We start from the raw sequence: 242,637 nt of genomic DNA, 5'->3' as shown, positions 1-242,637 counted from the left end.
ATAGCAAGTAAAAGTTCATGGCCTTTGCTTTAAAATCCAGGTTTCAAATATGTGTGTTTAAATGCCAACAATATAGATGTGCTTTTTCTTTTCCCAGGAAAATAGCATTGTAACCTCATTTTGGATTGTTTAGGGAAATCCATTTGAAAACCTTGTAGAGGGATTGTAACTCACCGAACCATAGAAAGGAAATACAGTTGCACAAATAGCTGTTTGGCCTGAAATAAAGCAGTGTTTTTTTCTCATTCCAGTTTACCTGATTATGTAATCTAGGGAGATTCGCTACACATCAAGGACCTGAACTTCTGAAGTTGAACATCTCTTTTTGATGTTTTCTGAGTTACTCTGCTTGCCTCTGATCATTTAGAATTCTGGTTATAAGGCAGAGTCCAGAAAATTAGATTAAACTTTGGGAAACCGACAGCTGCTTGGGGTAGAGAGGTGAAGCAGGTACAAATTGTAGTGACCGCCCAAGTTTTATCTGCTGATTTTTCACACTAGTTAGGAATGTAAGGAGTGTAAATGAATAGTATCTATAGCAGACATTTGTTCTAAACCTCATGCTATTAAAATTTTAGGGCATAAAGTCATCATCCAGAAAGAACTGGTTTGTTTCCCTTTGATTTCTATGCTCGCTTAACCATGATTTGGCCCCAAGACTGCTGTGGCACTATGCAGTCGTGAATGGATTGTCTAGAAAATATACTTCTTGCCTTTGCTACTGCAAACTACCTGCTTTAAGGGAAGTCAACATGCAGCAATTTTGATTTTTCTACAAAGGAGATAATGGAACCAAAGAATATACATTTTAAGTATTAAACTTAACATAACACTATGTATTACGTTTAAAATATAATTTGAATACTGCAATTTCATTTATAGCCAACTCACAAATGATGTGAGTAGAGGAGGCGCTCTCAGTTCTTTATTGTCCACCCTCTGGCCTTTCAGGCTAGGTCAGAAGGCAGGTGTGGGAGGGAAGTGGTAACACACTTGTGAACGTGTGTGTTGCTGAGACTGTTGCCGTCCATTTAGTAACTAGGGTCCCAGGAGTCATGTTTCTACAAGGCCCTGCCGAGCATGGCAGCTTTTGTAGCATGGTGACAAGTATGTACTCGCCAAAAGCCAGAGTATGTCAGGTTGACCATTTTAGCTTTTTAGGTGGGAATTACTGTTTTAGGTTCTCCCTGTTACAGTCTGGGCAGTGTGTGGTGGTTTTTGTGCCTTTGTCTTCTCACAGTGCACAGGCTGTGGGGTCAGTGAGGGTAACGGGAAGACATAGTAAAGAGAAACAAAGTAACCGTCCTTGTTGGCAGGATAGAGTAAGCAGGTTGTTGCGACAAGTGGGGGGGGGAGGGAAGGGCTACATATCCTTGATGTGACTTTCAAGAAATCTGAAGGTTCAAGTGACACGTTTCTGTAAATGAACTCAGAAGACTACATAGAGTAACTTTTTTTGGGTGGCTAATGTCTGGAATTCTTGAGCATGACCATTCAATTAAAAGCCAACAATCCCCCAAATAAAAGCCGACTCGTGTCTTAATATATCCTTGTTAAGGGGCAGGACGGGTTTGTTATGTAAGTTGGTGTGGTTACATAAGGCAGCACAGACCCATGGATTTTCTTCCAGAGGGAGAGCTCCAGGTTGGACTTCCTGGAGCCTCCTCGTTACACCAACAGGAGCCTGAACATTGCATACAGGTTACAAAAACCCTCAAGGTGGCAGGTGTAATTTTTGCCTGAAATAAGGAGAACTCTGGCCTGTGATGGACTGGGGGTTTTCCAGATATTTTGAAACACTAGCCATACAGTAATAGGAAATTGTGTTTTTTGCAACTCGTGAATATATTTTCTGAGTGTGAGGTATACATTCTTGTTAGCAAGACAAATAATGTACTAACATGTAACTATTTACCAAGTTGGTATTTCCGAAAGCCAGGTTTAAGCAACATTCAAACAATATGAAACATCCTTTGGGATGACATGGTCATCTTTAATTAACTCATTTTAACTAACCATCTTACACAACAGGAGATAAGCAAACACTAGCAGGTGAACTTAGAGGTCAGCTGTTGGAGTCACTGCCTGTGTCCCCACCACAGAACTGTAGTGCTGGTGTAGCTCATGGGGGTGTCTATGAATATGCACCAAAAAGTTCAAATTTGGCTAATGTTGGGAGACACAAGCCATTCAGGTGACCTCTGAAGTTATTTAAATTGGCCTTAAGAGCTTTCGAGGACCCCAGAATCTTTTACTTTGGAAAACTTCTTTTAAAACATTTTAATTGGTATCCTAAGTTTAAAGTCTCTTATGAACAAAGTAAAGAAAAATATACATAAAAGCTAGGCTTTCCCCCCATGTACAAACAAATTCAAATTGTTTAATTGCTGTATTACTTTTTTAAAAAATTAACTGGTTGATTTAAAGTTTTTTAGAAATTTTATTTTATTTTTAAAGATTTTATTTATTTATCTTTAAAGGGGAAGGGAAGGAGAGAGGGAGAGAAACATCAATGTATGGTTGCCTCTCATGCATCCCCTGCTGGGAACTGGCCTGCAACCAAGGCATGTACCCTGACTGGGAATCGAACGGCAATCCTTTGGTTCACAGGCCCATGCTCAATCCGCTGAGCTACACAAGTCAGGGCTTATATTTCTTTTTAAAAGAAGCTTAAGGAAAGCAGCTATTGTATAGTCAGTTACGTTTAAATGACTGAATTTAATCATAGTTTTCCAGAAAAGATAAAAACTCTTACATATTTACTAGGAGATAGTGATAACTTTCCTAAACGCAAGGCCCTCTTGCAGAATAGAATATTTACACGATTTTTAAAAAGTTTGTTTAGCTCCTGTTAAAGGAAGATAAATAGAATTGTTTAGAACTCATAAACAATTTATTTTTACCCCAATTTAATAAATTTGGGGACATCTCCAAAGGGTTCTTGATTGAAAGTTGTAATCTGGAAACTGAGTAATAAGGAATGTTGCAAGAACAACTTCAGAGAGCCAAGGAAATAATTCTATTAAAAATTACAAAGGAGCCCTGGCTGGTGTAGTTCAGTGGATTGAGTGCAGGCCTGCGAACCACACAATCGTGGTTCGCTCCCCAGTCAGGGCACATGCCTGGGTTGCAGGCCAGTTTCCAGCAAGGGACTCACCAGAGGCAACCATACATTGGTATTTCTCTCCTTCCCTTCCCGTCTAAAGATAAATAAATAAAATCTTTAAAAAAAATTACAAACGAGTCCTGGCTGGTGTGGCTCAGTTAGTTGGAATGTCATCCTATAAATGGAAAGGTTGCGTGTTCAATTTCCTGTCAGGGCACACGCCAAAATTTGGGGTTCAGTCCCTAGTTGAGGCACATACGAGAGGCAGCCGATCAATGTTTCTCTCCCATATCAATGTTTCTCTTCCTCCCTTCCCCTCTCTAAAATCAACGAGCATGTCTTTGGGTGAAGATTAAAAAAAATTACATAGGAAAACAGACCGAAACTGAAACCGCTACAGCCTCTCTGTTGAGTCGTTTCACTGGGGCTCCCGGGCTGTGGAGACCCTCTCGCGGATCTGCGGGGGGGGGGGGGGGGGGGGGGGGGGGGGGGGGGGGGGGGGGGGGGGGGGGGGGGGGGGGGGGGGGNCCCCCCCGTGCATCCACTTCCTCCTGTGCTGTGCTGGCTGCTTCCCCTGCAGGCTCAGGCAGAGTGAGAACATGGGAACGTGCCCCGAGGAGAAGAGAGACTTGGTTTCCCAGCGTCTTCTTTATGCCCATTTCTACGGTGGGAATACAGTGCATGCAGAGTACACAAAACATGTACGGCTTGGTGAATCTGAACCTGCGTGAAAACAAGTCGGCTCAAGCAATTGAGCAGCAGCCCAGGAATCCTCCACGGAGGGACCTTGCTATTCGCTCCCAGCTGATCATAATCACCAGACCTGTGTGGTAAATACTTTCTGTGGCTTTTAAAAATGTTTTTACTACCTAGGTGTGCATTCTTAAACACCGAGTTACATTTTGCCTGCTATTGAACTTCACAAAAATGGAATAAGTTCATTTTGCCTCTGGCTTCCTTCAGCCTGATTGTGAGATTTGTTCATGATGTTGCCTTTGCTCTATTATCCTCACACTGTATAATATTCTAGTAAAGGACTATACTATAATGCATTTATACATTCTAAAGATTTCTATTTATTTACGTAGAGAAATAGGAAGGGGGAGAAACATCCATGTGTGAGAGATACATGTGTGAGCCAACCAAGGGTCGCTGGTTCAATTCCCAGTCTAGGGCACATGGCCTGGGTTGTGGGCCAAGTCCCCAGTAGGGGGCACACGTGAGAGGCAACTACACGTTGATGTTTCCCTCCCTTCCACTCTCTAAAAATAAATAAGTCAAATCTTTTAAAGAAATTTCTCTTTTGTAAAATGTCTCTTGAAATCTTTTGCCTATATTACTATTGTCTTTTTCTATTGATTTGTAGGAATACCTCATATGTTTTGGAAGAATGTTCTGTTCGTATATATGACACATACTTCTTCCATTGTGCAACTTGCCATTTTGCTTTCTTAATGGCGGCTTTTGAGGAACCGAATTCTCACTGTGATCCAGTTCAATGATTTCCTCCAGGGGTGGTGTTTTTCCTACCCTGGGATTGTAATAGTGAGAGTAATTTGTAACAACTTTTTTGTCTTGCTACATCGTTAACTTTTACTATATCTGGAATTTTGTTCACAGCATGGGTTAGGGGACCAGTTTCCTTTTCTTCACACAGTTCTAACATCACTTATTTTTCCACCACTGTTCTACATAGTGTTCACATGTGCATAGGTCTGTGGTCTCTGAGACCATATTTATTCTGTTTCATTGATCTGTATGTCTATCCTGTCTTAATTACTATAGCTTTATGAAAAGTCTTGATATTAAGTAAAGTCCTCCTAAGTTATCTTTCTTTTTTTTTTAAAGATTTTATTTATTTATTTATCTTTAGAGGGGAAGGAGAGAGGGAGAGAAACATCAATGTATGGTTGCCTTTCGTGCATCCCCTGCTGGGAGTTGGCCTGCAGGGAACCGGCCTGCAACCCAGGCATGTGCCCTGACTGGGAATCGAACCTCGATCCTCTGGTTCGCAGGCCCGCGCTCAATCCACTGAGCTACACCAGCCAGGGCCCCTAAGTTATCTTTCTTTAAGAGTGATTGCCTCTTCAAGGCCTTTCATATGTCCATGAATTTTTAGAATTAGCTTATCAGATTCCTAAAAAACTCCTAGTGGCATTTTCTTGTGACTTCATTGATCTTTAAAATCAATTTGGCAAAAAATTGACAACAGTATCAAATTCTCCATTCATTGAACATCAGTGATGCATTTAAGATTTTTTAAATTTCTGCCAAAAAGTTTGTAGTTGATTTCTACATAGAATTCCTGCACTTTGTTACTTTATTCTTGGGTATTTAATATTTTTGAGACTAGCAAAGTGTTAACTTTAAAGAAATTTGTTTTTATTTGTGGCACACAGAAATATTAGGGATTTTTGTATTTTAGCCTTCTATCCAGTAATCTTGTTAAACTTGCTTAATCTAGTAATTTACCTGCAGATTCTTCGAGTATTTACCTGTGTTGTCCTATAATCTCTAACAATGAACCTGAGACCTTCCCTTTTTCCCAATTTTTATATGTTTTTTTTTCTTTTTCTGCTGTATAGCTCTGTATAGCACTGGATTATATCTTTTTTTAAATCCTCACCTAAGGAATGTTTTTTAAAATTGATTTTAGAGATAGAGGAAGAGAGAGAGTGAGAGAAAAAGAAACACCAGCGTAAGGGAGAAGCACCTATCTGGCAGTAGGCAGCCTGACCAGGGACCCGGGTCACACCTACCACCTAGGTGTGTGCCCTGACCTGAAACCAAACCCTCAACCTTTTGCTGTACAGGATGGTGCCCCAACCAGCAGAGCCCCCCGGGCAGGACACACTGGGCTGCATCTTGAGTGTGATGTTGAGCTGGTGTGGTGAGGGAAGGCATGCCCTTAATCAGATGGATGAGTCATTCCATTCCTAGATTTTAAATAATTTTTATCATGAATCGATGTGGAATTTTATCCAGTGTTTTTTTCTGTATCTATTAAGAATTAACATGATTTCAGCTCCAATATGTTAGTCAATGTGGCCAAAACATTGATTGCCTTTCTAATACTAAACCAATATTTGGAAAAATATGTGGGTAAATTTCAAGTGAGCTGGGAGATGATAAATTGAATTAAAGTGTTTTCATGTCCTTACATTGTCTTCATTAATATTAGCCATTGCTAAATTAAGGATGCATATTTTAATTTCCAGGGGAAGCACTAAAAGAATAGAAACAGAGTATGTAACTTCAAAAATATATTAATATAAGGGAGAAATGGCATGATGAAAATAATAATAAATCCCAAAGAATGGAATAATGGAGAGAAGAACACAGGCAAATGGATTAAGTAGAAAACACAAAATAAATAGACTTAAACCCATATATGTCTATAATTACATTATTTCTAAATCAACTAAGTGGTTCATTTAAAAGGCAAAGATTGTCAGGAAAGAAACCTAGACATTGTATTGTATGCTGTTTATAAGTGGAACAGCAAAAAGGACGCCACCATTTTTTAAAAGATTTTATTTATTTACTTTTAGATAGAGGGGAAGGAAGGGAGAGAGGGAGAGAAACAGCACTGTGTGAGAGAAACACCCATCAGTTGCCTCTTGCACGCTCCCAGCTGGAGACCTGGCCCACAACCCACGCTTGTGCCCTGATCGGGAATCCAACCAGCTACCCTTTGGCTCAAAGACCAGTCAGTGCTCAATCCACTGAGCCACACCAGCGAGGGCTGGATGCCACAATTTTTTAAGTTAAAAAATAGAAAAAGATATGTGAGGAAATAACTGAACGAAAAAAAGTCAGTGTATATTAACATGAGACTAAATAGAGTTTAAGGCAAAAGGGATTGCTTAAATAGTTACTTAATAGTGATAAAGTTTTATCATTATTAATAATAATTACTTAATAGTGATAAATTCCCCAGTAAGATATAAAATATCTCAATTCACATATACTTATTAAGATGATTCCAAAATACACAAAGCAAAAAAGAGCAAACTGCTATGGAAAATAATCTGCAGTAAGAGTGGGAGAATTATTTTACATTTTCAGCCAAGGACACACTCACTGATTTTAGAAGAGAGGGGAGGGAGAGAGGAAGAGGAACACCAATGAGTTGCCTCTCCTGTGCGCTCTGACCTTTCGGTTTACAGGGTGCTGCTCCAACAACCGAGCCACATCGCCAGGGCGTGGGAGATGTCTTTTTATGTTAATAAACTTTATTTATTAGAGCGCCTTCAGTTTCACAGCAAAACTGAGCAGAATGCACAGAAAGTCCCCACGTGTCCTCTGTCCCGGCACGTGCATGCCTTCCCCCATTGCCTTTTTCTTCCGCGCGGGCACATCTGTTAGACCGACCAGCCTGCACTGGCAACAGGTCACAATCCCCGCCGTTGACAGCTCACACCAGGACTCACTCCTGATGCTGTGCTTTCTCTGGGTTTTGACCAACATATCATGACTTGTGTTCACCTTTGTAGCGTCACACGGGACAGTTTCACTGCCCTAAAAATCCTCCGTGCTCTGCCTGTTCACTTCTCCCTCTCCTTACCCTTAGCCAACCGTTGATCTTCTTACTGTTTGCATACTTTTGCCTTTTCCAGAATTTCCTACCCGTGAACATGGACTGTCTCTTCATTTATTTAGCTCTTTGATATTGTTCATCAGAGTTTTGTAGTTTTCCTCATGTAGATCTTGCGCATATTTTATTGGATTTATACCTATTTAATTTGGGGGGTGTTAATATAAATGGTAATGGATTTTTAATTTCTAATTTCACTTGTTTGTTGCTAGTATATAGGAAAGCACAGAGAGTGGGAGATTCTTTTTAAAGACTTTATTTATTTTTAGAGAGAGGGAAGGAGGGAGAAAGAGAAGAAGAGTAGCAATGTGTGGTTGCCTCTCTAGCGCCCCCTACAGGGAACCTGGCCTGCAGACCAGGCCTCCTGACTGGGAATGGAACTGGCCAGCCTTTGGTTCTCAGGCCAGCGCTCAATCCACTGAGCCACACCAGCCAGGGCCAGAGAGGGAGATTCTGAAAGACTTTCTTGAGCCAGTGATAGAACTAGCAGACAGAAACCAGCCAGAAGATAACTGCACATGATCGACGGCATTGCCCGAATGGACACGACAACGTGCAGGAATAGGAGAGTATGCGTTACTCTTAAAAATTGGCCATATATTGTACTAAGCAATAAAGCATGTTTCAACAAATATCAAAGCTGGAGTCATACCAAGTAAGTCTCTGGATTACTACATGACGGTGGGAGAATTTTGTGATAAAAAAGATAACCAGATGGACAGAGACTTGACTTGGTGGGGGCGGGGTGAACACCCAATACAGTGCGCAGATGATGCGCTGCAGGACTGAGCACCCGCAACCTGCTCAAAGGCCGGGGCTCAGTCCGCTGAGCCAGTGGATCGTCAGCCAGTGTCACCGCAAGAAAGTCAGTCAAAAGGAGGAAAAGGAGAAGTGGGAAATGCCCGTAGGGTTAGAAATGAAGAAATACATGCTTTTAAATAATCCAATGGCCAAAGAATAAAAAGTAAAAATATTTTGAGCTGAATTATTTTCAACCCATATGAGACAGTGGATTTAAAGGAAGATCATCAAGTGTGGCCAGCATCACAAAAAGAGAGATGTGCGTTTCACACTACCTATGAAAATATTCTAGCCAGAAAATCAGCCTGGTTCTGAACGAACCTTAATCTGTCAGTTTACAGGAAGCACGAGGGCCAGAGGAAGGTCTTAAACACCACGGGGATGCAATCAGTGAGATCTAGGGTATGAAACCTTTACGGGATAAGTGACTCAGTTTCCTCAACAGATGAATTACCAGGAACGTCGGAAGACAGGTGGCAGGGGAAGAGCGGGAATGTGGTGGGGATTTACAGATGAAGACATTTTAAAAAAATATTTTATTTATTTATCTTTCGAGGGGAAGGGAAGGAGAGAGGGAGAGACATATCAGTGTATGGTTGCCTCTCATGCGCCCCCTGCTGGGAACTGGCCTGCAACACAGGCATGTGCCCTGACTGGGAATTGAACCGTGACCATGTGGTTTGCAGGCCCGCGCTCAATCCACTGAGCTACATCAGCCAGGGCCAGATGAAGACATTTAACAGGCATGTGGATGAAATGCAACATGCGGACCTTGTTTGAATCCTGATTCTAAAAAATTAACTTAGAAGGGTTTGTGATATAGGGAAATTTGAACACTGCGTATTGATGACATCAGGAATTTGTTATTATTTAAGTGTGTTATATTATACTTTCTGTGATATAATGATATTGTTTATTTTTTAAAAGGTCATTTTCTGCCCTGGCTGGTGTGGCTCAGTGGATTGAGTGCCAGCCCACAAATCAAAGGGTCACCAGTTCAATTCCCACTCAGGGCACATGCCTGGGTTGCAGGCCAGGTCCCCAGCAGGGGTCGTGTGAGAGGCAACCATACATTGATGTTTCCCTTTCTTTCTCCCTCCCTTCCCTTCTCTAAAAAATAAATAAATGAAATCTTTAAAAGGTCAGTTTCTTTTAGCATTACATGAAAATGTGTATAGGTAAAAGGATATCCTGTCAGAGGGTTTGCTTCAACCACCCAGCACTGGTGTAAATGACATAATACTAGCGGTGGGTTGATAATTGTTGAAATGAGCTAATGAGTACATGATAGTTAATTATAAGGTTCTCTCCATATTGAAATTTTTTCATGAGAAAAAGATGTTTTTAAAAATCATTAGATTTAGCTAAGCAAGTATTTAGAGAGAGATTTATGGCCTTCGTTAAAATACATATATTTGAAAAGAAGTGCTGAAAAACGAAAGGTCACTTCGATCCACCAGATTAGTAAAAACGAAAGGATAAAAACATATAAGCTGTTGGTGACATTGCGAAGTAGGTGGAACCCTTGTAAACTGCTGGCACAGTATAAATTAGTTCAACTGCTTTTGGAAACTTCTTAGTATTACTTAGTATCTAGTACAATTGAAGTTACATACACACTGTCACCCAGCAATTGCACTCTTACAAACCTAGAAAAATACATGCAAATATGCCCAAGGGTACACATACAAGAATGTTCATAGCAGTAAAACTGGTAATGGCCCCAAACAACGCTCATGTCATCAATAAAGTGGGTAAATAATTTCCAGTACGGACACACAGAGGAGTTCTGTACATCAGTGAAAACAAGAGAACTACAGTTACACGCAGTGAATGAGTCTTGCTATAATGATGAGCAAAAGAAGGCAAGTATAAAGGAATACATAGGATACCAAATACATGAACCACCAAATCAAACAACCGATAACTTGGATTTTGTTAAAATAAAAAGCTCTTCAAAAGACACCGTTAAAAATAAAAAGTTTGGCCACAGGCTGGAAGATGCATGTATCTGCAATGGCTATATCTGACAAGGGACCTGTAGTCCGAACATATAAAGAGCACTTCCAACTCAGTAATGAGACAACGCGATTTTAAAGACGTAGGCAGGAGACTTGAACAGACAGCTCACCCAAGGAGGTGTATGAATGAATAATAAGTATATACGAAGGTGCTCGGCATCATTAGCCATTAAGGAGACGTAGATCAACACCACAGCAGGACACCGCTTCACACGGCTGGCCTTATTTATGTTGGGGAGGACGGGGGCTCCTTAAACTCTTACAGAGTGCTGGCGGGAATGTGCAATGGCGCAGCCACTTTGAAGTCCATTTGGGCAGTTTCCTGTAAAGTTAAACGTGCAGACACTCCCTTGCAAGTCCACTCCTAGGGCTTGACCCAAGGGGAATGGAAAGCATATGTGCACCCAACGAGCTCTGCACAAACCTGCACAGCCGCTTGACTCACGAATGCCCCGCACTGGGAGCACAGCGATGTTCATCGGCTGCTGGGTGGGAGAACACATGTGGAGTGGCCATCATGGGGTACTCACTCCGCAGCAAAGGGAAAACTGCTGATATGCGACAACGTAGGTGCATCTCAGGAACTCTATGCTGAGCAGAAGAAGCCAGATTCAAAAGGGTACATCCTATATCATTCCGTTTGTATAAAATTCTAGAAAAGGCAAAATTAGTCTATAGTGACAAAAAAGCACATCAGTGGTTACCCATGGGTAGGGGGTGGTTGAATGCAAAGAGGTGAAGGAAATGATCTGTGTCCGGTTAACACTCATAAAACTGTGCACTTAAGAAGGGTAAATTTTGTTGTATATATAGTATGCCTCCTTAAATTTTACTTAAAGGATTTAGGAAGTTGTGAAGCATCAGCCAAGACCAGCCGTTCATATGGAAAAGCCACTGTTCACGGCTGTAGATAGAGTAGGACAGAGTCTCGGGGACCTCCAGGGTAAGCAAACAGTGTCAGCCAGGTTGGTGGAGTCTCAGATACGGCCCCCACCTACCCAGAGAGCTCTGTGGCTCTGCCTGCCTTTCTGTCTGGGGAAAAGGTGTCTCCCAGTCCTTGCCTTGATGCTAGACACTTCAGATTCCCCCTATATGCCACTGGTGCCTTTCAACTGATACCTTGTGCAGGAGCTCAGCAGGAGGAGTCTGAGTAAGTGCATGTGTGGCTTCTTTAAGGGAACTGCTTGGGACTCCAGAAGTTTCTCCACTGCTGGTGTTTGTAGCCAGAAGTTCTGGGGACTTATCTTCCTGGCACTGGGACTCTGGGCTGGGGTGGCCTGGTGTGGGACTTGCTCCCAAGATATCCCTCCTTAATCTTTATCCACCACACATGGATGTGGGACCAGCCCATTCCACACCTGAGCCCCTCCTCCAGTGTGGATGGATGTAGTTTCTTCAATTCTGTAGTTGTCAGACTTCCATTCAATTCAATTTCTGATGGTTCTGGGTGATGGTTGTTCTACAATTTAGTTGTAATTTTGATGTGGTCATGCAAGGAGGCGAGCCGTGTTTACCTGTGCTGCCATCTTGACCAGAAGTTCTAAATCTGATTTAAAAACAAAACAAGAGATAATAGTATACCATAATAGTATCCATAGCAGTATTATTCACAAGAGCCAAAAATGGGAAGCAACCCAAGTATCCATTGATGGATGAGTGGATAAACAATATGTGTTATATACATTCAATGGAATATTACTCAGCCAGCCCTAAAGAGAAAGCAAATTGTGACATGCTACCCATACAGGTGAAACTTGAGGACATTATACTAAATGAAATAAGCCAGGCACACACACACACACACACACACACACACACAAAACTGTATGACGCTACTTACATTAAGTACCTAGGGTCATCAAATTCATAGAGACGGAAAGTAGAATGATGGTTACTGGGGGGCTGGGACACGGTGAGGATGGGGAGTTAATGTTTCATGGGTACAGAGTTTCAGTTTGGGAAGATGAAGATGCTATGGAGATGAACAGTGGTGATGATTTCACAGTGTAGACGTATTTAATGCCACTGTATATTTGAAAATGCTTAAAATGGTAAAACTTAGGTTATGCATATGTTACTGCAATTTTTTTGAAAAGGAACATAGAATGACACGACAAATGAGAGCTAGGGACCAGTTTGTGCTTTCACTGGTCTTCTCAGAGAGAACTGATCACAGGCCCAGGGCTGTCTCCAGGGCCCCGCATACCAGCAGGGCGGGGGGTCTGCCACCTGGCAGCGCAGGGCCGGCTGACTGATGGGAGAAGAGCCTGCCAGCTGCTGGCCGAGTTCACATGAAGGATGCATATGGCACACCAGAAAGGAAAGAACCATCTTCACTCCACTTCCGCTGACAGGAACGCAAATCACTTCATCAAGGCCCTGCAAGGAGATGACCGAGGCTCTCCAGCAGACAGATGAGGGAAAACCAGGGTGACCAAAGAAGAACCTACAAATGACGTTTGGAGTAGCAATTAACTTGTAAGTCATAGTAAGTAAAATAAGAGGTCTACACATTAAGGAAATAAAACCTCATAGACGGTTATGTTTGCAATGGAGAGTCAAATTGCTTTCTTCTCCCCAATCCTGTTTATTTCCTTGAGAGCAGCCTGCTTAAGAATTTTCCTTGTATCTTTCTAGACATTTTCCATGTATTTTTAGGCATAGGAGGATAACTTCTGTTTGCAAATATGTTCTCATATAGCTCTGCTGTCACGTTTTATTAGCCTCTTGGAAGCATCAGTACCGTTCTGCATCTTATTTTCATCATTTACTCCATTTGGGAGAGGACCTGTAACCCACCCCACCATTCTTTTAACATTATTTCTGTAAATGATGACCTGGTAACTAATGGTGACTGCAAATAAACAGCCTGTTTGCTTTAGAACTCTAGGAACTACTCTCTGTCTGGTGTGGCTCAGTGGATTGAGTGCTGGCCTGCGAACCAGAGGGTCGTTGGTTTGATTCCCAGTCAGGGCACATGCGTGTTGCAGGCCAGGTCCCCAGTAGGGGGCGCGTGAGAGGCAACCACGCATTGGTGATTCTCTCCCTTTCTCCCTTCTTTTCCCCTCTCTAAAAATAAATAAACACAATCTTTAAAAAGAAATTTTAAATAGAATTCTAGGAACTAACTTCAAAAGAAGCGGATTCTGTCCAACCGTCAGGTATTCCAGCTTTGTGAGATTTGCTGCTTCAACCAGTTGTCTGTGTAGATTGTGTTGGCTTGCATGCAGTCTGCTCAGTGGAGAACTTTGTTCCTTTTTTTCCTTCCTTCTCTCTCCTTACAGAAACCCCTGCCAGGGTCCAGTCGTTTAGATGGTCTTTGCGATGTGGGTCTGCCATCTTCTCAAGCCTCTGGCCCTCGTGTAAACCTACCTTCCTTCCACCAGCTCTTGTCTCTGATTTACTTATTTATTGGCTTTCAAGCAGCAGGCAGCTGGACCTGGGTTCAATATCAATTCCATGTCTATACAAGGTCTGTCCAGAAGGTATCCAGCCATGCAATATGAAAAACAGAGATACAAGAAACATTGTCCACAGGACCATGATGCCTCAGTCCCCTTCAAAGTAGGCACCCTGGGGCCTCACACAGTTCTCCCAATCGCCATCAAGCTGCCCCATTGTATTTTCCTGAATCTTACTGATGGTCTGAAATCTCTTTCTATTGTATTCCTTTCCAAAGGTGATTTCAGTTCTGGAAAAGCCAGAAGTTGCAGGGTGCCAAATCTGGGCTGTAGGGAGGCTGAGTCACATGGGCCTCCCTACACACAAAAATTCTGCATGAGATGTGCAGAGTTTCACGAAAAAAAACTGCAGGAGACGTGATGCATGAGCAGGCACATTGTCATGATGAAGCTGCCAATCACCAGTTGCCCATAGCTGTGGCCTTCTGAATCATCCCAATAGTTTCTGCAGGGGAATGTTCAGGCTTAAAATAAAATCTGTTGCTCTACTCAGTCGTTTGAATGTGACGCAACACCATACACATGCTCACTCAATGGCATCTACTGCCCCCACTGAGTAGTACAGTGAAGTCCTCATTGTTCGCACATGGGCATTGCAAGCCACTTTCTTTGGCTGCCAGGTTACACTAATGTTGCACAAACAGTTCTCGTTATGTTAACAATGGCTGGACTTTTTCTGGACAGACCTTGTATATCATATGGAGATTGCATTGTTCTTTTTATTTTATATTCTTTTTTTTCTTTTTAAAGGCTGCACAATTTTCCATCGTATGGACATGTTTCCATTATGCTAGCACCTAGGCTAACTGAAACCCTCTTCCGCTTTTCCTGTGGGCACTGGATCCTCCCCTGCTCAGCTGCTGGCTGGAGTGCACGTGCTCAACGCCTCGGGTATTTTCTCTGTACGGCGCTAAGCAGTGGGCGAGCTCAATAAGTGCTTGAAGGAGTGAAGTCACCTCTGTCTGTGAAATCTTTTGAATTCTCTGGCCCTGAATCCCCCGTCCTTCACGTTTGCTTTCACTCTGCTGCTTCTCACTTTTTCTTCTCGTTCATTGTTTCTTCCTCCCTATTCGGTTTCCTACTTCCTTCAAGGTGACTGTGGACTCCCCACAATCCTCCTTCACGGGCCCTGGCTTCCGGCCTCCCTTGGACCTGTTCACCCTGAGGGCCCTTCATCTTTTGCTGGATTAGAAACCAGACCCGGCCCACATTTAAAGCGAAGCAGAATACTTACAGTTAAACAGCTGACATTTAGATGCCTTTTAAACTCTTCACGTGGATACACTTCCGCATTTAAAGTATCAGGCAGTTGTGTTTCTTTCATCTTAGTAGATGAGAAATTGACTTTTAATTCGGAGAACTTCATAGAATCTGAGAGTATGCGAAGTGGAAGGGACCTTTCAGAGCAACTCATTTAGTGATGAGGGAGCCGGGCCCAGGAGTTTCGGCAGCTGGCCTGTGTCACACCACTGCATTGTCCTTTGGAGGCTGTGCATGGCTATGTACATGGAAATATGTCTCACTCTTCAGCCAGTCAGGGAACACGAACTGAGTTTAGTCCGCCAAACACTGGGCTGATGGTACAGCCGTGAAGGGACAGGAGAGACCAGATGAGCCGCATCCCCGCTTGCTGAAGCTCGGCGCGTCACTTGCCCGAGTCACTTGCCCTAGTCACTTGCCCTAGTCACGGAGTAGATCCCTAGGCTTTCAGTGGTAGGAAGAGACAGACCACACCGCCCTCTCCTGCTGCAGACCCTGCTCCAGGCGGCCTGGGCATGGCTGCATCCGTGTGCTCACTCAGTAGTAGTGTGTGCTTTTTATGAGGGTTCCTTTCCTTCTTTGTGCCTTGCCCCATGCCAGGGCCAGCTCCCAGCCACCTGTGGAATGGGGGGCTCTTAGTGGATGATGCCTTCGACCAGACACCTCTCGAAACCTGCATTGCTCTGTCTGTTCCCACTGGGCCCTTGAGCTATGACTGCACTTGGCTGTGTGTACCCTGGATGAGCTGGAAATGCTGTTCGCCCACAAACCGACACACACCTGCCCTGCAGAGGCCTGTCTTGAGCTCCATGTTTCCTGGAGCTGCCAGCCCATGATTTCTCTGGAAAAACTGGCCCATTCTTCTGGCCCCTCCAGACAGAGTTGGGGGGCCTCAGGGGAGTCCCACCCTCTCCCTGCACCTCCGTTTCCTCCATTGCAAAATCGGGATCCTAAGATCTTGAACGTGCCTTTTGACTCAGCTGACATCCCGCAGTTCCATCAGCCAGCCTGGGAGACTCTGAAATCTTGAACAAATTGCTGAGGAACGAGGGAGCCTATGAAATCCTAAGGCCTATTCCATGATAGGCCAGCCTTGCACCTTGGTCACTGAGGAAATCCCCAGAAACCATGAGGGACTCTTGCTGTGCTGGGAAGAGGAGGCGTGTGTGTGGACTGGCCTCCCTCCCCTGACTCCTCCACCCTGTTGTGCAGCTCTCACGCAAGCCCTCGATTCCAAAATGGGAGCCCAGAGCAGCGTTTAGAAATTCTAGCAGGGAAAATGAAACAATCAACAAAAGGTCTTTCACCAAAGAAATGCCGGAACAGTGCTATCTAACTTGATGCAATACAAGTGCCCTCACTAGTATTATGTGAATGAGAATGTGTAAGTCTACCCACATTTTAAAAGCATGGTAGGAAAACCACTATAAAGGAAATGCACACTAAATCCTCAAAAAGAAAAAAAATTAAACAAATAATCGCCCTTCCTTTTTGTCCCTTTCCTCTATTGATATTTTTTGGTACTTTAAACTTTTTATATGTTGAGTCTTTTATTTTATTTCATTTTTACTTTTGATTTCTAGGTAGGGGAAGGGAGGGAGAACGAGAGGGAGAGAAACATTTATGCAAGACATTGACTGGTTGTCTTCTGCACATGTGCAAACCGGAGCCCACAACCCAGCCATGTGCCCCGGCAGATCATTGGGCATCAAACTGGAGACCTTTTGGTTTTGTGGGATGACACCGACCAACTGGGCCATGCCAGTTGGGGCTGTAGTGAGTCTTCTTAAGTAAAGCTCACAGTTATAGAAAAGTCACCAGTGTGGGGGGGAAAGCTGCATTTATGCCTCCCAGGGTGTGTTTTAAAATACCAAACAGAAGGGCAGGAGGGAAAAAAATTACATGCCTTCTGGTGCCAAAAAGGAGGTTAAACGAAGAGGCTTTTTACAGTTGGATCGAGGGAAAATGTACTAGGGAGAGCACAGTCTGCTAATGAATGAACAGAAGCCTGCCATTAATGACTATGGCAAATGTTTTAAGTGATGAGTTCATTTTCAAAGCTCATTAAAAAATGTTTAATAAAAATAATCAAAGAAAGAAATATGAACACCAGGATGCTCTGGAGGCCTTGCAAAAACAACTGTGGCTTTAATTAATTAATTAAATACATGAATTATATATGCTCATTGTATTAGCATGCAGCCTGCTCTATTTCGGGCTCTGTTAGACGCAGTGAGGTTAACGCAGTAAACAAAACAGATAAAAACCCCTGCTCTCATGCGGCTTACATCTAGTGAGGGAGACAGGAGAAATACCACACACAATTAAAGACACACAGTGTGGCCGGTAGTGATGTGTTAAAGGACTAAAGAGAGTGGGAAACGCAGAAGTATGGGGGGTGGAAGGGGATAGAGTTTCAAGTGTTAAGGGAGACTGTTCTGAGCTGAATTTGTCCCCCAAATTCATGTACTAAAGTTGTGCCCCATCATACCTCAGAATGTGACCATAATTGGAGATAGGGTTTTTAAAGAAGCAATTAGGTTAAAAGGAGATAATTTGGGTGGGATCTAACTGGACTGGTGACTTTACAAGCAGAGGAGAGGAGGACACAGGCAGAGGGAAGGTTGTGTGAGGACGTAGGGAGAAGAAGTCGATCTGCAAGCGCAGGAGAGAGTCCTCAGAAGGAGCCAACTGTGCCAACACCTTGATCTTGGACTTCCAGCCTCCACAACTCTGAGACAATCTATTTCTGTTGCATAAGCCACTTAGTCTGCAGTACTTTGTTAGGACAACCCTAGCAAACTAATATAAAGACCTCATTGAGAAAGTGACTTTTGAGTAGAGATCAGAAGAAAGTGAGGGTATGAGCCAAGACAATGGCTTAAGGGGGGGAGGCGGGGTGAATAGCAGGTGCAAAGGCCCTGAGAGAGAGACACACCTCACATTGCTGGAACAGAGATGATGGTGTCTTGGGCAAAGGTGGCACAAAGGGTTGGTAAGATGTAGCTGAATCTTGGATATATTTTGAAGGCTCAGCCAGTAAGATTAGCTGACCAATCACATGTGAACTGTGCAAGAAATAGAAGAGTCAAGACAATGCCAATGTTTTTGTTCCAAGCGACTGGAGACATGGAGTTAACATTTTCCAGGGTGGGTGAGAATGTGAAAGTAGCAGCGTGTGGGGAGACAGTGGGAACTCTGCTTTGGGCGTGTTGGGAGCTTCTGCCAAAAGAAGTGTACGTGAGTTCGATGTCCATAGCAGCTTTTATTTGTAGTGTCTCAAACTGGAAACACCCCATGTCCATCAACACGAGAACGGATAAATAAATTGTCGTGTATGTACACAATGGAATACTACACAGTAGTGGAAAAATACATGTCGGTGCACGTGCCTGGGCTGCGAGCCAGGTGCCCAGTAGGGGATACGCAAGAGGCAACCACACATTAGTATTTCTTTCCCTCTTTCTCCTTCCCTTCCCCTCTCCCTAAAAATAAATAAATAAAATCTTTAGAAAACAAAAAGAAAGAACAACCTGCTGATACATGCAACACCATGGCTAAATCTTATGGACATAATGTTGAGTGAAAGAAGTCACGTACACAGGGTTACACAGCGTCTGACTCCATCTCCATGACCTGTTAAACCTAGGCAAAGTTAATCTGAGACGGTCAAGGCTGGAAGTATGCTAACCTTTGGGGACAGGCACTGGCGGGGAGGAAGCGAGAGGAACGTGCTGCTGTGCTTAGGACCTGCCCTGCCTGCCCTAGGTGGTGTTGTGCAGGGTGCACACATTTAAATTGTTGGGTTTGGGGAGGGGTGGAAAATAGAGGTCGTTGCTGCAATCCATCCATATCTACTGAATCGGGGTCAACATTTTTAGTAAGATCCCCAAGGTGATCCGAATACACATTCAAATTTGAGAACTAGCTTTGAAGAAAGACACTGGTATCTAGCAGGCAGTGGGGCTGGGGGTGTAAAGGAGAGGAAATGGGAAGCTCCCTGGGACCCAGGCTTCTGGCTACCTGGGTGAATGGGTGAATAGCAACGCCATTAAGCAGGGAACTGGGATGCCAGGATAGGTGACAGTGTCTGTGACTCGTGGTTGTACTGTCTAGGAGGCCTTGGGTTCACTACCTGTCTCAGTCTTAGGAGAGAGGCTACAGCTGGAGCTGCAGATTCAGTGTCATCGCTGTGTGAGTGCTAGTTGCCGCCAAGCCTGAGATGTTGGAGGGGAAGTGATTAAAAGAAAAAGTGCCAGGGCAGAAGTCTCTCCGGATGGGCCCTGAAAAGAGCATTCTAGAGACAGGAGGATGAGGAGATCGTGGCACGTCAGAAACTAGGACAACACGCAACCAGGTCAAATGCATCGGGGAGTTAAATTCGAAAAGCGAGTGTGACGGTTCCTTCTGGGCACGGGGACGGCATTCCGGGTGAGGAAGGAGGAATGAGAGAGCACTGACCACTCTTCCTGGCAGCTTGGCTGTGGAGGGAAGAGAGAGGGCCATCCCACAGCCATGGCTTGTGTAGAGTCTGCGGGCCAAGTGGAGGGAGGTGGCCGAAGGCGTGCGATGGAGATGGGGGAAAGAGGTAGAAAGGATGGCAGAATCTTCTGAGGAGGCGAGAGGGGAGGGGATTCAGAGGATGAACCAAAGGAAAAGCACTGACAAGGGGGTTGGCGTAACAAGTGTGGATGGTGGAGGTGAAGCGAAGGACGTTTGACTTGGTGGCCTCCACTTCTATGAAGTGGACGGCAGCGGCACCTGTTGAGAATGACAAAGGAGAGAGGATGGGGTGGAGCTTGAGGTTTCTGAGAGCAGAGAGCAGAGCAGCAGACAGGGCTGCCGAATGGCTCTAAGGACCCAGTTCCTGTAGACTGAAGGAAGGACTTTTACTCCAGCATCTCCTAAGAATCCAAAAGCAAAGCCTCTTCTTATTTTTCTGTTTTCTCTGAACACCTTAGCATATATACTCTTACTTCTTCAAATTCCATCCTGGAAAGTGCAATGATTAAAATGATACGCTGCCTTTATTTGTACACCTTGGACAGGAAATGAGGAATTCTCGAACTTGGTATTCACTTTTGCTATGAATTCCTAATATTATTTTGCACAAATATAGGGGAGAAATGAAAGCTCTCTTCAAATATTTGGAGATATATCACAGAGAGGAACAGTTTGAATTATTGATGTGTCTAGCCAGAGGGTTTGGATTATGTGGAGCAGAGAACAGGCCCTCCTGGGCAGGCTGTCTGGGTTGCGATTTGGCCTGGGAACATGAGAGTGAGCAGAGGAATCCAAGTCTCCCACTGGTTGGGAAATAGAAAGGCAATTCTTTCGTATTCTGAGATTCTCTGACTTTCCATTTGCTCTCCTCTTCCATCCTCAACATTCATGCCTTGTAATGACCTTTCCTGGCCCACACTTTAACTGCAGAGTGTGGCACTGGGCTGGACGGTTGGGACCCACAGGTGAGGGGGACAGCGAGCTCAAGTGCTGGTAGAGAACAGCTGGTCCCTTCTTTTCTACAGGAACCGAGGTTGCACGGACAAAACAGAAGAGACCTTCAAAGCCCAACCTCAATTTAGGATGCTAGCTCCAGCATTGGAGTAAAAGCACAGGCTCTAAACATTGGCATTTTGTTTCAAATCCTAGGTCCCATGACTTACTAGCCACTGACCTTGAACAAGTTGTTCATTCTCTCTGTGCCTCAGTTTCCTCATCTGTAAAGTGATGATGATGCTGATAGCAGCTACCTCATGGAGCTGTTTGTTAGGGTTAAATATGCTCAGAAGAATGTCTGGCACACTCAGTATATTTTAGCTATTTATATTATTTAGTGCAGGAGGCAGCTTTTATCTTGGGAAGCTTTGTTAATTATTAATAATGCTTCTTTTAAGAATACAAATCAGTCTAGTTGTGTGAACACATAATAACAGAATGGGGTTGGGGGGACCAGTTGGAAATCTTAGGGAAGAAAGCAAAAATATAAAAATGACTCCCTCTTCCCTTTATTTAACAGCTAAATAGAAGGGGCCCCAGTGAAAGACAGAATTTACTTGAGTAATAATCGCCCCATGGGGGGAAGGAAAGAGAAGGGGCTTGTAGGGAGTGCCTCCTGTGTGGTTGGCAGTGGCGGGTGGGGTGGTTCAACTTGCATTTCACGGCCATTTTCCTGGATGTTCGAGTGAGCAGCCCGTCGTCACCATAGGTGCACAGAGGACTCTGAGGTGCAAGAAAAAAAAAGGCACAATGAGCCGGAGGAGGGATCACAGCCCCAACATCTCCACCTGGTCGAGTGAGGGCAGCCTCTCCAACCTCGATGCTATGCAGAGCGTTTCTGTTTCTACAACTTCAGAGGAATAAGCTGGCCCTTCTGTTGCCTGCCTGGGGGCAGTGTTTTATGTGTTGAACTCAAGTAATTACCTCCGAGTCATTGGCGAATCTGGTCACCAGACGGTTCCTCCAGGCCGGGCTTGGATCTGCATTCTGACTCTGCCCCAGCTGTGTAACCTCAGGGAAGGCAGGTAAACACACTCGCTCCCTCTTGTGACAACAAGGACAAACAAGGCTTCTGTGAGAAATAAACGTTACAAACTGTCAATACTGTAAATAGTGGCTGTTATTATTATTGTCTGTTGACAGGACACACGTCTAGAAGGATTATCGTCTGAACCCCATGCCCGGCAGGAGGGAGCCCCTCTAGCTGCTGAGATGGCTGGTGTCCCTTTTCTCCTGGCTGGTCATCTGTCCTGGGAACCCGGTGAGAGCCACTGCAACCCCTCCTCACCTGCTTCTCTGTCCAGATCAGCTGTTTGGAGCAAATGCCTTCAGACAGCACAGTTCCATTCTCTCTCTTTCTCTGCCTGCCATCTTCCCGATATATAATACAGTCCAAAAGGACTACCTTATGAGTGAACCCTGGACATGGACAGATCTTGCCCCCTGTTGAGTTTTGGGAAATTCAGTGCCAGAGGTGCCACCATATTAATTAGGGGTGACTTGGGGGGAGCGAAGGCAGGACCTCTGTACCCATCACCCACTCTTCATTAATGATAACACATCCTCTTTGTGTCTCTGAGATTTTTTTGATCTTCAAAGGCTTCTAGGAGAATCTAGTTGTACAAGAGAAATCAGGATTCTGAAGCTGAAGGGGCCTTCGACACGACTTGTCCAACCTCTTCACTCTCTACATAGAGAAACCGAAGCTTGATACAGCACTTTTTTTCGCTGAGTTACTCTGCATTCACGGTCTCCCCTGGTTCTCTGGACAGTCCTTTAAGGGAGGTTTTATCAGTATCCTTGTTCACGGATCTGGATGTTGACTGATCTAGTACAGTGTGATGGATGAGAGTATGTACTCTGGAGCCAGGCTGCTAGGGTTCAAATTCTGGCTCCACTGTTGACTAGTGTGTGACCTTGAGCAAGTCACTTCACCCCCCTGTGCCCCATTCCTCCCATCTGTAAAATGTCAGTGATACATGGGGCAATGCAAGTGCTGAATAAGGGTCAGCTGGTTTCATTGCTATTCCTTAGGCCAGGACACAGTTCAGCTGTTGATTTCTTCAACACGAGTTCATTGCACCCCCCACTGTGTGTCAGGCACCATGCCGGTACTGAAGACACAGGGTGAGGGAGACCAACCCAATGTCGGCAGCACGTACCTGACTGGGGCCATAAAAAAAGTTTGTTCTTCATCTCAGGAGCGAAACGAATGGTGAGCATTGAAGTGATGATGATTAGATCTGTGCTTTGGAAAGACTAGTGTGACTGCAGCGTAGGGACAGATTGGTGGGTGGAGAAGGGCAAGCAGGCCCGAGGGGCAGGAGGCTGAGGAGCAGAGGCACATGGGTCTGGAGCTCAGAGCAGGTCTGTGCAGAGGTAAAACGTGTGCCCTGCATGCTCGGAGGCTGACAGCCGGGGTCTTGTGAGCTGGCCTGGGACAGAGTCTGTAACTGTGCTGTCCTGCAGAGCAGCCACAACTTCCACGTGGCTCTCAAACCACAAAATGTGCCTCCTCTCACAGTTGGTTGGGCGTCATTCCGCACAGCCAAAGGCTGCCAGTTTGATTCCCAGTCAGGGCACAACCCTGGTTGTGGGTTGGGTCCCCTGGTGGGACATGCCAGACGCAACCAATTGATGTTTCTTTATAAGGTTTAGCACCTGACAAGAATCTAGTTTCACCACAGTTTTAAAAAATGTACTTAAAAATGTGCCTCCTCTGAATTTCGATGTGCTGTAAGTATAAAATACGCACTGAATTTTGAGACCTTAGTATAAAAGAATGCGAGGTATCTCACTAGTCACCTTTTAGTGGTTGCACATTGAAATATTTTAAATATGTTGAATTAAATATTATTGAAATTAATACATTTTAAGTTTGTTTTTACTTTAAAAAATGTGTCCACTTGACGATTGAAATAATATGCGGGGTTGGCATTGGTGGCTCTCATTTTTCAGCTGGACAAAGCTGGCCTAGACTGGAAAGAGGAGAGGGTATGGACCCAGCCCTGGGAAAGGGCCACGTTCAAGGCAAAGCTTCAGCCAACCCCTTAATTACTGGCAAGCATGGAGGTGGAAAGGGTTATACAGGATAGGGACATGGGGGCAGAGGGAAGGCTCCAGTTAGAGGAAAGCGGGGATGCTGGAGAGGAGGAGGTGGGTGATTCAACCACCCCTCAAGTTTGTACTCTGTGGGAGGGGTGCCCAGCTCAGTGCTCGCCAGTTTCCCCGTAGTACAGCGGAGGTGCTGTCTGTGATCTGGTCTGTGGCTGGTTACATGTGTGCATCAAGCCCTCAGCTTAGGAGGGCCTAAATGTATTTCTGAAGGTTCCGCCAATTCTTAAATATTGTTTTCCACAACTCCCTCTGTAGCCCTATGTGGACAAAGAGCAGCGTTCCACCGCATGGGGAAGGAGTGTGTTGGGAGCGGCACCAGACCAAAGGGGCGGTGGTTCTGGAATCTCGGCGTCAGTTTTCCCGGCTTTTACCAGGGAAGGTGACCTTAAGACCCTGTCCCCTTCCTGCAGCTTGCGTTTGCCGCTGGGTGACCCAAAACAGCCAGGTGTATGCTCTTCACAGTTGAGCACGGATGCAGACCACGTTGCTCAGTGAGACTGTGTGAGATCCGGGGAATGGGGTGGGGTGGGGGGGGGCGGTCCCAGGTGAGGAGACCAGTTGCACTCCGGTCAGAGAGGACCAGAAGGCAATTGCTCACTATATCTCGGACACATTTTCTATCTGTGATAGGTAAATGTGCAAATGAGAGCCCCATAAGGGCTGAAAAGGGGAAATCAAGCTGTAAGCGAGCGATAGGGGGGACCCGGCTCTTCCCGGAGAAGCCCTAGCACCCGCGCACCCCTCGGAGAGTGTCCTTGGCGGGAAGGCAGAGGAGGCTCGGGGTTGGCCCGTCGCTGCCCCGCAGCGGGGGCCGCCGGGGGGCGCCCAAGGCCCGCCCCCCCCACCCCCCGCCAGCCGGGATCCTTGCGGGCCCGGCCTCCGCGCCCCGCGTTGCTGTCGCTTCCGCCGCTGCCTCCTCCTGGCGCGCTGGCCCTCGGAGTCGCCTCCGCGCGAGGCCCGCCGCAGCCTCCCCTCGCGCCGGGGCACGGCGGGGCCGCCCGCGGCAGGGTCCTCCGCGGCGCCCCTGTGGCTCCGGGTGCGGCGGCCGGCTTTGTTCCCGGGGACTCGACGGCGCGGAGCCCGTGCTTCGGGCAGCGGCGGCGGCGCCACTGCAGTGGTGGAAGCCCGGCCGGCTCGCCAGCCTGCAGCCGGGCGCTCGCGATGCACCGGCGCGGGCGCCGAGCGCGCCGAGCCTCGTCGGGCCGGCCGGGTCCCCCGGCTGCGGGCGGCCCCCGCGTCCTCCTGCGTTAACTGCTGGAGTCCGCCTCCTCCCCGGCCGGCCCGCCGCCCGCCGCCCGCCGCAGTACGAGCCGCCTCCCCGCCCCCGCCCCCCGCGGCGCCGCCGCCGCCGCAGGAGAGGGAGGAGGGAGGGACAGGGGAGGAGGCGGCGGGCCCGAGCCCAGAGCCCGTCCCGGGAGCCGGCGAGCGAGCTCCGGCCGCGGCGGGAGGCGCCATCCCGGGGCCGCGGGCAGCCGGGCGCGCCTAGCCCTCCGCGCGGCTCGCCGCCGCCTCCCCCGCGGACACGGCCGCATCCTTCCCGCGGCGGGGAAAGCAGCCCCCCCTCGCGGAGCGGAGCCTCCTCTCTCCTCCTCGGGGGGGTGTCGCCACCTGGATCGCCAAGCGTGCGGGGTCCGGAAGGCAGCGACCGGAGCACCGTGACCCGCCATGGCTCAAGCGGCCAAACAGCTTAAGAAAATCAAAGACATTGAGGCGCAGGCCCTCCAGGAGCAGAAGGAGAAGGAGGAATCCAACAGGAAGCGGAGGAACCGCTCGCGTGACCGAAAGAAGAAGGTAAGAAGGGGGCGGCGGCGACAGCCGGGCGGCAGCGGCGCCCTGGAGGGGGCTGCCCGCCAGACCCGGGAGCGCGGCGGGGGCGCGGGGCCGGGCGCCGGCGGAGTTGGGGCCGCCGGAGTGTGGAGAGCGCGGGGCGCGGGGACAGGAGAGGACGGGGCTTCGGCGCGGCGGGGAGGGGACGCGGCGGGCGGCCGGCCGGGCGGAGCGGAGGCCGGGAGGCTGGGGGCGCGCCGAAGCCCGCCCGCCCGCGGCCCGCGGGGACCTTTCAGCACCTCGGACAGACGCCCGCAGGCCCGCGCCGCTCCCGGAGGAACTTTTCCTGCCTCGCCGCGGCCCGCGGGTTGGGTGGGCTGCCCCGCTCCGGCTCGCTGCCTCTGTGGATTTCCAGGGGCGCTGGTTTGGGTGAAGGCGACTCCGGGCTCGGGAGGCTTCTCTGCTCAGCGCCTGCCTCGGTGGCCGGCTCACCGGCGCGGAGGGCATCGTTCCCCGGGCTCTGAACAAGGGGGACTCCTGTCCTTCCCTGTCCCTCTTCGCTCCCAGGAAGCGCCTTCCCTAACGCCCTGGGACGGCGACAGAAAGGCATGACCCCGGGCACTTGGCAGTGTCTTCTCTTTGGGTACTTAAGATGAGCGGCCTCTGGAAGGCGGGCGGGTGCGTGCAGCCCGGCCCGAGGCCTGGTCCGAGGACAGGTCTGCCTTCCCGCGGCGGAATGAGAGGAGCTCTGCCCCCGCAATGACCCGGACTTCTTAGCAGAACCGTGGTTGTGCCCAGCGCTTTCCCTTCGGGTCTGGGGTCTTCCTGCCACTGATTTAAAGCGCCTTTAGAAACACCTTTGGCGAGAAGCACCGTTTGGTTGGAAACGCCTTTGATTTTGAAGGGAAAAGGGCAGTTACCTGGGTAGAGGGCTCCAGCCAAGAGGTGTTTTAGAACTACCCCCACCCTCCCTGACGGAGGAGGCCTGGAGTACTCGGGTGCGCTTCTGGGAACTGGAGATGGTGCTGAACTCCAGCTTCAGGAAAGCCATTTTCACCTGCGGGGGTCAATGTGGAGGCGCGGCCTGCAAGCCTTCTGGCCAGGGAGTAGGGTCCCCCGGGCTCCAGGGCAGAGGCATTGGTCTTGGCTGAGAATGAAACGTTTTTTTTTTCTGAGATTGTGTCGCCCTGAGAAAGAAGTTGGGAGCCCGTGGTTGACAGCAGGGTGTGGGGAACAGGCTGCCTGCGGGTCCCACTCCACCCACCAGCTGGTCAACAGGACCCACATCCAGCCTCTTCCTAGAGAGGAGACCCAGGGGCAGAGAGTTCTCCAATGATGACCGAAGTCACCATGCACTCTAGGCATTCCCCTGCCCCTTCAAAAGACAGCCCCTCCTCCCTCGAGGGATTGCCATCTCGTGCGTAAATAGTAGTTTCACAAAAGTACCACCCCTTTAGCGGCACCAAAAAAAAAAAAAAAAAAGAGGCCTTCCCCTTACCGGCGGTGAATCAGAGTTTGGGTTGGTGCCACTGACAGAGAACCTCACCCAGTCCTGCTGTTGGGGTCTGAATGCCTGAGCCCACCCTGTGAGGCAGGCCGGTGGAAGGCCGGGTGTATCCGATGCGTTCACCCGCTTTCCTGGCATGAACTCGACGTCTTGCTAGGGTGCTCTCTATTTCCATCCCTGCTATTGCCTTGGGAGCCAAGCCGATCCTCTCTCTCAAACTGCTCACTCCGTGCTTTTACCCTACTTCTTCCTCTCAAGCTTCTTCTTTGATGTTCTTGATGCCATAAATATTTTTTGAGCAATAGTAAAAAAAAAAAAAACACACACACCCAACAACCAAACCCTCTTCTATCTTTTTTCTTTGATTTCTTTTCATTCTACGAAACACTCTTTAACATAACTCCAAATCTTGACTGTATGTAAAACACACACACGGAAGTGCAATTTCAATATTCTTCTTCCCTCCTTGGATCTTAACCTTTACATTATTTACATTGTTAGTCCAGTTTCTTTCCATTTTCAGTGCGAGATGATGATACATTCCCCTCCCCCTGAGTTGGTTATGTTGTTTTACTAACTGGTCACAGCATACTGCGTCAGTGAGCATTCAAAAATCTTCCATACAGATTTTCATTATTTTATGCAGTGTCCTGTGTGCTATGGTTGATCCAACAAGAATAAGAAAATCTTAATTCAAAGGGATAGCAATGTCATAAACTGTTAGAGCTGATTCTTTGGGTAAGGGGGTGTATGGCACAGGATGAGGTGTGGGGGTCCTCCATATGTATTTCATACTGACTGTGAGTTCTCTTGGCCATTGGCATGGCCTTGAGAGCCATCTCAGAATGAAGTTAAAATTTACAGCAAAATACAAAATCACAAGAAGATGGAAGGCCCTGGGGAGAAAGGTGCGGCAGCAGAGAAATATGGAGAGGGCTCCTGAGGGCAGGTGGAGAAGCTCATGCAGGGGCTGGTTGAGCAGGTGACAGCGGGGGAGGGGACTCAACTGAAGGTTCACGTAAGGTGAGGTCTCAGACCATTTTTCACAAGTGAAGTAATTTTTCAAGGCAAAGTATATTGCAATCAAGCAGCTGAGGACTTTACAGCTGGCCACAGACTATGGGGGTGCTGTGGAACCGTCCTTACATCAGCCTGAAGAAAGAACCTCAGACATGCAAATAAACATCTTATTCCAGTGAATTGGCAATTCCTATGACTATAGAGCCACACAATGAGCATTCTGGATTTACTGAAAGGAAAGGTGGTTTTCCTATGGGCAGCCAGCTTAATGGGGACTGACTGAGCAGAACTGCATCCCTCCCCGGTTGTAGGAACAATCACGGTTGTAACTTCAGCGGCGGTTGCAGTTTTACAGCTGAGGATGTTGTGTGGGAAGGCGCTTGCTAAGGGGTACTGTGCATCGGGGGATGGTGCTGATGTTGTGACGCACTGACTGACACCGACAGAAACCACCTTGACACAGGGAGCTGCGTGGAGACTCTGGGGCTCCGAAAATGCCTGCATTCATCTGGGGCCTCATTCAGTTTTCTGTTTGTGCAGCACACATCCTCGCCTGATGTTTGCTGGTGGAGTGCAGCTTTTTAAAAAAGACTAAACTCTAGTATTTATGACATTTACTAATAAGCCCCCTTGCTTCTGAAGGGTTGGATGGAAATGAACAAATTGCCAAGCATGAGTAAAGCAGGCATTTGCATTAAGAACGGGAGCTTTCTAGGGCTGAGAAAGCCTTGGGCATGAGAATGTGTGTGCTTTTTATGTTTACCCAGAAGCTTGAGGTTAGGAGAGGATGAGAGGGAGGTTGAGGAGAAAGTGAGGCTGAGGCTGGAATGGGAGGAAGAGGGGTAGAATTAAGGGAAGGAGGAGAGGATGAAGAGGTGAGGGAGACAGAGAGGGAAGGAAGGGGGCTGGCATCTCAGCCCTGCTTTGAGGGGTTACACTAATCCTGCTACCTGCAGTACCGGTGAAGTCCCCCGGTAGTATTCTGAGCTCATCTCTTTGTCTCTTGCTCTCTCCACTGACTTCACCTTCTGATGCTGGTGAAGGAAAAGATCTTGCCCTATTCATAGCTGTGTATGCCATACCTAGCTCAGTGCCTGATGGACAGTGGACATGCAATAAATGAATGTGTGTGGAATGAGTGTCAGATGAGTGGATCCATATGTTTGTCTCTGCTTGCCTGCATGTGGTCCTGGGCACAGGCATGTGTGCAGGTGAGCAATACTGTCTTTGACTGGCTATCTTTGTGAGGCATCTGAAGAGAGCCTGTTATTGCCTTGTTTTCTGATCATTTGCAATACAATAGAAGTTTGTAGGCAGGCAGCAGAACCACCTAATTTTTTGGTGCAGTGAATTTTACCACAGAGCAGGTAGTTAGTTCCTTGCAGGGTCTCTGCTGCACTAAATGTCGATCCAAGTGTTTTCAGCCACTTGGAACAACGGCAGTGTTTGCACAGGGCCCCAAGGAGCCAAGCAGAGGAGGGCGCAGAAACGAAAACGCAAGCCCAGGAGTGGAAAGTGAGCATCACCCTTTGCCAGGCGGGCAGCGCCCCCAGCCTTTCCAGTCTGTGCCGCACTCCTGGGAGGGCCTTCGGCCTCCCTCGCACAGCTGGGCCAGGCCCTGCTCCTGGACTGCAGAGATGTCTTTGGTGGAGCCAGTGATTGGAACTGCAGAGGAGATTTGGGGGTACCTCCGTGAGAGACCGCAGTGGTGGGGCCGGGCTTGTCACCAGGATGGTAGATGGGGGGTTATATGGGCCCACATCGCCCGTTTGTAAAGCGCCTCAAATTTACACTTCTGCTGTTGTCTCCAAAGGAGTTTATATATTTAATCTAAGAGATCACTGACAAGATCAAAAGCGAATGATGTTCATCGCACGTCTTTAAACCCAGGCCTTATTGCTAAATGACATGCAACATGAATTGATATTCATAGAGTAAGTCTCTCTTTGGCTTATGAATAGTATGATTCTGTTGCATTGTGTGTTCATTACTAAACGTGTTAATGTATTAGTTGCAAGCTTTTAAAATACACCACAACTTTGATAACCCTGCTTTGGCTTCTCTTCTTATTTCAGTACCTTGGGAGCCCCCCAAAGTCGAAGTGGCCCTGCCCCTCTCGAGATCTGGGAGGTGCTTGCAGTGGCTGGAGATGTCGGGTATTCCAAGCCTGCTCTACATCCGCCTTCTAGCCCAGCACCTCCCTGGCTGCTGCAGCGGCAGTGCTGCGGGGGCTGTTCCCAGGGTGATTCCATCACCCCCCAACCATCCGCTGGACCAGGAAAGGGGGTTTTCGAGGGCAGAGATGTTACACCCTCAGTTACGTCCAGAACTATATGGTTTGCACATTATTCGCTTCCCACAGCCCCTGTCTGAAGTAGGTGGGGCAGCCGCTGTAATTCAGAGCCTGAAGGAAGTGACCTCCTCGTAAAGGGGGCCTAAAGCCAGCCTCTAGGACCGCTCTCTTCTCTTTTCACCCCAGCAAACTGCTTGCTCCCTGGTTCTGCCTGTCTCCTCTCAGTGTAGCAATGCTTTTTTTTAAACCCCAGTCGAAAGCCTCAGTCCTCCCTCTTCCAATAAAAATGAGCAAGCGGTCGGGAGTAGGCACTGTGTGCTGGGCACTTCTCACACATGTTAACTCATCCCCAGGCTTTACCTCCATCCTGCCTTTGTAAGGCTGATCTGCTCTCCATTTATTCCTCCATCAGTGTCACAGCCCATCACTCTCTTCTTCAAGAAACTCTCCTGAATGCTCCACCTCACTCCCCACCATCTCCCTGCACTCTCCTCACGGGGACCTGTCATTTGTTCTGGGGTGTGTGTGTGTGTGTGTGTGTGTGTGCGTGACCCTCATTCTTGTTTCACCCCTTCTGGATTGTGAGCTCCCTGAAGCCAAAGCCTGAGTCTTTGTATAACCACCCAGTAAATAATACGGCTCGCATTGATTCAGAAGCTACATTTAACAGGTTCAGATTTTTTTCCCCAGACTTTCTATTTGATGTTGGAAGACTTGGTTCTTAGAATTAGAACCAAGTGGATCTGTTTCTTTTTCTGAATTATCCTGATCAAAGCAAAGTCTATCGTCATCCATGTTAGGGTTTTGTAAAAAGGCAAGTAAGGTTTGCTCGGCTCTATATCTCTATTTTTGGTTCTCAAAAAGCAGCTCAAAAGTCTGCCTCTTACAGGGCATTAGGCGAGGAGTCGATGCCTGGGTTCCAGTCCCAGCTCTTGCATTTCTCAGCTCCAGGTGGTGAGCAAGCCTCTGAACTCCTCTGAGCCTCAGTTTGTGCATCTGGAAAACAGGGATGAGAATCGAATGGGGGTATGCCCTGTAAAATTTAAACTCCCATGTGTTTCCGAGCTTATCGTTAATGACGTGTCTGTGAACTAACTTATCCTCTCTAATAGATGCAATGTCAGACAAAGCTCACACCCAACTTTCCACGGTAGCGGGAGCGCGGGGTGCCTGCCTGGGGGGTTGGGGGTGGGGGGTGCACGATATTACTTTGGTGCTGGCAAATGCGAGAAGGGTGCTTTCAACCATATCTTCATTTTATTTTCAGGAAAAGAATGAGTTTTCTATCTTGATAAGATTTATTATCATAGGCTCAGTTATCTATGTGGGCTACAACTTTGAACTATTTCCTACAACATGAGCTATTTCCTCCTTACTTTCTGTTCTGGAGATTTCTCTACCTACCACTGCATCAGCATCTCTTCCATATAATTGTTTAATAACGTGCTGCATTACATGTGCAGATACCAAGTGACAATGTTTCTGCCATTGTCATCTGTTCTTTCCTCCTCCCTGGGATTTTAAAAAATATTTTATTTATTTATTTTTAGAGAGAGGAGAAGGGGAGGAGAAAGAGAGGGAGAGAAACATCAATGTGTGGTTGCCTCTCGCACACACACCACCCCAGGTTGGGGACCTGGCCTGCAACCCAGGCATGTGCTCTGGCTGGGAATCGAACCAGTGACACTTTGGTTCGAAGTGGACTATGTTAAAGCCTTGCCTGGCAATTGCTGTATTATCCGAAGTAGGACATGGAAGTGGTCCCTACATGTTCCAAGAATGCCATCCCTGTGAGGGCTGTGGCCAGCAGGTCCGGGTGTGGGCCATCCAGGTTTGGAACACCCAATGACGGGCCATCAGACTCCTCCAGGGAGCATCGGCGCACCTTAGGAGTGCAAGCCTGACACACCTTCGATGAAGGAGAACTCATGCTGTGGGCACTCAGCTCGAAAGCTGGGATGTCATGGCCAGCCAGTGTTTTAATAGCTTTGTTTTCTTACCTGCTTCCCACGTGACTGGGTGCTTCCCCTCAGAGAGAATTTCTCCGAGTTTTTGCTAAGGTGCTAATACAGTTCCAGTTAATATTGCATTTTTACCCATTTCAGAGTATCATTGACAGTGATAGCTGCAGAGCAACCTCCTCTGCTTACCGAAGGTGGGGGTGTGTGTTTATGGAGAGCTTGCGCGCCCCGGAGCCATTACCTCACTGGATCCTCCAAACAACCATCCGGCGGGTCAAATGAGGACAGAGCTGGGCTTAAACCCAGAGCCAGCTGACTTCAAAGCTTATTCACGGACCTCTGCACTAGCCTGCCTTCTCGGGCATTTGTTGGCCCCCAGGAGATTCAAGGCTATTCCAGGCACTGAGAGGGGAGTCTGAACTGATGCTCTATTTCCCTGCCTTCTTGTGGAGGACTTGCAGACTGGGGGAAAAGCTCTCAGAGGCGGAAGTACTCCTAGGCGACGGTGCAGGCAGGTGATTTGGGCTCAGGACAGAAGTGCTGCAGTCTGGATTCCGGTGGGAACAGAGGTATCCAAAGACTCCTCTGTAGGTCTCAGGACCGACCCATGTGATGGTAAGGACCTTGTCCAGGCATCTGGGTCCTTATGAAAGGACCACAAGGGTCCAGATCAAAGAGCCACTGAAAACCGAGTTGTTGGGGTTACCTGCTCTGTCTCCAGCTCCCCTGCCTCACAAAGTGGCTATTTCCTCCTTACTTTCTGTTCTGGAGATTTCTCTACCTACCACTGCATCTCTTCTGTATAATTGTTTAATAATGTGCTGCATTACACGTGCAGATACCAAGTGACAATGTTTCTGCCATTGTCATCTGTTCTTTCCTCCTCCCTGGGATTTTTAAAAAGATTTTATTTATTTATTTTTAGAGAGAGGAGAAGGGATGGAGAAAGAGAGGGAGAGAAACATCAATGTGTGGTTGCCTCTCGCACACACACCACTGGGGACCTGGCCCGCAACCCAGGCATGTGCTCTGGCTGGGAATTGAACCAGCAACACTTTGGTTCGAAGGCCAGCACTCAGTCCCTCAAGCCACATCAGCCAGGGCATCTCGGGGATTTTTGCTTGGCACACAGAGGAACCCCTTGCCGGGAGCTGACCTTGGCTGGGGTGTGTTAGGGGCAGGTAGGAGGAGAAGATGAGCACAGCATAGTCCTTGACCGGAGTTCTTACATCCATTCCCAGGATCCCTGTGATTTCATTTTCTGCCCTCAAGAAGTCAAGTGGGCTAAGTAATGACCACCAAGAGGAGTGCAGTCAGGGAGAAAACAGGCACAGGAGATTAGAAGGCACAGAATATCATTGGAGTAGAATTGGGAGAGAAGGGGATGGAGTGAGAAGAAGCACTAAAGGAAAAGGGAAGGAGGTGCCTAATGATGGACTGGCCATGACTCCTAAACCCAACTCTGAGATGGAAGAGACAGCCCCAAATACACAAGGTGGGATGCACGGGAAAAGAGGAAGGGAGTGATAGTCCTGGTGGCCTCTCAGGTTTGCTAGTGTCACAACCACCTGCTGGGGGGTGGGACTTGTTAGAAGCAGACCTGCCCCATCTCCCACTGCAGAATCTGACACTCTGGTGGGCAGGCCAGCGCCCCCCCCCCTCCATGGAGCTTGCTTAGAGCTCACTGGAGAGCTTCTGTGTTAGCAGACTGACAAGAACAGGTTGATGGAATGTGGGAAGACTAAGGGAGAATCAAACCAGGAGATGCAGGAAGGAGGTGAGAAAGTGGAGGGTTGCATTCACTTATTATTTACTCTGTATCCAATTCCCCAAAGGAAGTGGGCAAGTTAAGAACTGACTTTAACACTGCAACCATACCTATGGGGGAAGGAAACTTGGAAGGGGGTGGGCTAGGGGTCTTCCGGGGTAGAGGCTGGGTCTTCATGGACAGCTAGGGGTCAGCCTGGTGAATGAGGGGCAGGATGGTCAGATGAGGCAAGAGCAGGTGTAGAGGAGAGCACAGATGTGGAGGAGGAGGTGGTCTAAAACGGTGGGCTTACGAGCAGGAGCAGGGGGAGCAGAGTGAGGGAGAGCATAAGGAGGCTGGAGAGGGAGGCGACCCTGTGGCCCACCTGGGTCTGAAGGGCAGAGGCAGCCCTGAGGGGCTCCAGGTGGAGGTCTGAAGGTTACTGTGCCTTCGGTGCAGAGATGGGCTGGGTGGGGTAGTGCTGTGATGAGCTGGGCACCTGTTATGCTGACGGATGGTAACCCAGCCGAGGGATAGGCTGGTGTGAGCTGGAGTGGCTGGTGGGGATGGACAGCATGTGACAAACCGGAGATGACTGGGCGCCTGAGAAGGTTGGTCTTCGTGGGTAACACAGTATGTGCCAGTAAGTAGTCAAGGATGATGCCGAAAGCTTCATTTTGACATATGTTAACATATTTGCGTGTGTGTGTGATTAAATGTCTATGAAACCTCATTTCTGACTTGGTGTTGAGTAGTTAGTTGGGCGTGCCTTTCACCTAGGAAAGAGGAGGGGGAGCAGGTTAGGAAGAAACTAATAAGTCCTTTTTGGAGAATATATTGTTAGGTAGCTTCCTGGGGCTTCCACTTGATAGAGGGAGTGAGCTGATAGATGCGCTCTTAAATATCGGGGAAACTGTCAGGCTCATGCTGGAACGGAGAGGCAGTCAGTTCGGGCCTGAGCTCTTCCAGACTGCAAGTCTTTTGAGGGATCGCTTCCAGTAGGCACCTGCCCAGACGGAACCTTACCCGTGGATGCTCACGCTGGCAGGGAAGGCAAGCCCTGGGGCGAGAGCCCTGCCTCCTGTAGGGAGGCAGGGGTAACCTGCTCTTAAACAGATGACTTTGGCACCATCACCCATAGGGTGAAATGCTAATGCAATCACTAAATACGATGCTTAAGAGAACTTGTTCTCAAGAATTTGCTTCTAATAAAGCAGGAATACACTTAGATGTAATGTAATTTAAAAATGTAATGTAATTAAAAGGAAAGACGGGGGCTGCCCTGCTGTCAAAGAGCACAGCCAGGCCCTTCTCTGCCGATGTGTCTTCCACGGGTGAAAGCTGCGATTTGGAGATGACTTCCCTGCACCCCAATAAGGAAGTCCAAGGTGATGTGGACCAGAGCCAGGCAGGTCCCAGAGTGACAGAATGTGTTGGCTCATGGCGGAGCTGGAGTGTGGTCCCGAAAGTCTGGGCAGCCTGGTCTTGGCATGCAAAGCGGCCCATTGTAAACCAACTTGAAAATGTGTGTGTGTTGGGCCTGATACTCCACTCTGAGCCAGCGTGATCTTCCAGAAATGCAAATCAGGTCTTGACAGTCTTGCCCTTAAATCCTTCAGTAGTTTCCTAATTGCCCTTAAAATATGGTCCCGGGCCATGCTCATCACTCTGGCTTCCTTGGCGCCCCTATCTAGCCCGCAGCTGCCTTCCCCAGCACCTCTCTCTCTCCCCTGCGAGCCGCACCCAGCTGTTCTCTGAACTCATTCTAGTACTCTGGATTTGTGTGCTTTCTCTGCCGGCAGATCATCCCGTCTGCTGACTCGCCTCAAACACTAACGCCGACTCCTCTGTCAGAATTCCATTTAAACATTGCCTCCCAATCCCTGGATGAGGTTAGGCCACCCTGTCCGGTGCTGTTCTGGTGTGCCTGTGGGCAAGGTGACCAGGAAATCACAGAAAATTAAAAGGACTTTAGAGTGTGTCGGGAGGGCATCTTGATGTCGAGGTGGCCGCAAGGAGATGTGGGCTTTGGAAGCAGATGGCATCAGGTGGTCCTGGGCTGGTATCCGGGCTCCGGTGTTACTAGCTGGGTGACCTTCGGCAAGGTGTGCAGTCAGCCTCCCCGAGCCTTTGTTTTGCCGTTTGTAAGGTGGGGAGAATAATACCTACCACGCACCCACGCAGGGTTGTCGGAGCGGATGAAGGATGGAATGAGTTAGTATGTGTAAAGCGCCCGAGGTGTAGGAAGCACTGGATAACCCCTGCTGCGGTGCCTCCGTCCCCACTCATACCCACCTCCTGCCCTGGAGCAGCCTGTGAAATCAAGGCATGGGCTGCGGGTGTGGTGGGGGGCGGGTGGCAGCAACGCACATCTGCACCCAGAGTGCTGAATGGATAAAAAAAGGGTTTTAGAAATATGAACAGCAGAGGTTTCCTCTTAAACCCTAAATAAGATTCAGAAGGTGAATGTCTGGGCCCACTTAGCTAAATTCTCACCTTGTGTGTAATTTAAACATAGCGAGCTCCTTTCCAGAGATGGCCGTCAAGGTTACATCCCAAGGTTGAGCATGCTTGTCTCACATTGCTGCCAGTTTCTTAAATGAATTAGGCAGGTCTGCAGAGAAACGCGAACCTGAGGCAAAACTCCAGTCAAGCAGCCCAAGTCCACAAAGCCTCGAAGTCGGGAACCTCTGTCTGGTTGTACGGACTTTGTGGAGACGAGAGTCTCCCTCGGTGTGGAGCTTTGGCGGATTCCCTTTAATGCCATTTGAATGAGCTGCTCCGTCTCTGTGGCTCTGAAACAAGAACGCTGCCCCACTGATTCTAGGTCACGCGTCCTGCCCCTGCCGTGGGACGCCTGGGGCAGGGCCGGGGTGCAACAACCCACGAGAAATTCCGTCTGAGAGGCAGCTCTGCTTCTGAAGAGTGCGCAGTGGAAGAGACCCGTGCCTGTCCGCTGTCCCTGGGTGACGCCTAGGGAGCTACCCCATTAGGGCCGCGCTCCTGAGCAGGTGGGCTTCACTGTTCACTTGCAGGTAGAGAAAGCCCTAGCCAAACGGTCCATCTTTGTTTTCACACTGTCTTCTTGCTTGTCACGGGTGTCCCGGCCTATTGACCTCATTCTTGAACAGATCTGCATGTGAAGGGCATCTGGACTCCAAGCCATGTGCTTAAATCTTAGCTCTTTAACCCATATGTCCATAATGCCGCACACACAACAGGACCTTGAAAAGAGGCAGATGGGAAAAGACATTCTTAGTGATTCTGTATCTTGGTGATTCTGTGGTAACTTCTTGTCTTGCCCTCCAATCCAGTCTTCATCTTGTGGCAAGAGTCATGTGGGTTTTTTTTTTAATGCATATCCACAGTCGCCCCTTCCGTTCATAAGACCTTTCTTTCAGCTGCTTCCCATTGGCTGTGAGGACCTGCCAACCACTGAGGTCCTCTGCTTCCTGCCCCCACCGCACTGCCAGGGTTTGCCATGCTCTGCTGGCCCTGCGCCTTCGCCCACTTCTTCCCTCTCTCCGAGGCGCAGTCTAATCCCTACTCACCCTTCATGGCCCTGCTCCGCTGTCCCCAAGAAGCTTCCTTGACTCTGGGTCAGAGCTGTTATAGAGGGGGTGCCTACCCTGAAGGGGGTTGGTGAGCTGTCCCTGAATTGGCCCAGGGAGGTTCCCAGGCCTTTTAAAGTTAATGGCATTTACGACAAAGTCCTAGGACAACACAGGGTTATCAACCCAGTAAGGAAACAAAACTAGTTCATCATCCTGTGTTTCTCAGGATGGTGAAGCCTGAGCGTGATCTGGACTGTAGGAGCCCCCCTCCCTCCCACTGTGCCCCTCGGATGTGTGAGCCTTAACTGCACGCGGTTGTGGAGGGAAAGAGCAGACCCTGGGCTGAGAGAGCTCGGGTTCAGTCCTAGTTTTTTTCACTGCGTGGTGTAGCTCTGGACACTGCTTTGAGCCTCAGTTTCCCTACTTCTAAAATAAAGGGGTTGGCTTAGAGGCCTTCTAAGCCTCTTCTGGGAGGACTCGCACCTCGGTGATTGTGTGAATTTACAAAGCCACGGACGTGGCCAAGTGACTCCCAGATGCCAGCCAGCTTCCCCTGGCTAAGCTGGGCCGGAGGGAGAGCCAGCTGAAGGCGGCCGTCCTGGGTTGTGGTCCAGGTCTGGTGGACACCAGACTGCCGGGCACAGGAGCGTTAGCAAAAGCATGAGACCACCCCGCATGGGGTTCGGTGCAGGTCCTTTGTAGTCACCCGTCCAATGCACTGTTTTCACAGCAGCGACACTGGGCAGATGAGGGAGAGGAAAATGTCCTGATAAGGTGCAGGGGCCATGTGGGCGGTTAGACAGTCACAAAGCTCAAGGTCAGCAGCTCTGGTCCTTTGGGAGGGTGTGTGTAGACGGCCTGTGAAACTGGGCACCCCTGTGACCCTATAACCTCCTGCTGGGACCAATAGGGTGCCTCCTTCTACGTGTGCAACGTCTGCCCCCTGTGAGCAGAGATGGCAGGAGGCAGGGCACCTTCTATTTTCAGTGCCAGGTGACTGGGCCTGTCACACCCAGAGTTGCTTTCAAGGTCATGAACAAGGTGAGCCTCCTTCTGTGGAGCTTGTTGGCCTTGACTCCAGTGGGGAGGGGGCCGGAGCAGCTCTTTCTCCTGCCTTGTCTTAGAAGGCAGACCCAGGCGACCCTGGCCCCCAGGGCAGGCAACTTGCTGCAGGATACACGGCATGCTCCGTCAGAGAGTCCCGGCTTTGTAGGGACTCCTTTTCAAGGTGAACTGCCCATTTGGGGCAAAGCCCACCTTTGTCACCTGCTGAGTTTCTGAGGAGTCAGCACTTTCAGGAGAGGCTAGTGCCCCAATTTAGTGCTTCTTGCATTTCGGCCTCTGCCCCGCTGGCCCTCCCCTCCCTGGAGTGCAGAGCTCGCTGGTTCAGTGGAAACTTCAGGCGCCGAAAACCTGTCATGTTTTCCTCAGTGGCTGCTCTGCTGGGGCCAAGTGGAGGAAGGACAGACTGTCCCAGTGAGGGGGACATCCAAGTCTGAGCTCTCAGTGAACTCGAACCCTGCCCAGTGGTCACATCTGGGAGATGAGCCCCCCTGGGTATTCCAGCTGCGAAGAGCCTTGGGGCCAGGGCGGTGGGTGACCCGTGGATAGCAGGGACAGTCACGCAGAGCTCGGACTGCCAAGCGTTTCTGCCCGCCACCCCTGGTCATTTCTCTGTCCTCCTAACAGCCCTGTGGAGAGGCAGGGGTCAGGTTCCCCAGTTCACATGGGTGCAAAGTCAGACTCAGCAAGACTAGGCGTGTTTCACCCCGTGGAGAAATGCGGGGGCTGGAGCTGAAACCTCGGACTGTTTGTCTGCCTGTCTCCAAAGGCCTGGTTTTTATAACAAGCAGGAGGTAGCAGGTGCAAGGTGTTGGGGATTAAAATTTGTGTTGTTTTCTGTTTTTCTCATCTATCAACTACCTACCCAGCTACCAGCTGGAAAACAGTGAGGCCCAGCCATGGGTGGCTGATGTTCTCTCCACTGAGGGAGAGAAGGGAAGGCAAGGGACACCTCTGACCCGCACAGGGGCTGGGAGAAGAGCCCACTTTACAGGGGGGCGCCTCGGGGTGCTCAGCAAGGTTAAGTAGCTTTCCCAAGGTCATACATTCTCTCAGAGCTGGGGCTGGGGTTTGTACCAGCTGCCTGATTTGGAAACCTTCACCTTACCGCTCCTGGGGCTATTATGAATTTTAAACAAAATGAAATAGACAAAGTGCTTAAATGGGGACCTATGAAGGGCAAGAGATGAAAAACATTTTAAAAGCACTTAACACACAGCCTAGACCTGGGTGAGAATTCTGCGTGTCAGTTCCTTTGACTCTGTGAGATAAAATACCTCTCTTACCTGGGCGGAGGAGGCACGCATTCCCTCCAAAAGAACCAGCACCACAGATGTGGATACAGAGACAGGGATGGACATACGGTCAGCCAGACAGATGGATATGAGAGTGGCACCAAAAGCCCCCATAATTATCCTCTGGAGGGTAGGCCCCTTGTAGTACAGGCTGCCCCCACTAGGTGAGCGTTCCAGGAACCCATCTGTATCAGTGCAGCAGCTGGTGTTGTTGTGAGAGGCTGCGTGCAGCTTCAGTGAATTTCTCTGAACATTCTTTCAATGCATTTGCCCATTTTATGGTGGGTGATTTACGAGCACACCTGCCCACACTGCACTGGGTGTTTAGCAGTTTTTGACCCAAAACGGCATGATCCCCGTGCCACACTCTCCCTATTCACCTGATCTCGCCCAGAGCTACTTCTCTTTTGCTTTCCTGGATGAAAAAAATTCCTCAAAGGGAAACATTTTCCTGATGTGGAAGAGGTGAAACAAAAGACAGCAGAAGCACTAAAAAGCATCAAAATCGACGAGTTCGAAAACTGTTCTGAGCGGTGGAAAAACGTCTCAATGGGTGCATTGCATCGAATGGAGAGTACAGGACTTTGAAGGTGACCGAAGTTTAAACATGTAAGAATAAATACACAATTTCTTGTAAATGAATTCTGGGTTTTTTGGGTCCCCCCACATACAGACACATAAAAGGCGGCGTATGTACAACCGGTGCCTTAGAATGGGAGCGTTAGGAACTGAGGTAGGCCCTTACTCCCTCGGGAAGTGGCTGGGTGAGCTTGGAAAAATCGCTTCACTTCTCTATGCCTCTGTTTTCTCACCTGGCTTATCCAGGACCTGGAATAGGCTCAAGGACACAGCATCTTGGAAGGGAACTTGGAGGTCTCACACCCCACCCCCTTCGTGGGGAAACTGTGTCCAGAGACAGAATATGACGTCTCCAAATCACGTAGCTGCTTTTAGTGGCCAAGACCAAGAAAATACTAGGAGCACGTCTCCAGGCTTGGCTCTTCTGGCCCCAGTGAGAAATTCCAGTCCTTACGAGCTACGAGTTTTGGAGCACAACATGGTGGGAGGGACTCGGAGAAGTGAAGAGGGATTTGGGCTCTAGTTCCACTTGGAAACGGCCCCCCCGCCGAGTGAAGGCAGCATAAGGAAGAGTGTGCAGGGCCCGGAAGTGGCCCTCTGCCTGTGGGTGGAGGGCCTGCGTGAGTGATTCAGGGCCCGCTGGACGTCTCTGTGAGGGAAGAGGCTCCCAAGGTGCTCTGTGCGGGCACAGAAGCCTGAACCACCCTTGACGTGCCTCCCCTCCCCCGAAGAAATGTGCCCAGGGCAGATTGGTCCAAGTGGCCCTCATCTCCCTGCCCCAGTCAGCGCCCTTTGGAGCCACATGCAGCTCCAGGTGTGTTCAGGGCCCCGCGGGCTGCCACAGTGGCCTGGGGTGGACGTTTAGTTTGTCCCCTGCATTTCTGGCCTTTGGGGCACGTTCGTCAAGTCCAGCTGCTCATTCTACAGGCAGGAACTGAGGGCTGGGTGGCAGGAGGGACCCTCTCCCTGCAAGGCTGTGACTGAGTGGGGCCTGAACCTCAGACTTCTGAGTGCTATTTGGATGCAAGGTCTGGTTGCCCCTTGAATCATGGAATATGTCTGTCTATGTATCTGTCTGTCTTGGTCACCTACTATTTTATTATTTGTGCTTCTTCCTGGGGGGAAGAGGGAATGAGAAAAGCCCCTTTATAAGGGTACTGCACCCTTTTCAGCTTTATCTTCTTCCCTCCTTTGCTTCCTTTTTTTCATTACCTCTAAATATGTGCTGGGCCATTTCTGACATGCTCCCATACCCACCCTCCATGATCCCCTTCCCAATACCTTAATCCTACTGGCAATGAGGGATATAAAATCCAAAACCCCTCTCTCCTTGGCTACCCAATAAGCTCCTGGTCATCTTGCAAATACAGAATAAACACCACCTCTTTCAGGAAGCCTTCCCTGATTTCATTAAGCAGAAATCATTGCCCCCTCCCTTTGTGTTCCATCAGCACTGCTAGTCTCACTATCACAACACTCACTGTTTCATTTGTTTAAGTCGGAGGTGGGCGAACTTTTTACTGCAAAAGGCCACATGGTGAACATTTTTCAGCCTCTGTTGCAAGCATTCATCTCTGCCATCGTGGCAGAAAAGCCCCATAGACAACACGCAAATGGATGAACATGGCTGAGTTCCAATCAAACTTTATTTATGGGTGCTGANCCAATAAGCTCCTGGTCATCTTGCAAATACAGAATAAACACCACCTCTTTCAGGAAGCCTTCCCTGATTTCATTAAGCAGAAATCATTGCCCCCTCCCTTTGTGTTCCATCAGCACTGCTAGTCTCACTATCACAGCACTCACTGTTTCATTTGTTTAAGTCGGAGGTGGGCGAACTTTTTACTGCAAAAGGCCACACGGTGAACATTTTTCAGCCTCTGTTGCAAGCATTCATCTCTGCCATCGTGGCAGAAAAGCCCCATAGACAACACGCAAATGGATGAGCATGGCTGAGTTCCAATCAAACTTTATTTATGGGTGCTGAAATTTGACTTTCATTTCATTTTCTACATCTTACAAAATGCTATGCTTTGCTTCCCCCAACCATTTCAAAAAGTAAAAACCATCCCTAGCTTGTGGGCCGTGCACACACAAGCTGCAGGCTGGATCTGGCCATCGAGGACAGTGTGGTGATGGACCCCCGGGTCAGATGCTTGCTCTCCTTGCTTTACCGTGCACAAAGTTAGACCTCAGTCATCTCTGCATCCCCAGAACCTGCTGGGTGAATGAATGAATCTGGCAATCTACATTAAACACACACCCACAGAATCATCGTGGCTAACTCCTTAAACAGTCCTTTGAGAGAGGGAGACAGGACAGGTGTGATCACTCCTATTTCACACAGAGGCAGACTGGGGCTGTAGGACTGGTGTCCTTGAGGAACCCTGGGCCTTCTGGTTCCCACTCCAGTGGGGCAGTTGCTGTGCCAGGTCCTGGGGGGCTGCTCTGGTTGCTGTGTCCTCCTCAGTTGCTGGAGAACCCCTAAGGCACTGGAGCAACAGGATGGCTCCGCTGGGGGTGCGGTAAAAGCCATCGAGGAGCACGCCTTTCAGTTGTGGAAACAGAGGCTGCCTGATGCCTGCCTTGGGTAAGAGGCCGATTTCAGGTTTGCTTTCCTTCCTGCATCCCTGGCGTTGTGCTGCCCCGTCTGTTCTGCTGAGGGGGATTGTTACACAGAGCTAAAATTAGATGTTTTGTTTGAATTATGTTAATTCAACTTAATTGTTGGAGAATGTCACCATTCTTCAGAAATCCCGGAGCTCTGGGGGCCTGAGTGAATAATAATACCCCCTTATACTTGTGCCTTGCACCCCATCCGGGCACTTCCATCTTTATTAACTCCTTTGATCTCTCACAACACACTCAGGGGTACAGTAGCCCAGACACCTGATCCACTTTTTCCTGGACGAGGAAGCCGAGGTCTGGGTGGTGTGATCCCATTCCCCAGGTCAGGGGTCTGCTTTCCAGGTGGCTTCCATTCCACTAGTGCTGTTGTTTAAAAACCATTGTCCTCTTCCCATTTGTCTGAGTTGCAGCGGAGGCTGGTGTCATGCACAGGATGCCCTCCCCTTAGAAGGGTTCTGAGCTTATTAAATGCTCTGCTGTGGCCATTTTGAGATTACCCATTATTTTCAAACAAAGGACTCCGAGTTGTCATTTTGCGCTGGGCCATGCAAATTGCACAGTCCATCCTGGCCATCGGGTTGTCCTCCTGGGCTGGTGCTTGTATTTTTCTGTCCATTTAACCCTGGGTGTGATTTGATCTTGGGGGTGGCAGCTGGGATGTCCAGAGGAGCTTCTTTCTGTGAACACCTCTCTCCAAACCTGTCTAAAGGTGAGATTCCCCCGTGGCTTCTGGTGAGAAGACCAGCAGGTCAGCCTCCAGCTCCTCTCCCCCAGCGGCTCAGGTGTGTGGCCAGGAGCAGGCAGTGTGGCCTCTCAGTGACCCCATGGCAGCCTAGAGTTCACAGGTCAGAGCAGTGCATGAGTGTTTGTACAGCGAGGACCTATTCTCCTGACCTCTGCTGTGCATGGTGATTCTTTTCCTGGGGTCCTTCGGTGACAGTGTGGAGTTCCATAACGTGTTTTTGTTTCCCTAAAAAATTGGATAGAGAAACGGTTTTCATTTGCTAATTTGCAAATACAAATCTTGCCACTAAATCGCATTTTGGTTTACATCGATCAAATGGCCTTTAATCGAAAAGAAGAACTCCATGAAACCCATCCCCAGCCCCTGATGGATTGTTCCTGTAAAGGTAAATGTGCAAAATTGCTCGGGAAAGTTAAAAGTGGTACAGACCTTGAGAGACTTCCATTACCCACAGGTCTGTCGTGTTGGTTGTTAATGAAATCCATCAATCCGATGAGGATCGGGTAAGGAGATTCCAGAGGTTTCCTTCCGAAGTCAGGTCTCTTGGTGTAAAAGAAAGCACGGCAGGTTTTGGTGTTGGGTAGACCTTGGCTGGGATCTGAGTTACACCATGTGCTGATTTAGCTCTCTGAGCCTGTTTTCTTACCTGTAAAATAGGCCATCTGTCCCTCCTCACTTCTGCTTGTGGCTGGAGGTTGAAAGGAAATGTTAAATGCGTGTCTGTCCCTGCCACCCCCTCTTCCTTGCACACATGATGTCAACCCCTTTCTGGGGTGGAGTTGGGGCGCTGAGTGACCTGCACTAGTGTAAGGATGAGGACAGGCAGCTGGGGGTGGGGGCACTGCAGGGTGCGGCACCATCCAGAGTGGCTGTTCACGCAGGGTGGCCACGCTGGTGGACCTGCAGGCATCTGGGAACCACCAATGGGACCAGAGTCTTCCCTGGGTGCTTACAGACACGCCAATACCAGGAGCTGGACAGGAGAGGCCACTTGCAGCCTGTGGGTAAAATAAAGGATGCGCTTCTGGATTTGGGCAGCAAGTGCCAGGTAAGGATGGTAGCTCTGGAGGACCCCCGAGGGCCTGGGGTGGGCCAGGTGGAGCGAGTGTGGGTGTGTGTGCCTGCAGTGCGGCACCTCGAGGGGCAGCCTGGGGTGCAACCAAGTATTGAAAGCCAAGCAGGTGCCCTTGGGCCTCCCTTCTCTTGTCCAGCAGCCTCTCCACCCTGGGGACCTGCAACATTAGATCATATAAAAACACAGCAAAAAGAGCAAAGAAAGATGTTGCTGTCCCTCTGAGAGAGAAAGGGCACCCATGGGAACCGGGGAAAGAGAGAGTCAGTCTTCCACACCGGAACCCCTAGACTTTCCTGCCTGTGGCCGAGCTACCCACCTGCTTAGGAAGAGAGGTCCCGTGGACAGCTACTCATTCAGCCAGCAGTTGATGAAGCCCTGGCACAACAGACCAACTGAACTAGACCTTGGAATTGTCTACCTACTATGTGTACAGATGGGTCTGACTGTGGAGCCTTGACACCGAACCTGGGTGGCCCGTTGGAGAGAGCTGGGATTTGGAGTTGGATGGATTTGGGGTGAGGTCGAGGCTCTACCTGGCCAAGTCATATGTAGCCTTTCTCTTCCCACTTGTCAGTTATCCAGTGTCAGTGTTGAGATCCCGCATCAAACTCCTCATGGTATGGAGACGGCTGTGGTTGCCCCCTCCAGGACTTCTGGACACCTGGAGCTGAGGATTCTGTCTCCATCCATGCCCACCCATGCTGTGCACCATTGCCCTCCCTCCTCCCTGCCCCAGATCCTTAAGCGGTGGCCCACTGCCGCCTGCCCCTGTGCTAGGACCTGAGTGCTGGAGACCAGCTTGGCTGAGCCTATGCACCAAGGGGCTGCAGAGCCCTTGTTTTTGGAGGAGCAGGACAGGAGGGCTTGTGGCTAAGAATGCAGGGAGAAGGAGAAGGAAGAAGGGGACCTGGTCATCCCCATCCCCCTTCCAGACCAGCTCTGGGCCCTTCCGTGTCTACCATCCTAAGCTCTGCAAATGGATGGGAGCGGAGTGTCTTGAGGGTCTGCCTCAGGGGTGAAAGGCACCTCCTGTTGGACCACGGCAGACTCCCACCACCTCTTCTGGGAATCTTGCAGGGGTGGCGGTTTTGGTCGTAAGTTAGACACTCCTATTAAATGCAAGTGCCTGGAGGCACAGCCCCAGGGAGGGCCAGTCACTGGGGAAATGGGAAGGTTAAGAGCAGGAAGTCCGGCAGTGGAGGGAAGCAGCTCAAAATGAGGCCAGAGCTCAGGAAGTGAAAATCTCAGTTGTAAATTTTTTTCTCTGTCAGTGCAGCAGAGTGGACAGCTGCGAGGGCGGCACTGCCAGGCCCCTTCTTGCGGCCCAGCCGGCTCCTTGTTAGCACACTGCGCTTGGAGATACAGAGAAAAGTAGAGGGAACTCTCCTGTGCCTCCTGCCCCTCTGCCCCTGTTCGCTGAGAGAGATGGGCGTTTACCCATCACCTTGGCAGGCCTGCTGGAGGGCCTGGTGGGCACGTGCCCCACCAGGTGTGCTGCAGAGATGAGCAGGTAGACTTTAGGAAACTTACTTTGCTAAGCAGTTCTCACCGTACCTGCGCCCCTACAACCTTTTAAGTGAGTAGAAATTTAATTTAGTAGAAACACATGATGATGGAGATGAAAAAAACAAGATCTGAAATAGAGGCATTTCCAAGATCCTGCTGGTTCTTGAACAGCGACAGGAGCCTTCTCTGAGGGGGGCGACAAGATACTCCATATCCGCAGTCACCGCAGTCGCCGCACAGGCAGTTCAGGCTGCAGTTTCCATGACGCGTCCACCCGAAGGCAGCCTCCCTTCCCTCCGCCTGCAGGGTGTCTGCAGGGGAAGGTGCTGGTGTTCAGCTTGGCTGAGTCTGTTCGGCTCCTGGAGTCACACGCCCAGCCAAAGCCCAGGTAGGGGCATTGCTGCTGCTGTGCTGGTGGCCCCAGTTCCCTAAGAAGACACAAGCGCTCCAGGAAGGGGGTGGCTGCAGATCCAGGGCCCCTGAGGTCCCCAGCTCCGAAGCTGGCTCTGCTCCAGGACTGCCCGATCTGGTGGTAGCGCCTCAAACCCCTAGAAATAACCGTGAACCTCAGTCTAACATTTGCCGGTTTACAAAGAGCTCTGGTCTGCACTCTCTTCTTTAACTTAATCCTTAAAGGGGCACTGTGACCCGCCTTGAGGCATAGGGTAGCTTGGATATAAATCCCAGTTTGGCCACTGGTACCCATGAGCCAATTAACCTCGTTAAGCCTCAGTTTCTTATCTATAAAATGGGGATGAGACTAAACTGATACCTATCTCCTGGGATGGTTGTGGGGGTGAAATGACATCATGGATGTAATTTGCCTGGCTCTTGGTACGTGTTCAGGATGTAACTCTTGGACATTGTTATTATCCTCTTCATTTGACAAACATGGAAAATGAGGCCCGGAGAGAGACGCGGCCCAGAGAGACAGTGGTATCGTCATGTTGTGATCGTTAATATGACTTTAAAAAGCATGCTTCTGAGAGGTGCTCAAAACACGGATAGAGATAACGATATTAAATGAAACTTGGAGGCAATGGGGAAAAATTTAGTCACCTGTTTCTTTACAGGCGAAATCAATCAAATCTTTTAAATAGAACAGGGATTTTTTTTTTTTTTCTAAAGAAGATGAACCATAATGGGAGGGAGAGAGCACTGGGGTAGGATGAGCCACTGCAGAAAACAACATTGCTTTCTCAGGTGGATGCCTTCGGGCGTCTGCCCTCTGCAGTGCGCTCGCTCTTTCTTCAGCGGAAAAGGTTGGAGAGTTTAACACGGCTTCCACAAACCCTGCCGCTGGTGGTTCTGCCGCAGACACCTCTGCCTTCGCCAGCAGAGGTCTGGGCCCTGCAGAGTCCCCAGGCCCTGGGATGCTTCACGGGGCTGGAGGCGCTCTGAGGCTGGGGGGTCTCAGCCAGCACTTCTCAGTGGGAAGCCAAGGTGGAAGGGAGGTCACCCCAGGGAAAGACCTGGGCAAACGCTTACCTCAGGCTTTATTGAGCCCTTCTGCTGATATATTACCTTTTTTAAACCTTAACCTCCTTTATAATGCAGTTTGGGGATTAAAAAGTGAGTGTCTTCATCCTGCTCGACACGCACCCCAGGTGTGCCGATCACACACCCACAGCTGGACATGCCCGCCTGTGGCTGTCAGGTCTGCGACTCTGGACCTGGGCTCTCCCTGTCACCTTCACCTGGAATGACCCTCCAGCAGTGTAACTTAGTAGGGAAAGGCCGGGGTTTTAGAATTAGAACTAGATTAGAACCCTGACTGCAAATGACTACCTGGGTGGCTTCTGGCCTGTTGCCGGACTTCTTTTGCACCCCAGTTGCTCTGAAATGGGGGCACTAGCAGCACCGGAGGTGGCAGTGGGATATCTTGCACACAGGGCTTGGCCCGGTGCCTGGCGCGCAGTGGGTGGGGGATGGACAGAGGGCAGTGTCTGGGCTCATGGAGGCCAGGCCTCTCAGCTGTGACCGTGACGCTCTTGGTGCTGTGTCCAAGCTCCGTTTGGGGGTGCTGAAGCCTCCAGGAGGTCAGCTTCTTCCCTCTGCAGCACCGGCGAGCTGTTTAAGCCGGAGTCATCTTGCAGCATCCTTTTGCAGGAAGTGTTTGGTATGACTAAGACTACGAATAGCTCGGGCAATGCGAGGCTCATCTGTTTCTGAAATATTAAAAACACTGAAGTGAGTTAGGCAGAGCAAAGTGATGACAGCAGCTTATAAATAATAAATCCATCAGGGGCTGCTGGGGCCCTGTCTCCTGGAGTGTGGGTGCCTCTCCCGGACTCTCCCCACCCTAACCACAGGGGCTGCTCCCTCCGGGCCAGGGGAGGGCCTTTCAGCTCTGCTTGCACTGGGCTTTCCAAGATCTGTGGCCCGTGGCCAGCACAGCCCCTGCCCGCTGCTCCACTGCAGCTACCGCTGCTCCAGGGAACCTCACAGACCTCAAACCCATGCTTTCTATCAGGACCCTTAGGTGCGCGGTGGATTAGCTTGTGGGGGCTGCTGTGGCAAAGTACCACAGACTGGGGGGCTTAACGACACAAATCTACCGTCTCACAGTTCTGGCGGCCAGAAGTCCAAGATCAAGGCCTCAGCGGGGTTGGCTCCTCCTGAGGGCTGGGAGAGAATCTGTTCCAGGCCTCTCTCCTGGCTTCTGGTGCTTCGCTGGGAGTCTTTGGCGTTCCTGGGCTGGTCCAAGCAGCACCCTGACCTCTGCCTTCACCTTCACATGGCGTTCTCCCTGTGTGTGTCTGTCTCGGTGTCCACATTTCCCTTGTGTGTAAAGGACACCTGTCATACTGGGTGAGAGCCCACCTGCATGACCTTATTTTAACTTGATTACCTCTGCAAATACCCTATTTCCAGATAAGGTCACATTCCAGGTACTGGGGTTAGGACTTTACTGTATCTTTTGGGGGGGACAAACACAATTCAACCCAGAAGTCACAAGCTGAGAACAATGTCACCCTGAAACCCTTCATTGTCCTCAAACAGGGGCTCTGGAATCTGACTCTCAGAGCTGGTGGGGCCTCCTTCGTTTACCAAGGACAGTGAAGCTGTGAAAGGGGGTCCTGGGGGCAGAATGCCAGCTGCCTGAGTCCGGGGGCCACTAGGCCTCCCATTGCCACTGCCGCCCCGCACCCCGCGCCCCCCCTGCTGGAACTGTTAGGTGCGAGTGCTCGCATTTGTATGATCGGAGGAAAGGAAGGGAAGGAACATTTTGTGTGCCAGGCATTTCCATATCTCATTTAATTTTTATGAGAACGTCTGTGCTGGATAGGACCACCCCCACCCCCCACCCTCGGAACGGTTGTTGAGCGAGCAGCCGGCGTCAGGCGCACTGACGTTGCTGCCGCCGCCGCCCTGCACCCCTGCCGCCCCGCACCCCGAGAACTCTCTGCAGCTCGCAGACCGGAACCGCCTCCCCACTGAACAACCGCTCCCCACGTCTCCTGTCCCCGTGGCCCTGGCAGCCACCCTTCTACGTTCTGTCTCTGAGACTTTGACTAGTCCGTGTGCCTCCTACACATGGAATCATACAGTATTTGTCTTTTAGCGACTGGCTTGTTTTAGCCTAATTTCCCTGTTCACCCGCGCTGCGGCACGTGTCAGAATTTCATTCTTCTCGAGACTGAGTACTGTCCCATCCTAGGCATGTACCACATCTCGCCAATACATGTACCTACTGATGGACAGGGGTTGCTTCCCCATTTAACTACCGTGGATACTACTTCTGGGAACATTGTGGGAAAAATATCTGTTCAAGTTTCTTTCAATTTTTCTAAATATGTGCAGAAGTAGAGTTACTGGGTCATATTGTAATTCTATGTGTAACTTTCTGAGAAATTTCCATGCTGTTTTCTACAGGGGTTGTGCCATTTTACATTGCCACGAGCAGTGCACAAGGGTTCCAGTTTCTCCACATCCTCGCCAACACGTGTCTTCTTGGTAGGAGCCACTTCACGGGTGTGAGGTGATCCCTCCCGTGGTTTGGGTTTGCGTTTCCCTAATGATTAGTGATGTGGAGCATCTTTTCATGTGCTTATTGGCCATATTTGTGTATTTTGTTTGGAGAAATGTTTATTCAAGTCTTCTGCCTGTTTTTGAATTGGTTTCTTTGTTGTTTTATTATTTACTTTTCATCCTCATTTTAAGGGTGAAACCAAGGCTCTGAACAGGTAGGTACATGGGCAAGGATTACACCGCACAGATGGTGGAAGAGCTGGAATCAGGACCCCAGCTGGTCCCCAGCAACGTTCCCTCGCTTTCTGCCTTGCACTGTGTGCTGCCTTAGAAGTGGCTGCTCGTATCTAATGACTGGCTGGAACGAGGGGAGGAGGAGCGAGTTAGATCAGTAGGATTTGTTGGAACATCTACTGTGGATCTGGCCTCTGCAAAGATTCTATGAAGATATTAGGAGGGTACGTCTGTCCTTCGGTGGCTTCCAATCCACTGAAGGAAAAGAAGATTCAAGCTCATGGTGAATCAGAGGGCAATGAAGAATTGTATTAAGGTTACATTGGTCTGAGTAGACAAACTGTGGTCTTGACTGGTGGTCCTGGGGAGTGGGTGATGTTGGCAGAGGGCCTCTCAGGTCAGGGCTTGGCCTGATGGGAAGGGCTTGCCTGGACTGGTCGTGGTCTGGGAGGAGATGGGAGGACTTGCTCTATTGGACACAGATGCTGCAGAGAGGGCCACTGCTCGGGGACAGTGACTAGCTAGAGCCTGAGTTTGAGGACAACAGGAGAAAAGGATGGGAAGGGACAGATGGGTCACATGGTCACATGATAGCCAGGTGGGCAGGGAAGGAGCTTGTCCTTGATTCTGGAAGGACTTCTACCCAGAGCTGCCATGTGCACCACTGGGACGCACAACCTCAGTGCCCCCTCACAGGTTCACGGTCAGGGCCTCTCATCTGTGGGATGAGCCTGGGCTGCTGCTAAAGCCGCAGGAACGCTTGGCTGGTGTGTGGGCCGGGCCCCCCCCAACTCCCAGCCTCTTGTGGCTCAGCTCTGGGCGGGCTCAGAATTTCTTTTATTGACTTTCTTTAGAACTCGTGTCTGCTCATCGTTCCTAAAAATGGGCCTCTCAGTGGTGCTGCTGCCCAAGGCCACGTGTTTCTCAGGCCTTGACAAGTACCTGGATTTTCTGTGCGGCTCCTTCCATGATCTGAGAGCTAGGGGTTAGCAAGAGACCCCTTGATAGAGTGGGGCCACCAATCCCCAAGCAACAGTGGTGAAGGTATAGGGAATTCTTACGTGGGGAGTGACACTCATGTCCCAGGTGCCTAGCACAGGGCATGAATGGTGACTGGGGCTTAGCACATGTGGTTTGAATGAATAAAGGTGAGTGAATGATGGAGAAGGTGGTTCTGCCTTGTTCTCAGAAGGGACTGGGGATATATTAGCATAAAAACATGTGCCTGTCAAAATCTCTGCTTTTTTTTTTTAACAGAAACTTTAGCCTAGCTGTTGTTCTTATTATCCTTCTCCTGGTCACTCCCGTGATCTCAGGGTCATTTGGTAAAGAATGGCAGGTTTGAGACTGTGAAGTGACTCCCCTTACCTGGCTGGGTCTTCTTTCCTAGATGACCTTCTCACTGGGCGCAACCAGGTGACCCTCTCAGACACCTGTGTTTGTGTTGCTTGCAGGTGGTCTATGGACCACCTGAATGCCAGTCGTAGCTCTGAGTCCTGCCCTCCTCAATCTACAGAATTGGATTCCCTAGGGATAGACCTCCAGACACTTAAAAATATTTTCTTCTTGACTAAGTCTTCTGTACACTAACATTTGAGAGCTACTGCATTAGGAGACCGGCATGATTGCTGAGTTATTGGACGTTTGAACTTGTAGCCATTCAGAAAATACCTGTAATTGCTAGCTACCGCTGAACATCAGCTTTTACTGGGTAGGGTATCGCCAGCTCAAATGTGAGCTGTCCGCAGCCCCCAGAGTGCCCGGGGGTTAGAGGGCACCCCCAGGCTGCCATGGGTGCAGCCGCTGCAAGTCGCCGGGCTGCCCTCCTGCTTGGGGCAGCAGTTCGCACCATGGGCCTCTGCTTCCCTGAGTCTGTGCGCAGGGAAACCGAGAAAACACAGCGTCTGGTCCTGCCACACAATGACTGAGTGAGCGTCTCTGATGGTGGGGCCCCAATGTCTGCCTTTTAAACAAGATCCCTAATGATTCTTCTGCTCAGTAAAGTTCAAAATCCATAGTTGTCACCTCCATGCCTAGGGCCTTAAAAGTGGCACGGGGGGTGCTGGGGGCTCCTGCTGGTCTGGAAAGAAGGAGGGACTGGGGCAGTAATCTCGTCCAACCACAGAGCTTCAGAAGTTAGGGAGAACTCATTCTGTCTCCCTGCTCTGGCTTGGTGATTCTCTCCTCTCTTTTCTCAGCACAAGGGAGACCATCACGGATTGAGCTTCTCCAGTGTGTCTGTCGTTCCTGTGCTAAGCACCTCACTCCTCTAGGCTCTTGTGGTATCTGCAGTGAATGGGAAAGGTTTTTAGGTGACTGTTTCCCCTGCCCCTTTCTGATCAGGACCTGCTTTACCTGGGTGCTGAAATCCTGGCCATTCTTCTTCTTTCTCCCCTCCCCAAGCCTCACCTTTCCCGCTCCTTTCTCTTTCATTAGATAGGCCTTAGGCAACATGACTGCCATCTGCAACTCTGACTGGCCACCATAAACTCTTGTTCCAGGGACTTTGCTCCTCTCCCTCCCCCCACCACCTCCCATTTTCTAAGCTCTTTAAAAAAGATTTTGAACAGAACGTTTTGGGCGCAGCATTTCCTCCTCCCAGGCTTCAGTGAGGTTTGTAAATAATGAATCAGACCAGGGTCAGTACCTGATGGCGAATGATTTAAAATTCCTACCAGATGATCTGTTGGAAGAGGTCTGCGGGCACATTTCTTAATTATTCACAAGATATATAAAGTTATAAAGCATTCACGAGATGGTAATAAATGTTGTGACTATTTCTGTTGAGATTTCATACACTGTCTGGAATCTGCACTCAGGCCTTGCACTTTCCGGAAGTCCCCCAGAGGATACACTTTGCCAGAACAACTGCACGTCATCTTGGGGCAGTGGATCTGAACTGGGACTGATTTTGGCCCCCACACGCCAGGGGACATTGGGAAAATTCTAGAAACATTTAGGTGGTTGCAACTGGGAGGAAGGATGCTACTGGCATCCAGTGGGGAGAGGCCAGCGATGCTGTTAAACACCCTTCAGAGTCCAGCCCAGCCGCGCAGCGAAGACTTGCCCAGGCCCAGATGTCAGTGGTGCCGGTGTGGGGAAGCCCTGCCCCAGCACCACTGCCACTGACCGAGTTGTCACCAAAACTTGCTTCAGAAAGACCGTTCATCCTCCCGTAAGTACTTGCAGAAGCTCAACTGGGTGCCTGACCTAGGCTAAGTACTGGGGATCCAGAAATGAAAAACACTGTCATTTCAACAAAGAAACATATAGTTTGGTGTATGTGTGTGTTGGGGAGGGGGTGAGTAATGAAAAAGACGACCAGGCAGCAAAGCAATGGAGGAGTGCCGAGCTGCTGGGAGCTCAGAGGAGGACAAACGTAGCCCAGGGCCAGGAAGGCTTCCCTGAGGGGCCACAGCAAGAGCCTGAGGGGTGGCTGCAGTGCCGGGTCGGGGCTGGGGGAAGGGGCAGGGGCAGGGCTGGGGGCGGGCACTCCAGGTGTGCAGAAGAGCACCTGTGAGGCCTGGAGGGAGGGCGTGGCCTGCTTGGGAGCTGGGAGTCATTCACCTTGGCTGGAATGGAGAGTACCAGGGGCCAGCGTGGAGGTGTGGGCTCCAGAATCCCCCTTTTCAGAAGCTTTGTTCCATAAGCCTGGTTTACAGCATTTAAAGAAATTTCTGTTGACGTCCCAACACCTGCTAGACACCGTGGAAAACAGGGGTGGGCATCCTCCACTGAGCTCTCCGGTGGCTCATTGATGAGAAAGTGCCTTTTCCCTCGGCATTGTTTCCCAGCTCCTCCCAGTTTCCATCCCTTCAACACTGGGACGAGCCCATCATAAGACAGGAGGGGGCAGCAGCACTGTCAGCGGTGGGGCAAGCCTGGCACCTCCGCTTTCCTCGGAGACCCTTGTCCTGAGAGGTCTCTTTCTAAGGCCTCTTAATGAACTTGTAGCTACATGGCCCTTGGCTGCCTCTCTAGGTCTGTTCTCCTCCATGCTCAGAGCTGATATAAAAATGATATTTGGATAAAAAACAGTATGGAGGTTCCTCAAAAATATTAAACAGAATTCACATGTGATGCAGCGATTCCACTTTTTGGGAGATAAGAGAATTGAAAAGCTGGAACTAGAACAGATATTTGTACACTCACGCCCACAGCAGCAATATTCACAACGGCTGAAATGTGGAAGCGACCCAAGTGACCACTGACAGATGAGTGGGTACAGAGAATGTGGTACATCCAAACAGTGGAGTATTATTCAGCCTTCAAAAGGAAGGACATTCCGGCATGCTACATGGATGAACCTTAGGACATCATGCTAAGGGAGATAAGCTAGTCATAAAGGGACAAACACTGTGTGACTCCACCGACCTGAGGTCTTCCTAGAGTGACTCAGTTCACGGAGGCAGAAAGAGGAATGGCAGTTTGTGGGGGGCTGGGCATGGGAGGGATGGGGGGCTGTTGTTTAATGGGCACCCAGTTCCAGCGTTTCGAGATGAGAAGAATGAATTCTGTGGGTGGTGGCGGCGACGGCACAACAATGTGAGCGTGCTTGGTGCCACTGAACTGTATCCTCAAATATAGTTAAGACGGTAAATGTTATGTGATGTGTTTTCAGTACTATAGAAAAAAGCACAACAAGTTACACACAGGAAAAGGTAAAGAAGGCATGATGTCTTAAGACAAAAGAGAATCCAGGTTATCACTGGGTGGCCCTGTGCATTTGTATTTGTATATTTTTGTAATTAAGGAAAGAGAGGGTTGGCTCTAGACCTGTCCACCTGAGGGGTGTCAGCAGGGTCCCCCTCAAATTCAGTGATGTGGGTGCCACTGTGGAGAAGAGCCGAGCTGAGGGCAGAGGGGTCAATGGTGGTGGGCATGACGCAGCTGTAAGCTGGGGACACTGGAGATCCCAGTGTGGCACTTCTGCATTTGCATTGTAGAAAGCTTTTCTGGGGTGTCTGTGGGCAGTGGCTTTGGAGGCAGGTGCAGGGATTGGGGGTGTGGAGAGAGTGGTGAGGAGGAGCCTGGAGGCAATTAGGAGGAGATGAAATGATCCTGCCGGGAATTGAGGAACGCCTGAGGGAAGTCTGGAGGTGGATGGAGAACAGGGAACTGGTTTGAGAACTATTTCCGAGGCCCTACCCGGGGAGGAGGGGAAGTGGGTGGGCGGCAGTGAGAAAGTGAATGAGTTCCCTCTCAGATGTGTCCAGCCCAGGTGTCCCCGGGTCATCTGGTCTGGCTGCCAGTGGGGTGTGTGGATCTGGCACCGGAGAGGCAGAGCTGGGCCAGAGGTGGAGTTCTGGGAGGCACCAAAGCACAGAGCGCAGCTGGAGCGGTCACTGAGGAAGTCATTCGTTTGTTCGTTTCCTGTGCTCGCCCGGCTCCCACTCGGAGTCAAACGCTGTGCTGGCAGGCAGGGCAGGGCTTCACGCACTGTCACTTCGTTGTGTGCTCAGGTGAGGTTTGCTGCCTAGGAACTTTCATGGCCTGGGCACTGCCCTGGGGGTGGAGACCAGAAGGCCCTGCCCTGCCCTGCCCAGGGCAGGCCCCCACGAAACTCTTGTTTCAAGGATACATCATCTTTAGGTGATTGTTTGGAGTCCCTCCTGAGACTTGCTCAGAGAAGGGAGGCCTGGGGCCCCTGCAGAGTTAACAGAGCCCCTGAAAATGTGGGGTTCATAGCAACTTAAATGAGTAGTGGCTCCTTCATAATGTGCGTTGTTGTTCCTATAAATGAGCAAAACCCTCCAGGGCTCTTGGCCAAGCCTTTAATGCTTTAATCTATGGGAATGAGATCTGCTAACCCCTCCTAAGCAGTGTTCAGTTGCTTTGCGAGTTTGTCTTTTTGCCAAGACTGGAGAGGAGAGTTTGCCCCAGCTAAAGCTAACGCAGACGCTCAAGCTCTGCATCCACGCTGGACGCGCTAGGCTCTTTGTGCCCCGGTTGATACCAGGCTCTTGGAGTCTTTGGGAGGCCAGAGGATCTCAGGAGCATGGCTCAGATCCCATCTGCAGCCGGTCTCCCACCTAGGGCTCCTGGGGCAGCCCCAGGGGGGTTGGCAGGAAGCGGGATTGGGTTGCAACTCCTTAGAAGATGAATGGATGGAGGGAGGCTACCAGTGACCCCTGCCTTCCCTCCTTACCATCTGGCTCATCAACACTCCAGCCACGGACACACCTTTCCTGGGGGGTTGAGTTGAGAGTGTTTATTAGGAAACAGTATAAAGACCCAGGTGTTTGGCCCACCTTGGAGTGGGGAGTGCTGTGGGGCCCCGGAAGAAGGCTGGGGGGGGGGGTTGTGTGACACAGCCACCAGCCCTGGAGGTCTCCGCACACTCCGCCCTCCCTGGGTGCAGCGACAGGCAACAGTTACGGTGATGAGATGGCCAGAGTGATCATTTTCACCCTTTCTGTGCTAATCTCTCTTCAGGGCTTAATTTTCCTTAAATTCTTCCATTTATTTTATTTATGATGCAATTACGGTAGCAGAAGCGGATGCGGCTTGCCGTTGTTTACCGCGCAGCCCCAGTGTGGTTACCAGACAGTGAATCCTCCGCTCTGGTGGGAGGCGATTTCACAAGGAGTGAGGAGAGGGCCGCGGAGGGTTCGGTGGACCCTTCAAGGGTGCTCGTGCGTGGTCACTAGCCGCTCGCCTCTGCAGCAGAGATTGTCCATGGCCATATGGCCACTGCTAAGTGTCCCCCGTGTTTAGGAAGCCTGAGTAGAAGCTTTTTCATATATAACCCAGGGGGAGAAATAATCTCGCATTTGGCTTTTGGAAGAAATGCTGCCCTTATGTGTAAAGAAAGCACTTAACATGAAGCTGGCTCGTTCCTGGATTCCTGGCACCTAACGTTACATAATAATAACGAATGTGAACTGACCTCGTGCGCTTTTTCAGTCCCTAGACTCACGGGAACAGCCTGACAGACAGACTACTTTCTATTTCAGGAGTAGGAGAGATAGGGCAACAGTTTAGGTCTTACGATTTGTATGATGTTCCTAAGGCAGTTGCTTCCTCAGATGTTCCCCATTTGCAGATGTTCCTCAGTTGCTTCATCTGCAAAATAGGGCTAATAACACCTCACTGAAAAGGGTACTTGGCTCAGGATATTTTTCAACTAGTTCAGCCAGGGCCCTAACCCACCAAAAACTAAGAGTCTGTGAACATTATCAAAAGCAAACAGTGTATTAACATGCACGGTGTATTCATTATGTATTAATATGCATAGAAAAATGAATGTATTAGTAGGCATTAATACAAAAGCAAACTATCAAGGAATCCAGATTGTATTTTGTCATTTTGGTCAGAAAATAAATATTTGCATACCAAAAACAGCTGACAGGACTGTCGCCAAGTTGGACACAGTTTAGAAATTACCTTCAGCAGGTGAGATTGTGATTGTTCTAAGAAAAGGTGTGCTAACAAAGCAAAACATGGGTGTCCTTTAAGGGTTAGCAGGGAGAGGCTGAGGAACTCCTTGTCCTCCGGTCCTCCCGATGCCAGTTCCTGAGCGTGTCCCCTGTGCGGCCATCTGTCTGGAGTGCGGGGGCGGCTCCTGCATCCATTTATGCAGCAGTGTTGGGCGTATACCTGGCTGTCTCAGATGCACTCAGTGAGGTCTGGTAGAGCAGAAGTACAGAGTCCTGGAGACAGAAAGATCAAGGCACCGAGTAGGAAGTAGCAGCTGAATGAGCTGGAGCGGAGGAGGGATGCCCAGCCGGGCTCTTTCCCCTGCGGCGAGCTCCAACATCGTGTCACTGAAGCGTGTTCCATGGTGTGCTACCAAAAACACAGCCCAGTTCTTCCCCCAAACAAGTTTGGCATTTCTTTCTTTTTTCTTTGAAAATGTCTTGCTTTTTTTTAAAAAAAAAATCCTTGCCAGAGGACATGTTTATTGATTTTGGAGAGAGAGGAAGGGAAAGAGGGAGTGAGAGAGAGAGAAACATGGATCTGTTGCCTCCCCTATGTGCCCTGACCGAGGATTGAACTCACAACCTAGGTGTGCGCCCTGACCGGGAGGAACTGAGCCCGCATCCTTCTGGTGTATGGGGTGATGCTTCCGTCAACTGAGCCACTTGGCCAGGGCAGTGTGGCCTTTCTTTACTGCTAGACCTCCTGGTGCCGTTGCCCCGCGTACCACAAATGTACAATAGTGGTGATATTTGGCCGTGTTCCCAAACACTTGCCCCCACGGATCCCTGTAAGAATGGAGCATATTGTCATACTAGTTTCCCCAGAACGTACTTTGGCAAATGCTACTCTCTAGGATTATGTAAGACTATAAAATTCTGCATCTTATAAAACATGATCAACAGCTACCACCCTGTTGGCGGAGAGCTTTATCCAGTGCGCATGACCATGCTGCTTGGGAGTTAATTCCAACTGAGGTATCTGCCAGTCTGTGTGTGTCTTCCATCAGTCTATTGCCCAGACCGTCCTTCTCTTCAGCCACATTCAACAGCCTTGCCTTGCCCTGGCTGGTGTGGATCAGTGGGTTGGAGTATCATCCCATAGGCCAAGAGTCACAGGTTTGATTCCTGGTCAGGGCATATACCAGGTTGTGGGTTCGATCCCCTGTTGAGGTATGTACAAGAAGGCAACTGATCGATGTTTCTCTCTCATGTTGATGTTTCCCCCCCGCCCCGCGTCTCTCTCTCTCTCTCTCAAAAAAAAAGCAATGAAAGAATGTCCTTAGGTGAGGAATAAAAAAAGGCCTTCCTCCTACTGCTTTTCCTGCCAAGCTATGGTTCAGGGGCATTGCCAGTGTTCTGATTACCAGGGTTCGAGACTGAGGCATTTCGATGGTAGTGAAGACAGCAGAGGGCTGTGGAAGCAGCAACTGCTCTCTCCACAAACTGCTTGAGACTATTTGACCCGCTTTGCGTAGTTTTTGTTTATTTGACCTTAGATGTTGCTGTGAGAAGAGGTGCCGCTTTACCCCTTACAGGGTCTCGTCAGGCCCCCACGGCAGCCCTGAGGACCACCTCCTAGGGCGTGGCCTTATTTCCTTGCAAACTCCTTCATTTACTTTACATGCCTGGTACTTGGGAGAGGTGCACGTGTTAAAAACAGCAATTCCCGTTGAATACCTATTCGGTTCCAGGCACTGTCCTGTGACCTTGCCCTCTCTGACTCTTCACAATGATCATATGAGGTGGGTACTTTCAGTACTCCCATCTTGCAGATGAGTAACCTGAGGTTCAGAGAGGTTAACTAACCTGCTCACGTCACACTGTAGAGTTTCCATCCGCAGCCCACGGCCTGGAACGAAACCCTCAGCATCCAGGTGTCCCATGAGTGTGCTCTTCAGGGCTCATATTTTATCCTGCTGCAGTTTTACAAAGGGGGTTAGATTTGGCCTTGAGTGTTCCTTGGACGGGGCTGATCTGGCTTGTTTATGGATTGGGGTGCTCTTACCCATGAACCCCGGCAATGGAGCTTGCCTAAGTCATGGTGAGACTGCACCGCTTGCTCCGAGGCAGCAAGCAGGAGCAGCAGGACTCTCTGGCGCATGGCATAAATCTTGAGCTATTCTTGGCTCACAAAGACGAGACTTTAATGATCTGGCTCCTCTGGGCTCTGGAGACTTAGCAGAATTTTAAAGTGTCCATCTAGAATTAGGCCCCCCTCCCCTGTCCCAGTTGTCTCCTCCTTCTTTGATGTCATAAATGTTTGAGCAGATTCTGTCTATATCTGCCTTGTCTTATTTGCTGATGGTGGGTGTCAGGAGAGAGACATACTTGTTCCAGGTCCTTCTCTCTGACCATGTTTCCCTCCTCATTTGCCCTTCTTTAGCGAGATTGAACCCTTGGTGGCAGAGGTTAGTCAGAGGATTGGCAACTCTCTTGAGAATCTGGACTGGAACACATAGATTCTTCTAGTGGATTGGGGCCAGAGTCACCTGTCAAGCTGCCCTTTGCTGTGACCACTGCTGAGCACCTGCTTGGACTTGTCATGCTCCATCCAGTTAGTCCCCTAGAGGTCAGGAGATGCACAGTTCATAGCTCCATGCTTGAGACACTGCACAGATAGTTTCATTCCTGGCAATATTAGCCAAAGAAGAAATCAATCAATCAATAAATGTTTATTGAGCACATAATCTATAAGTGTCAGAAAAGTAGCCACTAAAGCAATATGGATTTAAGAAACTCAACTCTTGTTAGTGGGCCAAGGCTGGCAACGTTCCCGTAGGTGCCATTAGGGTCATTGGCTTCCCCCCAGCCCGAGGGAGCTTGCTTTCCCATGGTGCACCCCTGCCTGCTCTGTATTCTAGGTTCTCCTGGTGTACCTGGAGCCTCCAGACACCCATGCGGGACCACCCAAGCCTGCCCTCTTCAGGTGAATATCCCCCAGGATTCAATGTCGTCGGTTCCCTGTGCAGTGTCCTTCTGCCGTCTAAGGCACCGTCTCTGAGCATGGCACTGTCAGTGATGAGAGTGGCCAGGCTGAGTCTGCTCGCAGTCCCCACCTGCATTTTGGTCTGGGTTCTCTCCGCTCTTCAATGCCTGTCACCTACCCTGCTCAGGAAACCCCCTTCCAGTCAACCATATCCCGCACGGTCATGAGAATGGCCTTACTGTGTTACGTTTACTCCATAAACTGTGTTGTATACAAGGTATTTTACATAAGCAGTTACTTATCCACACAACGGCCCTTTGAGGTAGGATTTATTGTTGCTGTTCTTTGTTTTTTCAGACAAGGAGGCTCAGATGAACTTGCTCTGTGTTTCATGGAGGATAAATAGAAGGACCAGAATTCAGACCTTGGTCTGCCTGACTTCGGAGCCCAGACTTGATCCCCAAGGCCCCGTATGTCCCTCACTGTCCCCATGCACTGTCTGAGTGGCTGACCTGGCAGTTAGTATCCATGACCTATGTCATTACTGGTTTTTCTGTAGGGTTATTCTCATTTCTCTAGCGGGACTCAAAACAACCTGAACTCCCCCAACCCCCGTGGCTCACATGCGGAAAGAAATGCCAAATGGATGTTTCCTGATAGACGATTTGAGTGTTACTCCTTTGGCCTAGACAGACTTGGAACAGAGCCCATCAATGTTTTAACACAAAGGAATGAGTTAAAAAGGGGATTGCTTGGGGAGTTTGTCAGTTGTCATTAAGGGAAAGGAAAACAGGGACAGACACTGAAATGATAGTTATGAAACCCCAAGGCATAGCAGTAGCACATTAAGTACAAGGCACACACAGTAGTCACTTTTCCTGCATCATCTGAAAACCCTGTGAACTATTATTATCTTTCCTATTTTGCAGGTGGGAAAATGAGACTCAGAGAGATGGAGTGGCTTGTCAAGGACACAGGGCTATTAAATGAACAGGGACTCAACCCAGGTTTTTGGGATTGCAATGCACATGGTTGCCACTTTGCATAAAGCCTCTCCTGTCTCATTTCTAAGCTACATTTAGGCAAATGATCTAAAATGAGTCCTGTGGGTGTGACCGTTAGAGGGGGTATAGTCGTGTGTAGGAGACCAGAGCAAAGGCTTCCAGCTTGTGTTTCTTTGAGAGCTTATTGACCTAGGATTTCTGGACCCTAGAGATGCTGCAAATAGCTCCCAGGAAGGCCCCTTGACACTGAAGGCGAGCAAGAAGTGTGTTTGAGGTGCATTTTTTGCCTGGGAGATGGACAGGGGTCATAGCTTCCCTTGGTTCCTCAGGAGTGTTCATTGACTCAAAAAAAGGGTAAGGGCTCCCCATTTGAAGGGACAGAAGACAGATTCCTAAAGGGCATCTCATCCATGGACTTGTGATGGAGGAGACTTTGTCCTGGGTTTCGACATGAGGATTTCACGTGCCTTCGGGAGGGGCTCAGCCAGAAGATCTCTGGAGCTCTAGATTCAGAACGCCATGGCTCCGAATCCACGGGGACTGCAGTCTGCAGGCCCGTCCCACAGCAGGTGATGAATTGGATGTGACAGAAGGTGGAAGGTACGGGCGCCAGGAGCTGGAGGATTGTTCACTTGGCAAGGGCAGGTCCTGAGTGAAGCGCTGCCCTCCGGGTTTAATGCATTCCGGCATTCTGCTGATGCCAGGAGGAAGGAGGAGGGGGATGCGTCCAGGCTGCAGAATGCACAGAGAGCAAAATCCCGATTTAGATAATCCACAGGGTTGTTGTGCTCCTTTTTATATAAACAGGGCCAATTATCCTGGGTAGGCAGAGACCTTTCTTCCCCCTGATTTCTTTGACTCGGAGTGATTTGATTTTCATCGCCGTTGAAAAACAAACACAGCAGGCAAGGTGCATCTGTTGGTGCTGCCATACCGAAAGTGGCTTCTGTAATGGCGCAGGACTGTGAGAAATGCCTAACACGTGACCCAGGGATCCGAAATGCTGACCGAAGGAGGACGGACGGCTCCTGGGCAGTGCGCTTTGTTGCGTGTGTCTTCCCCCAACCCCAGCATATTCTGAAAGGGGGACTCCTGTTAGGTCTGCAGCCCACTTTCTCCACCTCGAAATCCAAGCTGGAAAGCGAATGAGCCTAGAGATGCCCTGACTTCTCATTGGTCCACATCGTTGTGAGTTGGATCACTTAACATTTTTGTGTCCCGTCACTACGTGTCTCATGTATTCTGTTGTCTGTCTATGTATCTGTCTGTCTACCCACCCACCTACCTTTCACCCTCTGAGCATTTCTTGAGTGTCTGCGGTTCCCTGACACTGCAGTTGGGAATACAGAGCTCAAAGAAATAGTCTCTGAGCTGTAGATACTGGGACAGTACTTTTCCGTGTTAACATGCACACAGATGCCCAGTCATCTTGCTTGTTAAAATGCAGGGTCTGAGTTGTAGTTCTACGGTAGGGCCCAGAGTTCTGCATTTCTCAAATGTCCCCAGGTGGTGCCGACGCTCCTGGCCCAAAGGCCGCCCTTAGGAACGAGTGGCTCCGGGTTCCCAGCATCAGTGTGAGGGTCCAGCGGTTGGTGTGTGTCCAGGTGCTTTAGGAAAGCAGAGGCACTTGTCAAGTGGAAGATTTGTTCTTGCGACGTAGCCTTTCCAAGTCTCCAGACCATCGGGTAACGTAGATGGTTTCCGTGGGGAGTGTTATTGGGCCTCCGGGTTGGCTCAGTGGAACTGGGGGCCAAGCTGAGCTGCGTGGACAGCAGGAGATTCACGTTGTAATCCGTATTCAAAGTTAGGTCAGGCAGTTACAGAAACTAAGCGCCCCCCCTTTCCCTCCTTTTTTTTTTCCAAGATTTTATTTATATTTAGAGGGGAAGAGGAGGAGAGAAGTATCAATGTATGGTTGCCTCTTGTGAGTCCTCTGCTGGGAACTGGCCTGCAACCCAGGCATGTGCCCTGACTGGGAATCGAACCAAGATCGTGTGGTTCACAGGCCCGTGCTCAATCCACTGAGCTACGCCAGCCAGGGCCACCTCCTTTCTATTTCACATGAGTTTCTCTATGAAAGATGTTCTCTTTCTCCTGGTACTGCTCAGAATAGTGACCCTCTGTGGGTTTCTCCATTTAACTAATTTGCTAGATTGGAAGCCATAATAAATAGCCAAGTATTTAAGATTAATTAGTAAGTAAATACTATATTAGCCTGGTAAGGGGACAGCACTCCTGTCCTTTGTGAGAAAATGGTCATGATGTATACCATGTGTGGGTTGAACATGGTGGCCCTTCACCAGCTAGGACAGCGTGAGCCCGTGGGAAGATGACCCGTGGGAAGCTGACCTGGTGCTGTTCTCGGTTGCTGTTGTTACAAGGTGGTGAGGGTGGGTGTGAGCAAACTTGGTTTACAGGAGACGAGAAGCAGTTTATTCTAGTCTTATCTTTTTGCCATCTTTAAGATGTAACATTTAAAATAAATTTTGTTGTTAAAAGGAGCAGTACATCGATAGAGCCTAGAGCAAAATCAATAATAAAATTTCAAGTTGAAAAATTACCCAGAGAGAGAAAAACAAAGTGTTTAGACCCCAGAAGAAGGAAAAGTCTAAAATATATTCCATTGATCTTGTCAGAGTATTATTAAATTTGCTCTTTTTGCCTCTTATTTTGCCTTTGCAATGCAGAAATTCCAGAAGTTTATTTGAAGATTGCACTAAAGTCATGTTGTAAGCAAAGTTGCCAGGACATTTTTGTGAAGTGAAGTGTTTTCCAGCAAGCCCTTACTCTCTTTGGCATGTCAGTATCAGGAGAAGAGCCAGGAGAAAGAACTATTTTGTCCTCTTACAAACTGACAATAGTCGGGTTCCTGAAAAGTTGAGTGTCCAATGGGTTTTGCAAATTGCGTCTTACTGTCCAGTGCACGAGGAGAAACCCATAAAAACGAAGACGACTTGGCGAAGGGAGTCTTTCCCTTCTCTCTTGTTTTGCTGTTTATTTTATTTTTCTAAGTCTGGATATTTGTATATTTTTGTCCCCTTGAAGCAGGGACCACCGGTGCCTGAAGGAGAGGCAGGGTCGGCCTCAGTCACAGTCGGGGGGTGCCGGCCGAGTGATGGGAGAACACTTCAGAGTCAGGCTGGGCACAGGAAGCCTTGGAGGAGCCTTCTTCGCGGAGGACCTTCAGGAGCAGGCAAATCTGATGCGCTGCTGTGGCCAGGCACGCGGATGGGGCAGATGGTGGCTTTGGGGCCAGACCTCAGTGCGCCGCAGTCCCTCCACTCAGGGATAACTCTGAGGCTATTTCCCTCGGAAGCTGCTTCCCGGTGAGAGGAGGTCGTGCCAGGCAGATTGCAGGTGTTCAGTAACTGGTAGCCACAGTTAGTGAGGGGCGGGGTCTTTGGTGGACAGCCCCTTGACCAAACTGGAATGTCCTGCGGTTTCTCATGATCAATTAGCAGAGGCAAGTGGTGACCTCGGAATGTCTCAGTTGCCATCTGGTTTTCGTATCAAGCTGCACCCCCTCTCTACTGCCAACCCCAGGCACAGGGGCAGAAGCTTAGGCTGGGCCAGTCCCTCTTACAGACCCATGATTAGTTTCTGGGCTAGTGACTTAGAACGGCCCCTGACCTCTCTGAGCACTTCCGCCATTGATGCCTGCCTTCCCGAGAAGACCTTGTGCCCTCCTGCTCCCCCCTCAAGGCTCAGCACCCCCAACTGTGCTCTCCTTCCTTCCACCAAGTTTTCCCTTCCGGTTGATGGCCAGGGTTCAACCACCTACCTACCAGCTTACTGCATGATCTTGATACGCTACTTTTCATCTTAAAGCCTCCACTTTCTTAGCTACAAAATGGGGGGGTGATGCTGTCTGATCGATAAAGTCTGGAGGATCAAGGATCATATACAGAAAGCCCCTTGTCTTGGGTTCTTATGAGCGCTGTTGAGCTAAGGACCCGAAGCTACTGGTGGAAGGATGTAACAGCTGAGCCAGTTAACACATTTGCATTTATTTAGTAGAGGCTTTCAGTACTTGGATGCGAAGGAGCTGTCTCCAGAGGCAGAGTGGTGACTGGCAGGGAGGAAGAGGGTGACTATAAACACTATCGAGTCGCTGCTCTGTGCCAGGCACTGTGCGAGGCCCTTTGTGCTCATTCAGCCTCCTGAGGGCCCTTTCCCCTGCTCTGGTTCCCCTGGGTCTACAGCAGGATTTAGTTGGTGGCAGTGTGGGCTCTGGCTTTCCTGCTGACCCTGAGACATGCCGTTGCTTCCTTCCTCCTGTGCTCTCCATGCTCTCGGGGCTTCCTGAAGCTTTTGAGAGAAAAAGGAAGGGAGAAAGAGAGAGAGAGGGAGATTAGAGAGAAGCAGCTGAGTAAGCTGATGGCCGTGTATCGAGCAAGATGTAACCGATTTCTTTCTGTGAACCCCACAGCCGCACTATTGATCTCTAAAGCACTCAGATTGAATAGGAAGGCATCTGGCCGTCAGAAGCCAGGTGCGCATGCCGGAGCAGACTTTCAGTGAGAGGATGTGGGTAGCATTTCTGTGGAGAAGCCTTCTCTTCCAGAGACCACTGAAATCTCTTTAAAGGACTTCCCATCGGTGGCAATTCCCGCTTCCTGCCTGAAAAAAAGGGAGGGTAGCTTGGCCTAGGGCCTCACCAGCTGTGGGGTCTCAGGCCTATTGCAGAGCCTTTTCACTTATTTCTCTTTCATTTGATGCTATCTATTGAACTCTTACTATATTCTGGCTACTTTAGATATTCTAGTAAGTTGGATTCCTGATACCTATCTTAGTAATGTTCTTTTTTTTCTTGCTTGGAGAGGTCATCTTTTATTTCAAATTCTTATTATGAAAAATGTCAAATATGCACAGAAGAGTTTTCACTAACTCTCCACTCAACCATCACCCAGTGCCAACAATTACCGAGCATTGGGCAGAGCTGCCGGCCACGAGACTAAGCAGTTACAGCGCACTCTGACAAGAGCTAAAGGAAGTTGCTTGAGTTACGGACCCTCTCGAGCCTCAGTTTCTTCATCTGTCAAATGGAAAAATGTACTTACCTTATAGAGCGGCAGAGAAGCTGGAAGGATGTGTTTCACGTAATGTGATAGGACAATGATTTCAGGATTGTGTGGCCCTCACTAGTATGAGCAGTCGTGTGGCTGCTGGGAGAATTCAGGGGGAGAATGGAGAGCTGTTGGTGTGGGGCAATGATGGTGCCACAGTGGGAGAAGGGACCGTGGACGTCATCGTTCTGATGCTGGCTGCTTACGGCAAGTGCCTGGCCAATAGCAGGCGCTTGGTTGGTGTAGAGGATGGTGGTGGTGGTGGTAATGATGATGGTAGTGAAGATGATGGTGATAGATTTTCTCAAATTTCAGCACAGTTTGTGAAAAAGAGTTAAGGGGATATAAGAGAGGAAATGGGATTGACAAGCAATAATGAAAAGAACTGAAGAGATTATTTAGAAAAGGCATTATCCTGTTTGGTGGAAAGCATTAAATATGAAAACATTAAAATGCTGAAATGATGAAGAGCCCCTAGTGTGTGTTGAGTGCCTTCCATGTGCAAGGCATCGGGCTGAGTTCTGTGGGGCTGGCAGTTGTGGTCAGGAGCCTGCCTTTGCCTTCACGGAGATTATCCTCTGTTTAGGGAGATACGGTGGAAGCTCCCCATAACTTATGACAACAAATTATTTAAATACCAGCCCAAAGAAGAGCTGACACAAGGTGAAGCTGATTCATTAGCCCATTAATTGTACAGACATCAAGTGCTCATGAGTCCAGAGGAGAACAGATCACTTCCAGCGAGGACATCGGGGCAGCCTCCCCAACGAGGTGGGGTTCCCACTAGGTCTTTGAGGAAGAGTAGGAATATAAAGCGGGTCCTTCCAAATGTGGTTTGGTGGTCAGTGCAATGACGTCAAAGCTTGGTTCAAGGTTCATACAATTTAGTGACTTTTGACTCATTTATTAGGTTTAGTTCAAATCCCTGGTGCCCTGTCTGGCACTGCAGAAGCCCAGTAAATAAAGCTGCAAGTTTTAGGGGCTATAGGGCAGGCCCCACTCAGGGTGATGGCCATGCACCTACGAAGGCAGGGTCCATGCAGGTGAGGGGAATGGCTTTGCATGCCAGCCATGGGCACTCCACCGCTTCCTTTGGACTTGGGGTATCCAGTTGTAAAATGGGGATGAACGTGCTGGCCTCTCTGTGTGCAGGAATTCTTGCGAGGATTACATGAGATGGTGTTGGGGTACAGTACGTTCAGCTGCCCAAACGGGCTATTTTCAATATGGTTACATCTAATCTCACTTTTGAAAAAGGTCATTTTTTTCTTTATCCTGAGGAATCTATTTCCTCAACCCCAGTATCCTGAGAGGATTGCTGAGAGATTGTCCACACAAGACATAGCCTTATGGTATACAGGGGTACAGGTGAAAGGGTTCCCAAAGTGGGCAAGGGGCCAGGCTGGCTGTTGGAGAAGAGAAGACATCAGTCCTGTGTCTAGTCCTCCGGGGTGTGGCTCTACAGAGACAAATGATATTGAGCTAAGGGGTGAATGACTGTTAATGCTTCACGATTTATACTTGCTTTGTGAGGTGCTTGCATTTTAGCCAAGGCCTTCTAGCTCTACCTTATTATAATGAAATTACCTTGTAGTGTGACCTGGTAGGACAAACATTAGATATTTATAAGGAGGTGTGATGTGTGTTGGATGTTAGTTGCAGGATAATGTATGTATATAGTATAGTTTCACTTTTAAAGGAACATGATGAATCAATTGGGTAATCACTGTGAACACATGCATGCAAATAAATGCAGGCACCAAAAAATCCAGAAGGATATACATCACAGTAGTAACAGTGGTGAATTTGGGAGGAGCTGGGGTAGGAGGCAGGATGGCCAGAAAGGATTATGGTCTTCTCTGTAATGTTTTAGTTTTCTCCAAGGAGAATTTATTCATATGTCAGAGCAGAGGGTCTGGAGTCAGAGTGCTGGATTCTCTGAATCTACTCAGGGGTAAAGTGAAGATGAGTAATCTTCCCTGAGGTGTCATGTGCTTGGCACATAGAACTACATTGATCAAAGTCAGAGCCATTGTCCCCTCTGTAGCTGAGAGTGATTGGATGGATACTCACCTGTACATTTCCTCTTCCTGGTCCCACAGGAAAACTACATTTCCCAGCCTCCCATGCAGTTAATAATCACATGACTAGTTCTGGCCAATGACGTGTGCCAAATGGTTTTATACCATTTTCAGTATCACCTTGAGTTCACCTGTATCCTCCTCTTCACATTTAACTCCCCAGGTAAATGTTAGAGATAGGGGTGTCCCAACCCAGAGTGCCCACCTGGAAGACAGCCACCCAAAAAGTTACCCAGCTCACATCAGTAAGAAGTGAAGTTCTTGTGCCAAGCCACTGAGATTTTGAGTTGTTGTCAATGCTGGGTGTGTTAGTTATGTGTTCTTTCTTGGTTCTAAATTTGTGACTCTCTTCTAGTGTTTAAATCTCAGTTTGTTCACTATAAGGTGGGAAAGGCTTTTTTTTCCCCCTTGGCCTTTTTTTGCTTGCCTCCGAGGTTTGTATGTGAAAACCCAGTGAGAGATGGATTGTGAAACTGCTCTGTGGCTGCTAAAGGGATGTGCAGGGCTTAGCAACTGCCTTTTGGAGTCCTTCTGGCCTTGTGGTAAAGGCCTGGCTGAGTGGGGGAGGCCCCTAATAAGGAGGGCCTGGCCTCAGGCCATCTGACGGAGTGGGGTGGGTGCGGTGAGGACTCCGTGACTCGGGAGGAGGGCCTGCAGGCACACTCCAGCAGGAGAGAGGAGCCTGTGTCTGAGGCAGTTGCTATAGCTTCTTTGGTGACAATAGAATCCATGGATTGGGCAAGGATCAATTCCAAGGATCAATTCACTGCAGGCTGATAAGAGACTCAATGTGTTTTGGAGAATTGGCCATTGCCCAGGCCAAAGCGAAAACTTGCACTGTAAGCAGTAATTAAGAAGCGATTTGCCCTTGGTCCCTGCTTCTGGGACAAATGCCAGCCTCTGTGAGCCTTCAGGGCTGCCGGCCTCAGGAGCTGGCTCAGATGGGGACAGGTGACACATGCCTGCATGTGCTGCAGCTCATATAGCCCTTGGCAGAACTCTGTGCTAGCTCCAGTCCCGGTTCCTCTGGAGCTGCTGTTCTGTGGGTAAATAATGCTGGAAAGGGCACAGAGGTGGGTCTGCCCGGTCTGCCATGGTGCCAGTACGATGGGTCAGTGTGGTCCTCTAGAGGGAGCTCTGGACTCTGGTTAGGGCTTCGGTGGTATCCACAGCGAGCTGCATGAACTTGGCCATCCCACAGCCTTGCTCTGGGCTTCAGTCGGTCAAGGGGGTCTTCTTTGTTTAAACACAGGTGCTGATAGATGGCGCAGCAAAGACAGACAGCATCCTGCCCTCTTGAACCCTCCGGTCTGGCTCACCACTCTGTGCTCTGCTTGCTCAAGAATGCTCGAGTTCTGTGGACAATGAGCTCTGACTTTTGGAGCATTCCAGGTTGCAGAGAAGACAGAGGAAATGAATTTGGAGGTGAGGTAGGGGGAATAGATGGAAGGAAGCAGGACTTTTTGGTGACTCCAAAATACAGACATTCTGGAAATCTCTGTGTACAAGCTGCACTAACATACTTTTTTGCCTGTGGAAGCTTCAAAGTCATTTTGGTCTGTTTGAGAAAGTTGTGGGAGGGGAAGAAAAAAAAACAGATGGGGATGAGGAACAGAAAGAAAAGCCCATTTCCTTTTGCCTTTACTCATGGTCAGATTATTTCACAGGAAGTCATAGCTAATGTACCTCTATGTAAATGATCATGCAAATTAGCCAGTTTCCTAGAGTTAATCATTTCTCCCCACTCACAGAGTGAGTGGAAATTCAACAGGAAGGGGTGACTCACTGTTTCACAATCAAAACTCCCCTGAATCTCAAACCCCTTTCCTCAAAGGCCATGGGGCTTCTCTTAAGCTTTGTAGAGGGCAGATGCTGATGCTAACACAACTGTCCTGGAGGCAGGCGTCCCAGCCCCGAGCCCACAGAAGAAATGAAAGAAGAACTGAATAAAGAAATGGCTAGTCTTTTGATTCAGAAATTTACACTATTGGGTGACAAGACTTGCTCCCCCATTGTTTGGGGGGAGTGGAGTGTCTCTTTCAGAATAAAAATGAACTCAGCAAACTAGCTAAATAAAGACATTTTTTTCTTCCTCCTGATCTTTTAAAAAATATATTTTATTGATTATGCTATTACAGTTGTGCCATTTTTTCTTCCCTTTATTCCCCTCCACCCTGCAGCGCACCCCCCACCAGCATTCCCCCACCTTAGTTCATGTCCATGGGTCATACATGTAAGTTCTTTGGCTTCTCCATTTTCCATACTATTCTTAAATTCTCCCTGTCTATTTAATACCTATCAATTATGCTTCTTTATTTTTGTACCTCCCCCACCATTCTTCCTCTCCCCTCCTCCCTGAAAACCCTCCTTGTGATCTCCATTTCTCGGATTCTATTCCTATTTTAGTTGTTTGCTTAGTCTTTTTTCTTTTTAGTATTCAGTTGTTGATAATTGTGAATTTGTTGTCATTTTACTGTTCATATTTTTTTTCTTAGATAAGTCTCTTTAACATTTTATATAATAACAGCTTGGCAATAATGAACTCCTTTAACTTGACCTTATCTTGGAAGCACTTTATCTGCCCTCCCATTCTAAATGATAGCTTTACTGGATAGAGTAATCTTGGATGTAGGTCCTTGCCTTTCATGACTTGGAATACTTCTTTCAATTCCCTTTTTGCCTGTGAGGTTTCTTTTGAGAAATCAGCTGATAATCTTATCGGAACTCCTTTGTAGGGAACTGTCTCCTTTTTTCTTCCTGCTTTTAAGATTCTCTCCTTATCTTTAATCTTGGATAATGTAATTATGATGTGCCTTAGCATGTGCTTCCTTGGGTCCAACTTTTTTAGGACTCTGAGCTTCTTGGACTTCCTGGAAGTCTATTTCCTTTGCCAGATTAGGGAAGTTCTTTATTATTTTTTCAAATAAGTTTTCAACTTCTTGCTCCTCCTCTTCTCCTTCTGGCAGCCCTATGATTCAGATGTTGGAATGTTTCAAGTTGTCCTGGAGATTCCTAAGCCTCTTCTCATTTTTTTCGAATTCTTGTTTCTTCATTCTATTCTGCTTGAATGTTTATTTATTCCTTCTGCTCCAAATCATTGATATGAGTCCATCACTGTTGGTTCCCTGTATATTTTCTTTTATTTCACTTTGCATAACCTTCGCTCTTTCCTCTATTTTTGCAACCATACTCAACCATTTCTGTGAGCATCCTGATCACCAGTGTTTTGAATTATACATCTGATAGGTTGGCTATCTCCTCATTACTTAGTTCTATTTTTCGAGCTTTGATCTGTTCTTTTATTTGGGTGGGCCATTTTTTTTCTTTCTATCTCAGTGCACCTGTTATGTAGTAAGGGGCAGAGCCTTAGGTATTGGCCAGGGTGGGGCAACCCAGTCTCTGTGTTGTGGCATTGTACATGGGGGAGGCGTCTGAGAAGGAACAATGGTGCTTGCTTGGCTCTCAGGTAGCTTTCAGTCACTTCCCCGACTACCCACAAGCAAATTGGGCCCTTCTGGTGCTGATTCCCTGCTGGGTAGGTTTGTGTATATTCTAGGACCCTGTGGGTCTCTCCAACAAACTCTGCTATGAGGCAGGGAATTTCTCCCACTGCCATAACCCCCACAGGTTTTTACAGCCAGAGGTTTTAAGGCTTTATTTCCCTGCACTGGAACCCTGGGTTGTGCAGTCTGTCTCTCTCCCCAGTTGTTCCTCCCAGTTTATCCGCATGCCAATGTGCGACCGTCTGGTCCTCCAGCTGCTGCCCTCTCTGCCCTGGGTGCCCCTCTCTGCCCTTCCTGCTGGTCTGTATGAATGTTTCTCTTTAACTCCTTGGTTATCAGACTTCCATACAGTTCAATTTTCTGGCAGTTCTGGTTATTCTTTGTTTTTAAATTTGTTGTTCTCATTTTGGTTGTGCAAAGAGGCACAGTGTATCTACCTACATCCCCATCTTGGTGGGAAGTCCCTTCTTTTCTCCTGATGTTAAGCTGGTGCAAATTCAGTTCCTGGCCACGGAGGCGCAGGTGATCTGGAAGGCTTCTCCCGTATGGTGCTCCTCAGGCTCTTGCGTCTCACTTTTCCTCTCCCAGCACTGTGCTTGGCACCCCCTTCCCCCTTTCTTTGTTCCTTGGATGCAGAAATTACATTTCCTATCATCTAAAGGAGAACAGACCACTTAATAAGAACAATAGCTTGTATCTATACACCAACAGGCAGTCTACACAGCTCTTTCACAGTCATGTTTCCCCATTGGCTCTTTGCCATGTCTCTTTGGATGTGGGTCCGCACTTAAGGTTGGGGGCACCTCAGCTCGGCGAGATGAAGTGTAATGTTGGGGATCAGGAGGGATGGGTGGTGAGGCTGGAGCTCAGGGTCACGTGAGCTGGGAAATGGCCAAGCCAAGGCTTGACTCCAGACCTTCACTTGAAAGGCACAGTGCTGTGGAAGAGGTGACTCTGTCCTCCCCTCTTCCCCCTCTCACGCCCGTGTCCGCTGGAGTCTTGTCCCCCCAGTTGCTATCCCTGATGTCACGCTCTGGCTTCCAGGGCAGCCTGGTTAGTGATCAGCACGGTGCCTTGTGGTGTCTTCGCAGCTCCAAGCAAGGCTTCCTTCTTGCTAAGCAGCTGAGCTGGGCCCTGTGTACCGTCCAGCACCACTCCTGGGTTTGGACAAACCGCATGTGACCCCAGTGCTAGGAGCTTCAGGTTGTCTCTTCCAGACGTGATGCGCCCCGTAAGGTGTAGCTGGACTGGCCGGCAGAGTCCTGTGCCCCGTGGCGTGTGTTGCTGCTGCCCCATGGGACATGCCTCCCCGAAATTCGTCTGTTTCTCAGGACCCCGCCTGTGGTGTTTTGTTCTAGCAGCCTGAGCTAACTAAGACAAATAGAAATGTGGAAAAGTAGAGGCAGCTGTAAAATTAAGTCGTATCATTAATGAGTATGTTTTTATATACTATACTTTTAAAGCACAGTTTTAGATTTATAGAAAAGCTGCAAGGATAGAACAGTGAGTTCCCATATATATTGTACCCAGTTTCCCTTATTATTAACACCTTCCTGCCCTGGCTGGTATGGTCAGTGGACTGAGCACCAGACTGTGAACCAAAGGGTCACAGGTTCAATTCCCCTCTGGGGCACAGCCTGGGTTGCAGGCCAGGCCCCCAGCAGGGGGCGTGCAAGAGGCAACCGATAGATGCATCTCTCATACGTTGATGTTTCTCTCTCTCTGTGTCTCTCTAAAAATAAATAAATAAAATTCTTTCCCATCTCTCTAGAAATAAATAAATAACATCTTTAAAAGAAGAAACCCACTTTCCATTACTGTGCTACATTTGTTGCAGTGAATGACCCAGCGTTAATATAGTTTTATTAACTAAAAGTTCAGATTGTCCCAGTCTTTTCCTACCACCCGTTTTTATTCCAAGATGCCACACTCTGTTTCGTCGTCATGTGTCGTAGGTTTTTCCTGCTGTGACCATGTTTCAGACTCTCCTTGTTTCCGATGACCTAGCGCAGGGCTGTCAGACTCATTTTCACCAGGGGCCACATCAGCCTCGAGGTTGCCTTCAAAGGGATGAATGTAATTTCAACTCCTTCACAGTTAGGGAGTGGTTACATTTGTACAATCCTAAAATTATTTCAGCCCTTTGAAGGCACCTGTGAGGCTGATGTGGCCCCTGGTGAAGATGAGTTTGGCACCCTTGATCTAGACAGTTTTGAGGCGTGCTGCTGGCCCAAAGTTTCCTGGGGTATAATTTTGGCTGTTTTGGTTGTTATCAGTCATTGACAAAGGTAAGGCCCCCATCAGGGGGGCCCAATACTTATGTTGGGGTGATCCCACAGTGGGCGAGGATTTAGGGCTCAATACACCACTTTCCGGGGCAACATCTCAGGGAATTCTTATGCCACCTGTGTGAGCCTGGGAGGCCGAGCCTGTCATGTGCTGAGCACAGTGTGTGTCACCTCGGTCTCGTGGGAAGGGCCCTGCTTTCCCGTGGTCCCCTGACTCCCTGTGCAGCTCAGGGAGGGGTGCTGGGTGGTGCGTGGCAGCTCTGGGTCCAGACTGCCTGTGTGTGTATCCAGCTTTGCCTCTTACAGCCTGGGTAACCCTGGCTGAGTGACTTCATTTCCTTATCTCAGTCAAAGTGAGGATAACGGTGGTACCCATATTAGTTCATTCCTGCCAAGTGCTTACTTAGAACACGCCTGGCACAGAGTCAGCCCTGTTAGTATTATATACAAGCACCAATTACAACTGCAAATTCCTCTTTCTGCAGCTCCGTCCTTAGTTCCTCAGTGATACAGGTGAGGGGGCTGCTGCTGTATTTTGAAGACCTCTCTAAGACAAAGTGCAGCAGTGCGTGGCACGTAGCAAGTGCTTAAGAAGCGTTAGCTATTATTAGGACAGTGTGTTTCACCAGCACCCTGGGGTCCTGGCTGGCCCCCGGACACACCCAGGTGGTCAAGGTTGTAGAGCCTGTGGGCTCTGTGGTCAGGCGGACCAGGGCTTCAGCCCTGATTGCTCTAACTACCAGCCGTGTGGGCTCGGGCTGCTCACCAAATGTTTCTGTGCTTTCCTTCCTCCACCCTCAAAATGGGGAAGACAACACACATCCCCTCTCACAGGGTTGTCGCAAGAATTGCGTGAGGTGATGAATGCTGGTGTGTAAGTGCCCAATATGTGGTGGCGGTTAACGTCATTAACACATCTGTGGGCGCCGTCTTTGTGGGAGGCCTTGTTCACAGGCTCAGGGAGAGAGTGCCTACCGCCAGCAGGGGAGAGGAATGTGGAGGAGGAGGCGCCTGCGGTCCAGTCCCCGCTCCCTGGGTCGCAGGGTGCCCGAGCGCTCCCCGCAGCCTCCGTCTTTCAGCTGAACATGCCTATGCCTCCTGGTATTGCTCATCGGTCTGTCCTCTGAGCCACTGACATTTGTAAAGATCCACCATGAGCCACAGACCATGCCAAAAGCTTTCATGCATGCTAGTTCATCTGATTTTCACAGGTAGTGGTAGCCCATTCTACAGGTAAAGCAGCAAAATCTCAACGAGCCACCCCAGGTCCCAAGACTATTAACAACAGCATGGGAAGCCCACGGTCAGGGTCTTTGCTCTCAACTCTGGAACATAGGATCATGTGTTGGAGCAATAAAAAACACGCCATCATTATTTATGGACAGTAGACTTACGTCTCACGTGAGCGAGGGCTGTTTCCATCTTGCTCGCCTGCATCCCAGAGCCTGGTCTGGGAAGTAGCCTCCAGCGGTTGTTCAGTTACTACTTGCTGAATGAAGCACCACGGTGGAGATGTGGAGCTGTACAGGTCGGCCGCTTGCTCTGTCTTGTCCAAGCCTTAAAACGGCCCCATGAGAAAGGGGCTGGTGATGTGACCTCGTTTTCAGGGTCAAGGAGATGTAAGGAGAATGAGCATTTACCCAGGGCCTTCCGCACCCAGGACCTTCGGCAAGCAGGTGTTTTGCTGGGGTAATCTCATTTCACCAGTGCACGCATGTAGCCTTTGGGGGCGCGTCACACAGCTGCCGGCTGCAAAGCCAGAACAAAGGCCTCCATGTCCAGGCTTTCCTGCCTTCCCACCCGAGCCCAGGCTGAGTGGTTTCCTAGGGCTGCCCTGGAACACCGCCCCCAGGAAGCCCGAGGCTCCTCCAGAGCCGACAAAAGCTTCGCCAACCCCACTGGGGCCCTCTTGTCCAGCAAAGCCCCCCTGATGCTTCTGGGCCTCTTCAAAGCCCCCACCAGGGAGAAGGGAGCGAGCCCACTGTCTCCCAGGGGTGGGGAGATTGGGAAGGTGCTGGAAAGAGAGCACTAGGGTGCTGAGAAATGGAAGTTCGCCTAGACCCCCCCCCAGACCACCAGCGTCCTGGGGACAGCAGGACCCTGCCAGCAGTGCTGAGACAGCGTCCGGGAAAGGGCTGCCACAGGGTCCAGCCCACGGGGGTGCTCCCTGAGCTGCTGTCCTCGGGGTTCTTGTTCTTAACCACAAGGTACCTGGTGCTGCAGACGGGACGCAGAGCAAGACATTACTGGAGGGCGAAACCTTCCTTCGTTTCTTCGTGTTTCGAATGACTTCCTCTCCTCTCAGGAAGAGCAAGAACTGAGTGTTTTTTCTTCTTGAAAATTTTTTTTTGGTTAATAAACTGAACTGTCAGCAGGTTTGCCTTCTTGAGAAAGGTTTTGCAGAATGAAAGGAGGTCATTTTGACAAGTCCTGTGAGTTGAGCTGGCACAGGGGGACTTTCTGGGAAGTTGAGGTCTACCAAAACTGCTGAAGGACTTTTCTGAGGCCTCCTAGAGCCAGGTAACTCTTGAAGGAGTTCCAGGGGGAAGCATCCGCTCCCAACCGGAACAGCTGTGCTGGGCACAGGCCCAGAGAGAGCTCGGGGAGCAGCACATGGGACCCCAGTGCTCCCTTCCCAGCACCTTCCCACCCTTCCCACCCCCCCCACCCCCCCCGGGGAGACAGGGGGCTCGCTCCCCTCTCCCTGGTGGGGGATTTGAAGAGGCCCAGAGGCATCAGGGAAAACTTTGCTGGATGAGAGGGCCCCAGTGGGGTTGGCCAGGAGGCTTTTGTCGGCTCTGGAGGAGCCTCGGGCTCCCTGGGGGCGGTGTTCCAGGGCAGCCCTGCCCCCTGTCCCCTCCCTGCTGCACACACCTCCGAGTGGGAGGGACCTCAGCTGCCCTCTAGTCCAGGAGTCAGCAAAATTTTGTAAAAGACCAGGCAGTAAATATTTCAGATTTTGCAGACCATACTGTCTGCACAACTGTTATTCTTCATTGATTTTTTCCACCATTTAAAGACGCGAAAACCATTCTGAGTTTGTGAGCTGTACAAAACAGGCAGTGGCTGCCCCGCAGCGCAGCTAGTCTGTGTTCCTCCTCCAGTCTCAAGTGCCTGGGACAGGGGGCTATCCAGCCTGGGCCTGAATGTCCTCCCATCGGCGGGTCACCCACCACTCCTGAGACTGGACGTGGCAAGACTCACTGAGAGTGGCTCTGGGACACCTCTGGTCCCTGGGACACTGCCTTCCTTCTAGCTATACCGCTAGCGGCTGCTTCAACCCCATTCTGAACATTAACTTGCCTGGAATGAGTCCCGCCCCCATGACCTTCCTTGTCAGTGGGGGGAGGTGCTTCTGGAGAGTGTGTGCAATGCCAGGAGGTGAACGGTAGGCGGCAGCACCGAGCTGCACGTACTTAACTTTCTGCAGGATCCTTAGACCCAACAGGAGTGTAGCCTTTGCAGCCCGTGGTTGGATGAACAAGGATGCTGAGCTCCAGAGTAGGGCAGATGCTCTGGAATCCTTACTCAGGCTCCATCCGCCACATTGCACCCGCTAAGATGGGGCCATATTCTTGTACCTTGTGTTTCCTCCTTGATGTCTTCAGGATATCGCTGTGGTGACCACCAAAAGTTTGCCCCTGGACCCTGATAATCTTTTTCTGCAGGTCCAGGTCCACTCATGCGGCTCTGGCTGAAACGGTGGGGCAGAGGCTGGGCCAGGCTGGAGCCTGGAGAGAGGACTTTGCTGTGCTTCATGCCCTGGATTTGGGGGTGGGGTTTGGTGGGTCCAGGCAGGGTGCGTGTGTACGCACCTGGCATTTGCAAGAATTAAACCACAGACTGCCCAGGTCATTCCATCTGTGTGAGCCTGGCCAGCCGACTGCTGCCTGAGGCCCGAAGAGGCGTGGAACCTAGAATCCTGGAGTTGGCCCAGGTCTGATACATCACCTCCAGAGTGTCCTTCAAGTCTGCCTCCTGCTCAGCATCCTTGCCCCTCTGTGCTGCCACGGCGACCTTCCTCAGATGCAGCTTGAACATGGCACCCTGACATGTAAAAAAACCCCATGGCTGTCCAGGAGAGAGTGAAGAACCCTGACTTGTTACGCCAGGCCCAGCAGCCCTCCGTTCCTGCCTCTTCTCACTCTCCACTTTTTGGCTCTAGCCGAACTGTTGTTCCCTGCTTGGTCTCATCTGTCTCTTGCCTCAGGGCCTTTGTCCGTACTGGTCCTGTGCCCAGAGCACCATCTCTTTTTGGTCTCCAAGCTCCAACCCTCCTTCTCCTGGGTAACCTCTGCTCACTCTTTAGGACTCAGGCAAGATCTCCAGGAGACCCCTCCTGCACCTGCTGCTGCAGCCCCTTCCTGCTGTGCACCCACTGTCCCCAGACTCGGCTGTTACCACCTTGGCCCCCCGTGGTGCTGGTTGTCCCCAGGATGTGACAGCCTAGACTGCCAGCACTGTTTTCTAGAGGTCTCTGTAGCCACAGCACAAGCACAGCGCCTGGGACACAGACACGCTCAGTCCTTGTTTGGACATTGTGGGAATGGGAGAATGATGGGGTGTGGTATGAACTTGAGACACCACCTGGCCCTCCATTGGGCAAACGCTAACCTGTGTTTTGGAAACCGGGAACAGGAGATGACCCGATCCTGGGCAGTGACCGTTCCCATCCTGGACCATCTTTCTTGTTACTACTCCCTCCTCCACATCTAATCTAATCGAAATCCCCGGCGTTTTGGTTTAACCTTGTTCCAGCAACCTTGCAGATGGGGAACAGCTGCTTAGCATCTGATGGAGCTTGTAATATAAATTCCAGACAGATTCTCCCTCTGTTAATGGCAAAATAAAAAGCCCCAGAAGACAAACGCCACCCCCTCCCCTACATTCGGGGCCTATGGGTGGCACCTGCCCCAGACACCTGCTGAGATCACAGAGCCTTGGAAAGTGTAGCAACTTCTCTGAGTCACCCGGGGTGACTGGGGAAGACCTAGCAGGTGGGCTGAATCCATCGGAAGTGCTGTCTCTATGGGCAACCCCTCCCATCCTTTGAGAGGGTCGGATGCATCCTGGGATGGGCTCCGGACTCCCCCCAGCCCAGCCTGCTCATGAGTAGAGCCTCAGACTAGGTTTGCCTGCCCTCCCCCACCCTCCAGGTTTTGGCCTCAGAGTCCAGCCTGTGGTAGGGAATAGAGAATGGAGAGGGTATGCTGTTTGCCTGGCCACTTATGTCCCCTTCCCCAGCACTCCAGTCTGCTGTGGGGCCAGGTTTCTAGAGAGATTTGCCTAATAGACCCAGCCCCTAGTCCCCAGGGCACGCCCCAGGAGGAAGACCATGTGAGTGTGGGGGTCTGGATTGGTGGGGGTGCAACACATCACCTCCTGACGTGTGGCAGGCAAGCCCACACTCTGATGGGCGGGGGATAGGGTTGCCAGGTTTAGTAAATAAAAATACGTGCAAATATTGCACGGGGCATACTTATACCAAATGCTGTTCATTGTTTATCGGAAATTCCAATTTATTGGGCATCCCATGTTTTCTCTGCTAACCCTGGTGGAGAAGTCTCCCTTGACGCGGGTGGGCATTCCCGGTGTCAATCGATCAGGAAGAACTGGGTCCTCATTCAGGAAAAGGAGACTGGGAAGCTGGGCCTAGGCACCTGGGTCACTCCTCTTGGCTTCGCTTTCTTGGGGCTCCAGGCCTTCGGCCAGCCAGCCGGTAGAAGAGGCCTTTGTCTTGCTGAGGCCGATAGGGACGTGGGCTGGGAGCCTGAGTTGGGCGTTCATGTCTGGGTTTATATTTCCCTGGTTATCCTGTGCCTGTAGTCAGGTTCCATGACACGTTCTGGACTGTTGTCTGTGGTGCTGAGAGCATGGAGGGAATGTCCCGGTCAGCCGTGGATCAGCAGTGACACCGGAGGCAGCGGGAAGTGGCAGTGGGGAGGTGTGGCCTGTGGGCAGAGGCCCAGAGTCCTCCGGGGAGGCTTCTCTGTCCTGGCCTCTCTCCTCTCCGTGGGGAGTCATTCCCTCTCTTCAGTCTTGGAGGATCTGGGCTTGAGTTTTCAAATAATCTTTTAACATTTGTATTTTAAAATTCAGTTACAGTAAAATTTACTTCCCTCTTTCTTCAGTCCTGAGTCGGGACAAGTGCAGAGCCATGTACCGCCACAGTCGAGACGCAGAGCCTCTCCATCGCCCCCCAGGGTCCTCTCAGCTGCCTCTTTTCAGCCCAGCCCGCCCCACCACTCCCCTGGCAGCCATTGTTCCGTTCTCTGCCGCGACATTTTCACCTCTTCCAGGACGTCGTGTGAATGGCATTGTTCACTATGTGGCCTTCGCATCTGGCCGTTTCTACTCGGCACTGGAGGTCTCTCCATGTTGTTTAAGCATCAGCGGTTTGTTCCTGAGTGGTGTTCCGCTGCGTGGACGCGCCAGTGTGTTTATTCACTCAGCTGCCATGACATCTGGGTTGTTCCCAGTCGGGGTGATCATAGACAAAGCCACTATAAACACGTGTATAAGGTAGTTATGTGGATGTAGGTTTTACTTTTCTTGGATGCCTACCCAGGAGTGGGGTCGTGGGTCGTGTGTGAAACATGTGTCTCACACTAGAGAAGCCCTCTGAGCTTGATTGTTGCTAGGAAACCAGTGGGTGTCCACAGCCATCCCACCATGGAGAGAGAGGCCAGCGACGAGTCCAGAGCTCCAAAGACAGTCAGTGTCAAGGCCCGGGCCAGAACCTGGTCCCCTGCCTCCCAGGTCATGGCTCTTCTGCCTGCATCTTACTGTTCCCTTTGTCATCTCTCATGGCAACCTCGTGCCCAGGAGGGACCCTTTCTGTAACCCACTGGGCAACCCCTGAGCTTCTGTGTCCACGGATAAGGGGTGTGGCCAAAGGGGTGGATCATTGGGTGAAGAGAAGTAATCATTTGGTGAGTGGCCTTGCAGACGCAGTCGTGCTGACGAGCAGAATTGCCGTTCAAGGGTCACCAGAGGGCCAGCGCAGCCCTGGCCCTGGTGGTTTGGCGTGATGGGGCCTCCACAAAGTTATTCTTCTATGATTCATCAACAAAAGTATTCTTTGGGGATCCTCTCAAGCAGAACTGACACAGAACCAGTTTTCCGAGTTTTTCCTTGGGTGCTGGGTGCTGTTTGCTTTGTCTCGTTTCGTTCTGACTAGGTCACCCTCCTATCTGTCCTTTGGGATTTGAGCCCTGTCCCTGGAGGTTGTGGTCCCAGAGAGCCATGCCTGTGTTGGCCACAAGTTTAGAACCAAGACTGCAGGTTCCGAGAGCCCCCTGGAATCTAGGCTCCTCCACCACGGTTCCAGCTTTTGAACGTTTCAGTGCGGGATTAATTGTCATTCACGCTGTCATCGTTATGTAGGTCACTTTTTCTTTGGAGCAAGTTGATGGGATTTTATTATCTGTGGAAAGCAGTCATACCAGAATGGATAATACTTTTGATTGATGATTTAGCCTAAAAATAGTTTCCCATTTTAATAAGCCTCATCAGAAACGCATGACCCCGGAGAGGAACTGCATGCTTATCTTGTAGCCTACGTACTTTGTAGAAATTCGTGCATTTTGAAGAAAAGAGGAGAGGCTATGGCCATGGGGTCTTGGAGGCTGGGTCTAGAAGCCATGTATTGGCTGTCCCTGTCTGACTGACTGGCCCCTGCTCGGGGACCTGCAGTGTCCCTCATGTCGGGGACAGGCCTGCTCCTCAGCTGGATTCGTGCTGGCACAAAGTTAGCTTCAATAAGCAGGTATTCGGCTCTCGCGGTGTGCCAGGCAAAACGTGCTGCATACGATCACTTCCACTGTCTGGGGAGCACAGAGGCAAAGATGAGGGACTCTCACCTGTAGAAACGAAAAGCTTTGCCAAGTCAGGCTTCTTCATAAAAGACCAGTTAGGGGCTGGCAGTCTTCGGAACCATGAGGTAGGTCCTTTAGTGCACTTCAAATGGAGACTCAACAAGAAAAGCTGAATTTTAGAAGACTGTTTACTCTAAGGAAATGTAAATGCAGTCCTTAAGGCGGTGGGTGAGGCTAGGAGAAAGCAGATGGCCGTGGTGAGTGCAGGACTCTGGAGTCCAGGGCCTGCGTTCACACCCAGTTCCACGCACCCCTGTGCCGCCCGAGCACACAGCACTGAGCCTCTCTGAGCCTCAGCTTCTGCATCTGAGAAATGGGGGAAGCGACAGGCCCCACCGCACAAGGTTGCAGTGAGTATTAAGCAATGTACCCACAGCCCCTCAGAAACATCAGCGAAGATTGTGAAGGCACAAGAAGAAACCTCAGATTTTTCTTCTAGGAAATGCCACGATTGAGATTGTTGCTTGAAGCCTTGTGAGGCAGATTCTGAAAACCGACTCATAGATGGGGCAGGTGCTTCCCTAACGCCCCTGGTGTGCTAACAGAAGTCCCTGTCCGAGGCGGAGGAGAATGGGGAGCGGGCACCAACGAGACGGTGGCAGGCTGTGCAGTGAACAAGAGACCCTCTCCACCATAGCCTTTCTCTAATAGTTCTAAAGTCAGAGTATCATTTATTCTGTTACTTTAAACAGTGAGCTTGTCCCGGTTTGAGACCAGTGGGNCAGTGAGTATTAAGCGATGTACCCACAGCCCCTCAGAAACATCAGCGAAGATCGTGAAGGCACAAGAAGAAACCTCGGATTTTTCTTCTAGGAAATGTCACAATTGATTGAGATTGTTGCTTGAAGCCTTGTGAGGCAGATTCTGAAAACCGACTCATAGATGGGGCAGGTGCTTCCCTAACGCCCCTGGTGTGCTAACAGAAGTCCCTGTCCGAGGCGGAGGAGAATGGGGAGCGGGCACCAATGAGACGGTGGCAGGCTGTGCAGTGAACAAGAGACCCTCTCCACCATAGCCTTTCCCTAATGGTTCTAAAGTCAGAGTATCATTTATTCTGTTACTTTAAACAGTGAGCCTGTCCCGGTTTGAGACCAGTGGGACCAAGACGGCCCAGCGGCCTCCAGAGGGCGCTCTCGAGTGGACCTGTGGTGTCCGAATGGTTGAGGAGGGGGTGGGTCAGGCCACCCACCAGACGGGAAGGAGGGGCTCGTGGATAGCAAAGCGCGGGGGCTTCTACGGAAACCGGCCCTTGCCCGCCTGTTTTCAGGGTTCTCAAGGGGGAAGGACAGACAGCTTGCCAGCAGCTTCCCCCTCCCCTCTGCTTTTGCACTGTCTGCAGATGCCTGTTCTCAGTGTCTTCTCGAACCTATGGAACGTCTCTGGGGAAATGAAGAGCAGCCCCCGCTCAGACTGCGAGGCGTGCCGGAGAAACAAGGCCCGAGTTTGCCACTAGCGCCCTCTCCGCCGCCCCGCCGCTGTAGCCAGAGCAGGGATAATCCAATTCACAGAGGCGCCCGAGGGCATTTCAGTGCTGCAGCTGCGAGGAGGCCGGCGCTTTCGGCATAAAGCTCCCTCGCCACAGACGGATGAACAAAATGTGCTTGGAGCACAGAGGGGAAGGTTCCCTCCATCTGTAGTAACCACGATGATGTTGGTTATAAGGAAAGAAAGGCCCTATGGAGGAGGTGTCTTCGGGGGCGCACCATAGCTACTGTTTAAGGGAGGGGTTCAGGCAGGAAATAGAGGCCGGTGGTCACAGGTGGAACCTGCAGAGCCTACACCCTCCCCGCCCCACCCTGCACTGTCCAACACCTCAGATTGGCACTTTAAAAATGGGAATGCAGAGTAGAGAAGGTTGTCGCACAGAATGTTAGATCACGGGCGGGAAGGAGGCCGCAGCGCGTGTACAAATGAGGCAGCATGGCCCGGAGAGATGAAGTGATTTGTCAAAGTCACACACAGCCGAGGGAGTGCCAGGTTGGGGTGGGGGCCAGCCCGGGAAGGCGTGGTGGGTGTCTGGAAGGAAGAGGAGTGGCCTGTAGACTCCCTGCCCCCCCCTTTTCCTCTGGCACCCAGGCTTCACTATGAAGTTCAGCATTAAACACGGGGGACGGAGGATTGGTGACTCCAAGCGGTTGCTGAGGGCTTGGACTCGAAGTCCCTCGGGTGAGCTAGGGGAAAGTGCCCTGTTTCCTTTCTGTGGTCCTGGGACTGAACCGGAGTTGAAGGACCTCAGCCCCTTGTTAGCAATAGATGATTTGCAGAAAGTGGGGCGGTTACTCTCGCTGGCTCCAGCAGGGGGCGTGTGTGTGTGTGTGTGTGTGTGTGTGTGTGTGTGTGTGTGTACTTACGTTTGGGAGCAGAGGGAATCTCCTTTGCAAAATGGGGTCAGAAAGATGCTCCTTTAACGTTAGAAAATAGCTGCCATTAATTTGCAATCCTCTCTAACCTGAATTTTCTTCTAAAGATAATTTAATTTTATTTGTAAGTTGTGAAGAGAGTATGAGGAGAATTTGCATCTCATTATTTCTTTGATGTTTGAATTATCCCAGCTCTAGGGGGACTCACCCTGCATATACTCCCGCCCAGAAAGTTCCAGGACAGTCCTAGACCTCTGTCAGTGCTTCTTAGAGAAACCTGCTGTGTCTACACCAGCCGAGGGAAGGGCTGAATTATGAAAGTACAAGATGTGAGCCCCACACCTTTCTAGGATAAGCTTTGCAAAAGCATTTTGTAAAGATTGTTTATTTATTCCCCACTTCTGGCCGCTTTATCTGGAAACATCACCTTTGCACAGAACACCAGAAGTCGATGGGACAATGCAACCCTTATGTTATGAATCCTCTGAAAAGCAGCAAATGTTTACCGAGCACCAGCTATTTGTGAGGCATGGTTGTTGACCTTTTGGGGGCTTCTGGCTATTCCGGCAATTAATAGACCAAATTCTCAACATTATTAGAAAAGACAAAACAATAGATCAAGCACAGAATTATGCAACCTGTGCAAACAAAGTCTGAATATATTGACAGGAATAAAATGAATACAGACCAGGATTATTAGGCAAGGCTTTGCGGGATGGGCAATTAAAGGTGGGGAAGATTTAGGTGGATGGTGGGGAGGGGAGAGGAAGCTGGGAACAACAGGGGGCCTGAGATTTGGAGGCATGAGTAAGAGTGATATGTTTATTGCCACCGCAAGGCTTGAAAAAATTCCAGGCTACAAACTATTATACATGGTATAAATCCAATTTTGAAAAAATATGTTTTATTCATATGCAAAGAAAAGAAGCTGTAAGAAAATGCATCAAAATCTAATGATGTTTATTACACGATGGAGGAATTTGGGGTGATTTTTAATTTCCTCTTTTTACTTGGTATTTTCTAACTGTTTACAAAGAAATGAGTTAGTCTCACAACCAGAAGAAAAACACATCCCACTGTTCCTTATTAAGAAAGGGACTTCTGTCAAGTGGGTGTTGAAGGGTGCCCCCCCTACCCCAGAACGCAGTGGGAGTACAGTCAGTGACCACCCTCCCCCCACCCAGCCCCAGAACACAGTAGGCTTGAAGTCAGTGAGTGTTCCGATGAGTGTGATAAAAGTGCAGGTGGGACCCAGAGGCCAATTCTGGAGGGGACTGAGGCTGGAGGAGTCTCACAACTTATCAACAACTGCAATCAAACCTTAATAAAGTACTGATCATCTATATCCATAGAAATATTTTTTAAAAATATTTTATTTATTTATCTTTAGAGGGGAAGGGAAGGAGAGAGGGAGAGAAATATCAATGTATGGTTGCCTCTGCCGAGGACACACAATGTATCGTGTGTCCCCTGCCGGGAACTGGCCTGCAACCCAGGCATGTGCCCTGACTGGGAATCGAACCTCGATCGTGTGGTTTGCAGGCCCGTGCTCAATCCACTGAGCTATACCAGCCAGGGCTAGAAACATTTTTATGTACTAAATCCAAAGGACAAGGAACTTCATGAACCAAAATAATCTTTTTTAGCCAGAGCCCTGTATAACAGAAAACTAGAGTGGGCTGGAGTGTCACATTGAGTGACCCTGATGATAATTTGTGCAGTTTGCCTCACTTTCTTCTCCCACCCACGTGGGACCAGTGGAAAGCAAGAAGGCGGGGGAGGGGGGGCGCTATGGAGTCTTCCTCTTTGCGTGGACACACAGCTGGAGCCTCTGAAAGGAAGACAGACCCTGGAGGCTGGTGGACCAGTCTGCAGCCAGCCCTCTGCACTGGCTGGCTGTGTGCAGATGGAGCCGGAGGAGGAGGAGTCTCTTTGGCATGAAGTCCCATGCAGATGCCTCTGTAACTGAACTCCCTTGGCTGGCATTCAGGAGAATCCCACTCTATTCTGAACTCTGCTGTCTAGAAAACCAGACTTGGGAAGGTGGGGGTGAACTCCCCGCCTTTCCTAGATATTCAGCCGGCGTTCTCTGGGGAGGATTCACTTAGACATTCGTGACATATCCTTACGCCCCACTTCTTGGAGCACAGCCTCCCTCAGTGCTCTGCCTAATAACAGAGTGGTGGGGTTTCTGTTGAAATAGTGAATGCAAGTGGTAAGAATCTACAAAATCCAAAAATGACTGCAGAGGAATCATTTTTCATGGAGTTTGCCCTGACATCTTTTCTTTCCAGGCCTGGAGAGCGAAGAGATTTTTAAAAATTATTATTATAATTAATCATGGCAAAAGAACATAGTAGGCACTTTGTAAATCTGATGCATGAATAAGTTAATGAACCAAAGGGGTAATAATAATAATGTATTAATACTGTAGTAACATATATCTAAGTTTTAAAATATATTAAAAATGATACTATACACTGCTTAGGGATTCAGATAGAGGGTGTGAGTGATAGATACAAATTCATAGTGTCAGATGGGAAGCAGGTGACAGAGAAGGTGGATTTAACTGTTTCCAGTGTTTTATTTCCTGGGCTGAGTGTTGGATACATAGCTATGTGTTATATTTTTCTTTGTCACTTTTGTGTGCTTTAAATTTTGCATGATACATTTTAAAGACAAATAAAACTACATTTCAAAATATCTCTCATATAAAGATTGCTCAGCTGGAGAAAAAAGTGGAGGGCGGCAACGTTGAGTAAATAGGTCTGTTTCTCCCCTAAGTTGGGCGCCTTTTTCTCCTGTTGCTCACGGCCTCCCACTCCCGTTCTTATCTACACCAACCACCTCTCTCCCTAGATTGCCCCTTCCAGCGTTTCTAAGTAATTATATCTTCAGCTGCCGGCTAGGAGAAAAATAGTGCCGTGCACCAGTACAGAGAGGAGAGTGGAGTGACTTCATTTCTTACAGACACCACCATCTACATGAAAAGCTCATGTCCAGTACATGAGGGGAGACAGCCCTTGGCTGGGCACCAGTTCTGTGCCCCTGTTACACATACTACCTCACTTAATCCTCCTAGGGGTCTGAGGTGTAGGTATGAGCTTTCCTCCTTTGTGGATGGATGATGGTGACTTGGTAGTGCTCAGAGACTTGGCCTGGATAAGGCACCCAAGGCAAGGGCTGACACCCAAACCACCCTCCATGACCCATGTTCTCACACTGTGCTCCTGATTAAGGGGTGGAGATCCAGCCCTGGTCTCTGACTCTTCATCCTGTGCCCAGGTGCACACATTTGGGAGGTGCCTGGAAGGTCAAGGATACCAGCTGGGTGATTTCAGAGGGCAGTGAATGGCTCTGGTCTGTGGGGGTGGGGTGGGGGACAGGGGTGGGCTCATCACTGGGATGGTAACCTCTATGGTCCTAAGATCTCCAGAGTAGGGTCCATGGACCCCAACAGTGTGCAAGAAAACACAGGAAGAAGATATTTCATCCTTTTAAAGTTTCTGTTTTGTGGTGTGTTTTATAACACACATAATGTATTGGTACAGTAGCACAGGGGTATGATTTATAGATTTATAAACACCCATGTTGGAATGTATATGCTCAAAAATATTTTTAGTGATAGGAGTGTGTGATTTTTGAGTTTGGAGACTTTGCAAACTCTACTCAATTGAACTGAGCTATTTGCTTCCTTCCGGTCAGCCATCATGTTAGTAGTTGAGTGTCATATGCACCCGCGGTTTCTGGTCCGGATGCCTGTCCTTCCTGGTGCTGAGTCAGCATGGACATGTGACCCCAGAGAACCTCTTAGTGGAATCCTGAAGGCCTGGAGAAGAAAGTGGGAAGCAGGTAGCTATCTCGCTTTTCACGAAAACAGATTGCACAAAGCCAAATTCCTGAGAAAGATTTAGAATGGATTATTAAACAGATGGTTTATGACCAGCGAGGGGGAAACAGTGGTCTCTGGCAGCTCACAAGGGTTCATCAGGAATGAGTCACGCCCAGCTAATCTCATTTCCTTTGTAACACTCCACCGTAGTTTATGGGGAGAAGCATTGGCTCATTCATTCTTTCATGCCTGCATGCATCCATGGTCCGCTCGACAGGCAATTACTGAGCAGCCATTACATGGAAAACTCCCTGTTTGGATGACAGCTAGCGAGGAATACATTGCAATATTTGCCACCAAAGAGCTTTTCTTTTAATAAGGGAGATAAACATGTACACAGATAAGTCTAATAAAATAAAGCAACTTCCTAAGTGCCACATGTTGGTTGTATCAGAAACAACACAATTGCGAGGCATAGCAGATGTGTCCAGAGTCAGTGAAAGGAGAGTGCTGTCAGGATGGCGGCTGCGGGTACGTGGGAAGACCCTCCAGTTCAGCACGGGAAGGACCCTAAGAACTTCTCTGTATATTTATTTTTTCAAGTCCTGTGGCAGTTCTCTACTTTGCCAGTGCTTTGTGTTGACACAGTCTCTCACCATGTTTTTGCCAACAGCATGAAGAAAAGTGAAGACATTCGGGTTGGATGGTAGTCGTTCAGTGGCTTGAAATCAGTGGAACAGCCACACTCGGAGTGGGTTACTTAAGAGCTGACGTTCTTCGGTGATGTGCTTGGGGCCCCAGCCTCAGTCCATGCTGTGTACCAGCCCAGTGCGCGGTGTACCAGTGGGCATAGCCAGTGTGGTCATTCGGCACTGGGGACGGGAGAGCGCTGTGTGTTTTCAGATGAACGGAGATCAGCATTGGTCTCTGCCCTGTGTTTTGTGAGGATCTCCAGGTGTGAGACTTTGAGAAACGTGGACAATGGAAGTCTGTCTGGAGAAAACAATGACAATAGCTACGTTGACTGAGCACACGCTACTAGCAGCCTCTGTCGTTATTCCTACTGGACGGCGTGCACATTGAGGTCTCAGGAGGCTGCCCGGCCTTCGATGGAGCTGGAACTCAAGCCCAGGCCTGTCCACGCACCCAAGGCAGCACCTGGGTGAGGCGGCCTGAGCGAGGCAGGGCAGCCTCCGCCTGTGTGAGCATTAAAGCTGAGAGGAAGGTGGTGGCAGGCGGAACTGGGACCAAGAGGAGGGAGTCACAAGGTGGCGGCCTCTGTGTGTGAGTCAGGACCTGCTGAACCTCAGGCTCACGTCATTTCGGAAGGTCCAGGGGAAGCGGCACCGCTCCCAGTGGGAAGAGGGGTTCTGATGCCAGCTGACCTTGAAGGGCTGTTTCCACTTTGAGTTCTGTGACCCTGTAGGATGTAGCACAGGACCTGCAGTCACTGTGCATAGACAGTGGGTTGGCCGGCCACTAAGTGAGACGTTGACCTGGCTTTGGGCAGCCTCCTGGGGGGGCGGCAGATGGCTTCTCTGCGGAAACCTGGGCCCTTTCCAGAGAGGCCAGGTCCATAGCTGAGGGGTGGAATAACAAATCTGAGCCGCTAGTCCCTGAGATTTGCCTTTTTTAGTGGAAATTAAAGATAACCTTCCCCCTTTAAACCCTCTAACATGAAACTTTACATCCACTGAGTGTGCAGCTGAATTCTGAAGATTCAGCTTTTGTGAGTGTGACTGACTCCCCTCCCCAAACACTGGCTCAATTTAGGAAATGCCAGAGCATAAAAAAATCAGACAAACTGCACCACATCTGAGTGCATCAGCTGGAGATTTTAGGGGCCCAAATGCCCCCCGCCCCAGGTTGGAGAACGATCCTTAAACAGCATATTCAGCATTTTCAATGTTATTGCCACTAGGTCAGGGGTAAAGCAAGAATCAGGGCAGACCTGAAGCAAAATGAATCCTCTCTCCCTCCCTCCCTCCCACCTCCCTCCCTCCCATTCCCTCCCTCCCATTCCCTCTCTCCATCTCTCTCTTTTCCTCCTCCTCATCCCTAATACACACCCTATCCGGTAAAAGGTTGGTAAGAGAGCACCAGTGATAAATTAACCCTAAACAACACAACTGATCTACTTTCACAAAGTAGGAGGGGCAGTGTGGTGTGGGAGAGTCTAGGATTTGTCAGAAGAACAGATTCTGGCCTCACTCACTCATTAGTTGGAGGACCACAGGCTACTGAGTTTTCTGAGTTTGAGTTTCTCACCTTTTAAACAGAAGTAATCATTTTTAACGATGATGGCAACTCCAGGATTGTTTTGAGTATACATACCGGTGCCAGTCGACAGCTTTGCCAATGGCAAGCCGCTCTACAGATATGCATTATGACCATGGTCTTGTAAGACGGAGCCTCCCGCTGGCTTGGAGGTCCTTCCGGAGGCTCGGATCCGGTGTAAATGCAGTGTTTGTTTATGGGTCCTCGTAGGATCGGGGTGATTAGATAAACCAATCCCTGCTAAGCCAGCATGTGTGACTGCCAGCTCAGGTGGTCCCCTGAGTCCCCTTAACTTGCAATAAGCACAAGGAAGAGCTGAAAGGAACAGGGTCACAGTGGGGACTAAGACCACTCCACATTGAAGGACAGTTTTGAACGCTCGCCACCAGGCAAATGTAGTCCCTGGATGCAGCCACTTCTGAGCGGTCTGCGGAGTCTGGCTGTCCGGGTGCAGGAAAACAGACAAAAATCTCAGAAATGTTCATAACCATTGACACCAGCCAGTCTTGAAAAGTATCTGGGAAAAATCTTAAGGAAACAACCACATTCAAGAATACAAGATACTCATTGTAATGTTGCTTAAATTGGCAAAAAATATTTGGGGAAGAACCTTAGTGTTCATCAATAGGGGTGGATTAAATGAAGTATGCAGTCTTTAGAGTGATACACATGTGTGTTTTTCTCATGTGAAAAAATATTTTGGTATTGTTAATAAAAACATGTTTGAAAATACCACAGATCCTACTTTTGGAACTATATATATGTTCATATGTATTATGTGTGAATTCTTAAAAGTCTGCAGGGACAGTCACTAGAATAGTAATACCAGATAACATTTTTAAAAGTATATCTTTTAAAGATTTTATTTGTTTAGTTTTATATAGTGGGTGGAAGGAAGGGAAAAAGAGGGAGAGAAACATCAGTGTGTGGTTGCCTCTCACATGCCCCCAACTGGGAACTTGGCCTTCAACCCAGGCACGTGCCCTGACTGGGAATTGAACCAGAGACCCTTTGGTTCGCAGGCCGACACTCAATCCACTGAGCCACATCAGCCAAAGCCGGGTGACATTTCTTGAGCACTCCCTGTAGGGCAGGCTCTGCACACACGTTGTCTTGTTCTCGCCACAGCCCTGNTAAAGTATATCTTTTAAAGATTTTATTTGTTTAGTTTTATATAGTGGGTGGAAGGAAGGGAAAAAGAGGGAGAGAAACATCAGTGTGTGGTTGCCTCTCACATGCCCCCAACTGGGAACTTGGCCTTCAACCCAGGCACGTGCCCTGACTGGGAATTGGACCAGAGACCCTTTGGTTCGCAGGCCGACACTCAATCCACTGAGCCACGTCAGCCAAAGCCGGGTGACATTTCTTGAGCACTCCCTGTAGGGCAGGCTCTGCACACACGTTGTCTTGTTCTCGCCACAGCCCTGGGAGAAAGTGTTCTTACTCCACCTCATGGCGAAGGTCCCTGAGGAACTGAGGGAAGTTAGTAAGGTGCCCAAGTCATCCACCTGCTGAGTGACAGAACCCAGGTCTGTCTGACACAGACCATCTAGAAGCATGACCATTGTTTCCATTGATAATAATAAAGTGCTTTTAGACTGAGCACTTGTTACTATTTTCGCAACCATCCTGTGAAGCAGAGAGGTGTGTTATACCCATTTCATAGATGAGGAGAAATGAGGCTCAGAGAGGCTGTGTGGCACATCCTAGGTTTTGTAGCCTGAAGTCACAACAGCTGATTAATAGCCACTTTAAAAAAAAAAGACACTTTTAAAAGACTTTATTTATTTATTTTAGACAGAGGAAAAAGGAAGGCAAAGGAGAGGGAGAGAAACATCAATGTGTGGTGCCTCTCACACGCCCCCTACTGGGGACTTGGCCTACACCCAGGCATGTGCCCTGACTGGGAATCGAACTGGGGACCCTTTGGTTCATAGGCTGGCACTCAATCCACTGAGCTACACCAGCAAGGGCTAATAGCTACTTTTTGTAGTGAAAATTCATGGGAATGAGAAACACCAAATTCAGGTTAGTTGTTACCTGTAGGACAGAGTGGGACGGGGCCGAGGTGCATTGTGCAGGGGCTACAATGGGATTCAGTGTTGTGTTTATTTAAAAAATCTGACGCATGTGGCAAAATGCAATGGAGCTGAGGAGTGGACACCGGGGTGTTTGTGCAGGGGTGTCCTGTGGTTTTCTTCTTGTTTGGAGTATATCATAATAAAAATGTTAGAGGAAGAGAAATGCGCATGGAAAGAGAGGCTGCAGGGAAATAATATGCCAACTTTGGGGGTGCTGAGAGAAACCGAGATCATGTGCAATACCCTCCGTTTTTCACGTTTTTGTCAGTGAGGATGTCATTACTTTTAGAGTAAAAATATCTAAAAACCTCTTCTATTGACTGATCTGTTGTCTTCTAAACATTGAGCACCGAGATGAGAGCACTTGGAACAGTCAGCGACCAGCTGTCGAACTCCGTCCGGCCTGGTTGAGGAGCACAAGCTGGCTGAGTGAGGACTGAAGTGTCAGCCCTGAAGTACCGCGGCCTCCCGACCCTCCACCCCGATGGCCTGGTTTGACACTGGCTGTGCCTTTTCGCCGAGTAGGTGTCTTGCTCTCTCTGAGCCTCAGTTTGCTCATCCGCAAACATCCTAATGATAATGAATACCCATGAATACCCCAGGGGAATTACGAGGATTGTATGAGTGAACGCCGAGTGCCCAGGACAGTTGGCACACAGTGAGCGCTGTGGGGAAGCTTGGGCACAAAGAAAGAAACGGAACGAAGAGGAGAGGGGCCTGCAAAGGACTGGGGGTTGGGGGGTGCTGGATTTTCAAGGGATCCTCTTGGTCCTTGCATTTCACAAGTTGGGACAGCGTTTGTGGCTTCCTTTTAAAGCTTAAGAAGAAAGGGCAGAGAACTTGGGGAAGCTCTTGGCAGCAATCTGCTGACGGGGAGTGACAAAGGTCACTTCAACCCAGGTCCCGGTGCTGTGCCCGCCGGTAGCCTGGCGGCCGAGGGAAAGTGCCCCAGGGAGGAGTTCGAGGCCTCAAGCCCATTGTGAGTCCAGTGCTGCGAAACCAAGCTGCTGGCGTGGCTGGCCCAGTTCTCTGCAGCTTGTTTTTTTTCCCTTTTCGTGCGTCCGTGGGACAATAGTCTTATGTTGCTTAGAGGACCCGTCCAGGGGCTAAATTCCAAGCTGCCTTGGCTCCCAGGGACACCAGCTGTTGCAGCTCCAGGGCCCAGGGAACCAGCAGAGACCACCTTGCCCCCAGAAGCACCACACGAGGACCTTGCAGAATCAAGCCTGTCCGCTCTTGCCAAAGATTGGAAATTACAGTTTCTCTGTACAGGGCATTTTCTAAATCCTTGTTACGCTCCATGATTCCTTGCTGGCATTTTCTGCTCAGAGCCTGAGAGCTCTGACAAGAAAGACACTGTTCTTCCTCCTCTTCCCTGGGTGGTGAAAGGGCCTCTTGCTCTTATCGCCCAGCTGGTGGCAGCCGTGGAGCCGCGCCAGAGACCTGTGCGGAGCCCTTGCCGGGTATCAGCCCTGCCGCAGCTCCCAGCGCGCCCCGCCCCTGAGCGTGCTGCCACACGGCCAGTCTTTGCTGCCAGACAAGAACGAGTGTCCTGCAGCAGGGCTGTGTGACGCCGCCCGTGACTTGCTCCTTCTGCGTGTTGTAACTTCCTGGCCCCCCAAGGAAAACAGCATTGTTTTGAATTCTGTGCTTCCATAGGTGTCTGCTAAGGACTTGTGCTGTCATGATTGTGGTGGTTATTTTTATTCAAAATGTGGAACTGCTTTGCCCCGCCCACCCTCCCCTACAGCACACGGGGCGGGGGAGGGGCGGGGGGGGCGGGGGGAGGGGGCTGGCCTGCTCCGAGATGGCCCCAGCCTCCGCTTTGGGGCTTTCCAGCTGCTGTGGGAAACAGAGGGTCACGGGGCCTTGGGCGGTTTCCACTCAGGCTGCGCCCTGGCTGCAGGGCCCGTTGGGGTCTGCGGGAAAAGCTCTGAGGCCAGATGGCCGCCTCTCAGGGAGCCTGGAGCAGCCTCAGCCCGGGGCTGAGCCTGGTGGTGTCAGCACATCTCAAGAAACGTAAACATGGATGTATTCCATGTAAGCTGCGGCGGCTCTTATGTAGGTGAGGCCCGGAAGCTGCCCTTCTCCAGGCCTCACGTTTCGGTCCCCTCGGGTCATTCCTTCCCTCTGCCAGCCACCAGCTGCTATTACAGGGCACAGTGTTCTCACCGGGTGAAGCCACTCTGGGTGGATGCCACCTCATCCCATTGTGCGATGGCCGGATGCTACAAGAAGCCTCCCCAGGCCAGGCCTGTGGGAGGGACCTAGCCTGGGCTCTTGGGGCGGTCTGGATGCCCAGGCCAGGGGGCTGTGGAGCTGCCTCCGCTTGCATTTGCCGCTGTTTGTGGTGACTCACCTCTGGTTCCCAGGTAGGTTGTTATTTTTGGTCCCAGTGTTATTAAAGTTGTACCTAAATTCCCTGCAAATCAGCAGGTAAGGAACATAGGGCCCCAGTAAAGTATGTTGGAAAAATGCAGAGAGGACCAGAGCATGTGTCCTGAAGACCCAGGGCTGGTCACTCAGAGAGTCCATTGGCTCCTGGAAGAGTCCTCTGGCCACAGAATGCTGCCCTCCCCTGGGGGGCTTTGTCTCCCCCAGGAGCCTACTCCAGGCAGTCTGGCCTCTGGAGGACCCCTGAATGCCACACTCGGCAGCTGGTGGAAGGGGAGAGGCAGTGGTCACGTGCTCCCTCTGCCTCCCTGCAGCACAGCTCGCGGAGGGGCTGCCCCTGCCTTGCTCGTGCCTGAGGGTCCCTCGGCAGGGACTGCACTGGCCTGGGACGGCGCTGGCCCAGGCCTGGTGCGAAGGCCAGGTTGAGCGGGAGCAGATGAGGGCACCCCTGTAATCTGCACTCCCCAGGGGGGCACCTCCCCTCTGCAGGTGCCTCTGCTGCTGATAAGGCCTGCCCGAGGGCCGCAGATGTCCCAGGTCCCCGCAGAGCAGCGGTGCCATCCGCAGCCCCAGCTGCTCCTGCGGCAAAACGCAACCGACCCTCCGAGGGACCCTCCGAGGGACCCTGGCGAGGGACCAGCATGCCCTGCCCGATGGGCTTCTGCAAAGTGAGTCCTGGAGCGGCTGCTCCGAGGGGAGGGGAGGGGAGGGGAGGGGAGGGGAGATGTGAGGAGCCTGGAAGCTGCTGCCGTGGGCCTCCTGTGTGACAGTCTGTGTCACCTGGGGCGGCTGTGGCTTTGTATTACATCAGCACTCACTCGCTTCATCGCTGAAGGTAGCAGGTGGCCTCGGCTCGACCCGGTTAATCCAGCTCATGCCTTTCACAGTAAGAGATTTGCTGTCAAACTGAGTTCTGCCCGCCTGGGTCTCTGAATTATGTTCTCTCTGCCTTAGAGGTTGGGAAGAACTATCTTTGGACAGTAGTCTTTCAGTCTCTATTGCAATTCTAGAAGTTTCCTTGCACTCTACTACTGAGCAATGTATTTTTCAGGTGTGTTGTCACTGGCCCCGAGGGAGATGAAGGGCACCTGTGAGGGGGGTGGGTTGCTCCGCTGGGGGACCTGGGTCACCCCCGTTTGGAAGGTTGCTTGCTTGTTCTCTCAAAGACCCACCAAAGCTAGTCAGCTCGTTGTCACACCTCCTCTGTTCCTGAATCACTGAATTGGGGGTTCATGTTGCTAACCAGCCAGAGGAGGACAAGTCTAAGCGAGGGCAGAAAGCGGCAGAGCGGCTCTGGGAGATGGGGGTCGTGGGCATTTTCACCACGATAAAGAACGTCGCAGAGGGCTCCTCGTGCCGCCACCCCTTCCCCGGGACAATGGGGCGGATCACTGAGCAGCAGCCCGGCCGGCCGGGCTGTTTATAAAGTGCCCTGTGCCAGGGTGAGGCTCTTGGTTTTGGGGGTGGACTCAGAGGTGGACCCCAGGCCACATGCTCAGAGGGACCTGAGTGCAGTGGCCAGCGTGGGCATTGACCCTCTCCTCGCCTCAGGTCTGTGGGTGCAGGGAAGCCACGTTGAGTGGGGATTTCTTTTCAGTGGTTTGGCAGCTTTGCAATGTGCCTCCCTGATGGCTGGTTTTCTCCTCCCGGGAGGGGGAGGGTCTGTGGAGGAACCCAGGGACTCCTACATTCAGTCCCCCGGCGCCAGGAGCCGAGTTCAACTTGTCTGAGTCTTTCCCTTCCACAGGGCAACCCCAGGCCCCGGCTGCCTAGGGAGTCTTGGAGGCTGCTTGTCCTATGCCTCAGAACGCAGGGAAGTGACCCAGGGGCACTCGGGACCCGAGAACAGTCTCCAGACCCAAATACAAACCCAGCGTGTTGCAGGAATAAGGAATGGCTTATAAACAAAATGCTCATAAGTACCATGACTGCTTTTACCCACCAAATAGCTGGACAACCACTTTTTCCTGTGGCTATTTTTTTTAAATCTGGGAACTGGGTCTTCTGTGAGGATGAATCCCAAAGCATTAGAAAAGGAAACCAAAACCTTGAAGGTGGATTTTATAAGCAGGGTGATATAAACTCAACTGAGCCTTGACTTCAGGGGTCAGTAGTAATTAGTGTTGAATCCTGGGCTGCCACCTCTTGCCCCAACGTGCTCTGGCCAGTATCTCTGAAAAATCAGCTGACTTCTTTTGAGTTTAATCGAAGTGAAACATATTTAGAAAGGTGGGTTTGGCTGTTGTTGCTGGAAAAAAAAAGAGGAAGTAGGAAAGATAATAGAGTTGTTTGTAAAGGTAAAGTAATGGAAAATGTTTGCCCTCCAGGTCTGTTAACATTTAATAAACATTTAGTGCCTAACTGCTTGTGTCAGGTCCTGGTGTAAGCACTGGCAGTATATCAGTGTGGACAAAGACACAAACCCTTGCCCTGTGGAGCCCACATTCCAGCAGGACAAGGAGACTGACTCAAAACAAAATAAGTGATGCCCTGGCTGGGTGGCTCCGTTGGTTGGTGCGTCATCCTGTGCACCAGAACAGTCGCAGGTTCAATCCCTGGTCAGGCGGTCGGGGCGGGGCGGGTGTGGGAGGCAGCGATCCGTGTTCCTCTCGCTTTCTCTCCCCGCCACCTCCTCTCTTTCTAAAGTCAGTGCACGTGTCCTTGGGTGGGGACGAATAAATAAATACATACATACGTACATAAAAACTGGAAGACGAGAAGTGCTATGAAGTGGGGAGCAGGCCAGGGGGGTGAGAAATGTGGGGAGGGTGTAATTTAAACGAGGCACTCTGGAAAGCCTCCATGTGGTTTGCTTTGGCTGTTGAGTTTCCAATTTAGATGATATCTGGCTGCCAATCAGGATTAAAATTTGATGTCAGGAATCCTAAACGTTCAACTTTGTTGATTATCAGAAGCCGCAGACTTATCAACTACCTCACCCGGGTGGAGGTGGGCCGCCTCTAGGATGCGGTGGGATTTGCGACGCTTGTCTGCGCTGCCTGAATCAGACCCTACGATACCAGTCAGCGTCTTGTCTCTGGCTGGCCATGTCTGCTGATACCTTAGGCCGCTGTTCCTTGGGTGACCAGGATTTCCCACGTCAGTCTGGTGATAAACGAACATACTTGCCGGTTATGATTAGGGGGGGAAGCTTTTGTAAGATGGCTAAATGCGTGTGTTATGTGCACTGACGAACATGATGACCTTGGTTGGCAGCATCCTTCGGAATAAAGAATGTTGTTTTTTATGTCTCCTTAAAAATAGAAGACATTGAGCAAAGACTTGAAGGAGGGGAGGGAGAGAGCCATGCATAACTCTGGAGGAAATAGCACATGCAAAGGTCCTGAGGCTGGCATCCATTGTGGGAAGAGCCAGGAGGCCAGTGTGGCTGGAGCAGGGACCGAGGGCTGGGTGAGAGGGGGTGAGGTCAGAGGGAGAGATTGGGAAGGGGGCAGGGTGCAGAACATGGACGGCCTTGTATGGTATTGTGAAGACATTACTTCTACCCTGTGCGAGATAAGAAGCAACAGACAGTCTTGAGATTAGACGGATGATATGCTTCCACTTCTCCCTGTGCCTGTGACTTCCTAAGGCCTTTAAAACCACATGCCCAACAATGGACTACCAATTAGAATGGCCTAGTACAGTGTGGAAGGCGGAGTTACCCGTGTCCTCCAGTGGTTCTCAGCCTTCTTTCCCCTGGGATGCACAGGCTGGCCACTGACTTGTTACCCTCCATGTATTTCCTGGCCATACCCAGTTACGGATAATCCCATGCTCGCATGCACATTCCAACTTAATGAGAAAATAAACAATGCCACAGGTACTCTTAACTGAAAAAATTACCACGGGTAAAATTTAAAAGGCAGTGGATGCCACTGTAAATGATAATTCACACGCATACAGGTGTTTGTAATCGTGGCTGCTGATGGTCCTTTGTCGTTTTCTTTGGACCTCAGCATGGAGCACAGCTCAGGAACCTCGGTTCCGGAGTGCTAGCTGTGGAGAACCTTCTCGGGTACAAGCGTGAGAAAGCAGAGGTGCCACCAGGGGGAACCTTGCATTTGCTCTCAGTTTTAAAAGGTAGTAGTGATGATCTGTCTATAGATGGCCTGGCGCCCTGGGATCCCCTCTTTACAGAAAACCAAAGTGATTTTGTAGAAAGGCACATCTCCTCCCTGTCAGACCCCTGCTTTACATCGTCAGCAGCTTCACATGTTCTTAGGAGATGGTCAGACTCCTACTGCGGCCCTCCTGCCCTGGCCTGCCCGTCTTTCCCGCCCTGCTCCCCAGGCCTGCTCCCACGAGAACGGCTCCAGCCACCCCACAGCCTGCCAGTTCCTCCCACAGGCCGTGGTTGGAAAGTTGTGCACTGGGAAGCTCCATAGCTGGGTGCTCGTGCTTGTCTTGTTCACGGGGCACGTAGCTTGGCACATAGTAGGTGCTCATTAAATATCAGCTGCATTCAGGAATAAACAACAGATGGCTTGCAAAGCACCCCACGAGTGACTACCGCTCACACTAACTGGGTCACAAAGTTGGACATCCAGGCTCTGGTGGTTTATGAGTATGACCTTTTACGTACTGTGCTGTTGGGATTTTGTTTGTCTTCTGAACATTCCTGGCCCTCTATTGGAACCTCCCTCTTGAGGCCCTCCTCATTTCCTACCTCTATAAGTCATCCCCTGCAGGCTGGGGTGGCAGCCCGGCTGACTCATCTTTGAGTCACTTCTACATCCCTTTTGCATCAACCAAGGTCTTGAACAGGTGGCTGAAAAATATATTTGATAAATGAAATCATGTCAAAGCAATGAATGAAACTGAGCTCTTGCTTCCCCTTTACTTGCCCAAACCTTGAGCATTGACTGAGTGTTAGGAATGTATTGGGTTCTTTAGTTGGAGAATAAATCTCCAACAGGCCCTGGGCCGAGGCTGGCGGTCACAGCCTAATGCCTCAGCTGGCCGAGCACCCGGGCTTCTCTGACTCGCCCAGTCTGGACGGAAGCTGGTGTGAAGCTGCTCAGGCCAGGCTCAGAGTTTTGTCACTGTTTTCTGACAGGCAGTGGCAACCAATGACAGACCTAGTGAGAAACAGAATGACGTGCTGCCCTGCCTTCTGCTCACCCTTGACCAGCACTGCCCCCTGCGGCTTGCTCTCTGCGTAGAGGCTGCTTCCTCTCCTGAATTTACTGTCACCGCACCCGAAGGAAGGAAGGAAGGAAAACCCATTAACAGAGGAAGTGGACCCAGGGCTAATGGGCTCCACCAACCAGCTCCTGAGATCTATTAGCCTGGAGGGAAGGTGGCCTGGGAATGCAGGCAGGGTGGATTGCTTGGAGGGAAAACTTGCTTAGGGACAGATTAGAAAAAAAAACCCAAAAAGTAGACAACCCATGCCCCCAGTCCTTCTCTCCTGCCTGGGGGCTGGAATGGAAGTTCCCTCCTGAGAAGTCTGCAGGCACCAGCCCGTCACCAGGAGAAGGCAAGGGGAAGCCAGTGTGACCCTCCCTGGGCCAATACTGGTCAGAACACTGCTCTGTCCTTTCCAGGGGCGGGTTGGGAAGCAATCTTTTGTAAGAAGGAGCCCCTGGTGTCAGTTTGCTTCCCAAAGCTCGTGCCTGTACAAGCTGAAAGGAAGCTGGCGTGGGTCCAGCCCTTCTTGTTCTCTGGGACCCAGCCCGTGGGCAGGCTGCTGAGCTGCAGACAGTGGAGCAGGTTCCAGCTCCTCCGAAAGCCCGCTCTGGGCCCCACTCCCGCCCCACTCTGGCACCCTCACCTCCCAGGGGTACCTGGGTTTTTGATTTTCTCCAAAAGGAGGGAATGGCCAGGGCTCTCATTTTTAAGTCTCTCCGAGGGGGGGTAATATTTCTGCCCACACGGTGTGGTTTGAACAGGCTAGCAGACACTCCTAGTCCCCGGCACCTTCACCACCGATCTTCTGAGCACCCTGCAGTTCTAAGGGGTTTTGATCTCTAAAAGTCTTCTATTAAATGCATACACTTAAGCCTTTATAATAGGATCTTGAATGATACAAAGAACTAAATTTTTTCCAACTAAAGTATACAATATTACATTGGCTCTAGGTGTACAACGTAGTGATTCAACATCCACATACCAGACGAAGGGATCTGCACAGCAAGTCCAGTGACCATCTGTCACTGTACAGAGTTCTCACAACACTGGTGGCTTTATTCCCTGTGCCGCACACCACATCCCCACGACGTACTGACTTTATCACTGGAAATTTGTGCCTCTTCTTCTCCTTCACTTTCTTCGTCCATGTCGCCACCCACCTGCCCTCTGGCAGCTTGTTTCCTTTATCGCTCAGTCTGTTTCTATTTTGTCTTGTTTCTTAGATTCCACATAGAAAAGAAACCATACGGCATTTTTCTTTTGCTGTCTCATTTCACTTAGCATGACACCCCCCAGGTCCATCCATGTTGTTGCAAGTGGCAAGATTTTATTCTTTTTTATGACTGAGTGATAGTTCGTTGTACATGTATACCAGATCCTCTTTATCCATTTATCTCCTGATGGACACCTGTGTTGTTTCCATATCCTGGCTATTGTAATACTGCCCTGAACATAAAGGTGTGCATGTCTTTTCGAATTAGTGTTTCTGTTCCTTCAGGTAGACACCCCAACATGGAATCGCTGGGTTGTTTGGTGGTTGTGTTTGTAGCACGTTGAGGGACCCCCGGTGCTTTCTGCCAGGGCTGTGCACCCCTCAGCCCCACCAGCAGCACACAAGGGCCCCTTTTCTCCACATCCTTGCCAACGTTTGTTGTTTGACTTTTTGATAGTAGCCGTTCCGATGAGGTGATATCTCACTGTGGTTTTGATTTGTGTTTCCCTGGTGATTAGTGATGTTGAGCATCTTTTTACATGTCTGTTGGCCTCAGTATGTCTTCTTTGGAGAAATACCTGTTGAGGTGGTCTGCCGATTTTTAATTGGATTGCTTGTCTTTCGATGCTCATAGGTATGTATCTTCCTTGCCTCACACACCAGTTGTGCTGAAATTAATGTTGTATGTGCCCTTCTCCCCACTGGTCTGTACCCCAAGGCCCAAACTGTACGGTGCAGGCGGACTCGCCTGAGCACCACAAGGACCAACGGTCTGACCGCGTGGTCCAGCCTCTGGGCTCTGCAGCCGGACCACCTGGGGTTGAGTTCCGCTCCACCACTTTCTAGCTGGCGCGACAAACCCTGCCCGTACCCTCACTTCCTCCTGTGTGACCTGGAGACGGCGGTGGCTGTCCTGGAGTCGCTGCGAGGCACGCATGAAACCGGACCCTGGCGTGTTAGGGAACGTCAGTCATGACCATTTTTTTGAAGTCCGTGTTCATCTCTGGGTCAATAACTTTAAACATTCTAAGAAATTTTAAAAATCTCCTCCTACCTTTAACATAGCTTCAGTTCAGGTAAGTGCTGCATTAGCAGGAGGCCGGAATGGGGAGGAATTAATTCTGCTTGTCAGTTGAACAAAGGAGCGTGTCAGGGAAGTGTCGTAGAGGAAACAAACTCTGAACGGGCCTTGAAGAATCAGTGGAATTTCATGAAGCAGAGACCGGGAAGGTGCTGGCGGTGGGAAAAGCGTGATCAGAGGCTGGAGAGTGTCGAAGTGCCCGGTGTGTCTGGGTAAGGTGGCTGATCCAGGTGTTCAGAGACAGGTGGGCGACAGGTGGTGTGGGAGATGACGATGAAGAGGTAGGCAGGGGCTAGATTTAGAAAGTTTCCAAATGTCAGCCCAAGACTTCGGGCTTTGTCCCACAGGTGTGGGGAGGCCGCAAAGGGTTCTGGGTAGGAACGTGCCGCCATCAGAAAGCTCACTCTAGCAGGGCTGAGGAGGAGGAGGGTTATTGAGGGGGGGGAGGGGGCAGGGAGTAAAGACCAGTCAGGAAGATTATTGCTGTCCGGGGGAGAGCAGATGAGGCCCTAGTTAATCAGAATGGCAGGCAATCGACATTATCGAGTGGCTCCTAAGCACCAGCCCGTGATGCTGCGTGATTCACTACCTCACAGCAGCCCCCTGGGAATAACCGCCCCTGGCACAGATGAGGAGACTGAGTCTCACTGCTGTCGGGAAGGGTAGGGAAGTCTGGTTGTTGTCTGAGGGTACTGACAGGCTGTTGGTAATGGAGCCCCTCTGGTCTGGGATCTGGGCCCCAGGTTGCAGTCCCCAAAACTTGATTTCAGTGCACAACAGGAGGACGGAAGGTTTGGGAACTGACTTAACCATGAGTCTAGGAATCTGGTGCTGACTTCAGCCTGCCAACTTTATGACGAGAAATATGACTTCTCTGGTTGTCTGGGATTTTTTAAAAAATATTTTATTTGTTTATTTTTAGAGAGAGGGGAAGGGAGAGAGAAAGATCAATGTGTGGTTGCCTCTCACACGCCCCCTACTGGGGACCTGGCCTGCAACCCAGGCATGTGCCCTGACTGGGAACCAAACCAATGATCCTTTGGTTCACAGGCTGCTTGCTGCTCAATCTACTGAGCCGCACTAGCTAGGGCCGGTTTTCTGGGATTTGTGTGTGTGTGTGTTCTTGTTCACTTGTGTTCTCTGGTCACTGACTTCTGTCCCATTAGGAAAATCTAAATGGCAAGTCAGTGATAACTGGAAAACATGCAATCAGGGAAACAGGGGGGCGGAATTCTTGAAGAATATGTCATCAAGATGGTGGCAAGGCCCGCTGATGAACCATTCATGCCCCACCGCCGAGAGCATCGCATTTGTTACAAATTGCTGATTAAACAACACTGGAATAGAAACTGAACCTCGTTGCCCGAGTCAGTGCCAGTCTGGTTGGTAGCAGCTGCTGGGATGCTGGGATGAAAAACATTCTGGAGCCTCTTTTAGTCCTGTGGGCAAGAGTGTGGGATAAAGAAACAGCATCGGCAGCGCCAGTCGGAGCGTCGGTGTGTTCGTGGGAGCGTTACAATGGCCATTTCTGGGCCATTGTTTCTCTTTTCTTCTGTCTCTCTTCTTTGGTTGAACCTCAATCAGCTGAACCAAATTCTTTCCAATTGGGATTTATTTGAGAGACATGCAATCTTTCAGGGAGACCTCTGCAGTTAACTGGTGTTGTGCTTTAGGTGTTGATTTTGCTGGGCACCTCTTAGAAGGTAATATTATTTCACGTATTTCAAGCTCCTTATCTCTCCTAGCTACACTACCAGGTTCTGGGGAGTTAAATTCAGGTCAGAGAGCCGGGAAGTGGCAGTGTCTACACTCAGACACAGGCAGTGGCAGTGGAGATCTTTTCAGTGACAAATGCATGTGAGTTCCATTCAGTAGCACCTATTACAATGGAGCTTTCCAACCCGATTTTGATAGAATCAAAACAAACTGTGACTGCTGGCCTTCAGGCCCAAACTTCCCCTCCATCTTCTTCTCTCAGTGCCAATCCAAAAGCTGCCCATCCTTTGGGCCAGAGATGGTCTCACCATTCTCCCCAGTGCCCAGCTTCCTCCTTCTCTAGTCCCCCTAAAGCCGTGGTTCTGCCCTGGCTGGGAGGCTCAGTCCGTCAGAGCATCATCCTGTACACCAAAAGGTTTTGGGTTTGCTCCCAGGTCTGGGTGCATGCGGGAGGCATCCAATGGATGTTTCTCTCTCTTTCTCTCTCCCCCTTCCTCTCTAAAATCAATACAGGTATCCTTGGGTGAGGACTTAAAAAGAAAGAACAAAAGCCATGGTCCTCATCTAGTAGTTGGTCTTTCCCTACTTTGGGATGCCCCAGGCACTCGGTGCCTGCTGTGGAGTTAAAGAAGTAGACGGTCGGTCGTGGACCATCAGCTCTGACTCACACGCATGTGTGTATGTGTGTATAAAACACGAAAACGTGTCCAGGTCGTTGCATCGAATGCTTGAGTGGAGCCTGTTCCACCACTTCCCTTTTCCCTCTCTTCGTGGACTCCTCTCGGGAACTGCCTTTTGTTGCAAGTGCAGTCTCTCTCGGATTTGGTTAGAAGGCACTCGCAGAGGGAGTGATGCACCGACAAGTTGGCAGGTCTCCGTCTGAAAAATGCAAATACCGTCGCTCCCCGCACTGACAGCCCCAAAGAAGCTGGGTGTCAATGCTGAGTTGGTAAAAGGAGGTTGTTGTGAGTGAGTCAACGCGATATTTAAATAGATGCTCCAGGATTAGGGGAACCAAAGGAGCCCTCCCTGTCTACTCCATTCATTTGCAACATGGCTGGTAGGGACTTTGTCTCTACTCCAAGTGAGTGGTACACAGGGCAGCGTTAAGTTGTTGATTAGGGGTCTTTGCTTGCTTGCATCTAATTTTGTTTGTGTAACAATAAAGTTGTGACCTGCTTCGAGACATTGCTAGTAACTGAACTGGGGGGTCCATCCTCTGGGTCTCCCATGGGTCAGAGTGTCCTTCTTGAGGCAGCTTGTGCAAAGGCCCCAGGGGCAGGGTGCGGAGCTGCCTAGAGCCTTTCTTCTGTTATGCCTTTCCCACATAGAGGCCTTCGCCCAAAATGTTCCCAACTCCTTAATCCCCACTGTGACCTGCCCGCTGTCCGGCAACCTCAGAATCTCGCTCTGGGGCATTTTCCGAGCAGACAGATTGTTATGGAGCATCTGAGATGGGCGGCGTCCTGTGGGCTGTAGGTGTGAAGCAGGCTGGGGTGGCCACTCTTAGAGCAATTTCAGGCCGGAAGCGGGGTGGGGCACATGTGTAAACCCCTCTAACCCGATGAAGGAAGGAAGCTGCTACGAGGGATAAAGTGCTTGGGAAATTCTGAAGAGGCCAAGAGTGTTGCAAGCAGAGGAAATCAAGGGAGGTCCCATGGAGATGGTACCTCAAGGAGGGCAAGGGGCAGATCTGATGCAGGCAGTGGAGTGTAAGGGGAGATGGGGAGACAGGAGGGTGTCCCAGAGGGAAGGGAAGCATGAGGAAAGACCCCAACTGGTCAGTGGGCTTTCCAATCAGTTCAAGGCAGGAGGAGGAGTGAGGAACACAATCAGGTTGGAAGCGCAGATGGAAAGTGGGCTGTGAAGGATCTGGAAGGACCTGCCAGGCTGTCCAAAGGACCCTGAGAGCATGAGGAGCAAGGGAAAGGCTCTGAGCCAGGAAGAGCAGGGCCCTGGCCGTGGCTCAGGAAGGCAACTCTCGCACCAGTGTGTACAGCTGGTGGGAGGGAGCCTGAAGGTGGAGAAGGTTTGGAGGTGGCTGCGGAATGGTCCGGGGGAAGAGAAATGAAGATCCAATGTAAGGCATTAGCGTTCAAGTGGAAAGCAGCGTGGGTGTGGGAGATCGGACCGAGAAAGGGGAAATGTGAGGGCCCTCGTGAACACTCCCCGCGCCCTGCGCCGGGCCCTGGGCTAACCACCGTGCAGGTGCACGCTCATGCACTCCCCGTAATGGCCCAGTGAGTTCATTGAGTGTTGCAGGTAAGGAAACTGAGGCACAGAGAGATTTTTAATTGGCTCAAGGCTCCCTAGCTAGTGAGTGGTAGATGTGAGATAAGAGGCCAGGAGAGCTGTCCCCCGAGAGGGTACCTATTCTGCTTTCCTACAAGTGGTGGAAACAGAGGCTCAGGAAGAGAAGCAGGGGCTGGCGAGGGCTGGCATCACTCCTCCTGGTCACACGGTGGCTTTTCACACAGACTCCCGGAAGCCCACTCCCCAAATGCTTGGCACCAGGAGTGCAAGTGTTCGTCCCTGTGGCACTGTGCTGGCAGGCCACCTTTGGCCCTCCATATCGCCCACTGTGCCCACGCCCTCAGCAAAGGCTTATTGGACCCACTGTGCGTGAGGCTCTCCCTCGTGCTTTAAAAGCCTGAAGCAGAACACCCTCCATAAGCGTAAGTGCCTCCGAACCCGCACAGATGCATGACAGGATGTCTGCTCAATTTGCTAAAGCTTTACCATGGGGGCTGCTTTCGGTAGTTAGTTCTCAAGTGCCTAAGAACACTATTAAACATAAAATCTTTCATGGAAGGCAAAAAAAAAGCTTTAACTGAATAAGTGTGGATATACTGTACATGCTAAAAGTAACTCAAAATATGTCCAATTTTCTCCTTGTCTTTCATATTTGCTAGTGAATTTAATGACAAACATCAATTGCCTAAAAAATATCCCTGTAGCAGGTGGTAGCATCTCATTAATTGTATTACAGGGCTCACGGAAGAGATGAAAATGTAGCATGCAAAAATTCACATGTATGAAACAGGAAACATGGGAATGTTTCAATAGTTCCCACAAAGATGTGCTGCTTTAACAATGAATTCACTAAGTACAGCTGGCTATTGCCACAGAGTAGTCTGTTTTAATGCTATTAGGTCCTGGATGTCGAGGAGGCAGCGGTGGGGTGGAGAAGTGCAGTGCGGTGTTACGGGGCTCAGCTAGCTGGAGATGTCAGGGGGAAAGCCACCAGCCTCCCCTGAAACTGTGTTATGTGGGGGAAAATAGAGTCTTAGAGTCAGCTGACACACGCTGGCTTAAACTCCACCGGCAGGTTTTCCCGACTGCTCAGAGCTCTAACTTGCTCCCTGGTTCTGAGACTTTCTAAGGATAGAGCTCGTGCTTCCCACGTTGGCTCGCCCAGGGCACCCTGTGGGGTGGCATTGCACAGGGCTGGTGCTCCTGGGAACACACTGAGAAATGTAGTATCAGGCTACATTGAGAGGATGCTGTTCAGATTTTCCTTTCAGGAGAGACCTTAGCAATTGGAGCACTTAGAGAGGCAGGACTCTCCAAGGAAAAGGGTCTGGAACTGTGGCTGGGAGATGCCTTGGAGGAACAAGCAAAGGAGCCAGACTAAAGAGGCTGAAAGAGCCCTGGCTGCTGTGGCTCAGTGGATGAGTGCCAGCCTGTGAACCAAAGGGTCAGCAGATCGATTCCCAGTCAGGGCCCATGACTGGGTTGCAGGCCAAGTCCCCAATAGGGGGCACTTGAGAGGCAATCACACATTGATGTTTCTCTCTCTCTCTTTCTCCCTTCCTCCCCCTCTGTCTAAAAATAAATAAACAAATACAGTCTTTATAAAAAAGAGGCTGAAATTCCCTAACTGTCACCAGGGTGCCACTGGCAAGTACAGAGACTCACCCCCTGCAGTTTCCAAGGTCAACACCTGGGAAAGGGTCAGGGAGACCTCATAAGAAATCAGATTTCAATTTTATTTTATATGGGAAAGAACTTGCCAACAATTAGACTTCTCCAAAGAGGAAAGTATCTGATTAGAGGCCTGTCAAGAATTTCCAAGGAAGGACAGTTGCCTGGACTAAGAGTAGGACTTCCATGACCTTGGAAATGACAACCTTGAACCACAAGATTATAAGGCATGCAACTCCAAGAGGAGAGGGGGTTGGTTAGCACAAACCACATGGCCTGTCTTCACTCTGGTGCAGTTACTTTGCTAAGGGTTGACTTACCTAAATGTTTTCTAATTTCTTTCTCTCCCTGGGTCTGTGGGACCTGGACAGTTTTCAAGGTTGGTTTAACAGCTTTCTGGGAAAATGAGAAAATCATTTAATCAGGGAAAATGGATTTGGGACGAGCAAAAAAGCTTTTTCCAATGTGGATATTTTAGGAATGCCTATTCTATTTAGCATTTAAAAATCTTGGGACTTTCTGATCATCTGGTGTCTAATGATCGAGTCAATGAAATATTTGAAATTTTATCCTCTGAATAGGGTAGAATTCTTTCATCTAATTTGGGACCCAGGTTTGCACCTTGTTTACTTAGATTTGCAGAGGTGGTTAGAGCAGTCCTAACCCAAATGTGTAAGGTGAAGTAAAAATTAATGCATGCAAAGTACTGTATACTGATTCATGTGAAATGCTCAGAGTTTAATTCACCAAGAATCCGAGACCACCTGAAATGGCTCTCAACAGGAGGCACCTCTCCACCCGGACCCCTCCGACCCCGTGAGTGTTAGGAGATACTGGGGAAGGGGGGCGGTGCGGGGAGATGGCCTTAGAGGTATTTAGAGACAGGCCTGCAGGATGCAGGCTGACTCACTCAGTCTGATGCTCCCACTGGGAAATGAGATCTCATTTTGCGGAGGGGGAGACTGGGCCGAGGAATGGTTCATTGACTAGCTTGCTGTCACTCACTGGTCAGTGGCAAACAGATAAAGGGAGACTCGTGGAGGGGTGGCATTAGGAGGCCTGAAAGATAGCAGCTGTGCCCTCCCAGAGTGAAACGCCCGCCCAAGAAGTGCCAGGCACGTCCCCACGTGACACAGATGGGCCTCCTGTGCAGCACGCCAGCTTCTCATTGGCACTGTGTCTTGGCCTTGAGGTGCGCATGTTTGGTTTAGCAGCTCTCTGCGGAGATACCCCTTCTTCCTTCAGCTTCCCCCCAACAAGGGCGGACTTCTCCAAAACTGGGGTGGACTGGGGGCAACTTGGAAATAGAGGGAGAGGGGAGCTTGGGAATGTGGTGAGATCAGAGCTGCAGCACCCATGGCTCAGGGACCCTGGGAAGGGGGGTCCACTCCATGAGCCTTGGGGGGCAGCACCCAAGCAGAAGGCAAATGGCAAAACCATTGGGGGGCACGGCTCATGTGGTGCCTGCGTATAGGTGTTTCTCGAATTGCACGACAGACTGCCCCTGCAAGCAGAGGAGAGCTCCTGGGGGGGCCTGGCTGTGGGTGTGGGGACAGTCCGAAGCTTGCTGACCGACTGGGAAAGCTGCCAAGGGCAGGGGAGGCTGAGGGGGCCGAGGGGCAAGGCCACAGGTGATCCCACCTCCACCACCAACAAACCCCCCACTGGTTTTCTCCCTTCCCTCCAGCCTTCTAAATGGAGGCCCCAGTTAAGACAGAAATGGTGACATTTTACCCCAGGGGCAGAAGACTTCCCACAAATACAGAAGAACAGGGCATAGGCGCTTCTCTTGAGCATCTCCTATTAGGGATTTCACCAACTTCTTAGTGCGGTGCTATGAGAAGTCCAATGCCAAACCACTTTTGATGTGTGTGTGTTATATTCTCTCCCCACCCACAATCCCCCATCTCCCAACTGCCTGCACCCCCTTTAAGTAATCTGTCTGGTAAATTCTAGTGTGCTTACCTGCAGGAAAGACCATGCAACCAGCAGCCCTCGGTCTTCCTCGCCGTCCTCCCTCCTCACCCAGCCCCCAGCCCCTGGAGTGTGACACCCTTGACCCACTGTTTTTGTCCATGCCTGAAGTTGCCTTGACAGTGACAGCCCCCCAGACATGCACACATATACACACAGACATGCATGCACATGCACACACAGAGACATGCACACACATGTACACACAGTCCTTCAGAGTGGCCTGGGTAATGACTGGAGCCACCCAGGCCTCGGACTCCAGGAAATTCAGTACTTCATGGACCCAAGAAGCAAATGTCCACTCGGGTGGGAAGAATTTAGTAAAAGAGAGGAGTCTGCCCTCCCCTGAAGGGTGTGGGAGGGTGTCTCATCTCCGGGAGGAGAGGAGAATAAGCTGATGCTCTAACAATGAGTCACTCAGATTAACTCAACAAACTCCTACAGGCATCTGAGAAGTGTTGGTGCTGTTCATAAAGTCAATGAGAGTCCGAGAGGGAAGAGTTGAAGGTTACTGGTTCGAAATCGAGAGGTACCCATGGGCCTCCTGCCTGGTCTGCTTGGCCAGCCGCCCTCGGGCGAGGCCTGGGAAGGACTCCGGAGCCATGGGTCCACAGTCTGGGACATCCGCCACCCTGATTGGCCTCAGGACAGGGAAGGCACTTAGCAAATGCTAACTAATAATTAGAATAAGTGTCTGGACGAAGCCCTGCTGTGGAACACACTGTGAGCTCTTAGAAAAGAGACCTGCCCAGGCTTTCTCTCATCTCTCTGTTTGAGCCAGACCTGGTGTCTCTTTTATTTATTGCTTCCTCTGAGTTCCTGGGCTTTCCATCCTACTGTCTGGTTGTCCTTTAGAGCAGGACGCTTACAGGGGCGGGCTGGGCTCCAGATTGCTGAGTTCAAACGTGGACTCTACTGCTTATATGCTGTGGGAACTTGGGCGAGTTTCTTAACCTCTTTGCGTCTCTGTTTCCCACTCATGAATACGGACAAGCAGAGCATCGGCCCTTCCCCGATGTCATTCTCCATCCCCGTCCCCNTTCCTGGGCTTTCCATCCTACTGTCTGGTTGTCCTTTAGAGCAGGACGCTTACAGGGGCGGGCTGGGCTCCAGATTGCTGAGTTCAAACGTGGACTCTACTGCTTATATGCTGTGGGAACTTGGGCGAGTTTCTTAACCTCTTTGCGTCTCTGTTTCCCACTCATGAATACGGACAAGCAGAGCATCGGCCCGCTAATGCTGCTGTGCAGATTAAATGAGTTGATCCTGGTAAGATGCTTAAAACAGTGCCTCGCACATAAGGAGCACCCACAAAATGCTACCTATTATTATAGTCTTTCATTCTTTTTATGGTTCTTCTACAAAGGCCTCTAATTTCTTGTCGCATGGCACAGAACCTGTAGGTATAGAGGAGGGCTTTCCAGGCGGACCTTGGTATGGGAGGGGCTGAGGGAGGGCCCTGGAGTGGTCCAGGACTGTCCAGCTGACCTCTGACAACTGTGCGCAGACACCACAAGGTTCATCCCTCCTATGTTTAGGCTTCTGCCCGTGTCTCGTCCTCAGAGGGGTCTCCCGCACCGACCCTGCACCCGAGTCATTCTCCATCCCCGTCCCCATCACGTTTGCCTTTATGGCACGTGCTGTCTCCCTTATCTTACTGCCCCTCTGTCCACAGCCCCTCTGTGCACATCCCTGTCCCCATCAGAAGAGTAGGATTGTTGTCTGTCTGTCCCGTGCTGGACCCTAAGCAGTGTCTGCCCCCTAAGAGGCACACACAGTTCTTCAACAAATGAATGAATCGAGCGACCCTCATCCCGCCTTCCTCTCTGCGGGGGGTCTTCGTGAGGGATGGAAACTGCCTTCAGTCTCACGACAGGAGACATTTAAAACTTTCAAAGCTGTGCTGTCATTGGGAATGAGTTGTTGTTTTGCATCATATTCACACAACCCTAGAATAGGCACATTCATTTTGTTGCCTAACATGCATATATTTCATTGGCAAGGGTTTGTTTCGGGATCCACGCCTTCTGCCGTAAGCATGTGTTCTTTTGGATGGTCTTCTGTCAGCAAACACCTGGAGCACAGGTGGCTCCAAGTAAGCTCTGGTGGCGTTGGAGCTGGTCCCCACAACTCCCTAAAAACTGGCAGTTCTTAAGGTTTGGTTCAGACCTCATCAAAGGCTCTCCCTCTGGTCCCAACCCCTCCTTTGAATGGCCAGCACGTCTTGTTTGGTTCTCATCATACGCTGCCACTGGCATCTCTTGGGCTATTGTCTCACCGAGTCTTTCATGTGTTCGCTGTTCTTTTTTATGTTCGGTATAGCTACATCTTTCACCTTGCTAGTGTACAGTCTTCCCCAGGGTTGGAACCGTAGAATATATCTTTTTGTGTCTGCCCCTGGGTTCTCAGACTGCACAGGGCAATTCAACAAGTTCATCTTTGGATGGAGGAATAAACGTAAGAGGAGACGCAGCGCTATTTGTATCAGTAAGTCTTGTATTGGTACTTTATCTGTTACTCACCCTAAAATCACTTGAGGGACTGAAAGTGATGTGGATATTGGCAGTGACTTCCCATTGGAAACATTGATTACCATCTGTGTATCTTATTTCAGAAATCCTGGAAATGCCTGTCTCTGGAGGCTAAGAACCAGCGCAGTCATTATCAAAATGATAATGGTTTTTTAGTGATACTTGGTTCACTGCCCATTCCTCTCATCCAATCTCCAGTACCTACCCTTCCTTTATCGAGGAGTTCAAGGCCGGGGTGCTGAGAAAGGTGATGTTGAAAAGCAGTTTATGGAAGTGGACTACATGGGGGATGCTGGAGTAGAAATAAGGTCTTCACTTGGTAAAGTCATAACACTTTAGAGATGCGAAGAACATCAATGCATCCAAAACATTTGATTTCTTAAAAAAGATATGAAGCCAAGGTTTTTCACAGGGGCCATCCAGACCAGCTTCATCATTGTGCAGATTAGAAATGTCCAGATGAGTGACATCCCTGGGGGTCGGCCCAGTGTGTGGGGGGAGCTTCGGCAGATTAGCAGGACGGAGAGCAATGCAGAGGTGGCTGATGATTTACTGCCTTGCCTGTTTTATTTAAATAATTATCAAAGGGGTGATAGAAATACTGTATGAAAAGATATTTGGAAGAGAATCCAGCCAGAATTCACAAGACAATTAAATAGAAACATAATGGTCTCTATTCAATTATCAAGGATAATATTAATGTCATTAACATTAATATTATTAGTATTATCCTTATTTAAGGATAATATTATGTGTGGCACCTGCTCTTGTGGCCTTGGTAGTAAAGAGAAAACAGAACGAAGGCACGGGAGGTGGACGGCCAGGTGTTCTTCTGTGGGGCCGCTGAACACCCCGCTGGAAGGAGCTTAACAGGATCTTTTTTTTTCAGTTGAATTTATCGGGGTGACGTTGGTTGATGAAATTACATAGGTTTCAGGTCTACAGTTCCATAACCCATCCTCTGTATACTGTATTATGTGTTCACCTCCGCACGTTTAGGCTCCTTCCATCACCATTTATCTGCCCTCTTCTGTCTTGTTGGTGTCTGTGAGGATTTGGTGTGGGTTTTTTTTTTGGCTTAGTTCCTTCACCTTTCTCACCCAGCCCCCTACCCCACCGCCAGTCCCCTCTGACAGCCATCAGTCTGTTCTGTATCTTGAAAGAGTCGGACTTCCTGTTGTCAAATTTTGAGGAATGGCAAAATTCAGGAGGTGGTAGGTAGGCTGGGCAGCAATGTAATTGGTTAATTGCTTTGAACTGTTTGGGCTCCAGGAAGAGAAAGGAAACCTCCTCAGTCAGCAGTTGGCCAGCTGGGTCTGCCCCTGGCCATCAGGGCCCGAACGAAGGGGAGCAAGCTGGTTCCACAGCAGCCAGTCCCTAAGGACTCCGGGTCTCATTATCCCTCCGGGGGGCTGAGGACCCAGGGCAGCTGGGAAAGCTTAGCACCTGCTTCCTGGAGCTGCTTTCGCCTGGTGAGAAGAGGGTGTTACCGAAGTTACTGCTGTAATTCTAGGGAAATCAACTGGAGTAGACTGGGATTAAAATCACCTCTTGTTTCAAAACTCTCCATTTCCCCAACCCTCTGGGAAGAGGCGGTCTCAGCGCAACCACCTCTCAGTAAACCCTTTAGAAAGGCCCTCGGTTCATTTAACCATGGCCTCACATTTCTGTGTCGATGGTGCCTCGGGTCAGTGGCTGGGGTCTTCTCTGACAAGACAATGGCCAAGTTAATACAGAGATCTTAGTCGCACTCAGATCCAAGACTAGTTTTCCTGGGTAATGTTGAATGTCACTCTTGTCACCTCCTCTAGAAAATACTTTAGGCTCCTCTAACCGAGCAAAATCCACCCCCTTCACTCTGTTTCATACACCACCTGAAGCCTCATAGTACTCTTGGGCGACGTTGGGCAACTTACTTACTGTTTTTGTGCCTTAGCTTTGTCTTTTGTCAGATGGGGGTGATCATAGTAATTACCTGGTAGGGCTATCGTGACAATTAAATATGTAAAGATACTCAAGATGCTTAGAACAGTACCTGGCTTGTAAATTTTAGCTATTGTTTTCCATCCTTTCCCCTTCCTGCTCTTTCATTTGTATGTCATTGTCACTACCATGAGGTATTATGGGCTAGGGGACATGGGGGGGGTCACCCAGTATGATCTTCCCAGGCCCCAGGTCCTAGTGGATATTCCAAGGCTGCCACCCCTAAACTGGGACTACCTGGCTCCAAAAACTGGACAGACTTTGGGGAGCCCAGACCCCTCTGGAATTCTTCAGGCGGGTCAGGCTGGCCAGGGGTCACCCATCCTGGCTCTGTTGCTTCAAGTGACGGGAAGGCCCGAGCAGGTCTTCTGGGCGGCCCCGTGGGGCTGTCTGAACTGACGCCGGGCGTCCTTCTTCAGAAGCTCTAGAACCCTGAGCTTCGCTGCTGATGCTCAAGTCCATCTGGCCATCGGAAAGACAAAATGTTTTCCACGGTAGCCCGTCCCAGTGAGAAGCGAGTCGGAGTGCGCAGTTTCTGCCCATTGCCAGCAGACTGCAGAGGCGGGTTTCCACGCTGTGGGAAGCAGTGGCCCCCGGGTAGTAAATGGGACTGTTCTGGCAGCATGTCTCACACACATTTCCCAGAATGTGTGTCATCTCCACTCTGTTTTTGGGCTGTGCCGGCAGCCGCCAGGCAATATGTTCCGAAGCGTCACTTCTGAATGTAGCCAGTGCCTCACACAGTAGTGGGGAGACGAGCATGGGGAGACAAGTGTGGGGAGACAGGGTATGGGGAGACGAGGCGTGGCGACACTGTGTGGGCTGGCACCCTCGATGGTGGGGGATGCTGTTAGGATTCTATGTGCACACCTCGTGATGTCCTGACATCTTTTCGCCCTCCACAGAGAGAGGTGAGCTGTTGAAGACTGTCTGCCTCATTGCCTTGTCAGTTGGGCCTGGGTGGCAATTTAGTGCCAATGGAGACCGAGGGGGAAAGGCTGGAGCTGTGGACGGGGTGCGGGGTCCATTCCTGCAGTGCGCTGGGCCCAGGGCGCTGGGGTGCGCAGCGCCTGTAGCTCCCCCACCCAGGAAACGGCAGTGTTTCCAGAGCTGTTCCCACAGGGGCCCTGTGACAGCTTGTGGGGAAACAAAGAGTTTAGTCAGCCAGCCCCGAACATCTGATTTCCCCCAACCGATGTGATTCGTTTTAAAATCGGAATTGATTGGATTCCTTCAGATTCCAATTTGGCCGACATTTGTGGAGCCTCTGGTGTATGGTCAGCATCACGCTAACACTCACACATGTGGTTTTGACTCGGCCTGGCGGAAGCTCCTGTTTGGTTGGACTCAGGGAGCGGAATCCTGTTCTCCAACTCGAGAGACACATAGTGGGAGCTTCTTTGGTTCTGGGCGTGGGATTCCAGATGAGCGACTGGGAGAAGATGCCTCATCTCATACTCGGTTCCCTGCCCGGGTTGTCCCAGGAGGTTCCAGAGCTGCTCAGCAAAAGCGTTTGCTTCTTTTCAAGGCATCTAGTTCTTTAGGAATTCTGGTTTAATTTCTTATCCAAAAAGAGAAATGGATACTGAAGCTGAAATTTGTTATTGTACATAAAACATTCTGTTCTCTTCATCTGGTTATTTGACGAGAAACAGTGGCGTTTGGATGACTGTTGCTTCTCACTCTTGGCAAAATAATCCCGTCCCATGCTGACTTGCCACTCCCCACCCTTCTCTCCAGCACAAGGGCAGGACTCTGGGGCACTGGGCACAGAGACCATCGGGAGCTTAGGCTTTACTTGGCTCCTCCCCCCATCGGCAAAGACTTGGCCGTGAACTCTGCTATGTTGTGGGGGGGACAGTCAAGGGTGGGGGAGAGGGGAGGTCCAGAGCATAGAATTTGAAAATCAGAAGACAGGGAGATGAGAGATATATTTTAAAAGCACGTTGCTTTTTCACAGTGGGAATGGGGGTATAAAAAACCAAAATCTTAACACTGAAAAATTGACCCAGAGGGCAAAACCCTTTTCCAACTCAAGGTTAAGACAGGTCATGTCAGAGTGAGCCTGCAACTAACCAGATCCCTTTGGAAGGATAGTCAGTATCCGGTCCCAGGAACAAGGGGAACCCCTGTGTGTATGTGCCGAGAAAATTCTAGATTTAGCTCTGCTCTCTCCCACCTCCCCCGCAGTGATCTCAGGTTCACTGCCGGCCCTCTCTGGAATCCATGTAACACCTTTCTCATGGGTTTAAAAATAGACTCCAGGCTAGCCAACCCTCTTAAAAGGAACATAATAGAGATCAGTGCCAGCACAGTGGGACCTGACACCGGGCTCTGATCACCTCCCTAAATAGACCCGCTCTCGGGATCCCTTGCTCCCGTGAGGTGCAGCGCCCTGACTGGCCACTCGGAGCTCACCACGTGGAATCAGACAGAAAAACAACCAAGACTCTCCTTTTCCTCTCACTACTGAAAGCTTAAAAAAGGAGTTATATGGTCTGAAGGGAGTCAGGCTGGATTTCTTAGTCCACTGCATGTGACGATGGTAGTGTGTGTTCTACATGAAGTTCCTTCCTAAGTATCTGGGGAGGGGGCTGGCAGAGGAAGGGGCAATGGCATCTGTCAAAAGCATAACATTTTCCCAGCAGTGATGCTCTTGATGGTTTTCAAATGCCTGGAATGGCGGGTAGCTGGCTCCCAGGGGTGATAACCTAGCCTGCCTTTCTCGATAAAGGGTGGAGTTCCTGGTATCCACCCTTATCGGCTGTGCCCAGAGACTCTAGGGGCTGGGGCCACTCCCCTTGTGGGTGAGGGCAGGACAGATAGAAGAATGGTGGAGAGCAAAGCTGTACTCGTCCACAGACCTTGAGGCAGCATTCCTGCAAGAGGAGCTGTCAGCCTCAGGGCTTGGGAGGAGGGCTTCAGCTGTAACACGGCTGGAGAGTTGTTTTCTCACTGCAGAGAAAACGGAGATGGAAAATGGTGCATTATAAACCCGAGAGGTTAGTTGCTCTGTCAGAGCACTGGGGACTCTTGGGCTCCTGTTTTCAGACGTGGATGTTTGACGTTGCATAAGCAGTGACGAGGCCCTCATTTTCCAGGGCAGGAACAAGAACAGTACCACCCCGTACATCCGGGGGTGGGGAGGTATTAACCTTTGGTTGAAAAGAAAGAAGGGAGGCGAAGGAGGGAAAAAGAGTGACCACTGCCATTCATGGAGAACCTACTACGTACCCGAAGTGGTGGCAGGTGTTTTTACGTTATTCTCACAGTACCTGGAGAGATGGGCCTAGTTATTTTCATTCTACTGATGAGGAAATCAATGGTCAGAAAATGTATTTCCCTTATTACAAGTTATGCATCTCAACTACAGTGGGCTTACTAACATCGAGTAATTCAAGGCTGCCTGGAAGAACCAGCAGTGCTGTTATTAGGTCGAAGCCAAGCCCGAGTAGATCTGGAAGAGGGTTAAAGCAGGAGCAGCAGGAGGGGCACATCTGTCCTCCAGTGAACTGAAGGGGAGGGTGGTGGCACAGCGCTGATGCTCCTTCAGAGAGGAGCCAGCTGTGTCCATGCTGGCTGCCACCAGAAGCCGCCTGTTCCTGTCCCCCTAGCCTGTCCCAGGAGGCAGAGTCATCTGAGAATCCCACACACCTGGGATTCTTTGCTTCAGGCTTTTGACCAAAATAGAAGTGTTCTCCCAGTTTCTGGAAGAGCTAAAGATTCACAGGAGAATTCATGGCAGGGGACCCATCAACTGTCCTAGGCTCCCACTCTGCCCAAGGGTTTTACAGTTGTGCAGTGAATTTCCCTCGCTGGTTCTCTCTGCACCGTCCCCTCCAGGCACAGCATCAGGCCTGAGGACAGAGAACTCCAAGGACGCAGCCTCCAGTGCTTTCATTACCTCCTCTGCCGAGGGAACTGCGGAGACAGTTGGTACATGGTGAGCAAGATTGGAGAAAGCCTGCGGATGCCATGAACCTGTAGGATAGACAGGTGGTCCAGCATCCTCTCTGAGAACCCCTTGTTTCTCGATTAGCCCTTGCTCATTTAGCCCCATCCATCCCTTTCTGCTCCTTTGCTTCAGTTTTAGCAACTGTTGCTGGCAGATCTCCTGGGCACACCAAACACCTGCAATAAAAAGTGCAGCCTTGAGGTATGAAGACAAGGAGGAAACAGGCAAGGCATAGGATGATTATTCATTGCCTTAGGCAGGGATGGAGGTTTGGGGAGGGACAGTTAATTAATGGGGAAAAATAAGGGCTTATTTTTAGAATCCCTAGAACCCAGAGAGACCCCTACAAGCTAATGTGTTTATTCTATGCTTCTATACACCACATCAAATGGGGAGTTATCTTTTTCTGCTCTCCTGAAGGATCCCCAGCAAAGATCCAGCCCTTTCGGAATAATGAGTTCTGTCAAGTTGCATCCCTTAGAGCTGGAAATTTCTCTCTGTCTAATCGAAATCTTCCCTACATCCGTTTAACCCGTGACTTACAATTTCCTCGTGACGAATGGAAACGGTGGAGCTCAAACATCAGCCATCAAGCGTTTATTTGGCACCACTGTCCAGCTCTGTGTCAGTCACCTAGGGAGCTGGTGGGAAGAGTGAGGGTCAGGTGTCGGGCACACTGAATGTTTGAACCAAGCTGTCTTTGCCTCTGAGAAACTTATCATTGAGTGGTGGAGACCAGGCCTCCGCACCTGGGAAAGGGCGAAGTGCAGGTAGCTCCCTGCGGGGTCTCCAGGCTGCAACGTTGGAGGATGTTACATCGTAAGGGCTGTATCTTTCAGTTTCTTCTTCTTCACCTGTGTCTATCATCTCAGTTCCTTTAACCTCGGACCTTACTGAGGCCCGAGCAAAATGTCTGTAATCGTTCTCTTTCTTCTCCTCTTGGGCCTTGCCTCACTCTTTGCATGGCTGAGTTGCAAAGCTTTAATCCTCATGAAGTCATGGCTATTCTCAAAAATTCTTAAAAGTACAGTGTGGGGAATACAGGCAATACTATTGTAATAACTATGTGATACTAGACTTATCGGTGATATAAATGTCTAACCACTGTACACCTGGAACTAATATCAGATAATATTGGATGTCAACTGTAATTAAAACATTTTTTAAAAAGAAAAAAGATAAAGCAAGTGCAATTAAAACTGTCATCTTGACAGTTTGTAAAACGAAGACCATTAAAAAGACTTTACCAAGAAAAAAAAGATTTCTTGGCAGTCCTGAACACTCAGGTCCTCCGGTAATTGCTCAGCGTCACTCCTGGTTCTCTCCCAGTGCTGTGGACCATACTCAGCTTCTGGCCCACTGCGACTGTCTCCTCCTTTTCTCTGTGATCGTATGTAGCCCATGGCCTTGTATGGTATAGACAGCACTGGGCTTAGGAGTTACGAGACCTGCGTACTGATTTTTGACTTGGAATTTTTTGCTATTTAACTTTGAACATTTCATTTTACTTGCAAGATCTCAGTTTATCTCACATACATTTAAAACAGACATTCTCAGAACTCAATAAAAGGAAAACAAACAACCCAATTAAAAAATGGGCAAGATATTTGAACAGATACATTACCAAAAAAACCCCAAAAAACAAAAAAACCAAACAAACAAGAAATCTAAACACATGTGTGGATGGCAAGCAAGCCCCTGAAAAGATGTTTAATGTCATTAGTTCTTAGGGAAATGCAAATGAAAACCACACTGAAATGCTAGCACACATCTATTAGAATGTCTAAATGAAGACTGACCGTACCAAGTGTTGACAAGGATGTGGACTGACTAACAGGAGGGAGGGATTACTAAAGGGCAGGAGGAAACTTTTGGAGGTTCATTATCTTGACTGTAGTGATAATTTTATGGGGGGATAATAATATCAAAACTTACCAAATTATGTATTTAAATATGTGACTTATAGTGTGTCAATTATATGTCAATATAGCTGCTTAAAAATAGTTTTTCTTTCAGCTCATTGAGCAAATCAATTATATCAGTGTTTTGACAGTATGATGCATATTATTCATCTTTCATCTGAGTAGGGCATTTGCTCTCTCTCTAAATATTAATGTTGGAACAGTGCTTTAGAATCCCTTGAGAGATGCCACTGGGCTATGATCTGGGCTGTTCCAGTAACCGTAATTTATTCATTGAAGCTCTCAGTGCAGAGGATTGAGCAGATCTGAGAGGCAGTTTTAAGAGGCACGGGGCAAGAGACCCGTAGGGTGACCTGTCACATGTGCGTGAGAAGAGAAGGGACTGCGGTGACTTTCTGCACCCAGACACCCTGCCCTTTGATGCATCGGTGTGGGTGTTTTCCGGCCAACTTCCAGGGGCTGCCTGCCCTGAAATCCATCCTCCAATGGACTGAGGGTCTCAGGCCTGGAGAATGGCGATGCCGCTCTCCTTAAATGCCAGCGTTTCACCCACACAGGGAGGGTTAGAGGCACCATACACTTCAGATCACTCATTTCTGGCAACATCCTGACTTTTCCTCTTGATCTTTATTTATCCCACTCACTCAGGACTTTCTCCTCATTGTGGAGGAGATGGCATCTTACTTTGGAAATCACTCTCCGAGTTTTTTCTTCCCTTCAGGAACATTCTCTACATTATTTCTCCCCTGCTCTGAGCACATATGTATTTGTTAGGAATCTTAGATGTGCTATTCACCGAAGGGCTGTGAGCCAGTTGGACCCTGCATTTATCAATGACCTTGATCCCGACTCTTAACGTCTCTGGGCTCAGTTTCTCTGTCCATGCAACCGTCATAGTGCTGTCTGCCTCAGGGGTGGCCATGAGGGTTAAATGAGGTAATGCGATCTGTCCCTCACCTCAGGGGCTCAGTGTGTTGTCCCTCAGCAGCATGCAGCTCCGCTCTCCCGTGAGGCAGGGCTGGAGGGGTGGAAAGAAGGTGTTCGCATTGCATCTGGACCGCTACTCGAACAGAGCAGGAAGCCAGGCCCACACACAATACAGAACAGCCGTGATCCGAACAAGCAGACTTGGCAGGGGCCCAGGCACCCGGCATGACTGTGTGTCATGACTCGGTGTTGAGTCTGCTCTTGGCAGTGCCTGATGTCGCCCCCAAGACTTGGCCAGTCCTGACATCTGCCCCTGAAATAACCTCAGGAAAAGGTGAGGATGGTCCTGGGGCAGAAAACTGGGAGCTGACTCCAGCCCCGGGTGATATTTCATGAACACCAGCAGACTCGAGGGATGAGGAGATGGTAGTAACAGATCGCATCCTGCCTCTCAGCTTCATTTCGCGTCCTTGCTCTTCTCTTCGGCAGAGCCTGGAAGAGGCTGATTAGCTAGGATCTCCGGACGCGGAGAGCTCAAGAGCTGCAAGAGCTCAAAACATGCAAATCGGTTACGGGGCATAAATAGGCTTTGCTGAGCTCACCCTGGCAGCCTTCGCAGGCTCTGGGGCCCATTCATTAGGGCTGTGGTGGCGGAAGGCCGGGCGGGAGCGCCATGCAGCTTGGAGCTCCTCACCTCCATTGGACGTGTGTGCCTCCTCCTGCGGCGGCAGGGCGCCGGCTCCCCGCCCGGGGCCCGCACCTACAGCTCCGGCCGCACCCCACCCCACCGCGCCCTCCACGCACCCCCTCCTCGGGGCTTGGCAGCAGGTGCCTTCCCTCCGGAGATCGCTTCGCATTAACTTTCCCATCTGACATGATAATGGAGAGAAAATGAAGAGATCCCATTAGCGGCTGGCTGGAGGGCGGGCGGGCGCAGAGTCCGTGCCGGAGCCCGAGCCCAGCGCAGGGAGCCTGTATTTTTAGCCAGATGCCGCGTAACTTGCTGGCGCTCCCTGCGCCGCCGTGCAGATAACAGGGGCGGGGGAGCAGGGAGCCGGGCTCGGATTGCAGCGCGGGTGCCGGACGATGGCAGCGAGACAGGGCAGGTCCCGTCCAGACCCTGCGGTGAGTGACGACCGGCCGCGGCCGCTCGGCAGGGAAGCTCGGCGCGCCGGGGGGCTGCCGTGCGCGGTGCGGGCCCCGGGGCCCCTTGCTGCGGGCTCCGCGAGCGCCAACTTTCGAGAGGGTGCGGGGACGCGCTCTGGGCGGCCGCTGAGGCTTCAGGCAGAATCCAGAGGAAAATTCCTTTGGCCCGGAGGCTGCCGCGGCGGAGGCGGCCCGGGCGGGCCAGCGGCGCACGCGGGAGCGCGGAGTCTCCGCACAGTTTCCCAGAGGGGACCTGGGACGCGCGGGGCCCTAGCAGAGGCCACGTCCCTCTCACTCCAGGAGGAGAGTCCAACCGATTGGATTCTGCTGTGGAGACTCGCGGCTGCCCCTCACGGGGACCCAGCTTGACCAGAGGGGATGCCCCGGCCTTGGCCTTGGCCAGAGAAAGGTCTGCCTCACCCACCGCCTTCCACCGCCTTCCACCGCCTTCCTGACCCCTAAGCCTTAGCAGCTCAGTGGCGCGGAGGTCCAGAGGTAGCAGGCAATGAATGGGGCGACAAGAAGGCAGACCTGTTGTGTGCCCAGGAGCCTGGCGTTCTCCCTGTACCTTGTCATCCTCACAGCACCCCCAGCAAGCTGTGTATCATCCCATTTTAGTAACGGGGAAATTGAGGTTTGGGAACTTGTACAGGGCACAGCATCAAGTAGCAGAACAGGATTCACACCAGGTCTTCCCAACATCGTGGTCCACTCTGGCTTTCCCATGTCCCTGCATCTTCTCCCAGCCTCTAAGGCCCCGTCAGGAACAGCACAAGGCATGGCCAGGGGTTCCCAGGCCTCGCCGTTGTTTTAGGAAATGATGAGGGAACCCAGGACCCCTGCGTACACATTATTTCCTCAATGACACCTTTAATGTGTTCGTTTAATCTTTGCTGGTGATTGGGAGGCCGAGGATAATTTGTGAATCTTCAAAGAACAACTTCTGGGTGGGGGAGGAAAGAAACCTAATGAAACATACACACCCTGGCCCAGGGCTCAGTCCTGTTTCTCCGTAGTCAATGGGATAAAGGCGCACGACAGAGGTGTGCCAGCTGGCAGGAGCTGACTGTTCTTCCTGGGAGGCCCGCCGTGGGCTCAGGCGATTCCAGGCCCGAGTCTGGAGGAGTGCTCAGACGCGGACGGCAGCCCCCGCCGCCCGGCAGGCCGCTCCACGCCCTGCTGTACGGGAATGCTGCCTGCTGAACTTAGTCTCCTGAGTGTGCTGCAGTACCCGCCGCCAAAGGGCCTAGAACCTCTTCCTGCAAATTCTGACAAGGACTCTGTTAAAGGAGCTGCCTTTTACCCAGACAAGACCCTCTGAGAAAGAGGCACTGCCTTATCGCTGTTTACAGAGATCGATAATAGCTCAGTTCCCATTCATCTTTTGAGATGAGAATGTGGCACTGGAAGACCTTGAAAAAGTCAGTCACAATCTGTCCTGGGAAAACTCGGGCTGCCTCAAGCCCCAGAGAGCGTGTGAGGAGGCCCCGGGACTCTCTGAGCCAGCCTGAGAGTGAACTTCGCCCTGCAGTTTCCCAAAGGGGACCCGGGACGTGTTTCTGAAGCCTTCAGTGCTCCCGTGTGACAGGCACACTGACATTTAGCAGCGCGCTTCCGGCCTGCCCCTCCCAGGCCACTGGAGCCCCTCCGCCACTTCTGCATTGCTGTACCCATGTCACCCCACTCAGGAAGTGCAGGTTTAATAATAGTCTGGGCGTCTCAGGTAACCCAGGCTTCACCTCGCTTTTCCTGAGTGGCCCTTCCTCCTGGTACTCCAATAGGACAACTGGAGTGCCAGGAGGGAGTCCGTTCCCTTCCTTCCTCCTCCCCCTTGCTTCCTCCTGGAGTGAGGGCTGAAGTGGGCACAGCCCGTCTGCGCAGGGGGAAGGGTTCATTCAGCTGGAGCTGAACTGGAGAGGAATCTTCTGGGCACTAGAAAGCGCCTGGCCCGGGAGGCAGGACAGCACTGGGGTGGAGACAGACCCCGGAGGCAGGCCACCTAGACTCCAGTCCTGGCCAAGCCAGGTATTAGTTGTGTGACTTCGGACAAGTTTCTTCACTTCATTATGACTCATTTACCCCATCTGCACAAAGCAGACAATAAAAGGACCTGCCTCACAATACTCTTAGGGGGAACCAAATGAATTAACTTAAGGAACGTGCTCAAAACACAGTCAGAGCTTTATAAAATTTACAGGGTGGGGCAAAAGTAGGTTTACAGTTGTTCATATGGAAAAAATACAATAATAAATAATACCACAAGAATAAGCATATTTTGCATGCTCATAACTGTAAACCTACATTTTCCCCACCTGCACTTTGGTGTGAAAGGAAGTGCAGGGAAATCACATGGATTAACCAGCAGGGCATACAACCAAATGTACACGATACACCCCTCCTCTCCTCAATGCAGGTACAAGCCGTCTTCTCACAGGTAAGATGAAAGTGAAGGTCAGGGTGAGGAAGGGGCAGAGATACAAGTGGGTAGCCTTGGCAACCGGGATGCTCAAAGGGGTGACAGCTCCTCGGTGGTGACACAGGATTCAGGGCCATTGTGGACTGATTTTCTGGACACAGGGAGAGCCTCCTGCAGGCCCTCCAGTCTCCTTTCAGGGACAGGCCTCCCTGCGGCTGCCCTGCCTCAGAGGGGACAGTGGGGCTCCAAGAGGGCCAGGGACGCTGCTCCAGTTTATCACAGCCCAGAGATACTCTGGTTCGTGTTTTATCATTGCTGCTGTTGGTGTTTTCTTGGTTAGTATTTACTCAGCTAAATATTCTAAAAGGAACATACTGGATTCTCTGGACTGTCCTTCTGCCCTACGGAATCATCCAGACTGTTTCCAGAAGCATGGGGAAATTACGCCTAGGACAGGTCATTGAACTGGAGGCAGTCGAATTAGATAGATGGGTGGTATAGGGCTTGGAAGAGCAAGATGGTGAAAATGGGTTTCATATTTCAATGAAGGCCATTTGCTCTGGAGCTTACCCATTCCCGGCACCTCGGTGGGGCCCATCGAGTGCTTCAGGGTAAATCCATGGGTGCCGCCTGCCCGAGGGACCCCTTTATAATGGAGTCACTTTGTCAAATCACGAGGGCAGGGACCAACATTCGGGTTTATCTTTTCTCTCCCCTTGCCCTAGCAGGATTCTGAACTTGAAAGAGAGCCTCGGTCAATCTATTGTAGAATTAAACTGAGCGAGGCATGGTGGGAGTGACACCATTTCCCGCGGTTCCCCCGTCAGACGCCCAGAGGATCCTGCTGGTGTCCTGACCACTCTAGGCCTAGAGGAGACCAAAAGGAAAACGAAAAGGCCTTAGCCACAGAGCTCCACGTCTTACTCTCTAGGTGGCCTTCACTGTCTCGCTATTTTTACCGCTGGTTTTATCATCTGTGAAGGAAGGACTGGGACCAGACGGTTCCTTTTCAGGGCCTGTCTCAGCCCTAACACAGGGCTCAGGGGTCAGAGCTGGGGTCTGCCGGGGACCCTTTCTCTGCTCTGGATCAACAGTTTGATCGGCAAAGGCATGTGGTCCATCCTAAACTCTACAATCTGTCACGGTTGTTGAGACATCCTCAGGTTTGCCATTGCTGAGAATGCACCTCAGGGTCAAGGGCAGGGAAAAGGTGTAGGCTTTACTCCAGGGGTCCTGGGCCGATTCCCCGACTGGTAACTAACTGCAGAACTCGTGCAAGTTGTTAACCTCTCCAGGCCTCAGTTTGTCACCCCTAAGATGGGGGCGTCAGTTACACCTGCCTGACCAGCTGTAAATACACTTGCTGGGTGACTGGGAATGGTGGTGCAGTTTCCTGATAGCATCCACACACTGCAGAAACAGTCTGGCCCTCTTTAGCCTCGTCCGGGCCGGGCTTCCCTTGCCCTCTATCTACGCGCTTGCCTGTCAGAAACACGGTGTGCTCCTTCCCTTCCTGGGTCTCACAGTCTCATTAACCAATATTGCATCTATTTTTATACTCAGGCCTCAGGTTTTCATCCCAAATGCTATTATTGTGTTGCAGAAGATAGTTCGGGTAGGTGGGGTATGCCTCTCTAACTCCCTTATTCTGGAAGAATCATGTGGTATTTTTCCTAATAGTTGGATATAAGAAAAAATGTATACATGAGTATATATACACACACAATCGTGGACAGGATTTCTGGATCAGCAGGCACAGACAGATACTTCTCTGAGGGCGTAAACCTTCGTCTGATTTCTCTAGGAATCCAACAGATTGATCCTGTTTTTTGATATATTTCCTCCCTCGCAGATGCCTTGCTGAGGAACCTGGGGACATTAGGTGCCCTGTGTTTTGGACCAAGGGAGGTCGTGGCCTAGTAGATACTTCACACTTGGAGGGACTCAAAAGAGGTAGAAGGTTTGGTTCCCAAGAGCAAATGATTTGGCTGGGGAGACAAGACGTACACAAATCCAATCACTTGCGAAAGAAGTATCTAAAATACATTTAAAAAATCAAAAATCAAACCCCCATTTCTAGACTTCAGCATGGTAAACACTGAGCATCTGAGGACATCACAGAGGAGGGAGGCGCTGAGCGCGCCTGGAAGAGAAGAAAGGCTGGAGTTGGCGAAGGAGAGTGGCAGAGGGCGGAGGGCTTCGGGTGGGCGGGGGGGGCCGGGCATGACCGGGGTGTGGTCCTGGGGGCGGGCAGTGGTGGGAATGCCGTGGCGGAGGGGTGGTGGGGGTGCAGAAGGGGCTCCCTTGTTGTGTTGGGGGCAGTGAGATCCCAACGTGCCTATGTTGTGAACAGGCAGGTGCAGAACTTTCTGGAAGGGGTGGAGGAGGCCAAGAGAGGAAAAGGCTCTTCTAGAGCCCAGTGGAGGCCTGAGATGGTGGGCGGGGAGGGCCGGGCTGCCCTCATTGTGAAGGAGTGTTTGTAAGGCTAGGGGATCTTTTGTGCCCCAGATTAACTGTTTAATTGGCAAAAGCATGTGCCCCCAGTTTAGGAGGAAATTGGGTTTTCGTTTGTAGAATACTGAGATTGCTGGCTGTAGATTTTGAGTCTTCCATGTTTAGGGATGATCATTATTAACACCTGTACGAGTTATGGCTAGTGTCGTAAATTACCGCAAACTCAGTGGCTTGAGCAACAGAAATGTATTCCCTCATGGTCTGGGGGTTACAAGTCTAAATCAAGGTACTGGCAGGGCTGTGCTCCGTCTGGACGCGCTTGGAAGGAGTCTGTTCATTGCCTCTCCCAACTTCTGCTTGTTGCTGCCTTCCTGGGCTTGCAGCCCCATCGCTTCCGTCTCTGCCTCATCTTTGCATTGCCTTCTCCTCTGCACCTTCTTTTCTGTCTTCAATAAGGGTACCTGCCATTGGATTTAGGGCCAACCTGGGTCATCTAGGGTGGTCTCATCCCAAGACATGTAACTCAGTACATCTGCAAAACCTTTTTTCAGATAAGTGATGTTTCCAGGAATTAGGATACAGACATATCTTTGGGGGGGGCCACCATTCAGTGCCCCCATTATAGGATGTTCTCTGAGGACCATGCATGAAGGAGGAGACAGTGTCCCCAAGGGGAGAAGCGACCACAAGGCATGGGGGGTCTTCAGGCAGAATGGCATCACGCACGTCACCTGTGGCCTGTCTGGTGACAACTCTGACCCGTCAGACTCCCCCAGAGTGGGCACATGTGCCGAGCACAGTGCTTAGCCCTTGTGCTGATACCATATTCAATACTCATAATAACATATATTACTTCCTCTTAGCTTCACAGCGAGGGTATGCAAAAGGCCTTACCCTGCCTGGCTTACAGATCAGGAAACAGGAGCGGAGGCGCCTGATAACGTAGGGCTGTCAGTGACAGGCAGGGGCACTGCTCGGGGCCACCTGGTCCCCCTCCAGTCGTGTGCCATCCACTACACTTCTCTGCACTCCAAGGCTTTATTTTATTGTCCCAGCACGCACTCCCTCTGGCTGTCACTCATCCTTTTCTTTTTGAAAGACTTTATTTATTTTAGAGGGAGGTGAAGGGAGAGAGAGAAACATCGATGTACCAGATAAACATCAATTGCTTGCCTCTTGCACACCCCCAGCTGGGGACCTGGCCTGCAGCCCAGGCATGTGCCCTGCCCAGGAATCGAACTGGCAACCTTTTGGTTCATGGGTCGACGCTCGACCCACTGAGCCACGCCAGTCAGGGCTGCCACTCATCCTTAATACAGACAAATGTTTGATAGGTGATAGGCTGGTGTGGTGGGCTGAGCAACAACCGTGGAACCAGAGTGCTTTACCCTCGTTCCGGACGAGGGCACCTGTGAGTTAAAGTGCATGTTAAGCTGTCATCTGAGCAGGAAGGTTAAGTTCATTGACTTCAGAGACAGACAGCCTGCTTCGGACTCCTGGCCGGGCCTCTCGCCTGCGGTGTGACCTTGCACGAGCCATTCCAGCTCTCCGCGCCATGACTCCCTCATCTGTAAAACGGGGCCACAGTCGTACTTACCTTGGGTGTTGTTAATGAGGATCAAATGTGTGCCTGCGTGTGTGTAAACATACAGTGCTGACAACGGTTCTTTGTGCGCAGTAAGTGCTATGTGCCATTTACTTAGAAAACAAAACCATAAAACAGCAGCAGGGAGCGTGTTTGGATCCTGTGGCATCTGCACCGTGGCTCACGGGGGCCACGGGCTGGTGATATGGGCCCCTTATAGGGACACAGAGCCCCTGGAGACATCAAGGCAGCCAGACACCTGGCCATGCTGGGCATTCAGCCTTAGAATGGAGTCCTCTCTCAAAAGCTGGCACCTCCTGGGTCCCAGCCAGGAATGTTTGCTCATAGAAATACCAAAAGGCAGGGGGGCTGGGCTTGAAGGCAGCCTGGCATTACAGATGCCAGAGCGGTCGGGCCAGGGGCTCTGGGCCCATACCACACTTGGGCACTGTGATGGGCACCAGGGTGTCATAACCGTAGGGTGCGCGGCTGCCACAGTGACCTCAGCCCTGTTTGGTGGCTCTGGCCTCGAATGGGACCGTGAGGTGGTTACCACCCAGAACCCACTCACAGCCTGCCATTTCTCCCCACAGGCTGATGCTGCTACCAGCTTTCTCAGGGCAGCAAGATCAGGTAACTTGGACAAAGCTTTGGATCACCTGCGGAATGGGGTAGACATTAACACCTGTAACCAGGTAAGTGGGGTGGGGACCGCGTGTGGTCTCTGAAGAGTGGCTTGCCTGATGCCACTCCCTGAGAGTGTCGGTCCACTCCTATTAACCTTTTCCCAGTGGCCTCAAAAGTCCCCAAAGGCTTCCGCCTGCTGAAGGCCCTAACGCTTATGCTCACATCCCTGCCCCGGTCCAGGGCCCCGCAGAGAACGGCTGATGCCTGAACAGTGTGGGCTGGCCCAGGCTCCATCTCCTGCAGCTTCTTCCCTTAGAACTTGTCACTGGTCCCTGCTGTGGTCTTAGAATATGTGGTCTTTGAAAGGGGGCAGGAGGAAGGGCTTTGAAGTATGTTGTGTCAGCGGTGACATTAAACCTCCTTTGTCAGTCAGCAGCCTCTGAGGATGCCTCTGCAGGCAGAGCAGGAGACAGTGACGAGGACTGGCTCGCAGGGGCTGACAAAGGCGAGGCTGGCTCAGGTGCAGAACCACTCTGGAACGGCTTCTCTGGAGGTTTCTGTCACCGAGTCACAGGGGCTTGGTTTCTGGAGGGGTGGTAAGGAAACAGAATGTATGTCGGACTGACTGGAGGGCAGAGTCAGACCCCAGATTGGGAATTGACCCAACAGAGAGGAAATTGCCCCCTAGAAAAAGAAGAAGGGTGTGGCTTTGGCTTCTGGATAGGATAACTTCCATTTGTTTTCGCTGGCCCATTAAGTTGTCCAGGTGCATATGCTAATTCAGTTTCCAATGTAGAATACATTTACAGTGACTTTTTTCTTTACCATTTCAACCATTTAAAAATTGTTTTAAATTGTGGTGATACACATAACATAGAATCTAGCGTCTTAACCCTTTTTAAGTGTACAGTTCACTGGCATTAAGTACATTCATATTGTGGTGAAACCGTCAGCACCCTCCATTCACAGAACTCTTTTCATCCCACGAAACTGACACTCTTCACCCACTAAGCAATAACAGCCCAGTCCTGCTCCCCACCCCCTGGCAGCCACCCCGCTTTCCATCTATGAATCTGGCTACCACCCTAAGCACCCTGGGTAAGTAGGGGCATGCAGTGTCTGTCCTTTTGCAACCGGCTTACTTCACGTAGCACGGCACCCTCCCAGTTCATCCATGTGGCAGGGGCTGTGTGACTCTTACAGACCAGCAGGGTCAGGTTCTGGGAGTGCAGGTTCACTTTCCCACTGGCCGTGTGTCTGTCCTTCTCTCTGCCCCATGCTCAGAATGCAAAATACTACTTGCTGTCTCTCCCAGGGCCAGGACCCCATTTGGATTCAGTGGGTCTTCTGTGGAGTAAATTCACTGCTAAAAGATCAGAGGGGAGGGAGCAGGTGGTATGTGATGGGCACCCAAAGTAGGTATGTGATATGAGGCAGGTGCCTGTGGCAGTGAACTTCAGAGGGAAGGTGAAGCATGTGATCTGGACTCCAGGTTGCAGTCTGGACGCGGAGAGGCAAGCCCGCCTCCTCTCCTTTTCTCTGCCCAAATATACCCACGGGAACCTAGGACATTTCCCCCAAAGAGGCAGAGCTAAAGGTTGGCGTTTGGATAGCAGATTGAAACTGCCAACCCATTTCCTTCACAGGAAGAGGCGATCGGAGCTAAGTGTGAGCACAGAGTGAGAGTCCTGGAGGCTCAGGAGAGGGGGCCCAGGGACCCCCTGAACTGCACCCCAGAAACAGCTATAGGTCAAGTTGTTTCCCCTGACCCCACCCCACCCCCGGCCACTAGGTGAGGGAATGGTTCTCTCGCCCCACTGGGGATGCACTGCTGGCAGGAGAAGCCCACCCCAAGGCTCCCTCTGTTCGGACCCGGGCTGCAGAAATCCAGATGCGTGCTTCTCCGCAGTGCAGTTTCCGACTGGGGAGCGCCAAACCTCGGGAGGCCTCTCAAGGGTTAAGGTGCCAGCTCTCAAAGGAATGCATTTAGCAGAAATGGGGACAATTGAACGTTCATAAGCCTTGAGCCAGGGCTTATTTTCAGTGTGAAATTGGAAGATGTTGGTGACACCTGGGGACCAGCTCTGTCCTGATCAGCCTCCTGTCGGTTAGGCCCTGGGGGGTACCTGTCTTGTCCCTCAGCTGTCTCTTCTCAGAGCCCTTCCTCTGGCCTGGAGAGCAGCAGGCAGCCAGGCCTTATTTGCGCTTCATCGACACTAGTGCCAATCGATGGCTCCTCGGCTCGGTGCCAGTGGAAGGTTGAGCGTAGCCCCACTAGAGACTGAGGGGAGGCTCCGACCTCAGGCTGGGAACTGCAGTCCTGGCTGAGACCAGCTCTTTCTTTCAAAGAGAGAACTGCTGCTAGCAAGGCGGTGAATGTCCGAGGGGAGTAAAAGTAAGGATTCGCTGCGGGCGCAAGGCCCCCTGATGCTGGGTGAGTCCCGGCTCCCACAGCTTAGGCCCTGTTGGTCTTTGTCTTCTGTTCCATGCAGGAAGCTGGCTGCAGATGGGCTGCCTCTGGGGCTCCGGTGTTGCCCCAGCCTCATTCTGGTTTTATTGGGCATTATAGCTTTTGCTCTTGAGTGAAAAGTGTGGGTAATGGGGGAAGGACTAGAGTAGCTGAATGTGTGTCCTCATTAAACACATTAGTGCACCCACTGGGAAAATGCTGCTGTTTGATAATGTTCACAAGGCTAGCCTGTAATGGCCCCGGAGACTTCCTCTCTCTAAAAGCATTCATTCATTGTTTTGAGAAGATAAAAACAGGCTCTTGTTCTGGGGTCATGGCTTGAGGATGTGTTTTGGCTTGAATCTTTTGAGCTGGTGGACTGCGATAGCGGTAATACAGCCAGTGCTGATCCTTATATAAGTAACACACTTTCAAGTAGTATGTTTTGTGGAAAGAATATGTGCTGCTTGCCTTAATAGGAAGTAATTACTCTAAGTAGTGTGAAAAGAGGAGCTCTTGGCTTATATAAGAGACATCTGAATATCCAGGGCAGTTTCCTTATTGCACAGATTATATCTACTCAGTTTTATCCTCTTCATAGTCATTATTATGTTTAAAGAAAAGAACGGACTCACACACAGGGACACACATACGCACCTGCATGCAGCAATATCCTTCTATGCATGCCAGCGTCTCTCATTGATTCAGGCGTTGTTCATGCTTCAGACCCATTGTCTTTGCCCACGTCTGCCTGTGTGTTACCACATGTATGTGGAGTGCTGAGCTTTAGGGGTTTCATAGTAAAAAATCCTAGTCCTCAACTTCTCTGCAATGCAACCCACTGCTAATGAGAGCTGTTGATCGAAGAGCCACATAAATAGATATGTAAGCCAACCTATGCTGGGCATCGTGAAGGAGAGGCATAGAATTTTGTGATGATACATGAGAGATACCTGACCTAGAGTTGGAGGTCAGAGAAGGCTACCGTGTGGAAGAGATAGTTGAGCTAAGAGATGAGGAGGGGTGAATGAGGGGAAGGAAGGGAAGGGCATTCCAATGACCGGGAACAGCCTGTGCAAAGTCCCTGAAGCAGGGAAAGCACAGAGAGTTTAAGGAAGGCCAGGGTGGCTGCAGTGCTGGGAGCAAGAAGGACAAGATAAGGCTGGAGAGGTGAAGTTGGGCTTGAGCTGGACCTTATATTATAGGCAGGGGCAGTAGTCACAATAGTCTACAACTGGGACAGCGAGCCCGAGGCCCGAGCAGTGTGTGTGTGCCTGTTAGTGCACAGTGTGTGCACAAGGGTGTGTCTGCCCACTGCTCCATGTGTTAATCCTATAGTTGCTGACTGGAGGAAAGATCTGGGTGAAGGGACAGAGTGGCCAGAAGCAGCAGCAGTTAGCTGGGGTGGGGGGAGGTAGGTGGGGGGGAGGTACTTCAGAGCTCCAAGAGGAATGGAGATATTTCCAAATTTAACAACTTGTGCAGTGTGTCTTGGTAAGATATCCATGCTGTGTACAGAAGCGGTGTTTGCAATTCTGATCTTTATCCTGAGGGCAGAGGGAAGCGGACGCAGATTCAGGCACAGGCGTGACGTGGTCAGAGGTGTGCTTCAAAGGGTCACACTGGCCAGTGTGCAGAAGACACCTGGGAGGGCCCAGCAGTGGCTATGGGGGCCAGTGTTAAGACTGTTACAGTGGTCCAGGGAGAAACGTCAGTTCCCTGGGTAAATTTCTCCCTGGGTAAAGACTGTGGGTGTGGAGATGGAGCGAGGTGCACAGGCCTCGGTGTTGAATTGGATGGGGGAGGGGAGGGGAGGAGCCCTGTAGTAAGAATGACTTCAGGTCTAGCTTATTCCAGAGGTGGAAGCGCCATTCACTGCAACTAGGAGCGCGGGAGGGGGCTCCGAGTGTGGGTACAGGGCGAGGAGGAAAGAACAGGGTTGTGTGAGATCCTTTAAGGTCTTTGAGGAATCGAAGTGAAAAGATATATAAAGGAAATTGGATGTTTGAGCCAGGAACTTAGATAAGAGGTCCAACCCAAAGATAGATATTTGGAAGTCATTCAGCATTCGAGGAAGGCAGATGCTGGCATTGGCTCATGAAAACTGGGATGAGAGGCATGTTGCATATTATCCCACCAGTGCCTCTGCGAGATCACGCCACATGTATTTATTAAGCACCTACTTTGTGCCAGGTACTTTTCCAGGCACTGAGCAAGACAGACAAAATAGACAGGCTGTGGTCTTGTGCCAGCTACATGCAGTAAAGAAGGCAGACGTAACCGAGAAAATGAAGTACATAATGTCAGCTAATGAGAAGTACCATGGATGAGAACGGGATTTGAATGGGGTGGCTAAGGAAGGCCTCTCTAAGGACAAGACTTGTGAGAGGCCTGAGAGAAGACCACGTGGTTTCTGGGGAAGAGCACTCCTAGAAGAGTAGAGCAACATGCGAAAGGCCCCAGGGGCAGCAGTACGCTGGGTCTGTCTGGGGAGCAGCAAGGAGAACTGCGTGGCTGCAGGGGGTCCGTGAAAGGGGAACTGGTAGGGGGAGAAATTTCCAGGGCCAACTGTGAGGGGCTCCCAGGTCATGACGCAGACTCGGATTTTACTATAGAGGTGATGGAGAGCCATTGGAAGGTGTTACACAACAGATGCTCAATCGGATGTAGATTTTTAAAAAAAGATTTTATTTTATATTTTAGATATTGGAAGGGAGGGAGAAAGAGAGAGAGAAACATTGATTGGTTGCCTCTCATGTGCCCCCAACCAGAGATCTAGACCACAACCCAGGCATGTGCCCTGACTGGGAATCGAACCAGTGACCTTTTGGTTTGTGGGATGGCGCCCAGTCCACTGAACTGCACCAGTCAGAGCTCTGATGTAGATTTTAAATGGTCACCTGGGTGCTGTGTGGAGAGTAGAGCTGGGGCCCAGGGACAGAAGCAGGGAGAGGAGTCAGGTGGCTGAAGCCATGGACCAGGTAGGTCCCAGCGGTGGCTCTGAATAAGGGAGCCAGTGGAGCTGGTGGAGCGGAGGACTTGCCTCCCTGACTTTGCTGCGTTGTCACCCTGGCCACGGTGGTCTCAGCATACACGGCACAGGGACATGCAGGGACCAGGGGCTCTTTAGTCAGCCTGGGGCTGTGTCTTTCTTGCGACGGCAAGAACCACGTGGCAGTGGGATGATTTTTTCTAATCTCAGCTCAGAAGCCATTGTGAAGACATTCCTGACCCCCCAAGGCTGCATTCATCTCTGCCTTTGCAATTCACCGATCGGAGCTCATCATGTCCTGCTATGTAGCGTGATGATGTTGAATAATTATGTGCATTCCAGTGTCAGCTTCATATATTCCATTTCCAGAATGTCTGCTGGATTACTTAATCGAATGAAAATATTTTATAATGGAGGCCATAGCAATTAAAAAAACACTTTCTGCAGTGAACTAACTGACCTTACACATTTACCAGTTAGCCAAGTAAAAAGGGGACAGCAGAGAAGGCTCACAGCCTCTGCTCTCCTGAACTCCCACAACTGTTGGGTCAACCGGGATGCTCCACTGGGCACCACGAGCTGTCATGCTGGGGGCGAGACACCTCATCGCTTTAGTGTCTGTTCTCTTCCTGTAATGCTAGTAAATACTGGCTCACTTGCCTTCCTTGTGAGAAAGTTGCCTGAAATCCAGGAGAAGAGTTCACACCAAGAGAGAAGCCTCATTGTCTGCAGTGCTGACATAAGGCAGGGAGTCGGCAGATGCTCTTTGGGACTGTACCAGGCACCCACAGCCGGCCTGACTCTCCATAGCACTCTCTACGACCTGACTTCAGATGCACCCGTCTTTCTCTGATATTTCTCTGTTTTTTCCACTAAAATGTAGGCACCTCAGGGGAGGGGACTTGGTTTTATTCAATGCTCTTTTTCAGGATTCTGCCTGGCACACAATAGGTGCTCATCAGTTCCGTCGGTAGATGTTAAGCCTGCTGTAACCACTAATGATGAGAGCTCGCATAGTTGACGCTTAGGCCCTGGAGAAACTTGATCTAAGTACTATCACTTTTAAGAGCATGGTGAAACAGGCATTCGCACAGTGATGACTGTGGTTCGGATTCTGGCGCTGGTCCTGCCCTTCAAGTATTTGGTGATATTGGCTGCAGTATCCAGGAGCCCAACCACCTGAATAGTCATGAAACCACAAATGACTTCCAATGCTAAAGCACAGCCAGCAAAGGCGCGGGAGCCTGTGCTAGTCCCGCTGATGTTCCCTAAGTTTCCACCTTTCACACGTCCCCTGTCACTGCTGGGTCCTTGTTTGTCTTAAAAGTAAACGGGTTTTGGCATTATAAATAAATGGGGCATCTGTAACAACAGTTCCTGCTGCAGAGTAATCCTTTCTGCAGAAATCAAATGCCAAGTCTTCTGATCAGGATTTTGTGGGCTCTGGCAATTGTGATAGTTGCTACCTTTCCAAATTATAGACTCCTAGAACCTAGTGGTCATGGCATTCAGTGCCCTCACTGCTCCTCAGAAGGCTGAGTTCTACAGGTTTCTTCCGTGTATCTTCTGAGCTTTATGACTTTGGGTCTGGTGGGATGCACTTAAGAAGACCACCTAAACTTTCTCTGCTCATTTATTTGGTCCACAAACAGGTATTGAGCACTTACAAGGACCCAAGCACCTTTCTAGAGACTAAATTCATTTATCCCCTGCTCTCAAAGAACTCAGAGGTGGGTAAAGAAGTCCAGCTTGTATGTAGAAGGATAGAAACTCTGGGTTACAAGTGCCATCCAGAACAAGCACAGAGGATGTTTTCCTTTATTTAGTCTTTGATTCAACAAATATTTTCTAAGCTGCTTGAATGCGCCATGTGCTGGCTACTCAAAGCTGAATAACTCCCAGTGCCTACTCTCACACTGCTTCTGGTCTGGGGTGGTGGCTGAAATGCTGCTGACTCGGAGAAGAGCTTTGAAGGAGTAGTAGCAGTTTGCCCAATAGAGAACTGGGGAAAGGAAAACACAGCAGAAGGAAGAGACTGGGAAGGAAGGAGCGGTGAAGGTCACGACGGGCAGCCAGGAGTTCAGTGAGGTAGGGGTACACAGAGAACAGCAAGGAGGTCGGCTGCAGAGGTCATGTGTAGGTCAGTGTAGGTAGAGAACCTGTTACTTTTCTGCGTCATCTTCTTTTTCTTAGGAACCATGACAAGCATAGAAATGGCATTCCACCACATAGTTTCTTAATTTTACCTGTACCCCCAAACTCACACAGAAAACCTCCTTAATATGACAATACGTTAATATTAAGCCTTTCGGAAACTTGCTGCCTTGTTAGGGCTCTGGAATAGCAATGAAGGAGAAGAAGAGTATGTTACTGCAGCCCCCACGTGGGAAAGTCGTGGTCTGTGGTGGGCAGTTAAACAGGGAAGTGACTAGATGCCCCAGGTCTGGTGCCATGGATTCTTCTGAAGTTCTTACTTGAAAGATATTAGTGAAAAAGATGGAACTTTAAAATCTCTATCTCTGGGTTACTTTAAATAGGTAAACTACTTCTGCATTTCAGCAGAAACAAGCTGTTTGATGTCCATCCTGCTAATTAGAGTGACCAATCTACATTCTTAAAGTAAGCTGATTCCATGTCACAAGTCAGAGTGACCCACAGTGTTTAATAGTCACAGATCCTACAGTGTCTCTGCTTTCCAGAGCCCTTCCCCAGGCACAGCCACTTTTAGTGCTCATGTTGCCTGTGAAGTGGACACACAGGACAGGTGATGTCAGTGAGACTCAGAGAGGTGAAGAGGTGAAGAGTCTTCCTGAATCTTGGTCTCTCAGCTCACAGCCGGAGTCTCTACACTGCACCCTACAGGTGGACTTGAGACTTGCAGCAAAGCCCTTTCCTCCTCTGGGTGACCTTCCTTGTGCTGGTCTCATTTCCCCTCCCTTCTTGAAGAAGAAAGAGTTAACTGACCATTTGAGTTACATAAAGATGTCCATTTGTAGCGACAATGGGGACATCTCTGGGATCCCAGGGACAAGGAAAAGTGTGAAGGGCATCCTCAGAATGATCTGGAACCTGTTGCAAGGAAAGCGTACCCTCCACTCTCCCCTTTATGGTTGATTGCTGTGGCTGTACCACTGGTAGACCAGCTGTAAGAGTCCTACTCTTGGAGACTAAGAAAAAAGGTAGTGCTGTGTGGGCTGGGTGGTATGAGTGTGCATTGGTTCTGCAGAATCTGTGGAACACACGCTGTGTGCCAGTGCCCATGGCAGGATCTGAGACACAAAGGTGGGGAAAACACAGACCTGAGAAAGTCCTGTCTGTTGAAAGACACACACAAGAGCAGGGAGATGCCATTCCACGGGATGAAGGGCCTGGCCAGAGGTATTGCTGAGTGCCGTGGGAATGTGGTTGAAAGAGCAGTTTACTCTTGGGGGCTGGAGACAGGGTATGGTGTGCTGAAGAAAGACAGGAAAAGACACAGAGAAAATGACACTTGATGTCATTTTGAAAATTGCCTCTCTGGCTATTCGAGGAAATGCTAAACCCAGTTTCCACGCTTTCTGATCGGAATAGACCATGCAAGCAAATTTGCCTGGGATTATTTACATTTGATTGTGAATTCTTTGGTATAAACTTTTTTGGTCATTTTTGACAAGCATGTCCATGATTTTAATTGTTTCGTCATTTTAAATTTAGCAATACAATTAATACATGGCGGTTATTTAAAAATGCATACTATACAGAAATACTTGTATATAGTCTTCTGTAAGTCTTCCTCTATGCCCCAAATCTCTGAACAGGTTGGTATGAATCTTGTCTTACCTTTTTCTATACATTTCTACATGCACATCTTAACTGTTCTCTAAGAGCTGTTACATTGTTTGATTTTGGAATTTCGGAATGAAGAGGAAGTAAGAAGACAGCAGCTCCAACACTTCAAAGACACAAAGATTGAGGCCCTGCCCTGACCGGTGTGGCTCCCTGGGTGGGGCGTCCTGCAAAGTGAAAGGTCACTGGTTCTACTCCTGGTCAGGGCACATGCCTGGGTTACTGGTTCAGTCCCCAGTCTGGGTGCATTTGGTTGGGACACAAAGGCAACCAGTCCGTGTTTCTCTCCCTCTCTTTCTCCTTCCCTTCCCGTCTCTCTAACCAAAAAAAAGAAGAAGAAAAAGGAAAAGATTGAGGCCCAGGGGGGTGAAGTGACGGGTCAGGAGAACAGTTTAGAGGCCTCAGTTCCTTATCTACTGTTCTTTGCTCTGAACCCCACTGCCCTGCTTCCAAAGGCCTGGCTCTTCTCTTTGTAAAGAAATGCCGAGATCTCGGACATAGAAACTGTTTCTAGTCCATAGGAGATATTCTTAGCTGCTGAGCTGAATCTCAGAGTCCCATTCTCTCATTAACTTGAGCTCGCACTTCCTCCAGGTCCCCAGTGGGCCTCACCGCCTGCAGCGGCGATCTGCTCTGAGCCAGGGGATGTCGAGCGAGGAGGCTGCACAGGTTTTTATCGAGAGTAGAGAGGTGATCCGGGGTTGACTCATTGCCTCGCATAACTCTGAAATAGTTGTGGGTTTCTTTCTTTTCTTTTAAAGATAATGAAAAGGATTAGCGTGTTCTTCCTCCTCATGAATATCTAGTAAACTATGAGTTGTAAGAGCTACCTGGGTAGGAGCAGTAAATTTAGATTGCAATAGAACAGAGAGAGAGAGAGAGAGTGCTTAGAGCCGGTCTTGTTCTTTTCCACCTGCATCAGTCACCTCTTTCTTTTTCTCCGAGTTTGTCCTCTCCTCCCTGTTTCTGCTGCCAATCTACTTTCCCCATCCCTGGGTAAGAGACAGGTTGGCAAGGGAGATAAGTTGTGCTTTTCTGCCCGGGCTACGGCAGTTGCTTCAGGTCTGTCTGGCTCCTGATCTGTTCGATTCCAGGATCCTATATTTTTAGCAGACCTAGCCCACCACACAGCGTCTGGGGAGCCCTGTGAGATCTGGTTCAGAAGGAGGCTGCAGGTCGGGTGGCCCGGCAGAACCTGACACCTGCCCTCCGAAAGAGGCTTCCCCATCAACACTTTCCCACCTGTGCCTGGGGGCTGCTCCCCAGTCATTGGTCATCCTTTGGTGGCACTCCAGGGGGTTTTCCTGGAATAATCTCTGAAGTCTGGAAGGCTCGAACCTCCCCTTATCAGATACGAGGGCCGGGCCGCTCAGCCCTCACCCTGGCTCTGAGTGCTCAGGCGCCCATCCTCTGCTCCCGCAGCCGGAGCCCTGAGGTTCAGCTTCTGCTCCTCCAGCAGCCTCTTCCACCACCACTCACTCCAACCTCCACTTTCTTTCTCAAAAATTTAAAGAGTTTTGAACCTATAAAAACATTGCAAGGACAGTAAAAGAATTCTCCCATCTCCTCCACCCAGATACTCTAGTTCTCTATTACCATTTTACTGCATTTGCTCTATTTACCTATCTCCCTATCTATCTATCTATCTATCACATATACTATATATAACATGATTCCCACGACCCCTAAACATTTCTGTGTGCACCATCAGAAAGTAAGGACACTTTCCCTCATAACCACCCTAAAACCCTCCCAGTCAGGAAATCAACAGTGATGTAACACAGCCATCCACAGACATTCTGCCAACGGTTCTCACAATGGGAAAGTGTTCTCCCTCCCTTTCTCCCCCCTCCATCCTTTAACCCTTCTTTCCTGCTCCACCGTATTCCTTCTCCATCTCCAGCTGCATCATCCCTGTCTTCATCTGCATCTCCATCATCTCGAATCACCTCTGTCCCAGGAGTCTATCCAGAACAAACTTTGTATTTTGTTGTCTGTCTCATTAGTCTCCTTCAACACAAAACGCTTCCTCCGTCTTGGCCATCTCTCCTGTTTTTGACAGTCTCCCGTTCTGTGATCTGAACCTCAACCGTGTCTGCGATGTTTTCTTACGATCAGACTAAGTGCAGTTTTGGTCCGAGCGCCACAGAAACCACACTCCTGGCGGTGTTCACCCTGATCACCTGGTGAAGTTGGTGTCTACCAGGTTTTTCTACAGTCGAATCACCATTTTTTCCCTTTATAGTTTATCAGTATTTTGTTGGGGTGGGGGAATATGCTGATGTCATGCCAACACCCTGTTCCCTCATCAGACTTGTGGCTGCTGGCGTCGGCACAGGTTTATATGTTGTCCACTTGTATTAACTACCACGATGCGGTTCCAAAGCGGGATTCCCATTCCCATCTTTCCCCGCACATTTATTAGCTGGCATTCTACTGAAGGATAAGCTTTTCCTCCTCCCTCAAGAGTTATTTTGTTCGTATTTATTTATATCTGTACAGACTCATGGACTTTTACTTTATTTGATGGGTAGTAATCTCATGTTCTTATGATTCATTTTGGTGTTCAAAGCTAAATTAGGCCAAGATGGGCCCTTCCAATCATCTGGCTTCTTTGTTCTTTGACCTGTCCTCATCATTCTTTGAGTACTTTCTTAGCTTTTGTACCAAAAGGCACAATTTGTCTTAGGGTCATTTTGTGCTTTCCTGACCCAGCCCTGGATCTGCCACTTTTCCTAGGATGGTATTTAGACACCAAAATCTTGTCCCTCAACATGCCCATTGCTACTGGTTGCTGCAAGCCCCTACCAGTCTGCAAACATCTGTAACTATTTCTACATCTATCTATGCACATACATATTTTAAAAACCTGTGGAAGCATGCCAGTATTTCCAATTCTAGTCCAACACCTCAAGGTTATTTCTAGCCTTTTCTCTTTCCAGGTTTGTAAATCCCCACTCACAGTGAGAAGGCTGACTCCCACTGATTTGCGTCGTCCTCCACAGACTTGTTTATGTGCTTGGTGTAACAGTCTCCTGACCACGCCGGAGTAGCCCCCCTCCTTCTCGCACACCAGACACACTTTGACAAAGCCTCTGCAGGGCACTGCTGCGGGTTCACTGCCCTACTTCCTCGGATGCCTACATCTCCAAGCTGGAAAGGGAGGGGAGGAAACGGATTGGAAAAGAAGAGAAAGTGGGACAACGTCCATTCACTTCTGGTGCCATTTCTTTTGGGGCTGAAAAATGTAATACAAGCAATTAAGGGAAATAAACCAGAATTTATGTTGTTGTAGTAGTGTTTTTGAAGGCTTCTTAATTTGTCTCCTCGTCAAGTTGCCTGCTGTGACAGTGTCTCCCTCTTTCCTTTCCCATCATCTCTTGTTTGGACATCACCTCCTCTGCCTTCCTTGGTTTCCATGTCTGCATTTATTTTTCCTTCCCTCACTGTCTCTCTCTTTCCCATGAATTTCAGGATTTGGAATAGCAATGGCAATTATTTCAATCCTTCTCTCTCTCTCCCTCCCTAAGCTCTGCTTAATTCTTATATGCTGCTCTGTTTCAGGGCTGTAGACTTGCAAATGTATAATGTAAGTGATCTTGCTCCACAAATGCAAATCAATAATAGAGCAAAGCTAGAGGCCACAAATGTACAGGCTGGTTGTACCTCAGGGAATTAAACTTCCATAACCTAGAGTGTAATACTTACCTTCTCTCGACAGAGCAAAACTAAGAGAATCCCGACTGACTAGGAAATGGGAAATTATATATAAAAACCTGGGTTTGTGACCCCTTACATGTACGTCCGTGTCCTTTTGTCTTCTGATTGGTTCTTTACTGAGTGTTGGGCAAAGTGGAGTGTTGCATGGAGAAAAAGTTACCTGGAAGTCCTTCTCCCGTGCCTCTCTTTTTGTTTGCTCTTGGGTCCTGAGACTTCTTGGCTTTCTCTGCCACTGCCCTTGGCTTATTCTTCCCAGGACTCTAGTCCTTTCCTTCCGCATGCAAACTTTACAGCCAGCGCTCCACTGCCTGCGAGCCTGGCACAGAGGCAGCCAGCTAACCTGGTAAATGGAACCCATAACACGGTAGTAGGTATTTATGAATAAAAAGATCCTATTTTCTAGATGCTACATTAGCTCATTAGCTTAATCCTCTGGAAATGCAGTGTTTACGAAGGAAGGGGCGGAGGACTGAAATAGTGAGTGTCGGGGTGTGGGGTGGGAAGGGGCCGGTGAGCTCGAGGCCCTCAGGACCCAGCTCGGGGTTGCCAGGTCCATGGGGCCACGCCTGCAGGTCGAATGAGTAGCCGCGACAACAGGAACGGAAGGGTCGTGTGTCCGCCCACGAACGTGCGCACCAGCACCTATGTCCTTGCCATTTCCAAAGACACACAGGGCCTTAGGGTTGCATACCCCTTCTGTCTGAAACCATCCTCCACTCTGGACAGGATGAGAGTTAAATTCGCTGTGTGCGTCTACTGTATTCGCACACTTAGTAATCAATTAGTATAATTGGGGCGATCGGGGATGCTAAACAGAGGAGTAATTTCCCGAGAACAAATGTCTGGAATTGTGTATTTTTGCCAATAGAATTTCTCACAGTTGGTACAAGAAAATACTCCAAATTAAATCATTCAGGCTGAACATGACTTTTTTTCCCCCTTCTTTTTAAACATATTGAGACAAACGCAGCCTGGCTGCGATCTCCTCCTCTCAGACAGATTGTTTCTCAGAAAAATCCTCTAAATTGACATTTTACCTGAAAAAGAGCAAAAGCAGCTGACAGGCTCCAGGTGTAGGCTTGACAGTAATATTTTGGCCAAACAAAGAAAAGCGCCTCAAAGGGTTGTCTGCTGTGCTCGAGCCAGCGCGGTCACGTGGGGCCGGTGGGATTCAGGATCGGGAGAGTGTCGGATGTAAAGGCTTCCAAGGACCTTGCTCCCACCCTGACTTGGGAAAAGGCCGGAAGTTCTACCGAATTCTAATTTCTCCTCATCCTGTCAGAGGGCTAAGGTGGTAGAGCCCCCAAGTGAGCTGGATTCCAAGCAGAGGGCCGCGGCCTCCGATTTGGCGGAGCGCAACAGACGGAGGTGGCACCGCACAAGCCAAAATCAAAACAGATTCTTAGAGGCCAGCGTGGGCCTGTGTGTCTGTGCTGAGCTTCCACCAGGGGCTCCTGAGAAGCACTGGGGTCGGTCAGGGGACCTGAGAGAGCCTCACTTGGTGGCTGTGGAGGTGGGGAGAGAACAGACAGAGCGCTGTCTGCTCCCCCAGACTCTTCCCTCGTGAGAAGCGACAGTAAGCCTTCTCGCCTTCAGGCCACCGGCAAAATTTCATTCTGCGTGGGGAGGAAGAGAAGCAAGCTGCCTCTGCTCCCTGGGGAGGGAGGGGTAGGAAACTGCCCTGCCCCAGGGCTCCTCGGAGATCTGGTGCCGGTGCTGGAAAGGCAGAGGCAAAGCCATCTAGTCCTGGGCAAGGGCAGGATCCACCAAAATAAGGAGGACTCATTCCTCTGCTACTGCTGGAGGAAGGCAAGAACCTTCCACCCCAGACCGAGTTCAGAGACAAGGCGGGTTTAGCTGCCACCGAGAAGAGGGGAAGGAGCGCAAAAACAAACCATCAAAACCAACCCAAAATCCTACTTTTGACGTCCAGGCAACAGCCCGCCCAAGACTGAGGCTGGGCCAGGACAAAAAATTACTTCTGTGCTCCTCTGTGTGCTCAGCGCCCTGAAGACAGGGAGAGCACACTGCTGCTGGGAGAGGGGCCGGAGCTCGGAGAAAGACCCCGTCTGAGGCCCAGCCTTGCAGGGGCGGCCAAAAGCTGAGGGCAGGTTGAGAACTCAGAAAAACCCTCTGTCCCCCAGCTCCTACTCCAAGCCCAGGGTGACAGCAGCCTAGCTCCAGAGGCATCTGAAGGCTGTGGTTCATTGAAGGTGACAACAAAGCCCAGACCCAGGTCAACTCTTGATTGGATCGACTCAGCTCCCCCACCCCCAGCCATGCTCAACTTCACAAAAGAAGAGGCGTGTCCATCTCTATGCATAAAAGCTCTTTTCTTCATTCTCTACACACAACGTCTGGTATTCAATTAAAAATTACAGCACACACGTAAGAAAAAAAATTACCGTCAAGAGACAAAGCAATCAACAGAATGAAACTCAGAGATGACCTGGCTGTTGGAATTATTAGGTGGACTTCAAAATAACTGTGATTAATATGTTAAAGGATCTAGTGGGAATAGTGGACGGCATTCGTGAACAGATGGGGAATTTCAGGAGAGAAATGGAAATGACAAGAAAGAGTCAAGCAAATTGCTGGAAATAAAAGAAGAAGACACTTCTTTGGTGACAGGGAATTTCTTCAACGGGCTCATCAGTAGACTGGACACAGCCAAGGGAAGAATTAAAGAAGCTGAAGATAAGCCAATAGAAATGGTCAAAATTGAAAGAAAACAGAAAAAAGAGTGGGGAAAGAAAAGCAGAAGAGAGCAGCCAAGAGCGGTGGGATACTATCAGCTAGTCTAACATAAGTGGAATTGGAGACCCAGAAGGGGGTGTGTTCAGGAAGAACAGTCTGGCGAGCTGGTGTTTTTCTGAGAAAGGCGTGTGGTCATGAAATGGCCATAACTAGTTATTGCTTTACTCTCCTGCTTCCAATTTAGCTAAAGCGTTAACTTGCATATTCCTCTACCTCCTTCTTGCTTATGTTCTACACCCATTTCTTTGGGGGGAGAGATGTGTGATTCCCTGCCCCCACAGCCCCCTGCAGCAGTCTGTCTGCCATTTGGCTGTGAAGGTTACATGAAACAGCAGCCTGCCTTTTAGCAAACAGCTCACTTTAAAGCAAAACGCACAGATCTTAGCTTTGAAGGGGCTATCTATGACATAGTTCATCTCTGTTTATAGTTATAGCTAAGAACAAAGAGCTCACGGAACTTATAGCCCTTGACCCTTCTTATTTTATCGATAAAACCTGCTTTAAAACAGAAAGTATGAAATGCAGCATTTGTTCACGAAACACTCCTTTGGTCCTGTGAGTGGTCTCCCATACAGACCAGCTATGCATCTACTAGGTAACTGTGCCAGCTGCTCCGGGGACATGCGCACTGCATCAGTTTCCTGGCAGTCAGTGGTGTTGGCTGCTGCTGGGTGGGGACCAGCCATCCTCCCACTGAGGCCAGGTGCTGGAGAAAGCTTGCTGCAGTGGCTTTGGATGCTGTGTATCTCTTGAATTCAGAGGCTTCCTGGAAGAAAGAGGAAGGCGCTTGATTGGGAGAAGAGTTTCTAACATTTTGCCTCATGGGTTTAGAATTTAAACTCAGACACTGGCTACTCACGTTGCCATTAGTAATGACCTTATGGCACTGGCTATGCACCACAGGCTGCCTTGTAAAAGCCTTTGTGAACCTTCCCTGACCTTGACAGAGCAACTTCTTTCTCTTTTGTGCTACTTCTAGTCTGAAACGTGCCAGTTGGGGCATTTTCACGCGATTTTGCGTTTATTTTTAATGCGTCTGTTTCCTCTACTCAAGTGAGTTCTTTAAGGCTAAGAGTGTGTCTTCGATTCAGCTCCAGCCTGGCACAGAACAAGTTCTCAGTAAACGTTCGCTCAGATTAAGTAAACGCTCAGCATGAGGTCACTGCAGCTGTAGTTATATTGAGACAAATGGTTGTCATACGTGTTCCTGTGTGACTGTCTATGTTACGTTCCTGGGCCTTCCCCCGCACAGCTGTCATCGCTGTGCCAAAGTGGCCTTGCCCTGTGGCTGATGAGGGCCTTTGGTTCAGATCGCCACCGTAAGAGACTTGTCAGTATTACTAACTTAGGGTGACTATGTTGAAAACAAACGAATTAAGAACAGAATGAGAAAAATAAAAAATCATAAAAAAGGATGAGATCCTTGAACCAGGATTGGGATGGGAGGTGAGTGAGATTGTTAGACTCAGATCTGTTTGGATGGTCCCTTTTATGCTAAAGAATGTCACCTTCTGCCAAATGTGTGCCTTTGAGAGGGAGGCATGTGACACAGGGAGGGGAGGAGAAGGGCTCTCTGGGGACCAGAGCTGTGATCCTGAGAGCAACTCCAGCAGATGAGGCCAGACCCCGACGGATGACAGGTGTGACGGAGCATCAGCCCTGAGCTGCTCTGTGATAAACAAGGGGAAATGTGCTTTCACCGCTGGGGCGAAAAGAAGCACACTAGTTCCTAGCGGGGAAACGCCCCGTTTTGCTGGGAAATCCAGGTCGGTTCTATAGGTGGCTGTGAGCTTAGCTCACCACTTGACTACTCTGGCCCCTGATCTCCTCAGCACTCGGGGTCTCTCATGCTGCTCTCAACCCCGGCATTCCCTGCACAGACAGTGTGTCCTGAATCCCCTCTGGACTGAGGTTCTAACACTGGCTCCAAGCAGCAGGGCCAGCCACCCAGAGCAGTAGCAGTGAACTGGAGGTGTTCTCCTTCTAGACTTCCCATTTTCTCCATTTTGAGGCATTCAGGGCCCACAAATGCTCACGGAGGGTGATTGTACAGCGCACATGAGCACGAAAACCCCCGGCTAGCACCCGCCACACTCACCGCTGTCACAGCTGAGTCCCCTGCGATAAGCCCATCACAGCAGCTGCCGAGCTCCCACAGCCACCCCAATTCCCGAGTGATCACAGGGTGCTCGGCGCCAGGCCTCTCAGATAAGGTCGCTTGCAGCTCTCAGCATAGACCTGCAAAGGGAGGGGGGGCGGGAGTGGCTCCCAGAGCACAGTCACGTGACGAATTGCTTCTCAGTGAATTTTTGTTTTGCAAATTGATTTGAGGGAACTGGTCTCCTTCAGGCCAACACTCTTCCTCCTCCCGAGACTCCCGTTCTAACAGACTGCTGTCCCTCCTTCAATCGTTTTCTCCCTTTCTGTTATCAAAACTGGCTCTGACCTAGACTTTATCTGATAAGCTCATTCACACTGGGGTGTGAATGATTTACACTGCTTTGGACCCTACATTTAATGGAGTTCAAAATCTGCAAGAGGAGGAAATCCAATGGCATTTGCATGGGCATTTTTCAGGCATTTGCATGGGGAAACATTGGTGAAGAGACCCTGTCATCTGCCACCCCCCCATCCCTCTCCCCTCACCCCAACATATCTTGGCGAGGTTGGCTGTGTTGATATGCAAGCATCTGGCCAATTGAACGGCACTTTTGGAGTGGGGACAAGTGCTGATCTAAATAGGAAGAAGGTGAAGTTCCCTCCAGAGCCCACTCCTTTGTTTGGTATCGGGCACCTGTTATATTTACCCTGTGGGAAGATTCTAGGCAAAGAGAGTTGGATGCACCTCCCATTCTCCCACCGTGGGTGGGGTACCTGCCCTGCATCTCTGATTTAGTGATTACTTGTTACTTTCCTCTGCTGGTTTCGGCAAAGCAATGGGACTAATCTGTTTAGGGTCAGTGTATTTCCATTCCCGGCAGAATATTTGGGTTTAACAGAGGTCTCCTGGAAATGATGTCCTGACACAAAGGAAGAGTAGGAATTTCAGGAACCCATGCTGGGGCTGTGGAGATACTCGAGGGCAGGTGAGTCAGGGACCCTCAAATCCCACCATCAAGAGCCAAGCCCCTCCATCTTAGTGGTGAGGGCTTTCTTTCTTTCTTTCTTTCTTTCTTTCTCTCTCTCCCTTCCTTCCTTCCTTCCTTCCTTCCTTCCTTCCTTCCTTCCTTCCTTCCTTCCTTTCTTTCTTTCCCTATTTCTCTCTTTCTCTTTTCTTTCTTTTTATTTTTGACTTTTCATTGAATTTATTGGGGTGACATTGGTTAATAAAATTATACAGGTTTCAGATGTACAATTCTATAATGCATCATCTGTATTTTCTATTGTGTGTTCACCACCCCAAGCCAAGTCTCCTCCTCACCACCCCCCCGCCCCACACACCCTATTCTCCCTCCCCTTTCTGTCTGGCAATCGCCACACTGTGGTCTGTGTGGTCAGGGTGTTCCTCCTTAGCCAGAGCCTGGGGTGTCCTTGGGACACCCCCTGGGACGGAGGGAAAGGAGAAGGGGTGAGACGCTGATGGGAAAGGAGGAGGAGAGGAACAGGGCGCAAATGTCGGGGATGGAGACGGCTTAGTGCCTAAAACCATTTTCTGTGTGGAGCCAAGACCTCCTCATCTGCTGGAAATGAAATTTAGTTCATTGAAATTAGTTCCGTCATGTTGTCAGAGTAATTTGTGGCTCTAAGTAGCACTCTCTGAAGTCAGCCTTTGCCAGAAAGTTTGAAAGTGCCTCTGTGTGTGGGCCAGAAGGCCAGGAGGGAGAGAGTGATAAGGAAAACACGGCCGCTGCCTCTTCCAGGGCACAGCCGTAGCGGGGCCAGCCCGAGTGGGAACTGTAATTGGTGAGTGAGAGTTCCACTTTTGCGGACTGGTGATTGGGCACAGAAAATGTTTGTTCCATTTTTTCCTCTTCCTAAAATGTAACTGTCAGTTTTGGCCACATTTGAAATGGCAAGGTGGCACAGAACCGATTTTGGTACAAATTCTTCCAATGCGGAAATCTTAGCGGGGGGTTGGTGGTATTTCGTTTTCATATGCTCTTATTTCAAAGTGTATTACTTTACTAGATATACCTCTGGCTTTACAAATGTTCAGGGTGCACTGGTGTTGCCTCTTTACTTTCTCTGGTTGCTGCTATGAGAATGAACCGGGGTTTGAAGCTACGCAGTTTCAGTTTAGTGGATACTGAAAGCCCAGGCAAGATCTGAATTTCAAGGTCATCCATTGGCTTTGTGAGAGCTTCCCACACTCAATTCACATCCAGGGGGTGGTGGCCTTGTTATCACCCCCTTTCCCTGCTCTCCTGTTACCAGATGCTCCCACGGAAGAGCTGCCCAGTGAGGCTGGGCTGGCTCTGCTCTGTGCTTGTGCCAATGCTGCCCAGGGCCCCTCCAGCTCGGCCCTGCAAGAAAGGGACCCTACTGCAGCCAGTGGGAACAGCAGGATGCGCAGTCCCACTAACCACACCTTCTTGCCTCTCTGCTCCTTACAGAATGGGCTGAACGGCCTGCACTTGGCCTCTAAAGAGGGCCATGTGAAGATGGTGGTTGAACTTCTGCACAAAGAAATCATCTTAGAAACGACAACCAAGGTATGTCCCTTAGGGATGGGGAAGCTTTACGTTAAAATTCAAGTATATGGGTCCATCGCATGTTGTCCCAAACCCTGGCACAGAAAATAGCCCTTCCTCGGTGCACTGTGTGTTCATGCTTCTGAATTTCTGTTGTCTCTACAATCCTTTCCTAGTTCTGGCAGTTCCCGAAGTCACCTGAAAACCCAGGACCCTGTTTCTACCAAGCTTCAGTAGGCCTCTGCCTTATCCTTATCACAACACTACAGATCTAAAAATGAGCCCCTTTTTCTGGTGGCCTCATGCTTCCTNGGAAGGGAAAAGGGGAGGTGGTCCCGATAGGTTGTCCTGTGCATGCTCACTGCATGCTCTTGGCGACGGTTGGTGGGTGGGCGCGTGATCAGCATCTTAATTGGTAGGTAGTACTCGTGATTAAGAGATGCCTACAAGGGTGGGGGCTACCTGGCTGGGCTGCAGCATCCTGTTTGGGGTTGCCTCAGCCAAGCCCTCCTGGTGCGATTTTCTTAATGGATTGCATTCACCGTCTTTAGGCCCCAACACAGGACCCTGTTTCTACCAAGCTTCAGTAGGCCTCTGCCTTATCCTTATCACAACACTACAGATCTAAAAATGAGCCCCTTTTTCTGGTGGCCTCATGCTTCCTCGTGGTCCTTGACTCAAACACAGAGCTCCAGTTAGGTGCCTTGGGTCCAAATCCCGTGATACTTTGTACTCTGTGTCCTTCAGCAACAATCTAGCCAGTGAGGAGCCTCCACTTCCTCATCTGCAAAAGGGAGATTATAATAGTGGCAGGAATGGCATGAAAAGAAAATGAGACAGTGCAGTCTGTGGAATGCCCGGCACCCAGGAAGGAATCAGGGCACCCTGGTGGCTGTGTTGTTACTGAGGGCTGTGGAAGTGTCCGGGTCCCCCTCACTTGCCCTTCTCCTCCAGCAAGCCTTTCTCAGCCAGCCCCAGCCCTGCCTCCTCTGTGGGCTGATCACCGTGAACAGCCTTTCCCTTTGCCAGGAGGCGCTGGGCAGAGGCTGAGTTGCACCTCTCACAGCGGTCTATTTCTCCCCACCGCTATGGATTGCGAACACCAGTGGCCTGCGTCCAGAACCAGAGCCATGAAACAAACACACCTACAGGCTGCAAACTCTGTGTTATGATTCTTACATACGTGCATCTTATTTGTTCATTAAACAGGAGGCAGCCGTCATTGAAACGCAAAACTAAACCAAAAAAATTGCCTCTGTTTATTTACTCAACTGTTTCCTCTTCCTTCCTCTGTCACTTCCTGTGGTTTTCCTCTTGGGCTTGTCCCTCCAGCCTCTTATTTTCCACTTGCTATTTACTAAACTTGGCTTCATGTCAGCCTCAATTTCAGTTCCAGGCAGCAAACATTTTGCTGCCTCTCAAGCACAGAACTGGGGAGAACACTACGCAGAGAACAGATCTAATTTATGGTTATGAAGTGAACTACCAAAATATTATGAAGGTAGAATCATCTCTTGAGGTAAAATTCTGTAATTTTCATGTCATTTCCCAAAGGTGCAAAGATCTCACAGGTAAAGCAGACGGAGCTGCATTTTCTGAATGTCGGTGGGCATTTTCCTCCAAGGCTATGGCAAACACCAGCTGTTCCTACCCTGCCCCTTCCACGGGTGAAAGGATGCAATGACGCTGCCTCCTGACGCTCTCGCCTACCTGGCTGCAAACAGCGTGCCATCTGATGGGCGCTGCGTGGGCCAGGGTGGCGTGCCTCCCCCTGGCCTTCCCCCAAGAGCTGCACAAACATTCCACTGCAGCACTTTTACTCCTTCCGAATTTTCCCCTTCGATTGTTATTTTGCAAGCAAATGCTTGGTGCATCTTTGTGATTGATAGGAATGTTGTAAGCCAGCGTGGTTTCTGAATGCTGTCTGGGGGGAGGGGAGAAAAGGTGACTGAAACCGTGGGCCAAGGAGGAGTCATAACAGATTGGGGAGTTGGGGCAGGGCTCCAAAGTCTAACAAAGATTTTTAAAAAGAATAAAAAGCCCAAACCGATGTAGTTTTCCTAACTGCCCTTAGAAATTTTAAAAGCACAAAACAAATGCATTCTTTTTCCACTCAGCCATCTCCATCACTTAGAGGCCAGAGCTCAGTATCCAAACTGAGGGTGAGATGAAGCTTTAATCCCTCCACCCACGTTGACTGGCACCCCCTGCAGCCATCCTCCCTCCCACAAGCTCTAGGATCCCTGGGGATGGAGACACTGGGTCTGGGTGGGTCAAGGAGAGCAAAGAAGTTTTTCCTGCTTCTTCAAGGCTGTGTTCCTTCATGCTGAGGGAGGGGCAGCAAAACCAGAGGCCCACAACCCCTCTCCCTGTGACCCCTGACCTTCTTGAGGCTTACCACGTGTGTGTGTGTGTGTGTGTGTGTGTGTGGATGGGGAGGGGACTCTGCCTCCCGTGCTCCCCAGGGTCTTCCTCGGCTTTCATTCATCACCAGTGCTGCCCTCAGGCCTGACCCAGCAGATGGCCTGGCCAAGGTCCACAGGCAGGGCGGCTCCACAACTGACCAGCTTCCCTTCACGCAGTGTAGACGGGGAGAGCTGTGGCTTAGAGTGAATTCCGGCAGGAAGGGGCGGGTGAAAGAGACGTTCGATGCAGCTGCTTGAGGGCCAGGAGCCTGGGTCCCAGCTCTCTGTCTCTGAACCACCACGCCCCACCCGAGGTGTGACACACACGTGCTCGGTGTGTGAGGAACAAGTGAATGGACCCAAGCTCCTCCTTCCAGACGGAGATCCTTGGAGTTCTGGGTCCCGATCGCCACACAGGGGTCTGGTGCCAGCAGCCCTGCTCCACTTTGTTCAGCCAGCGAGTCGGACCCAAGTGCCAAGGCCTCTAACTGTAGGCTCTTTGGATTTCTATGAAAAAGATTAATTAGCATCTGAACACTCATTTCTGGCACTTAATCTTCATGGAGATTTGAGGAGAACCCTTTTGTTTATCAAGGGAGACTTGAGGAGATATCAAGAAGGCTCAGAAGGCCACAGGCCATGCTTCAGATGTGAACACCTGGGCCCCTTCCGGCCCCCAGGGCACCTTCGGTGGGGCCGCCTCACTCACCTGTGAGCACTTGGGGCAGTGGTGACTGGGTGGCCACAGAGCTTGGGCCCTATGCTGCTCAGTTCCACCTGGCGTCCACCAGGGACCCTTTTCTCCCAGGTGTCAGAGGGCCAAAGCACGTGCAGTGGGTTTGAAGTCCCTTTTAAAACTGTACACCATCTGAATTAGAAAGAAATGAGGCTGTTTGAGATATTGGCTCTTCCAGTAGCAGAGGGATGGATGGGTCCAGCCTTGATCCCATTTTCTCCCACCTGGCCTCCCACCACGCAGGGTGCTGAGCCCATGGCATCTTCTGGCCTTTCCCACAGAGTTCCAGGCCCCATGGGGCCTCCGCATGGTCCTGCAGAGTTACAGGTTGGGAGATGCTGGAAGTCCAGAGAAGGCTGGCTTACCTGGCCAACCTTTAGTGAGGGTCCTGAGCAATGCTGTCTGTTAGCAGGTGACAAGATCTTGTGCCTGCCTGTGGCAGATTAGTGTCTTTGATGTTAGCTTTTCACGGAGAACAGGAAGAAGTTCCCTCTTGAGCTTGCGGCACTGTCTCAAGATGTGTGATGGGTCATGTGTGCTGTCCACTCTCTTTGACCATGAAGAAAGCCACTGCGCACCCCAGACAGCATCTCTGCTCCTGTACCTTCAGCAGTTGCCCACGCAGGCCCGGTGGCAAACCTCTCCTTCTCCCCCGTGTGTTTCAGAAAGGGAACACGGCTCTGCACATCGCCGCCCTCGCCGGCCAGGACGAGGTGGTCCGGGAGCTGGTCAACTACGGCGCCAACGTCAACGCCCAGTCGCAGGTGATGCTCCATCTGGTGCCTGCACTGGAGGGCCCTGCCCTTCCTCCTCACCCGCGCATCTGTCACACCCGGGGCACGTTGGCTACTGGGCGGTACCCACACAGTGTAGCTGAGTCTGGAGTTATCGGTGATGTGTCTCCAAGCAATGAAGAAGCCATCTTTATTATTTTTTCACACTTCTGCACATTCTAAGCATGATGTGGTTGGTTGTGTGGGCCTCGTCCCTGTTCAGTAAACCAGCCAAATAATTTATTTGGTTTTGGCTCAACTAGGGAGAGAAGCTGTGTATGGTTGCTTGGACATGGGGAGTGAAAACAGAGTGGAAGTGGGTGGGTGAGGCTGATCGATGTCAGGGAGGGGCAGGAACAGACTTCCGTGGAGTGTCGCCCCCACCTGGTGGCATTTTGTACTAATCCCGCTGCACCATTTTAAAGGGCAATGTGTTTTTGTACCTGGAGGTGTGGGTGGGGTATTGGCCTGTGGGCTGGGTGAAAACAGGATGGGGAGAGAGCCTCACACCCTGGAGTTGAAAGGATTGTGCACTGGTTTTAGCATCGCTCACTACTGAGGTGAATTGCAATACCCTTTTCTCTTGGTTTACAGAAAGGTTTCACACCCCTGTACATGGCAGCACAAGAGAATCACTTAGAAGTGGTTAAGTTTTTACTGGAGAATGGAGCTAATCAGAATGTAGCCACAGAAGTAAGTACCTTGGGAAATGGCCTCCACGCCGGAGGTCTCCAGGGGCAGGACGTGGTTGTGAGGGCACATGTTCTTGGGACTTGGCCTGAGGCACATCCTGTGTTAGGATTCCTGTAAAGTGGCATTGAGGGCTCTTGGCCTTCAGGTCACTGCCCTCATCCTGGCTGCTGTTGGCTCTGCAAGGCAGTCACAGACAGAGTCATGGGTCTTGAGAAATGCACAGACACATAGCCGGGAAATAACATCAGAGTCTAACATGTCACTCGCATTGTAACCGACACTGACGGCTGGACTGGGGGCAAGGAGGGGGTGGTTTTGTGTGGTTGACAAGTCTACGTTGGATCTTAGTGACAAAGGCTCTTGCCATGAGCCCACTCTGTACCTCAGACAAGTCACTTGCCTCCTGAGTTTTATCATTGCTGAAGTGATAAAGTTGAACTTCAAGCTAAGGCTTCTCTTGAGCTTCAACATTATAAGACAATGATTACATGATTCTACCATTCTGCTTAGCCAGTTCATGGGGTCCCGGTATAGAACCGAGGGAATTCATAGCAGTAGCTCACAATCAAATTCTCAGGGTCTGACGTGGTTTCTAGCTTTTGGCAGGTGTACAATAATATTCACGAAATAAATAAATGAACACTTGTTTGCCATGTTTAAGGTGCTGTCCGGGCCCCAGCAGATGGGGTGAGAGGAGGGTAGGAAGAGAAACACGAGGAAGTAAAATGCTCCCCCTAGCACTCAGTCCGACTGGGAACACATTCTAAAGGACAAGTAAATAAGTGCTCAAGGAAACGTGCTGTAGGTTCTGTGAGGTGGCAGAGAAGGAGCGTGGGGACAAGAAAGACTGCGAGGAGGAGGGGCACTTAAGCGGAGCTTGAGGACAGCAGGGCCTTGAGGCGCAGAAAGCTGGAGGCCGAGGACCTGTCAGGAGTGAGAGCCCTGAGGTGTGAAGGCCAGTGTCCTGGCCTGAGGACAGCCAGGGGTCAGTTATGGTCAGGGCAAATTGATCTTTCCCCCTCCCCTCTGGCCAGGACGGCTTCACTCCTCTGGCCGTGGCCCTGCAGCAAGGCCACGAGAACGTGGTGGCCCACCTCATCAACTATGGGACGAAAGGGAAGGTGCGCCTCCCCGCCCTGCACATCGCGGCCCGCAACGATGACACCCGGACAGCTGCGGTGCTCCTGCAGAACGACCCCAACCCAGACGTGCTTTCCAAGGTGAGGGCAGCCCAACGGAGGACCAGGAGGAGTCTCTGGACCACAGAGGCCTACGGGTCACACAGGCACCATCAGTTCCCAGTAACTTCCCCGAGACCTGGCCCAGACTGGAGACGGGGCTGTCGTGCACATGCAGCGCCAGCCCCACCCTGCCTGCAGGTCCCCACTGGGATGTGTAAGGGCTCCACCTTGAATCCCTGGTGGACGCCGAGAAAAATGTGCCTGGCATGGAGCAGGGAAGCATTGTTGCTCCAGGCCAGCCAGCAGAGTGCCCAGGAGGGCAGGACCCGTCTCTGGCTAGAGCGAAACCTTGGAGTCCCAGTAGGTGGTGTTCCAGAATTTTATCCTGCCCTCCTCTCCTGGCCGCCCTCTGGTGGAGGGTCATCCCAGAGGCCTGGATAGCTAGCGCTCTGAGCTTGCAGTCTAATGTTCTGAGTCGCTGATGATCCACACTCTCTAAGTTTAGGTTGCTCATTTGTTGTCTTACAGTGGGAATGGACTTGCACTGGCTTATTCTCAGAGTACCCCCCCCCCCGCCCCACCGCCCCGCCCCGCCATGGTCACTGGGTTTGGTCTGGAAGGTGCTGACCTGGTTACATATGGCCTGAGGTTATGGAATATAGAAATGAATATACACCCACCAAGGAGCCAGACATCTGCCTCTGACTGAACAGCTGAGTCAGGGGCCCCCTGACTCACTCTTTTAGGGGGTGAATTAAGGTCCGGGGTCCCCTCCCCTGGCCAGTGTGGCTCAGTTGGTTGGGCGTCATCCCTCAAGGCAGAAGGTCACCTGTTTGTTTCCTGTTCAGGGCACATGCCTGTGTTGCAGGTTCGGTCTCCAACTGGGTTGCGTATGAGAGAAAACCAAGAGATGTTTCTTTCCCTCTCTTTCTCCCTTTCTTCCCCTCTCTCTCTAAAAAAATTATAGACCCCCCTTCCACTTTTCACTCAATAATTAAAATCTCTCATGAGTGAGCACTCAGATGAAGGGCCCTACAGAGTTGGGGGCAGGGCTCGACCGTGGTTGTCCACAGGAACCACAAAACAAAGACTATGGGTCACTCAGGGGCAGTGCCTAGCTTTTTTGGGTAGGTTTTGTATGGAGATAAGTTTTCTTCTTTTGTTGTTAGTTTTTAAAACTAAATTTATTGGGGTGACATTGGTTGATAAGATGATGTAGGTTTCGGGTGGACATTTCTATGACAGACGATCTTCATACCGCATTGTGAGCCCACCACCCAAAGTGAAGTCATCGTCTGTCACCATAGTTCTGACCTGCTTACCCTCCACTACCTCCCCACCCTCTTCCCTCTGGTCACCACCAGGCCGTCATCTGTGTCTATGAGATTGTGTCTGTTTGCTTTTCTTGTTTATTCATGTTGCTTCTGGTTTCATAGCCCAACTATGAGTGAAATCACATGGCCCTAAACTTTTTTCTGGCTGACTTATTTCGCGTAGCACAATATTCTTGATGTCCATCCACGTTGTCGCGAATGGCAGCGTTTCATCTTTCCTATGGCTGAGCAGTGTTCCACGGTACACATGCACCACATCTTTATCCGGTCGTCTGTCAAAGGACATTTTGGTTGTTTCCTTGTCTCGGCCGCTGTGAATAATGCCTCCACGAACATAGGAGTGCATGTAGCTGTGCAGACAAACGTCTCACGTAGCTTTCGAATAGACTCTCATGGTACTTTCAGCAGATGCTCTTGTCAGTCCAGATCTGCTGCATGGATAGGGTCCTCTGGACCCGCCAATGCTTTCAGAATCCCTGGGCTGATTCTGAGATGCAAATGACAGTACATGACGTGTGACAAGTTGCTCCCCTTCTGTCGCGCCCCAGACAGGATTTACCCCCCTCCACATCGCAGCTCACTACGAGAACCTCAACGTGGCCCAGCTGCTCCTCAACAGGGGAGCCAGCGTCAACTTCACGCCACAGGTAAGGCTCTCCGGGAGGCCCAGGCTCGGAGGTATGCAGAATCGGGGTGCTCCTGCCTCTCCGGTGGCAGCCTGATCCCCCTGACTGCAGAAGTGCCCGTGGGTGAGGCAGCCCTGGGCTCTATGAAGGTTTCTTGTTGGTGGGCTTCCAATCACACATCCCTCAGTCTCCATTTGCCCCTTGCAGAGGAGGGACACCTGGAGGGCTGGGGACTGGCTTTTTTTCTAGCCCAGTCTGTTGACTCTGGGAGACTTGGGCTTGGCCAGCTTACTGTGATTTACCATGATGCTATCGTGTCCTTAGAGGTTTTGACATCTTTCTTGGGTGAGAAATGTCCTAATAATAGGCTTGATGTGGCTGTTAGTGCTGCCACAGTTGCAGCGTGGGGAGCAGGGTGGGGGGAGTGCGGTTGGAGCCTTGCTGTCCTTGGGAGGGTGCCATGCCCCGACCAGCCTTGTTCTTCCCTCCAGAATGGCATCACGCCGCTGCACATCGCCTCCCGCCGGGGGAACGTGATCATGGTGCGGCTCCTGCTGGACCGCGGGGCCCAGATAGAAACAAGGACCAAGGTGGGTGCCATGAGCTCCGTGGCAAGGACAGGGGAGGGAGTTCCGCCTTCCACTCCAAGCCAGGGCGGGGAGCCTTTCGGTGACCAGCTGGGGATGGGCCTGTGGCCTCTGGGAGCAGCCCACAGTGAGAGCAGAGAGCAGCAGCAGACAGTGACGGGATGGTGGTGGAGTCGAGCTGGTCCTTAAGGAAGAAGCACCGTGCTTCTGCGGCTACAATGGTGCTGGGGGCAGTCTTCTCTCCAACGGCCTCTGATAGGCGCCTTTGGGGCTTTCTCTTTGTGACTCTGCTTTTTAAAGGATGAATTGACACCTCTCCACTGTGCAGCTCGGAATGGGCACGTGCGAATCTCAGAGATCCTGCTGGACCACGGGGCACCCATCCAAGCCAAAACCAAGGTGTGTGCTTCCTTTCCACGAACAGCGTCTTTTACGCAGGGCCCAGGTCAGGCCAACCTGGGAGCAAATTCCATTCCCGAGAAACAGTGACGCTAATACCACTAACTGAGCCATTGTGTGATTACCCCAGTGCCTGTTACATAGGAGCCCTAATTATTGTCTAGATCAGGGTCAGCAAAATTTCCTCTAAGGGCCAGACGATAAATATTTTTAGGCTTTGCAGGCCATGGTCTCTGTCTCAGTGATTCAGCTTTGCCATTGGATAGCAGGAGAGCAACCGTGGATAATATGCAAACTAGTGGCTGTGTTCCAATAGAACTTTACTTACAAACACAGGCAGCAGGCCAGATTTGACCTTCAGGCTGTCATTGCCCATAACTTTAGATCAACCCTTGTCTATTTCACTCCAACTCTGGAAGAGACAGGAGCTAAGCCCTTGGAAAAGTCTTCAGAGCCTGGGCCAGACTAGAGTAAAGCTAAAAAGAAAACAAAACAATTCTTTTCAGTGACCATTAGCAAGTAGAGCAAAAACCCGTCCTTCAGTTCTAAAATCAGGTCTTCCCGGAGCTACAGGGGTCAGACCACCCTGGTGTTGCCTCCAGGGCCTCCAGGCCCTTTGCTCTCTTCTTTGGGGTGAGTTTAAAGGACGTGAATTTAGAAAACCAAAGCAGAAACCAGGCCCATTCATGGCCACTCTGGAGGTTTTCTGGGAGAAGTTCTCTGTCATAAAATGGTAGTAGCGTTCAAACAGGAAAGCTGCTTTATCCCCTGACAAATTATCAAGCGAGCATTCTGCAGAGGCTGTCTGTACTTTGGGGCACCAGGTGGGGGGTGGGGAGGGGTTACGTCTCATCTAACCCTCCATCTGAGGCTGATCTGCTGTGTGCCTTTGGGGGTGTCTCTCGCTCTCTCTGTACCTCTATTTCCTCACCTGGAGAGCTCCACTCCTCCCTCCGAGGGCTGCTGGGATGAGTACATGAGATGACGCCTTGGAAAGCAGGTATAGAAGCACAAAGCCTCAGATAAGTGGAGGTCTAATTGCTACTACCGATTACATTGTTAGGTCAGGAAATTCTCGGCATCTTCCCACAGAGGCCCTGGGTGCAGACTGACTAGTGTCCCGAGTTAGAAATGATTTTACATTATCCAGATTCTTAGAGTGGGGCTAAAAAGGATGGTTCTCAACATTCTTTACTGGGAACTTTCTTCTTTTCCATTGGGAAACGCAGGGTGGCCTTTTTAAAATGCAGCACGTGTGGGAACTGGGTTGGTGTGCTGGGGCTGCAGTCCCGAGTCCCACCCACCGGGCGGCTTCGGCCATGGAAGGCTGCTGTCTGGCAGCTCTGGAGGCTGGAAGTCTGTGATGGGCGCCCACAGGGCTGCTTCCTTCTGGGGGCTGAGTGGGAGCATCTGTTTCTGGCGGTTTGCTGGAAATCGTTGGCGTTTCCTGGCTTGTAAAAGCATCAGTCGCCCAGCTCTCTCCCACGCCTGCACACGGCGTTTTCCCTGTGTGCCCGTGTCCAAATTTCTCTTTGGTATAAGACAGCAGTCATATTGCAACAGGCCCCACACTAATGACCTCCTCTCGACTAACTACATCCGCAGGACCCTGTTTGCAAATGAGGTCACCTTTTGAGGTCCTGGAGGTTACAACTTCACCATGTGCATTTTGAGGGATCACAGTTCAACCCATAACTTGAAACTATCAGCTGTCGTGCAGCCCGATTGTGTTTCTCTCTTGCTGAAAATCCTCCTTCGATCATCACTTTCTGAAAGCTGAAGTCCAAGTTCCTTAGCTCATAGTCTTTTCACAGTGCAGCTCCTGCCTGCCTCTCCAGCCCCGCTCCACACCCTGCTCCACGCCCCCATCACACTTGCCTCTCTTGCATGTTTAACAGCACACAGGTCCCCGAGTTCCCCTAGGACCACTTTTTCTGGTACTGCACGCACTGTTTCCTTTGCTGGGAGAGTCCTCCCCTTTTGGCTTCCTGGTGCAGTCTTTGCTCAAGGATCACCTCCTCCTGGAAGCCTTCTTTCCCTATGTTCCTCTCCTTATTCTGAATCCACCCTCCTGTGCACCTCTGTGCTTTGATCTCCTGTTCCTTGAATTTGTTGTACTGAATAGCAACAATGTATCTGTTTCTGTGTCTTTTACCTACTACTCTGCCAGCTTCCTCGGGCCAGGGATTGTCTGTTCTCTTCTGTTTCCCCAGAGCTTTACCCATACCTGGTATATGTTAATCATTTAATTAATCTTTTTTTGAATGAATAAGTCTCCTCTGTCTTTAAATCTACTGAACCACACCAGCCATGGTTGTCTTCAATTTAAAAAAATAAACTGTTATCTAAGAAACAGTGAGGATCCTTAACAAAATGTATTTTATCCTCACCCAAGGACATGCTTTTGGTTTTAGAAAAAGGGGAAGGGAGAGAAACATCAATGTGAGTGAGAAACATTGAGCAGGCGCCTCTCATACGTGCCCTTGCTGGGACCAAACCTGCAACCTAGGTATGTGCCCTGACCAGGAATCAAACCCACAGCCTTCCAGCTTAGGGGACAGCACTCCAACTAGCTGAGCCACACTGGCCAGGGCCCCTTAACAAATTTTTAAGTGGTATGTATTTGTTAGGAGCCAAGACCAGAAGGATTCCAAGTTCCAGTTTATCATCACTCATTCATCCCAACCACAGTGATTAGGACCACGATACATGCATTACATGCAAGTACAGGGCACTGTGGGCACATGAGAGACACCAGGGGTGGTCCCTGAGCTTAAGAGGTTTGTGAGTAAGGAGAGAAGACACACACACCTGAAAGGTTTCCTATGAATATAGTTCAGCAAGTATGTGAATGAGGTCCGAGTGAGTGGTCCAGAAAAGAAAAGTCTAGGGTGGTCAGGAAAATGTGGACCTGGCTGGAGCTGGCTGCGAGGCTGGGGCGAAGCGGGAAGGAAGAGGGTTGTCAGAGCCCCATGTGAGCACCAAGGCCAGCGCAAACTCAGAGCCACACCGAGCACCGTGTAGGGAAGATGCAGAGTGTGGCTGGGATCATGGCCCCGAATCGCTGTGTTCCATCCCCCAAAGCCTTGGTGCTACTTGGTTTTTCCTTCTTCACCCAGAACGGCTTGTCCCCAATTCACATGGCGGCTCAGGGAGACCACCTCGACTGTGTCCGACTTCTGCTGCAATACAACGCGGAGATAGATGACATCACCCTGGACCACCTGACCCCACTCCACGTGGCAGCCCACTGTGGCCATCACAGAGTGGCCAAGGTCCTTTTGGATAAAGGGGCCAAACCAAACTCCAGAGCCCTGGTGAGTGGGAGGCTGTTGGAGAAGATGCCAGAGGGGCAAGGCCGAGGTGGGCCAGGACCAGGGCTGCATGGCCGAGCCTCGTATGAGGGGCACCAGCAGGCACTGGCTCTACTTCCGAGACACAGGAAGGTGTCAGTGAGTGCGAAGGCTCCCGAGGCGTGGCATTGCACAGGCGGGACCAGAGCCCCTAAAGACCACTGTGGCCCCCAGCAACAGGCCGAGCTCAAGGGAGGGTTTGGGCCCAGGAGACCAGGCTCCGGAAGCAGCGCTCATGGTGTGCACCTGGGGTGGGGGTGCCACTCCAGCTGAGCCAGGCCCAGAGCTGAGGGACAGTGGGTTCCTAGAGACTGCCTGGCTCTTTTATCCGCTTTGTGGGCAAGTGAAGTGGCTTCAGCTAGGCATCCTTCCTCTGCCAAGGGGCTTCCAGTGTTCATGCTGCTTGTGTAGAAGTGAGTTCAGGCCTAAAACCAGTCCCCTCCTGTGAGGCTCAGGGACTTGGTGGGGCCAGAGCTCTGCACAGAGCCTGACCATGACCACCCTCTCCCCCTGCCCCTTCCCAGGGGAAGAGAATTCAGCAGCAAAATAGCCCCGGGACTGCAAGGGTGGCTCATTCGTTCACCCAGACAGCTCTTCCCACAGGCCAGGCACTGTGCTAGGGCAGTCAGAGCTCCCGGCCTCAGTGCTGTTGACATGTCGAGCCTGGCATTTTTCTGCCTCAGAGGCCTGGCCTCCGCCCTGTAGGATATTTAGCAGCATCCCTGGCCTCTACCTGCCGTGTGCTAATGGCACTCCTCCTTGAGTTGTGACCGTCAAAAATACCTCCAGACATTGCCAGGGGACCTGGAGCTGGGGTGGGGGGACAAAATCTTTGAGAGCCACTGCTTTGGGGGCATAAAGCACTGGAAAGAACAAGCAGACAGACAGAAACAAGCACACAAACACCCCTGCCCTTGTGGGGTCCACATTCTAGTATACCGCTTTAGAGCGGAGCTGATGGACAGAAATCCATTTCACTGAGAGTGATCGTTGGTTTCCGGGAAGAGGGAACATGATTTGCTTCACAAAAGTACTCTTTATTGTAAATTTCCCCTGGAGGAAACTTTAAACAGCAGGCTCTTTTCCCACACCCAAAAATACGATTAAATTTTTAAAGCGGGTTTAGAGACAACATGCTCAGGAGCGCGCCTGGTGCACGCAGTGAGAACCACCTGCCTCTTCAGTGGTTTGCAGTGATTGACTTTCTGGTCTGCGGGAAATCGCTGCCAGGCTTGGGCAGAGGCTGCCGTTTAATCAGCAAGGCGGTCTGGGCCTTCCGGGGGCTGGTCCATGAGCGCCTGTGTCTGTCTCCCTTGTACGGGGCTGCAGAACGGCTTCACCCCCTTACACATCGCCTGCAAGAAGAACCACATCCGTGTCATGGAGCTGCTGCTGAAGACAGGAGCCTCCATCGACGCTGTCACCGAGGTAGGAGAGACTCTGCAGATGGGTGGGTGGTCACCCCGTGGTCTTCCTCCAGCAGCCTCTTGGGGAGCAGCCCTCTGTAGCTACGTGTGGCTGCAGGGGTGTGTGGGCATGTGCCCACCCAGACTGCTCCGAGGAACAAATTCGGGGTGACTAAGACAAGGACCTATGTGTCCAGTGTCAGGACGCTTTCCAAAATCAGATACAATTTTTCGAGTTGTAAAAGTGGGCAGAATCACCCTGTGGTGATTTTCCCCCCTCTAGCCCTTCTCCTGGAAATGAACCTGTCTCATTTAACTCCGCTGTCTTGGAAAACCATTCTGGAGCAGCTAGCAATGAGAAAACCCTAACTACACCTGGGTGTCTCTCCCTTGGAGGAGCAGGAAAATCTCCCCTCTTCTCATCCCTCTCTTGTCTGTTCCAGTCTGGCCTGACCCCTCTCCACGTGGCCTCCTTCATGGGGCACCTGCCCATCGTGAAGAACCTCCTGCAGCGGGGGGCGTCGCCCAATGTCTCCAATGTGGTAAGCCCGCAGGCAGAGCAAGGGCTTGTTCTTGGCACCAAGAGCTTAGAGGCGAGCTTCAGCCGGTGGTCCCTGGATCTCTCTGTGGGTACAAGTCCAATTCTTGGAATAGCAGAGCCTTCAGACTTGGGGAGACCATCCTTATGTACTGATGCTTTTCCAGTAAGACTTGTCACATGTCTGTGAGTCTCGGGGAGTTATTTTGAACAATAATTTCAGAACTCCTGTGAGTGTTATCTGGGAATATATTTGCATTTTTAAACATTCATGAGCTCGGGGGGTTGCTTGCAAGTATACTTGGACCCCCCCCCCCACACACACACACACACACGCCCCAGGCATCAGCAGGCAAATGGCTGCAGGAGCTGCATACTGGGGCAGCCCCGCCTCTTGGACAAAAAGCAGCCAAGCTTCTCCAGGCTCACACTCTGGAGCCCTGTGTGTGTCCTTTCGGAAACCCTGCATGCATTAACACATCTATAATTTTGTTATTTTACAGAAGGTGGAGACCCCGCTACACATGGCAGCCAGGGCAGGGCACACAGAAGTTGCCAAATATTTGCTCCAGAATAAAGCCAAAGTCAATGCCAAGGCCAAGGTGCGTGCTGGAGGCAGGAGGAATCCTAGGATGCAAGCAATTCAAGCTCAGTGAGGAGGAATCCGTCCTAATTAGAGGCCTGGCTGCAGCACCGGCGGCGGCACAGAGATTCCCGGGTCCGATGCACTGAACACGCAGGCTCTGCTTTGCAGGGGTTCTGTTCCAATGAGACCAGAGACAGTTTTGCATTGGAGCTCTGTTTCTTTAGGATAGGAAAGTCCAACAGCAAGGACGGCCTGCAGTGTTTTGGGGGCTGAAAGGGTTCCGTAGTGGTTAAAGTCTTAGTATAAGAAGAAAAGCAACTTTTTAAAGAAAGGGTGGCTGGTGAATATCAGTCAGGAATGACTTGATCTGAAAACAGACGCTTCCTGCTTGTTGTAAAAAGCATTTCGTGGAATTGGATGAGTGAAGGGTAAGAGTGGCTGCTGAGTCTGCAGGCTGAACCGCCTTGGCCAAGAGCAGGCTCCCAAGAGCAGGTGACAGAGTCTCCGTCTGGAGTTAGGACTCTGATTTATGTTGGGATCACACGAGGGAGCCCCCAGCGTGGCCCCCTAACACAGAGACCTCACCGCTACAGCCCTTCTGCATCAGGCATAAACAAGAAGGGGCAGGATGGGGTGAGAAGTCCCCTTGCCCCTTCAGCGGTTTAGACTCTCTAAGGACCCAAAAGCAGTGTAAAAGGGAAAGAGAGTGTCCACTGAGGAGTGACTCTGGACATGGTCATCTCCCCTACAACTTATTGAGCACCTATCATGTACCAAACACTGTGTGGAACTTCTTATACACACCATCTGCTTGATCCGAACCATAGTCCTAAGAGTTCAATACTATTATTCCCCTTTCACAGATGGGAAGGCTGAGCCTTTGGGCAACTAAGTCGAAATAACGACTAACCTGAGGGCTTGTTGTAACAGACAGCGCGTGGGCTCCTATAACTCAGAGATGCAATTCGAATTCCATCTCTTCATCTTACCAGCCTTGAGAAAGTCACTTAACCTCTCTGGGCATCATCTTCCCCCTTTGTAAAATGGAGGCCTGGATTGGGTACCCTTAGTGTTATCCTGTTATTTTTTTCTTCACTTGGGTTCCAGGATGACCAGACCCCACTTCACTGTGCAGCTCGCATTGGCCACACAAACATGGTGAAGCTCCTGCTGGAAAACAGCGCCAACCCCAACCTGGCCACCACCGCCGGGCACACCCCGCTGCACACCGCAGCCCGAGAGGGCCACGTGGAAACGGCCCTGGCCCTTCTGGAAAAGGAAGCCTCCCAGGCATGCATGACCAAGGTACAGCCTTTCTCCTCTTGTTCTCCAGGTGACTGGCACAGGCTGGCCCCGGCGGGGCCAGCGCGCAGGGGGTGCATTCCCACCTGCTCCTCTGTGCTGTCTCAGTTGTGCTGAAAGCAGCAGGGAGGGCCAGCACGCACAGGACTGGCCAGCATCTGTGAGCCGGATACGCCATCGTTCTGCCCCAGCAAGGCAGCGAGCTGTAGTTTCTCACTCCCCCATCCAGCCTTCGTCTATGCATTTTGGAGTCGCTATTTGCTCAGCACCAGCTCTAGACAAATCAGACAGGTTCTGAGATACAAGGAGGCATAAGACTCAACCCCTGCCCTCAATGAGCTGGTGACTGAATCAAAACAAAAGATGATGTTGCCCTTGTGAGGAGGTGCAGGTGGCGGGTGGGAGGGGAAGCCTGCTGACAGCTGAGGCCATGGCCTCTGGAGGGATTGGAGATGCTGTGCCCTGGTGTGTGACTGGTGCCTCGCTGCCCATGGAGGTGGGACAGGGACACCTCCTTTGCCATAGGCCCTGGCCCCAGGGCAGACAGCTGAGGCTCCCCAGGGTTCTGACAGACTGTGTTTCTTCTCAGAAAGGATTTACCCCTCTCCACGTGGCAGCCAAGTATGGAAAGGCTCGGGTGGCGGAGGTACTACTGGAACTGGACGCACATCCAAATGCCGCTGGGAAGGTGAGCTTGAACTTCCCTCCCTCTCTCGGGTCAGAAGCCAGAACAAAAGATAAACTCTACTGCTTGTGAAGAGCATCTCTTGCCTAAGCACACTTTGTCCACCTTTTGAACGGGCAGCTATCTAGAGAGAACGACCTTTGAGAAGACTGGTCTTTCTGACAAAGGCCTTGACCTCCTAGAAAGGCCTGGTGGCCAACTCTGAACCCGTGTGCTGATAGCACTGCCCCATCGGGCCCAGCAAGGTCAAGGAGGTGGCCCTGGGTCCAGCTGGTGTGCTCTCAGTGACTTCTGTCAAGACTGGGCCTGGGGTGGTTTTTAGCCAGATTTTACCTCTATAAAAGAAGTGATGTGAATTCCAGAATGGTGTGGCCTGTGGCTGAAGAAATCACTCAGGAGAAAGTCACTGAGTGAAAGCTGTTCTCTTTGTCGGCAGAATGGCTTGACTCCCCTGCACGTGGCCGTCCACCACAACCACCTGGACATCGTCAAGCTGCTGCTTCCCCGGGGTGGCTCCCCGCACAGTCCTGCTTGGGTAAGCCCGCCCCGTTCCGCCCAGCAGGAGAGCAGACCCCACCTGGCCTCCCTCCCCTACCCCGCAGCAGGCTGCCCGCCTCTCCTGGGGGGGGCTGTTCCAGAAGCAGCCAAAGGGCTTTGGTGTTTTGCTTTTATTTTTCACCTCAGAAGTCTCCCTCACTTTCGCAAATGTTACCTGCAGTATAATCACCACTGTTTGAGGACCAGGAGTGGGGTGGGAAGTGGGTAACACTTCTTAGCAACAGGTTACCTCGCAGAGGTGCATTCTTTTCACGCAACGTGTTCCCCAAAGCTGCGAGTGTCCGCTGAGTTTTGCACATGGGCTGTCCAAGGTCAGCAGGTACAGGAATCTCCATGCACAGTCAGGCTTGTTCTCTGATTCCAGCACAGTGGCTGATTCCCACACGTTGGGAAAAATAGTCAGGGCTGGGGGCAAACTTGCTGGAACCTGGAAGCAACGGCCCCCCCCCAATCCATATTTCTTATGAGTGCAGACTGTTGGATCGTGGTGTTTTTCAACCAGGCATATCCTGTATGTCACATGGTAGACGAGTGTCCAGGGCGCTGGCTCCACGCAGCACTGAACTGCGCTGCTCAGAGCAGCAGATTCATTGCCTCTCAAGGGAACCCCGGTGAAGGGAGCTGCCGGGCTTGCGTATTATGTAAGACTAGACTGGCCGCGGGTGGGGGTGGGGCAATACAAGCTGGACAGAGGACCATTTATTTGGGGGTTAGGCTGCCCCCTGTGGGACCAAAGGTGTGAAGTGTTTGTCTGGGAGGAGAGGGTCGCTGTGGGGCTGGTGGCCATCCGCAGGAGGAGGGGCGAGGAGGGGGAGCAGGGCTTGGATACGAAGAGCACAGGCGACCCAGGCGTGCAGCAGCCAGCCCTGTGGCAGGGCAGCCCAGACTCAGAGGCATACTTTCTGGGAGTGCAAACCCCGGTGCTCGGCCAGGCAGGAATCCACCTGAGTGCTGTCTCGAGCCATGAGGGTAGGCTGGTCTGGGGGGGTTCCAGCTGACACCTGCCGACTTCCTGGGGACACAGCCGAGTAAGGAAAAACCGTGTGGGCCTTCTCAGGTTGGAGGCTCCTCCTCGGTGTACAGCCTCCTGCAGATGGTGCCTCCCAGATGCCCCCGTCTCCTGGGCTCCTGTCCCCGATGCTGTCGTAGCAAAGCCCACGTCCCTGTGTAGACAGAGCCCGCGGCCCTGCTAAGAAGTGACTTACTCCTGCATCTAAAAATAAAGAGCTGGACTCCCCTCCTCGCACCCCTCCTCGCACAGAAGAAATCAGAGCCAGGTTCCTGGTATTTAAAGAGAGATTTATCCAAGCACACATGCTGTACAGATGGGGTTTGTTTCCACGGCAAAAATAGTTTACCGAGTCGTCTGGCAATTTTGTAGAATTTCACATGCAAATCTCTCCGCACCCAAACCAAACCCTCCCCTTTCCGATTTTGATGCTAATGTTGTTTTCACATTCAGGCAGGTCTCTCCCCAGCATGCCCGCCTTTGGATGAGCTCGCTTCCTCGGGGAAAGCAGAGCCTTTTACTGGCACCAGGCCCTCCCTAACCCCCCCTGACTCTCCTGCCGCCTCGCTCCTTGTCCTTGTCACCCCTGGGTCCTGGCTTGGGGGGAGCTCAGAGAGGCGGTCCCTGTCCGGAGATGGACAGTTGTAGCCCAGCTTTCCCCAGGGCCACCTGGCAGCCCGAGCGGCCTGCAGGCCCAGCCTGCCCTTCCGCAGGGGTGAGTGCTGTTCCTGCCAGTGAGTCTTTCCTTCTCAGAATGGAGGCTCCTCTGAGTTTTAGAGGATCGTGGGCCTCCTTGGACCTTCTGAGTCAGAATCTGCACTTTAACAGTGTGGACATCCCCAACTGCCCACGAAGCCTGGGTCTTCAACTTCACTTCCTTGAATATACTTGGCATTGCCCGAGGTGCTCCTTTGAACGTGAAGGGAAGTCCTGATAAGCGTTGCCTGTGCTCAGGGAATGGGAGCTATGGGCCAGGCTGCAGAGAGGGCTTCAGGGGCCTCGCCCCAAGTCATCCGCTGGCTGTGCCTAGTAGACACTGTGATGCTCAGAGAACAGGACCTCCCCTTAGGGGTGGCTCTCAACCTCAGGCTGATCTGCTGGACCGCACCCCTTTTCCGTGCTCTCTTTTGATGTAGTACAAAATTCATTTTGTTTAATTAACTTTGTTATAATCCAAATGGGGATCTTGTTATGTGAAAACAATCTGCAAAGAAGAATTTACTGTTTTCTCATAACATAATCAAATTAAAAAAAAGAGAGAAACACTCAAAATGGATTATCTTACATAATTGTTTAAATGGAAAGATTTTTTTCATTCAGTTTAATTCTTTGGGTAAATTACACCTTTTCATTTCTCCATACAATCCACTTTGTAGCTGGGTCTCTCCCTGTGCCCCAGCGGTACAAAATGGGTTTTGCCGTTCTGGTCGGCCCCTTTCCTCTTTTGCCTGTTTCTGATCAGTGATCCTGACAGAATCAGAAATGTGGGTTTCTAGTTTCCCCAGGGAGACCATGGCTGGAGGGAGGCTCAGTTCTCTGGGACAGCTCACAGAATGCTGCCCAGGATGGGAGGACCACATGCCTTTTGCTGTCCGCTCGGGGGCTGGGTGGGCATATGCTTCGAAGGTCAACGGGTCCTGCTCAGAGGTCCCGGGGCCTGGCACCCCCGTTAGCCCCGAGTGCTTTGGGATCTGATACTCAGAGGATGGCTCTCAGACCGTCAGCATCCGCATTACCTGGGAGCTTGTTAGAAGCGCAGAATCTTGGGTCTTCCCAGACCTTCTGAGTTGGCATCTGCATTTAACCAAGACCCCCAAGTGACTCTAGACACGTGGAAGTTTGAGGACAGCTCCCACTGAAGGAGCTGGGATCTGGAGTCAGAAAGGGCAGGCTTGGGGCCCCTGCTACCCCATTTACTATGTGACACCGGATAAGGCACTCGGCCAGCCTCTCGAAGAATTGGCCTGTGTATCTACAGAGTGGGGAAATAATAAAAACGCCCACCTTAGGTGATGTGAGCACTTTCGAGCGGTGATGGCCTCTGTCGCTGTCACCCGTCTGCGTGGGATAAGGAGCCCACACCAGAATGTAAACCCGTGCGCTGCTCTCTGCACTGAGAATGCCCTACTGCCAAAAGTAAAAGAAACAAGAAAAGCCAGACGAATAAGCAGAGCACAGTGACATATCTGATTGACTTCGGGGGCTGGCAGTATCTTCTGACCCATACACCAAGTTTCATTACGTTTATGTCTTAAGTTTGGAAAGCACCTTCACATACTATTGCATTTGATCTATTCAACACCTTTAAGAACAAGGTAGGTGTTATTATCTACCTTTAATACCTTAAAGATACAGAAGAAAGTCTGGAAGTTGCTGAATAGCTTGTCCCCATTGCACAGCTAATTAGGGTGGAACAGGACTGGCTCCGCGTCCCCAAGTCCCTTGCCAGGCGCATGTCCTCTTGCCCCACCTGCCTGAGGTCGGCAAGGCCAGGCGAGCCCTTGGTCCATGGCACAGGGAGAGAAGTGCTCTGCCCCTTTTCCTCTGTGAAATGTTGGGGGTTGGTTCTTAAAGCAGGAAGGAAGAAGTGGGAGCTTTATGTTTTCTTACACACCTACTGTCCTAGGGGTTCCATATGCGGCCTAGTTGCATCTTTCCATCTGTTGGTGAGAACGCTGCCTGCACAGCAGTTCATCAGAGAGGGGTACAGAAAACAGGCAGTGAGAGAATGTGTAGGGCATTTGTGGGCTTGTGGGGGCCTCTCCAGATCACAAATACATGGCTGGTTTGTTGGTTTCCTAAAGTGGCCCTTCTGGGTGACACCAGCTGTGCTCAGTGGGTGTCCAGCAGGCCAAAGGGGAGGCCTGGCCCTCCCTCGGAGGACCACAGTTAAGGCATGTGCTCATGTTGTCAACGCAACCTTCCTGGAACCATTCTTCCATTTCAGAATGGCTACACCCCCTTGCACATCGCTGCCAAGCAGAACCAGATGGAGGTGGCCCGCAGTCTGCTGCAGTATGGGGCGTCCGCGAATGCAGAGTCGGTGCAAGGGGTGACGCCCCTTCACCTGGCTGCCCAGGAGGGCCATGCAGAGATGGTGGCTCTGCTCCTCTCCAGACAAGCCAATGGCAACCTGGGGAACAAGGTAAGCATGGCACCTTTGGACCAGCCCGTGGGCTCAGTACGGCTTCGTGTTAGCTGGCCACAAGTCATGTCTGAATACCGAGAGCCTGCCGTATGCCCAGGTTCTGAATTGGGCGAGTGTGTCTGTGTGTGCAGTTCTCACAACAGCCCTTTGGAGATTTTATCTTCGTTTTATAATTTGAAAAATTAGTCCTGTTGTTTATTCCTGAGGTTGTACGACCCCGAGCCTATTAGATGCCAATGCCTTTGCAGAGTCTTTCTAAACAGGTTGGTCCAAGAGTCTATAAAATGGTCAATATCAAAATCCACAGGACACTTTCCCCAAGTTAGGCCAGTGTTCCATTCAGGAAGATATTAAGTAATTTGGTGCTAAATATTCTTTCTCAGTGGGGAAGATATTCCCCACTGAGAAAATGCCAACCTATACATTAAACAGGAAGTTCTCGATCCAGGAACTGTTAACACGTGAGTCTGAAGCCTTCCGGATGCACACACACGTTTTGGCAGGACGGGCATGTGAGTGTTCTTCTGGGTGAAGTCTTCATAGTTTCCACCAGCCTCTCAAAGACATTCACCACCCAGGAAAGACTGAGAATCTCTTCTCAATAAAAATAGTGTTATCGCAATATAATTCACATACTACACAGTCCACCCTTTTGCATTGGACTGTTCAGTGGGTTTTGGTGTCTTTGTGGAAATGGACAGCTGTCCCCACTATCTGATTTCAAAACATTTGCATCACCCAAGAGGAAACCTCACACCCATTAGCTGCCACTTGCCATGTCCACCAAAGCCCCCAGTCTCTGGCCACCACTAATCTGCTTTCCGTCCCCATGAATTTGCCTCTTCTGGACGTTTCATAAAAGTGGACTCATTCAACACGATGAGCCACTTCTTTAGATGATATGTGAGCACAATACAATTTCAGGAGGGAAGCACGTTAAGGATTACTTAAGATTTCTTAAAAAGGTGCAGCTCCCTCAGCTCTTCATGCAGGTGGGGACAGGTGACCCCCCGGGAGGGAAGTGTCACAGCAGGACCATCCTGCTCGGTGGGGTTCTTGGTTTCTTCTACACGCCGTTTGCACTGGAGACGCCCTCACTCACCCACATACCGCCTTTAGGAGGCAGATTACTGTGTTATCCCACGGATCAGGCAAGGTGCCCAGAGGCTCAGGACTGACCTAGGGCACTCTCTTGGGCCAGCCTGCGGGAGACGGCCTGCCTGCTCAGGCTTCAGCTGCAGAGAGGCACTGCTCATGGGCCTCTCGCCAGAAGAGAAGACAGAGGAGGGCAGGGGGAGTCCCTGGAGAAAGGACAGGCCCTGCCCGCTGCCTCTGATTGCAGAGGCATTGCGGCTTCTCTTGCCCACACTTCGCGGAGCAGGTTGAGGTCCATGGCGGGCACAGAGGAGAGAGGACTCCTCTGACGCTTTGTGGGAGTGTGTGCAAATGGAGCAAGCTCTCCGGGGCCTTACTCTCCTCACGAGAAGGCTGTGAGGAGAACACCAAGAACACGGTGCTTTTTTGGCCCCAGCAAGATCCTCCATCCTTCTCACAGGGCAGTGCTGGCTGTGCTCTAATCGCTCGCCACATCTGAATGGCACGTCGGGCCTTTCATCGCGTTGTCATCTGTTTTCTCAAATAATCTGTACTTTGCCCTTGAAATAGATCAGTGATAATTCCTATTTTCTAGATAAGGAAATCAAACCTCTGAAGCTCATCTGGAATCTTGGAAGGGGGGAATGTCACAATGGGAAAGAACATAAAGTGTATCTGGTTCAGAGGTCAGCAAACTAGGACCTATTGGCCAAATCTGGCCCACTGTTTGTTTGTGTATATAAAGTTTTATTAGAGCACGGCCACAAGCCATTTGTTTCGGTGTCAGCCATAGCTGCTTTCTCACTATTACTGGCACAGTTGGGTAGTTTCCAGAGACACGAGCCTTAAAAAATATTGACGATCTGGCCCTGAACTGAAAATATTGCTGACCTCTGGTTCGGTCCAACTGCCTCATGTTGTAGATAAGGATGTGTGGGCTCAGAGCTGGAAGAACCTTGCTCAAGGTTGGCACCCCAACTAGGGGCTGAACCCACAACCCAGGCACGTACCCCAACCAGGAATTGAGGCGGCAACCTTTCTGTTTGCGTGATGATGCCCAACCAACTGAGCCACATGGCGGGGTCAGGGCCCTTTCCTTGTGGCCTGGAGTTCTTTACTGGCTACCAGATGATGGACTTCTTTCTCTTTCCAGAGTGGACTCACGCCCCTCCACCTGGTAGCACAAGAAGGCCATGTTCCGGTAGCAGACGTGCTGATCAAACACGGCGTCACCGTGGACGCCACCACTCGGGTAAGCCTTCTCCGCCACTCCGCAAGTGCCCACAGCCCTGCCCAATGCCCACCTCCCTCGTGATTCAGAAGTGACTCCTGTTCAGAGTTAGGAAACTCCAGGGACCCAGCAACACACTCTCCTCTGCACCTTCCTAGGGGTGGCAGTGAAGACACCAATCCTCACTTTGCAGTTGGGGATTTTGAAGTTTGCTAGACCTCTGAGCCTGTAGAATGAGAAGACAAAAGGAATGTTTAATCATGATGCCAAGACCTGTCTTACATGAGCAGGGTGTCAAAACATCAGGCTTCCCAGGGTTTGCTAGAAAATTCAGCCCCTTTTATTTCAGCGTTCAGTTAAATTCAGGTTAACTTTCTATGATCTTCTCTGTGTGCAAGGAGCTCTGTGAGGCAGCTGAGGCTCCGGTGCACCGCCCAGGCAGTGCATCTTCGAGGATTTGCAGTTTAGTGTGGAGGTGACTGTCAGGAGCTGGAAGGGACAACCTAACTGATGTCCCAGTGAGAGAGGCATGGAGAGCCCTGGAAGCACAAAGGGAGGAGGCTGGTTCCGTCTGGTAGAGAAGGAGGCTTCCTGGAAGAAGTGGCATCTTGTTCCTTCTCACCACAAGGCAACTGTATTAAAAGAAGGAACACGTGACTTGCCCCCAGCTCCAACTCCCTCCGAAGTTTCGCAGGGAGACCGGCCAACAACATGATGTTGAAATCTCCCTGAGAAAAAAATCTAGAAATGGTATTTTATTCCCAACTGCTTACAGCATCAACAGGAACCTACTTGAAAACCAAGACGGTTCTAGATCTCTGAGGCTCCCTTTATGGGCCTAGGTTAGTCTTTGGGGTCCTTCCCTGAGAGATCTTCTACTGAGGGTTAGAATGTGGGGCCCCAAAGGCTTATTATTACTGGGGGTCCAACCTGCAGGGAGTGTGTCGAGACGGTGTCTGAAGGTGAGCTCCAGCCCCCCAGGGGCTCTTACGGCCAAGGGGCTGAGGGCCTTGGCTTGTCGGCCTCTGGGGGGGAGCTCGAAAATATTCAGTAGAACAGATTCCTTGAAAATTAGCTCCTTTGCAGCCAAAACACAAATCAATAAAATAAATACTCAAAGCCCACTCCTCTGAAACAATGATCCATTCTTATAAAATCTATTGCACTACTCTCAGTGACCCAGACCACCTTTTGCAGGTGGAATGGGATTCCACCTCTAATGGGAGCATGATCTGCTCCCATCCAGGTTGGTCGTGACCTCCATGCCACCAGCTGTCCTCGTCAGAGCCCCCTTCCCGGCAAAGGGCCTGAGGGCTGCTCCCCGCTCGGAAGGACCTGTCTTGGCCTCTGTAACATGGGTCTCCTGGGTTTCCTCCCGCCTCTCGGCCTGTCCCTCACAGCCCTCTTTTCTGATCTCCCTCTCAGTGTTGCCTGGGTAGATGGGCCCCCCTTTTACTCTCTACACTGACCCTAAATGACCTTGCTCATCTCCAAGACTTTACGCACTCCGTAGGCATCTGCTTACCTAGAGCTCTTCACGTGTTCACATCGGTTTTCCAGTCACCTGCTCTATAGCTCACCTGGATATTTCCTGGGCATCTCCAACTCCACTCGTCCGACCCTGAGCCCCATTCCTTCCCAGGCCAATGGTATCTGACTGGCCACGGCAGCACAGCATACACCTTATAGCAGCTGACAGCCTTCCAAAGGGTCTCCCCATCCACTCTCTCAACCAGCTGTTGTAAGGAGTTTATAACGCACAGCTCACAGTGGCTCTTAGTGTGTCCAGAAGCCCTGCTGGTCCCCCATTCTCATCTCTTGCTTTTCAGATGGGTTATACTCCCCTCCATGTGGCCAGTCATTATGGAAATATCAAGCTGGTGAAGTTTCTGCTACAGCACCAGGCAGATGTCAATGCCAAGACTAAGGTATGGGGTCACCCGAGACTCCTGTACTGACACTTCCTAAGTGCCAAGTTAGGATGCAGCCAGAGTAGCTCTGGGCACAGTTTGGGCTCTGCCACACTTTTAGGCTTTGACCCAAAGGAGGAAATGGGGAAAATGCATTTTTCGTGCTGCACATAGAAGACGGATAGACTCGGTAGTATGTGGGCTCTGAGAGCTGGCTAATCCTGCCAAACTGTCTACCGCACTTTACAGCTAGGATACAGCCCCTTGCACCAGGCGGCCCAGCAGGGACACACGGACATCGTGACGCTGCTTCTCAAGAATGGTGCTTCCCCAAACGAGGTCAGCTCGGTGAGTACCCGCCCCGCTCCTGATTCCAGAGAGCCGCTCTCATGGGCGGCCCTGTGAGATGCTGCAGAACCACAGGGGCTCAGCTGCCCTTCCTGCACGTCTGGGGCCTGCACGGGCTGCAGGACCATAACATCGTGCTGTCTGGGTGCCCAGGGGACCTGCGGTTAGTTTCTCTGATGGGCCGAAGGTTATCCTTTCGAGCACTGCTTACCCTCCCCTTTTCATTTTTGTTTAATTAGGGTTGTTGAGGTCCTTTCTAATACAGGTGGAGCTGCTTTCAGTGTGGTGCAAGGAACAAAACCAAGTGTCTTGGCTGGTTAGTTTGTGACGTTTCAGGGCCTCAGGGTTGTCCTTAGCAACGTCAGTGATGCCTGCTGGGTACGAACTTCCTCCTCTGACAACCCACAGGTTTTACTGGGTTGTCTCCATGGCTGCTTCCAGCTCGGAAAGTGTGTGCACCATGGATTACTGATATGGTTGCAGAAATTATAACCACGGATGGGGCCGACTCTGTGTGAGGCCAGGACACACTCTGGAACTAGAGAACTTAAAAGGAAAATAAAGCCTCAATATCAATTTACTCTCACTTTGCTCTTTCTCTGAAAATTAAAGTAGAAACCATATCCCTCCCGTTTCTGGTAAGGTGTGATTTCTGATGGATCTGGAAGGAGTTCACCAAAGTCTGTAGGTTTCCTTAGCCATGGTCGTGCTCACTTACAGTCACCGAAGACCTGGTGTTGAGAGCGACGAGCAACAGTGTCGCCCTGCGCCCTCACGTCCCCAAAATTGCATATGGTGTCTTCCTGATGCATTTCTTCCCAGTCGGTTCCCTCCTGGAAGTTTTTGGATTGTCCCGGCAAGACTTCCCTGCCCTCGTTTCAAGGTTCTCACCGTTAGCACTGCAGATTGAAAGTGCCCTGCCCTCCCCTCTCCCATACACTGGCTAACGTCTGGCCCCTGTCCGAGCTCACAGAGGTGCAGGGGTCTTGCTCGTGGCTCCAAGGTGCAGCCTGTCCTCCTAAAACCCTGAATGACATATAGAATATGAGCTTGGTCTCTGGAAATGGGGCAGCCTTTCCTCCCAGGCTCCATTCCCTCATCTGATCGCACCCTCTCTCTGCCACTTTTCCCAGAATGGAACCACACCTCTGGCAATAGCCAAGCGCCTGGGCTACATTTCTGTAACAGACGTGCTCAAGGTGGTCACAGATGAACCCAGTGTCGTGGTATGTCTGCTTCCTCCTTGCACCCTCACCCCAAACACACACTGCCTGCGGACAGGGCACCTCCATGGGTTACTCTAAGAAGTAGAGCTCTCTCTGTGGAACCCTGGAACTGTGGGCCCACCTGGCAGAACCAAGCCAAAAGGCTGGAGGGGTGGGGCAGGGCAGTTTGTCTCCCCCATTCGATGGAGTTGTACTGCCACCTAGTGGACGGAGGAATTAGGATTGTGACCAAACCTAGGAAGGTGGTAGTAGCAAGATGGGGTCCTTGGGGGGGGGCTTGCGGCTAGGCAATGGGAACCTAGCCAGCTCGCACATGGTTTCTGTCAGAAGTCAGCTTCCGAGCTGAGAGCTTGGAATTTTCTTTATTTGGGACAAACTTTTCCCACCTCCTTCCTGTCTCCACAGTCGTGACCAGGCGGCTGCTGGATCGGTGAACTGGCCCACTGCTCTAGTTATGTTGAATTCTCTGCTTTTTCTTTTCTAGCTAGTCAGCGATAAGCACCGGATGAGTTTCCCTGAGACAGTAGATGAGATCCTGGATGTCTCTGAAGATGAAGGTAAAGTCTGGGATCTGACAAAAGCCCGGGGAGAGTCAGGGGGCACCTGGATAGAGTCAAGGGGCACAGGGCACTTCCTGTCACACGCAGATGTCCTTACAGCACAGCCAAGTTCTGCGGGTCTGGAATGAAACCGGAGAGAACGGCTTCTTAAAGATGCCCTCTGTTATCAAGAACACCACTTCAATGTAATTGTAGAGAACAGCAACTAGATCTCAGAGATTACAGTACAAAATCCCATGAAGTGTCGTAAATACGTGTGTGTGCATATATTATGCACAGAATATGATTCCATCACCAGAGCTGTAAAGAATTGTTGTGAAAGTCTGCCCAGTGCTTGTCTCGTGCTTTGAGCAAAGGACAAGCCATTCCTTCTGACGATAGGATGGGTCAGTGAGTTTCGGGGTATAACTGTACTGCAGTTTCAAGTCTGATGAATCACAGTGTTGTAGTATTTTGCTGTGCAAGATAAGCCTATCTCCTCACTTAAGTCTGAAAGGAAACCTCGGGATGCAAATGGTGGGATTGGACTGGGTTGTCTCTCTGGCCCTTGAATTAATAACATTGCAAGTAGACGATGAGAGCTGGCCCTGTGTCCCCTGTGGTCCTGTGCCTCTCGCTTTAACTTCAGTCCTGTCCTTTCTTAAACTTGGCTCTTCTTTGCTTTCCAGGAACTGCTCATATAACTATAATGGGTATGAAACACTTTCTGTTCCCTGTGGTCCTTTCTCACAAGTGCATTTCACCCTAAGCGATCCAAGCTCTCACTAATCCATTCCCGCTTTCCACCTCCTCTGACGGCTAACAGTCCGGAGCCCGGAGCTCGACTAAAACAGGACACTCACTCCCATGAGATCCACGCCCTGGCGGGCGCCCCGCCTCTCCATCCCCGTGTCTGTGCCCATGCCACCGTGTCTGTGGTCATGACTGCATGAGCTGTTGTGGTTATTTCATTCTGTCAGCTCCAGATCACAAAGTCGGGACACTCACTGCTCAGGGGCCGCAGATGACTCTGCAGGGTCGAGGGCTCCAACCCCAGTTCGAGCCTGGAGAGAGGAACAAAGGCGGTCTGGGCTACAGACGTTGTTTGAACCTCCTGGTTACAGAAACCCCACGGCCCTTCTAAACAGACGGGTTCAGTCTGTCATGGCTTATTCTTCTATAGCGTGCGGTGTGGGAGGAACAGAGACGCCCTTTCTCTGGTGTCACTGCACACTCTGCAAGGGCTCTTTGGAAGTAGAGTTTGCCAAGCCAAAAAAAAAAAAAAAAACTTCTTTCTGGTTGTATTTTTTTTTCTTCTACAAAGCCTGGGACAGACTAAGATGTCAGGAGTGGGCTGCCCTACTCTGGGTGCCAGGGCTGGAGGAACAGGACTGGTCGAGGACATCACTCACGATGCCTTTGAGCACCAGAGGCCTTCCTCCACCCCTCAGCACTGGGGGCCAGGCAAAGCACTTTTTGAAGNGGGAGGAACAGAGACGCCCTTTCTCTGGTGTCACTGCACACTCTGCAAGGGCTCTTTGGAAGTAGAGTTTGCCAAGCCAAAAAAAAAAAAAAAAGCTTCTTTCTGGTTGTATTTTTTTTTTCTTCTACAAAGCCTGGGACAGACTAAGATGTCAGGAGCGGGCTGCCCTGCCCCGGGTGCCAGGGCTGGAGGAACAGGACTGGTCGAGGACATCACTCACGATGCCTTTGAGCACCAGAGGCCTTCCTCCATCCCTCGGCACTGGGGGCCAGGCAAAGCACTTTTTGAAGAGAAAGCGGACATCTCCATTCTGTTGCTTCACTCAAACTTGTGTGGTTTCAGGAGAAGATCTCATTGGCTCCAAGGCTGAGAGGCAAGACTCCAGGGATGTAGATGAGGAGAAAGAGCTGCTGGATTTCGTGCCGAAGCTAGACCAAGTGTAAGCAGTGCTCACGCCGTGGATGGCCGGGGTCCAGCCCTGGACTCCAGAGAAAAGGGATCCACAGCAGGGAAAAGTCACAAGAAGGCCAGGCCCTGGGTGTACCACTAACAGGGACAGGGTGCTGGTCGCTTGGACTGTGGGTCCAGCACCTTAGGATAAACAAGCTCTGTACCTTGAGCAGCAAGCCGGGACAAGGAGACTCCCTCACATCATGCTGGCCAGGACCATCTCCCCTCCTCTCCTGGTACCTCTGCCTCCCACCTTTCCCCCTCCCCTCACTCACAGACTCACGCACGCCCCGCCCCCTCTCACACGCTCTCAGCTTCTCACCAGAAAACCCCATTGAGTAAAATTCACATTGGAAACCGGTGGCAGCTAAGCTGAAACACTGACCACGTCCTCCTTACATTAGGGGAAGCTCACAGACAGTCTGTTTCTGCCCGGAACACACTTCTCATTCCTCCCTGTGACCTGTGAGTTATTTTGCTGTGGGTACATTAGCACCCAGGGATATTTTGCCAATCAGTCTGAAAGTGACGACGGCGTAGAAACATCAAACCCTTGGCGTTTTCTGAAAGGACAGGCATGGGCCAGCTCAGTTCGGTGGCTTATACAAAGCAGAGCGGTGGGAAAAGCAGGAAGTGAAATGACAAGGATGTGTAATCAGTTAATAGTTATTGAACCTTGCTTAGAAAAAAGTACAAGACTCAGCCCCTGGCCATAAAGGCGCTGCAGGCTTATTTCGTAGGAAACACACCCCAAGAGGTCATGTAGCAATGCAGAAGACGTGAAGGCTGGAGTGAGGGTTCTGTCAGCAAGGGCTCGAAGGCTGAGAAGTGGGGTGCTGAGTGCAGGGAAGATTCGCGGGGGAGGCAGGTCCTTTAGTGAGATCTGAGGACAGTGGGCCCTGGGAGAGACTGTGGGGCGAAGGGAGTAGGCCGTTCGGTGGCCGAGGCCGAGTTGTGTTGCATGTGCAAGTGCGGGGGTCCAGGCTGCGATGGGGGGCAGACCGGGCCGGTTGTTACAAAGGAAGGGCTGCACCTGGAAGGGTCATCTGTGTGATTTTCCAATGTGCCTGGCGCACAGGGTGGAATCTCCAGCCATCCCGAGGATTCCCTGCGTCACACCCGAGACAGTGGTGATCAGATCTGAAGACGCAGAACAGGTAAGAACCATCGTCTCTCCAACTTTCCATTTTGTGGAGAATGGGGGCCCCAGAACAATCATTGCTTTGAACTGACCTGCAGTGCCAGAGGAACTAAATGTAGCGTTTACCAAGCCCTGCAGATCTGGGACTCCATGCGTCTTCGCAGCCCTTGGGTTGTCAGCGTTCTTGCTGTCCCGGAGATGACTGGTAGGCCTCTCACAGAGCCCACAGAGCCCACGGGCATGTCAAGCATCATTACACTGGTCCAGTCATCAGCAAGGCTGAGATCTGACACCAGAAGTCCTGGCTCCAAAGTCCGTGTTCTCGGGGCCACAGCCCTGAAGCGCATGCGCTCTATACCCAGGGGACAGCAGGTCACGGTGCTGGAGAGGGGAGCCCAAGGCTGCAGCCCGCACCTACTGTGAAGGCGGGCAAGTCACGGGCTCTGCACCCCTTTTCTTTGACACCCCCAGAAAAGGGAGCACTTTCTGCCTCAGCTTCCTTTAGGATGACTGGGAGCATAAAATCCCGATACACGTAAAAAGGGGATGGCAGAGAGATTGTTCCCACCTTGGACTGTTATGCATTATACTACCCTATTCTGTGGCTTCCCTGGATGCCATTGAAATTGTCCCCCAAAAGGACAGGATGGTTTAAAACAATGTAATTTCCCCTTAGTTAATTTTATGCCTTTGGCACTTCCCCCTTCCTCCAGAAAAGGGGACTTTCTAGGATAAAGAGAAAGCAGCATGGTGTTTGGAGGTTGGAAATGACCTGACAGCTGAGCCAGGCAGGCCTGTGTCCCAGTGAAGGCTGGTCCCTCCCGCTGCCACCGAGGGGGCGTGAGTCCGAATGCAGTGGCCATAGCCCTGGGCCCACGTGGCTGTGAGGCTGTGCAGCTGGGTATGCTGTGGTGACAGGTGTCCATCAGACACGGCCCGGGTGCTGCCAAAAGCAGTGACACACAAGCAGCCCAGGGGACTTGTGTCCTGCTCAGGATACAGTGTGTTCCTTGACCAACCCATTCTCTCTGGCTCCTGACTTAAGTCAGGAATCAAGTCTGTAGGTGTTACTGGTGTCCTACATAGTGCTGGATGGCAGACTCTGAGCCCCATCCCTGCCTCCTAGGAGCCAGCTGGTGGTCCAACTGGCTAGGGTTCACCCAGCTTCTCAAGATCAGTCAGCACAGGATGCAGGAAGCGTAACTGTGCAAGTGCTCGACTGGGTGGTGTGAGTTTCCCCAGGGCGGAGTCAATGGGGAAGATTCATGGTGGAGGTGAGATGTGAAAAACAAATAGGATTGGACCAGAGAAGGAGAGGGACAAGGGCATCTGTACCTATGGGGAGCATGTGTGAGAGCAGACTTGAGAGTAGACCTGGAGGGACCGGGGACAGATGCCAACCCTGCTGGCTCTCATGAGTCCTTGTGATGTTCAAGACCCTGTGTGAGGCAGCCCCATGCCCCTGTAGCTGCCGAGAGGCAGGGGACTGTCCCATTTGCAGATGAGGAAACAGAAGCCCTCTCCCCCCCCACCACCAAGGGCAAGAGTCTGTTCTAGCCACCTCATGTACCTCAGGTGCCTGCAGGGCAGAGAGCAGCTAACGAGCTAGAAGATGAAGGTGCAGGGTTCACTGTCAGCCTAGTGTGAAAACCAAGCCACCAGGAGCAGAGGCTGCATGTTGGGGTGCAGCTGGAGAACAGGGCGGGAAGGTCAGCATTGAAGGTCAGCAGTGGGTGCAGGACCTGAGACTGCAGCCAGACTGGAGTGAGGACTCGCCTCGTCCATTCTGAAGCTCTGTCCCAGGGCCTTGAGCCAAGGGGTGTGGCCATGACCATAGAAAGAAGCCCATGCTTCCTTTTAGACTCCAGCAATGCCTTGTGCCCAAAGGGTCAGTGGCGAGTGTGCGGGAGCACCTCCTCCACGGGTTCCCCTGGTTTCTGGCAAGGAGGTGTCCCCGAGCCTCCCCAGCCGGGCACGACAGTGGCTGTCCTGAGACCAGCACCTGTGGCCTGGGCAGTGATGAGACAGTTGGCTTTGCTCTCCTCCTCAGCCGTTTAAAGAGTATGATGAAGACTCGCTCATCCCCAGCAGCCCGGCCACAGAGACCTCAGACAACATCAGCCCGGTAGCCAGCCCCGTCCACACAGGGTGAGTGACCCCGTGGGGGGCCCCGCGCCCCCTGTCTCAGAGGGAGCACCCAGATGCCCAACACGGATCTGTCCGTGCCCCAGGTTTCTGGTGAGCTTCATGGTGGACGCCCGGGGAGGCTCCATGAGGGGGAGTCGCCACAACGGCCTGAGGGTGGTGATCCCGCCTCGGACGTGCGCAGCGCCCACACGCATCACCTGCCGCCTGGTCAAGCCGCAGAAGCTGAGCACGCCGCCCCCGCTGGCTGAGGAGGAGGGCCTGGCCAGCAGGATCATCGCACTGGGGCCCACCGGGGCCCAGTTCTTGAGGTGAGAGGGCTCCCTCCCTGGGTGTACATGGACAAAGTGTCCCTAACCTGTCCCTGCCCTGCAGCCGCAGCCCCCCAGGTCCACCCAGCCACAGGGCAGAGAGAGGCGAGCCCTGGAGCCCCATGGCACCCCGTTTCTCCACTGTCCTCACAGGAACAGAACCGGGGGCCCTTGTTCCTACGTAACTGCCTTTCCTGGGTGCACCGGGGAGCCCGTAGGCCAGGTGGAGCTTACACTCGCAAACCCGTGTGACGCTAGAGCAGAGATAGGGAGGTCAGGGCTACACTGGGAACCCCGAGGGTTTAAGTATTTCGGCTCAGGAATGGTCTTACTAGGTCTTTACAGCCTTGCCCCGGAGGATGGTGAGATCGATGGGCTTCAGAGGTCCGTGGCTCACCGGTCTGGGGCGGACCGGGCTCCCACTGCGCTCGGAGCTCCTTGCTCTTCAGGCCCAAGGCTGTCCAGTCACAGCAGGCCTCACCCAGGAGGCCTGCCTCCTCGTCTCTGTCCACTTCCTGTCCCCACCTTTGAGCTTTCCTCTGCCGTTCCTAAAGTGGCCTGCGGAAGCCTTCTGTGTCAACTTTCCCTCTTAAATGAACTTCTGAAGGTCTCCCTGTAAAAGGCATGTCGTTATCACGATTGGTAGAGGCTCAGAGAGGTTTGGCTCCCTGTGTAGAGATGTCGGGTGGGTTCTTAGGACCCGGTCCAAGGGCAGGGAGTGAGATGGGGGGCCTGGTGTGGCTCAGGAACCTCAGACAGGTCTGTGCCACTGTCAGAACCGCCCTAGGCGGGTTCCCTGCTGTGGCTACAGGACCCCTTCTCCCTCCAGGCAGGAGCCACCCCACCCACACACCTGCCCTTCCCTTACTTTGCCACAAGGCGCACACCCACCCGATTCCACGCACTTTCCCACAATCGCTCTGTCCCCTCAGCCCTGTGATTGTGGAGATCCCCCACTTCGCCTCCCACGGCCGTGGGGACCGTGAGCTCGTGGTGCTGCGGAGTGAGAATGGCTCCGTGTGGAAGGAACACAAGAGCCGCTACGGAGAGAGCTACCTGGATCAGATCCTCAATGGAATGGACGAAGGTACAGAGCCCCCAGGATCCCAGAGCAGGTGCCTTCCCTCTGGGAGATGGGACTTGAGGTCTCACTTTTGGGGTGGGCTTTTGGGATGCCTGGAGCTTGGAGAGCCCTGAGACGCGAGAGATGGCCTGTTAAGTCCGGTTCTGGTCCCTGGGACATCTGAGTGAGACCTGGCCCCATCTGCCACCTGCATCTCCTTCTGCCAGACCTTCTGGACCCAGGGGTTTCTCCCTCAGGCAGCTTGGCTTGGCCTCCGGCCCCTGGGGTGGGGGCATGGCCCAGGAGCCGGGGTTGAGGGTACTCTGGGACACCGTGGTGGCTGAGCGGGACTCAGCATGACCAGCGCTGGCGGCACCACGCCGTGTGATTCCAGAGCTGGGGAGTCTGGAAGAGCTGGAGAAGAAGAGGGTCTGCCGCATCATCACCACGGACTTCCCCTTGTACTTCGTGATCATGTCTCGGCTCTGCCAGGACTATGACACCATCGGCCCTGAGGGGGGCTCTCTGAGGAGCAAGCTGGTGCCCCTGGTGCAGGCGACATTTCCAGAAAATGCTGTCACCAAGAGAGTGAAGCTGGCTCTGCAGGTGACACAGCCCTCTCCAGTTGGGGCAACCCCGCCCCTGGCCCCCTGAACTCAGACAGAGTCCATGAAAGGAAGAGGGCACTCAGGGCCCTCGGGTGACCCTCATCCCCCAGACATCCCCCGCACTGCTACCCAGCACCTGAAAATTTGGCTAGAGATTTCACCTTGAAGCCCAAAGGAACATCGGTGGGTGGGGTCAGGTAGCAGCTTCCTACTAAGCTGCTGCAGGTCTCAGGTCAAGCGCTTATCATGTGGCCTCCTGGAGGGCACCATCCAGGGAACAAGGAGCTGCAGGGCGATGGGGAGAAAGGGTTTGGAAAGGAGAGTGAAGTAGGGAAGTCAAACCTGGGGCAGGCCTGTGGTCCGGCAATAGTGGGACCCCTGCCCCCCTCTGCACTCTGCCTGGGCAGTTCACTCTCCCCTTGGGGCCTGTGCTATTTCCTGTCCACAAGTCCCTCCGATGCTCTGGGGCTGAGTGTCCCCCCTTTGGCCCCTCACAGGCCCAGCCTGTACCGGATGACCTAGTCACCAAACTCCTGGGCAACCAGGCCACGTTCAGCCCCATTGTCACCGTGGAGCCGAGGCGCCGGAAGTTCCACCGCCCGATCGGGCTTCGGATCCCGCTCCCTCCTTCCTGGACGGATAACCCCCGGGACAGCGGGGAGGGAGACACCACCAGCCTGCGCCTGCTCTGCAGTGTCATTGGTGAGAGGTGGACCTTGCCTCTGGCCTGTCTTCTGGCTACACTAGGGGAAGACGGGAGAAGGTGAAGCTAGCATCAGCTTGCCCTTTGCTGGCTTCTCCCGGTAATGCGCTCTTTGAAGGGATGGAGGGGTGATGCATCTGAGTGGGGTCCACGCCCTGCTTGGAAGCTCCCTCCAACCATGAAGGAAGGGTGCTCTGGGTTGCTAGGTGGAGGGGGAAAGCATAGGAGGATGGGTGTGCTCAGGGCTTTGCCCAGATATGCCTGTCTCTGCCCTCGCACACCAGTCCTTACTGCTGTCACAAGCTCTGTGTCCGTATACCGAAGACTTTCCACCAGCCCATTGTCTGCTCCTATTGCAGGAGGGACAGACCAAGCCCAGTGGGAAGACATTACAGGAACGACCAAGCTCGTGTATGCCAACGAGTGTGCCACCTTCACCACCAACGTCTCTGCCAGGTGAGAAGCATCTCAGCCCAGCCTAGGGGACTCCCGGGCTCTGCACAGAGGGGTCAGCACTGCCCCTGCAGGTAACCCTCCTCACACCTCAACCTGCCCGTCCCAGGCATGGAGCTTAGTGTCCTCACATGAAGCAATGCCATGTTCAACAGGAGTGTTGAGTGGCTGATGCTCCGCTCACGGGCTGCCCCTGCCTGGGTAGACACAGAGCTCCCCATTGGACATGTAGAAACATGCTTATAATTAGCCCTCCCTGTCCAGGTTTTGGCTGTCGGACTGTCCTCGCACTGCCGAGGCCGTGAACTTCGCCACTCTGCTGTACAAGGAGCTCACTGCGGTGCCCTACATGGCCAAGTTTGTCATTTTTGCCAAGATGAACGACCCCCGAGAAGGGCGGCTGCGCTGCTACTGTATGACGGATGATAAAGTGGACAAGACCCTGGAGCAGCACGAGAACTTCGTTGAGGTGGCCCGGAGCAGGGACATAGAGGTACAGCCCCTGGGCCCCTTTATTGCTGGGCATGCACGGGCCTCCCTCGCTCCCCACAAGGAGACAAATCTTCTGGAGCCAGGACAGGGCACGTGCAGGGTGTTTTCTCCAGGACACTGGGAGGCTTCTAGGCATCTCTCGACTGCCCAAGAGGAACATCATCGCTGGCCCCGTGATTTGTGATGATAAGAGCTCAAGGGCTTAGCTCCCAGGTAGCAGGGAAGGTGCTCAATAGCACAGTCTCACCTGAGTCTCACAACTGTGTGCACTTTAATGATCCCCAACTGACACATGAGGAGACTGAGGCTGAGAGAGGTAAAGTTGCCAATCTAAGATTACACAACAGAGTAAACGGTAGAGAAAGGATTTGTCTGCATATTCTGAGCCAGGACAGGGCACGTGCGGGCTTTTTTCAGAGCCCACACTTCTCCCTGCCCTACCAGGGGGTCAGTAGCATCCAGATGAGGCAGCAGGGGAGAGGGCTGGACAAATGATGTGAGGGGTGAAGGACTGGACTGGAACCCGCCGTTGACCCCAGGGTGCTCACTCATGCTAAATGTGTAACAAGCCAGGACCTTCCCAGAGGTCTGTGCTGAGCCTCTGTGGGTGGTGAAGGGCCCAGAACTGACGGGGCAGAGCCTTCCTTTTGCTTGGGTCTGAATCTCTTCAACTGTCAAATGGGTCAGTTGAAAGCATTTTATACACAGTAGGAGGGACCCTTATGTTGTTAGCAGGTGAGAATAAAATATTCTCTGGTCCTTCTGGCGGTTTGCATCAGCTGAGCATGTTTGGACAGGTGTGAAAACCAGGCTTTTTTTTTTGGGAAGTCACTGTATGATCGCCTTGTGGAGTCTTAGCGCTCTGGCAGCATCCTGATCAGTCAGGCACACAGGGCACAAGGAGGTGCCTGCTTATCATAAAATCCTTTTCAGCCCTAACTAGTGGTGCTCAGTTGGTTGGGCATTGTCCCAGAAGGCATAGTGTTGCTGGTTCGATTCCCAGTCGGGGCACATGCCTGGGTTTCGGGTTCAGTCCGCGGTCAGGGTGCGTGCAAGAGGTGGCCGATCGATGTTTCTCTCTCACGTCGATATTTTTCTCCCTCTCTTCGTCCCTCCCTTCCCCGCTCTCAAATAAATAAATGTTTAAAAACAAATCCTTTTCAGTAAGGAAGCATAACCTGGAAAAAAACCTCTTCCCCAACAAATAGTGGGATTTTTCTGGCGCGTACCAGCTGTGCCTCATGCAGTAGAAAAGGTCCGTCGTGAGGAAGGACTGACCAAAGCCGAAAGGCAGGACAGGACATCCGGGTACCTCTACGTGACAAGCTGTGTTGGCTTTTCCCTTCCCTGCAGGTGCTGGAAGGGACGCCCCTGTTCGCAGAACTCTCTGGGAACCTGGTGCCCATCAAAAAAGCTGCGCAGCAGCGGAGTTTCCAGTTTCAGTCCTTTCGGGAGAACCGTTTGGCCATTCCTGTAAAGGTGCTGGCCTCTCTTCTGGGTCTAGAAAGTTTCGGAGGCAGAAATCTCTCAGCCAACTTCGTGTCCTACGGAACGGCCCCCTGAGTCTTTTTTGTGTGATTGAGTTTAGGTGAGGGACAGCAGTCGGGAACCAGGAGGGTCCTTGTCCTTTCTGCGCAAGGCGATGAAGTATGAGGACACCCAGCACATTCTCTGCCACTTGAACATCACCATGCCCCCCTGCACCAAGGTGAGCCGCCCCCTGAGGAGGACCTTCGGCCAGAGGTAGGGTACCTGAAGAGGTCCCCAAACAGACCCCAGGTCGAGCACTTCCAAAGGGCTTCCTCCTGCGGAAGAGCTGCCTCTGCATTCCCTGAGGCACAGGAAGGCCCTTCAGTCTCCGCTGATGTCTGGCTGTGGCCTGGCAGGGAGAGCATGCCCTGGCCCTTTCTGCAAAGCTCGGGAACAGCACATCAGAGTCGGATGGCAATATGCACGTTCACCTCGGGGACGCCGAGCTCTCTAATATGTTCCTTCTGGGAGGCTTGCAGGTGCCTGGAAGGCATCTACCCAGCACCCTTCGTCTGAGGCCTCCGAGGCTTAGAACTGGGCACCGAGTTGCTCAAGGTCACCCAGCCATTTGATAGTTTTGGGGGTTTTTTAGCCTCTTTTTTCATGGCCTTGCTTATCTTCCCCAAGGAGCCAGCCTTCTTGGGAGGGAGCCCTGGTGTTTCAGCCACTGCAGATGCCCAGGGTTTGGGGCTCAGCAAAGGCGTCTTGACTGAGGATGGTCCTTTATCAATACCCATAAGAACAGCAGAGTCAGCACATCTCCCAGGGACGTTGGGGAGAACATATGGCTCCATGTTTTTGCTGCTGTTGTCTTCATAATCAGCCTTCCTGCCAAAGTAGAAACGAAGCAAGGTTCCATTCATACGTCTGTGGCTCAGTTTCTCTTTCCTGTCTGGGGACCAGGGTGAACCAACTTCTCTTTCAAAATAGGGTTTCATGCAGCTTTGAGTAGGCATCCAGCTGCTTTTTCCACAGGGTGTTAAGCCTCACACCACTAATCACAAATGTGTCTTTAGAACAGAAAGGAATCGAGAGAGAGAAACTCATTTTTTTTTAAGTTCAAACCCCAGCTCCACCAGTTACTAGCTGAGTGATCTCACACAAGTTATTCGACCCCTCTGTGCCTCAGTTTCCTCATCCATAACATGGGGATAATGATGGTTACTCCTCTTGTTCTGGGCATTAAACAGGACAATGTGGTAACGTGGTAAGGGCCTCATGGGTTTGCCATCATGGTTTTCATTATTAATAAGGTGTATGGGCCTCATCAGCTCCCTCTCACTCCCACACTTCTGCATGTTCAGGCTTCAGAAAGTGGAGAACTTCCTGTTAAGTTCTCCCAGGACTGACATCCTCTCCACCCCACGGCCCATGGGCTCGAATCACCTTCTCCAAGAAGGGGGACCAACCTCAAACCCCAAGCACCCTTTCGTTGTCTTCTGTCTGCAGGGGAGTGGAACGGACGAGAGGAGAAGGACTCTGACGCCGCTGGCCCTGAGATACAGCATTCTCAGCGAATCAACACTGGGTATGAGCCTCTTTGTGATGCTCTGTACCCACTGCCTCTTCCAAGGGGGTGGTGATGAGCTCACTTCTCACCCTGAGCGCCGTGTTGTTACAAATCGCTCCGCACGTTACCAACACTGCAGGTGCAGGTGGAACTTTGGCTTGAGCCCCCTGCTCCCCCTCACAGGATTAGCAATCAACCCGGTATACTCGGAGGTCTGCCACCTGACCTGAGCATCCATCTGCGGTCATTCGCTCACCCCTATCGATTCTGAGTCCCATCGAGGCCACTAAATGAACTCCATTGCTTTTCCCCAGGTTTTCTCAGTGGGACAGACCGAGCAGATATGAAGATGGCTATTATAGCAGAGCACCTTGGTCTCAGCTGGGCAGGTGAGTCCAGGAATTTGAGGTAGGAAAGCATCTGACCTGTGTACATCTGCCCCTGCACCTCCTCCCCCGAATGAGCAACTGATGAAAACATGTCTAGACCTTCTTTTACTATCAGTTGTGTTGTGATTATCTTTGGGAGGTCTGCCTTTGTGGCCAACAGTAAGGAGGGCTCTCCTTCCCTCTCCAATGTCGGTCTGGTTTTCCTTTGTACGAAAGGAAAGTTCAACATTACAGGAGGCCTTAGACATGATCTGGCTCACCTCATTTTATAGATGGCAAAACTGAGATCCAGCTAACTAGGGTGACTTCAATTATGTGGCTAATTAGTGACAGTGTCCACAAAATCCAGCAAACAAATAACTAACATTCAAAGAAAAGATCTGCCACCTGGCAGCACATCCGCTGCCCCCTGCAGGCGTCTCGTTGCTTTTCCTCAAAGCTGGTGCTGCTGAGGGGAAAGGGGCATGAAAGGCCACACCTCCACACTTTTCACTCATAATCTCCAGCAGTAGTTAAAGTCTACCGGGTGTCTTGTCAACAGTAACGGGTGATCTTATTTGAAGTGAGGCAGTGGGCAAGATGAAGTGAAAGGGCAAAATGGGCTTTACTCAGCCACCTGCCCTGAAACTTAATTCCCAACCCACCCCTTTTTGTTAGCTTTTATATGAATGGACTCTCCTCGCTCAGACAGGACTTCAGACGAGTCAGAAACCTGAGCAGTAACTTGCTGAGGGGCAGGGTGACAAGAGTCCACCCCAGAAATTCAGAGACTGTCCATTGAGGAGGCTAAAAAGGAATGTCTGCTGCTGCTTCTTTGGGGGTGCATGTGTGTGAGTTACACACACTCTGATCCTCACGATTACTTTTCCTCCAGTCTCTCTCAACCTTGAAATTAGACTTTGATGCTATTCTCCCTTCTAAAGCACCTGCGAGAAATAACAATAAAAATAATGGGAGGGAAAAATAAGTGAACATTCTGTGTTATTGCCGTGCATTTAGATGGGAACTTGTACTTTCATTTAAAATGTAAATAACACCTCTCCCTGAAGAAATGTGAACACAGAACTGCATTTCCATTACAAGTGCTTCTCGGTGGGATGTCAGTGGCGTCCTGGTGTAGCACAGAGAGCAGGGGTGGGGGGTTTGGGGGGGATCAGCGGGCTCAGCTGGTTCTGTGACCTTGGCTAAGTTGCTCACCCTGCTGAGAGGCTGTCTCATCTTCTATTTGAAATGATGCAAGGAGGAAGAGGTGTTCGTCCATTCGTTCATTCAGTGCCCATTTATTGAGCACCCCTCCTCCTGCCCCATTTTCTGGGGCTACTAAAGTGTAGGTGTCTGCATTTCACTTGGCGTTTCTTGTTAGGAAGGAATACCAAATCCCAAGGTGCTCCCCGCTGGACGCCCCAGTCCACGGGCCCCTTTCGGGAGCTGGAGCTGAGTTCCAGCTCACACTCAGCCTTGGTTCTTTGCTTGCAGAGCTGGCCCGGGAGCTGCAGTTCAGCGTGGAAGACATCAACAGGATCCGTGTAGAAAACCCCAACTCTCTGTTGGAGCAGAGTGCAGCCTTGTTGAACCTCTGGGTCATCCGTGAAGGCACCAACGCAAAGAGTCAGTACCACTAAGCTGAGGACGCCTCTCTTCCCAGAGCCTGTGCCAGGGCCCAGCCTTGTCCACAGTGGTTTCTCCCTTGAGTTCCATTTGTGCCATCTGCCTTCGGGCCTTTTGCCCTCTCTGTCCCTCTCTCTGACACACACCTCTCAGGGTCACTAGGGCTTCTAGGCAATCCTGCTGGAAGAGTATACCGGAGATCTTGGCGTTCACCTTCTTCCCACCCTCAGAGTGGAATAGCGGTTACCCCAGGACCCCACGTAACAGCGCAGGTGTAGGGGATGGGGTGTCCTGTTGGATTGCTCAGACAAATGAGGACTGTCCCCTCAGGACAGAGCATGGGTGAGCGATGCCTGACCTCCTTCTCCCAGAAACATCTTTTTCTCAAACCTGGAGGGAAGATTTGTCTCACTCGTTTCTGCTCCCACTCAACCAAATCCCCACAGTCAGAAACACTAAGAGGAAACTGTTTCCATTCACATCTCAACTGGCAGGGACCAAGAATTTCCGAAGGACAGACTCCAGTCACCCTTGCTCTCCTCTTCTTGTAGTATTCCTAGATGACAAAAGTTTCCCCATGCTTTGAAACTGGCCACCGTTAGGCATTGGAAAAGACCTGTTGAAGGGTAATGGCATCTTCTCCAAAGGGGCAGTTTGTTTGGATTCTGACCAAAGGAGAAAGCCTCTACGTTCGGAAAAAGACCAAACCACCTTCCCCACCTCCCCCTTCTCCCGTTTTCCCCTGGGCGGAGCCCGGCGACCCTCCACACTGCCTCACGATAGAATCCCCTCAGCAAGAGCCTTCTTTCTTCTCCCGACAGTGGAGAACCTGTACGCCACCCTGCGGAACATTGACCGGAGCGAGATCGTGAACATGTTGGAAGGCTCAGGCAGACAAAGCCGGAATCTGAAACCGGACAGGCGGCACGCGGAGAGGGACTACTCCTCCTCGCCCTCCCAGATGAATGGTGAGTGTTGCTGGAAGGGGGCGGGGCTCAGCCAGGCCCGGCCCTCCAGCCTCCGCGGGGGGGGTGGGGTGGGGGGAGGAACGGGGGTGGGGGGCAGTTCAGTAAACAATCTCGCCCGTTGGAGGTCTGTTTCAACAAACGCCCTCCCCAGTGGCCGTGAGAACAGGTGTGAGCAAGAGACAGGCCTGCACCTCTGCACAGAGGCTCCCTGATGCTTCGCTCAAGGACAGGCTGCCAGGGTCACCTGGTGTCATAGTGGAAAGAACTGGAGTCTGGAGCAGCTGCTAGGCTCCTGCCCCTCGGAGTCACAGATGCTCTGTGTAGCTCTGCACCAGGCATGGGCACTCTTTGGGCTCCTGCAACTGAGTGACTGAAGAGCAAAGGGCATGGAGCTTCTGGCCCAAGGTCTGGTGCGAACCAGCTGGGTGCTGTTTTAAAAGCCCTATTGCAGCCCTTTCTGTGAGGCTAAGCAGGTTTCTTTGCTTTGAGTCCAGTCTCTCCTTTCCCTCTCTCCCTTTTTTCTCACCCTGTCTTTCCCCTCCCTCTTTTTGATGTGGTTCAGCATGGCACAGGGGTCCCCAGTGTGACCAGGCCCCTGGGGGGTGTTGGCCTTTGCCCTCGACACCCCCACTGCAGTCTCTGGAGGACCACATTCCTTTCTGCAGCCCCGGAAGGGGCCAGCCCTGCATCTGCCCCCTCTAACCAGTGGGCACAGAAACAGAGCGGAGCCCTGCTCTGTGGTGGGACCAGGAGGCTGGGCGCTGGTCCCTTTTCCCCCCTGACTCCATGCGCAGATGAGACATCTTCTTTTCCTTAAAATCAGCAAGTTGGGTTAGACCGCTAAGATTCCTTACAGACCCTGAAAAACAATCTCTAATTTTGTGAACTATCTTCCTCTGGTGCCTAATACGTGAGCCTAAACAGCTGCATTGTGCTGTTGTTCATGCTCCCAAGATCCTAGTTTAACAGTCGTCCCCGCCAGGCACTCCTGTGCTCCCACGTGGGCACCTGTGGCCCCAGGCATAGGCCTCGCGTGGGTGGCATGTGGGTAAGTTCTAGGCTGGGCCCGGCACAGGCCCCCTCTGCCAGGTAGAGCCTGCTCAGGCCGGGCCCCTTGCACCTCTCTCTCTCCATGTCCCGTGTCTCCTGAAACAGGCCAGCGAGCACCCCTGGGTGCAGGGTTCCTCTGTTGGCCACGCCCTGTCACCTCTCTCTTCTGCCTCTGACCTCATCTGGACCTGGAGTCCGCTCATTCTCTCCCGCTGCCTGTCTCCACTGTCTCTGCCTCGGCCAGGCGTCCGGGGGCCTGTGGCCTCCACAGATGCATGTTGTGGGGGACTCCTCGCCCTCCCCACCCTGTCTCATGGCTGTGTGCGAGGGCATGTGTGTGCGTGCGTGAGGGCTGCACGCTGGGCACTGCTCACTCCTCACATCCAGCGTAAAGGGCATCAAGACAGTGATCCACCCCCGTGTTCCTCTGGGGGCCCAGTTGGAGTGCTTTGGGGACTGCTAGGTAGACCCACTTGCACCCACAGAGGAAAGAAGGGAGGGTGGTGGAGGACTGCCGCCAACGTCAGGAAGTCCAGCTGACCGAGCACTTCTTGTCTGTGTGACAACCCGTCACCCGGTTAGGTTTCTTACCGTCCCCAGGCTGTGTCAGTGGGACCAGACCACGAGGTTTAGGGTCTTCTATGCCCCAATTATGTACCTGCAAGACAGTGGGCCCATAGAATGATGTGCCGTAAACAAGGCATTACAACAATTAAAAATCTGTTAAGCACGTAGATCCCACGTTAAGTGTTCTTACCATAATAAATTTTTTTGAAAAAGAGTAAGAAACCCAGGCATTGATGAGTGCCTCTCAGCGGCTGAGGGCCTCACAGCCCTGTCCAGCCCAGAGACTCACCTGCCGAAACAGAGCTCTCAGTCCCCGTGTGAGGCTGGGACTGTCTGTGCCCTGCGCAAAGGTCTCCGTTTCAGTTGGTCAGCTCATCGGACAAAATATTTTTTCAAATACCTTTCATGCGCCAGGTGCTCTTCTAGACAGGGAGTAAAAGTCAGTCCTCAAACAGAACCCCCACAAAACCCCCAAAACTCTGTCTTCATGGAGCTTACTTACTATTTGGAGAGCCAAACAATAACTTAATATGTAAGTGAATTATATAACGTGCTAGCAGATGCAGTAAGTGGTGTGGGAAAAACAGACTCTAGTAAGGGGGATGGGAGGGTTGGGGTGGGAGGTAAATCAGTGGTGGGAGTGGGCAGCATCTGAACAAAGGCCAGGAGGAGACGAGGGAATGAGCCACGGAAATACCGGAAAAGAACATCCCGACCAGGGTACATTCAGCGGCCCTGAGCAGGTTGCTGGTGTGTTCCCACAGCAGGGAGGGATGGGAGGGGCCGAGCACAGGGAGGGAGAAAGGACAGGCTCGGACATCAGAGGGCCGTAGGAGGCCAGCTCTTACAGACTTTTTGGGATATTGGGTTTTACTTGGAATGAGAAGGAGGGCTGTAGGAGGCTTTGGAGCAAAAGTGTAACGTGATCTAACATAAGGTTTTAAAGGACCCCTCTCCCCACTTTGTGAATTGTAGATGGTCCCAAGCCTCCTGGCTCCTCTGTCCGACCTCATCAGCCCCTCTGCACCCCCTCCTCCAGCGGGTCTGCTGACAGGCCCAGGCGGTGTGCCCTGTGTGCATATTGCCCGCCACAGCCTGGCACACACTCAGCAGCAGACCCCAAGCTTGGTCCCTTCTGCCTTTCTGGGCACCAGAATTGCCTTTTGTTTGTTTTTCCTGCCCTCTTTCCTGTCCCAGGAAGATCACCCCAAATCTGGGTGCCCTTTAGGCCTGGACAGAAGGGGTGGGAGGGGTCAGAGGTAGGAGGCTGGGAGATAGGCAACTCCTGCACCTCTCTGGCTTTCTCCTGGGCAGGAGCAGTGGTGGCTTGTCCTGGGGCCAGTTGGGCCTCTGCACTGATGGTCACGGTGGTGCCTCACCTCCTTTGTGTTTTACCTCATTTCTCTGCTTGTCTGAGCCTCCTTATGAAGCCCGGGAACTAAGGGCAGGGATTGGTTGCCCCGTGGTGTCAGGGAAACAGAAGCCCGAGGTCTCTTTTCCTTCCTTCCTGGCTCCTCTTGCCATAGGCACCCAGACTGGCCAGACCAGAAGGGGCTTAAGTCAAAAGGCCACTTTGCTTCTTCTACACAAGAGGAGATGACCCCGGGCGCTTGGGTCATAAGTGTGTAGGGAGAAAATTGCCTAAAAGCAGAAAAAAATAGCATGTACCTAAAAATAAAACAGATTTCTCCTAGTAAAGAAAAATATGGGCATCTCACACCCACATTTGTCAGCTCCATTTACTTTGATAGATTGAACTTATATGAATGTCTGTGTCCACTTAGAAATAAAATGAATGCAAGTACTGAATGTGGCCCCGATCTGAGCCCAGGTTGTCTGTCCACCCTTCGTCTAGCTTGCTACTGAGATTAAACTGACAGGGTAATCATTACATCTGGATCAGCAGAGACCCGGAGTGATAACCCGAGAGGAGGCGAGACCTGGGAGGCACCACTGGACTGTGCTCTGCTCCCAAAGCAGCATATGTGTTCGCCTCCCACCTGATTTCCCCAACATGCAATTCCCGAGGGGAGGCCCCTAGAGAACTCAGCAGACCTCATGGTCTGGGCCCCCGCTTGGGAGATGTTCCTTATGAGGACGTGCTTGGCCATTAATGAGCATTGCTCTGACTTCATAGAAATCCCCACCAGCACTGGGTTTGGCCACCTACAGCCTCCGATCCAAGCTTATAGGGATGTGGGGGGATCATTGGGGTCNTCTGTCCACCCTTCGTCTAGCTTGCTACTGAGATTAAACTGACAGGATAATCATTACATCTGGATCAGCAGAGACCCGGAGTGATAACCCGAGAGGAGGCGAGACCTGGGAGGCACCACTGGACTGTGCTCTGCTCCCAAAGCAGCATATGTGTTCGCCTCCCACCTGATTTCCCCAACATGCAATTCCCGAGGGGAGGCCCCTAGAGAACTCAGCAGACCTCGTGGTCTGGGCCCCCGCTTGGGAGATGTTCCTTATGAGGACGTGCTCGGCCATTAATGAGCATTGCTCTGACTTCAGAGAAATCCCCACCAGCACTGGGTTTGGCCACCTACAGCCTCCGATCCAAGCTTATAGGGATGTGGGGGGATCATTGGGGTCCTCTGGAGATGTGAGAGGGAGCAGTGAGGCCTCACCCCTAAATATTGTCCCCAGGGGAGGGGCTCCAGGATAAACACAAGGCACGACAGGGTGTGTGTGAGTTCTCTTCATGGGCATATTTTCATTCCAGTGAAAGGTCATTAAAGTGAACACCATGGAAGTTTCGAGGTGGGGAAGTCACAAAGAATACCCAAGAAGGAGCCTCAGGCATTCTGTGGCCAGTGGTGCTACCATCTCCCACCCCTTGGCAAGACTTACCAAGATTCTCGGGGGTGACAGAATGTTCATCCGGCCACACCAAAGGGGCTGTTTAAGACGCATTTCCCTTCTGGCCAAATCAAAGTGATAGGGACTGTATCTACCCTCCTGTTTAAAATAGCCAAAAAATGGACAAAATATATGAAACATAAGTGTTCAAGACATTGGACACCTGGCAACAAAGGACAGTGATCCACAAGACATGGAAATACACAAAGTGAGCCCTAGCGCTAGTTTCTAGGCCATGGTCAAGGGAAGAGAAGACCCAGAGGACTCCCTGGGTTGAGAAGTTGCTGAGAGTCCAGGGAGACCAGGGCAGCTGGAGATCCCAAGATAGACCACCAGGGAAGAGGACTCTGGGGGTCTTCAGAGGCTCCCCTGCAGGTTTTGGTCGAGGGTTAATCAGCTATTCCCAGCAGTCGGGCTGATCTCTCACTGATGTTGCACGGGGGACCCAGAAAGGTTCTGTCTCAGAAACAGAGTGACTGGCCCTGAGCTGAGCAATGTGCCAGCCCTGCCTAATCAGCCTTAAAGGTGAAATTCAAAAGGATCAAACTATTTCCAAGTAACCTAACTGCATAACAAAACAAAGCTCAAGAATACTTATTAGAATATGGAAATAAGGAACACTGAATAAGAAAAAATCGACATGTCCGACATCCAATTAAAGATCATCAGACATACAAAGAGGGAGAAAAGCATGACCCATGATGAGGAGAAAAATCAATCAATTGAAACTAACCTGAAACTGACTCAGACGCCAGAATTAGCAGACCGCAGTGGTGAAACAGTTACCGTATTTCAGACTATTTCAAATGTCCCAGAAGTTTAGTAGAGACCTGGACGATAACCCTAACCAATCTTCCAGAGGTAAAACTACAATGTGCAGGTTTAAAAACAGGCCGGATATGATTAGACAGTAGGAATTATAGAAGAAAAAACTAGTGGATTTGACTACATAGTAGTAGAAACTCTCCAAGATGGAACACAGAAAGAAAATTTTAAAAAATATCAGTAAGCTCTGTGACAATTTCGAGTGACCTTATATTTGTGAAATTAAAGTTCCCAGTAGAGAACAGAGTGATGAACAGAAGAGCAATAGAATTTCTTCAACCTGATAAAGGTATCTATAAAAACCTAAAGCTAACATTACGCTTACTGGTGAAAGACTGAATGTGTTCCTTCCAAGTTCAGTGCCGAGACAATATCTCCTCTCACTGCGTCTGTTCGACATTAAGTAAGGGTGCCAGTACAACTGGGCAAGGAAGGGAAATAAAAGGCAACCACACTGGAAAGGAAGAAGTAAACTCAACTTATCCACAGATGGAAGGATTGATCGTATAAAAACTCAGTGGAAGCTACAAAAAGCTATTAACAAGTGAGTTTAATTAAGCTTGCAAGATACAATTTCAAAGTATAAAATCAATTGAATTTTATACACTAGCAATGAATGATTGTAAACTGAAATTACAAAAGAATATCACTTACAATAATGTTGAAATACTTGGAGATATATCTGACCGAAGATGTGAAATGCTTACACATTGAAAACTACAGAACATTTCTAATGCCCCCCAGAGGTATTAAAGAAGACCAAAATAAAGATGGAGCTACACCTTGCTGATGGGCCAGAAGACCTGATATTGTTGTCAGTGCCCTTTAAATGATCTACTGGATATTTGATGTAATCTCAATCAAAATCCCAGTGTGCTTTTTCTGTAGAAGTTAACAAAGAAATCTTACAATTTGTATGGAAAGGACCTAGAAAATGAACAGAGTCGGGAGATTACACTGACTCCGACATTCATTACAGAGCTGTGGTAATCAACACAGTGTGGTATGGTCATGAAGGTAATTATATCTGTGGAACAGAATAGAGGCCAGAAACAGAACCACATATGTGTGAACACCCACTTTTGGACAAAAGTGCAAAGGCAATTCAGCGGAGAAAGGACAGTGTTGACAATGAGAGGTGTTGGAACAACTGGATACTCGTATGCAAAAATGAATTTGGAGTCATACTTTGTACCATATATGAAAATTAGCTCAAAATGGATTATATATTAGTCTAAAACAGAATGACTGGCCCTGAGCTGAGCAATGTGCCAGCCTTGCCTAATCAGCCTTAAAAGTGAAATTCAAAAGGCTCAAACTGTTTCCAAGTAACCTAACTGCATAACAAAACAAAGCTCAAGAATACTTATTAGAATATGGAAATAAGGAACACTGAATAAGAAAAAATCGACATGTCCGACATCCAATTAAAGATCATCAGACATACAAGGAGGGAGAAAAGCATGACCCATGATGAGGAGAAAAATCAATCAATTGAAACTAACCTGAAACTCAGACAGTTATGTTTTTTAACATAAAAACTTATGGAAATAAAACTTCTAGATGAAAACAAAAGAAAACCTTAAAGATCTTCGCTAAGGCAAAGATTTCTTAGACACAACACCAGAAGCACAGTCCACAAAAGAACAAGTTGATTTGAGCTTCATCTAAACTTCTACTCTTCAAATTACACTGTGAAGAAAATGAAAAGATAAGCCACAGATTAGGAGAAAATATTGGCAAATCTGCTATAGGACTTGTATGCAGAAATATATAAAGAGCTCTCAAAACTCAATAGCAAAAACCCACACAACCCAAGTTTTAGAATGGGCAAATGACTTGAACAGACAGTTAACTGGTAAGATGTTCAGATGGCAAGTAAGTGCATGAAAAGATGCTCAACACCGTGAGTCGTTAGGGAAATACAAAGTAAAACCACAAGGAGATACCACTACACGACAGAACAAAGTGGAAAAGACTGACCATTCCAAGTGTGGGTGAGAATATGGAGGAACCGGGACTCTCACACACCGCTGGTGGGAATGTAAAATGGAACAACCACTCTGAGAAACACTTCACTTGTAATAGCCCCGTATTGGAACCCAAATGTCCATCAGCAGGTAAACAGATAAGCAAACTATAGTCTGTCCATGCAGTGGAATACAGCTCAGCCATAAAAATGCAAAAATCATCAATGCATGCAATAGTATGGATGATGCCCAACTAATTATGCTGAGTAAAAGAAGCCAGACAAAAAAGAGTGCACACTGTATAATTTCATTTACACAAAACTGAAGGAAATGCAAACTAGCGGATAGTGATGCTAAGCAGCTCAGTGGTGACCTGGGGATGGCGTGGCAAAAGATGGAATTACAAAGAAGCATGAGGAAACCTTCAAGGATGATGAGTAGCCCTCTGTTCGTCATGGTGCTGCTTTCATGGATATGTACCTATGTCGGCACCTGTCAATCAAATTATCCACTTCAAATATGTGCACTGGCTGTATGCCCACTATTCCTCAATAAATCTATATTTTAAAGGTATCAGTGGCAGAATCTGGTGAAGAGACCACTCTGAATAACTGTGTGCCTTAAGCAAGTCGCTGAACCTCTAGTTTCCTAATCTCTAAAGTGAGGAATATTACTTTCCTTGTAGGGTTGTTGTGATCATTTAAAATAACATGTTAGATATGTTTTATACAAAATAGATGCTCAATCAGTAATAGAAATGATATAATGATGATTTCAAAATACCAAGAAGAAGAACAATCACTTGATTCTCGATGTCCTGCTTGCACATATCTGGAGAGAGTTCTTTGGAGGGACTGAAGGTCATTGTCCCTGGCTTCCCAGTTGCTCAGGTCATGGTTTCACATACAGTGACATGGAGTTCATGTCCTGGTACAATTTGACCCATTCATTTCTCCTACTCTCCCACCTCTTGGTTCTCTGTTTGGTCAAACATGAAAGGGGATCCCCTTAGTCTCTGCCACTGCAAACCCCTACCTGCCAGCCACCCCACCACCTCATGGTCTCTTCCTCCTCCTCCTAATTGTGGGACATGGAACCTCACAGACGTGTAGAGATCAGGCAGGAAGGACACTCGCCTGGGAAGATTAAAGGAAGCTATACAAGCATGTCAATCGCGTAGCGTGGTCCTTGGCTCATTGAAATGTGTAAATGTTAGCGCCTGTGGCTTTATTAAAGATGGATGAGGTCACCTGTTCTTGCTCCTGTGTCCCCCTCACATGCCTGGGGAGCTCTGCAGTAGTCATCGGGGCCAGTGAATCCCCTGTCTGTTCTAGGCAAGTGGAAGGAAAAGGCAGACACCATCCCTGCCTTCAAAGAGAGTACACAGTTCATTCATGAGCAGGTTCAAAGATGGAGCAAATCAAGCTGAGTGGAAGTCATTGGGAAAACATCATGAAAAAAGAGGCCAAAGAGAACCCGTCTGTTCTATGTGTGCTGTGTGTTTGTAATCCCCAACGGTACCAGGCATGCAATTGGATCTCAATAAATACTTTGTGGTTGAACAAGTAAATGAGGATAGCTGGAGATGGTATTTTCCAAAGTAGAGAAGCAATGGGGGAGCAGCAGCTGAGGTCTAGAGTTGGGAGTGAGGAGGGCCCCTTTGGCTAGAGAAAGGCTAAGCCCTGGAAAGAGCTGGATGCAGGGGGTTGGGGGGGTGGTGAATGGCAGAATGAAGAGCCTGGGCACTAGGTTACGGGCCTCTGTGGACACAGGAAGGTGGATAGAGGCTCTGCAGGGGGGCAGCCGCACCCACACCCAGGGTCCTCCTTTGGCTCTGCTGGGTCTTCCGAGGTTTTAGGCATACATCTGCTCCCTACTTCCCCAGACCAGCTCAGCCAAATATAGAATCTTGGCCTCTAGTTCCTCCTCCCACCCACAGGTTGGCACCTGCTCTGAAGGGGAGCCAGAGGCTCTCTCTTTTTCACAGGGATCCCCACTCCTGGCTGGAGAAGAGTGGAAGAGCCACCTGACAGGACAGTGTCCATTCGGCTGGCATACAGGTTCCCCACACACTTACATGTGCCGCTCACTCAGGTTCCATGTCACTTCTGAACACCAGGGAACCATACCAGAGGCAACCATAAAACTAGCACGGACCCCTGTTCCAGCCCTTCAGCAAGGAACCAATGCGTGGACATGCTGTGCTGCCCAGGGGGCCGTGTGCAGCATCCTGGGCTGGCTGGCTCCAACCCCACCTGCTCACTGCTGACCGGGAGCTGGCGTGAAGCTCAGGGCCAGCGAGGGAGGGGCTTTCGGGCAGAGCACTCAGGCGTCAGCCCGTATGCCTGGTGCCTCCTGGGGTCCTCCGACCTGGCCCCTGTTTTGATCCCTTGGAGCTCTCACTTGTGCCTCTTAAGATCATTCCAGTTTCTAGAACCAGTCTGCAACTTGAGGAAAAGCTACGTCATCCCAGACCAAATGGTTTCCTATCTGATCCCTGCACCAAGGTCTGCGGATGTTCGGTGTACCCATTATACCCCTCCAAGGCAGCTCGGTTACTGAGCCTGGCTCTGGGTGGGCTGTTCCCTCCCTTTAAGATGCATTCCTGGCAGATACTCTAAGGACTGTGCTAAAGGGAAGTTTTGAGCAATGAAAGAACAGCGTTTCTTTTTGCCCAGCCATGGAGAAGTGGGGTTTTCCTCTGACTGGAGACAGATTGGAGCTCAAGTCCTTTGGATCAAGACTTCTTGATCTAGCGCTATAAATTGGAAAAGAATTCCAATCTCTTTTCTTTGCCATGCAGCAAAGGCGCCCTCCTCTCCGCCCCTCTCCCTGGCTGCGTCCCACCCAACCCAGAGCCTTGTTTCTCTTGCCCAGGTGTCCTGGGCAGCAGCCACAAGGCCTGAGCAAAGGAGTCTGAGCTTGGAAAGCCTCTCGCCCGGAATGTGCATGCCTGTCTGTGGCCGTGCCATTGTGTGCGTGTGCGTGGTTTTGCACGTAAGCGTGTGTGTGTGTGTGTGTGTGTGACAGAAATCGCTTCTGGAGCATGTTGCCCTCTGTCTGCCCATCCAGGTTACTCCTCGCTGCAGGACGAGCTGCTGTCCCCTGCCTCCCTGCACTACGCGCTTCCCTCTCCACTGCGTGCAGACCAGTACTGGAACGAGGTGGCCGTCATAGATGCCATCCCCTTGGCGGCCACGGAGCATGACGCCATGCTGGAGATGTCTGACATGCAGGTGTGGTCCGCGGGCCTCACACCCTCCTTGGTCACTGCTGAGGACTCCTCTCTGGAGTGCAGCAAGGCCGAGGACTCTGATGCCACCGGCCACGAGTGGAAGCTGGAGGGCACGCTCTCCGAGGGACCCCAGGGCCCCACACTGGGCTCTCTGGACCTTGTGGAGGACGACACAGTGGATTCAGATGCCACAAATGGCCTTATCGATTTGCTTGACCAGGAGGAAGGTCAGAGGTCAGAAGAGAAGCTGCCAGGTCATAAGAGGCAGGAGGACTCCACAGGTGCAGGGCAGGACTCAGAGAATGAAGTGTCTCTTGTTGCAGGCCAGCAGAAGGTGCAAGCCCGCATCACAGAATCCCCCACTGTGAGTCGGGTGATGGAGACCAGCCAGGACAGGTAAGGGCGGGGCTGCCGTGGTGGGGTGCCTTTCCTCTTCCTGGGCTTCCGGGAGAGACTGTGCCTGCCAGTGAGTTCAGAGGGAATCTGTAGGTCCTGCGGCGAACCCTGACTCTGTTCTAAACACCCTGGGACAAATCCATTCTGTAGGTGCCAGCCTGCTCTGAAGTTCCCCATCCTCACTCGGGCCTCTGTCCTGGAAGGATGGAGCTGTGGTCTGCAAAGGCCAGTCCCTCCCAAGACACCTGCTGGGAGTGGCCAGCAGGAAGAAGGGGTTTGGGATTTGGGGTGGGGGTGTGTAGTGTACTTAGGAGGAAGAGTATAAGGCCTGGAGGAACCGCGTCTCCAGAGTGCAGCTGGGGCTGGGTGCCCTGGGCCCCATTCGCTGTCCGGGGCTTATCGTTGAAGACCATATTTAGAAACCTAAAAGCACCAAGGCCCAGATAGTCCTTCGTATGGTCACATAGCCTGCGTGTGACAGAGCTGATAATGGTGCCCTTTCTGCTTTACCCTTTTGAAAGAGTGAGGCTGGTGGACTCATCGAGGGCAGAACAGAGCTTTCGACTTTTAAGAGATGGTTGTTCTTGTGGTAACTCCTCACCAAGGTCCCCGTGACAAGAAGGCTGGTACTGTGCCAGCAGCAGGGGAGCACGGGTGGCAGTTTGGGCAGAAGTGCCTTCCGCACCTCTGCAGACACTGAGAGCTCTCAGGCCCTGGCCCGACTCACCGCCATGCCGTGGACTCCACACTCCCGGTGCTATGCCGAGGGCAGGGTGGGCCTTGGGATGAGAGAGAGGGGAGACGGACAAGTTGGTGGGTACTGCTCTCGCCTTCCTGGACCAGCACAGGAAACAAGTGACAGTATCTCTCTCTTCCATGTTGCTGTGCTTCCTAAATTTTGTCTAAAGCAAGGATACAGTCGATGTGTCCCCAGAAGGTTGTGGCCACCCAATAAGGATCTCAGGTCTGGCCAGGCCGTGGGAAATCTGTTCTCGCTTCCTCTTCCCACCCGCACTGCTCAACTCAAAAGCCTGTACTGACTGGACATTACCCATGGTCCACGTAGTGTGGTCCAAATACCATAGTAGGAGGAAAAGGAGAAGGAAGGTTGTTTAGAAGATGAGGCAGCACGGGTTTGTTTAGCTCCCAAACGAATCCTCTGAGCAGGAGGAAGAACTGGGCAGACTGAGCCTATGAGGGTTCCAACCTAGATGCTGACTTTCCTGTGAAAGGGGCCATCACCCAACAGCCCGTAATGGCCGGTCACTCAACAAGCAGTGACTGAGCACCCGCCTGTGTGCTGGCCGCTGTACCACTGTGACAGCGAGGTCATTAGACAGGGAACCAGAAAGCCTGAGTGCCTGGCCTCAGTGTTACCGTCTTGCTCTGTGACCTTGGTCAGCCTTCCTATGGGGACAGACAGATTCTGTTCACTCACCCAGCAATACGAATGAGTGCCTACTGTGTGCCAGGCACTTACAAAAGTGCCTAGGTCCTGGGGATGTGGTGTTGAACAAAATAGACCAAAAGTCTCTACCTGTAAGAAGATTATATTCTAGTGGGGAGACTGAGAGTAAACAAGGTAAATGAAATTCAAAGTAATTAAAAGAGAAATGCTAGTAGTAAGTGACAAAATGAAAAACAAAGCAGGGGACAGGAGCAGGTGGTACGTATGTGTGTGGAGAGAGGGTGGTTGAAATTGCAGACAGGGTGGCCAGGGAAGCCTGGGAGAGTGGCATTGCAATAAAGACTTACAGGAATTAGGGGTGAGCCATGCGGATACTTGAAGGGAGTCAGCCAGCCAAAGGCCAAGCTAGTACAGTGGCCTTGACGTAGAGCATGCCTGGCACAGACAAGGGACGGTGAGGAGGTCACTGTGCCTACAGCCGAGTGATCAGGGAAGATGAGGTTAGAGCGGAAATGGGGCCAGAGGTGTCAGGCCTTGAGACTCACAGAAAGACGTGGGCCTTTACGGGGCGGACTGGGGAGCTTCTGGAGGGCTCCTAGCAGACTCGTGAGCTGACCTGACAAGTGCCGTGACAGTGGCCTGACCCGGCAGGGGCAGGAGCAGGGAGCAGAGCTAGGAGGCCTGCGCTGGCGGCGGCGTGGGCCGGGGCTGCAGCGGCGGTGGTGGCGAGAAGTGGCCGTGTCCAGGCTATTTCATGAGAGTGGAACGAAGGTGCCATCCACTGCAGTGGGGAGACCGGGTGCAACAGGTCTGGGAGGAGGTCGTAAGTGTGCATCTGACCTCCCTGTCCTCGAGACGCCTGTGAGAAATCCAGAGCAGAGATGTGGAGGAGGCAGCCACACACCTGCGATCCAAGGACGAGGTGCTGGAGACGGCCATCTGGGCGTGAGGAGCATCCGGATGGGGTGGAAAACCGTGGACTGCACGACTCCCTGAGGAAGCAGATGTAGATAGAGCTGGGGCCTGAGAACTGAGCCCTGGGGTGCTCCAGGGCTCAGAAGTCAGGGAGATTCGGAGGAACCCACAAAGGGCACTGGAAAAGAGTGACCAGAGAGGGAGAGGGGATCAGGCAAATCCCGAGTCCCAGAAGCCCCAGAGCAGCCTTTTCTGGGGAGAGCATGAGTGCCGTGTCATGTGAGCACTGAGCACTGAGCGTTGGCCTGGAGGGCCCAGGGGGGCGGGGCTGAGCTGATGGACATGGTGGTCCCCTGACTGGGTCTTCGGTGTGAGCCTAGGGCCTTGGGGACCCAGAGTGGGGCTGTCCATGCAAAGGGAGGGGACCAGTGGCACTGGCACCTGTATCCTTCCCCTGCTGGACAGCACGGATGGCCCCTTTGTAGCTCCCTGGGCAGGGCAGTCAGCTGAGTGGTTTGCATCCACTCTGCCAACCCTTGGCTGTGTCCTGGGTGAGCCAGGGCTCTGGAGGGGCGGATGTCTGAAAGCAGAGACCAAAGGGTGACCAGGTGCCTTTCTCTCTTCCTGGGCCCCAGACCGCAGGACTGGGAGGGGGAAGGCTCCATCATCTCGTACCTGCAAGATGCTGCACAAGGTTCCTGGCAGGAGGAGGTCACACGAGGCCCAGGCTCATTCCAGAGAACAGTCACCACCGTCAAAGTGCTGGAGCCCAGCGGGGCACAGGAGTACGAGAAGGTCCTGGTGGCTGCCACTGAGCATGCCCAGCCAGCGCAGCCTGAGGCCGAGAGCCTGCAGGCTGGCCGGGAGTGGGCACAGGAGGCAGAGCGCACCTTCTCCGAGGTGGTAAAGGTAAGGACCCTGCACCAGCGCCAGAGGCACCTGAGGCCCAGGTGACCTCCCATTTACTCAGCCCAGAGCTGAGCAGGTTCATTTTCTTTAGAAGTTGTGGTGGTGAATTTACTTTCCCTACAAGCTTCCTGGGCCTTAGTCTGCCGCCCTGACCCCTGCTGAGGGAGGGACGGGCTGACGTGAGTGGGGCTCCTGAGTGTCCAGGCACAGCCCACGTTGTCACCATCCCCACAACTACCCCAGCTCTCAGAGGTCATTCCCATTGGCTGCTGATGGTTGAGCAACTTGCCCAAGATCACAGAGTCAGAAGTGGGCTTTGAGTCAGGCCCCGCTGGCCCCAAGGCCATGGTTCTTGTTGGGTTCCTTTTTCCATCACCTTTTAGAAAGGGTTCAGAGCTGAGAGAACTGGGTTTGGGGCTCACGCTGGCCGCCCCCCCCCATGGTCTGTGTGGCTGTGGACAAGCCACTTTCTTCTTGGCACCTTGGTCCCTCACTGGTAGACGAGGAGCCAGTGGACTGATGAGGAGTGAATGGATTATCGCCGGGGTTCACTGGGCGGACCTCTGTGGTTCTGCCAGTGGGCCCACGGAAGGGGAGCAGGAGGAGGGTGAGATGAACGTTCCCAACACAGGCTCACTCTCCTCTCTCCTCCGGGGTCCCGGCCTCTCCCTTCGTTGCCCTCCCTCCGTCCTTTCGGTTTGTCCCACTGAACTGTTTTTATTTATTCACCTTTATCTCCATGCCCCATTCTTCCTCTCTTGCCCCTCCCCATTCCCATAGGCATCCATTTTAATGTGGTGTTTGAAATAAGTTTTAATATGAAAAACTGCAAATAAATACACCAACAGACAGCATATCACATTGACTTTCTGCGCGCACTTCACCAGGCCAATCTCGTCTCATCTATACCCTGTTCCACTCTCGCCCACCCCCACTGTATGACCTGGAAGCAAATCCCAGGCATCTTACTAATGTGTCTTTTTAATTTATGGGTTCTTACAAAATCTGCGTCACTGTCCTGTGCCTTTGTATTCTTCATGTGTATGCAAATGGTATGTTCTCTGTCTCCTTCAGTTTCTTACTGTTCGGCCTGCACCGTTTCCTCATCCGGGAAGAGCTTTCTTCCTCCCTCTCCATCTGCTTCTTTCTTCTCTTCTCTCCCCATGCCCCCCTCTCCGAAATCGGTCCCAGCAGGCACTTCTGGAGACTGCAGGACTCAGCTGCGTCTGCAACGGTCCTAGGCTGTTAAGGCACTGCTGACTGTTAAAGCTGCTAGGAATTAAATCGGGTTTTATTTAGCATGTGTCCTTGCCAAGTATGTGTCTCGGACAGGACAGGACAGGCGGCTGTGTCCATTTTTAACCCCAGCCCACCCTTGTGCATTTTTTGCCATCAAGCTGTTCCTTGGTACCCAGTTCTGCTGCTCCCATAGCAAGAGCTTGGCCCAGAGCACGAGAGCTCTTAACCGGGTTTGGACTCCTGACTGACTGGGAAAGAGGAAGATACCGTTCTTCTGCAGTCAGACTCGGGAGGGGAGACTGGGGAGAAAGCAGCACCACCACAGAGCATCAAGGGAGAGGCCTTCTGGGTCATTTGGTCCCACTGCCTCATTTATAAGTGAGGAAACTGAGGCCCAAGGTGGCTGATGGCATCTGTCTGCAGGGTCACACAGGGAACCAGTGTCAGAGCCGGGACAGTGCAGATCTTTTCTCCCTGTGGGAGTGTGTGTGTGGGGGGGGAGCAGCATACCTAACGCCTCCCCAGCCTAGGGCAAGACTGGATGGTGTGGATGAGCTGCTGACCTAATCACCTGACAGGACCCCAGTGGGGGACAATGAGGTCCATTTAAGGTGCCGGTTTGCAAAGTAGCCATTTGCTGGTATTTCCGGCGAATCTCTGAAAATAGTGACAGAGAGATAGAGAGATGCCCAGTAATCTGGGACGTGGGAGGCGGGACTGAAATGACTGTATGGCAGCCAGTCCTTCCCTGAGGACCTGAGGGAAACACCTGAAGGAAACACCTGAGGGAAACACTTTGTGGCTGGGCCAGAACCAAACCTGCTGTGGCTTCTGTTTTTCCAGTGCTTTCTTACTGAAATGAGGCAGTGAAATCTGATTCTTTATTTACTTACTCTTTCACTAGGCACGTTGCCTAGCCTCTTGGCACCTCCTTTTCCTTTGTAGAAGATGATAGAATCTGCATAGTAGGATCATCGCAAGGCTGGCCCGAGTTAGTGGGTGAAGTACATGAGGGGCAGTGCCTGCAGAGCAGTGGGCACTATAGTGTTTGCTGTTACTGTTCATAGTGGCGGCACTTCCCAGCCCTGTGATCTGCACAGCACTCTGGAGAACGGGGCAGGGAGAGCACTTGAATCCACCCTGTTTGATGGACGAGGAAACTGAGGCTCAGAGGAGGTGCCCAGCCTCCCTGGTTGGGTCACTGTGTTCTGTCCCAGGTCTTTGTTCTCTCTGCCACGTGGGCTGCTCCTCCAGGAGGAACAGCCTGATCCCGAAAGTGGAATTCCTTTCAGCCACAGCTGCTGTGGCTGCATTTGTGAATCAGCTCTGGAAAGGAGAGGTTCATGTGCGTCGTTCCTGTTCCTCGCGGGTGAGCGCTGACAGCCAGCCTGGGAAGAGCCTTTGAGGACAGGCCTGAAATAGACACACCCGTTACACGCTTACGCTCAGGGCTGCGTGCCCAGTGAAGGGGCTGATGGGAAGGGACGGCACGGGCCCTGACACCTGTGCTGGACCCTGCTGCGCTGGGTCCGAGCACGTCACTCATCCCAGGGCTATTTTTGAAGTGAACCCTTCACTGTCCAGGGCATCAGCTGGTTCCCCACGAGAGGGGGTGAATGTCATTCTGATCACGGGCAGGAGCAGCCCAGGGAAACGCACAAGTAGCTGCATTCTCTGGATGCCTTATTTTCTGGAGTCCCTGAAAGGGAAAGTTTCCCTGGGCAGAACTGCCTCTAGTTCGCATGGGGACAGGCAGGCAGGAAAGGTGAGGGGCCGTGTCCTTTTCAAGCTCTCCGATGGGGTGGGGCAGGGTCTCTCACGTGACTTTGACATGAGCTTTCAGTGCCCAGGACATGCACACCTGCCGGCTTCCTTCTAGCACAGTTGGACAACCCCAGCAGCTGGTTTGGAAGCTAAAATTATCGGAGGCTGACGTCACCCAGGCGTGAGGGCAGAGCCTGGGGCTACTCAGCAGGAGGACACTCCTGCAGGCAATTCTAGCGAGAGGCGGGTCAGCGTCCTGCCTAGAGACCAAGGAGTGAGAATGGAAGGGGTCCCACGGGGACTCCAGGGTGCAAGAAGAGAATGAGAGGTTGGACCTCGGCAGCAGCCAGGGCCCTGGCTCCCCTGGTCCCCAGAGGGCCAGCCTGGTGAGGATGTGGACTTTCATCACCCAGCTCCTGGTCACCTTAGTGCTGCTGGGCTTCTTCCTGGTCAGCTGCCAGAATGTGATGCACATTTTTAAGGGCTCGCTGTGCTTTGTGCTAAAGCACATCCACCAGGAACTAGACAAGGAGCTGGGGGAGAACGAGGCCCTGAGTGATGACGAGGAGACCATCTCCACCAGGGTAATCCGTCGTCGGGTCCTCTTGAAGGTAATCGCCAGACAGGAGGCAGGGCTGGAGCTGGAGGGAGCACCGGAGGCCAGGGCTCCAGGACAGAGGGCACAGTGCTGTGATGTGTGTGGAGGGGTCTGGGCCAAGGCCTCAGACTCCAGGTCAGGAGACATGTTGGAAGAGAAGGGACAGGAGGGCCTAGGGGACAAGCCCTCTGTGATGGCGGAGGAGGCTCAGCTCTGGGACTTGGCGGGCCTGTTCTCATCCTGCTTCTGTCCTCAAGTTACACCAGTGTGATGGTGTGTGTGGAAGGGCGTTCTTCACTGTAAAGTGCTATAGGAATATAAACTAGGTGCCTCTCTTACTCCCTCAGGGTCCCCTCCATGAAACTTGCATAGTCGCCCCTGTTTTGCCTGCTGCCTGGTACTGTTGTGGGGACAAGAACACACAGCCCTTGCAAGCTCGGGGCTCCATCCTGTCCTTGGTCCCCATGGCCCCACTGGGTGCCTCTCACACTCAGAGAGACTGGCTTGGCTGCCCCTGTGTGTTGAGTTGGAGTTTCCTGCTGCGGGGTGAGGGGGGAGGGTCAGACTGTGACTCTTGCTGCTGCTGCTGCTGTTGTTCTATTTCCACATCCTCTGATCCTGTTCCCAAACTCCCGCCTATCAGTCTTGACATTCTCCCTTTCTCTGATTGCAGGGGAATGAGCTTCAGAATATTCCAGGGGAGCAGGTGACTGAGGAGCAATTCACAGATGAGCAGGGCAACATTGTCACCAAGAAGGTGGGTACAGAGAGTCCCCTGAGCTGGGGGGAGGCAGGAGAAGCAAAGGCTAAAAAGGCAGGCAGCGCACTTGCCTCCCTGGTGGCTGCCCGAACCAAGGGGTAAACGTGGCTCAGACTGGTCAATTTGGGTGCCAGGAGCTCTTGACTTCCGTGATCTGGACATGACATTCCTCGCAGCCACTTTACCTGATTCAGCCTGAACTGAGTTCCCACTACACGGTTCCAGAAGGACTCACCCCCAGGGAGCAGCCCTGACTCGGTCCTGTGATGCCCAGCCCAGGAAAGGGCTGTAAGAATGCAGTGTGGTGATATTCAGCCTGTCACTGGCCTCTTAAATTAAAAAAAAAAAGATGCAGAAATGCATTGAGTTGGCAGCAGATTTTAATGCACTAGGCATGAAGTTACTGATCAAGGATCGGGCACCATGCTAGGTGCGGGCAGAAAGGAGAAGAAGGAGCAAAGGGAAGACCTTGCAGGTGCCCACCTACGGAGCTGCTCCCCCCGTGATGGAGCAGCCCCCTCTTGTCTGTCTTTCCTTCTGCGCACGAGCTTCCCGCAGGCAGGGACTGTGTCTTGTTTACGTTTTCATCCCCCACTCCTAGCACATGGTAGGTACTAACAGTTGTTAGAGTAAACAGTTGTTAGACTATTTGGATGAATGAGTAAGGGGGAGGTGGGTTGAATCGAATTACTACAGATGGAAAAGCCATGTCCTCTGCCCTCGGGAGCTACAGGCGTAGGGGGAAGATAAACAGTGTAAACTTCCAGCGCTGCCAAAAAGCAGAGGAAGTGCTGAGGGCTGGACAGAAGTTACACATGGACCAACCTTGGTCCTTAAAAACCTGCTGAGACCCTTCGGTGAATTCTAGTCCCGCTGAGGCTGTTCAGGGCGCGTGTTTCCACGCAGTGATGGGAGTGAGAGACCTGTCCCTGTTCTTGCCACTTTGGGACAAAGGCTGCCTCCCCCTCAGCACCATCCCCAGGGACTTGCTCTTTTCAAGCTCTGTCTTTATGGCTTCACCAGCCCCTTCTCCTTTCCTTCTCTTCCAGATCATTCGCAAAGTGGTTCGGCAGATAGACTCATCTGGTGCCGATGACACCCAGGAGCACGAGGAGGTGATTGTTGAGGGGCCCCCAGAAGACCCTAGGGAGTTGGAAGTTGATATTGATCACTTTATGAAACACATCAAGGTACTGCGGTGGCCGCGGCCTCTGAGGCCCTCACTCTTCCGAGTGGCCTGGCGCCTGTACCTGCTGCTCACCTCTGCACCAGCCCACTCTGGATTTCAGTCTGCACTGTACTGACTTTCCGGGGCTCCCCCTCGAGCCTTCCTCCCTCCCCAGGAGGCAGTGTTTCCACTGCCTCCAAATGATGCCTTTCATGCTCTTGCCTCCTTGTTGCCCGTCTCTCTGTGCGATCTGTCCTGTATTCTGTCTCTGCTGCTGTCTCCAGGTGGAGCTGAGAGGGAGCAGCCTGCAGCCAGACCTGCTAGAGGGCAGGAAGGGGGCTCAGATAGTGAAGCGGGCAAGCCTGAAAAGGGGGAAACAGTGATCCCGAGCACCTCCCTCAATGGCCTCTTTGGAGGTAACACAGTCTTTCTGCATCCTTTCTGCATGGCTTGGTCTTCATGGAGTGGCTGGTTCTGGCAATGGCTGCTCCCATCCTCACCCCGCCCCTCTGCTCAGCATGATGCGGGGTGAACAGCTGTGGTGCCAAGGCGTAGGTGCTCATCTCCCCACCTTCTAACTGTGCCTCTGAGGCTTGGTTTTTCTTCGAGGAAACATAGTCATCAATATCCCCTGACCTACCTCTCAGGAAGTGCAAAAATACAGAGTTGAAAAATGCGTGGATGAGTGAAGGTGCTTGGTAATCTCAATAGTCATATTATCTTGGGAACCAAGCAACGGGATCTGGAGGATGAGGACAGGGCATTGGAGAGGGGACCTGAGTCTGTCTAGGCTGTGCTATGCCAACCCATGTGCCCAGGAAGAGCTCCAACAGTGACAGACTTAGAACTGTGCTGTCCCTTGAACCTGGAACCCTTTGGAAGTCCCCACCAACAGAAGGCTTCCATTCTCCTCCGTGTTTCTTAAAACCTGTCGCTCCTCCGCTTTCCGGGAAAGGGCAAAGTGAACAGGCCTGGGGGTGCATGGTGTTTTCCCTACAAGTCAGGAGGGCTGTGCGGGAGCATGTGTGAGTACGCATGGGGCGGTGGGGCTGAGAGCCGGGGCGTGCGGTGATGCGTAGCGAAGGAGACGCAGCGGCGGAGGCTCTCCAGCGGGCCACGCGGTGCTGGGGGCTTCGGCGGCCAGCTCTGACCTCGTCCTCCCTGAGGGATCCTGTACTGAGCTGCCCCGAGGCTCTTCACTGCGCCCAGCTCGGGGCAGCTCAGTACAGGATGCATCGGGGTGGGAGTCGGCAGGAAGAGAGGAAGCACTGTGGTGCCAGCGCAGCACTGACCGGGTTGTTGCCATTTTTTAAACCCCCAGGGCCTGGCTCTTGGCTGAGCGGCCAGCCAGCGCCGGCTTTCTGCATTCAGCACAAAGCAGGGCTGCTGCCTCCGCTCCCCAACCACCAGAAGTGCTGACTCTGGGCTTCCCAACATACCTCAGCACTTGGGCAAAAGAGAGGACTGGCAGATCCGGTTATAGGATAAAATTAGACCTGACTCCTCAGCAGCTTAAGGAGGTCACAGTGTTAACCCTGGGACTGCCAGGGGGGTCCCACCAGGCTGCTGGTTTAGGAGAGTAGCTATGACCAGTCCTGAAAACAGTCCAAAAGTGCACATAATTAGAAAAAGCAGAGAGTGGAAGCAAAAGTGCACTCCTTAGCCCTATGTTCCTTATGGTAGTGGCAGCAGCAGCACTAGCAGCAGCAGAGGGGGCTTTAAATTTCAGCTTCTGTTTGCCTGGGCTGCCCCTGGCATTCTGGAACAGGGAGAAGCAGCCCAGAAGCCAGCCTGGGCAGGGCAGAACCTAGGGACTTTTATTTTTTAATTTCCTGTGGATGATCTCACTGCACCACCCACATGGCACGTGGGTCCAGACCACTGAGCTTGGGCATCAGGAAAACAGGCCGGCCTGGCTCCAGCACAGTGCTGGGGCTTCTGCCAAGAAAAGGCCAGGGAAGTGTGAGGTGGGCACAGCAGTGAGGGAGCCCGTGATGAGGCAGACACCGGCCTGGGTCCCAAAGAGACAGCAAGGCAGGCTGCAGAGAAGACGGTGAAGGGGCGGGAAGCTCTCTGGTCCTTAATATTACAACGCATTCAGCCTTCGTGATTTGTGGGTTTCATACTTGCAGATTCATCCACTAACCCAGATTTATTTTAACCCTCGAACCAACTCCGCAGTTCCGTGGTCACTCGTGGACGCATGCGCAGTGGTGAGAATTGGAGCCGCCCTGCGTACCTGTTCCCAGCCGAGGTCAGACGAGGCGCCCGCCCGTTTCAGCTCTCAGACCGCAAAGAAGGGTTTTTCTTTGGTTTCTGTGGTGCCACAGGTGGATTGATTGATTGATTTGATTTTGGGGCTGTCTGTTAGTGATTTCACTGTTTTGGCCTCCCAAGAGCTGTCTTGTGTTCCTAAGTGTGATGTGTCTCAGGGAGAAACGACTTGTGTTCAATAAGCTTGATTCAGACGTGAGTTAGAGCACCGTGGGCCGTGCGCTCAGGGTTAACGAGGCAATGATACGTGTTACAGAAGGTGCCTTTAAGCAGAAGACACACACAGAACATGGCTAACAAAACGCTGTGAACAGAGGCTGGCAGGAACCTGACGCTGCGTTTTCCCTAGGAGCAATGGCTCCGTATCGGCTAATCCAGTGTTCGTGGCGGCTTTTTAGAACACTACTGTGGGTAACGAGAATCTACTGTATGTATTTCAAAAAGGGTGAAAGCTGGGGCTTAGGAATCTAGATGGAAGACCCGGCTCCTCCAGTTTGCAGGTTGTGTTACCTTACGCAAGTCATTTACTGGCCCTGAGCTTCCTCTTCCTCGAGGAAGCCTGGAAATAGCCCCTTGTGAGTGAGTGCAACACCCCAATAGAAAGGTTTGAAGAGAATCCTGGTAGCCATGAGAACCATTGTGAAGGGCAGAGAACACATGTATCTTGGCGCTCAGCAGATCTTACTTGTAGTATGACTGGGGCAAGGCGGCTGACCTCTGAAGCCTTGAGTTCCTTGGCCAGAAAATAGCAGTGACACAGGTATTCCCCTTATAGGGTGGTTACGGTGATCGAGGAGTTTGTGTTTGTAAAGGGCTTGGTACATTGTCAAGTTCTAATCCACTGTTGCTCAGAGTGCTTCCCACATCCCTGTAACTCAGTCTTCTGAGAGCCTGGTTAAAATGCAGATTCCTGGGCTTTGCCCCAGACCTACTGAATTAAAATTCTGGAAGTCTGCCTTCGGCATCAGTTCCTCTGGCGGTTTTTATGCATAGGGAAGAGTGATGATGACTGATCGTGGTTTTCCCTTACGAGCCGCCTAGAGGCGATGTGGCACAGTTGCAGGCGTTAGAGTTAAAGGTGAGCCGAAAGGAATGATGGCTATAGTTTGTTCAGAGATGTGGATCTCCCCCCAAAGGGAGGAACACCCCCATTTCTGGTGAGGACAGAATAGACCCCAACCACCCCTTCTGCTGTCCCCACAGTCACTCCCACCTGGGGAAGGATGGGGCCTCTGAGCCCTGGCGGACGTGGGAGGGGTGCTACCTAGTAGTTTTTAAGAAGCTAGATAATTGCTGTTTGGGCGAGGCCTGGTTGTTGGAGGCGGACAGTGACAGCTGGTGAGTTCCACTTTGTGCCCGAGTATTTGGGTCTGAGAACAAGGGTGTCTGTGCTGTCAGAGCCACAGCAGGGCACGGGGCGGCTGGAGGGCTGTGGGCAGCAGCTGGGACCAGCTCCGTTCTTGGCAGCTCTCTGCATCTATGTAGCTCCGCCTCCTCGGGACTCCCTGAAAGCTGCAGCGTGAAAAGGCTGCTGGGTTTTTTGTTTTGTTTTGTTTTTCTATTTAACAGACACTCTCCATCCAGACATGGTGGTTGCAAGTCTTGTGTTACTTCTGACTATAGAGTATTTTATTAAGGTTAAAACTTAACAGTCTCAGTGGGAAGGGGCAGGGAGGCAAGGGGTTGTGTTTTATTTGGCTGTTGGAAGTTGCAGTTCCCCCTCACTCCCAGACATTGCAGGTACACTGGAGTCTGGTGCTGGGGAGAGGAAAGAGCCAGAGACACGGGACAGAGGGTGGGAACAGGTGGGAAGGCACAGACAGGTGAATTGAGGAAAAGAACCTGCCTGGCACACCCACGAGGAGCGGCAGGGGCATTTTCTGCTCTCTCTGTGGGGTGAGACCTTCCTCAAGGGGCTCCCGGGTGAAGAGCTGCAGGGCCGGGAGAGATGCTGGATGCAGCTGGGAGACTGGCACTCCCACCCTGCCCCTGCTGCTGCTCAGGTGCCCGAACTGGACCCGCCACTGCTCCTCTTGGAGTCCCAGTTCACCCAAAGAGGAAATGAGCAGTTACCATAGAACAGTCTCTTAGCCTTGAACTTCCTCCCCTGCTCCCTGCCTGGGCAGAACAGTGGGTGAGAAATGGTAGCCTGTCTTCCCCAGCCTCACGATTTTAGGCCTCTCATTGGAGGTGTGCTTCACACTGGGGCAGGCAGCGTGGGGACCACCTGGAGGGGCGAGGCCGGCTGTTGTCCTCGGAGAACTCGCCCTGTCGCTGGGGGAAGAGTGCAGACACGGAATGGGAGAAATGGGCCACGGACAGCAGCACTCTCAGAGGGCCCATTCAGAGTTACATCCGTATACTGTTCAAAGCACTTTATATGTATTTAGCTCTTTTATTTTTTAAAAAATATTTATTTATTTACTTATTAGAAAGAGGGGAAGGGAGGGAGGAAGAGAGGAAGAGAAACACTGATGTGAGAAACAAACATTGATTGGTTGCCTCTCATACCTGCCCCCAACTAGGCACCAAACCAGAAACCTAGGCCTGTGCCCTGACCGGGAATCCAACTGGAGACCCTTTGTGCCTTTTGCTTTGTGGGACGATGCCCAGCCACACCCAGCCACACCAGTCCCGGTTCTTTAGCTCTTTTAACTATCACAACAATCTAAAGAGCTGCCCTCCTTTTATCACAGTGGAAACCAAGTCACAGAGACAGTCCCTAACATGACCATGGTCACACAGCAGGAAATTGGCCAAGAGGGGATATGAACTCAGGCAGTCTGGCTTCAGAGTTCATGCTCTTAACCCTACAGCATGTAGCTGCTCTATATGAAAGGCAGTGACAGGAGGGAAGAGTTTCCAGAGCTGTGAGGAGGGAAACAAGAGTGAGCCGGAGTTATTAGGAAGACTTTGTGGAGGAGAGGTCTGGAGGGTGGTGGGCAGAACTTCAGCAGGGAGGAGGAGAACCATGGCATCCCAGCTAGGAGGGCCATGATCGCAGGCAGGGAGCTAGGGAGCTGCGGACCCACGCGGAAGAGGCACTGTGATCCCTTGAAGCCATGAGCTCCTGAGACCATGATCTTGTCGGCTCCATCTCCGGGACCCTGGGGCTGGCACACACCAGACTCCAGTGCACGTTGGCTGAGCTGAACTGAGAAGGTGGGGAGGGTGCTGCCGCCTAGCCTATCCCCTCTCTTGGCACAAGCCTGGCTCTTGATGACGGCCCCCTTCACAGGTACAAGATCTACTCATGGGGATTTCTTCCCGGGCATCAGAGCCTCCTGCCTCTCCCCTGAGACACAAAGCACCCAGGAGGGTTTTCTGGGGGACCATCCACTTGGTAGGGAGCTAGTCCAGGCCAGGTCAGCCACCTCTGAGAGGCAGCCTCGGGGTTGGGAAGGGGGACAAGGATGGCTGGTACTTCAGGAAGGCCAGGGGCTCTGCGCTCAACACCTTTCTGCTCATCACCTTGCTTGCGGAGGCTGCTTTTCCTGAATCAGATCCTACCTGAGCAACCAGCACAAAACTCGGTGTTTGGGGTTTTTGCTGGGAGCTGCACTTTTAAATTCTAAGTGTCTCCTTCTCTGTTTGTGTCCCTCAGGATCACACCTCGACACCCAACCCTTGAACTCCACACACTCCGCCATGCACACAGGAGGAGAGCTGGACGGGAGGGCCACACAGTGGCCCAGTGTTCCTCTAGGCTGACACGGCCTGACCTTCGGAAGGGACTTCCTTTAGTCTCACAATCGCATGAACGACTGACTGCAGACGCATGACCTACAGTGCTCAATCCTGCCTCTAGCGACAGCTGACAGCGGATCTCTGTCGGGAATCAGGACAAAAGCAGCGAGAAGGGGGGGGGAGAGAGAGAGATAGAAAGCAAGCTCGAGAGAGCGCGCGAACACAGAAGTGAACAAGGGCTCTTTGTGGCTGGGGATGATATATTTTTTTAAATCATTTTAATTTTGACTTGTTACAGGGTACTTATTTTTTTCAACCTCATCTGTAAGAAATCCATGTGGGCTTTCTAGAAAGAAAAAAAATTGAGAACTAGGCGTGAAATCAGTTCAGCACCTTAATCCCATGTCCTCACCTGCCAGCCTTCCCTACCCGCACATACCTCCATTCCATTGGTGACAGTCTCTTCGCCCCCCACAGTGGGCGCCCCCCCCAGTGGGCGCCCCCCCCAACGCTCTATACCACACTGAGGACACACACACAGGCACCCCTCCCCTCTACTCAGTATACACACAGATTTTACTGTGATGTCCGAAGCTGTATAGAATTTCCTGTGGATAAACTGAATTTTTTATGTTGTCTCTCTCTCCCTCCCTCCCTCCCTCTCTCTCTCTCTGCCAGTTTCAGTATTAATCATCTTCCAATGGAAAAATCATTACCTTTAGAGTGCATTCAGGGTTCCTTGTGCTAGGGACTTAAGAAGCTGAAGTGAGGACCCAGGCTTAGCTGTAGGGCTCAGAGGGAGCCAGTGCCCCATCTGAAAGGGTCTTCTCTCTCAGTTGGTGGTGGTCCCAGGGTTGCACCAGCATGTTCAATAGAGAAGTTTTTCTATACCTTCAAGCACTTCTATCATAGTCTGTGTTCAAAGTGTAAACTGTACAGTAATCAGCCTTGTGTATATGAAAAATAATAAATACTATGCAAACCAATAGAAACACTTTAGCAGTATGTGCAAAGCACTAACAGCTCAGCTCCTGAGGACTTCTCCAAGCTGCGGGAGAAGGAGCTACAGCCTGTCTTTCAGTGAAAGAGGAAGGGAGTAGGGATGGTGAGTGTATCTGCGGGTTCTCAGAAGTCGGCCACAACCCCCGAGGCCTCCCAGAGCGAACTTGGTGCTCTAAGTCCAGGCAGCCCGCAGGATGGGGGGCCTAGGCTGGGCAGCCTCAGCGCTCCGGCTCTGACCAAGTCCCTCCGCCCCACCAGGAGGGGCGGGGAAGGGCCACTCCTGACAAGCCCAGGGGAGGGAAAGCGGGAGGAGGAGAGAGCAGCTGACCACCAGGAGGCGGAGGCGAGGAAGGAGACCCCCACCCCCAGGCCAGGCTCCGGGTCAGAGCAGGAAGGAAACAGACAGCTGGCTGTTCCTCGCCTCGGTGCCACCAGGGAAGAGCCTTAAAGTTATACTAGAGCCTCCGGCAGAGGGAGGCCCGAATCAGCACAATCCGGCCCCGCTCTGCGCGGCGGGCGCCCTCCAGGGCCAGAGAGAGACTGGCAGGCTCTGCTGGCTGTCACAGAGCCACTGTTCGTGGGTGTCCAGTCACCTTCCTCCCTGCCACTCTTTTGACGTGTCCTCAGAACACATTCACACCTTCCAAGTAGCACAGAAGCTCCCTCAGTGTCATAGCGCCCACGGCCCTGTGCCTGTCGCCGGCTGCACAGGTCCCGGAGGAGCGGGGCGTGCGGACCGCCCAGCCCAGCGGGGAATCCGGGCACTGCGGAGTGCCCGTCCGGCCTAGGCGCTCCTGTTGGTCTGGGCGGATTCGCTTTTGCTTTCGGAGTGGCCAGTCCGGCAGGCGAAGGCCAAGCTAGTGGCCTCAGGTCCCCCAGGGCTGCGCCTGAGCAAGTGCGGCCTGAACAGACCCCTGTGGGGCAGGAGCGCAAGGCTCCTCCGCTGCTGGCGGTGAGGCTCGGCTGGAGCGCGCACCCGATCCCGGCTCCCCCTGAGCGGCTCCTTGGCCCCAGGAAGACAGGCGCAGGGCCCGCCCCCCCGCCCGGACCCTGTACCTTCCTGCCCTGCGCCGCGGCTGCAGCCGCCCCCAGTAGCCCCTCGCAGAGCCCCGCGCGACCCACGGCCCCAGCCTACGCTTTGGCACCTTCCGCTCCGTACGGCATGGCTGCTTGGCCCCGCCGCCCGGGCCCCCCGGTGGCATGGCTGCCCGCTGCGGTTGCTAGTAGGAGCTGTTAGGGGAGGAGTTTGGGGTCTCCACACGATGCCTAGAGAATGCTGCAGTCTGCACATTAGACGCTTTTTAGACGTTTTGGAATTACCTTGATTTTTCTAATTGTTATGAAAATAAATCTTTTCTTGACTCTCTCCCCATGCTCTGTAATCGGGAGAGAATTCCCCTTGCCCACTCTGATGTATAGACCATTCTCCCTACACCAGCTGAACAAATGTCAAAATTAATAAAGAAACTGACCCATGGCACAGGGCTCCATCTGTACTTTTTGGCTCGTCCTTGGGGGGGTTGAGGTACTGAGGCAGGAGTGAAACCTGGGGTTGGGACCAGTCGGAAGGGTGCCCTGCTCACCAGGGAGGTGACCACCCACGCTGGGAGAAGTGCCCCAGCCCCTGAGATGGTAGAGCGGATTTCTGTCCCACCTATGATCTCCATGAGATGGGGGCAAGTCCAAGGTGGGAGGGGACACCACAAGCCACCAGGGAACACGGCCGAGCCCACAGCTGACATATGCTCACGCGGACCCCCTGGCACTCCCTGTGAAGGCAGCTGGCCTTGGCACCCAATGCCATTCAAAGCTGAAGAACCTTCGAGAAAATCACCCTGTTCCTAGAAATTAGTTCCTAACACTGCGTGCAGGGCTGGCCATCAAGCTGGACTCAGTTCCCCCACCTGTTAAATAGGGAAATGGATTACGCCCTTGTTAAAATTTCTTCAGTGTGTTATCCCAAGATCCCAAAACATGAGTGCCTTTGCCAAGCATGGCATTAAATAAGAAGAAATCGTTTGCTGCAGCTTTTCTCCCTCAGAAGTTCCCATCACTGCTGGGTAACAAAGTCACAGTTGCAGGGTCCCAGGAATACTTCCAGCCCTCGCTCTGAAGCTCCTCTCTCATTTCCAGAAAAGCCACCAGACCAGTGGGCCAGCCTGGGCTGTGCAACCGCATGGCCCAGAGGGTTTTGAAAGTACAGGTTCAGAATCACAGCAGCCTGGATGGGGCTGGGGGACAACTCCGGGATTCAGAATTAGGATCCTCCAAATAGCAGCTTGGAAGCATGGCCAGCTCAGATGGATGAGAACCTTTTTACTTGTTTTCAATCCAAACTTCTAGAAACACAATGTCCACATGCAGCCTGTGTGAGGTCTTTTCTTGCATTAAACTACATTTGCACTACAGGGAACATGGTTCAGAGAGCCGAGGAGCTCACAGCCTGGTCAGGAAAGGTGTTGGCACTGTTGGCATAGGAGGGACAAAAGTCCACCTTTCTGGCTCTCACTATTTTTCCTGCCATTTTGCCTGTTCAGGCCAGTGGCATGCTGATTACCATTTTAAAAAAACCATAAAACAAAAACTTCAAGAAACGATGCTGCCCCATACAGAAATGGCCCAAGTTACTTACCACGACTTCACTATTTGTAAAATGAACCCCCCTAGAAAAGCCTTGTATATTGTAAAAAGTCAGTAGAAAAAAAGGGGGCATGTGGGTGCTCCGAGATTCAATCTAGTTTCATCCATCAAAAATTCACCGAGCACCAACTAAGTGCTCAGGACGAGGAACCACTGCTGAATCAACAGCCATCAAAGATTTGCAAGCCAGACAGAATACAGCAACTGCCCCAGCAAAGGCACAAAGGTTTCCTTGGTGGAGGAGGCTGGGAGGACGGAGGGGAGCAGGGCAGGTTGCCCAGAGGCAGAGCATACAGCCAGTGTGCCCAGAGCTGCCCCAGTGTGCCTGGTAGGCTCCCAGCCCTGGGCTCTCAGGCCAGTCACAGGGATGTGCATTCCCCCTCCCCAAAGCCCAGCCCCCAACTTACCCGTCCCATTGTGGAGGAGGCAGGTAGGCATCCACACTCAGGTTGCACACTCCCATGGGGGCTTGGGCATCTGCACACCGAGCCCTGACTGAGCACCTCAGGACGCGACCTCTGAGTGGGGTCTCCCTGCCCTCAGGGGAGCCGCTGAAAGGACTGGGACTGACTGCGGGCAGCGGCCTCAGGAACCTCCAGGACCCCTCACCTGCCCACCTTTCCTTAGATGCTGGACTGGAGGGACCAGGAGCAGGTGGCCCCTCTGAGAATGAACAGAGAATCCAGAGTGTGTTCTCTCTCTCTCTCTCTTTCACACACACACACACACACACACACACACACACACACACAGGCTGATTTTACAGTCTATCTTTCAAAGTGCAATTTGTCTACGAAAAGCCAATGTGAGGCCCATGTGGATTTCAACCAATGGGGATGCAGCTGGTGCCTCTCAGCCAGTCTCTGGTCTGTATTCTAATGGGCCCTATCTTTATCAGGGAAATGTTGCTTCTCTGAACTTAAAACTTCTTATGAAGGGTCCCCAGACTCAGAGGCAGGGGAGGGGTCTGAGCTGAGGGGTAGGGGACCTCCTTTCTCCAGGCTGGCAGGGAGAGAGGGACGGGGTTCCAGGGAGGCTTCTCACCTGTCCCGGAGCACCTGACTTCCGAGCAGCTGACGTGGGTGCCAGTCCCTGGGCAGGGGCTGGGCCGATGCCTTAGGTAGGGGGGCGGTCTGGGGCTCGGGCAGCTTTTGACCTTCCAAACCTGCCATGGGATTCTGGGCCAGAGCACAGGGTCTTGGGATTTAGGGGACTGCATTTGGGCTTCCTGCCTTCCCTCACTCACCCTGACCCGAGAAACATGGAGTCTAACCTGCAAGGGACATTCCTGCTGAACAACACGCCGCTGGCTCAGTTCTCGGAGATGAAGGCGCCCGTGTGCCAGTACTCTGTACAGAACTCCTTCTACAAGCTCAGCCCCCCAGGGCTGGGCCCCCAGCTGGCCGCCGGGACCCCCCACGGCATCACAGACATCCTGAGCAGGCCTGTGGCTACGCCGAACAGCAGCCTGCTCTCCAGCTACCCCCATGTGGCAGGCTTTGGTGGACTGGGCTCCCAGGGGGTCTACTATGGCCCCCAGGTGGGAAATTTTTCCAAGGCTGGGAACGAGTACCCCACCAGGACCCGGAACTGCTGGGCAGATACGGGCCAGGACTGGCGAGGCGGGCGGCAGTGCGGCAACAGTGAGTACAGAAACCCCCGGATCGGGGAGGAAGAGGGTCTAAGGGGACACTCACATGGGGCCCACCTGTCCTCCGCCTCCATCCGACAGCCAGAAGCTCAGACACTGGGGCCCATCTCTCTGCTGGGTTCAGAGCAAGAGGCTTCCCTCCACATACCACCCCATCTTGCTTGGACAGGGCACCTTCCCCCCACTTTTCACCCCTTACCAGCTGCTACCTCAGCTGCCCTTTTAGGACCCTGGCTGTCTCTAAGTCTGGGGAAGACCACGTTGCCCACTGGTGTAGGGTCCAGCTGGCAACAGACCTTACTTCTCCCTCCCCAGAAACCATGTCTTCATCCCAAGTGGGCAAATGCTGGCCCCGGGAGAAGTCGCCACCGCTTCACCTTCTCGGGGAGCCCACTCACGGCCCTGACACCTCTGAGGGACACAGAATGCACACTGACTCCACCTGCCCCACCTGCCATCAAGGGGGCTGGTTTTTACTGTCCTCCTCAAGGTTGATGTTGTAGCAGCAGCGACAGCTGCTTAGCCCCCAGGAGCAGCTAGCTACTCAGCTGTAGCTGCAGTGGGGGCTCCCCTCACCCTCCCCAACCCCAAACCTGTTTACAGAGAATTGGCCCATGATGCTGGTTCTCGGGGGCTGGAGGAGGGGCAGGACACACAGAGAGGCGAGGCTCCCCTGGGAGGCAAGGACAGTGACAGTGGCTGCGGTGGACAGTGACCTGTGCCACGAAGGCCCTGTCTAGCTCAGGTGAGGGCAGGGGCAGGGGGAGCCTCCATTCTCGTCTGAACACGGGGCTGCCCATGGCAGCGGGGCCTCCCCCTTGGCACTGCCTCTCACCCCCCAACCGACCTGGAACACAGTGAGTTCCCCGGGGGTGACCTGTCTCTTGGAATTTATTTTATGACATGGTTTGGGGGGTGATCTGGGCCTCAGGTGGTCTCTCCCTCTCAACTCCCCCACCCTCATTCCCCCCCACCCACACCAAAAACACACCTTCTCCATATCCTTGCTCTTCAATCCTGGTGCCCATTCACACATAGGAAAATGTCTAAGCAAGTCAGTGGCTGAATTAACACAGGGAGAGAGGACTGAGGGTAACAGTCTCTCTGGAGGTCTCTTTCCCTTTCTGCGCCCTGGTGCCCTCATCTGTAACACAAGGCCCAGGCCATCAGGATGCTCTGAACACCGCCCAATAGGTGGGCATTCTGCTTACCCGATCCCCGCCACCTTCTTCCTAAGAGGCTCCTTGGCTGGGTGCAGGGCCAGGTCTTGAGCCTCGGTGACTATGCTGTACAGTGTGGATGACTCCCAGGCCTGGTGATGGGCCAGACAGTAGCTTGGGGCTTAAGGCTCTGGTTTCTGGAGATCTGGGAAGTGGGGTCCCAAGAACAAGGAAGTCAGGAGAAAAGAATTCTCTGGCCCCTCAGATCCTGATTGTTGGTGGAAAGGTCCTAATCCATTTTGTGCTGCCCCGGAGACCAAGGGGACGGTCCTCTCGCCCCTGTGGGGAAGGCAGCGCGGCTGAGTAGAAACATTACTCAAGGAGGCACGGGTCCCAGGTGGGTCCTCAGCTCCCTCTGTCTCTAGGCAGCTGTAACCTGCGGCAGGTGCCTTCTCAGCAGGTGTCTGCCCACCTAGACAGAGGTCATGGTCACTATTATCAGATTGTCAGGAATGCTGCTCATTTGCGAGATGTCCACCCCCAACCTCAGTGGCTTCTCTGTAGGAGGGAGCTCGCTCCCCTGGGGGAGAGGCAGGGCAGGGCTGGACCCCACTCACCCTGCTAACCTCACTTGTCCTTCCTCCCGCCAGCCCCGGACCCTCTGAGCGACAGCATCCACAAGAAAAAGCACACTCGGCCCACCTTCACGGGGCACCAGATCTTTGCCCTGGAGAAGACCTTTGAGCAGACCAAGTACTTGGCTGGCCCTGAGAGGGCAAGGCTGGCATATTCCCTGGGGATGACCGAGTCGCAGGTCAAGGTGAGTACGAGACGGAGCCTGAGAACAGGATGCCACCGCGTGGGAGAGGCAGCCCTGCTCTCCCAACAGCTCCCGGCTCCCAGTGAGAGGCCTCCTGCTGCTTGCGCACTGCCTGTCTGCCCAACCCCAGAGACTGACGGTTACCTTAGCCCACAGACTCGAGAATAAGCCATAGTTTGAGGTTTGCAGCCCATTTAACCCTCACAGCACCCTTAAGGTGGGTTTTATAGGTGAAAGGGCAGTCTCAGCTGAGCCTCTAGCTTACGGTCACCTGGGTGGTAGGTCCAAACCCGGATCTGTGGGCCTCCAGCCTGGTGCTTTCCCGGCCTCTGCACAGTCTGCGCCAGTAATTTCAGGAGCTGATGGCAGCCTCCAGCCCACATCAGAAGTCAGCCTCTGGGCCAGGGGAGGACTGGCTTCAGGCTTGTTGCAATAGCTGGCAAGGGAGCTGGCCTTGGTTCACCGAACTTCAATGCCTTATCTTCCAAACTTCACTCGGGTGGGCTACGGGACATAGGAGGCCTCAGAGATCCACGCAAGGGTCACCCTCACACTGCTGCACACTTCGGGAGCCTGAACTCAGTAACTGGGCTTGGGTGTCCTTGCCACGGAGGGGGTCTCCCTTCTCAAAAGGGGCCCTGCGTGTGCTGTGTGTGCCTGACCCTCAGCGTCCCTGTCACTCCAGGTGTGGTTCCAGAACCGAAGGACCAAGTGGAGGAAGAAGAGCGCCCTGGAGCCCTCGTCCTCCACGCCCCGGGCCCCTGGCAGTGCGGGCGCGGGCGGGGACCGCGCGGCCTCAGAGAACGAGGACGACGAGTACAACAAGCCGCTGGACCCCGACTCGGACGATGAGAAGATCCGGCTGCTGCTCCGCAAGCACCGCGCCGCCTTCTCGGTGCTCAGCCTGGGCGCGCACAGCGTCTGACGCCCGGCCCATCTGCACCTCCGGGGGACGCCTGCGGCCCCCTCCCCTCCCCGCTGCTGGGCGGACTCGGGGCACTGCTCTAACCCGAGGGCTGCGGAGGAGGAAGAGGAGAAGGGAGGGGAGGGGAGTGGGAGGAGGAGGAGGACACAGACGTGGTGGTGGAGAAGGCCAGCCTGGCTAAGGCAGGAGGGAGCGAATGGGAGCCCAAATTGGCCCCGAGACCTGGCGCCCTCTCTTCCATCTTGCACCTCCGAGGGCCGGGCCTTGACCTGCCAGCTCCGCAGATTGCTAAGTGCACAGGTAGACGAGAACAATCACTTTGCGGCCAGGAAACTGGCTGTGGGGTCCCAGATACGCCACTGTGATCCAGCCGTGGGGTCTTCCCCCAAGGAGGCAGCTGGCCTGGACAAGGGACTCCCTTCTGCTCTGAGAGCTGGGAAACCAGGGCCTGGGCCCAGGGTGGCTACCGGCTGAAAGAACCATGGCATGCCCAGACCTTGGCCGGGGAAGGACCCCGCTTGAAGGGCCAGAGCCCAATATACAACCCAGGCTGGAGGAAAACCACCTCAGGGAGGGCAGGTGGGTCCCAGCCAAGAAGAAACACCCATGACACCCAAACTCAAGGATCACATCCCTGGAGAGAACAGTCCTCCTGGCCACCTTTCCTTTTTTTGCCCTGGGTGGGAATCCCTCAGACAAGGAGAGACGAGAAGCCCCCACTGCTGGGAAAAAGCAGGTTGTAGGCAGAGGCAGAGAAAAGATGTTAGGGCCGATATTGCACCCCAGAGCCACCCACCTGGGCTTTCCTGGGTGTAGATGCAAGGGCCACCCGGAGAGAGGGGAAGGACGGTGGGGCTGGGAGGAACCTCAGAGGTGCTGCTCCTCCAACTCCGGTGCCCACCCAGGAAGGGTGAGGCCTCTGCAGGGGGAGCTGGGCCAGGGCTTGCGCTGGGACCCCTGCCTTTCCTTTCCTTGAACCCCCTGTGGCACTGGCCAGCAGGGTGGGGCTTTTCTTCCCATGAGATTTGGAGCTACTGGCTAGTGGGAGGGCTGGGGGAGGAGGGTGAAGCGACCAGATAAATGCAGCGCAAAATGGACCAAGCGTTTGCCCATCTTCACTAACTTTAAGAAAAGTAAAAAGTAAAAATAAAAGTCCCAGAAACCTCCTCATGGCTCCCGTGCATCTGTGAAACTGACTGTGGAGTCCCAGCTGTGCCAGCTGTGAGGGGCCGTCCCCGAGGGCAGGCCTCGGCTCCTGGGGGGATACCGGGGCTCTGGGAGTCCCTGAGCTCTGCATGACGTTGGTCAACTGAAGCCTCATCGGTGTATGCCAGGCACTGCGAAGGGTGCTAGGAGACCACGAGGAGTTATTGGGGTCCCTGACCTCCAGGAAGTCAAAGCCCAGTGAGGGGAATTATCTGTTTTGGGAACTAGATACCATAGGAAAAGAGAATGGGGGAGGAGAGAAAAAAAAATACCAACATTAACTGAGCACCTACTCATTGCTCCCATAGTGAAGGTTTGATTAGCCCATTTGAGCCCACAGGAAACCTAGGAAGTAGGTACTGTCCTCTCTGTATTGCATGAGAAAACTGAGGCTCAGAGAGAATCCGAACTAAGTCACAGAACAGGGATGAGGCAACCTGAGGGCTGACTCCAAGGCCCTCACATCTATTTGCCCCACCGCTAGGGGCAGCCCCTCGGAGCCTTTTCTGTAAAACGAAAGGCTAGGCCAGCACGAGATACACTCTCAGGACTCTTCCACCTTTGATGATCTTCGCAGACACCAGCAAGGCCGAAGGAGGGGAAGCATCCTGCCCTCTTTGCTGTCCCGACTAGTCCTGCACATGGCCTCCAGAGCAGGAGAATCTGGTCACCGAGTGGGAATGAGGGTGGGAGGAAGACCCCGGCGAGGAAACTGAGGCACCAGCCTTCCATACAACCCTAGTGAACCCAGAAGCAATGCGGACTGCTTTAAAGTCCTACCCCTCAATTCACAGTGATGCCCACGTGTGGTCTCTCTCCACGTAAAGGGGGAAGGATATAAGGAAGCGGCTTCTAAGAATCGAGCCCCAACTCCATTGCTCTTGGTCACAAGCTGGGTGAGGAGCCCTCTGATGACGGGGGTGTCCTGAGAGGGGCTCTGTGGCCTCACTGTCCTGGCCCTGACAGGACAGCAGCCTGGGAGGACCCAAGCACACTTTCAGCACAGCCACAAAGACTAAAAGCCTCTGGGACCTCGGGGAGCCAGGAGTGCGAAGTCATCAAGCAGGTATGCAGGGAAAAGCCGGTGACGGAAAAACAGTGTTCGTTTGCCTTTGTCGTGAGCATGTTGTAACCCTAACGGCTCTAGTGCAGCTATAATTCTTGCATGTCTGATTCGAGTCATTTGGGGGCAGTATTAAATCAAGCCTGGGAAAAGTTTTGTCATAGGAGATGCTTGCTGAGCTCAACAAAACCTCCTTCAGTCAAAGCTCTGAGACACCTACCACTGCACCCTGTGGTCAAGGGCCCCAGCCTTTTCAGTGTCCCCTCTCACTCCTGTCCTCACTCCTGCCCACCATGCGCTCAGCATCCGGCACAGGCCTCGTCAAGAGACTAGATTCGGAGTGTGAAGGAAGAGAAAAGCCCAAGGCAAATGGCCCGGATTCCTGAGGGTAATTTGGAGTTAGTCTTGCCCTCTCCCAGGTGGGGACATGCGCGCATGTGTGCACGTGTGTGGATGAGTGAATGTATGTTTGTGTTCCTACAGTGAAGGGGCATCTCCCTTCATCCGTCATAAAGAAATCGTAAGCCACAGACCCCCCCACCCCTTGTTCATGTCTGGTCACAAAGGGGACGCCTCGTATATGCTGAGTTAAACAAGACGTTTTCGATATTCATGCTTCTTGCAACTTCTGCGCCGTCACATCAGACTTTTCAGGGATGAGCCAAAGGGGAAAGAAATGAAGTCCTGTGCTCCCAGAAGCAGTCCTGCTCCGACAGGTGGGCACAGAGCCTGCCACGCCTGCAGCCCCCACATCGGTGGCTGCCAGTGTTAGGACTCGGGACATGTCCCCAGCAGGACAGGTGTGAAGTTAGGAAATGGCCCATATCCTGATGTCAACAATTCGACAGGTCTGGGGCCACTGAAATGCCACTTCTGGCAACCTCGCCTCATGCTCAAGCCACCCCTAGGGCTTGAGCCCGGACGCCCGTGAACCTGAGGCTTGGCCTGCAGCAGGGACAGGGCCTCGCCAGTTAGGGCAGGGCTGGGACCTTGGCTCCACCACTCCGTGTCCTTGGGTGAGAACTTAACCTCCCCAGCCTCAGTATACTCAACCGTAGGACAGAAACAATCCTGCATACTTTGCAGGGTCCCTGGCAGGTTAGAACTAATGAGCGTGCCTGGCGTACACAGTGGCTGTTACATTCAAAGAGGGCTTCGGAGGCCGACGGTCCTGAGCTGGAATCCCCACCTTCCTGCGTAGGAGCTGGGTCACTGTCACCATGTTAGTCAACCTCTTGAAATCCCGTTTACTCCTCTGTAAAATGAGGTCGGTGGCNTTAGGGCAGGGCTGGGACCTTGGCTCCACCACTCCGTGTCCTTGGGTGAGAACTTAACCTCCCCAGCCTCAGTATACTCAACCGTAGGACAGAAACAATCCCACATACTTTGCAGGGTCCCTGGCAGGTTAGAACTAATGAGCGTGCCTGGCGTACACAGTGGCTGTTACATTCAAAGAGGGCTTCGGAGGCCGACGGTCCTGAGCTGGAGTCCCCACCTTCCTGCGTAGGAGCTGGGTCATTGTCACCATGTTAGTCAACCTCTTGAAATCCCGTTTACTCCTCTGTAAAATGAGGTCAATGGCCAACTGTGCGAGACTGAGAAGATTCAATGAAATCCCATGTAATACTAGAACAGCGTGGGGACTCACACGCACTCATGCTCTCTCCTTCCTCCTCAAATTCCTGCTACTAGGAAGTGGCAGAGCCAGTTCTAAACAGGTCTTCTCAACAAGAGGACAAGCCACCTACACCTGTAGGTGTTCAGGCCCCGCAGGCAATTGCTCTCTGGGAGGTTACGGAAGGACTCGTGTGTGACCAGATCCGTTTACCTGCAAAATGCCTGAGATTGTATGTTCTCCAGCAAGAAGCTAAACTAGATGCGGAGGGCTGAATTCAGTTTGCAGGCATGTTTCTCCGGGGGCAGAACAATGCTTTTATAGTGGCTTTAGCAGTCCTCTAGGCAGGGCAAGGCGGCTCCGGGGGGCGAACCCCACCATCTCCCTGACACTCCCTGGGCTCTGCAGGATAAGTCACCCGCCTGTCCCCTAAAGACATTTGGGTCTCTCCATCCTGCTAAAGCCTTGCTGCTCCAACACACGGACCACAGCCCCAGCAGCAGTGGCCTCACCTGGGAACGTGTCAGAGACGCAGACTCTCAGGCCCCATCTGAGACCTCCTGAGTCAGAAGCTGCATTTTAGCAGGATGCCCCAGCACATGAGTGAGGCACATGGCAGTGTGAGAGGATCTTGAGGGGCACGACCACGTGAACGTGTCTGGATGGCACTCTTCTCGGAGCATGGAGCCTCGGTGAAAACTTCCTAGACAGTTTCAGATGCGTGGAAGTAGATTCCTAGTATTTATGGCCATGTATAGCACAGCTGGAACCTGACTGTGAGGAAAAAAAGTCTCTGAGGACAAGACGGGAGCTGCCACAGGGCACACACACCGTTTTCCCAGGCAAGGCCGGAGCTACCTCGGGGACAAGAGTGGATTCAGAGAGGCAACTGCTGGGCGGAAACACGCAGGAAGAGGAGCTTCAGAAGCACAGCACTCGGCGGAATTTGGTGTTAGGACTGAAAGCGCAGCTTGGGCCAGAGGTCTGTGAGGACAGCACTGTGGTTCATGTTCATAAGCATGTCCCAGAGCCTTCAGAAATATTAAACTGTGTCTTGTGCCTTCTTCATAAGATGTCCAGAAGAGCATATTTTAGAAGGCTTTTCACTGAGGAAGTATTTCGCTTAGAAAAAATCCACCGTCCGATAGTGCTCAGATGAACAAAATAGCACCAAGGAAAAAGTCTGCTGTTCTCGTTGTTGCGTCACGTGATTCTACTTGGTCAGAGGTTGGGTTGGGAGTTTGCGGAGGAAACTCCTACCAACCTGAGGTGGAAAGGGTTTCCATCATTGGGGGGGCAGAGGTCATGGGAAAGAGGCCAGGGGATCTCCTGTGGTCACTTTGTCCCCAGGGGCCAGAGCTCCAACAGGACCCACCTGGCATCAGGTCAAGACGCCAGAGAGGCACTTGCTCCCCGTGATGCAGGAGGTCCACGGGCAGGGAAGACGCTATCTGTCCCCTTCTAAGAAAGGGACCCTTTCTAAATGCTCTGTCCACATCCATCCGTTTGTCTTCCAAAAGCTATGTGCGATTTGGTCACCCCACTCTGCAGACGAAGAAGCTGAGGCAGAGAAGTGAGCTGCCCAGGTCCGGGGACAGTCAGCAGTCACTGCCGGGTTTCACAGTCCAGCTCTGGACCCGCACCGCTCGCTGTTGCGATGCCCAAATCTCCCACCGCTCCTGCTGTCACTTCCTGCTAATGCTCTAAGGACTTTACTTAGCTCATTTAATTAAAAAAGAAAGAAAGAAAAGAAAAGCCACATGAAATAAACACTATTCGTGTGGCTTTTCTTTTCTTTCTTTCTTTTTTAATTAAATCCCCATTTTACAGCCTGGGACACAGAGAAGCTAAGTAATTTGCCTTAGGTCACCCAGCTCAACCCAGTCAGACCGACTCTGGAGCGTCCACTCTTAATCGCCGTGAAAGGGGAAAGGGAACAGGCCCACTTGAAGGAAGTCTGGGCTGTTCCGAGGGCTGTGTCTACTCCCTGGGTGTACAAAGACCTGGCAGCAACAGAGGGCACAAGAGCACCAGATGAAGTTCTCTAATCAAAGACATTCTGATCGGGTTTGAAACGCGGTGGACCACACGGACCAGCAACACACTACCAACACTGTAGAGGGGCCCCTGGGCTCAGCTGGGATGAACGAGTGTATGTGAAAACGAGGAATGATGACAGAGAGCTTCGAGGTAGATTCCGTGCTTAGGATCAACATTAAAATATGATATTGAGAGATGCGGAAGAAAGTGTGACTACTGCAGAAATTGAGGAAGAAACATACGAGGAGATATACAAATCAACAATACAAAGTATTGCACGCTTTTTGTTTGGGGTGGTGGTGTACTAGTTGTCCCTCCATTGAAATTTGGCTAAAACAGGAATTTACCTTGTATGGAAATAAGGAGACTTCGTATGATCACATCTTTAAATGTAGGAGGTACTCAAAAGAGAAATCTACATAAATTTTGATATTAAGAAATGACCAAGGATTCTTCCACTCCTGAAATAAGTTAATTGGCACACAACTAGCAAATTCTTAAGCTAAATGGCATCTTATCTTTCTTCAACCCTTGGAATAAATCTGACCAAGATGCTGCCTTCTTTTTTAAGAATTGATTTGCTCTGATTTTTCACAATTTCTGATTTTTTAAATTTAAATTTCATGTTTTCTTTTTGATTTTTTTTGAAAGACACATGATCAACGCGTTGTAGTGCGCAATTACAGCAAAAGTCATTTTTCCTGGTGTGGTTGCTGCAGCTTTGTGACTGAAGGTCAGCGTCTCTGGGTGGAGCTGACATGCCGCAGCCAGAGACACTCTTGTGGGCCGTTCCCCAAGCAGGCTGTTCCCAAGCAGGCGCGAGGACCCAGACACACAGATTCCTGACGCCATTCCCGGATATTCCCACTCGGTTGGGCAGGGCGAGGCCCGGAAGGTGCCTGGTTAATCAGTGCCCCAGAGCACTGGGAGTGGGTGGACAGATTTGCCGAACTGTGATTTTTAGAAGCCCAGATCAATTTAAATCCTAGAGCTGTCCCTAAAGACATTTATTGGGTTCTATAGCTTTTCCTTCTTCCCCACTGACAAAGGTTCCAAAGTCAGGGGACACAGGCTGCAAGGGTGGAACAAAGCTCCAAAGGTCTGGATCTTCCTCCCAGGGAAGGAGCGAGTGAGGGCAAGCCCTTCAGGGTTCCCACTGCCACTCGGCATTAGCCCGGGGCTGTGATACCTGTGGGCAGGTCTAACGTAATCACACCTCCAGGGGCTCTAGGGAGAGACCCTGCTCCAACGAATTACTAAATCCCTGACACTAGGTCCTGGAGAAGAAAGCAACCTTGGGCTTTCGGGTCTTGTGTTAGTACTGTTCGGCTTGGCCATCACATGCCAAGGTGGAAACAGCAGGACAGAGTGGCTGTGCCCACCATGCAGGATGACTGTACAGCACGGTGCATTGCTCCGTGAGTGGCAGCTTCCGCCCTGAGGGCAGAAGAGGCTGCAGTGTGCCCCTGCGGGTTGGGCTTGCCTTCCTCCGGTAATGCCACCCGGACTTTTCCAAGGAGAAACAACCTTTTGGCCATGTTTGAAGGATCTAGTGTGGGCCTGCTGACCCCACCCCCAGATCCAGGAGTAGGTGAGCGACACAGTCCTGGGCTGATCAGTGACTGCCACCTCTCTGGTCACGTGACACATTCATTCAGGGTCGGGTCCAGGATCAATTCCAGCTGGCGAGCCAAGGGTCCAAGTTGTTCTTACTCAGTGGTGCCCGTCTTACCTCTCTACCTGGAGCTCTTTCTGGCTGCTGCAGCCGTCTTGCCACCGCGAGGGGCACCTGCCACAGAAGGAAGCCAATGGGAAGAAAAGCAGACCTGAGGGAGGCGGGGAGAGCAGGATTGAATGGGTGGCGTTGTTTCAGGTCCAGTCTCAGCCAGGCCTGATTTACCCCAGCCTTTTCAGGAGACAATAACACCTTTTTTGTCTTGAGTCTGATTGAGCTGGGTTTCTATAATTTATAATAGAAAGAACACAAATAAAGTAAATATATATACCTCATATATCTGAGTTTTAAAAAAACCACTTTGTTGTTTGCTTATAAGTAAACTGGCCCTGCCAGGGAGCCCCCAACACGGGGGCCCCCTGGGGGGAGCTCCCCCAGGTGAGAACTTCCTGGTGTTCGTTCCCTTGCCTCGCAACCCCGACCTGAGAGCTGGGTCCTGCCCCTTTTCTCGCTTCATTCCCCAGTTCTCCACTCTCAGCTCAAGTGGACGGCTGACAGTGGACCACCCTTAGTGACAGGCAGGGACTGGATTAAATGATTGCTCCTATCCCCAGTGTTTATTACCGTATTTTGCTTTGTATAATACGCACCCAATGTTTCTGTGTGCACTGTACACTGGATTATTACACCCATTCTTATAGCCATGGTATATAATCATTGGACCCATGTATAATACACATTCTTATTTTTCCCTCAAAATTTTGGGCCAAAAAAGTGCGCCTTATACATGGCAAATACAGTAGCCCTGATTCCTGGTCGAAGTCCTGACGTGAGCAGCAGTCTGGGGGAGTGACGCTGCAGCTCCCTGCAGGGTCCGGAACCCAGGCTCCCTTACGGGAGATTGCCAGGTCCCTCCGCCCCGCTCCAAGGGGTGAGGAAAGCCTCAAGAGTCCATTCACCTGGAAGAGCCTTGGACTGGAGCGACCTCACCCCTGGCACCTCTGTCAGCTGCCTGCACGGTTCTGAGAGCGTCCGGCACGGGGCTGGCTCCTTCGTGCTGCTTAAGCTATGCTGCACCCACAAAGGCCAAAGCAGCAGCTGCTCCGATCCAGTCCGGTCACCACCTACAGGTCTAGGAGTTTCCTGCTTGCTTGAGGCATCTTCCCTTGTCCCGATGCTCCTCTGCCTCAGAAGCCCTGGCCTGTCCCCTCCAATGCTATTTGTCATTCTTTAGAGCAATAAGCCAAAGACCGGCCCTTCCTTAGGGGACAACAGCCTTGGGTGCAAATGGGCAGAGACCCTGACCGCACAGGTGGGAAGACAGCTTCTGCTGAGAAGCAGGAGTGGGGGGCGGCTGACCTCCAGTCCCTGGTGTGCAGGTCTATTGAGGTGTCCTTGTCAGCGATAATCTCCTGGGACAGGACACAAATGGACTGAATTCTTTTAGATATTTCTTTGCTGCTGTTTCTTCTAGGGGGAAGGCACCTGAGCCCGAAGAGGGACAACGACGTTGGAAGTGGTGGAGGAGGCTGGTCTTCCTGCATGTAGAATAGTCGCCTGCCTCCCCCACGGCCTGCTGCCAACCCAGAGGGCATGTATTCAAAAGCCCCTCATTAGGCCTCTCTTTGCAGGCAAACAAATATCATTAATCTTGGTAAAGTGAGTGAAAGCACATTCACCTGTCCAGGCAAGAGAATTAATGTTGTGTCAATAGGAAATTAGTGTTTACCTCTGGCCTTTACATCTCCCCTTTGCTACGGAAAGCCCAGGGCAGACCAGCCCAAATGTATAACCACAGTCAGAGGAGAGAAACATACCACCCTCCCCCAATACAGGTGCAGGCCTGCAGGGTGGAGAACTGGGGATGGAACGCCAGGGGACAGGGGCAGGGAGAGGACAGGAGCCACCCCAGGCCTCAGACAAGGTAGTGACGACAGCAGAGCCTCGGGTCAGAGATACTCACTGGACCGTGAGTCCTAGGGAGACATGGGCCCCACCCCACGTGGTCACACAACGGTGACAGGAGACTCCCTTTTCTTTCGGGACTCGTGGCCACGACCTCTCATGCCAGGCCCGCAGTGCACACATGGAGCTGCACAGGCTGAAAGCGATGATGCCACTGACACGGGCTGCTGTTCATCGAGCACCCCCGAGTGCCAGGCTCCATGTGCAATGACTGACAAACCCTACAGAGCAAGTATTCTGCCTTTTTCTCAGATAAAGGAGACACGTTCTGCGATGCAGAAAAATTCAATAGATAAGCTCACGGCCATACACAGGGAGGAGGTGGATTTGAACCCAGTCTGGCTCCACAGCCATACACTTCCACACAGGGAGGGATCAGCGCGTGAGGTCAAGTGTAAAGACAGGAAGTCTCTGAGAAAGCCCTTCTGAGTCATTCTCCACTCCCCCCCATCCCACCCGGAATGACTCCCGGGCAGGGGGAAGGTCAGGGAGAGGCCGGGCCGGGCCGGCTAACTCAGAATGTGAGGGTGTGTGCGTGCCTGTGTGTCCCAGGAAAAGAAGCCAAGCAGACCGATAAGATCTCTTGTTTCCAGAGCAAAGCACCAATTAAACACAAGGCAGATGTGAGCAAATAAAGCTGTGGCGTCCAGAGAGAAAATCAATACCAGATTGTATGTCCTAGCCCAATCATATGCCAATTAATACAGAGGGTGCAGCTGAAGGCTGGGGGCAGGAGAGTCTGGCCTGAGAGCAGGGGCTGACCGGCCTGCCCCCAGCTTCCCCACCACTTGGGCCCTCCCCCCGCTGGGGGCTGCAAGCCCTGCTTCAAAGGGCCAGTGCCTGAGCTCTCTGGGGGAAGCCTGTGTGAACGGTGAAGCATGGGGGACGGCAGATAAAAGGAGCTTCACCGCAGTTACGTTGGCAGCTGGGAGCTGAAGGAAGGAAGGGGAGGTGGATGAGAGAGGCTTTGGGAGGTGGGTACTCACTGGAAAGGGACAGACAACTCAGACCAGACACACAGGCTGCTTGATATTTAATTTGCTGCAGGAAAAAAAAAAGAGCAAGGAGCTTGCTTTTAGAAAGTGACAAAAAATTAGGCAAAAATGGGAAAACTGGGGGAAAAAGTTCTACCCCCTGAGAAATGACATGGAAGCCTTTGGTTATTCTGTTCGTGTCTTATTTAATTCAGAAAGTACAGCCAAGAAGTTAATAACTAATTTTCAAGAGGAGTGATAACACAGCACAGGACTGGGTGGCCATGGGGATGGAGTGGCCCAGAACCTTCCATGTGAGGGCTTCAGCCTCATCACTCGGGTGGCAGGGACGAGGCACTGTGGCACACAGCCGCCTGCCAGTGGTCACCGGGTTGAGCCGGCCTGTCACCCAGGGAGGTGGCTCTGCATCAGCAGGATTAGTCAGAAGTGCCCTTGTCCAGGGAGAGGAAGCCTGGCTGTGGGAGTGAGGGCCCACGAGGTCCCGGACAAGCACACATGGAATTCCAGAATTCCCAATACTAGGGGGCGGGGAAAGACGCAATGTTGTTTAGGAAGCAGAGAACAGAAGTGGAAGGAAAGGCGGTAAATCAGTGACGATGAGGGCATCTGCTTCCGTGTTTTTCCCACGGGAAGCCCCTCTGGCCAGAGTCCCTCCTGTGCCGTCTGTGCCTGGACGCACGCCCCAGGCGCAGGGGCCCTTTTCAAGCCGGAGCTCTGTGGGCCAAGGACTGTTGCATGCCAAAGAAAAACGAAATTTGCTAGCCGAATATTTTTTAGACATTTTGCAAGATGCACGGCCTCCCTGACAATTTTTAATGTACTAACTGCCTGGTCCAGTGAGCTGATTAATTGGTGCTGGAGAGATCAATAAAAAACAGAAAATTAAAACAATTTTAAAGTGATTAAGTAGTTTAACACCTGTCTCCCGTCACGTCAGCGCAGGAAGAAAAATAAAGCAGGTGTCGAAGGGGCCTCCTGAAGCAAGAGAAAACAGCGCCTGCCTTGGAGAAATGACAAATCACAGCTGGTGGATCAATCTGAGCCAGCAGCCCTTCCCCGGGCCCACTGCTGGAGCAGCAGGAAGCAGGGACCCTGAATGCTGGGCCCTCCCCCGCCCACTCCTGTAGGACTGTTCCTCAAGCCAGGGAGGCAAGTGTGCGTCCAGACCCTGGACCGCGTGGGAGGGAGCAAGGTGAACCGAAGAACACCTTGGCCTAGAATTCCGGATGGGCTCAGATAGGAAAGCATTAGCTAACCTTCTTCTGACCTCATTTGCAGCCATTTGGAGCTGAGTCTGCAGTATGTGGAGGGTTCAAATGCAATGAAAATGCACTTTGGGAGCTGTGGGGCCCATAGAAGGAAATAGTCATAGCTCTCTAGAGTCATTGGGTCTTTCGTTCTGGAAGCTTCAGGTCTCCACCCTTACTCCCAAGGGAGACAGCCCCCTAGCCTCCACCTTCCCTCAGCCTCCTGCAGCCTGGCTACACCTACAGGAGTTGCAGGCCCCGGCTAGATGATGGCCCAAATGCCCTCTGACTCTCTTGTGCCAGCCGCACTCCCCTTGCCCCACCCCTCCACCAGCAGCTACCATGAAAGCTGCACAGCCAGTCACTCCTTTCCCATAGTATCACGTTCTTGACTCAAAATCACTGGACATGAACTCAGAGTGCAAGAAACTCTCTAAGATGATTCCACCTCCCCTGCCAAAGTGCTAACAAGGCAGAACGATCAGGGGCAGGGGGTAGTGACACGAGGGAGAATTCACAAAGGCTAGAGCTAAAGCCTTTGAAACAGTTCACAAGTCTCCTCTTCAACCTTATACGTGGACTTGAATTTCGCATGTGTAAAGTGCAGATCTACTTAACGTGACTCATGTTTTAGAGAGCTGTGCTGTGCTGTGGCTTCCCAGCCTGGGCACACCACTGCACCACGCTGGGGTGGTGGGTGGGGGTGGGAGGGTGGGGGGTGGGGTGGCGCTCAAGCCTTAGGCGAAAGCCTCAGATCTCTGTGGGAAGAAAGCTGGTTCTTGGCCCACTGCCCTGCACACTGGGACAGAGTGGGCCAAGCTCCAGAAAACCCCCGTCAACACTCACCTGCCGGGCAGGCAACCATGCACTTGCTTTCGGCTCTCTGGTGTCCTGTTGCCCTTCCAAGCCCCCGATGCAGCAGCTTCCACCCCCAAGATGGTGACAGAAAAGGAACTCCAAGCAACAACACAGAAACCTTGCACATCAAAGACTCTCAGCTGAACTTACTAGCCGTCCCCACTTGGAAAGCCCTCCCATCACCCTAAATATTAATGGAAGTCACCGGCAGTGGCCTGGAAAAGGGCAGGGCCAAGGAGAAGGGGTGCCAACTCGTGTTGGCTTTCCTAAATATTTTAATAGCCGGAGTTTTCCCTTTCTCAGACTTCCCTCTGGGAGCTCTGCTTCTGTGGCTACTGCTGGGCCACTCTGTATTCAGGTTCGGGGCCCCATTAGTCTCAATGAAAAGGTGTCAGAACCTTTACAGCCAATTTTGTGCCAATGACAGTCTCACAAAAAAGATTTCCAATCGGAGGCTGTCGGCTTGCTTCTTAAAATAATCCATACGGCCGAATTGCCACATGACAAAACACAGTCCATCTCTTGGCATTTCCTGCCACAGGATGTCCCCTTGGTGACTTGGTCAGGAAGGGTGAAGGCCCTGCAGTCCTTCAAATCAGGACACAGATCTCAAACGTCTGTTTGCCAAAGGCACCATCACCGGCGAGCACCTCTCAGCGGGGGGAGAGCTGGCCGGTGGACCCATCTACTGTCCAGGTAAGGCGTGAGCTACCCAGAAGGCAACTGACGGGGTAGAGGCAGCCTGGGAGCCTCACCACTCTCGGAAGCAAACACAAAGTTCTTGACTCTGCGCCCTCAGGCCTGCTGCTGCTCCCTGCAGAGTGCGCCTGGGACTGACGGAGATAAAGTTTCCGGGGGTCCAAGTTCCAAACTCGGCTGTTTTGTTTCTGTTAAAATGCAATTGTTTTTCTCTGGAGTGTGCGGTGACTGCTCAGCGTCAGGAAGATGTATGAAAAGCTCCACTTCAATTCAGCATCCCTTTTCTCCCAGACAAACACGGTCGGATTTTAATAAATCAAAGAGCCACACTGTTTAATAAAAATTTATTGACTTACAAGTGATTATTTATCAAAAGACCATTAATAGCCGGTACCGAAATGATGTGTTGCTGGGTGGTGCTGAGAGACTAATAGGAAATCAATGCAGCCGGCCAGCCAGGATGCATATGAGCGGCCCACCCCCCCGACGGCCAGCGCAATTTCACCAGCAGAACACACCAGACGCTGCCCTTGGTGCAATGAAAAGTTCCCCCTTTTTATTTATCGTTTACAAATGAAATGATCAATACTTTTAATCTAGAGCAAAATTTATTAACTTTCCCATCGGAGAGAGACATATTGACTGGGGGAGAGGGTGTTAGAGCAACGGAAGATGGATGGCTGGATGGTCGGCTCTTAGCCTGTCCAGGAGTCAGTGTGCCTGCAGCTGCCCTTTTGGCCCCACGGGGCGAGTGCGACCAGAGAAACAGAGTCTGGCCACTCTAGACACACAACAGGCGGATGGGGACCTCCGACACAGGGGGCTCTCATGCATCAGGAGCCGTGGGAAGCACGATTCCTCAGACCATTGAGTTTTGGGTCAATTCCAGGAAGGAAATGGCTGGATCTTTAGTCCCAGACGACTTCCACAGGGCCGCAGGGCTCACCGCAGTGGGGTGCTGCTGGGCAGGGCCCATGGGGGGCGGGCTGCCTGAGCACTGGTCCCGGGTCTGGCCTGGGTGCTCGGGGCTCCGCGGAGCACGGCCGACAGCCTCACATCCAGCCAATTTTAATCTGTGAAGGGCAGCAACAGGGAATGGGGTCTGCCACAGTGGAGAGGCAAGTTCCAAAGTTGTTTGTACTATGTCACAAGGATATCATCTCAAACTGCTCCATCAAACTTAGTGTGCTGAGCGCTGGCCTGGCTGACAGCCTTCTATTGAGCTTCCGCTGGCCAGGGAATTCTACCAGTCTTTTTAAAGTGCTTTCTCTCACAGCTTGGGGGAAAAAAAAAGTCTTTCCAAGATCCACAAACCCACCTCTGCCCAGTCACCTAAAACTCCGGGGACTGTTTCACATGCAGGACACCCTCTTGTGGAACCGAGTTTCACGAGCCCCATTGTTTTAAAGTCAGCAAATTGTTTTAAACGGATGTAGTTCAGAACCCTGCTGACCAGAGAGCTTAAAGTCCAAGTTTGAACTTGGATTTAAACTCGGGTTTAAAACATACAGAAATTGCAGATGAAAAGGGCTCAGTTCTGGATGAAGGGTCACAGAGAAATTAAGTCAGAACAACAAAGGAGATGTGTAGCTGGTGTGGACGTGGCATCAGAAGTCAGTGTATTGCCACTAATCAATGTCACTTGGCTTTACTGAGAGCATCCTGGTCACTGCTGGGATCACAAGAGTGAACGAACATACTTTGTATCTCATGTGCTTCTGTTGCTACCCCTAAGCGCCTTGCAGTTTTACCCCACACCAGGTATTCTGACTCAGGGGTAACCCGGGCCTGCAGGGTCTCCATTAATGTGATGGCACAGTCTGATGCGTCTGCAAGCTTGTGCGAAGCACTAAATTAAAATTTTAGAGAGATTTTTTGGGGGGAGGCTGTCATTCATTATTCCCCTCTCCTCTCTTAGTGAAAGAGGAAAATAACCGTTGCTTCGTCACCACGGTGCCTCTTTACAGAGGGACTCTAAACCGGAAGTTGTAATACTTTGTAACGTCAGCAGAGAGGTTTGTTGAAAAGAATGTGAGAAACATAAAA

General features: G+C 51.3%; 2 protein-coding genes and 1 pseudogene across 12 annotated transcripts; all 3 read left to right on the top strand.

Annotated features, from left to right (window-relative positions):
- Positions 1-25,428: 25,428 nt before the first annotated feature.
- On the top strand, positions 25,429-221,528 carry ANK1 (ankyrin 1). 11 transcript variants are annotated; one of them, XM_037055452.1, is made up of 45 exons: positions 25,429-25,653; positions 130,471-130,572; positions 150,801-150,899; positions 154,685-154,783; positions 155,387-155,485; positions 156,520-156,705; positions 158,549-158,647; positions 159,118-159,216; positions 159,514-159,612; positions 162,732-162,929; positions 164,295-164,393; positions 164,815-164,913; positions 165,413-165,511; positions 166,603-166,800; positions 167,387-167,485; positions 167,919-168,017; positions 171,997-172,194; positions 174,446-174,544; positions 176,353-176,451; positions 176,683-176,781; positions 177,915-178,007; positions 178,492-178,564; positions 179,236-179,259; positions 180,372-180,468; positions 181,558-181,636; positions 183,671-183,768; positions 183,852-184,076; positions 185,009-185,163; positions 185,534-185,745; positions 186,245-186,449; positions 186,810-186,906; positions 187,168-187,396; positions 188,749-188,874; positions 188,984-189,103; positions 190,375-190,453; positions 190,750-190,824; positions 192,301-192,432; positions 193,254-193,400; positions 203,750-203,913; positions 204,133-204,308; positions 207,267-207,540; positions 211,815-211,898; positions 212,951-213,091; positions 213,354-213,485; positions 218,948-221,528. In XM_037055452.1, the coding sequence occupies exons 1-44, from the start codon at positions 25,528-25,530 to the stop codon at positions 213,450-213,452; spliced, it is 5,598 nt and encodes a 1,865-aa protein (XP_036911347.1). In that variant the 5' UTR covers positions 25,429-25,527; the 3' UTR covers positions 213,453-213,485; positions 218,948-221,528. The 11 variants fall into 11 exon arrangements, with proteins under 11 accessions (XP_036911347.1, XP_036911345.1, XP_036911338.1 ...); XM_037055443.1 differs by having other exon boundaries at positions 25,430-25,653; positions 203,750-204,308; XM_037055445.1 differs by having other exon boundaries at positions 25,431-25,653; positions 203,750-204,308; positions 212,951-213,016.
- A 2,405-nt stretch (positions 221,529-223,933) lies between these two features.
- On the top strand, positions 223,934-227,228 carry NKX6-3 (NK6 homeobox 3). The gene is made up of 3 exons (XM_037055076.1): positions 223,934-224,315; positions 226,134-226,303; positions 226,989-227,228. Exons 1-3 carry the CDS (start codon positions 223,934-223,936, stop codon positions 227,226-227,228), a joined length of 792 nt encoding a protein of 263 aa, XP_036910971.1.
- A 4,471-nt stretch (positions 227,229-231,699) lies between these two features.
- LOC118993038 (U6 snRNA-associated Sm-like protein LSm3) lies at positions 231,700-233,486 on the top strand (annotated as a pseudogene).
- The last annotated feature ends 9,151 nt before the right edge of the window (positions 233,487-242,637 follow it).

Source organism: Sturnira hondurensis, unplaced genomic scaffold, assembly GCF_014824575.4.
Source record: "Sturnira hondurensis isolate 20B ecotype Veracruz unplaced genomic scaffold, ASM1482457v3 Scaffold0008640, whole genome shotgun sequence".
NCBI lineage: Eukaryota > Metazoa > Chordata > Mammalia > Chiroptera > Phyllostomidae > Sturnira > Sturnira hondurensis.
Note: the sequence above shows the minus strand (reverse complement) of the source record. Positions and strands in the feature narration are given on the sequence as shown.

Coding starts and splice junctions, on each gene's coding strand:
- ANK1 (XM_037055443.1), top strand. CDS start 25,528: ATGGCTCAAGCGGCCAAACAGCTTAAGAAAATCAAAGACATTGAGGCG. Junction 165,512..166,602: donor AAGTCAATGCCAAGGCCAAG/GTGCGTGCTGGA, acceptor CTTGGGTTCCAG/GATGACCAGACCCCACTTCA. Junction 174,545..176,352: donor CCGTGGACGCCACCACTCGG/GTAAGCCTTCTC, acceptor CTTGCTTTTCAG/ATGGGTTATACTCCCCTCCA.
- NKX6-3 (XM_037055076.1), top strand. CDS start 223,934: ATGGAGTCTAACCTGCAAGGGACATTCCTGCTGAACAACACGCCGCTG. Junction 224,316..226,133: donor CGGGCGGCAGTGCGGCAACA/GTGAGTACAGAA, acceptor TCCTCCCGCCAG/CCCCGGACCCTCTGAGCGAC. Junction 226,304..226,988: donor TGACCGAGTCGCAGGTCAAG/GTGAGTACGAGA, acceptor CTGTCACTCCAG/GTGTGGTTCCAGAACCGAAG.